The sequence below is a fragment of the Schistocerca gregaria genome, chromosome 5 (genome assembly GCF_023897955.1).
Source record: "Schistocerca gregaria isolate iqSchGreg1 chromosome 5, iqSchGreg1.2, whole genome shotgun sequence".
NCBI lineage: Eukaryota > Metazoa > Arthropoda > Insecta > Orthoptera > Acrididae > Schistocerca > Schistocerca gregaria.
Window position 1 is genome coordinate 137,573,627 of NC_064924.1, and position 259,458 is coordinate 137,833,084.

The 259,458-nt window shown below is 39.9% G+C and overlaps 1 protein-coding gene and 1 non-coding gene across 2 annotated transcripts; both read left to right on the plus strand.

The window, feature by feature from the left end:
- Positions 1-57,258: 57,258 nt before the first annotated feature.
- On the plus strand, positions 57,259-203,034 carry LOC126272543 (uncharacterized). Its single transcript, XM_049975461.1, has 18 exons — positions 57,259-57,623; positions 72,444-72,734; positions 73,132-73,489; positions 73,576-73,679; positions 86,953-87,114; positions 96,524-96,651; positions 108,180-108,295; positions 111,021-111,140; positions 112,659-112,786; positions 125,530-125,690; positions 134,233-134,333; positions 151,897-152,294; positions 160,290-160,378; positions 172,341-172,477; positions 180,349-180,402; positions 187,003-187,251; positions 198,024-198,209; positions 201,799-203,034. Exons 1-18 carry the CDS (start codon positions 57,621-57,623, stop codon positions 201,993-201,995), a joined length of 2,982 nt encoding a protein of 993 aa, XP_049831418.1. The 5' UTR covers positions 57,259-57,620; the 3' UTR covers positions 201,996-203,034.
- On the plus strand, positions 146,308-146,382 carry Trnas-cga (transfer RNA serine (anticodon CGA)). The gene has a single exon. It is a non-coding gene; the product is annotated as a tRNA-Ser (tRNA).
- Positions 203,035-259,458: the final 56,424 nt, after the last annotated feature.

Genomic DNA, 259,458 nt, shown 5'->3' on the forward strand with positions numbered 1-259,458 from the left:
TGTATGCTGCTAGATATCCTGCGGCCGGAAAAAGATCATACAAGAACGGACGAACGACGACTGAAAAGAATCGTACTACGTGACAGAAGTGCAACCCTTCCGAAAATTTCTGCAGATTTGAGTGCTGGCCAATCAACAAATGTCAGCGTGCAAACCATTCAACGAAACATCATCGATATGGGCTTTCGGAGCCGAAGGTCTACTCGTGTACCCTTGATGGCTGCGCGACACAAAGCTCTGGGCCCGTCAACACCGACATTGGACTGCTGATGACTAGAAACAAGGTGCCTGGTGGGACGAGTCTCGTTTCAAATTGTATCGAGCGGACGGACGTGTACGAGTATGGAGACAACTTCCTGCATGTCAGCAGGGGATTGTTAAAGCTGGTGGAACCTCTGTCATTGTGTGGGGCGTGTGCAGTGGAGTGACATGGGACCCCTGATACGTCTAGATACGACTCTGGCATGTGACATGTACGTAAGCATCCTGTCTGATCACCTGCATCCATTCATGTCCATTGTGCATTCCGACGGACTTGGGCAAATCCAGCAGAGCAATGCGACAGCCCACACGTCCAGACTTGCTCCAGGAACACTCTTTTTTTAAACTACCGCTGGCCACCAGATTACCCTGACATGAACATTATTGAGCACATCTCGGATGCCTTTCAACGTGCTGTTCAGCAGAGATCTCCACTCTCTCGTAATCCTACGGATTTATGCACAGCTCTGCAAGATTAATTGTGTCAGGTCCCTCCTGCACTACTTCAGACATTAGTCGGGTCCACACCACGTGTGTTGCGGCACTTCTGCGTGTTGCGGTGGCCCTACACGATATTAGGCAGGTGTACCTGTTTCTTTCGCTCTTCAGTGTACTACAGGGTACAAAAAGGTGGTTAGAACCTTGAGTTGACAGCAGTGACATTTTTCGGTACAATGTATGTGCATAACGAAACGATAGGTTAATGGGAAAGGAAGGTAGTGTATCTGGCGCAACGGACAAACAGGCAAGAAACTCAAATCCACCGAAAGAGAAACTGAGGCTGCACGCAGCTTGAATTGATCAATAGTCAGTATCAAAGAGGCGTATAAATTTATAACTGACTCTGTCTATCGACCACCAGACCCACCCCTAGATGTAACAGAAGACCTTAGAGAATATCTCATTCCGTTACATGGGTTATCCCCCAGGCTATGGCTAAGCCATATCTCCGCAATATCCTTTCTTACAGGAGTGCTAGTTCTGAAAGGCTCGCAGGAGAGCTTCTGTTAAGTTTAGAAGGTAAGAGACGAGGTATTGGCAGAGGTAAAGTTGGGAGGACCGGGCGTGAGTCGTGCTCGGGTAGCTCAGATGGTAGAGCACTTGCCTGCGAAAGGCGAAGGTCCCGATTTCGTGTCTCGGTCCGGCACACAGTTTTAATCTGCCAGGAAGTTTCATATCAGCGCACATTCCGCTGCAGAGTGAAAATCTCATACCGAACACATGAATTACCCACTGAAATAAGTCTCTAAACTAAACATTTAATAAGTGGACAAAGGGCTGTAACTATGAAATCTACTCTTAGCACAGATGGGTGGAGACATGAAAGCAATGCTGTGAATCTTTGTCACAGATCAACCTACGAATACAAAAATATTAAGTGGCTTAAAGAAAATGTTGGGGTCAACTGAAGAATGGACTACAACCCGTCGGCTTTGACCAATAACGTCATAGTTTACTCATAGATATTAATGTCTTTATTTTCGAGCCAAACATACTAAATGGGTTATCTCCTATGGCGAGGCGTCATCAGTGTTAATTTAAATAAATAAATGTGTTTTTAAAAGACTGGACAAGACATTGTGTACGATTTTTGTCGCTTAATGTTAATTTAAATAATTTGTTCTTTCCAATCCACGTGGTACTCATTTTCATTCTTAGTCAGTTTGAGATATTTTGGAAGAACTGTTTTTAATTCCGGACAATTTCTCCATTTTTATTCTTGTTTGTAGATATGGATTTATCTATTCCTATACATTTGGAAGACTTAAAGCAGAGTTCGTCAATTGCAGTACGGAATACAAATTTTGCAGTTATCGCTTTTTTTCGCTTTCGCTAGCACAAGCTATATGTTTTTGTTGTTGTGGTCTTCAGTCCTGAGACTGGTTTGATGCAGCACTCCATGCTATTCTATCCTGTGCAAGCTTTTTCATCTCCCAGTACCTACTGCAGCCTACATCCTTCTGAATCTGCTTAGTGTATACATCTCTTGGTCTCCCTCTACGATTTTTATCCTCCACGCTGCCCGCCAGTACTAAATTGGTGATTCCTTAGTGCCTCAGAACATGTCCTACCAACCGATCCCTTCTTGTAGTCAAGTTGTGCCACAAACTCCTCTTCTCCCCAATTCTGTTCAATACCTCCTCATTAGTTATGTGATCTACCCATCTAATCTTCAGCATTCTTCTGTAGCACCACATTTCGAAAGCTTCTATTCTCTTATTGTCTAAACTATTTATCGTCCATGTTTCACTTTCATACATGGCTACACTCCATACAAATACTTTCAACAACGGCTTCCTGACACTTAAATCAATACTCGATGTTAACAAATTTCTCTTCTTCAGAAACACTTTCCTTGCCATTGCCAGTCTACATTTTAAATCCTCTCAACTTCGACCATCATCAGTTATTTTGCTCCCAAATAGCAAAACTCCTTTACTACTTTAAGTGTCTCTTTTCCTAATCTAATTCCCTCAGCATCACACTACTTAATTCGACTACATTCCATTATCCTCGTTTTGCTTTTGTTGACGTTCATCGTGTACCCTCCTTTCAAGACACTGTCCATTCCCTTCAACTGCTCTTCCAAGTCCTTTGCTGTCTCTGACAGAATTACAATGTCATCGGTGGACCTCAAAGTTTTTATTTCTTCTCCATGGATTTTAATGCCTACTCCAAACTTTTCTTTTGTTTCTTTTACTGCTTGCTCAATATACAGATTGAACAGCATCGGGGAGAAGCTACAACCCTGTCTCACTCCCTTCCCAACCACTGCTTCCCTTTCATGTCCCTCGACTCTTATAACTGCCATCTGCTTTCTGTACAAGTTGTAAATAGCCTTTCGCTCCTTGTATTTTACCCCTGCCACCTTCAGAATTTGAGAGTATTACAGTCAACATTGTCAAAAGCTTTCTCTAAGTCTACAAATGCTAGAAATGTAGGTTTGCCTTTCCTTAATCTTTCTACTAAGATAAGTCGTAGGGTCAGTATTGCCTCACGTGTTCCAACATTTCTACGGAATCCAAACTGATCTTCCCCGAGGTCGGCTTCTACCAGTTTTTCCATTCGTCTGTAAAGAATTCGCGTTAGTATTTTGCAGCAATGGCTTATTTAACTGATAGTTCGTTAATTTTCGCATCTGTCAACACCTGCTTCTTTAGGATTTGAATTATTATATTCTTCTTTAAGTCTGCGGGAATTTCGCCTGTCTCATATATCTTGCTCACCAGATGGTAGAGTTTTGTCAGGACTGGCTCTCCCAAGGATGTCAGTAGTTCTAATGGAATGTTGTCTACTTCCGGGCCTTGTTTCGACTTAGCTCTTTCAGTGCTCTGTCAAACTCTTCACGCAGTATCATATCTTCCATTTCATATTCATCTACATCCTCTTCCATTTCCATAATATTGTCCTCAAGTACATCATCCTTGTACAGACCCTCATTATCCTCCTTCGCCTTTCTGCTTTCCCTTCTTTGCTTAGAACTGGTTTTCCATCTCAGCTCTTGATATTCATGCAAGTGGTTCTCTTTTCTCCAAAGGTCTCTTTAATTGTCCTGTAGGCAGTATCTATCTTACCCTTAGTGAGACAACCCTCTACATCCTTACATTTGTCCTCTAGCCATCCCTGCTCAGCCATTTTGCACTTCTTGTCGATCTCATTTTTGAGATGTTTGTATTCCTTTTTGCCTGCTTCATTTTCTGCATTTTTGTATTTTTTCCTTTCGTCGATTAAACTCAGTATCTCTTCTGTTACCCAAGGATTTCTACTACCCATTCTTCTTCTACTGTATTTCTTTCCCCCATTCCTGTCAATTGTTCCCTTATGCTCTCCCTGGAACTCTGTACAATTTCTGGTTCTTTCAGTTTATCCAGGTCCCACTTCCTTAAATTCCCACCTTTTTGCTGTTTCTTCAGTTTTAACCTACAGTTCATAACAATAGATTGTTGTCAGAGTTCACATCTGCCCCTGGAAATGTCTTGCAATTTAAAACCTGGTTCCTAAATCTCTGTCTTACCATTATATAATCTATCTGAAACCTTCTAAAATCTCCAGGGTTTTTCCACGTATACAGCCTTCTTTCATGATTCTTGAACCAAGTGTTAGCTATGATTAAGTTATGCTCTGTGCAAAATTCTACCAAGCGGCTTCCTTTTTCATTTCTTAGCCCTAATCCATATTCTTCTACTACGTTTCCTTCTTTTCCTTTTCCTAGTGTTGAATTCCAGTCACCCATGACTATTAAATTTTCGTCTCCCTTCATTACCTGAATAATTTCTTTTATCTCATGATACATTTCATCAATTTCTTTATCATTTGCAGAGCTAGTAGGCATATAAACTTGTACTACTGTAGTAGGCGTGGTCTTCGTGTCTATCTTGGCCACAATAATGCATTCCCTATGCTGTTTGTAGTAGCTTACCCACACTCCTATTTTTTTATTCATTATTAAACCTACTCCTGCATTACCTCTATTTGATTTTGTATTTATAACCCTGTATTCACCTAACCAAAAGTCTTGTTCCTCCTGCCACTGAACGTCATTAATTCCCACAATATATCTAACTTTAACCTATCCATTTCCCTTTTTAAATTTTCTAACCTACCTGCCCGATTAAGGGATCTGACATTTCACACTCCGATCAACAGAATGCCAGTTTTCTTTCTCCTGATAACGACGTTCTCTTGAATAGTCCCTGCCTGGAGACCCGAATGGGGGACTATTTTACCTCCAGAATATTTTACCCGAGAGGATGCCATCATCATTTAATCATACAGCAAAGCTGCATGCCCTTGGGAAAAATGACAGCTGTAATTTCCCCTTGCTTTCAGCCATCCACAGTACCACAACAGCAAGGCCGTTTTGGTTAGTGTTGCAAGACCAGATCAGTCAATCATCCAGACTGTTGTCCCTGCAACTACTCAAAAGGCTGCTGCCCCTGTTCAGGAACCACACGTTTGTCTGGCCTCTCAACAGATACCCCTCCGTTGTGGTTGCACCTACAGTACGGCTATCTGTATCCTTGAGGCACGCAAGTCTCCCCACGAACAGCAAGGTCTATGGTTCATGGGGGGGACAAGCTATATAGGCCAACTGAATTACAGGATACAAATCGCTATTTTTCGCCTTCGCTAGCACTGGTATCCTGTTCTTCAGTTGACGTATATAGTTCGGCTCAAAAAGTACGAGATAAAAATTTTACTGTCGCAAGTTTTTTCGCCGTCACCAGTACTACTATGATGATTTTCAGTCGATGTTATTAGTGTCGAAGTATTGCTTTTCTTAGCCTTTGTGTAGTTCAGTTGAGGTACAGGATGCCAATGTTAGGTATGTAGATTTTTTCGCCTTCGCTAGCACTAGCATCCTGTTCTTCTATTGCCCTGTATAGGTTGGCTTAATTAAGGGGAAGGTGGGGGAATTACACGCATGTGGGTAATCCCACACAGGCTGATTTACGCAGTTTGAATGGCGCAAGCTGTTCCCAGTTGGTGCTACACCCTGCCGACAGGAGTAAAAACTACTACGCCGCTTACGCCAGCCATTTTCCAGTGGTATTGTTGGAGCAGTGAAGTATTGTTTATTTTCCGCGTGTCTCATGTAATTTTGGTCAGCTGAAGTTTGCAAGGTAAATGCTACTATAAGTTGCTTTAATGTAATTCTTGCATATCAACTACTAACACTAGATGAAATCTTTCATTTAATTGTAGGTTTGTCCCGCTATTTGAATTAGATGCCGAGTTATGCTCAGGTTAGTCACCAAACTTACAGTGGTGTAATGCCACGCAGTTGTTGAAGTGTGTGTGGTATTCCCCCTTGCAAGTCATATTTTCAGTACTAACGAGGGATTTTTTAAATTTTGAATGAGTAGATATTATAAAAGAAACACTCAGTGATCCTTACAGCAACTCCAGAGAAGAATGAACTGCTAACGGAGTTATCAATAAAGAAACAAAAAGAAGCCATGAAAAAGAAAGCTGAAGGAAACAAGAAAAGAAATCTTAAGGATAAAGCAGATAAGTGCAGAAATCTGCAACTTAAAAAAGTCTCGAAGAAGAAACAGACATTATATAAGAAGAAACACCAGCAAGAAAGTGAAAGTAGCAGTGAGGATGACCTAAATCTGGACTTGGAGAACTTTTGTGATGACGATGAAATGGGTGATAGGCCTACGTCTTTCTTTTCGCCTTCGCTAGTACTGGTATCAACAGAAGAGTACGATACTAGTGCTAGAGAAGGCGAAAAGAACGACGTATGTAAAATTTGTACCCTGTACTGCAGTTAACGTATACAGATCAGCTGAAGTTCGGGGTACAACTCATATATGTCAACTAAGATATTACATGCTATCGTTACTTCTGTTCCTTTCTTTCTATACCTATCTAAAAGATAGGATATTACTACTCAAAGAAGCGATACACTTAGCATTTGCACGAAATATGAATGTCCGTGATATATATCTACTATCTGTTTTCTCTGTCCTGCATCCCTTTGTTTTTCAACATTTGCCTTTGCTGTTGAATCTGTGCAATACATCATCTGTGGCAATTACTGGGGTCATTGGTCAAGGCCGACGGGTCGTATCCCATTCTTTAGCTAATCCCAAATGTTGTGTACGTCTTCATACATGACGGTAACGACAGATGGGCTACAGAGTGTTGCAGTAACTCTCGTCATAGTAAAACTGAACAGGAACAGAAATGGTTAGCGAGCTAGTTAACACAACAAACAGAAGATTTCCTGAACTTGTATTTCTTGAAACGTACAAAAACTCATTACAGATAGTGCATCAAGAAACGCAGTACAGCTATCACAGTGTCAACTAGGATGAGGCTCGCTGTGCTAGGCTGTGAAGTAGCTTCAAGTGCGAACAGGCTGAGTCACTGCTGCTGGCCATCCCACAGCAGAGGGCGCTCGTGGTACAGAGCCAGTGGAGGAAAGGCTCAGCAGATGCCCTCTGTTGGGTTCCCCGGTCCCATATGACCACTGTCGACATTGGACAGAAACTTACAATTTCGTTGCCATCTGTCATACTCCAGTTGGGTGGTGTCGACACGCGATAGCACAGAAAGAACCCAGAAAAATAAATATAAACAACATTAGAATCGCCCAAAGTGGATGATGGAAGCAACTAGCTGGCTGTGACCGTTAAAACTGTGCAGTTAGACCATGAATTCAGTTAACCAGCATTGCGTCGCCCTTGATTCGGTGATTGCATCGCCAGCTCATTGTCACCACTACTATATGGTGTGCATGTCGAAGATGGCGGCAGTAAAGGCTGGAAATTATGAGTCCAGCTCATCTTCTGCACTCAGTTCTAATCTGAAAACGTCCTTCCACGTGATGCCTCAGCAGCAAGCGTGTCTCCCAGCACCAAGTCTACTCTCCTTCTGTCGCCGGGCAACAAGTGTCATCTGACTTAACTCGCCAAAACGTGGCTGCCAGAGTAGGAACCTTGTCAACCAACTGCAGCAGACTTTACAAGATGCAACCAATAATAACTTTGCAAAGAAAACTTCCTGGCAGATTAAAACTGTGTGCCGGACCGAGACTCGAACTCGGGACCTTCGCCTATGGCGGGCAAGTGCTCTACCATGTGAGATACCAAAGCACAACTAACGACCCCTCCTGACAGCTTTACTTCCGACAGTATCTCGTCTCCCACCTTCCAAACTTCACAGAAGCTCTCCTAGGCAAAGGTCCCGAGTTCGAGTCTCAGTCCGGCACACAGTTTTAATCTGCCAGGAAGTTTCATATCAGCGCACACTCCGCTGCAGAGTGAAAATTACTTTCTGGAATTTCGTAAATATGTTAAACTCCTACACTTTTGGATTTTGACACGACTTACCAACGACAGTCTGGCGTAGGAAAGAGGACATAAAATCTCTCCCACTCTATGGCAGATTTATAACCCCGGCCAATTGAAGGGCCTGTGCATAGACAGGTACAAGAAAGCAAGCCTTCTACAGAAATAATTATTGTGAGCCAATCACACTGCCTGTTACTATGATTTTAAATGAACGTTCTTTCGCGGCATAACTGTAGAGAAATGGCTCATCCCTGGAAGACAGATATTAGCTCCAAACACGTTTATGAGCCGTTCCGGTCTTCTTAAGTGAACTTCTGTGTTGTAAGAGCGAGCTAGAATGCGTGCAAGGTTACAGAAAAAAATGACAGTTCCCCTCCTGCCATAATAAAAGGTAGGGAAGAGGAGAAAAATTAGCTGAGTAACTGAATATTGTTTTCAGCTATGATACAGCGTTAAAAGATCGACTAGATTAATTGTGGGGATGTGCATATTATATTATAAAATACGGTGCACGACAGTTTTGGGCCACCTAGAAAGAATCTGAGGCTGAATTAGCCCCTATTTTAACGATGGTGTACACAGATCCCTCGAACAATAAGCTGTGCATAGTAGCTAAATAAAGCACATATCACACCCGTTTTCTGTAGTGAGGGTAGCTAAAGTGATACGAAAAAATAGTATCCTTCACATCCATCTGTTGTATCATCTTAGAATACATTCTGTGTTCGAACGTAATGAGATATATCGAACAGAATGACCTCCTCCATGCTGTTTGTCCCGAGCTCCATAAGTAAGTAGAAAGGAAAGAAGCCCTAATAACAGATACCATGGGAAATACCCTCCGCCATGCACTTCACGCTGGCTTGCAGACTATGGACGTACCTGTGTAATTTGCCATTCGGACGTCTCTGCGCATTGTTCGTCAGTATGGAGGAATGTGCGGTTTACAGACTGCTCTCCCAGCAACTGATATCGGATGATCCAAACCTGAGTCACTGCTATTGTACATAGAACCCAATACTCCATGTGGCAGTCAAACCCTCTAGCAGCTGAGTTACTATTGCAGTTATTCAACAAAATATGAAACAAAAACGATTCGTTATGAAAACATCTTTGCGTATACTGTAACAAAGTAATAGAATCATAATGCAAGCAGTTATACACGAAAATCACACCTGGCATTTGCAGAACATCTGAACAGTACAATCGACCTTCACAAGCAGAAGATAACATTATAGTCTGGGTGACGAGTCTTTGGTATTGACAGCTCGGTAGCGTCTTTCCGTTGCCTAGCGACCGCAGGCAGGCAGCCAATGACGGCCTGACTTTGAGCGGGTAGCAAGGGCCATGTTGCCGCTCTGAAACCAGTTCGCGCGCGCTTATGAAACTTACCAGTGTCTCGCGTGCAGGCGGTGCGGTCGTTCGTCCTTTGTCTGAAGTTGAATTCGCAGTTTATTTTGTTTTTAGTGTTTCTTTGTTTATGTTTCGTTGTAAACAATGTCTAGTGCGGCGGGTAGTACCAGCCCAACACAAGAAGTGAAACGGAGGAAGGAAAGTGTGCTACACACCCAGGCCTGTGAATTCGTGTGCTATATGAGGGATTACTTTGAGAAAGAAAAGGACAAAGGTGGGCCCTTAATTCCTGTTGTTCAGGTTGTGAAGAGAACTGCAGCAGCATTGAAAGTAAATAAGAACACTGTTGTAAAGATAGGGAAAGAACAGTATAGTATAGATTGTGACGAGAGTTGCACAACAAAGCTGCACACACCAGGAAAGAAGCGACCGAGAAATAAGCAGGTGACAGCTTTGGACGATTTTCAGAAAGACACTATTCGTCCTCATATATACAGCTATTATAAGAGAAGGGAACACCACTATCTAAATTACTGGTGTCGCTTCAGAAAGACGATCTTTTTAAAGGGAGCAAATTTTCATTGCGTACAGTGTTGTAAGACATAGGCTTCAGCTGTTCACTGTTTAACGGACGCAAAATGTTAATGGAAAGGATAGATGTAGTTGCATGGCGGTGCAGATTTCTGCGCAGGATCATGGGTGTGGAATTCGAAAGTATAGTGTGGTTAGATGAAACTTGGGTCAATGCCAGCCATTCTTTACGTAGAGGCTGGAATGATGGAACGCCCGAGGGGACAATGGCAGTGCCTGTTGGCAAAGGAGGGCGTATTATTGTCTTACATGCAGGAACATCGAAAGGTTTTGTTCCAAACTGTTTGAAAATGTTTCGGTCAAAAAAGACGGGAGATTACCATGAAGAAATGAACAGTGTAGCATTTCAAGAATGGTTCGAGACATCGTTTATGACGAATCTGACAAGTCCAACAGTGATTGTTATGGACAATGCGCCTTATCATTCCGTTGTTCACGATAAGGCACCAACCTTGGCAACAAAAAGAGACGATATCATTCAGTGGTTGAAACGGCGAAAAGTAGATTTCAGACAAGATTTAAGGAAGGCGGAACTGCTCGAAATTGTGTCACAAAAGAAACCTCAATTTCCAACATATGTAACTGACGAGATTGCTAAAAGGCACGGGCATGAAATCGTTCGGCTTCCTCCATACCACTGTCACTTCAATGCAATTGAAGGAGTGTGGGCGCAGATAAAAAATTACATGGCTGCAAACAATAAAAAATTCACGATCTCTGAAGTGGAAACTCTTTCCAGCAGCTATCAATAAAGTGACAAGCGAGACGTGGGCTAAAATTGTAAACAGCACTGTTAGTGCCATCAGAGAGGCGGTCAAAACCATAGGGGTTGTGGAAGAATGCATCGAAAATTTAATTACACATCTGGGTGAGAGCAGTGATAGTTCGAGTAGTGCTGAGGAAGACAATGTCAAATCAGATTCTGACAGTGATGTGAGTGGTGTTTTTCCATTACAGTAACTATAACGTATTCAGGAATGTAAGGAGGGAGTTTGCTATCGATCTACAACCGGATCATAATATTGTACTTTCTTCAGATTATAACTCTTAATACACTGACCAATTATTCTGTAGCTTGTAGTAGAACAAATTAATAATTCTAATACTTAACAATGGAAACCAAAACTGCTAATGTTCAACAACTTGCGAAAATAGTTTTCATTTCAGTTGTGAAGTTTAACAAATAACTTTATTATGTTTCAGCATCTTAGATACTTGTACTAAATAGCTCTTATCATTTTTCGAGTTAATATATTTCAAGAATCAACTTTAAATAAATTCACGCGGACCAATACGACTTGTATTTTGTCTCGCTTTTATTTCTGCTGTTAGAGAGTGCTTTGAGCCACGTTCGGCAACAGCGCCGTCTGCCCGCCGGAACTGTCAGTACCAATCACCCGTCTCACTGACTATAGTGCAGAGTTACTACCATTCATTGTTCCCTGTTGAGAACTCGTCAGGTATTAAATACTGAGAAGTACTGCACCATACTAGCTTTGCAACGAAAGATAACTGAACATCTAAATAATAACATAGTGAAACTTTGCTAATTATTCAAAAAATAAAAAAACCTTTATTGTTTCAGATTGTCAATTGCTTGTAATATAAGACTTATCACAGTATGGTAAGATCTTGTTCATGTAGTAAAGGACCTACTACTGTTTCTGTTGGACTGTAATAATGCAGACGCAGTGAGCCCACAATCTTCTCATAATGAAATCGAAATGGAAAAACCTACAGATACTGGATAAAGAGCTACCAAATATCCTAAAGAAAAAGATAACTGATCATGCTTACAATTAAAAATCTTTTCTAACTATAAAGATAATCGTTTGGACACTACTCACCACAACAACCTCTCATGTTCATAATATTATATTGCAAGATTAAAATTATGTGCTCTTATCATGTAACTTTCGAAACACTCCAGCAGAAGTTCATGAGGGTGTACTCAGGCTATAGAGTTTTTTCAAATACTGTACGAAAATGATAAAATATATTAGATCACTTCGCATCAGACACGGAAAACTGGAGCATATTATTTTGTTAACTATCACGTTGGTGCCTTAAAAGCGTTGAAAACTGTGGAGCGGGAATCATAAACAAAAAACTCTTTATTTAAAAACTTAATTTATGTCTGATATTCTGTTAAGAGCTTCAGTAAACTACCTGTAATTAATGCATTTCATATATGATAAATTAGAAAATTCATCCAATTAATGTTTGATTAATGATTTTTTTTTTTTTTTTTTTTTTTTTTTTTTTTTTTTTTTTTTTTTTTTTTTTTTTTGCAGGCATGCCCCACAATGGAAGAATGCCTCTCAAAAGTGGCATTCGACAGGACAGCAGCTTTTGCAACTGCCGTTCAGTATGTGAACTTCATTGCAGTTCACAAGTTCTCTTCAAGTGGTACTGTGTTGCTGAAGCCCCTTGATAACACAATTACCACGTTCTTTACTGTCATTCAAATTCGCAGAGGGAGTCCATTTGTTACATACTTCAGCACAATCATATTAAGAGTTCTTGAACACGGCATAATGCATAAATGGAAGAATGAGCTGATACATGTTTCTAGAAGCATGTACCACAGTAAATCCGAGTTTACTGAACAAGTGAAGTCAGTTCCAGTAAGTTTGGATTTTGAGCACATTCAGCCAGCTCTTGGCATACTGTTCGTGGGTCTCGTGGTCGCACTGCTGTTTTTTGTAGCAGAGTTACTCATAAGTAAAAACCAGAAACCAATTTTTCTATTTCAACGTGCGAATTAATTTCTTCTTGCTGAAAATTCAAAGATGTTTCGGAACAAAGAGTACATGCAATCTAAAGCAATGCACATCTTTAAAATTTGACTGAAATAACAAAACTCAAATGTGCACATATTATTACATCATTCCTCTTATAAAAAAATTATGAATTTACAGCATATACTCATATATATTAAAAACACGTTTATAGGTTTATAAGCGAATTATTTTATACAAGCCTTATGAACTTCGAAATACGTTAAAAGATCACAATGACTCCCTGTAAAATATATATACTTCGTGTGTGTGTGTGTGTGTGTGTGTGTGTGTGTGTGTGTGTGTGTGTAGGGGAGAACGTCTTGGAACAAACAAAATGTAACGAAAATTTAACTAATAGATGGCACTCGTTTATAGTATGACTGTATACTGTATTTTTTTCAACGAGACCTGTCCTGCATGTCGCATTAGCTGTACCATCACTGGTAAACGCCATGAGACTCTTTCGCACAACCACGTCATTCCAACTCTTCAAATGGGTAGATGTGTGGGCAGGATCATTTTTATGCAAGATGGCACTCCTCCGCACTTTACACAGACAGTGAAGCGACTGGTGCAGAGGCATTTCGGAAATGATAGCATTATCAGCCGTCATATCCCCACAGTCTGGACGTCCAGATCACCTGCTCTTAATCCGTGTGACTGCTGCTGAAAGATGTGTTTAGCGCTTCAGTTACGAATTTAGCTGAACTGAAGGCACACGTAGCGCAACTCTTTCTGAATGTGACCCCCGAGACACTCAAATCTGTTGTGGAATACACAGTTTCTCGATTTCACCTTGTGGTGGAATACAGCGAACAGCATACTTAACAAGTTTTGCGGCAGTCTCACGTCAGTTAAAAACCGTTGTCACTTTACTATTTATGTTGTTTTTGGCCCCATTAAAATAAAAAATGCCATTTCGCTTTTTACTAGCCTTTTGGCCTCAGGACAATTAAAAACGACGTCATTGTCCTTATAAATGGGTTCTTGGGCTCAGGACAATTAAAAACAGATTTTTCCCTTCCGATGAGGTACGACATTGCCGTGGTGGTTGTCTCAACTGTTGGTTGCCTCACATCTGCAGTCATGTTAATGCTCATCGAACAGTACAGATTGTATAATGTGCAGCTCAACCCATAGCCGTCGTCTTGCGATTCATCAGTCATTTGTAGCCGACCCAATTTACGTTAAGACGCTTACAGCGCTATCTACTGGTAAAATTCTCGTTAGTTTTCTCTCCTTGTCCCATGACGTTTAGCCGGCCGCGGCGGCCGAGCGGTTCTAGGCGCTTCAGTCCGGAACCGCGCGACTGCTACGGTCGCAGGTTAGAATCCTGCCTCGGGCATGGATGTGTGTGGTGTCCTTAGGTTAGTTAGGTTTAAGTAGTTCTAAGTTCTAGGGGACTGATGATCTCAGATGTTAAGTCCCATAGTGCTCAGAGGCATATGAACCATTTTGAACCATGGCATTTCCCTCTGCATCGATAATATGTTGTTCAAATTTGACGTCATTTTGAGCAGTAGTTCTCTTTCCACAGCGATTCGAAACTGGTATTACAACTGTGTGTATTTATGAACATTTAAGGATAAAACTAGGATACAGACACAACTGACATTTTATAAAGTCGTGTGGCAATTGCTACTTTATTATTATGTTGTTGTTGTTGTTGTCTTCAGTCCAGAGACTAGTTTGATGCAGCTCTCCATGCTACTCTACCCTGTGCAAGCTTCATCATCTCCCAGTATTTACTGCAACCTACATCCTTCTGAATCTGTTTAGTTTATTTATCTCTTGGGCTCCCTCTACGATTTTTACCCTCCACGCTGCCCTCCAGTACTAAATTCGTTATCCCTTGATGCCTCAGAACATGTCCTACCAACCGATCCCTTCTTCTAATCAAGTTGTGCCACAAATTTCTCTTCTCCCCAGTTCTGTTTAGTACGACCACATTAGTTATGTGATCTACCCATCCAATCTTCGGTACTCTTCTGTAGCATCACATTTCAAAAGCTTCTATTCTCTTCTTGTCTAAACTACTTATCGTCCACGTTTCACTTCCACAAATGGCAACACTCCATACAAATACTTTCAGAAATGACTTCCCGACACTTAAATCTATACTCGATGTTAACAAATTTCTCTTCTTCAGAAACGCTTTCCTTGCCATTGCCAGTCTACATTACAATGTCATCAGCAAACCTCAAAGTTTTTATTTCTTCTCCATGGTTTTTAATTCCTACTCCGAATTTTTCTTTTGGTTCTATTACTGCTTGCTCAATATACAGATTGAATAACATAGGGGATAGGCTACAAACCTGTCTCTCTCCCTTCCCAACCACTGCTTCCTTTTCATGTCCCTCGACTCTTATAACTGCCATCTGGTTTCTGTACAAATTGTAAGAAGCCTTTCGCACCCTATTGTTTACCCTTGCCACCTGCAGAATTTGGAAGAGAGCATTCCAGTTAACATTGTCAAAAAACTTTCTCTAAGTCTACAGGTGCTAGAAATGTAGGTTTGCCTTTCCTTAATCTATCTTCTAAGATAAGTCGTAGGTCGTAGGGTCAGTATTGCCTCACGCGTGTCCTTTGGGATTGGAATTATTATATTCTTCTTGAAGTCTAAGGGTATTTCGCCTGTCTCATACATCTTGTTCACCAGATGGTAGAGTTTTGTCAGGGCTGGCTCTCCCAAGGCTATGGAATGATGTCTACTCCCAAGGCCTTTTTTTGACTTAGGTCTTTCAGGCTCTGCTCGTCCAGGTCTTTTACTGTCTCTGGCAGAATTACAATGTCATCGGAAAACCTCAAAATTTTTATTTTATTATATGGGAGATAAAGTTGGACGCGGAGCAATAGAGATTTGCGGCAACTAGAAGCATAAGGAATGAAATGTGTAAGACCTGTGAGAGGCTACATTAGAAAAGACAAAATTAGAAACGAAGTAATAAGGGAAATATTAGGAATCCAACCAATAATCCAAAAAGCAATCCAGTAGAAAAAAATGGAGACTGGCGTTAAACAGGGAGATGGATTGTCACCATTGTTGTTCAATATAGCACTGGACGAAGTGATTAGGCAGTGGAGAGCAATAAACGAGGAAATGGGAATACCAAAGACCCATGTGGGGGATAAAAAGGACAACAGGGCTCAAGTGGACTGCCTAGCCTTAGCAGACGACATAGCAATAGTAAATGAGATGGAAGAAGACGCAAAGACACAACTCGACAACTTAAGTAAGGTAGCCAGAAAGGTGAGACTGAGGGTAGCCTATAGCAAGACAAAGACAATAAATACCACTGCAGACTGGGAAACACCGGAAGGCACTGTGGAAATGGTGGAGAAATTTAAATACCTGGGAGAATCTATAACAGGAAGGATCAGGTGCAAGGAGGACATAACAGAGAGGATAAAGAAGATGAGGTCAGGCTTCTGCATGACCAGAGAGATATACAATAAAAAGAATATATCCAGAGAGGCAAAGATAAGTTACTACAAGGCAACGGCGAGGAATGCAGTATTATATGCTGCTGAGACGATGACACTAGGAAGAAATGGGGCAGAACAACTAGAGAGAGAAGAGAGAAAAATATTGAGAAAAATATTGGGTCCCAAAAGAGGTGGAGAGAGGTGGATGCGAAGAGCTAGGGAAGAAATGTGCCGGAACATGAGAACAATATCCAGTGAAATCAGGCTCAAAAGGGCAAGGTTAGCTGGACATGTAGTTAGGATGAGTATGGACGGAATGACGAAGAGAGTGTGGGAAACAACAGGGAGGACAAGGGGAAAGGCAAGAACCAAGTGGGTTGTTGAACTTCGGAAGGACTGGTTGGAACTGGGGATCAACGTCGAAGGAAAGGAAAATTGCAGGAACAAATATACACTGACCAATATGCCGGAAATCAATGACAGAAAAGAATACAGAAAAAGATTAGAGTGTCACCATTGGAGCCGACAGGAGAAACGGACACTGAAGATCTCGGAAGAAGAGTGGGAGAGAAGAAGGGAAAGAATGAAGAGGTTATGGGAGAAGAAGAGGAGAATGTAGTCCACGAAGGGGCTCCTACAGAGGCCGTAATGCAAGAAGAAGAAGAAGAAGAAAAACGGAGATAATATGTACTTCATATGCCATCATAAAGACTTCATAAACTAGCAATGGATTATAAACCATGGGGCAAGAGAAGTGTGGGAAGACCGAGGATGAGATGTTGAGAATGGAACAGGCTCTGGGTTTAGTCCTGGAGTGGCATAAGAATATAGAGGGTGGACGAAAATATGTAAACACGACAAATATAACACACTACCATGTCTAATACGGTGTAGGAAAACCATTAGCATTCAAAGAGCTTCCAGCCCTCTCGTAATGGATAAGAGCAAATTCTGTGTGGTTCTCAAGGGACTCTTATACCATTCTTTCTGCAAAACCGTGGCAAATTCTGGTAATTGATGGAGCTGGATAGTGATCACGCAACCTTCGCTCCAAAATATCTAGTGACTGCGCTGGGTGGGGGAGATACGAATGTTTTATCCTCGTGCTCACAAAACCAATGTTTGACGAATTGAGTGAACAGGGGCTCTGTAGTTTTGGTATATGTAGCATTCTTTGGGAACAAACATCGTACCACGGGTCAGACAAATGCTCACATAATACTAGTCAGTGATGCGACTGTGCAGAATATTAATGCGGCCCACGAAATACCGTGATATGGCAGACCATATCACCACTGAACCCCCGCCATGCTTCACTCTTGGTTCGTAACCCCGGCCAGCAGTTGTATAAAGTGCGCTTCAAGGCTCATCCGACCAAAACATTTTCTTCCATTTCTCCAGAACCGAGGTTTTATGACTTCGGCACCACGTTTCCTTTATCAGACACTACTCTTCAATGACTGTCACGATCACTCAACACACACTTTTCGTTCACGTCCTGGCTTGGCGGATGAGGGTTTTCCGCTTTCCCTACATGCAGTACAATACTGTCAGCCCCCGGCATCTGAATGGTCAGCCTGACGGATTGTCAATCTTATGGACCTGGGTTCGATTCCCAACTGGATCGGGGAATATTCTCCACCCACGTACTGGGTGTTGTGCTGTCATCATCATCATCATCATCCTATCATCCTCATCGACTGCAGGTCGCCGAAGTGGCGTCAGATCGAAAGACCGGCACGATACTTCGATACGGTGCCTCTTGCTTAGGCAAGCGCCCACCATGCGAGCAACAACAATTTTCCCACGTTGGAATTCACTTAGCTCTGACATAACGTAGTCACAACTACACAGGAGACTGTTCTCACCACGAATGACGCTTGCAACGTGTGGAGGACTTCGCACAGGTGCCGTTCGTCATCAAACACAAAAGCCCAAACTGCAGGCTTGGCTGGCATCTCCATTTAGGTTCAAGCATGCATTTGCCGCGGTGTTACCACGTTTTTGCCCGACTCCTGCACTGGAAATGATTCTTTATCAAATTTCTTGCCACAAAATAGAAATGGTAATCAGACTTACAAAAGAGATCCACAAAAAACCGTCGCTCAAAATTTACAAAAATGAGAAATTGTAACACAGTCATCGTAGCAGTATCTTTATGAGGCTGAAGTAGGAACTTACATATAAGCGCAAGAAACTGAAAAGTTCACTACTGGCCATTAAAATTGCTACACCACGTAGATGACGTGTTACAGACGCGAAATTTAACCGACAGGAAGAAGGTGCTGTGATACGCAAATGATTAGCGTTTTAGAGCATTCACACAAGGTTGGCGCCGGTGGCGACACCTACAACGTGCTGACATGAGGGAAGTTGCCAACCGATTTCTCATACACAAACAGCAGTTGACCGGCGTTGCCTGGTGAAACGTTGCTGTGATGCCTCGTGGAAGGAGGAGAAATGAGTACCACCACGTTTCCGACTTTGATAAAGGTCGGATTCTAGCATATCGCGATTGCGGTTTATCGTATCGCGACATTGTTACTCGCGTTCGTCGATATCCAATGACTGGAATCGGTGGGTTCAGGAGGGTAATACGGAACGCCGTGCTGGATCCCAACGGCCCCGTTTCACTAGCAGTCGACATGACAGGCATCTTATCCGCATGGCTGTAACGGATCGTGCAGCCACGTCTCGATCCCTGAGTCAACAGATGCGGACTTTTGCAAGACAACAACCATCTGCACGAACAGTTCGGCGACGTTTGCAGCAGCATGGACTAAAAGCTCGGAGACCATGTCTGCGGTTACCCTTGGCGCTGGCATCACAGACAGAAGCGCCTGCGATGGTGTAATCAACGACGAACCTGGGTGCACGAATGGCAAAACGTCATTTTTCCGGATGAATCCAGGTTCTGTTTACAGCATCATGGTGGTCGCATCAGTCTTTAGCGACATCACGGTGAACGCACATTGGAAGCGTGTATTCGTCCTCGCATACAGACGTATCACCGGGTCTGATGGTATGGGATCCCATTTGTTACACGTCTCGATCACGTCTTGTTCGCACTGACGGCACTGAGAACAGTGGACGTTACATTTCAGATGTGTTACGACCCGTGGCTCTACCCTTCATTCGATCCCTGCGAAATCCTACATTTCAACAAGATAATGCACGATCGCATGTTGCAGGTCCTGTACGGGCCTTTCTGGATACAGAAAGTGTTCGACTGCTGCCCTGGCCAGGACAGTCTGCAGATCTCTCACCAACTGAAAACGTCTGGTCAATGGTGGCCGAGCAACTGACTCGTCACAATACGCCAGTCACTACTCTTGATGAACTGTGGTATCGTGTTGAAGCTACATGGGCAGCTGTACCTGTACACGCCATCCAAGCTGTGTTTGACTCAAGGCCTAGGCGTATCAAGGCCGTTATTACGGCCAGAGGTGGTTGTTCTGGGTACTGATTTCTCAGGGTCTATGCACCCAAATTGCGTGAAAATGTAATCACATGTCAGTTCTAGTATAATGTATTTGTCCAATGAATACCCGTTTATCATCTGCATTTCTTCTTGGTGTATCAATTTTAATGGCCGGTAATGTATATCACTTATGCGGATATGAAGAATGCAGGCTAAAATTCTATGGGCATATCAATAGACTAGAACTAACGAAGTTCTGGGGGTCTCCGATAGTGGCAGTAAAGCTAAAATTGAAATAATAGAATGAATCAGTGCAATAAAAGAAGACCTGAACGTAGCAGTAATAACGCAAGTTGATATCTCAGAGAGAGCAAAATGTAGGCAGAAAATTCACAATTGAACAGTTATCCTGCTCGAAGAGCCAAAGAACAATGGAAAAAATTCCCTTGACGACAGGTGGAGAGTCCACTCTGATAGAATGAAGGTACTTGTAGTCACGCAATCGTTTGAAAACTACACATATAAACAAAAGTTTGCCATCGCCCATACATGCCGCGTAGCTGTGTTATTATTGTGGCTGTTCCTGTAGCGATCGAAAGCATTGCAGATTTCAGTTGAAAGTAAAGCACTGCTAGGAACGCATCAGAGACGTCTGTGGAAAATCAGAGCGAACAACCATCATGCCACTAAGTGCAGTCGGGACAAATGATTGGGTCTGTGTCATCACGTTAAGTGGAGAAAGATTGTCATGCAAGGAAGCTGCACCGGAGTTAATGTCGTGTGGGCACGGGAGCGGTTCCAATTGAAGGCAGTATGAAATCTGACAACGCACAGGCCGTTCACGAGAATTATACATTTCTGCAACTGTGGGCTAAGCGCTCCAGACCTGAATTCGGCGTTCTAAGACGCTACAGGCCCTAATGTATCGCATCGAACTGTTAGGAGTCGATTGCATGATGCGAAGCTACATTCCCGAATACCACTATGGGCACCATGACGTGCACCAAAACACCATGGACTCCATTAGAGACGGGCAAGAAGTCACGCAGATTGGACGCTCCAGGACTGGTGACGGATGTTTTGTGTAGATAAAATTCGAATATGTGTGTAACCTGACGATTGCTGCAGACAACGTGTTTGGGGACAACCAGTTAATATCGAACGCTTCCAACACGCCTCGAACTACTGTCCCCAATTGGCAACAGCGTGGTGGTTGAGTGGTGTTCTGGGGGAAGGGGTGGGGGGGGTGGGGAGGTTCAAGCTTTTCGTGGTGTTCGAGGGCAGTCTCAGTGCCTTACGGTACAGGCACTAGATACTGCAACCAACAGTGGGACCGTATCGCCAACAGTTTGGTGACAATTTCATCTTGATGGACGATAACTACTGGGTTCATCTCGCTGTTCTAGCGGAGAAGTTCCTTTCAGTAAGCTAAAATCACCTGAATGGTGTGGCCTGCCTGTTCCTCAGACATAAACCCAATCAAACATGAGCGGAAGTGAATCGAATCAGACATGACCGTTTTTAGATGTAGGCAACGATCACGTACTCTGTGCGACTTACGTAGAAATGTCATTGAAAAGTGGGACATTTGGGCCATCTCATCGATGGTATCCATATGACGCATTCAAATGGTCATCCGAGCATGGGGAAGTTCCACCACGCACTGACGTTGTTCTTGGATGCTGCGAAATAACCCTCGATGGGAACAGAAGGTTTTTACGAACTTCGAGCATGCTGGAGTAGCTCGCGTTGGCAACTTCTGTTAATCAGTAGAACGAAAAATCACTTCAAGTTGCAAATTTTTACTTGTTATTCATTCGATGACTAGTTTTGGGGCAAGACCCATTTACAAATCATCACAAGAAAGTCAAAAATGGCATTTCCAAAAATATGCCAAGAACATAGAGATAACTGCAGTAAACATTTACGGTGCATACAAATAACTGTATGCACTGTAAATGCTCATTGCACGTTTTCGACATCTTAGGAAGTGCCATTTTCAAATTTGTTATGATTATCTGAAAATGTTTCTCACCCTGAAGCTAGTCACCAAACGAATAAAAAGTAGAAATTTGCAACTTGGACTGGTTTTTCGTTCTACAGAGAATTTTGTTGTTATGCAAATGCTTTTTTTTTCTTTTTTGGCGAGCTTGATACATTTCAAATGAATATATGCATGCAAAAAATAGCCATTTTTTTCTGTGCCATGAATTCCGAAAGAAAGAGGAGTAGCAAAGTTTTGTTGGTGTATCTATTATAGCAACGAAATTTAAAACCTTCCAAATTCATAGAGTAAAAATTTGAGGGTGTACTCACTATCCTCAGTATTTCACATAACACTAGGATTGCAAAACACAGGCCAAAACATTATCGCTACATGCGCTTGCAAATGGGTAAAATGCAATATCTTTTAACAATTTCAGCCTACATTTGGTAAAGTAAGCCTCTCTGTATTTTTTGCCTTTCCCACTCTGTCTCATGTTACTGAGATGCTTGTGGCTTGCCAGTTTTGCCTGTGGACTCAAGGGGACTGTCAATTGCTTCTTGGCAGCAGTTAACATCAGCATTTTTCGATATTTTTAGTTTTCATGTTACTATTTTCTCCAAAACATAGCTCAAAATTTGACAATTGGTATATCTAAAAATATAAATTGCCATCGAAAAATTTGTTTCTAAATAAAAATTAAGATAGTGCGCAATTTTTCTAACCTGAAAATTAATAACACTATCTTTGTAAAAAAAATTCACATGTGTACATGGTCAGTATGAAGTCAAAGGCTATTAACTGATTACATAATAGTCACTAAAAAGTCATACTCACTGATCCTGATACAACAGTGGATTGAGGAAGTGACAATTATTCTATTATATAATCATTTCTAAAATAAATATTTTAACAAGCTGGTGAAACAGTAATAATGCACAAAGAAATAAATGAAGAACATTCTAAGCATACTTATTACAAGATAAAAGCATACAACTCTTACATGGAAAAAGACTCAATGAACAATAGATAATGAAATTCACCACTGCAAATGTTAATGAGGAATGGCAGAATGTAGGTTGCGGTGTTCATAATTCAGATTTTGAAGCACTGGGAACAAGATCTCAAAAACATACAAAGGCAGGATTAAGAATAGGGAACAAAGGAATACCAAAATTAATAAGAGAGAAAAATGAATCATGTCTAAAATATCTACAAAAACATAATTAAGAGCAATATATACTCTAAAAAGCAATTACTAAATGAGAATGTAAAAAAGAGCACAGAGCAAGTATGGACATATATAAGTAATCCAGAAATGACATTCATGGACAAGGAGTAATAGCCTATAAAGTAATCAAAGTTTCAAATAGACAAGAGAAACTTACATAACATATTAACAGAATCAACGAAAATCAATGACAAGAATATTACAAGAAGTTGTTGGTTGACCAGAACTTAATGAAACAACCAGAAATGTATGAAAGTGAGAAAGGGATAGATGTATTGTTCCCCAACAGGAAAAGAAACGTTAGCTTTCATATATGGCCTTCCATATATATATATATATATATATATATATATATATATATATATATATATATATATGGAGTAATTCACAAGCCTTGTGTCAAACATATGGATGTGGATACACCCAGTAGGAAAATTACAATGTTGCAAATATTGGAACCGAATCTAGTAGGTTCGAAAATGACACAAGCAGTGGATACAGAATACCAAGTATACAGTAAACAACCACAATTTCGTATGCTTAAAGGCATACTCCTTAAGTTCTAAATGCAGACCATTCATCGGAGTTCCTTCAGCACTAAAAACCGAAGTATTATGACAAGCACATGATGATGTACTATCAGGACATGGAGGTAGGTGAGCTACTGACAGACAAGTCGCAGAGAGGCTTTGATGGAGAATATGACATAGTGATGTGGAGCAACATGTAAAAAATTTACATTCCTTGTGCACAATGAACAAATTTGAGCCAGCAAAAGATACAACTCTAGAGATTGCCATAATCGGAGATACCTTCTCAGATGATAGGAACTGATATGTTAGGGCCATTTAGAAGAAATTTTATGGGTAATATGTACTTACTGACGATGATCGACCATTTCGCAAGATACCGTGTAATGACAGCAGTATCAGATCAGAAAACAAGCATGGTCACTCAATCCATGGTTCAAAATTGGTTACCTAAATTTGGTGTACCAGAAACTATAGATACAGATCAAGGAACAAATTTTAAGTCTGATCTCATGAAAGAGCCATGTCTTCTATTGATAGTAAAGATATTGTGGATTAATCCATTCTACCCATACACAAATGGTCATACAGAATGAGAACACCAAGCCATAGCGAAAATGTTAAGTTGCTACATGAACAATCAACGTTTACACTGGGATTTCCATTTAGGCTATTTGGTGTTTATATATGACTCCAAAAATCCACACAGGAAAAGGTCTTTCACCGTATGTTGTGATGTATGGGTGAAACATGCCATCACCTTTGATTTAGTGCAGCCAAAGGTAGGAACACAGGGTGAGATGGGAAACAGATCACAATAACATTAAAAGAAGTTTGTCACTGAATGAAACACGCAAACACAAAGGAGTTTTGGCACCTAGAGTAGACTGGGTGGGGTATGAGTAGTACAGGGTAGGACAATGGGTTCTAATAGCAAATTAGTATACCTCAAAGCACAAAACCAACAAACTCTTGACCGAGTTTCAAGGACTGTAGCAAATAGTGGATATGACTTCAATGGTCAATGTCAAGTTGCAACTACAGACGAAAACCCCAGCTGTACATGTTACTTGAGTTAAATTTTTTAAAGGTACAGTTGTTTGATACCACAAATACTTGCACCATTACCACAGAAAAAGAAATTACCATGTGGAATGAGATTAGGACAAAGCATACCTTATGAGCTTAGGTCTAGGGTTAAATCGTAAGGTAGCAGTGTATTGTGTTTAATTTTATGTTCGTTTACATAGATTAACGTTATTTTTCTTAGTTTGCTAGTTTTCTGAGAGATATGCCTTTTGTCTAAGGAAGAGTGGATTCATTGTAATTCCTTTGTCCTAATTGGTGTTGTAGATGATGTCACAATATATTGCCATGGGTATAATTTTCTTGCATGAATGTGAAACAAAGGTGACTGAAATATGGCAGTTTCTATTGGGATTACAGCAAGCAGAAAAGGAATTTCCAACAGGGATGCGACACATTATACCACTAATGAAAATTAATACATCATCCTTGTTTCATGTTACTACAGTTAAGATTCAGTCAGAACAAACTAGGGTGTATATTGATATACAATTTCCAGTCACAAATTTAAATTTCCATTACCAATTTTTCACGATCCATCCATATCTGGTGAAATAGAAATTATCTATAAGTGACTACTAGTGCAAACTAATTAAGTGTTACTTGGGTCGGAACAAAGAGGTACACATTTTGTCATGTCAATAGGAGACAAGAGAATTGTGTCAGGGAGTTCGTCGGCATTTTTCTAACACAGGAAGTACGAATTGACAAGCATTCGTATGAAATTCAGTTGTTCCTAGGAAATATGGAACCATCAGAGTGTAAAAAATAGTATCAATGCCGTTGCCACATTTTCAGAGGATTGGTAGTCACTGGTTATATTTTATGTTTTCGCCAAAGATAATAATAGTAAATTGCTACAGTAATAAGACATGTGTGACAAAGTTAGAGTGAAAACAAAGTGGATTGGTTATAAAAGGAACCAAGTGTGATACAGGTGGAACAAAGTTTCACATTCCTGCCATGATTATAGGTTCCACAGTAGGTACAGGGACTCGACCAACAAGTATGGGAACTCGACCAAGAGAAATGTCTTAGTGTGTTACTCATGTAGAAGCTAATCTTCATAAATAATACTTTAGACCCAACTTTACTCTGGATAGTAGATGAAATACTCATCGCAGAAAAAGACAAATTTCGATAGACCAAATGTTACAACATGTTCGCAGATTTTAATGGAAGTGGAAACAAAATATCGTGACTGTCAGTGTATCCACCAATATGAAATCAGTTTTTATCTGTGCTCCCTACTTTTGCCTCAGAAAGAGAATAAATCGTTCGAAGAGAACCCAGGATCTTGAAATTCCTTTGGAATGGATTGATACTAGTAACAGAATTTAGAGTAAAATGTAAAAGACGCAAGCTATAAAAATAATGTTCAGCTGTGATAATATTTTTTTGTGATCAATGGAACAAAAGGTTCAAACGAAATGTAAATATGTAAGATAGTTAAGCAAACACAAAGAAAAGGGTTAAATTTGGGATGAATTTTATTAAAGTGGTGGGAATGTTATGTTACAGAATTTAGCAAGGAAACACGAAAGTAAAAATTTTGCAAATTTCAAAACAGCCGGCGTAACTTAATAACATGGTTGTGTCAGCAGCCACCAGCCAAAGAGCGTATGCATTCCAACAATGATCCTCGATCAGGCAGAACAGCCACGTCACCTCTCTTAAAAGGGACTGCAAGCAGTTCAGCAGAAAACTGTTAGAACAATGGAGACAGAACAACCTTCAACTGCATCTGGCCATCCTGGTTTAGGTTTTCTGTCATTTACCTAAATCGTTTCAGGCAAATGTCAGGATCGTTTCTTTGAAAGGGCATGGCTGACTTCCTTCCCCATCCTTCCCCAATCAGATGGGACCAATGGCCTCGCTGTTTGCTTCCCTTCCCCCCCAACTAACCAAACCAACCACCTCCATTACTTCCACAACATCACACAAGAGACACTAAGTAGGATAAAAAATGATTAGCGACAGTTTGAGTAAGCAGTAAAAGTCCTTTAGCGAACCTGTTAAGCAAATGTAGCAGAACAGCCACGCCCCAGCAACATAAACACTCCATCCCGACTAACTATGGGCGCTTTATCATTAGGATCGATCATATTCATGTTGTTTGCACTCGATTCTCTGATTGTAGTATAGCTACACCTTGTGTGAGAAATCGTTCTAGTGTTGATCTTCAACTTGCTGTCCTACGAGATGATCAGCGAATCGAAGACTAATGGAGTCCAGCATCCAGTACTGATGTCAGTATAACAGCCAGTGCTAATAGGTAGACTGGGGATATACTAACATCACTCTGGTCTAGTGTGTAAGCGGCCCTGAACTCCAGCATAGCACTGCTCTGTTGATCTACCCTACCAGAAGGTCATGGTCGGTATTCAGCACAACTACATGGCATCAGACAACATGGTCCACGTGAGGGTATAACACAGGCAGTGATCCAGAGGGATCAAGAACCAGAAAATGCTGTGTGAAGTAAAAGACACATGCCTTGGTAATCGCCATCTGTGAAGGCAGAGCTATCGACAGTGAGCGCCTTTCTCACCTGCAGGCGTCAGAGACACCGCATAGAGGAGTCATCGGCTTCCACTCCCAGCTGACGCAGACTCCTTGCCAGCATTGAGTCCGTTGTTGTATTCAGTGGGTTCTTCTCTGCATCATGTAGCCGCCAGTCGGTGCATAAAAAGCAGCCCAAACTTGTATTTTCAGTAATAAATATAATCATTTCAATGCTGTTCTATTGTATCCATTGTATTAGTGCACACATCCTCGAAATGCATCCTGACGACTTTCTGGGGATTTCAGTTCGAACAGAGGGTGGTCCCTACAGTCCCCATAACATGGTAGCATATGCCTTCCAAATAAGATTTACTATCTTTAAAATCCGAAACAAACATGCTGCTGCTACGAACAAGGATATACTTACAACCAAATCATAATCCTGAGTCACATTTTCTCTAGAGATTTCGTATTTCATGATATCAAATGCTTGCTGACATGTTGCAGTTCTTTGCCACTAAATTTTTTTCCTCGTTATTTACTGCTTGGTTCAGAAATAGTCGCTCGTACTGACAAGTGAATCTAATTGCTTTTTCGTCGCGGCCTCAGAAAATTGATAACAGTGTTTCTTCCTCTCTGCCAAAATTTATTGACGTCATAATCACTGTCATGAGCCGATAATTGTAACTCATTTCTCCAAAACTTCTGTCTCTGCAGATTGGCAATAAATTCTTAATTGCTTTTCTGAATCCTTACCTTTTCTAACGGTTCTATTTCTACATCCAATGTGAGGATGGCTACTAATGAGCCATCTGAGTAAACATTACATATGAAATCGTTCCATCATATCAGTACTTCTTACCTTGTCTTAAGGTGAGATGAATAAATCAGAAAAAATTAGACCAAATGATACTACAGTGAACAAGTAATTTCTCCCAGTGTCAATTAAGGTGGTATACTGCGGGGAGTCTCTAGCAAATGGACTCTGCTAATTAGGTGAGTGCACATCGATGCTCCGTAAATATCGAAGGCCATAAAAACGCATTAATTGCTCTTGTAGTGGTTTTTTCCGGGCGCATTTTGACTGCCCACAAAACTTTCTGGCAGAGTGTGTAGCCAACACTAGGTGCAAACCTATTATTGAGAGTACCAACAACAACCAGACTGTTGCAGTAGTCCAGGGATTTGGCGACCGTACGAAAAAGTTTTGGAGAAGCTCCTAAATTTCCTCTTTATGTATTTAAGACAGCGATTACACAAAGTCACCATAAGTGAGGACCTAACATCTCACAGAATAAAAGTATTGAATAGTGCAATCTCTCAGCTCAGGTTGCAGAATGTGTGAACTGCAGGGATGGCAGGATAATTGTAAAGACTGATGCCAAAAAGCACTGAGTGAGCAACTACCTAGAACTTGAAAGCCTAAACTGTGTAAGCCCAAATAGATCTTTTGTAAAGAAACATTTTGTTTTGTAGTACTTTCCTTGAAAATAGTTTCCTGGTATTTTAATTTCTCTGTTTAGGTTTACTTTTAGTAATAGTTATAAATTTTCTGTTTTCATATTTACAATATCAGAATAGTCGTTATTTTACTATTATTACAGGTTTTTGATTCAGACAATTAATTTACTGCCAAGGTATCATTTTATTCATTAGTAACATCATTCTCGATATCGATGGTCGGTAATTAAAAAGTAACTCCATTTTGTTCAGTTTTACCGGTGAAGCAAAAACTACATCTTACAAAATTTCTTAAAAAATCGTATAAAGTGATACAGAAAGCTGCAACATGTACAACTGTATAATAGAAGTCTAGTTATTGACAGAAAAATTCATGCACTTTCAAATCTCTCTTTGATAATGGAGTTACTAGTTACTGGTATTACGAATTTTCACTGACAGATGGAATTACGAAGTTTTCATTGCGTACCATCGATATACTGTTTCTGTGCTGCTTTTACATTACTATTTTATTCCTGTTTCAGTGAAATCTGTTGCTCTTGCTGTTTCCTTTTGTCGCCATGCTTCATCGATCTCTGGAAATCCCATACACCTTCGACCTTCACGCCCCTTATCAGGCAAGCGTGAACGACCACGAACCTCCCACCTTTGTCCGGCACCCTACCTGGCTGTTTTCAGCTCTGTGCACCCTTCCTCACTCCTCACTCCTCACTCCTCACTCCTGCATTTCACAAGGCGTTGGGCCACGCCTGTCTCTGAGATAGTTGGCCCTTCTGTTGTGTCCAACTTGTTGGACACTGATGCGTCTAGCAATAATACAGTTAATTAGAACACTCTGAATAAGTAAGCTTTATTAATTTTACAACAAACGCTATGCTATTCCATTCCATTCCATGCAATTGAAATCATACCAAGCTGTCCTCTTACTGAGCGTTCTGGACCACTGTGGGGCAAAATTCTATATGCAACAACCCCACGTGAAAGCTGAGGTACTGTAGAGCAGTTGGAACTAAGGCTCAAGATTGTCTGAGGAAACCGACCAAAAGAAAAAAGCCACCGAATGCAGTGTGCATGTTTGCTGTTTACTTTAAGGTTTTACGCCAAAGGCACCATTCAAATAGTGGTTGGTGATTTGTTTAAAGGAGACGTATCAACAGCTTGCAGAACTGTCCATAAAGTATCCACCTGCATTGTCTCATTGAAAAATGAATTTATCAAAATATCAATGGATGAAAATGGCATTGGGAACACCCAGCGTGATTTTTTTTCAAATAGCCAATTTTCCTGGCGCTCTAGGGGCTATTGACTGCTCTCACATCCCCATCAAATCGCCTGGTGGCGAAAATGTTGCGATATTTAGAAATCATCACGGGTGGTTTTCTTTAAATGTACAACTGATCCCTGACCCAAAGCTGTGGTGTTTAAATATCCTGACAAGATGGCCAGGATCTGCCTATGACAGCGGCATTTTCAGAGGTTCACGCTTACATGCTCAGTTGGACACAGGAGAAATACCGAAAGACATACTTCCGGGAGACAGTGGCTAACAGTGTAGCAGGTATTTGTTGATGCCGGTACTTCATGAAGAAACGGCGGATAAACGAGTGTATAATCGTGCCCACAAGAAAACCAAAACAGCAATTGAAAGACTGTTTGGAGTAGTAAAAAGACAATTTCCCTGTTTGAGTTTAGGACTCAGAGTGAAAGGAAATCGTGCATCTGTTGTAATAATTGCACCATTGGTCTTACACAATATGGCTGTCAGTGTATCGGAGGAGGAACTTCACACTGATGACAATGTGTTTGCTAGGAGAATAGTGTACGCAGAATTAGAGGTACTTGCAGAATATGACGCCAAGAGGCGTCATAGTGCAGTGATGGGGTAGGGGTATTTAATAATAATGTGTTTATAGAAGAAGTTAACAAATTGGAATAAATGTACAAAGTACCAGTTTGAGAGCCAGATTTTCTCTTCCTTTCTTTTGGTTCTAGTTGCTTCTCTGTCTCTTGGTTATTGAATTCTGCATCACAACAAGAACTCACGAATAATATTCTAAACTACCTTTTACGCAACAAATTCGTCTCAAAACATTAATCGCAGCGTATTAAAATACATACAAAACGACGTATTTAACTTCGGGATGAATATCTGTTCACGAATAAATTCCAGTAGGCTGCATACCAACAGAGAACAGAGGTAGCACCAGTCACAATGCCATGAGGGCGAAATTTAGTAACGAGATATTTATACAAAGAGTTATTAGATTGGAAGACATTTACTATGTGTCAGATTAAAAATCTGATTGTCGTTTCATATCTTTAAGTTCCAGTCTTTAATTTCTTTATCTATTTTAAGAGTTTCCATTGTTATTTCACGTTCTGCAGGCAAGCACTGTACTTTGCTTTTACGTTCACTCTAGAGACATTCTAATTTTCTCTTGTAAAATTGGTATTTCTGTTCTTTTGTTTTTGGGACGAGATTCCGACACTATAAGAGAATCTTGGCTTGCATGTTGCGTGTCTGCCTGTAGTTAGAGGTTATCCTCAGTGCCAAATACGCGTTTTTGTGCTGCCACAGTAAAGCTATTACATTATTTTAGTGCATTACCTTTCTTGTCAACTCCATGTAAACATTCTCTCCTTCGTTTCCATTTTCATTGTCATCAACAAGAGCAGTATTCTCATTTGAAGTTACAGCTGTGTCCTCGTTTACTGATGTGAATGAATTGTAGTCTGTGTTACCGGAATCTGTATCACAATAAGAACGTAACGAATAACATTTTCTTCAAAAATTTATGCGATCGCATCAGAAGGCTTACAAAACACTACACACAACTTCAGGACGAAAATCTGTATCGTCATCGAAGGGGTTGGAAACAGAAAAAAGCTGTGGCTTCATGGGTGCAATTAGCTTTTGTCCACTTTCTGTAACAGTAGGCCTTACGAAATAACAGCCTCCAGTTTTATGCATTTCAACCTTGAAAAGTTGTGATACTGTTTTTGCTGCAGTTTACATACCACATACACAAAAATGAAATGTAATAATCAGAAAGTACGTCTTCAAATTATACCTTGTTATGTGCAAATACTTTCTTGGTCCTTTTCTTAACATTTTCGTAACCCACTTTTCAAACTCTTCCAGTCACGATCTGTCCCGATGTTACGAGAATTTAAGTTAACAGAAACTGCTGTCCATGCTTTTATCTTGTTGCTCACAGTGACTTGATCTGGTTTTTTGACACTCAATTATATCTCTATACTGGCCCTACACAATTTCCAGAAGCAAATCTTTCTCGTATTGAGAAGCGTTTGAGAATCACTCCTTTTCCTGTTTACTTGCTACCATGGTTATTGAACGATACCTTCGACAGTAAATATTGTGTATCTATGAGGTACGATAAATATCTGTGGCCGAAGCGCAATAATCGTGTCGATTTCAGCCGTGTTGAGAAGTATGTTACATGCTGCCTTAGATCAAATCGGAACCTACTTGGGTGGCTCAAAGTTCAGCGTTATACAATAGAGCTGAGTCCTGATCATAGCACAATTTCTGATGTAATGTTAAATTTGATCTCCAGTCAGCGATGTTTACACAAGAGCCACGATTACTGAGTGGCGGACTGCTACAAATTCAGAATGGCGCACTGTTCCTTCACTACAGTCACTAGAAAACACGAGTCCGTAGGCATTTACAATGAAATGAACACCCTTAGCTGCTAACAGGCGTTGACATACGTCAACGGGGACTCATGAAAATGTGTGCCCCGACCGGGACTCGAACCCGGGATCTCTTGCTTACATGGCAGACGGTCTATCTATCTTTTTTTATCTCATTTTGTTCTTTATTGTTCGCTGAAGTTGTTTGTGGCGGACGTCCGATGGCACTCGTTCAGGTTGTTCGTTGATCCGTTTACTCAGTTTTTTTTATTAGAAAAGGTAGCTAAACCCTCTGACCGAACACGCTGAGCTACCGTGCCGGCTTCCATCTGAGCCACCGAGGTCACAGAGGATAGCGCGACTGCAGGGATTTATCTCTGGCACGCCTCCCGCGAAACCCACATTCTCAACGTATTGTCCCGCACTACATTCGTAGTGCCCCCGCCCATTATACTCATTACTCGCGGCGCGTTGCCCATTCCCGTAAGAGTTCGGTCACTGTTCGTGCATTCGCACAGATGAAGACGGTCAAGTGGCCGGTGAGCCTTAACTACATATATACTAAGATGGTATCTGTTCGAGTCCCGGTCGGGACACACATTTTCATCTGTCCCCGTTGACGTATGTCAACGCCTGTAAGCAGCTAAGGGTGTTCATTTCATTGTAAATTCATTCTAATTAGCTGCATGGTAACCGAAGGTATCTGTTCTTTCGGACATGTCCGCGACATCAACCCGCTTTGGCGCTTGTTTATTGCGTTGCCTGTCCACAGGCGCGAGTTAATTCGAAGCGACGGTATGGAGTGGACGATACGTCCGTACCTCCTGACACGTAAGACCCGCAGGCGTAGTTCACAGGAGACGGAAGTCTCTTCACTCCCCGACGGTTGACACGGGCTGTCACGGCAGTAGGTGGCACAACGACGTTACTTCGGACATGTCCGAAAGAATATCTGTTCTTTCGGACATGTCCGAAAGAACAGATCCATCTTAGTATATACACTCCTGGAAATTGAAATACGAACACCGTGAATTCATTGTCCCAGGAAGGGGAAACTTTATTGACACATTCCTGGCGTCAGATACATCACATGATCACACTGACAGAACCACAGGCACATAGACACAGGCAACAGAGCATGCACAATGTCGGCACTAGTACAGTGTGTATCCACCTTTCGCAGCAATGCAGGCTGCTATTCTCCCATGGAGACGATCGTAGAGATGCTGGATGTAGTCCTGCGCAACGGCTTGCCATGCCATTTCCACCTGGCGCCTCAGTTGGACCAGCGTTCGTGCTGGACGTGCAGACAGCGTGAGACGACGCTTCATCCAGTCCCAAACATGCTCAATGGGGGACTGATCCAGAGATCTTGCTGGCCAGGGTGGTTGACTTACAGCTTCTAGATCACGTTGGGTGGCACGGGATACATGCGGACGTGCATTGTCCTGTTGGAACAGCAAGTTCCCTTGCCGGTCTAGGAATGGTAGAACGATGGGTTCGATGACGGTTTGGATGTACCGTGCACTATTCAGTGTCCCCTCGACGATCACCAGAGGTGTACGACCAGTGTAGGAGATCGCTCCCCACACCATGATGCCGGGTATTGGCCCTGTGTGCCTCGGTCGTATGCAGTCCTGATTGTGGCGCTCACCTGCACGGCGCCAAACACGCATACGACCATCATTGGCACCAAGGCAGAAGCGACTCTCATCGCTGAAGACGACACGTCTCCATTCGTCCCTCCATTCACGCCTGTAGCGACACCACTGGAGGCGGGCTGCACGATGTTGGGGCGTGAGCGGAAGACGGCCTAACGGTGTGCGGGACCGTAGCCCAGCTTCATGGAGACGGTTGCCAATGGTCCCCGCCGATACCCCAGGAGCGACAGTGTCCCTAATTTGCTGGGAAGTGGCGGTGCGGTCCCCTACGGCACTGCGTAGGATCCTACAGTCTTGGCGTGCATCCGTGCGTCGCTGCGGCCCGGTCCCAGGTCGACGGGCACGTGCACCTTCCGCCGACCACTGGCGACAACATCGATGTACTGTGGAGACCTCACGCCCCACGTGTTGAGCAATTCGGCGGTACGTCCACCCGGCCTCCCGCATGCCCACTATACGCCCTCGCTCAAAGTACGTCAACTGCACATACGGTTCACGTCCACGCTGTCGCGGCATGCTACCAGTGTTAAAGACTGCGATGGAGCTCCGTATGCCACGGCAAACTGACTGACACTGACGGCGGCGGTGCACAAATGCTGCGCAGCTAGCGCCATTCTACGGCCAACACCGCGGTTCCTGGTGTGTCCGCTGTGCCGTGCGTGTGATCATTGCTTGTACAGCCCTCTCGCAGTGTCCGGAGCAAGTATGGTGGGTCTGACACACCGGTGTCAATGTGTTCTTTTTTCCATTTCCCGGAGTGTATATCTTAGGCACTTGTTGACACAATTCTGAAAGCGTTGGCGCGCAGGCGTAGTTCACAGGAGACGGAAGTCTCTTCACTCCCCGACAGTTGACACGGGCTGTCACGGCAGTAGGTGGCACAACGACATTACTCCGACAGTAACTTCCCGGAGGTGGGCAGGATCCGACCTCGATCAGAACTGGCCTCCTGATTGGCGATACTATTTCGGACACGCGCGAGGCGGTGACGTCTAGGAACTACGGGAGACACGGCTTCTTCCTGGCATCTCACTGATGCCATGTGATTTCGCTTTGCTGTGCAGTATCTCTGCGCTGGTTGATACTTCCTGCGCCGCTCTCGATACACGACTAACACCGCACCTCCTATCGTGAGACAAATACTGGAAGCAACTTGTGACAGCTCTACACTACAGTTCGCCCACGCAAACGTGCGCTCCTTTACAGCCCACCTGAGTTCTCCAGCATATTTAAGGATCTCAGTTTTCATGCGGTACTGCTGCTGCTGTAGTCGAGTATCCCTTCCAGTTCTGTAAGTCCTTGCAGTTACGTTTTTTTGCGACATGGCGTAAGTAACAGACAAGGAGCAACGTATATACGATACAATTTGTTCCCCGTATTCTTATTCACGTCTAGAAACGAAGATAATCCGATCGAATACACGTTGATTGTTAACAGAAAGTTTCTCATCCGCTTAACATACGTACAATGTACCTAAAGTTGGAAAACTCTCTAGCTTTGAACATGCTTTCTGAGGTCTTGATTCTTCGTATGAAGACATAATTCTGGCCAGAGGTTCCAATATAAATCGTCTAAACAACAGTGCTTCCATATCAGAATTCAAGAGCATACTTCCCTGCTCAAATCTTACACTGATTACACTTGGGCCTGCTCACCATACAGCAAACCCTCATGTGTTTATCCATATATTCACGACAAAAATAACCAGGGTAGTCTGCACCGATCAGATTCCAGAACCTGGGTTGTCTGCTCAAATGGCGACTTCTAGAGATTTTTAGGACATGAATTTGCCTGAGGTTACAGCTGACGCTTATGATACTTCTTGGCAGACATCAGTAGGAAACAACTTCGACAAAAAGAACGAAGTACCTAATTTCACTAAAAGGCTCAATAATTTACACCATAAACATGCTTCTCTATAAAAAAGAAGCATAAGGAGAAAATCTGTGCAGTGGCTTACCGACCACCTCGAACACCTTATACAGGGTGTTTCATAAAGGACTTAACAAATTTAAAAATTCATATAAATTTATTGAAAGAAGATATAGAATTGCGTTTAGTATTATATTGTAGACAAACACACCAAGGTTTTTTTTTTTACCTTAAACTGAAGATGTTGTATGTGGCTTCCGTTAGTTATCCCGCACACATCCCATTAGAAGTCAGTTTCTTCCCGAACTCACTGTATCATTGCATGTGTAACTTGCTCAGTGGTGGCGTAAATTGTTGCTCTAAGTTCAGGTAGAGAAGTTGGCACAGGGGGTACAAACACGATATCCTTGACAAATCCCCATTTAAAAAATCGAGTGGTGTCTGGTCTGTGGATCGTGGGGGCCATGCAATTGGCGCATCATGGCCAGTCCATTAACCTGGAGAGAAAATCCCAGACGTCAGCCATGTAGTGGTATGGTGCATCATCTTGCAAGAAGTAAACATTTCGTTCTTGATCATTCTCGTCGATCTGTGGTATGAAAAATCACTCAATGACGTCACATGTGTTTAGACGACCTGACGATTTACCATATCTTACTGGGCAGCCTATTTCTACAAAACATTTATGTCACTGTATATTTTAGGCCTACTAGGAGAATCTTTTTCGCATTTGGTACGGAAATTACGATGAACCGTTGTCGCCCACTTTGATTGCTCAAACCAAAATGCACAGCTAACATGCTCGGCTCCAGTGAAGGTAGCCATCTTTAACGCAATTGCAGCTATCGCTCCTTACGGTGCTATTCGGCACTAGCGAACTACGCGAGACAAAACTAAATGTATTTGCCTACAAATTGACACTACAATCACCTGTGTAGGTGATGATGACGATGGTAATGTACCATACTCCAAGGAGTGTAGGGGATGATGCGGGAGACATGCACTGCTGTCTAGGCGAGGTCCTAGCCGAGGTTGTTTGCCATTGCCTTCCTCCAGCCGTAATGGTAATGAATGATGATGATGAAGATGACACAACCCCCAGTCATTTCGAGGCAGGGAAAATCCCTGACCCTGCCAGGAGACGAACCTGGGACCCCATGCGCAGGAAGCGAGAATGCTACTGCAAGACCACGAGCTGCAGACTCAGACCTCTGTAGGTACTATGAATTAATGTATATAAATGTTCAAAGTTGTAAAATCCTTTTTGAAACACCCCATAAGTGTTAGACATGCAGCACACAGGACATATAAATGTCACCTGACACCTGATAATCATCACACCTACAAGCAGCTATGTAACTGAATTACTCAATCTGTAAGAAATGCAGAAATCATGTATACTCACTCTCCCACAGAGAGTTGCTACAGACCTGCACTCCTGCAGAAAAATCTACTAGGTTTAGGAATACACAAACCATAATCAGCAACTGAACTTCTTGTTAGTATTGAAACTCTAAATGAGTCTTTCACCATGCACAAGGGCGCAAACCATCATTTTCATTTAAGTATCAGTGGTTTATACAAACGAAAATTTTTTCTGCAGCCAGTAAGCCTAAACACAGTTAACATGTCGACTGCACAAATTTGTTCAGCAGCTCCAGGACACGATAATATTACAGTGCAAATGATTAATTTTCTCCTCTGTCGAGTACTGTCCAAGACATTAGATGCCTCTAAACATTCTGTGGCCTACAATATCTTCCCAACAGCCTGGAAGCAGGGACTCATAAAACCATTACCCATGCAGGAATCTACCAAGCAACATTTCGACTACAAGACCATTTGCATTCTATCAGAATTATCCAAGGCTTTAGAACACATATTATTTCACATCAAACAATATTTTAGATAAATCCAGTCTGGCATCTAATAAAATTGCAGCACAGTGATTGTCCTTATAAAAGTAACTGATGAACTGAAACAAGCTATTGACAAATAAAAGGCAACTCTTTCCTTTTGGTATTTTATCAGATCCTTCGACACTGTCAACTGTGACATTCTAGTTGGTAACTCACAAGTCAATTTTTTTCTGCAAGTGCTATACAACAGTTCCATTCATACCTTACTTCTCGCCGACAGTGTGTAATGATTAGAGCAAAATGGTCATGGTACAGGGATGTAGTATCAGGAGTTCCATAAGGATCAGTCCTGGACCTATTCCTTTTTTCATTCCATGTTAATGATGTGTCAACTATTATCTACCACTGCAAATATCACCTATACTCCAAAGACCTTCATTTACATCCAAGTGCAAGTCCAACAAACCTGAGCACTACCATCCACCTTGTAAATGTCGATTTATGTACCTTATTGGGCACAGAACACAGGTCTGAAACTTAGCCCACCTAAAACACAAGCAATCTTAGTTGGTCACAAAATCATTACTGTCAGTATAGAGAACATCTTCCACCATTAGTCCTAATCATCATATAAATAACCTTTTCTTCTTCTGCAATGAACTTGAGGATAAGTCTGGACAATTACTTTGACTGTACAGTACACATAACTGCAGTCTGTAAGAAGGTGTCAGAGTCACTCTGTTTACTACACAAATATAAAAAATTATTTCCTTTCTAGCTTAAAACAACCTTATACAGACACTAACATTCTCTATACTTGACTATAATGATGTTATTCCCCAAGGATTCCCATACAAAAGCTCATACAGGCTACAATACAGGCTGCAACTGGTGATGACAGATTGTGTGTGATACATTTGTGACATACTCTTTTTTGATCATCTCACTCCTGCCCACAAACATTTCATGGCTACAAGCCAATAAGTGCAGAGACTGCCATACTCTGTGTTTGCTCTATCATCTTCTCTGTCATTGCTCTTATTTGTCTTCAACTCCTACACTATAGTCTGAACAGCACAGAAGAAATACTGGTTCTCAAAAAAGTAAAATTATACCTGTACCACCACATAACACTTCAATATTCTCAAAATCATTTCCTATATCAGGAACAATCTTCCTCAAAATATCAGAGAAATTAAATCCCTTCCAAACTTAAAAACGCAACTAATGGTCCACTCTCTATCACAGTAACCGTCTCCTCCATATACTAGTGTGCAGCCCTCTCTCATCAACTCCTCGTCCCCTACAATTTATCCCTCGCCCTTGTCGGCAGAGTTCTTTGTTTATATTCCGGCCTTTCCTAACAGTTATTGTTACTGTTCTTCCTATCTTCTCCACTTTCATTATCCTTTCTGCTTCTGATAACACTGAATGTTGTTTCACATATGCTAAGATAATCTTTATCATATTAATCATCTTCACTGTTATTATTATTATAGTGTCAAATATTGTTACTGTTACTGTCATTATTATTAATTTGATGTTATTATAGTTATTATTATTATTATTATTATTATTGTGAATTATACCTTTGGTATATGTTGTTGGTGGTCAGATGTAAGAAAGAGTCTTGCCATCCTAATATCTTGTTAGGCGAAATAAGCAATAAATAAATAAATATTTAAACTTTGTCAGTTCGAGTTTATACTTCCAAAACACACCTTGTAAAGATCTGTTTTCCAATTTTTGGCTCACAACTTTCAGGACAATGCATTTCCTTATGTAACAAAGAACTGTATTAAATAAAGAATATTTAATATCGTACAGTTTTCATCCCAATGACTTTACTGTGTCCATTGCATCCAGTTGCAGCAAATGCTCATGGCAGTAGATGCTGTCAGTAATCCTTTGCTTGAATTGACTGAAGAAGCCAGGCTGGTCTAAAGGAAACAACTAAGGCAAGGAAAAAGGCACCAAAGAAAAGATGGGAATAAATGGCATGAAGTGAGAATGAGTTACTAAAGCTTAATATTTGTTGAGAAGAAAAATATTTACTAAAGAAGTTCTACTTTTTTCCCTTGTTCAATTCTGTATGCAACAACTTCTTATTTTTTTACTATCTACTTTCACTGGTTTATTGACTTCGCTGTACAATATTAAAAATTATTGAAAACGGTTGGAAGGAAATATGATATGGAAAAAGTTGTAGAGATAACATATACAGCAACTTTTTGCTTAACACGAGCATGCTCACCTGTAAAATGTGTCAATAGCTCGTTTGTGTGACCAATGTGTTCATAGTTGCTTTACAGTTATTGGTATTATTTTAAATCTGTCTCTATAACTACAAGAAGATGTGTATTTCGTTTTAACACACACATTTAGTTGGTGATACAAAGCATTATCAGTGCTCTTTAGTGAAACATATTTACAATTTCACTCGTTTTCTAGTTTTAGAAACCAGTTTGTTATAAAATATGTTGTGGTGTGACTTGGAGGGATTGACAGAAGAATGTGCAAACCCTCAATTTAGTAAGGATTAGTCTCATCAGCTTTATCTGGTGCATATTCGAATGCACCACATGTTGGTAACTAGTAATTTTACATGTACTGATAAACAAGAAATGTGTAAAACAGTAGAAATAAAATGGAGTATTGTTATCTTATTGGTAAAAATAAAAAATGTGGTGGCCATCGCAGGATATGGAAACAGGATGAGTCTGCAGTATTGACGAATGTCTCCAGGCACCTGTCTGCAGGTGATGAGCTCTACATTTAATCCCATGCTCCACAGGACAAGTAGCAGATATCCAGTGTTTGGCCAAGGCTCTCTCCATCTCAAAAAAATGGCGTCGGTCAATCATAATGTGGTAATCAACAGCATACCAGTGGATGGGTGGGATGGAAATGATACCATCGAGGTGGGACGATGCACTGCAATAGGCAACCCAATTGATAAGGTGATTAATTTTAGCAATTTTACCAGTTTTTTGGTCATGCCAGCGAATGAGATAGAAGAATGTTTCCCAGTTTCCATACCATCGCTAAACCACACCTCCACTACATTCCAGGTCCCAATACTGGATTCCAATTGCAAATAGATGACTGTGCAGCACATCAATTAGGTCATGTACACTAAAGTGTACCAAAGAGCGTCCTATACAGATGCAGTTAGGTTATCTACACCTTTCTAGCACATCAACATTGTTCTGAATTTACGACTACAGCAGTCATCTTTGTCTATGTGGATGGAAGGCACACAGTGTTCTCGGATTCATAGGATAATGTTGGAGACCAAATGATCTCCCTGCATTGTCCATGACCAACCCACCTGCAACACTGTCGCCAATTTAATTTGCAACTGAACAGAAGTAGTAGGGTACTATACCTGCTATATTCCACATCTCGTGGAGGAACAGAGCAAGCTGAGTCGGTAACTGCTGTTCAGCAAAGACTGGTCCCCACCAGTCTTACTCAAGGCATTCCATCCAAGTACACAGGACATCTCTATATGCTTATATGTTGAAGAGGTTAGCACTCCTTATCAGTGTATAGTAGACATGGGAGTGTTGTAGTGATATAACAGATGGTTAAAAAGAAAAGTGTGGTCTATGCATGATGGGGCTCCAGACGGATGGAGTTCTAACATTTCACATAAATCAACTGTGCTATTAATTCTGGACTATTATTCCAGTGTTTGGGGTCAGTAAGACAAAGGTACCAGCAAGAGGGAAATGATTGTAGAGAATGAACACACGCACTCCTAAGACTACACAGTTCTGCGCCAAAAATCACTGTGTTGTTAAAGCCGTATGGTTTCAGAAGTATTAGTTGTATGGAATGCAACGCAACGCCCTTAACACTCTAATACATGATTTACATGTACGTCGAACATCTGACTTACAATCACCCTGAAGGTTTGATACCCCAATCACTACGGTGACAAACTTTAAGATGATAAAACTACTTCCTACTGCATTATTTCATAATAGGATATTAGCATATGTCTTATACACCATCCTACAAAAAAAAATCCTAAGAATTCCTCTCTCCCCGATTAACTACATGTATGGATTTTGGATAGGATGACCTTGAAAAGTATAGCAACACTCACTTCAAACTTAGATGCGGCTCAGGTGATGGATAAATTGGTAACTATAAGTCTGGAGACAATTCCGTGTACTGCTACGACACATCATAGAGTTTGTATGCAGACTCATGTAGTGACGCATTTGATGGAAACAGTTCGACATGTTCATTTGACTTCGTGTAGTGATCTGCAAAGGGAATCGACGTGTGTACAGAGTTGATTACTGTTGCTGCTCTAATACTTTCCCGTATGCTCTTATTGCTTACCAGATGAGCTTCACTACTTTTTTTTATATCTTCCAACTCCAATACTTCCCCACAGTCCTGTCAGTACATTTACAAACTGGAGATTTCGAGTATTTTTTTACCCTAGTAATAAGTTATTCGGTAGTTGACATTATGTCGACTGCACTTATCATCATGGACTGTAATAGTTTCCCTTGTCCCTTCCGACAGAGTGTGGGACCCTGCATGAGTATTACCAATCACGACGTCTCGATTTCAACCACTTGTACATTATTTTCGTCAGCGATGCAGCCCTGTAAGTAGCCAAACACTCTTCGCAAAACGTTTCTGTATGGGATGTAGGCACATTTAAATTGCTCGTGCTAAAGAGCATAACGTCTTCGATACAAGTTATATTACCAATATTATGTAACTAGATTGTTTAGAGTCTCTAGTAATAACAACAGACCAAAGAATCCTGCTGCACCTATCACATCTCCTTTCATAGTGTTAAAGATCCACGATGACGGCACATGATCACCTCAAATAAGCTATTTTGTGTGCTAGATGTCCGTTGGATGAAGGGAGACAGACCTTCATGTGTTTTATTATTATGTATGGACTGGAACAGCACATTCATCAGATGATATAGTGTAGCCTTTTTATGGGCTGGAACAGCACATTAATCAGATGGTATAGTATAGCCCTGTACTCGAATGCACCCAGTCACTTACAACCACATATTCTACACATACAGTGCATTTGCTCTGTTTTCTGTAAGTCTATATCTTTGCGAGTGTCATGGATGGTTCCCATAAACCTGACCCAGTCCTTTCTCTGGTGGATTCACCTTCAAACGGTATCCCAGACGTAGTGTATTGCGTATCCTCCTCTAGATACCATTCCAGTTATGTTTGGTGGATCCACCTTCAAACCCTGTCCCAGATGTAATGCATTGTGGACCCACCTCTAGACACCATGCCAAATATAAATCAGGATGGATCCACATTTCAACACTAACTCAGCCCTACCCTGATCATCCTATCCAAAATGCTTGCTTGTAGGTCATCGGGAAGAAGGCAATTCTTAGAATTTTTTTGTAGGATGGTGTATAAGACACACAAATAACCTCATATAAAATCAAACAACACATAGGTATATCAGCAATATGACCATATACATATGGAAAACGATCGAAAAAAAGTATGAGAAGAGATAAAATCGGTAAAAATCGAGGAAAACCTAGTGTAATTACGACAAATTGAGGACAGTATGTAAAATTGAAGCGAAAACCAATAAAAATTACATCAATTGACTGAGAATGCATAAAATTAGCCAAAAATACCATGAAATGCTGGGAACTGAAGTGGGTTGGGGGTGACTGGACACTCAAGACCGAAAAATTATGCTCTGTCTGCATCCAGTTTGTATTCTCCCCCTCCCCCTGAAAACTAAGCGTCTTTTCGTAACACATATATTAAATCAGGCGAAACATATGTATCCCAATCCAGGACAGTGTCCCCACACATGTACTCGAATAAGGGTATTACCGAGTTAGATATTACCGAGTTAAGTTTGGTTCCCACATGCAATGTCATCCCATAAGTATTAAGGAGAAGAATAAACGCGTTTAACAGGCATAAGCCGTTCCCTAGCCTGTTTTGTAGGAGAGTGACTGATGTCACATGTATGTGCCTTCATAGTGTGAGGAGAGTTTACTCTAGAGACGTGGTGTTACGACTAAATTGCTATACTAGTATTATCCTGCACATGAGCAAAACTACCTTACATCAGACTATGACTTCTATGTGCAAGAGGGAGGCTGCCAGGGCCGTGGCGATGCTGCTGTAAACAGCAATAAGACTGTTACATCTCCTTTGGCTATTGAGCGTCGTCTTTACACCCTCATAAGAAGTCGCTGTTTCTTCGTGTGCATTTTGATGCAGCAGGGCGCGGGTGGTAACTCAATGTATCAACTAACAAGGATATGCATGTCGTTTTTCCTCGCTCTGTTTCCTACTGAGGCGTAGCGGCGTCCGTCAAAACCGCTGCTACTACCAATGAGCACGATTGACACCGGAAATATGATCGAGGGAACGTACGTTTCCGACTTAAAAAGACGTATGAAATCCGTCAATTTCCTAAGAGACATAACAGAAGTATCCAGATATCATTCTCGTTGATTTATAAGCTGTGCGAGCGCCGGATATTCACCAATGGCACTTTCGTAGTGAGGAACAGCTTGCGCACTTCCTAGGACACCAGATTAGTGCAGAAGAAAGTAGTTTTATCATCTTAAAGTTTGTCGCCGTAGTGATTGGGGTAGAAAAGTTCCAGGATGATTGCATATCAGATGTTGGACATACATATATGTTCTGTATTAGAGTGTTAAGAGCGTTGCATTCGAGATGTCTAATACTTTGGGAACCATATGGCTTTAACAATATAATGCTTTTAGGTGCAGAACCATGTAGCCTTAGGATTGTGTGTGTTTATGCTCTTCAACCATTTCCCTCTTTCTGGTGCCTTCTTGGTACTGACCCCAAACACTGGAATAATAGTCAATAATTGGTAGCACAGTTGATTTATGTAAAAAGTTTAAACCTCCATTCATCTGGAACTCTATCGTGCATAAAGCATACTTTTCTTCTTAACCGTCTGGTATATCACCATAACACTATCTTGTCTGCTATACACCAATACGGGGTGCTAGCCTCCTCGACATGCAAGCATCTGAAAAGATCTTGTGCACCAGGATGGGTGCCATGAGTAAGATTGGTGCAGAACAGTCTTCGCTGAACAGTAGTTACAGACTCAGCTCGCCCTGTTCCTTCATGAGGAGTGGAATGCAATGGGTATAAAACCCTCCTACTTCAGGTCAGTTGCAAATTAAATTGACGACAGTATTGCAGGGAGGGTTGGTCAATGACCATGCACGGGCATCTTTCAAACTCCAACATTATCCTATGAATGCAAGAATACTCTGAAACTCCCATGCACATTGGGAAGTATGGTTGGCCGTAATCATAAACTCCACACTATGATCAATGTGCTAGAATTATATAGAAAACCTAACTGCATTGGTATAGGACGCTGTTTGGTATACTTCAGTGTATATGACTGATTGGAGGGGTGGTTTAGTGACGACACAGAAACTGGGAAGCATTCTGCTATCTAATTGTCTGGTGTTAAAATTATGGAAAAACTGGTAAAATTGCTAAAACTGGTGGACCTATCAATTTTGGCGCTTACTGCAATACATCGTCCCACATTGACAGTGTCTTTTCCATCCCATGTATCTGACACCAATAGTTTAACATGGAGTGGGCCTTGGCAGAACACTTGGCATCTGCTACTGTTAGGTAATACATCTTCTCAGTTAGGTAATGGAGCTGATTAGTCACCCACCCTATCTCCTTCAAGAGGTCACACTCGTTGAAGGAGTACATTCGTATTAACACTAAAATGGGGGCTCTCACAAGGTGTGATACTGAGTAGGATTTTTTAAACATATGAACTATGCAGTTTTTGAAAAACAATGGAGAATTTGTGAAAACACTGCAAAATTTGCTTAAGAATAAAATAGTATGGGCTTTTAGGCGCAAAGAATTACAGTATATCGCCAGATCAAATTTTAAATAGGGCATAATAATCAAAACAGTTTTCATCAGTCTAGAGATGGCTAAAATTTTGATACAGTTCAAGAAGCCTGTCTATGTTGGCATGTGCATATTGGACCTGTCCTAACTCCATGTGTACCAGTTTATTATAGGTTCACTAAAACTCATTTCATAGACTCAAATTTCCGTCAGATGGATATGGAAAGCTTCATCTATTCGATGAAGTCTTGTAATCCATGTGAAGTAATGAGGTGCCACCCTAGTGCATTCAACATGACTGGATATGAGGCTAATAACCCTTATGGCATAACACCTGCTAACGATAAGGTTATTGGCCTGATGAAACATGAGGTACGTGGATTGCTGTTTGAAGAGTGTGTGGATATGGACACGAAAATGTACCATACTGTACAATGACAGTTGTCACCCAGAGGCAGGCATTAGAACTCAGCCATGATACCATGTGTTGCACACTGTGTCACAGGTGAAAATGGGCCTGTTACACCATGATGACAAGTGGTACTTCTGTGAGGATAGGGTCAAGACCCTTCCATAATCTTACTATTCCCACAAGTGACAGAGAGTGGGTGAATTATTTATTTGTAAATAGTGTATATCTGCATGTTTGTGTATACAGAATAGTATGAGCCTTTCATCAGAGTGTAATTAGTTGTGTGTATGTATGTGTGCATGCCTCAGTTTATTGCACACAATGGGAACAGTAAAGAAATTTGTTCTGTATATGCAGGTATGTGTGGAGAAAAGAAAATGTGTGTACTATGTATATGAGTGTGAGGTGGTGTATATATTTTGCATTAATTTTTAATTTTTGCATCTCCTGCCAGTCATCAAAGTTCCTAGGTTTTGGTGTAATGTGGCTCTCATGCCAAGCATTTCTTTTTCACACTGAAAAAGTATATCAAACGACATTGCATAGCTGAATTGCAGTTTTTTCATTGTTACAATTTCAACTGTAAATTTTTTCCATTGCAACAACTGTGAAAGAACGACAGCTGTAAGACTTTTATGGGAAACATATTGAACTGCTTACTATAGACTTTGTCACATGACTGTTGTATGCTACTAATAATTATTATTAGTGTAAAGAAAGTATCTCTGTACAAAATGTTGTTCCAAAAAGTATTATATACTTTGAGAAAATCTGAGTGACTCTACACTGTGCTCTACTTGTTGCTATAACGATTCAAAGATGGCCACGGTTCCCTTTAGTTGTTCTGATGACTGGATTTTGATTCAGATGGTTTTATGTGTATGGGGCTCATGCCCAGCTTTATAAGCCAGGACAATGGCCTCCATTTCACAGTTTTACATAATATGATGAGGCCAAACTACAGCGAAACGTGTTTTTTTCAATAAAAATAACTTTGTGATGGTGACTGTTTTATTTTTAATATAACAGTGAAAACTTGTAGCTCTATAAACCAACCAACAATGGAGAACATATAGCCATTGTATTAGTGTATCTATCCAAAAACTTGTAAATATATTTGCACAAAAAATTGCTGCCAAAGAAATCATTGTATATACGATAAGAAAATTTGACTGTAACTATTTTAAAGAATGAATAGTGAAAAAATTGCAACCAAACAAAATAATCGGAATAAATTAACAGGATTTATTACTCAAAATCCTAACAATTGTTTACAACACCATACCTTCAATCCTGAAAACCACTACCATATTGGTAAATCCTCTGTAAGTAAATTTTAGAAAACCTACACTTCTATTGCACATAAATGTAATGAAAGACACATACTCGTTGATATATATTACATGTTGTACCGCACTTTTAAAATAATTGAAAAATGTCAAACTTCAAGCAAAGATCATGAAATTTCAAGCACAAAAACGGTAAAAACAGGATTTTTCTCTAAATATATAAATTTACCAATAAAGATGTAGTACAACTGGGCACAGAAGGTCACTCAACATAAATATCCGTTTTTTTAAGCATTTTCACTAGCTCTTCCAACGTATTCACTGTTTCTTCAAGCATTTTCAGTATTTTTAGGTGTTTTTGAGTATGTTTGATCTAAATAAAAACTATCTATTCCTTCATGTCTGCATCTAGTGAAGTTTTCTGTATCCATATCCTAATTTTCAAGAATGAAATCATAAAATAAAACGACTGAATTACCTCCACACTCAGCCAGTGGCATAATTTCATCATTATTTTCAATAAAAGTAGCAATCGTCTCTTAATTTTCGTGTTCAACCTTTTCATACATTTTTGTAACCTCTTAATATTTTGCTTGATCTAAATTTTTAGAACAAATGTGTAAATGGTTGATTTTCTCCCAGTTTAGCCTGGAGTTAAAATAAAATTATAAATTGTCAATTTCGTTTTCTCACACCCATTTGGTCCTATCATTACACCTCGAACTGAGTTAGGAAGAAATTTACCATATTTATTCTTTTATTTGTTCTCTAAGATTCCTATTTTACAACCCCAGTCTGTCTTCATTCCATTAGTAATATTTAATTAGCAATAAATGAATAGCTTGTCTCAACTATGTGGCAATTGATCTGTGCTGAATAAAAGATTGAATGTACCTATGAGAGATTGTTATAAAAACTTTGCACTGTTGGTTTTATGTAACGTTTTAACTCCAAATGTCTCATCAAAAGTAATAAATAGTATTCTCATGGAGAAACAATAATAATTCGAGTTGGTTAATATAGTAGAAATAGTTTAGAGAAATTTATTTGTGCAAAAAGCCTAACATGTATGTTAAATGAGGTGATGTTTAAATAGAATTAGTACTGAGAACAATCTTAAAATATACATAGATATAAAAGATACAACTGGCAGTGTATCAGGATTTAATAAACAGATTATTGCAGTTAATGAAAGGTTTCTTGTTAGCGAGATTCCAAAAAGTATGCAATTTTTAAAAAATAATTTATTTCTTAACACGTACCCTTCGGCTTCCTCTGCAAGCCTATAGAGTCGGCTTTAGAGAAACTAGCTTTATTTCGGAGTTACACCACAGAGAAGATGGCCCAGTATTGCGAAATGCACCTCATGTGTAAGTAGTTGTCTTTTCAAAACTCGTTTTATGCTAGTTAGTTTCTAAAAATTGTCAGAGGTATTGCTGGGTTTTCTCATAATTTGGTTAATATGCAATAGACATAAGACTAAGTACTTTTCTGATTGTGTTATGACACACCTGAAATAATTGCTTTGCTTGGTGGTAGATGGCACCACATATTTCTGTTTGCGCCAACTAAACTATCAGCGTGATGGCTCATGGGAACTGCCATTAGCCACTGTGCCACGTATCTATTACATTTGCACAGGCACTATTAAACTATCAAATGTTTTCGAAGCAAAATCATATCAGTATTCGAAGCAAAATACTATACCTGATACTGACTGCCAGCATGCTGAAAGAAGTGAGGCAAGCAATTGTGGAAGGAAAGACGGTTATACAGGCTAACTCTCTTATGCTGACTTATCATATTTCAATTATTTGTTACATTCTTCAAACGATAAAAGTAAGCAAACTACGCTCCTTCTGTCTTACATGGATATCTTAGCATCAGCTAGATATGTTGTAGAGCCCACTGAAGCTAAGGCTTCTAAATCTGTGCATATCAGGTATAAGATAAAACTTCAAGTACCTGTTTGTGCAGCTACATTTCAAAAAGTAACATGTGAATCACAGGATCACTTAGCCATGATTCCTGAGCACTGTCATAGGATTGCACTTTAGGAACGAAGAGACAACTTAAGAGCAACTCAAGTCCACATAGTTTTGATCCAACACATGAAAGAGCACATTTTCAAGTACAATTGTAGAGAGAGTCATTATAGCAGTGGGAAAATGTGTAGGTCATATTTGTCCACTACAGCATATGTAAATATAATGTAGGACATTTTTGCATAAAACAAAGACAAGCAGGCAAGTTATCAAAATTTAAGCTGAGTTCTACAAGAATTTTAATCTCGGCTTTGGTAATCCTAACAGTGACACCTCTTGAACATCCATGGAACTCAAACTGAAAATACAAATCGCAGAAATCAAAGAAAGCCAGAAAGTGTGTAAAACTAATCTGCACTTTTATAGTGCCTGTGGAAAAAAGTTCCACAGCATCATGAACAAATACTGTGAAGACACTGTAAAAGTTGTCTTTGAGATGCAGCAAAATCAATATCTGCCAAAGCTCTCTATTGCAGAAGTCTTTTACATGTAAGAATGGTTCAATAAACTGACCTTGCTGATACATGAACCAGACCACAGTGCTGATATCATTCATCAATGTACTTGGCGTGAAACACAGCGGGAAGAGGTGCAAATGGAATTGCATCTGCGCTACAACATTTTCTCCTATGTTATTTGGGAAAGACGACTAGGGATATTGGTAAGAGAAGATTGAAACTTGAAGTTTTTTCAGAGTCATGCACCAGCCATATTGAAACGCCATAGTTTACTGGATAAGAAATATGTTGTGAGGTTTTGAAGGAAAACATTCCTTCGTTCAGACCCATGAGATGTGCTGTGCTTATTCCCAAGATAAACTATGCTACTGGAGGAAATAAGAACTATGTACTGAGCCAATGCATTACCATCCCTAAGGATGCAGCAAGTTTCTACAACGATCTGCTCTCTGCAAGGGGTGAGGAGTATGAAGATCATGATAGCTCAGAGAGCATTTATCAAGATAAAGATTCCCCTAAAATTGTGTAGAAGAGAAGAAATAAATATTATTTTGAAACTCTAATATAAAAGACAGACATTTAATATTCAGATATCAATGATCTAGTTTGAGCATAAAGCGAGTTTTGAAAGAGAAAATTGTCTTTCTACAGAATTGATAAACTATCAAGAAATTTATGTATAAGCAAAGACTATCTGGAAACGTATTCAGAACTGTAGGAAATTTGCTAATTGTAGAAAACTATTCCCTCTCAAATTTAAATAAATGAGTCTGCCACAAAATTATTTTGCTAAAATGAGCCCTCAGTTTGCAGACATCACCTTTATTTATTCCAATTCATAATAAAATTGAGGATTTAAAAATAAATGTAACTGATGAAAATGGTAATTTGATTGACTTAAATTGTGCTACTGTAACAGTTATTTTATAAATGAATTAATAAATTTTATCCTTAGTAAATGAACAAGATTGAAACATATCTATTTTATTCTTCTCCCATGAATGAGAAAAGTAAAAACACTATGATTATTCCTAATAAGGACACATAAATTAACATTCATATGGTAATGGATGGGTACATCCTGATTGTGCTCAATTGTACATCAGTTTTAAAATTGTTCATATGATGAAACAGATTATCCAACATATTGTAGAAAATCTAAAAAGAACGAATTCATAACTATGTGGCAAAGTTATTTCCTTTTATAACAATAAAGAAATGAAATAATATTTTATCTAGAAATGAACATCCATTTACTTCATCATGAGTTTTGTTGCATTTGACATGTTATCTTGCTGATAAAACATGAATGGAAGGTCATATAACTGAATTGGTAAAATAAAAGCAAGAAAATTAAATACTGTGTCTATTGCATATGTTAGGAAGACTTCTTTAAGATTATACAGAACTATTGCAGGAAGATGATCTTACTGTTTCCTTTACTGGGAGCACACGTGCAAATCACCTATTTTTCGATGGGCACATTATAATGAAGCTGGAGTTGAAATAAAAGATATGCTTCCAAAAGAAGTAAAATTGAAACACAAAACTTGTAAATTTGTGTGACCATTGTTAAAAATGAACCAAATTATCAGACAGAACAACGAGAAATTATACTGAAGAATTCTAATATACCTAAAACTTTGTATGAATTATAGACTACAAAGATAGTTGCATTACATGGTAAGAAAAATGATGAGCTAGATACCACAATTTACTAAAATTCTATGAAATTAGATATGTATTATCTTGCATTTGTTGTATTTCAAACTAATCCTAGTAAATATCATCATTCATTATATGGTCATGTTAAGTTACATAGATTATATGTGAAAATGGAAGAAATAAATTATTTCCACAAGAAATGTGGAATTTGGATCCACCAATTAATTATTCATAAGCTAATGATTCATTCCATGATCTTAACTGAGTTGCTTAATTAAAAGGAGTTGTTGATGCAAATCCCCCCAATTACATAGCAAATTATCCTATCTACATCACAAACTTGACATGTAGAATAAATATAATGGATACACAAAAACCACAATGAAGTTATGTGATACATTTAATGATAATGTACCAGCTGATACACATAAGTAGATAATTATGTGTGGAAAGAACAACTGAACATATGACTTCAACATCGATTGTTACCTGAAAATCATTACTCGATGGGATTATCTGTATAAAGAAAAAAATTTTGTTATGCTCAGTAATGATTTTAAAATTCTTTTGCCAAACAAATATTTGAAACTAATGACTGGGTTTGATATCCAATTTTTTGAAAATGAAAATATGAAACTGAAGTATACAGGAAAGAAAAAGATAAAGAGTTTCTAGTCTGAAAACTTTATATTATTACACATTTTTATTTTTTGGTTTGAACTATTTGACAGTTTCTTACTTGCTATTTCATACTTTTTTATGAAAATGTTTGGCCAATTTCTGAAAAATGAGAAAAATTGCTTGAATAAATAGTGAAAATGTTTAAATATATAGTGAACCTGGAATGGGATGGTCGGAGATGAGATACTTGCAGAAGCAGAGCTGTGAGAATGGTTGAAGAGTTGTGCTTGGGTAGCTCAGTCAGTAGAGCACTTACCCATGAAAATGATAGGTCCTGAGTTCCATACTCAGTTGGGCACACAGTTGTAATCTGCCAGAAAGTTTCAACACTAAAAATGCTTAAAAACAATGAATATACTCTAAACAATAGTGAAAATGCTTGAAAAAATTGTTATTTACATTCACTTACCTTCAGAGTTCATTTGCACTACATTTTTTTTTGTAAACGTTGGTATTTTTTATGTGGTTGTGCTTGATATATCATACTTTTGCTTGAAATTTGATGTTTTTCCGCTATTTTGTTTAATACTGACATCACAGGTCTGCCATCTTGGCTGCCATCTTGGCTGCCATCTTGGATCCGCCACATCTGATAGTGAAATCATGGGGTAAGTAGAGATTGTAACGTAAGTATTGAGTGTGCAGGCTTTTCCTACCGTTTTTATGGCGCTCATTGCTTGATAAAGGTGGAGGGGGAGGGAGAAGTACAGTTTGTAACAAAAGTCTTCTTACTCTGATTTCCCACGAAGTTCCTTCCACAACACTTCCTCTGCTGGCCTCTCCTGCAACTTATCTTACCTGGACAAGCTGACCACGTTTCTGATGGGCTCTCAGGATGGCTTCTGTTTCTTTTGACCTGTACCACAGCCCTGGTCATCAAGCTTCTTGCTGTGCATAGTTCGAGGGACTGTTATCGATAGTCTTTGAACTTCTCTTCCAATATTTATGACCCAATACCCTAGTTTGGAATGCCTCTATAAAACCTACTCCTGTCGCATCCTGGTACAGGTACTAGCACTATCTTGGATGTAGGTGTAGCCTGCATAGTAAAGTCAGTATGAGGATAACAAAGTGGGGTCAGGTCTAACAAGTCACCTATAATGGAATGAGAGGGAGAAAGTCTCTTATAATGCTAAGAACAGCTGATTCTGGAATGCAGAACACTTAAGGGTTCAATTTAAAAACAATTTATTTTCTTAATAGTTCGAATTTATTCAGAGAGATGTCTTACAGTTGCTGTACGTTTTCGCAAATCAGTACGCCCTACTACTCTCCATTTTATACCTTTACAACAACTCCCACTTTCTGATTTCTAACTTGTTCTATCAGAGGCAGGAGCTCTACTTTCACAATCAGATACCTTAATCACAATTGGAGACGAGCGTCAGGCAGCACTTGTTCCTCTTTGTATTCCGAGAGACAGTAGATACCAACTATTACTCAGTGCGATTTAACGCAGTCAGATACTTTATTCACACTAGGCGGCAAGTGGAACACAGTGCTTGCTGCTCTTTATACTCTGAAACACAGAAAATATAAACTATTATTCGTTGTGACTTACGCGATGAAATACCTTACTCACACTAGGAAACCGTATGAAATAGCACTTGATCGTCTTTATATTCTGGGAGACAGAAGATATCACTCATTAGTGGTAGCGACGTACGCAATCAGATACCCTATCCACGATAGAAAACAAGTGCAAGACAACATGTGATCCTCCATATATTCAGACTCACAGAAAATATCAGCTATTACTTGCTACTACTACAGATAGTGCTTCTTCTTTAACAGGTAGAAACCTCAAGATAATAACTGTTGCTGGCTGTTTATCGGAAACTCAGTTGTCATCCCTCGAAGGTGCACAGACTTCTCGTACTTTATACTGCAGCAGTAAGGAAGTGCCACTCTGTAGTGATTTCGAGCTTAGGCTGTGTTACTGCTCCTGGTAATGACTGTCTAGGCACTGTGCCCTAGCTACTTACGTACTGATTTTTCAGAGCTCTTGGAGAAGTTTCTCTTGTAACATTGCTTTCCCCCGACTGTTCTTGTGGTGGTCAGTACCGTTTGTCTTTGTACTGGATAGTGGCAGACTTGTTGCATGAAGCTGTGTGTCTTCTTCCTATGTGCTGCGTGGCCTAATGAACCATCTGCCTCCCTCTTGATTATTATGTCAAGGAAGGAGAGGCATCCATTTTCCTCCATTTCCATCCTAAATTTGATATTCGGATGGATGCTGTTGAGGTGCTCCAGAAACTCATCTAGCGTCTGTTTGCCATGTCCCCACACGACAAAAGTGTCGTCGACATAGAGGATGAAGTACTTTGGTTTCTGTCTGGCAGTTTGAAGGGCCACCCCCTCTAAATGTTCCATATAGAGGTTTGCAATTGCAAGAGCCGGTAGGGAGCCCATGGCCACACCGTTGATACGCTCGAAGAATTTCCTGTTGCACTGACAGTAGGTGATTGTTATTGGGTGTTCGAACAGATTGATTGTTTGTGATTCAAAGTGCTGAGCTAGAAGTGCCAAGGAGTCTTGAAAGGGGCACTTTCGTGAAAAGCGACGTCATGTCGAAGCTCACGAGTAGGTACTCCCCTTGTAGTCCCATGTGCCTGAGTATTTTTACGAATTCGGTTGAGTTTCTCACATGGTGGCTGCGGTATCCCACAAGGGGTTTGAGCACTGTCGCCAGGTATTTAGCTAGTCCATAACTGTGAGAGTTGATGGAGTCCAAGTCGGTCTCAGAGTCACTCCTTTATTGATCTTGGGGAGTCCATAGAGGCATGATATCACTGGCACTCTGGGATGCAATCGCTTCTTCATTGGCTCAGGTAAGTCAGATTTCTTCAGCAGAGCTATCGTCCTTCTAATCCCCATCGGTATTGGATCATTCTTCAGTCTCTCGTAGGCCTCGTCTTGTAGCAGCAGGTTTATTTTCTGCCGGTACTCTGCAGTGTTTAATAAGACTGTAGCGTTCCCTTTGTCCGTTGGTAGAATCGTTATATCAGCATTATTTCTAAGGGACCAGAGAGCTGCTCGTTCTTCTACAGGTATGTTACATAAGAGGCCATGCAGTACATAGGAAGAAGGCACACACAGACCTATACATTCATGCAACAAGCTGCTACCATCCAGCACAAAGACAAACAGTACTGACCACCATGGTACATAGGATGCGCGCCATCTGCGACAAAGACAGCCTACCATCCAAGCTGAAACACCTGAGGGAAGTCTTCCACCAAAATGGCTACACTGAAATGCAGCTCAACAGGGAGCTTAAAAGGAAGAAGGAAGCAGTGACAACCCCAGAAGGAGAAGAAGACAATTTCCTTCTGTACGTGGGTCTGCTCGATGCCAAAATTGCACGACATTTGGGCAAATACAATATCAAAACCGTTATCGGCCGGCCACCGAAGACGAGGGAGCTCCTAGGTTCTGCAAAAGACCTGCTGAAGCTTTACACACCAGAAATATACAGCATCCCAAAAAATTGTTCAAATGGCTCTGAGCACTATGGGACTTAACATCTGAGGTCATCAGTCCCCTAGAACTTAGAACTACTTAAACCTAACTAACCTAAGGACATCACACACATCCATGCCCGAAGCAGGATTCGAACCTGCGACCGTAGCGGTCGCGTGGTTCCAGACTGAACTGGCTTCTGGGAAAGTACTATCAGAGAATCCCTAGAAATAAAGATTCACGACAACCTGGTCAACAGGGATGAGGGATACCAATTCAGCGCGATAGCGGCAATCCGTCGGGAGCGCGCCCGTCAACGTCCTCCGCCGCGGACGCAGACAGAATGCTTACACTGAGAACTAAACGCGGCCGCCGGGGGCGACCGCTGCCCCCACCACCGCGCGCACGCTGTCAGTCCACCGCAGCCTCCCGACGTCTAGTGCAGGGGGGTGACAACGCAGATAAATACCTTGTTCTCCGCGAATCTCGACAATTCGCCAGAAAATGAGCAGAATGACACTTCCCGAAACGTCGCGATATATCAACGCTACCACCCGGCCGGAGACCCGAGAAACCTTCATCCAATGTGAAATATATTTCAAAGGGTACTTCCACTTGTGCGAGTTATTAGGGCCTTTACCCATTCCATTCACCAATGGAGCACGGAAGGAATGATTGCTTAAACGCCTCTGTGCATGCTACATTTAGTCTAACATTGTCTTTGTGATCCCTACAAGAGCAATACCCAGGGGCTGTGGTGCATTCTAAAATTTATCAAGTAAAGTTGATTCTTGGAACTTAATAAGTCGGCTTTCTGGGATAGTATCCAATTCTCTTCTAAAGTTTGATAGTTCAGTTCTTTCAGCAACCTAGTGGTGTTCTCCTATTCGTCATATATGTATGTCCATGTCCAGCAGTGGTACCCTTTTTTTATGTGGTCAATGTCCCCTACTACTCCTGTTTGCACTGGACCCCTCACATTCTGAGCAATGTTCTAGACTAGGTCGAATGAGTGTTTGGTAAGCAATCTCCTTTATAGACTGATTGCAATTCCCTAGTATACTAAATGAAGCAGTGTACAAACAGTAACGGTATGTGCTGTCTGTACTTTCAGACATGTCTTTTTAGACACTACACATATAATTAAGGCAAGGCTGGCTAATGAGCCCTTGTGTGCAGACATACCGTGCTTGAACTCTTAAGGGAATCGGCGAAACGCCGTGAGTAATTAGGATAATGAGTAGGGGCACCCATCAGTAGCGTGTAGATAAGCATGCTTTAACAGTGCATGCAGTTGCTTTAAATGTCATTAATTCCTTTGTGCCTTGAAACAAGTCTGCCACCTGCTTTACCTAAAACCGAGTCTATGCCATCATTGCATATTTATGTCCCTACATATCGTTACACCACGTATTTGTGTGAGTTAACAGTTCCAACGGCAACTCGCTGATTTTAAGTCATAGGATACAAATATTATTCGTGTTGTGAAGTGAAACATTAAACATTTATGAAATTTTAAATCTAGTTGCCAACATCTGGCATGAGGAAGGTTATTCTGTTCAACATATTTCTTTACATTTGAGACAGAGTATGTTCTAACATTCTGCAACAAATAGATGTCAAGTAGTGTTGGACGTACCTCTATGGATTACTACTCCCACCTTTCTTGTAGACAAGTGTGACCTATGCTTTCTTCCACACCGAATGCGCAGAATTCATGCGGTGGATCTCTAATATTCGCCATAACACGATAGATGTGAGTAACTTTATCCGCACAGAATGTGTTGCATTAGAATTCCAGATCATCTGTCCCGTTCGATGCAAACAGCCTTTGTCGGTAGTTAACTGAAAAGCAAATTTACAGCTCGTAGGAAACAACAACCCCCTGAAAGCACGAGTATTTTGGTAACAGCTATTTAATTTCACCGCGTTACTTGCAAACTTGCAATCTATCGATGTTTCACTCCGATTAGCGTCCGAGATTAGTCAATCGATCTCCACCAAAGTTTGAAACTTTAAAATGTACATCGTTGATTTACAAACCATAGGTGAAGTTGATGAAGATTTTAATTTGTAGCTTGTACAACAGAATAAACGTAGAACGTTTTGAAAATAATTTACTTGCGTGTGCCTTGCGTACGTTATAATGCCTCAATGTCAGCGAAACCAAATAGAGTTGGTCCTGTTGCGGTAGTTAGTGTCTTAGCAGATGGTAAGTAAAAGTAAATAAACACTTTTCTTGAAATGTTTACATGGATGTTGTCATAACTCACCACATTATTGTAAACATTTCATGGTAAGCAGCAAAATACTTTGTAAATAACACAGAATCAGAGTTCATTTTACGTAAGCGTCTTACCTAATAAAGTGCATTTAAAATTAATTCGAAATCGCCGTGGCTGAATATCGTTGTAAGTTTTGAATCCACTGTGTACTGAAAAATGATTAAAAATATAGTAACTGCCCGTATTTTCTCTGACAGTGTCTTGACATCTGCTGGTGACTTGTTGCTCCTCCAGGCTTCCCTTCCCAGCCTGGCGTTAGGTCGGTGCAACTTATGTATTTGCTTTGATTGCAAGCTCAGCCTGATTATTCCGTGAATAAGTGTCTGCGGTAATTTATATGAACGCAAAATGGATCTGTATTTTTCATGGCTTCATATCTTTCAGGATTTAGGCTAATGTCATTGTCTTCTGACTTCCTGACCTTTGCAGACCAATTAAATGTTTCTTTCTGTTCAGATCTGTGTTTACTGTGTTCATGGATTCTTATTAGTTCTTTGGACTCGGGCACTACAGACCGTACTGTTGTACACCCACAAAACCTTTTCGTCGTCATTTTCAGCTCTATCCCCAGTGCTGTATTGAAGCTCGTATGTGCTCTTCAGTACAAGCAGATGTCCTGTGTTCATTGAGCCAGTGAGCACTTTTTTTTCTGTATCTCCATCATTTGTAGATTTGTAAAGGAATTCAGAAACAATTCATTGGCACAGTGGAGTGCAAATGACCATTCTTGTTTGACTTATTTCAAACACCAAGAAGTAGGTGTTTATTGAATTGTAAATGTTTTCTGTTTAAAAACTTCATCTCCCTAGTTCTTGCAAGTTTTGAGCTAGACTGTATTGTATGTTACTTTTGGACAGACTTCTGTTGGTTTAACTAAGAATTTAATGCAGCATAATCGGCTAAATGCATTTTCAGAACACTACATTTTGTTACTTTACTCCTGTGTCATTCTCATTTGTATAAAGTTAATTATTTATGCATATTGCTGTGTCCTGTGTAAAACTTCAGGCCAATATTCTGTTGCCTGTGTAGTGTGTATTTTGTCATGCTTTTTTCAAGTAAATATTTGGGCTATTGAGATTACTTGCCACTGAAATTACTGACCAAATCCCGCAAGGTAGTCCTACTTTTTTCTGACCAACAACCTATCATTCAGTAACATCACCCATTTCACAATTTATTGAGAACATCTTGTCTGCTAGTGAGTATTGGGCAAATCAAAGTTTCTACTGGTTATCATCTTGTGATAGATCCAGAAAATATGCAGGATGTAGAGAATATATAGGCTTAAATTTCCAATCATTTTGTGCTTTCATGTGATCTGTGTATGATCTTGCATGACAATGCTTTAAAAATTTGGCAACCACCAGTGATGTGTGTTTTGATATGGCAGACTTCACATTGTTTGAAAGGAGATTATGCTGGGGTTCCCTATATATAAAGTGGTTCCCAGCTTTTTATTTTCTGGGATCATATGAGAATCACTTTTCCCGCAGAAGAGCACAAACATCTTTGTGTGTCACATTAAATGTTGCCAGTATGTTTTGCATTTGGTCTCTGATTGGCACGAGTTGATTAATACATTATTGCAGTAGAGATCCCATATGACAAAAATGACGTTTTCTTTCTGTATGACAGGGGATTGTTGTGCTACAGCGCATCACATAGTAGACAGTGTGTATGGCTGATGCAACCATTCACTTAATGGTCACTTGATTCCTTGTTATCTTGCAGTTCTGGGATATCATTCAGACTGTCATTTCTAGCATTTTGTGTCAGAAACTTTAGAGATAGTACATCACATGAGCCCCTCCCACCCAATTTTAATGTCTAGTTGCATCCAGAGCACTTAATTAGACGATAACTACTTGTTGTAACTGGAAGTAAATAAAGTAGTTTATTTGTTGATTTTTGGGGAAGGGTAAAAAATAATGCAGATACATCCAGGTTACAATCTCTGATATAGTTGGTAAATGTTTTTTTGATCTGAGGTTATTGTTAATTATATTCAGATATTGGTGTTTGAAACTGCTTAGTCTCTGTTGTCAAGTAACTTGCTGATCCCAGTACCCAATCCATTACCCTATACCACTCACATGTAAAGAGAAGGTAATACAAACCACATTCCGATGTTTAGCTGCCCTGACAGACTGATAGGTCTCTTATGCCTATCCTGTGGGAGTGACAGAAATTGCCATAATTAAAGTGCTTCCTGTTGGATGTTAGGTGCCATCTCCCACTTGTTCAGTCTGTACCACATTTGTCCTCACCTTCCATTTCATGAGTTATATGCCATTTCATAACATATAAAGTTTGGAGATGTGATATGATACATCAGAATTGAATTTAACACTTTGACTACCAGTCCTGTCAATTAATGTAGCCTAGTACGAAAATGTGTGCCTGTCATTAGATTACTTGATGTGCTGGTACACTGAGTTTCCGATCCAATGAAACTTAAGGAAAATGAGCTAATTCATAAAATAAACATTGTTCTTCTTGATTACAGTGGTATTTTTCAAAGATTGTTTTAATTTTTTTATGTCTGTAAATGCCAAGTGCTCTTCATAGTACATTATTACTTTCATGCAGCATTATTAAAAATACTTTTGGTTACATTCTTGCTTACAGTTAATATCTGAATCAAGATATTCAGGTAACATGTAGAAAGAGTGGCGAACATGATATGTTTTTAATTTTCTTATTAACTGGTAACTGGTATGGATTCCTAATTTCAGCTGTATGTTAGATGGGAGCTTGTTGAATACCTCATCACCAGAGTACATTAACTCTATTCTGAATCCTGAACAGGGAGGCAAACTCTACTTGAAAATTACTTTTGTTTCTTGTGTTTTGAGAGTATTTATCACAGTTCTTCTGAAACAGATTTTTTTATTATTATCAGCAACAAAAAACATTGAGGAGTAAAAGTATTGGGAAGTGGATTCAAGGAGTCCAAGAGCCTTAGAAAGGCATCTGCAGGATGTACAGTTATTTAATTTACACTACATTCTTACACTGCTCACTTCTACTGAACAAACACTTTATTTACTTTAGGTGCAAAGACCCAGAAGATAATTCCTTAAAACAATGCAGAATGAAAATATGTGAAATAAGTCATCACTGTTGTCTTTATGTCAACACAGTTCAGAGATGCTTTTAAGGGACTAGCTTCCACTTTGAATAGTTTCTCCAAGTATTCACTCCATTTTAACTTGTTATTCAGCTGGACTGTTTGTGAAATTAAGGCTTAAACTGTTAGCTTTGAACCATTTGCAGGCATTTTCAAGCTCTCATATGTACCTAGAAGTGTTGAGTTTTGTCCCTTGACTAGAACACTTGTGTTGTGATCAGCAAAGATTACAGTTTTGAGCTTTGTTTATGTAGGTTAGAGACAAGAGTGAGACCAACACCAGTCTTTGTCATTCTCCACATATTACCTTCTCCCATTCTAAGGTTATTTTTGTGTCCAAGATAGAGTCTGCCAATGAGACCCTGTGATTTCCATAATGGAGACAAGATTCTAGATCCACACAATGCAAACCAATGAGAAGTACCTGGCAGAGGGTGCCAGTTACAAGGTTTTCTTCCCAGTCCATTCACGTGTGGAGCATGCAAAGAATGAATACTTGAATGCTTGTGTATGAGCTGAGGACACAGGTGAGCAGTATTCTAGAATGGTTCAACCAAGTGATTTGCAAGCAGTCTCCTTAGTAGACTGACTGCATTTCACCAGTATTCTACCATTAAACCAGAGTCTACAACCTGCCTTACCCATGACTGAACCTATGATGATCACTGCATTTCATGTTCATACGAAATGTAACACCTGGTATTTGTATGAGTTGGCCAATTCCAGCTGTGACTCTGATATTATAGTCATAGGGTACTATGTTTTTTTTTTTTTTCGTTTTGTGAAGTGCATTATTTTACATTTCTGAACATTTAATGCAAGTTGCCAGTTTGTGTGCCACTTTGAAATCTTATCAAGATATGAGTGAATATTTATGCAGCTTCTTTCAGATAGTACTTCATTGTAGATAACTGCATCATCTGCAAAAAGTGTGAGGTTATTTTTAATATTGTTCACTAGGTCATTAATATACAATATGAAAAGTGATGGTCACAACACAATTCCGTGCAGTGTGTTGAAAAAGTAACTCTCATAAAACTTCAGCATATGGATGTATCATCAACTTTTCTTTCTGAAATTAAAGAAGTTCTCTCAAAAATAAAAGCTCATTTGGTTTTGATGGTGTTCCAATAGAGTACTGAAGATTTGCTGCCATAAAATAAGCCCAGCCTAATCTGAAATATGTATTGCATCACTAACTCAAGGCAGTTTCCCAGAGAGACTAAAACATGCAGTTGATAAACCCCTCCATAAGAAAGGTGATAAGAGAGATGTCAATACCTCCTACCAACCTGACAAAAATTCTACAAAATTTTTGAGCAGATGATGTATACTAGAATTCTGTATTCTAGAATACATACAAGGCTCAGTCTTAGGCCCACCATTGTTCGTCACATATGTAAATGATCTTCCATCTAATATACAAGGAGCAGAATTATTTCATTTTGCAGATGACAGAAGTATTGTAACCAGTCCAAGCATACACACAGAAACAGAAGGATGGTAAACAATATTCTTAAAAGTATCATTGATTGCTTCTTTGTGAATGGCGTCACCTTCAGTTTCAAAAAGACATAAATCTCCGCTTCTGCACATCTGATAAGTGTAACACATTGTGAGGGAATAATAAAAAATCTTGGGTTTCCATATTGATGAGAATTTAAACTAGAAGAGAGCACATTTTGCAGCTCCTAAAACAACTTAATTCAGCCCCATTTGCACTTGGAATAATTGCAAATCTTGGGGAGAGAGAAATCAGTAAGTTAAAATATTTTGCACATTTTCATTCAATAATGTTATATGGAATAATGTCCTGGGATAACTCAGCTTTATGGAAGAAAGTCTTCATTGCTCAAAAATGTACTGTAATAATATATGTGTCTTGTAGAAATCTGTTTAAGGAGTTGGGCATTCCAGCTAGTGCTTCACAATATATTTATTTCCTCATGATATGATGTCAAGAGATTTTTGATCACTTACCCAGTGATACAAAATGTCTGATAGACAACAAAGTAAAATGACATCATTATGATTCATTGTGCAAAATTATCTATGGAACATGGAAATTATTAACTAACCTATGGCACACTTGAAATTACTTCGACATCTGATGATTACTCCATCCAAGATAACTTGCTGCATCCTCACTATCAAAAAATCTTCAACTCAGTCACAAATTTCACCAATATACCACACATCTGTGCTTTTGACAATAAGCACAGATGTGGTACTGAGTGATGTTCTTTGAAATCCAGAAATACTGCATCTCACTGTCTGCTTTGGTCCAAAGCCTTCACTATGTCACACAAGAAAAATGTGGCCAGAATGAGATTTTCACACAGCAGTGGAGTGTGCATTGATATGAAACTTCCTGGCAGATTAAAACTGTGCTCCGGACCGAGAATCAAACAAGACTTCAGTTTGGTAGGTAGAATTTTGTCATCCACACAATCAAATACTTTGACAAGGTCACTGAATATACCAGCTGGATAATTTTTCTTATCTAGCTTTGCCGCCAAATCATTTGTGAGGTCTTATGTTGCTGACCATTTGGAGAATCCTTTACAAAAGCCAAACCAAGAGTCGATTATCAAGCTCTACACAGTCAAATGAGTCAGTATTTGATCATAAGCCACTTTCTCAAAAACTTTTGAAAAGACTGGAAGGGATGATATTGGACTGTAATTGGAGCTTATCTCTAATTTTGTAGATGGGAATTACTACAGTATATTTGTCAGTCAGGAAATAAGCCCTGAGTCATTGATTGAGAGCAAAGGTAACTTAATGGTAGTCCTTTCAAGTCAGCATGATCTTGTAATATATTGTTAGAAACACCATCTAAATTATTACTTTTTAGGATGAATTCTGCAGTCTCCTTGTGCATTGTATTTTTGAAACTAACGGGCCTATCTGCCAGTGGTGCATATAAGTAAATCTAAGAAAGTTGTATTTGGTTGTTTAATACTACATACAGTCTTTGCTACTGCCATGAGGAAGTAATTATTGAATTTACTAGCCAATGATTTGAGAATGTCACCATTTCTGCCAGAGCTATTTTCTTGGGGCTCAGTTTCATTACTACTTTTGTTTGTTTCTTGTTTAATAATGTTGCAATGGTTTTTGCCTTATTTTTTGAGTATAGTACATGAGTTTGCTTTTTTAACAACAGTGGAGGAGTCAACAATACTAGTGGTAATGGAGTTTCAAATGTTGGCTACATCTTGTTCTCTGAATTATGGAGAGCTTTCTCTTCCTATCACAGGATACTTTAATCCCCGGAGTTATCAGTCTGATCTCCAGCATTCTGTTGTAGCACCACATTCCAAAAGCTTACATTCTGTTTTTGTCTGAATTGCCTGTAATCCACATTTCACTTCCATACAAGGCTACACTCCAGATACAAGGGGCTTGCTTTCAGAAAATACTTTTAACACTTAAATTTATATTAGATCTTAACAAATATCTCTTTTTCAGAAATTATTTTCTTGCTGTTGCCACTCTTTATTTTACATCTTTCCTACTTTGACAATCATCAGTTATTTTGTTCCCCAAATAACGAAACTCAGTTACTACTTTTAGCATCTCATTTCGTAGTTTAATTCTCTCTGCATCACCTGACTTTAATACAATTTCATTCTATTGGCTTTGTATTAATTTATTGGTGTTCATCTTACAACCTCTTTTCAAGACACTATCCATTCCATTCAACTACTCTATCAAGTGCTTAGCCATCTCTGACAGAATTACAGTGTCATTGACAAACAGCAAAGTTTTTATTTGTTTCCTCTGAACTTTAATTCCCTTTCTAAATTCCTCCATGGTCTTCTTCACAGCTTACTCAATACACAGGTTGAATGACAGACTACAATCCTGTATCATTTCCTTCTCAACCACTGCTTCCCTTTCGTGTCCTTTATAACTGTTACCCAGTTTCTGTACAAGATGTAAGTAATATTATGGCCCTTGTATTTTCTCCCTGCTACCTTCAAAATTTCAAAAAGTGTAGTGCAGTCCACACTGTCAAAAACCTTCTCTAAATCACCAAATATTATAAATGCAGGTTTGCCTTCCTTCAACCTATTCACCAAGAAAAGTCACATGGTCAGTGTTGCTTCACATGCTCTACATTTCTCTGAAACCCAAAATGATCTTCCCCACTACCTCCACCAGTTTTTATTATTTTTATTTTGTTTTAATGATTTGAGTCAATATTTTGCAACTATGAATTCTTAAACTGATGCTTGAGTAGTGATCACACCAGTGAGCACTTACCTTTTTTTGGCTTGGAATTATTATGTGCTTCCAGAAACCTGACAGCATTTTGCCTGTCTCTTGTCTTGCACACCAGATGGGATAATTTTGTCATGGTTCTCCCAAGGATCTCAATAATTTTGAGTTAATTTTGTCTACACCAAGGGCCAAATTTCCATTTAGGTCTTTTAGTAATTCATGAGATTCTTCTCACAGTATTGTATCTCTGATCTCATCTTCACCTTCTTCCTGTTCTCTTACAATAATATGATGGTCATTTCAAAAGTTCTGTACACTGTAAGATAGAAAGTAATAAAATAATTTATTTCACAAAATACCTTTACAGGCCTTCACTATAAGCTCCAGTCTTGCTTATGACATTTCCCAACATTTTGGCAACTTTTGTATTCTGGGTAGGGTACTTTCATTATTGAGTTGTCTAATTACTTGGGTCACCTCACTGGAAGCTTCATCATTTGTATCAAAATGTTTTCCATGGAATTATTCTTCAATTTTGGAAACAGATAAAAGACAGATGGGCTCACATCAGGACTGCATAGTGAATGGGGAAACATTTCCCATCCATATTTGTTGATTGTTTTCTCTCACTGGTAGGGCAATATGCTGTCTCACACTGCGTACAAAATGAGGACAACAGCTGCAAAGCATGTCAGGTCTTCTTTGATGATTTTTAGGCTGCAGAACATTTTGTAGAAACAGCTTCTAGTATGTGCCAGTTACAGACTCCACTGAGGCACTCTGTGTCTAGCTATGACTCCATTAATGTGATACGCAAAGATCATCATCGGTTCCGCCTTTGAGTTGGCGGCAGAATTTTATTGGTGCAGGAGAGTCAGAACTTTTCCATTGCGATGGCTGAGACTTCCGTTCTGGCTCGAAATCTCGTATCCAGGTTTCATTGTCTGCAAATTTTTTTTTTCAGGAACTGTTCTCCTCCTGCTTTATAATGTTGAAGCCGTTTTTCTTTGATTCTTTTGCAACCTGCTTTTTGTTCTTCAGTTATGAAGTTATGATTCTGTAAACTGAAGTGACAGACAGCCTGGTCTGATATGCAGCCTCACGTGTTTTTCAACAATCCCCTCTCAAAACGTCATTAGCAATAACATGAGAGATGTAATCTCTAGCAATTGATGGCCTTCCACTTCTTGAGCTGTTCTCAGTGTTTTCCATGTATTCCTTTCCTCACCATTTCCGCAGAGAACATCCTCCTTTCTTTTCTTATTGGTCCCCTAATTTTCAACATTCTTCTGTTGCACCAAATGTCAAATGCTTTGATTTTCTTTTGTTCTGTTTTCCTACAGTCCATGTTTCACAGCTGTATAATGCTATGCTCCAAGCATAGATTCTTAGAAATTTCTTCCTCAAATATAAGGCCTTTGAAACTAGTAGACTCCTGTTGTTTGTTGTGGTCTTCAGTCCTGAGACTGGTTTGATGCAGCTCTCCATGCTACTCTATCCTGTGCAAGCTTCTTCATCTCCCAGTACCTAGTGCAACCTACATCCTTCTGAATCTGCTTAGTGTATTCATCTCTTGGTCTCCCTCTACGATTTTTACCCTCCACACTGCCCTCCAATACTAAATTGGTGATCCCTTGATGCCTCAAAACATGTCCTACCAACCGATCCCTTCTTCTGGTCAAGTTGTGCCACAAACTTCTCTTCTCCCCAATCCTATTCAATACTTCCTCATTAGTTACGTGATCTACCCATCTAAACTTCAGCATTCTTCTGTAGCACCACATTTCGAAAGCTTCTATTCTCTTCTTGTCCAAACTATTTATCGTCCATGTTTCACTTCCATACATGACTACACTCCATACAAATACTTTCGGAAATGACTTCCTGACACTTAAATCTATACTCGATGTTAACAAATTTCTCCTCTTCAGAAACGCTTTCCTTGCCATTGCCAGTCTACATTTTATATCCTCTCTACTTCGACCATCATCAGTTATTTTGCTCCCCAAATAGCAAAACTGCTTTACTACTTTAAGTGTCTCATTTCCTAATCTAATTCCCTCAGCAGCAACCGACTTAATTTGACTACATTCCATTATCCTCGCTTTGCTTTTGTTGATGTTCATCTTATATCCTCCTTTCAAGACACTATCCGTTCCATTCAACTGCTCTTCCAAATCCTTTGCTGTCTCTGACAGAATTACGATGTCATCGGCGAACCTCAAAGTTTTTATTTCTTCTCCATGGATTTTAATACCTGCCCCGAATTTTTCTTTTGTTTCCTTTACTGCTTGCTGTATATAGAGATTGAATAATATCGGGGAGAGGCTACAACCCTGTCTTACTCCCTTCCCAACAACTGCTTCCCTTTCATGTCCCTCGACTCTTATAACTGCCATCTGGTTTCTGTACAAATTGTAAATAGCCTTTCGCTCCCTGTATTTTACCCCTGCCACCTTTAGAATTTGGAAGAGAGTATTCCAGTCAACATTGTCAAAAGCTTTCTCTAAGTCTACGAATGCTAGAAACATAGGTTTGCCTTTCCTTAATCTTTCTTCTAAGGTAAGTCGTAAGGTCAGTATTGCCTCACGTGTTCCAACATGTCTACGGAATCCAAACTGATCTTCCCCGAGGTCGGCTTCTACTAGTTTTTCCATTCGTCTGTAAACAATTTGTGTTAGTATTTTGCAGCTGTGGCTTATTAAACTGATTGTTCGGTAGTTTTCACATCTGTCAACACCTGCTTTCTTTGGGATTGGAATTATTATATTCTTCTTGAAGTCTGCGGGTATTTCGCTTGTTTCATACATCTTGTTCACCAGATGGTAGAGTTTTGTCAGGACTGGCTCTCCCAAGGCCGTCAGTAGTTCCAATGGAATGTTGTCTACTCCGAGGGCCTTGTTTCGGCTCAGGTCTTTCAGTGCTCTGTCAAAGTCTTCACGCAGTATCCTATCTCCCATTTCATCTTCATCTACATCCTCTTCCATTTCCATAATATTGTCCTCAAGTACATCACCCTTGTATAGACCCTCTATATACTCCTTCCACCTTTCTGCTTTCCCTTCTTTACTTAGAACTGGGTTTCCATCTGAGCTCTTGATGTTCATAGAAGTGGTTCTCTTTTCTCCAAAGGTCTCTTTAATTTTCCTGTAGGCAGTATCTGTGTTAACCCTAGTGAGATAAGCCTCTACATCCTTACATTTGTCCTCTAGCCATCCCTGCTTAGCCATTTTGCACTTCCTGTCGATCTCATTTTTGAGACGTTTGTATTCCTTTTTGCCTGCTTCATTTACTGCATTTTTATATTTTCTCCTTTCATCAATTAAAATCAGTATTTCTTCTGTTACCCAAGGATTTCTACTAGCCCTCGTCATTCCTGTCAATTGTTCCCTTATGCTCTCCCTGAAACTCTGTACAACCTCTGGTTCTTTCAGTTTATCCAGGTCATATCTCTTTAAGTTCCCTCCTTATTGCAGTTTCTTCAGTTTTAATCTACAGGTCATAACCAATAGATTGTGGTCCGAGTCCACATCTGCCCCTGGAAATGTCTTACAATTTAAAACCTGGTTCCTAAATCTCTGTCTTACCATTATATAATCTGTCTGATACCTTTTAGTATCTCCAGGGTTCTTCCATGTATGCAACCTTCTTTCATGATTCTTAAACCAAGTATTAGCTATGATTAAGTTGTGCTCTGTGCAAAATTCTACCAGGCAGCTTTCTTTCATTTCTTAGCCCCAATCCATATTCACCTACTACATTTCCTTCTCTCCCTTTTCCTGCTGCCGAATTCCAGCCACCCATGACTATTAAATTTTCATCACCCTTTACTATCTGAATAATTTCTTTTATTTCATCATACATCCTTTCAATTTCTTCGTCATCTGCAGAGCTAGTTGGCATATAAACTTGTACCACTGTAGAAGGTGTGGGCTTCGTATCTATCTTGGCCACAATAATGCGTTCACTATGCTGTTTTTAGTAGCTTACCCGCATTCCTATTTTCCTATTCATTATTAAACCTACTCCTGCATTACCCCTATTTGATTTTGTGTTTATAACCCTGTTGTCACCTGACCAGAAGTCTTGTTCCTCATGCCACCGAACTTCACTAATTCCCACTATATCTAACTTCAACCTATCAATTTCCCTTTTTAAATTTTCTAACCTACCTGCCCGATTAAGGGATCTGACATTCCACGCTCCAATCCGTAGAACACCAGTTTTCTTTCTCCTGATAACGACATCCTCTTGAGTAGTCCCCACCCGGAGATCCGAATGGGTGACTATTTTACATCCGGAATATTTTACCCAAGAGGACGCCATCATCATTTAATCATACAATAAAGCTGCATGCCCTTTGGAAAAATTACGGCCTTAGTTTCCCCTTGCTTTCAGCCGTTCGCAGTACCAGCACAGAAAGGCCATTTTGGTTATTGTTACAAGGCCAGATCAGTCAATCATCCAGACTGTTGCCCCTGCAACTACTGAAAAGGCTGCTGCCCCTCTTCAGGAACCACACGTTTGTCTGGCCTCTCAACAGATACCCCTCCGTTGTGGTTACACCTACGGTACGGCTATCTGTATCGCTGAGGCACACAAGTCTCCCCACCAATGACAAGGTCCATGGTTCATGGGGGGAGACTCCTCTTGGCCAGGAATGCCCTCTTTGCCAGTGGTAGTCTGCTTTTTATTTCCTCCTTGCTCCATATGTCTTGGGTTATCTTGCTGCCTATGTAGCAGAATTCCACAACTTTGTATACTTCGTGATCCTCAATTCTGATGTTAAATTTCTTGCTATTCTCATGTCTACTACTTCTCATAACTTTCATCTCTCTTCAAGTTACTCTCAATCCATATCCTGTACTCATTAGACTGTTCACTCCATTTAACACATCCTGTAATTCTTCTTCACTTTCATTGATGATAGCAGTATCATCAGCAAATCTTGTCCTTGTTTGCTTCCACCTGGAATTTTAATCTCACTCTTGAACCTTTCTCTAATTTCCGTCATTGCTGCTTTGATATATAGACTCAACAGTAGGGGCAAAAGACTACACCCCTGCCACATACCTTTTGTAACCCAAACACTTCGTTCTTGATCCTCCAATCTTATTATTCCCTCGTGTTTCTTGTACACATTGTATATTACCCGTCTTTCCCTACAGCTTCGCTCTGTTTTTCTCAGAATTTCAAACATCTTGTACTATTTTAAATTATCTAAAGCTTTTTCTACTTCGACAAATCCTATGATTATGTCTCGATTTTTATTCAGTTTTGCTTCCATTATCAACCACAACCTCAGACCTCCCTCTCTGGTGCATTTAACTTTCCGAAAACCTAACTACTCATCATTGAACATTTGCTCAGTTTTGACAAAATTAAGAAAAGGGTAGATTGCTACTCAGAAATGTTAAGTCACATACAGGCACAAACAAAAAGACTGCTAAACAAGGAAGCTTTATGCCAAAAAGCCTTCTTCAGTATGAGGCAAAACACACACACACACACACGTGAGTCTTTTGCCTAATGCAGAAGAAGGCTTTCTGGCCTAAAGCTTATGTGTTTAGCAGTCTTTTTTTGTGCCTGTGTGCAATTCAACATTTACACTATATAGTAACAGTCTTATCATTTTCATAAGATTGTCATTATTCCATCCTTGATTTCCCTTTCTTAGGTCCTCTGGTTTCTTTTCCATTCTTCTGTATATTATTCTTGTCAATTACTGTTAGATTTCCATTTCCCTTTACATAACGAAGTACCCTGTTAATATCATCATATGCTTTCTCTGTCTCTTCATCTTTTGCTTGCGAATTTGGCATGTTTTCCTGAATTATTGTTGCTGGTGTTGGTTTGCTGTCAATTGTGATGAGAACAACCATTTATTGGACTGTTCACAGTTACTCATTCTCTGCCCTACCTCTCTATTCATAACAAATTCTGCTCTGACTGTTATATCATTTTCTGCTAATGTTTATATTAACTTACCCATCTGTCCAGAAATCATTTTCTTTCCATTTCACTTCATTGACCTCCACTGTATCTAGATTTTTCGCCCATAAAGGAAAATAGAAGGACTTTTGTTGTCAATGTATGTGCAATTGTTACATTTGGCAAGAATGAAACAATATGGTAAAAATGTTCAGTATAGACTACAGGCCACAAGAGTTCAGTACCTTATTCCACTTGGTATTCTAGGTTGTAGTGGTTGTAATTTGTACTGATGTTTTGTTCTGAAGTTATCTGGTATTCTAGGTTGTAGTGGTTGTGAGATTGCTACTCAACGTATATAGGAGATGTGTAATCACAGACAGGCAGAATGAAAAGACTTTTGTACAGTTAATCTTCTTGCCAATAAGGCTTCTTCCAATGTAGAAAACACACACACACACACACACACACACACACGTGCGCATGCATGCAGCATCAGCAGGTGAGCTTCAGTAATCAGTGACGTGGCACACATAGATGCAGCTAAAAACTTCCTCTGGATGTAATAGAGAAACAAATTTTAGAATTCAACCATAAGCACACTCCATATTAAAAACAACTAGTGCTATACTGAACTGGGATTCATGCTAATATCCATCTGCATTCTGGCCGGTATACGTGAATTGTTGAAGAGTAGAGTTTTACAAGACTAAAGAAGTGAAGCATTCTGTCCATTTTGGAAGAACCATCTCAGCATTTACCCAGAGCAGTTGAGGAAAACCAAAGAAAAATTAAAACAACAGGTTATGTGTTTGCGACCCTTCCACAATACATGAATTCTACCACTTTGACCAACTGCTGCAGATGTATTGTGTCTTTAGGAAAAGCGATTCTACAAGCTATTCTGTTGATGACTTCAGGGAAGACAGATAGAGACATACAAAGAATAAATTGCTGTCTGTAAGTGTTCTCTTGCATTACTTTTGCAACCCTACCTGATACCGACTTCATAAAGTCATATTACCTCTGCTTTAATTCACAATTTTTGTTGTACTGTTGCTTATAAATGTCAGTTAAGTGTCGGCAGATGTATGTCACTGTGTGGAATCCATGTTAAATTGTAGTTCTTGTGTCTGATATGAATTTGGATTTCCCGCCAAATCGATATGAAATCTCAGATACTGCGGTTAGCAAATAAAACCTATTCTTTGTGGTTCCACAGACAACACAAGTAGAGGGTACAATCCTCTAGTGAAGTTCAGCACTAAAATACACATGCAGGATCACATACAGCCACTGTGTGTGAGGGCACATTGTGTGTAAACTTCGTTTTAATCATGTAATTTTTTTTAAATCTGTCATTTAGTTAGTTGTTAAGTGGCTTTTAAGCATGTTGAAAGTTTTGTTTGCATAGTTAATAAAACTACAGTAACATATATTGGTATTGTTCCAGATGCCTGGTGTCATGTCAAATCAGCATAGCAGGCTTAGTTTAAATAAGAGGCCATTTAGCTTTTTAGGAAATGATCCTCAGGTTAAGAAGGATTTTGGCACTAATTGTAAGAAGCCAAGGTTAGATATTACCTTGACTCCGAGTTGCAGCACAAAACCACCTCTGGATGAATCTTCTTTCAACGCATCAAGTACTGATCCCTATGATGATGTCTGGGATGAAGATTTATCAGAAGATGTTGTTGAAGAATGTTTTCTTCTTGCTACACAAGCTTCCCAATCATGTGCTGAGGTTAGCACTGCAAATAACTTTATTTTCATTATGTTACAATTGAATTATAATCATAAATTCAACATAATTATGTAATATTTCCTAAAACTGTAAATGATGTTGATTTCATCAGTTTTTCTCATTTCTGAAACATCCATATCTGCTTGTGTATGAAAACGAATTTTAATGGCATTTGTAATGCTGATTTTATACGTAATAATCTGACAGCATTTATAAATCCGACAAAAGGTAAACCAATTTTTTCCTTTCTTTCCTTGTGTGCTAGACTTTTACATTTGCCATTTGGTGTTTCATAGGCTTTTTGGCATTGTGATATTAAAATATTTTGGTTTAAGTGTGCACATTATTGTTAAAAATAATGTAAACTGGTACACAGTATTTTTTATCCTCCCTTTAGGAAACTCGAGATGCAAATGTTGTTAAAACCAAGAATAAGTACAACGAGAAAAATGTCAACAGTTTTGAGACTCCTGCTTTCCTACAGCCTCCTGCAGGAAGCTTCAGTTTCAGAACTAGTAATAACCAGCCAAAGAGTGTCACGAAACAGTCAACAAATGTTGAAAACTCGAAGTTTAAAGTTCCAACCACTTTCCAGACTTCAAAATTACCACATCAGGTGCAAAAATTCCAGCCAAAGAAGCCTTCAAACTTAGTAGCAACAACTGAAAAACCTGCTGTTGTATTTCCTGTCAGTTCTGTCTCTGTAGGTGAAGCTAAAGCGTCAAACAAGGGCTTTAGCACCACTAAACCACCAGGTATGTACAACATATGTAAGTTGATCCATTTTGTGCATAATATTATCTCGCACTTCATTTATCTTACTGTGTATCTCTTTTTGTAGTTGCTGTAAAGGAGGATCTAAGTTCCACAGAAGCTAATGCCTTAAGAAACTTAAAAGAAGATAATGAAAGACTTCAAGATACTCTCCTTTCTAAAGAAGGCGAAGTAAGTTTCTTTTTTCCATTCTCTTCCTCACTTATTATGTGTATCACCATCTCCAGTAATCATGTACAATATTTACAACTATTGCTAAGAATAATTATCATTCAATTCGTTTGCAAGATATGGTTTTAATCATTCTGCATATTATTACCTCCCCTGACAGCACAACTTTTAGGTAGTTCTTTAGTACCTCAGATTTTTATTTTCATATCTGCTGCTCTTGACAGCTTTTATCATATGTTGCCTTGATTCAGGTAAAAAATTATGATATTACATATTTCGTGTGTGTCATTAAATTAAAATCTAATATGTACAGATATAAGTATCTAAAAATTATTGTGAAGAAAAGCTGAGGCCTGAGTTTCAGATGAGACGCATAGTGAAATAATATTCTCGCAAAATGGTACCAATAGAATGGAAAAGATCGTGAAACACATATTGAACTATTACAGCTTAGTTAGTATGGTAATAAGATAGACAAGGTAGAAATTTTAGACAAAGATTGAGGTTTGTGTTTGTTTACTGTAAGGCCTATTTATCGGACAGTACTCACCACATTCATAAGCTGTCTTGAAACTTCATGCGCTTCTTGGCTAATGCTAAAAATACTGCAGCCTAGGCAGTGTAGCAACTTTGAAATGAGAGTCCCAAGAATTGTTTATCCTGCCTCACAGGCCAGTTATCACTTCCAGCACCACAACAATATGTGTTCTTTGAGTACTTCAGTAATTAGAGTTAGGCGTGATGATGTAACAGTGAGTGAATAATTCATTATTTGTGCCTGGGTCATGACAAGACACTGGTTTTTTTACAGGGTTAGCAATGTGCTAAGATTGTGAACAGGTGCCAGACAGTCAGAACATTTTGTATCGTGTGAACTCTGCAGTATGTGAGAAGTTTCAGTTGTAATTTGGATTTCCCAGAGGTACAGGGCCCTAATCCACATAGTCCCCCACCCCTCCAATGCTGCCAGCAACTTGTTCGAACTATCTGTACAGATAAAAGGAATGTCCTGATCGGACTTCATCTAAACTGTATACTGTAACTTATGCAGCATATAAAAATGTACACATTGATTACTGGCTCTAGTTTTTATCAACACTGAATGTAAATACATGACCTTGTCACCACCAGCAAGAGGGTAGATTTAAAGTTTTTTTATGCTAATGTATAGATACATTCTGGAAATGAGCAGTGTACAACAATACAGATACCAACATGGTATTCTTGTAACTTCCTGGCAGATTAAAACTGTGTGCCGGATCGAGACTCAAACCTGGGATTTTTGACTTTCGCGGGCAAGTACTCTACTATCTGAGCTACACAAGCATGACTCACGACCCGTCCTCGCAGCTTCAGTTCTGCCTGTATATCGTCTCCTACCTTCCAAACTTCACAGAAGCTCTTCTGCGAACCTTGCTAGAACACTTGCGCACGAAATGCAAAGGTCCCGAGTTCGAGTCTCTGTCCAGCACACAGTTTTAATCTGCCAGGAAGTTTCATATCGGCACACACTCCGCTGCAGAGTGAAAATCTCATTCTGGGAACATCCCCCAGGCTGTGGCTAAGCCATGTCTCTGCAATATCCTTTCTTCCCAGAATGCTAGTACTGCAAGGTTCGCAAAAGAGCTTCTGTGAAGTTTGGAAGGTAGGAAATGAGGTACTGGCAGAATTGAAGCTGTGAGGATGGATCATGAGTTGTGCTTGGGTAGCTCAGATAGTAGAGCACTTGGCCACAAAAGGCAGAGGTCTCGAGTTTGAGTCTCGGTCCGGCACAAAGTTTTAATCTGCCAGGAAGTTTCATATCGGCGCACATTCAGCTGCAGAATGAAAATCTCAGCATGGTATTCTTTTTCTTGCCAAACCTCTCTCATGCAGGTCTAGTGTGATGTTTACAGTAACTATAGTGGTAAGAACTTCTTTCCCACCAATTTCACTGAAGTGTAGGGACATGAACTTCACCCTTGACAGAATTCCACATAAACGAACTACACACAGAGAGATATGGTGAGTGAGGTGGCTGTGTGTAAATGTCCACAGCCAATGTGCGACCCAAATGTTGTTTGATTGGAATTCTTCTAAAGCTATAGCCAATTCTGAGTCTAATATATAGATGTAATACTGGATTCCTTATGCCGTCCGAACCAACGTACAGTTTTTATTTAATGGTGTTGAAAGGTAGTTCCTTCCCCTTATAAAGGCACTCGGAATTCTCTTTCCTCTGTGTATGATAGTGGAGTCCCTTTTCAACTTCTGATGTTGATACTTTACCTAGTAAATTCTCTGAAAGTTACTTCGACCTCCTTATGCAGAATCTGTACTTATATTGCTATCCTCCTGTCTTTTCTTGGATATTTTGATACCTTGTATTGCCAAAAAAATAAAGTATTTATTTTGTTACCCATCATTTCGTTATGGTTACTTTTCATATATCTGTATTTGTGTATGATTTCCATTTTAGAGATTTCCATTCTTTCTCATCTGGTCCATCTACTCTATAATGTAAATGTATTAAAATCAAAGAATCCAAGACTTACCAAGCGGGAAAGTGCCGGTAGACAGGCACAATAAAATAACACACAAACACACACACAAAATTTCTCAAACAACGGCTGCTTCTTCAGGAAAGAGGGAAGGAGAGGGAAAGACGAAAGGATGTAGGTTTTAGGGAGAGGGTAAGGAGTCATTCCAATCCCGGGAGTGGAAAGACTTAAAACCCACATCCTTTCGTCTTTCCCTCTCCTTCCCTCTTTCCTGAAGAAGCAGCCGTTGGTTGCGAAAGCAGAAATTTTGTGTGTGTGTTTGTGTGTTATTTTATTGTGCCTGTCTAGCGGCACTTTCCCGCTTGGTAAGTCTTGGATTCTTTGTCTATAATGTAAATGGATAGATAAAAAAATATACTCACCAAGCAGTGACAGGAGAACGCACACACACACACCAAAAGATTTAACTTTTACAAGCTTTTGAAGCCTGTGGCTCCTAAAAGTTGAAGGGGAAGGAAGAGGGGTGAAGGAAAAAGCCTGGAGAACTTTAGGGAAAGGGATGTAGTTCAGAAAAGTCACCCACGACCCCTGGTCAGGGGAGACTTAGTGGACGGGATGAGAAGGAAAGACATTGTTGGGGACTGCACCATATGAGGTGCATTCAAGTTCTAAGGCCTCTGATTTTTTTTCCTAGTTAACTACTCACCCAAAATCGATGAAACTGGCTTACTTCTCGACGTAATCGCCCTGCAGATGTACACATTTTTCAAAACGCTGACGCCGTGATTCCATGGCAGTGGCGAAGGCTTCTTTAGGAGTCTGTTTTGACTACTGGAAAATCGGTGATGCAATAGCAGCACAGCTGGCGAATGTGCGGCCACGGAGAGTGTCTTTCATTGTTGGAAAAAGCCAAAAGTCACTAGGAGCCTGGTCAGGTGAGTAGGGAGCATGAAGAATCACTTCAGTTATCACAAAGAAACTGTTGCGTAACGTTAGCTCGATGTGAGGGTGCGTTGTCTTGGTAAAAGAGCACACGCGGAGCCCTTCCCGGACGTTTTTGTTGCAGTGCAGGAAGGAATTTGTTCTTCAGAACATTTTCGTAGGATGCACCTGTTACCATAGTGCCCTTTGGAACAGAATGGGTAAGGATTACGCCCTCGCTGTCCCAGAACATGGACACCATCATTTTTTCAGCACTGGCGGTTACCCAAAAATTTTTTGGTGGCGGGGAATCTGTGTGCTTCCATTGAGCTGACTGGCGCTTTGTTTCTGGATTGAAAAATGGCATCCACCTCTCATCCATTGTCACAACCGACGAAAAGAAAGTCCCATTCATGCTGTCGTTGCGTGTCAACATTGCTTGGCAACATGCCACACGGGCAGCCGTGTGGTCGTCCATCAGCATTTGTGGCACCCACCTGGATGACACTTTTCGCATTTTCAGGTCGTCTTGCAGGATTGTGTGCACAGAACCCACAGAAATGCCAACTCTGGAGGCGATCTGTTCAAGAGTCATTCGGCGATCCCCCAAAACAATTCTCTCCATTTTCTCGATCATGTCGTCAGATCGGTTTGTGCGAGCCCGAGGTTGTTTCGGTTTGTTGTCACACGATGTTCTGCCTTCATTAAACTGTCGCACTCACGAACGCACTTTCTGCACATCCATAACTCCATCACCACATGTCTCCTTCAACTGTCGATAAATTTCAGTTGGTTTCACACCACGCAAATTCAGAAAACGAATGATTGCACGCTGTTCAAGTAAGGAAAACGTTGCCATTTTAAGTATTTAAAACAGTTCTCATTCTCGCCGCTGGCGGTAAAATTCCATCTGCCATACGGTGCTGCCATCTCTGGGACGTATTGACAATGTACGCTGCCTCATTTTAAAACAATGCGCATGTTTCTATCTCTTTCCAGTCCGGAGAAAAAAAATCGGATGCCTTAGAACTTGAATGCACCTCGTACAAGATTAGAAAACATGAGAGCTTAAAGATGAAGGACAGGGTAATATGCAAGACAGAGATTACTACTAAAACATTGTGCATGAGTTAATAAGAGTGAAAAGCTAAGTGCATTACATGTAACATAGGTGGAAGGGGGGCTGACGAAAAATAGACAGGTCAGATGATGTAAGATGAAGAAAACTAAAATGGAGTGAAGAGAGAAGTAGTTACTGTGAAGAAATGCTGAGCGGAAGAAATTGATGTAAATTAACGCCAGGTGGATGGCGAGAACCAAGGACATCTTGTAGTGTTTGTTCCCACCTGCGGAGTTCTGAGAAACTGGAGTCTGTGTTGCCAGAATACACCATCTGCCTATGCCTGTTCATCCTTACTGATAACTGGGTGGTTGTCATGCCTATGAAAAAAGCCAGTGTTTACATCCTTTCTTCACTCCATTTTACTTCTCTACATCTTACATTTTCATAAGTCCATCATCGACATAAATAGCAACCAGCAATTTTTATTCTTTGCTTTGTCAAATGTAAATGCAAGTATCTGCTATTGAATTAATAAACCCGATTATTTTCATGAATGAATGAAACTTATTATTCTAGCAATGAGGTGATTGCTTAAGTCCATACAGTGATTTCTTGAGGCAAAAAACGTGACGCAACCCGTCATCGAAACCTTCTCGCTGAGCCTTGTATGTTTCTGTATCCAAGTCACCATATTAAAAATGCAGTTCTAACATCGAATTGACAGGTTTCAAATTTTTTTCTGCTGCAATTGCTATTACAGCACCAATAGCTCCATAACGAGCAACTGGACGAAAAGTTTCATCATAATCAAGTCCAGCACATTGAAACATACCGCACACAAGCAACTGAGCATGCTATCGATCAATCGATCCATCAGGTTTATATTTAATACGAAGTACACATTGATTATGAATAACACGTTTTCCTTTAGGCAGTTCTGCCAAGTCCCAGGTATTATTTTCTTTAAATGCCTTCATTTCTTCTTTCATCACATTAAACCTTTTATTGGAATTACTACTTTCCATTGCTTTTCATAGATTGCTTTTGTCGGGCATACTAATGGATTTGCTTCTTGAGAGTGGTGAGGTTGGTACCCTAATTCATAGTCACTAAATTTTACAGGGGGATGGATTTCACGAACTGCACATCGATTTGGTAACTCGTCCGAATATTCTTGGTGACTAGTTTCAATTTAATCAACAGTAGATACACTTTTCTCTCTTGTTTCTTCAGGTATGGAATTAAATTCCAAATCAACCAAATTTTCAGCTGTGCATAGCATTTCTGGTTGAAAATCAACATTGTGTTATTTCATCACACGATGTTTTGATGGAATCCACACTTTGTTACAATCTTCATCATTCACATAGTCAATGAAATGGCCAGGCGTAGCCTTGTCTTCAAACTTGGACAGGAATTTCTTTGGTGGGAAATAAACATAGCATTTTGATCCGAAAATGCATAGATAGCTGAAAGTGTCAAACACTTTGCTAGGTCACAATTTGAAAGGTGTTTCACCTTCAACACTTGACTTCCCAAAACAACTGCGTAGAAAAACAGCTGTGTCATATGCATGAGCACAAAATGATTTAAGTATCTTACTAGACGTTAACATTGAGCGAGCTAATTCAACTATATGTCGATTTACTTGTTCAGAAATACCATTTTGCTAAGAAGTTTCCGGGCACCTAATACGAAACTAAATACCAAAATCTTGTAGCACAGCGGCTGCCATGTTACAATTAAACTCTCCGCCACCATTTGACTGACATACTTTTACCTTATGACCAACAGCATCACATTCCTTCAAAAATGTTTTCAGGTTGGTAGCCACTTCAGATTTATTTCGCATGAAATATATCCGAATGAATGAGAATAATCATCTTTGAAAATCACATAGTTAAAAAAAAAAAAAAATTATACAGTGAACAGACATGGGTCCATTAACGCCTGCATTGATCAACTCACCAACAGTTTGTGGATGATCTCTGCAATATCTAAATAGTTCATTGTGGAATTTGCCTAGAGCACATCCATCATTAAACGATGTGGTACCAGGGCACTTCACTGATATACCAAAATGAGAGAGCACATCTCGTACGTGATGTTCATCTTGATGACCGAGTCTCTCATGCCAACATTGTAGTTGTTCTTGTGAAGTTACTGAGTTAATCACGACTTGTGAATGCAGAGGACAAACTCACTTGTTCATAATGTATACTGAACCAACTAGTCTTCCTATTGTGACTATTTCGCTGATTGATAACAACTTTGTTATCATAGGTCACAGCTTGACGGACAGAAAAAAGTTGGTGTCTGACATCGGGTACATACCATACATTTTCAAGCAAAGCAGGTGTCCACCTTTTGCTTATGAATATTTCAATGTTAATACTGCCAGTCTCATGTGCAAAAACTATTTCTTTGCCTGCTGTCTGTACACATTGTGGAATCATAAGTGAAATTCCGTTTATTTAGTGAAACATGATGTGTTGTGCCAAAGTCCATAATCCAAGAATCTGCACTATCAGATACAGGTACATAGGACTTTCTTTCTTCTTTGAGTGACTCCCCTCTGTTGCAATTTTTTTCTGTTTTTGATGTTGCTCATCCGAGTTTGATTTTGCATAGAAAGCACCAGCTACCTGTGTAGCTAGCAAATTCTCAATTGAATGCAAATTCTCAATAATAAGCTTTGTCGTTTGCTCATAATCAGGAACTCAACACCAGTTCAACCTGTAAAACTGATATCCGGGTCCTAATGTTTTGAAAATACTACGGTGGAGCAGCAAAAGGGGCAAAGTTGCATTTGGGTTCATTTTGTTCATTTCACTACACAAGTCATGGAAAATGTTCGCAAATTGCAATGTGTGTTTTGTTATAGATGTGATGTCATCTTTTAATGTTTCAATTGACGTGTACCATCTATAATTGAATAAAGAGAATGTTCCTTTAAACAAAGTTTCAGTGTTTCCCACTGATCTTCGCTTGATAATTTGCAAATGTTTGTGCGACTACTATCATCAATCAACTTAATTGTTGTGTCTGCCATTGCAAAAATTTTGCTGTCTCATGAATATCCTAGTAAATGGAAAAATAGTCTGGTGAACAAATACTGTAATTCTCAGAACCTGAAGTGCTCAAACCTGGGCCCATGATCTGTTGTGGGTGAACTTAGGATATAATTTTATAGCAAGAACACAGCTCTTTTATGAATAGTGATCTTCCTTTAATATCTGAAAGATGACTCATAGCAACAACAAAAACTTCATAGAGTAAAAGCATGGAAAATAAACTCTTAGGGGCAAAGAAATTCACACAACACAAAACCAAGTGCCAGCTTAGGAGAGGAGAGGAAACAGAAAGTTCTGATTTATTTACTTTAACAGGGGATACTTCCAGTAGAGTATCTGATTTCCAAATCTCTTTCTTGCCATGTAGCAACTCGGATGGTAATTTTTTACACTTTTTTCCAGCTACACCTCCTTGTCTTGTGAGTTTTGAACATTATGTTTGCTATTACTAGCTAAAATTTACTGCCAACCCCATGAACTCTTTCACCCCTCTCACTCCTGTTGCCAAACCTTTCCTGTAACTACAATCTGTACCTATCCCTACTACAGTGTTCCATTCCCTCATAATTATTAGATTTCCATCTCCCTTTACATGCTGGATTACCTCTTCAGTTCCCTTGGATTTCTCCCTCCCCCCCCCCCTCCCACACACACACACACACACACACACACACACACACACACACACACACACACACACTCCCCCCCCCCCCCCCTTTATGGCCATCTTCTGTTAGTAACATCAGCATGTATGCAAATACTGTAGTTGTCAACCTTGTTTTTGTTTAGATTCTAATTAGATTAATCCTTTTACTGAGACATTCATGGTAATTCACCCTTTTCCCTATCTTCCCATTTACAATGAATTGTACTCCGTTTATAGAAAGAAGAGCACTGTCTGGTGGAGCACACAGTGACTGGATGGCAGCAGGACAAGTGTGTCAAGTGCAGCGCTAGGAGGCTGTAGGAGAGAGAGGGGTGCGTGGTGGGAGAAACAAGGAGCAGGAAAGGAAAGGAGCAGAGAAGGGGACAAGATCAATGAGTGCATTGGCAGAGAGCGGCACAGAGTGAGGGTGAGGGTGCATGATTTGGGAGAAGACAATAAAATAGAGGGGGCAGAAACTAATGGGTAGGGGGCGTGGGGACATTAGGTTATTGCAGGTTGAGGATGGGATAATTTCAGGAGCAGAAAAGTTGTTGTAGGATAACTCCCATCTGCGCAGCTCAGAAAAGTTTCTGGTATAGGGGAGGATCCAGATGGCCCAGATTGCGAAGCAGCTATTGAACTCAATCATTTGCTCTTGGCCATGGTTTGGCAGTGGCCACTCATCCTGGTGGTCAACTGGTTGGTAGTTATATCAACATAAAAAGCTGTGCAGTGATGGCAACAAAGCTGATATATGACACAGCTGTTTTCACAGGTGGCACAGTCTTTCATGGTGTAGCATAAGTCTGTGACAGGACTGTAATAGTGTGCTGGGTGTGTGGGTTGGGCAGGTCTTGTAGCTGGGTCTTCCATGGGGATATGATCCCTGAGGTAAGGGGTTGGGATTGGGAGTGACGTAGAGAAGGACTAGAATTTTGTGACAGTTGGATGGGTGACGGAAAACCTCTTAGTAGGGATGGTAAAGACTTTGCATAGGATGTGCCTTGTATCAATACACAATGGTAGATAATCAAAGCACTGATGGATGTGGTTCAGTTGTTCCAATCTGTGATGGTATTGAGTGATGACGGGGGCACATTTGTGAAGATGGTTCATGTGGTCAGGAGGAGGATTGCGAGGCATTTTAGGGATGTGGCAGAGGAAATCTGTTTGTGGACTAAGTCTGGGGGTTAGTGCCTGTCTGTGAAGGCCTTTGTGAGACACTCAGTATACTGTGCAAGGGAGTTTGAGCCACAGCACATATTCCATTCCCAGGTGACCAGGCTGCATTGGAGTGATCTTGTGTGGAAGGGATGGCAGCTGTCGAAAGGCAGGTACTGTTGGTGGTTGGGGTGTTTGATGTGGACAGAAGCATGGATGACGCTATCAGAGAGGAGGAGTCAATGTCCAGGAAGCTGGCACTCTCGGTTAAGGAGAAGCAATTAAAGCAGATGGGAGAGAAGGTGCTGTGTTTGTGAAAGAATATGTATATAGGATGTCTTGACCTTGAGTCCACATGAAGATAACACCAATGAACCTGAACTAGACTAGGGGTTTGGGGTTTCAGGAGGCTAGGAACATTTCCTCCAGATGGCCCATAAACAGGGAGGGTGCCATGCAGATGCCCGTGGCTGTGCTGCAGATGTGTTTGTATACCTTCCCTTGCCTTGTGGATTATTGGTACCATGTAGAAGGTGGATGTGCAGGATGTCTTAGGGGTCAGGAGGATTGGAGATTATGTGGGACAACTTCTGCAATGGGATCGCTCTGTCAGGAGTCAGACAATTGGCAGAGGTCTCTAGCCAGGTAGTCATTGTCATCCAGAATGATGCTGGTGGAAACTTTTACTGCGGGTGGGATGATTAGTTTAGGGTCTGTTTTGGGCTGTGTATGGCTTTTTTTCTGAAATGTCGATGTTCTTAGGAAGGAACCTGGAGAAGGATGGTGAGACCAAGTTGAAAGTAAGGAGTTCGTCATGCTCATTGTGCACCGCTCTCAACCAGTGCACCCACTGATCTTCTCCCCTTCTCTGCTCCTCTCCTTTTCCACTCCCATTCCTGCCCCTTCCTTCCCCCACATCATCCTGATGCTGCACCTGGCAGCCTTCTGCTAGCTCTCTCACTTTCCTGTCCCACTCTGGATTTGAGCTTTCATTCAATGCAACAGTTGCAGTCACTGAGAGTGACCAGAGATAGAGGTCATGTGTGCATGATGTGTATCAGCTTGTGGGAATGTGTGTGGTGTGGTGTGGTGTGTGTGTGTGTGTGTGTGTGTGTGTGTTTGTGTGTGTGTGTGTGTGTGTGTGTGTGTGTTTATTTTCTGAAGTAGTCTTTTGCTGAAAGCTCAATGTGTAATACTTTTATCGTTGTGCCTGTCTGCAACTTGGCTTGTCTTCTTTATGGTGAGTAGCAGTCTATCGTTTTCATAATATTGCCCCTATTCTTGTGGATAGACATCTTTATCTTCTTTCCATCTCACTTCACTGGTTCCCACCACTTGCAGTATCAGCTTTTGTATTTCTGTTTTCATATTTGCTTGCATCCCTATCACAGTTAGATTCTGAGCATTCCACACTCCCACTCATAGATTGTTACCTTTTAGTTGATTATTCTGTCTTTACCTCATGGTCATATCCCCCTTGGCAGTCCCCTCCTTAAATCTGAATGAGGCAGTCATACAGAATATTCTGTTAACGGGGAGACCACCATGGTTGTTTTCCAGTTAGAAGCTTTATTTCCTGTGAATACACTTTCCTTGCCTTTAATGCACTAATTCCTTCATTTACCTTGTGCATCTCAGTACCATTGATCAGGTCTGCTGTTGCCACATTCTGGAGAGAGTTCCCCATTATGAGGACAAGAAAATGTTCTGATCTATTTTGGCTGCTCTACTGCCCTTTTGTTAGAAGGCCATTGGCAAATGCAAATAACTAGACTACATGCTTAATATATACAAGAAAATGCAACCACCCTAGGATAGTATCTTCTAGGTGAGCAGAACCACTACCAAGATGATGACTCATGTTTTGCTCATTTCTTTCACATTGTGCAGGTGCTAGATTTAGTGGACAATTCTGACAATAAAACATTTTAAAATGTCATTATTTTGTGTTCACTTGATCCTATGAAAATCACAGTTGGGCAATAGTTTATGACAGCATAAAATTGATAATAACCTGTTTGAGAATAGACTGTGCTGTCTGATGTCTTAAGATCTTTTAATGTGTCAACCTCTTGATATCCTTTCTTGATATCTCTAGTTCAAAACATGATAATATGAATGTTGTTTACAGAATATATTTAGTTCTTGCTGTTTGATGATTCTTCTTCACATTAATATAATGTGGTCTCTTCCATTTCTTGTGCTGTTGTGTATGACTCACAGTAGTGACTACTGTATCCAGCTTATCTCATTCCTTGCTTGTTTCCTGGCTTAAAGACTGTGGAACAGTTAATTAATACCACTTCACAGAAATGCTCTACCTTTTTTAGCTGGAGCAGAAAGAATAAATTAAACTGGCAAAAAATTGCACTTCCAAAAAATAATTAATGTAGAGTAATGAAATTTTGGGAATGCATTTGTCTAGGTAACACATTTAAGTGCTGAACATTGCAGTATCACAGATTAATGTAATCATGAGATAAGCCATTGTAAATGTGAACTGCTGGTAAATTAAAAGTGGTGTAACTGCCAGACTGTTGAATGCAACCTTGAATGCCTTGTGTTGTGTAGGTACTGGGTCATGTCAGTTTGTAGGATGGAGTTCCATGTCTATTGCACTTTGTCAGTCAATACAGGTACGGTTAGTGGTGTTTGTGGATGTTTCTGGAGTTGTCATCTGATTGTGTCCCATCTGTGGCCGTTTAGACACAGATCTGGTGATCGAGTAGCCAAGGCAACATGTCAGCACTCTGTAGATTACATTGGGTTACGACAGTAGTTTGTGGATGAGTGTTACACTGTTGGAAAACACCCCCCTGGAATGCTGTTCATAAATGGCATCATGACAGGTAGAATCAGTAGACTGATGTATAGTTTTGCAGTCAGGGCGTGTGGGATAACCACAAGAGTGCTCCTGCTGTCATACAAAACTGCATCCTGGACCATAACTCCAGGTTCAGGTCCCGTGTGTCTAGCACACAGGTAGGTTGGTTGCTGGCCCTCAACTGGCCTCCTCCTAACCAACACACAGCCATCAATGGGACCGAGACAGAACCAACTTTCATCAGAAAATGTAACAAACTTCTACCCTGCCTTGCAATGAGCTCTCCTTCGACACCACTGAAGTCGCAAAGGATGGTTGTTTGGGGTTGGTGGAATGTACGCTACAGGGCATATGGCTCAGAACTGTCCTTAAAGTAACCAGTTTGTAACAGTTAGTTGTGTCATAGTGGTGCCAACTGCTGCTCACATTTCTGATGCAGATGCTGTACAATGTGCTATACCCATATGCCAAACATGATGGTCTTCCCTTTCAGTGGTGTCAAGTGATTTGCTGGAGCTCAGTCTTTTGTGGCCACTGCTGCCAGCAATCATGTACAGTGTGTACATTCCTGCCAAGTCTCTCTGCAGTATTGCAGAAGGAACATTCAGCTTCTTGTAGCCCTATTACACAACCTCATTCAAAGTCAGTGAGGTGTTGATAATGACATCTTTGTCACCTTAAAGGCATTGTTGACTGACATAAACTCGTCATGTCCAATCTGAAAGTAACTAATGCTCATGACTGTTACAGCATGTGTTTAATGCACACCTGATTTGCATCCCCATAATGGCACTACTAGCACCACTCTAATGCGTCTGGTGCAAGTTTTGAATAGGCATTGTCTTTCAGATGTAGAAACACTTCTACCAATTTTAGTTTATGTTGCACAGTTCTTTCATGGAGTTGTGGTTTTATTCTGTCGTTGTATTAATGCATAACCTTCAGTTTGAAAAAAACCATGTGTTGAACGTACGTCATTTAATATACTCTATATTTTTACTTGATTTTTAATTTTTGTTTGCTAAGCACATACAGTAAAGAATGAGTATCTTAATATGAAAGTTTAATCCTTCTGTCAATACAAAATAATACTTCACTTTACAGGTATCTTTGCTTCGGTCTCAGATCAAAAAGTTGCAAATGCAGCTTGAAACACAGCACCAAGAAAGTGCACGAGAAGCAGAGCTTCAAGTAAAAAGATTTAGTGAACAAATTGAAACATACAAGAAAGAACTGGAGATTACCAAAACAGAACTACAGTTTAAGGTATTGGAATGTTTATTTAGTAATTAAACCTTCAGATCTTCTATTTTATGATGTAGTAGATTGTTCTCTTCAGTTGCCATAGTACAATAGTTTTTGTGCATTAATTATTTTAGTTGTCAATTCAGCCTCTTGTTTTGGATGTTCTTTATTTCTTTACCAAGAGTTTAAAGAGAGTGGATTTGAATTAAAATAACTGCTGCAGAAACAAGCAAGGAGGAAATTCAGGTGCAGGCTTTATACTAAACAAAAATATAAAAAACAATACTCATGTACTGCTAAGGTGGTAGAAGACCTATAAAGAGTTTCAGAAGGTGTTAAATAACAGAAAATTCTGCCAGAAAATTGTAAAGGAAGATTTATACGTGGGGCTATACTTCAATTAAAATAACACTGTGATTGACATATGTCACTGGTGGTGTCTGGAGTTGCAGGCTCCTACACAAGAAGCCATGTGCTCACGCAATCAAGGGATGCATGCATTGGTGTATGTGTGTGTGTGTGTGTGTGGGGGGGGGGGGGGGGGGGGGAGCAAATACCCTCTGCAGCCTGTTTCACCTGATCCCTTTCCACCCCTTGGAGCCTGTGTCATGTGGGCTTGCAGAACAGGCAACACAATAAGCATGTGGGGTCTAAGAAGCAGCTGTGATTTGCTGATGCCCAGTCCCTATCACTTGACTCACTGAAACATCAGTCACGAAGTTATTTTAATCAAAGTATAGGACAAAAACCTAATGAATGACTCTATGGGAAACTTGAGGTATGACCCCAGAAATTTCATAAATTGTTAGAATTTATCAAGAACAAAATTTATATAGCAGGTACAAATACCGTTACATTAGTTTAAATGAAGGTTGCTTGGCTTCGGGTAGATAACTGTTATAAGTTGCAGAATTTAAATGAAGTAGTTAAAAATACAGTATGTACAGGGTGTTTCAAAAATGACCGGTATATTTGAAACGGCAATAAAAACTAAACAAGCAGCGATAGTAATACACTGTTTGTTGCAATATGCTTGGGACAACAGTACATTTTCAGGCGGACAAACTTTCGAAATTACAGTAGTTACAATTTTCAACAACAGATGGCGCTGCAAGTGATGTGAAAGATATAGAAGACAACGCAGTCTGTGGGTGCGCCATTCTGTACGTCGTCTTTCTGCTGTAAGCGTGTGCTGTTCACAACGTGCAAGTGTGCTGTGGACAACATGGTTTCTTTCTTAGAACAGAGGATTTTTCTGGTGTTGGAATTCCACCGCCTAGAACACAGTTTACTGGCGAAGCTTATTTTTACCTGGACGGCTTCGTCAATAAACAGAACTGGCGCATATGGGGAACCGAAAAGCCCCATGTTGCGGTCCCATCGTCCCTGCATCCTCAAAAAGTACTGGTCTGGGGCGCCATTTCTTCCAAAGGAATCATTAGCCCATTTTTCAGATCCGAAACGATTACTGCATCACGCTATCTGGACATTCTTCGTGAATTTGTGGCGGTACAAACTGCCTTAGATGACACTGCGAACACCTCGTGGTTTATGCAAGATGGTGCCCGGCCACATCGCACGGCCGACGTCTTTAATTTCCTGAATGAATATTTCGATGATTGTGTGATTGTTTCGGATAGCCCAAAGCATACAGGAGGCGGCGTGGGTTGGCCTCCCTATTCGCCAGACATGAACCCCTGTGACTTCTTTCTGTGGGGACACTTGAAAGACCAGGTGTACCGCCAGAATCCAGAAACAATTGAACAGCTGAAGCAGTACATCTCATCTGCATGTGAAGCCATTCCGCCAGACACGTCAAAGGTTTCGGATAATTTCATTCAGAGACTACGCCATATTATTGCTATGCATGGTGGATATGTGGAAAATATGTTACTATAGAGTTTCCCTGACCGCAGTGCCATCTGTTGTTGACAATTGTAACTACTGTAATTTCGAAAGTTTGTCTGCCTGAAAATGTACTGTTGTCCCTAGCATATTGCAACAAACGGTGTATTTCTATCGCTGCTCGTTTAGTTTGTATTGCCGTTTCAAATGTACCGGTCATTTTTGAAACACCCTGTATAAAGGCATTGAAAAACATAGTGCCCATATGAGGCACTGTGAACCATAAGAGCTTGAAGCACACCATCATAAATTTTGAAATTTTAGCATGAGTCATCTGTAGATCGTATGGTGAACAAGCTTTATCTGTGCTGTAGGCCCCTGTTATATAATCATTCACAAAATCTCTCTCACCAATTTCTCTTATATTCACTTCCACACAGACACAAAGCATAATTTTGTTGATACTATCTGAAAGATTAAAACTATATGCCAAACTCAGACTTGAACTCGGGAACATTGCCTTTCGCAGTTAAGTGCTCTTCCAGTGAGCTACCCAAGCACGACTCATGACACCTTGAAAGGCAAGGGCCCCAATTTCAAGTCTCAGTCCAGTACACCAATTTTAATCTGCCAGGAATTTTCATATCAGTGCACATTGCACTGCAGAATGAAAATTTCATTGTGGAAACATTGTCCAGACTGTGGCTAAGCCATTTCCCCACAATATCCTTCCTTCCATGGGTGCTAGTCCTGCAAATTTCACAAGAAAACTTCTGTAAAGTTTGGAAGGTAGAAGATGTACTGGCAGAAGTAAAGCTGTGGCAACGGGTCGTGAATCGTGCTTGGGTAGCTCAGTTGGTAGAGCACTTGCCTGTGAAAGGCAAAGGTCCCTAATTTGAGTCTCAGTCCAGCACACAGTTTTAATCTGCCAGAAATTTTCACCTATAATTTTGTTGCTCAGCACTGCTCAATGGTTATCTAGAATTGCCAACGTAATTTAGTATCTACATAATGTCCGTAGTAGTACTTCGTAATTGGGGTGATTGCCTGTACTGTTTGTTTTCGGTGGCTCTGAAAATGGAAGTTACAACTTGTAATAGTGAAATGCTGCAAAATAAAGGTAAATAACATGCAAGGGATGAGAAGCAATTTAAAACATGTCAGAGGGAGATAACACGAATTTTTAGTTCCTATGCTGACTTCAGATAAATTGAAAAAGTGAAGAGGACAATTGTTTCAATTTTCTCACCTGATGGTTGGTGTCAAGTTATATAGGAATCAAGGCTAGCTACACCTTTTTATAGTATGTGAAAGGAATGCTGAGGATTTCAGGAACTTTAAAAGAGTCTTCCTGACCCCACTACCAAATGATGATGCCCATAATAACAATGTACATCTAAGAAATTTTACAGCTTGAAGCTTTCAGCAGGTTGCCAGGAACAGTTGTTTAGTATAATATATTCTCCATTGGACTCTTGAGAGACCAGTATTTTCTGCAAGTCACATCGAGAGAGATGGCAGTTTGTCATTTCCTCACAGTCTGTAGATGTCTTGGAAAATCTAGTGTATGTTGATGGAAGGCAAATATCAACCTTGAAACACGTAGAGGTAATGAAACTACTAAATTTCATGCCTGAAGTGGACAGACAGTTTTATCCTAACCTCGTGCCACAGAATGTGCTTAATGAAAATGATGACAACGAGGACCATGAAGTGTTGGAATAGTTAATAATTGTGCTTGTGGTGCATTTAGTATCTCTTCTTTACGTTCTGATTCTAGTTTCACATTAATTTCAAACTGTCAAAAGGACACTGTTGTCAACAGCCTATATACGAACATTTTGTGAATTAACATTAATAATAACAACAATCTGAAATGATAATTAAAATTTCATAACATAAAGTGAATGCATTATTTTTTCATAGGAAATATAGGATGTTAAGACTTGTTTAAAAAACAAGTAAAACCTATGGGACTGGTGATTTGCATATAAATTTTATTTTCACAAACATTTATTTTTCTCAAAACTTTGTCTTTGTGCCCCTATGGTTCTCAATGTCTCATATATATGCACATATCCAAGTAGCCGTCTCTTATACATGTACACATTATCTTACACACTTTTTTTTTTTATTAGTGATTAATGCACAATCGACAATCCATTACACAGTGAAGCACACTGTCTCAGCTTCTTTTAACCTGATGTAATGGTGTGTTAAGGAGGATGGAACATAACCACCCACAACATCAGGAAGATAAGAAACTGTCCAAGTCCAGGGCGTTCCTTCCATACGTCGGCAGCCTTTCATCTAAAGTAGGCAGGAACCTAAGGAAACATCAAATTACAGTAATCTTCCAGCCACTGGCAAAGTTTAGTGTCCTCAGTTCAGTAAAAGATGATTTGGATCTACAGAAGGCTGGGATTTACCAATTTCCATGCCAGTGTGACAAAGCATACGTAGGTCAGGCAACAAGCATAGTACGTAAAAGGTGCGTTGAACATGAATGCCACACTCGCAGACAAGTAAGTTGACCTAGCTGAGCACTGTATTACCACAGGACACTCCCGGGTTTATTCTTCCACAGAAATCTTGGTCCCAGCGACATCTTTTTAGGATTCAGTACTTAAAGAGTTCGTGGAAATGCATCAAGCACAAAGTCTTATAAATCACGATGGCGGCTTTCAACTGGACGAGGGTTGGGACCCATTGATCTCTCTTAATTTCTCCTGAGAGAAAACATTTCATTCATTATGACATGTCTGGCGACATCTGACTTGCTATAAAGCTGACACCATCAACTAGCAGTGTCCAGTGGAGACACTCACCTGAAGATGGCTGGATGCTTGCCAGCCAAAATATTGTGGCAAGAAGTCAACGTGATCTGGCTGCAATCCAAAAACCTCATAGAATATTCAATATGCAGGGAAAACTTCACGAATCATCTTTATAAGTTGTTTACCAAGCTGTCATTTATCTGGCACTGTTTGTACAACTGTGTTGGCAACTCAATGCTTGCATTTTAGTCTCTCATATGAAGGATCTCTGGTTCAAATCCAGGTCAATTCTAGGATCTTTTTTCCATTTGATACTACTTTCTCTGCTGTATTGACCATAAAGATAATTATAACAATGCTACATTCTGAAACCACATCCCTCTTTCCGTTTTTGTAACGTTCTGGGCCACTGTGCTGGGCAGCATTCTATGTGCAAGAAATTTACATGATGTGAATTGCAGTATACTGTTTTCTTTAGTTTACTTTGCATATATCTGAAAATTCTGATGTGTCTGTTAAGGGCGACAAAGGCCAAACTCATTCTCAAAATTAAGTGATAAGTCATTTAAGCTTGAAGGAAAAAAGGAAATACTGCACAGCTGCTAGAACTTAAGTTGAGAGAGTGCTAATCTGCTGAAACCACAAAAAGAAACCAGCCACTGACTCCAATGTGCATGTTTCAACATTAAGTTTTTGTGCTGCACGAAGCTTTCAGATGATGGTTGGCAGTTTGTTCAAACATGTGCAGCAACAGCTTGCAAAGTTTTCCTCAAGGTATTGGCCTGCACTGCCTGCCTGAAGAAAGATTTCTGTAAAATACGCAGTGTGATTTTTATCAAATCTCACATTTTCCTGGTATTTTAGATGTTGTGGACTGTACCCTGTATCTCCTAGTGGCAATAGTGCAGAGATATTTAGGAATCTTCACTGATGGTTTTCATTAAACGTACAAGCAATCTCGGACACCAAACTTAAGCAGACCATATTAAAATGTGTAAAAGCATCATACATAACTTCAGGACGAAAATCTTTCTGCAGAGAAAGCCCACAACCAACAGAAATTAAGCTAACAGGAGTTCCCTGTTAGTTGTAGTAACTTTATCATTTTTTTGAGTTCTGTTGTGTCATTATATTGGCTCAGTGTGGTTTCAAGGAAAAAATCTTTTTTGTATGAGGAGAAGTTCGGACATTGGTTCCTTTTTTGGTTACTTTCCTCCATCTTCATAACACAACATTTTCGATAATAAGTACTGTGTATCTACAATGTAGGATAATATCTGTGTAATAATCACGACAACAGCTGATTTTTGCAGTGTTGCCAAGCATCTTTTTGCTCTCTTAGATCAAAACTGAAGCTCCTTTGGTGGATCAAAGTTCAGTTCATTGTTATACAATGAAGTGGAATCCTGAACAGAGTTCAATTTCTGAACTAATGTTAGAATTGATTGCCACTCAGTGATGTTTATACAACTGGCCCTAAATGTATTATAGCACAAATTGAATGGGTTGGCTAAAATAAAAATGTAATGGTGGTGTGTCGGGCACACACGTAGGTGATATGATGGTAGATGGACCAAGGGAGCTCATTGTTGGTTTACGAGAGAAAAAAGATACCAAGGCGATGGCCTGATGGAAGATTGGCACATGACATTAAAGTGCATTCTGCAATGAGGAGGAAAGGAAGGGACAGTGGGGTAGGGGTGGAGTAAGGTACTAGTGCTGCCTGTTGGAGCATGCAGGGACCTGGTGGGAACAGGATAGTGGGCTGCTAGGGACTAGCGAAGATTGAGGTCAGAGGGGTTACAGGAATGAATGATATGTTGCAAGGAAAGTTGCCATGTGGTTGTGAAATATCAATTCTTGGGGTGGAGGATGACACTGAGGAAATTGGCTTTTGAGCTAGGAGGGCCAGCGATGTAAATGAGGGAGAAGATGTTGAGATTTGGGAGGAATGTGCATGGTAGTAACCACCCTTGATCTAGGTTATGAAGATACCGTCAATGAACGTGAACCAAGTGGGAGGGGAGGGGGAGGGAGGGGATAGGATTCGGTGTGACTAAGAAAGACTCCTCTAGATAGCTCCTGAATTAGTAGGTATTGGACGTTGGCTTGCAGGTGCCCATGTGCATTAAGGATAGCTACATAAGTATCTCAGTCCATATAACACCTATGAACCACCAACAATATCTCCATTTTGGCAGCTGACAACCACTCCACACCAAGATGTCTCCCCCATACAGACTATCCATCCGTGATCATCACATCTGTAGTGATAAACAGTCTCTCTTTAAATACGCCAAAGGTCTCAGCCTTGTTCTATGGCTTGTCTCCTTAGGCACTTACCATCTTCCATATACTTTCAGACAAGCCACAAAGGAGCACCTCCTCTCATCGCTCACAAGCAGACCACATGGCAATAGGACTTTTTTATATTGTGTGTGAAGTCCAGAACTCAAGTATCAATCTGTGAAAGCTGGGGAAGCAACTCCTAAAATTCTCAATAAAATCGACTTTGAAGTTTTCTGAGGGTTTTCAGTTCCCTGAAGTAAGTCAGACATTTCATCAGTGAGTGTGACATTCTGGTAGATCGCTCATGTTTCACATGTGTGGCCCAGGTTTGATTTCCAGCCAACGCAAAATTTTAAATGGAGGTACATCTCTGTTAGCATTTCCGTGAAGTGTAAAATACCTAAGGATAGAAAAAAATTGGTAGTACTAGAGGTTAATAATAACTCAACTGCTGGTTCGATTCCTGTTTCGTTTCTTTCCATCGAATGTATGCTAATTAACATGGATCTAATTGTTATTTTTATGAAAATTGCAGGCCTTCTTCTTTCTAATTATGTATTGCACACAAAAATCCTTTTCATTGCAAATATAAGTTAATAATTATTGATTTTTAGAAATCTTGTTAAAAAGATTGATTAATTTAAGAAATTACAAACTATTTTTTTTTCATTTTCATATATTTTATGCTCCATTGAAATGCTCATACAACATGTAGGCCTACCTTTGTTTAAAAAATTGAAAATGGCCATGAATCGAACCACAGTCACCCACATGGGAGCTGAGCATTCTGGACAGAGCTAAGTGGCTGAGTGAAAACTCAACCTTGTTTTAGGATATGAAACACAGTCAGAAAACTTCAAAGTCAATTTTCTCAAGAATTTTTCATAGTTGAATCGCTATGCTTTGACTAATTACTATCTCAGTTCTGAACTTCACGCGCCATCAGTACAAAAAGCACAAAATTCTGATTGCTGTGTGGTTCCTTTGGCCATACCACACAAGACAGGAGCAGCTGAATAACAGTCTTTACCAAGGTTTTGACTACCTCACATTGTGCCTTGAAATGAGAAATATCCTCCCTGCTGCCCTGCCCACCCTTCCATCATGATGTTCTGCCTCCCGTCCATCCTACACAATATCCTTGTTCTTCCCTTTTCCATCCCTGTTCCACCTGTGCTCCTAGCATCTTCCCCATGGCCCATATTCCCCCCAAGAAACATAGGTACAAGACCTTCCCCAAGTGTCTTCCCACTAACACCTACTCTAGTCTTGTCACAGGCGTCTTGTCACGTGTGAAAGCAGTCATTATCTAAGCAGATGCAATCACTGTGTAGCATTCTATGTGGGAAATTGTCTGTCCACATGAATGGTCACTGCCAAAACTAGCCAAGAGACAGCTGTATCACCAGTTGCTGACAGCCAAACTTCCAGATGTTAGACACTCAGATCAGTACCAAACGTTGTGTGTCGATAATGTATCAGCCAAAACACCAATTTTGTTTGTTCCATGTGCTGTTGTCCAGTAGAACATGTGTAAATGGTAATTAAAAGTAACACCAGAACTACCGAGTATAGGAAAAGTATGTCTGTGAGCTGTGAATGTGAAGATCTCTGGTAGGTGAGTTGGTAGAGCATCGGATCACTGTACTAAAGGTCTCAAGTGCCGAGTTCAGAACTCACTGACAGCGATTTTTTTGCGTAACAGTTTTCACGTGAAATTGTTATTAGGGAGAACATTTTTTCTGGCATATAAAAGGACATTACGAAGTTTGTAGCACTGTTCTTTTGGCAGTCTGCTTTTGCTTCATTAGTTGAAAGTAGCAAACCCATTGCATACATTTGTATAGATATCACCACATCTGTCTTTGCAAATGTACTCTATAGGTTTGCTACTTTCAACTAACGAAGCGAAAACAGACTCCCAAAAGAACAGTGCGACAAGCTCCAAAAGTCCTTTTGCATGTCAGAAAAATGTTCTCCCTTATAACAGTTTCACACATAAACTGCTAAAAAAAAATTGCCTCAGTGAGTTTTGAACTCAGGACCTGCCCGCCGCCCTCTCCCTGGTCCCTGCCACTCCCCTGCACACTGCACCCCACAGGTAGCATTAGCATTGTCCCCCACCCCTAGGTTGCTTTCCGTCACCTCTGTGCACTTTCTCTTCAGTATCCCCACGATGACATTGGCCGTATCTGTGTGACAGTGTGACATACACAATTATAAGTTTTGTGTATGTGTGTGTGTGTGGGGGGGGGGGGGGGGGGGAGAGACTTGGTCCATTAGCTAAATAATATCAATCTTCTTTACTATGTCTGTCTACCACTCAAAACTTTCACTGTGTGGTGAGTAGAAAATCCATCCTTTTTGTATTGTCATACCATTAATTTACCTGCAGAATTTTTTTTTTCTGAAATATACAGTGAACTTACAAAAGTAATTGATAATTTTGTTTTGTCGTCAACCTTCCTTCATTGTGTTTTTTTATATTAATTTTTGGCCTGTCTCCTTTATGTGACCAGATTATTGAAGCAACAGCAGTGCAGAATCACTCAAAAATCGTTGAATCGTCTTCAAAATTAAAACTGGTAGAACCGGAAGCTGCTGTAATGGATACTTCATGTTTTACTGAACATTTACATACAAAAAGGTTTGTGCATCATATTCAGTTATGAATTAATTTCATTGCGCTATTCAATATAATGTAGTACTGAGTACTAGACACACCTGGTGTAACTGTTGCAATTGCACTAATAGTGAAACTGAAAAATAGATGTTGAATATGAAGTTTCAGTTACAAGAGCTCCAAACGAGCAGAATAAAATATAGGTCATGAACAGAGAAAAAGGATTAGTCTCCCAAAAACTGCTGAGACACAGTGAATCAAGGAAAATTTAATACAAAGAGCCAAGTAAAGAAAAGTAAGGACCATAGATAATAGGGGGAGAAACAGAGGAAAACAAGAAAAATATAAGATGAAGAGTGTGAAGGTAGGAATTGTTTGTGAAGAGTTATCATGGTAATAACAAAATGAGGGATTTTTAAGATACATTAGGAATTGGTTTTAAAATTAAGAATAGTTGTGGAACATAATGTAAATCAGTTGGTGGTCAGACAAAATATTTGGTGGAGCACCAGTTACCATCTACAATGTTAAAGGATATGGATCAGTTAAGATGGCTTTTTAACTATCTCTTTGCACCTTGATGTTGTGTTACAGATGTTGTGCATTTGGAAAATATATGTTGCTAGTCAATAATTCATCAGTTCGTCTTGATAGCTGAGTGGTCAGCACAACTGAATGCCATGCTAAGGGGCCCAGGTTTGATTCCCAGCTCGGTCAGAGATTTTTTCTGCTCAGGGACCGGATGTTGTGTTGTCTCCATCATTTTCATGTTATTGACACGCAAGCCACTGCAGTAGCATCAACTCAGGCAATCAGTGTACCCGACGGGAGGCCCTAGCCACATGACATTTCATTTCAATAACACATCACAATATATTCGTAGTATACTGATTTTTAGAGATCCATGCAGATATGAAAAATGCTATCCACCAGTCCCTTATGCACATCTGCAATTATTTTATCTGTATCTGCGGATATTAAAATTTTGTGAACTATTTGAACTCATTCAGTATACAAGGGTTGTGATGTTAGGCTTGCGCTGTGATGTTAGGCTTGCTCTGTGATGTTAGCCTTGCACCTGGCCTTAAATTCCATTTGCTGAAGTGGGACCTCATAATTTACATTCTGTAAACTAAGAATGTAGAGTCCATTCATGAACACACTTTATTACAACATAATCTGTCATATTCGTGATATGTGCCATATGTTACAACTTTCTGTCATTATTACTGAAACTGGTGTTCCAAAATTTAGTACGTAACGTTTCTTCAATATAGGTAAGTAAAAAGAAGTGGTGTTACAACTTCCCTGACATGTTTCATACTATTAAACATTAACCATTCAGCTTGTTTATCAAATGTAAGTTAAATCACCATATGTTAAAGGATGTCTGTTACACTTCTCAATGTAATAAGCATTGCTTTATGTGCTTATAAATACTTTGAAACATTGATAGCGTGACTGGTTTTATTCTGATCATTATTTATGTTGTAACCAATACACAAATGGGAATCAATCCAGGAAGTCAAAAGATTCCAATGGTTAGAGTGTCATAGAACAACCTTTGCGGTGCTTTGTGACAGCTTTTTGTAATTACAAAGTGTTTTCTGCTATTACGAAAGAAACAGTAGTGACTCAGCCATAAGAGAGTTGCTGGTATGACACATTATTGTGTTGATGTAACTGACACATCTACTGTGCCCAAGAGATTGTGCATTCAAGCTGATACAGCAGTATTTCATCTCGAGTGGGTGATAATCATGACTTAAACAATAATAATCATGATTATCAATTTTTGTAATGCAAAAACAGACAAAAACTGTAATATTAACACTGCCCTTTCATTTTTAATCACAAAGTAATTATTATAGTGGATATTGGCAGATACACTGCAGATTTCTTTGACATTGCAGCCTTTAATCCGTGATATCAGTATTACTGCATATTTCTCCATCTGTACAAGCCTTTAACTATTTTAGTGTTGGAACTTATGAACAGTACATATTGGTGAAGTGGTGCTCATGAATCTTTCATGAATGATTTTTTCAGATGAGCAACTAGCTTGCCTTTTCTTTATTTTACTATTATTCCATCTAGGAATTGCCATTGTAGATATAATTGTAAATAAAATCAAGGGAATGAACTGAGTGTGGGATAAACATGTCACGTAGAAATGTACTGCAGCCACAAAGTCATCTGCATGGATAGGGAACTATCTCACATGTTTGACAACTCCAATGTATAACATTGTGCAGTTTCAGTGATGAGGAGATGTTGAAATCCATAAATTGGGTCTCACATTCACTGATTAACAGAATGTGTTTGTAATCCCACTATGACAACACATACAAATTTACACAGTACATTGTCATCTTGTATCACTCAGAGTAGGCTGTAGTGTGAGTATATTGATAACCTATTTCCTGTAGATCTAAGTTTTATTACTTTCTAAACTTTAGATTTAATTGACAAGAATATATATGTTTCAAAGTGGTTGTTGTGTATTCTTGTCACGAATACTTCCAGAATGGCTGAATTTTTGCTGTCTCTTACCACTGTCACTTGTCAGCTGATTACTGTTTCAGTAACAATATGCAACATATGCAAAGTTCCACTCAGTATGGTGCTACTTGATCCATAAAGATTGTCATCTTACACACACTGTTTCTGTTTCTCTTTTTGTGCAACGTCTACAAACCATACTAGATTATAGCTGCAGAGACTGTAATAATTTCCAGAATCTATTTTGAATGTTTATCAAATGCATCCATTTTTGCAGTGTTTTCATGTTCCATAATTACTGTGGTGCTTGTTGCTGTAAAGAGATTTCTTGTGCTGTCTACCGCTACCTCCGTAAATAAGCCAGCAGTACTTAAACAACATAGACACCTGGCAAAACTGTCAATAGTGTTATAATTTTCCTAAGTAATTTATTTCATAAACAAAATTGCTTTTAATAAATATATCTTTCTCTACTACATTGTCAATAGTGTTACAATTTTCCTAAGTAATTTATTTCATAAACAAAACTGCTTTTAATAAATATATCTTTCTCTACTAATAAAACAAGCCATTCAACTGCAGAAGAAACAGTGTAAAAACCTCAGCTTAGAAGCACAAACTCTGTGGTTCTTGTGTCCTGAAGACTAACCAGAGCAGCAATAGAAAATAGGTTGATTGGATTGTTATTCAAATTCATTCTCTTAGCACAAGTACTAAAAAACTATGTCAATAGTTTATGCTTGCTTGGAAATGCTATTATGAACTTTGTTTCAGTTCATTATTTATTTATTTAGTAGCTGACAAATGCGGTATTGTCCGGGTACTCATATTGCCAATTTTTTTTGTTAGAAATCGAAAAAAAAGAACTGTCTTTATAGTGTAATGTCAAAAAAATTCATTTTTGTGTATTTGTGAAAAAATTTTTAAATTATGAAACAATGATACAAAGACAGACCCATAATGTACTGCTGCTTCACACATCTGCAACACGATTTTTTAATTGTCTGTAAAGCAACACCTCTTCATAGCTCTATAGATGGCTATTGTTTACAGCCATTTGCAATTTGCCATTGAAAGCTGTAAAAAGTGCTGGCAAGTGTAAGAATTTCCGTAAGTTGACTCGACAGTAGGAGTGTAGTAGTAGTAAAGAAAAAATGTATTAAAACTTCCTGCCTGTCACTTCTTCACACATCTCCGTGTTTATGACATCATATCTCTTGAACTATGTATCATACTATGATGTTTTTGTGTAGGTATGTTTAGCAGTATATGTGGATACTGTCTGCAAAATGTGTTGCAAATGAAGTTAGTAGCAAAAAAGTAGAAAAATTTAATGTCATGCAAAATGGGGCAGTTTTTTCAAGCATCTCACCGTATATTATATCATATCTCTGGAACTATGACAAGTAGGTGGTTCTTACCCCACCAGTGATTGTTGCCTGACAGGGAGGGATATGTGTAACAAGTTTGGTTGAAATAATTTCAATGATATAGGAGAAGCTGTTGACAACACACACACACACACACACACACACACACACACAAATATGTTTTATAATATGTATTTAGTCATTCAGTTTCTCTAGCAAAACTTTAATTTGTATTTCTCGGTGCCTGTTTTTCAAACTGATATCTTTAGCCTGAACCAAACTGTGTTAAGTACACTTTGTGCAGCTATTTACACTGATGAATCAAACATTGTGACCACTGCCCAGTGTGAGATTGAATACCACATGATAACGTTCCGGATATATGCAGTAAGAAAAGAATATATATGAGGTGTGTGAGAAAGAGTAATGCGACTGACAACACTGCAGGCTATCTGGCAATGCTGTGTTGTTCTGCTTGTGTAAACTGGTGTGTTCATCCCTTCCAGATGCTCAGTACGAGATGCAGCTACATACAGCCATTGCGAGACTTTTGAGAGTGCCATTGTTGAAGTCATGTTCTTTCTTATGTGTTACAAAAGTGGAGCAGTGGAATTTAGAGCGATGTTATGCAATCAAGTTTTGTGTTGAACTTGGGGAGTCAGTGAGTGTGACTTGTGAAAAGTTGATATAGGCTTTTGGGCAACATTCCTTATCAAGACCACAAGCCTTTTGCTGGCACAAGTCATTTTTAGAAGGCCAAGAACATGTTAAAGATGAACCTCGCTCAGGGAGGCCTTCAGCTTCATAAACGACAGAAAGGTCGAACGTGTGCATGCTCTTGTGAGACTTTTGCTCAAGGACAAACTGGCAACGAAGAGTTCTGTAAAGATGTCCTTGAAAGGCTCAGGAAAAGGGTGAATGGATTGAGGTAAACTTAGCGAACAAGTGGATGCTGCATCATGACAATCTCCCATGTCTCACAGCCACTTCCATCACATAATTTTTTATCTCAAAAGGCATTCCTGTTGCCCCACAAGCCCTCTATTCACCTGATCTGAGTCCTTGTAAATTTTTTCCTTTTCATGAAATTGAAAAATGTCTTAAAAGATTGTCATTTTGGGCTCTGGAAAACACTCAAAGGAATGTGACTGACATTTTAAAGGCCCTACCAGATGAAGCTTTTCAGTGCTGCTACCAAAATTGGGATCTAAATCTCCGCTAGTGTATGGCTTGTGAAGGGAACTATGTTGAAGGGGACAATATTGCTTTTCTCTCTCTCTCTCTCTCTCTCTCTCTCTCATAGAAAGAAACTTCCACATGGGAAAAATATATTAAAAACAAAGATTCCAAGACTTACCAAGCGGGAAAGCACCGGCAGACAGGCACAATGAACAAAACACACAAACACACACACACAGAATTACTAGCTTTCGCAACCGATGGTTGCTTCTTCAGGAAGGAGAGGGAAAGACGAAAGGATGTGGGTTTTAAGGGAGAGGGTAAGGAGTCATTCCAATCCCGGGAGCGGAAAGACTTCCCTTAGGGGAAAAAAAGGACAGGTGTACACTCGCGCACACACATATATATATATAACAAGACTTACCAAGCGGGAAAGCGCCGGCAGACAGGCACAATGAACAAAACACACACACACAATTACTAGCTTTCGCAACCGATGGTTGCTTCTTCAGGAAAGAGGGAAAGACGAAAGGATGTGGGTTTTAAGGGAGAGGGTAAGGAGTCATTCCAATCCCGGGAGCGGAAAGACTTCCCTTAGGGGGGAAAAAGGACAGGTGTACACTCGCGCCCGCGCGCACACACACACACACACACACACACACACACACACACACACACACACACACACACATCCATCCGCACATGCACAGACACAAGCAGACATATTTAAAGGCAAATAGTAAGGACAGAGATGTCAGTCGAGGCGAAAGTACAGAGGCAAAGAAGTTGTTGAAAGACAGGTGCGGTGTGAGTAGCGGCAACTTGAAATTAGCGGAGGTTGAGGCCTGGCGGATATCGAGAAGAGAGGATATACTGAAGGGCGAGTTCCCATCTCCGGAGTTCGGATAGGTTGGTGTTGGTGGGAAGTATCCAGATAACCCGGACGGTGTAACATTGTGCCAAGATGTGCTGGCCGTGCACCAAGGCATGTTTAGCCACAGGGTGATCCTCATTACCAACAAACACTGTCTACCTGTGTCCATTCATGCAAATGGACAGTTTGTTGCTGGTCATTCCAACATAGAGAGCATCACAGTATAGGCAGGTCAGTTGGTAAATCACGTGGGTGCTTTCACATGTGGATCTTCCTTTGATCGTGTACACCTTCCGGGTTACAGGACTGGAGTAGGTGGTGGTGGGTGGGTGCATAGGACAGGTTTTACACCGGGGGCGGTTACAAGGGTAGGAGCCAGAGGGTAGGGAAGGTGGTTTGGGGATTTCATAGGGATGAACCAAGAGGTTACGAAGGTTAGGTGGACGGCGGAAAGAAACTCTTGGTGGAGTGGGGAGGATTTCATGAAGGATGGATCTCATTTTGGGGCAGGATTTTAGGAAGTCGTATCCCTGCTGGAGAGCCACATTCTGAGTCTGATCCAGTCCCGGGAAGTATCCTGTCACAAGTGGGGCACTTTTGGGGTTCTTCTGTGAGAGGTTCTGGGTTTGAGGGGATGAGGAAGTGGCTCTGGTTATCTGCTTCTGTACCAGGTCGGGAGGGTAGTTGCGGGATCCGAAAGCTGTTTTCAGGTTGTTGGTGTAATGGTCGAGGGATTCAGGACTGGAGCAGATTAGTTTGCCACGAAGGCCTAGGCTGTAGGGAAGGGACCGTTTGATATGGAATGGGTTGCAGCTGTCATAATGGAGGTACTGTTGCTTGTTGGTGGGTTTGATGTGGACGGATGTGTGAAGCATACCTCACCTGTCTTTCAACGACTTCTTTGCCTCTGTACTTCCGCCTCGACTGACATCTCTGCCCGAACTCTTTGCCTTTACAAATGTCTGCTTGTGTCTGTGTATGTGCGGATGGATATGTGTGTGTGTGCGCGCACACCTGTCCTTTTTTCCCCCAAGGTAAGTCTTTCCGCTCCCGGGATTGGAATGACTCCTTACCCTCTCCCTTAAAACCCACATCCTTTCATCTTTCCTTTTCCTTCCCTCTTTCCTGACGAAGCAGCCGCCGGTCGCAAAAGCTCGAAATTCTGTGTGTGTGTGTGTGTGTGTGTGTGTGTGTGTGTGTGTGTGTGTGTGTTTTATTCATTGTGCCTATCTACCGGCACTTTCCCGCTTTAAAGATTCCAAGACTTACCAAGCGGGAAAGCGCCGGCAGACAGGCACATGAACAAAACACACAAACACACACACAGAATTTACATCATCATATATATATATATAATATATATATATATATATATATCTTTGGTAAATAAAAGCTATGTCTCAATACTTTTCTCACACACTTCGCAGTTGGAGCAAAGACAAATCAGGAATCATTCTACCAATTTTTACAAGGGGCAAATTATTTATGACCTGGTGCCTGGCCACAAGCATCTCAGACACAGAGAACCTGGTCAGTTGTTTATATGCTACTATTGTACAGGATTTCCCGGTAGCATAAGAAAGGCGGTAGGTGGACATTTAGATGAGCGGAAGAATTTCAGTTAAATAACAAATTTGTGAAAAACTGACTGGATATATATTCCATTAAATCTAGCATAAGGTATTCAGGCATAAAAGTGCGGCTAGTGAGAGGCCATTGACAGCCAGACTGATGGAGCACGGTGCCCGAATAGGGAGAAGTGATTTGGTTGGAAGCTGGCTAGCAAGAGAGCACACCAGTGGTGCTGACACATTCTTGCTAGTCTGCCCTGCATCCACAATGTGATCCTTCACAGCCCTCTGTTTTACTGCTGGAGAACACTTTGCAAAGTATGATTAGTCAGCAACACAGGCGAAGCATTACCTCGTCAGCAGTATTCGCTGTGAGAGAATTATTCACATGGACTGAGCATGTGTAGACAGTGATCCAGTGACATCCCATACCCACTAGCCCAGGTCAAGCCACAACCTCACTACACTGTAACACAGTTATGTTGCATCGGAATTAAAAAGTGGAAAAAGAACTTTAAAACTTTTCCCCCTCAGTCTAGCAATCCACCCTGCATGCTGTCATGGGTATCTGTGGGAAGTAGTTAAATGATGATAAAACTGTGAGTAGGTGACAAGGTTTTGAACATCCATGCCTCTTCCCAGAATGTGAACGATGGTACAGGCACAGGTTCATCACACATTATTGATGATAGGGCTCCACAGCAGATGACTCCCTTCATGTTTCTACATTGACCCCTTGACATCATCAATTACAGTTGTAGTGGACATGGGATCACAGAGATTGGACCATGAACTGATGGAAAAATGTCACCTAGTTTGATGAATAACATCCCTTGCCACAGCAGGTCAGTGACCAATTCCAGATACACTACCATTCAGGCAAATGGCTGCTCAAAACATGCACTATGCTATGTATGCAGGCCGTTGGGGGGCAGTATTGTGCTGTAGGGAACATTCACCGAGGCTTCCATGGGACCTGCAATGTAATTGAAGGCTCCATGACAGCTGTGGATTATATGACATATATTGCGGGATCACCTGTATCACTTCTTGCTTGAGTCTTCCATGATGGCAATGGCATCTTCTAGCAGTATTCCTGTACCTATCACAAAGTCCAAATAAAGCCACAGTGGTTTGAGGAACATGATAATGAAATTGTGTTGATGTCGTCACCATCAAATTCATGTGGTCTGAACCTGATGAGACACAATTGGGATGCTGTTGGGTGCCAGACCTGCACCCTCAAACCACCAGCCTGTAATTTACAGGAATGTATGGCCTGTGCATGGATGTCTAGTGCCTCATACCTCTGGGAAGCTACCAAGGACTTCTAAAATCCATGGCATGGAGAATCACAGCTGTGTTGCATTCCATAAGTGGACCAACATGTTATTAAGGAGATGTTCATTATGGTTGGTCTCTTTATATGGTGATAGACTTATAACGTTAACCAGCTTGAAAGGTCAATTTAAGTTTAGTATACCTATTAATCATACACAGTCCTAAAAATGTGACATTTACAGTTGATAAAAATTAATACATTATGTGCACCAGTTACAGGAATATAATCAAAATACATTGTAATTTTCTTTATTTCCATATCATTTATTTTGATATCAAAGTTAAATTGATGGTGTTTACTCTTTACAGAGTTGTATAATAGCTTACTTTGATTTGACATCTTTACCAAAACAATTGACAAGTGTCCGTAACATACTAAGATGATAAAGGAAATAATAATTTTCCCATTCTGTCAAACTGTTACTCAAGTGCATTAGTTCATATCATATACAGCCTGTCTGTGGCACTGATGGACTCATATCTTTCACACTACTCGTGTGAGGTGGAGTTGTGTGAAGAAGCTGTTTTTGCACAGGTAAAGATCAGCTGGATTGGACCATGTGTCACTCAGCAGTGACTCTACATGATTGTCATCACTTACACTCACAGATACAATCATAAGCAAACTTCTAGCAGAATTCTATGTGTCTCATGTCGGGCAAAACAGCAAAGGTGTTCCCCAGTAGGAGGAATCTCCAAGTGTCATCTCTCCCCTCATATTTTGCAAAATTTGTATTGCATGTGTTTTTACATGTGATCTGCCAGTCCTGGGCTTTTTATCTCACCAACCAAATCATTTCTTAGCAATTTGCGCTATTCTTGAGTAATATCCTCTTTTTCCATGCTAAAAATCTTGTGTTATATATACCTGAATGATTTGACAACATTTGTGGAAACTTATATTTTTAACATACTTTGATAGTTCTCTTCATCCAGAGTTTATTGTTCATGTTTTTATGATTGTTCCATTCATAATACTATCCATATAGTTACATATCATACATATTCCACGTCGTCACCAATAGTATCTGTATAATAAATGGAAGCTCAGTCTGTTACATAACACCTTCTCTAAACTGCAACTTATTGGTACTGCTAAAATACCAGCATTGTTAATAAACATGGTTGATATAAAGGAAGATGTCATTCATTTCATTGCCGAAGAAACTGGAGATCAGAGTGTTGGTATCACTAGCAGCAGTCAAACGGGAAGATTGGAGAACTAGCTGGCTGTCATGATGGGGGATGGTGGGACCGGGGGGTGTTGACAGATGGAAGTTTTAGAAGTCATGATGCACTGGTCAACTACACAACATGCGTTTGCTGTAAGGGGGCATTCGGAAAACTGAGATGACTTCATTTTTAGGTAAACACACTTTTCATCAAGTTTTTAATTTATCCCCATATGCACACTTGCTATCTTCCATTACAATTAACCCCTTGGGTGAGGAACTTTGAGATCAATGATAGAACCACAAAGAAAAGAGGTTGCAGAGTACAAACAAGCTGAACACAACAGAATATTGATTATGTGTGTAAGACACTTTATAAATATGACTATGAAAATCAGCTAGTCAGAACAATGCAGAACTTGGTCCCAGCAGTTAATCTGTGAGAAGGATATTGAAGAGTGATCACTATCGTGCTTACAAGATGCAGATTACTCAACCCTTCCAATTGTAAAATTACAATAACTGTATACACATTTGCCAAGCAATGAGAAATATTATCGGAGAAAATGTAGAGTGAGTTTACAATTTACAGGTAAGTGATGAAACCCACTTTCATCTTAGTGGATTTGTCAATAAGCAGAACTTTTGATATTGATCAGATTAAATCTTACATTGTCTCCATGAAACCCTATCCATAAACAAAAAGTAACAGTTTGGTGCACAATATCTTCTTGGACAATAATTGAATCTCACTTTTTTTTCATAAATAAACACAGTGACAGTAAGCTCTAAACATTGTGCCGTGTGTTCGTAACGTGTTCTTTGCCTGAACTCGATGCATATGATCCAGATGAAAAAGCACTCTTCCAGCAGGGTGGTGCAACGGACAATACTGCTGCTGTGTCAATGGACTTGCATAGTGTTTTATTTCCTGGTCATCTCATCAACAGCAATAGCGATACTTTGTGGCTTCCCCATTTACCAGGTTTATCTGTACCAGACTTTTTCCTTTGGAATTAGAAGGAGTGAATTCACTAAGAAATGTACAGATATTCTGTTGGAGATACTAGGCAATGTCGTGAATGAATTCATCCCCAACTCCAACAACGTGTGCGAAGTCAGGGCTGCCATCTGAGTGACACCAGATTCAAAAAATGATAACTTTCAAGGTAAACTATTAATTTCCTCTCGTGTACACTAGAGTCATGCCAAAAAATTAATAAATAAAACTTGTTAAACTCTACAGTTTGTGCAACTTTTTTTAATCTTCGTATTTGATTGCATCGCATTGTAGCAGAGGGTGATAATTTGCAACATGTTATGTTCCTTCATTTATGCTGCAGAACAAGTAGGGTTGCAGTGGCTATTCATTTGAAACTGTTTTGCATAGTTTGCTCTTAACTGAACCTGTTGCTTTATTGTTTTATAGTCATCAACTGATAACCATATCTACTGCAGAATCAATTTGTGCAATCTGTTTCAGTTCAATTTTAGCAGTGGATATGATATGTTCAGTCATTTTTCATCTGCTCATTCTTTTTAGGTCACCAAAGAAACTTCATTCCCACATGGAGATTGTTGAGGAAAATGAAAACACTGATTTCAGAACAAAGATGCACAGTACTCATCAGTTGCAGCAGTTGCCCCAGATTTCTGAAGGCATGTATGAAATTCTTCTCTCTACTTCCATGCAGTACACGATTCACTCTTACACATGCATTTTCTGAGCTCATGTGAAATGTAGAACATAAACTGGGTGTGTCACTGGTTTCCAGAAAATTAACATATTCTATTGAATAATGATAAGAAAGAAGAAGATAGGTGGTACTGGGTTTTGCTTAGATAAGAAGTCTTGTGGAGAGGAAGGCTACGCATGGCTACATTTTTATTTGCTTCGGTACAGAACTTATCAGCGATTCTGTTTATTATTGATTCTATGCTGCTTCTTTCTTTTACTTTTTCATTTGTTTGTACTGTAAGTTTTTTTGAGGGGTAGGGGACGGGAAGATGAGAGCATTAGAATAAAAGCTGCTATGTGGTAAAACTGTTACTTGTTTTAGAAAGCATCCTCCCCTTCTTTACTCTCCACCATCCTCCCTCTCCCCATCCCTCCCTTCCCTTTCCCCTTCTCTTTTCACCTTTACTTTCTTCTCCTCCCCCTTTGCCCCTTCCCCTCTCTCCCACTTCTCCATCAACTCTCCCTCTACTTTTCATCCTCATTCTTCCCCCTACTTCCCCACTTCCTTTGTCCCATCTTCTTCCCCCCCAGTTCTTGTCCTACACTCCTCACGTTCTTTTGACAAATACTGTACAGTGTGGTCAGTTCTGGCAGAAGACTTAGTGACTACCTTGTAAAGTACTGCAAGGATCTGTTCAAGACCACTTTGAAGAACGCAAACATTAACCCAATTACATTGGATGCTATGGCAGAAGAGCAGACTAAAGCTCCTGGACTTGACCATTTCAGCTAAGTTGAACTGTTTTAAGAATATTGTAGAATACAGGACTGGATGTCGAACCAAAGTAAAAATTATAGTAAATAACTACATCAGCCACCCATGTTATGTGGAACATATGTGGACTCATGTCTCATGCATGGATTGGTCTTCTAAGCCAGGAGTAATTTGTGTGATACTGCAGGAGAAAAGCGTATACTCATAAACAAGAGATGGCCAATTGATAATTGAATGCATGGTGCATTTTGCAAGAAACAAGACTCATTATCATGAACGTAATGCCTCAAGCTTGTCCTACCAACTAACATAATTTCAAGCACAGTAATTTCAGCTATTGACAAAAATATTTAAAAAATTACGCAGTTACATTTAATGCATATTTTATACTAATAGCATTTATGGACTTCAAGATTACATAAATCACATCATACCTAGAGGCTGTGATTGTTTTGCAACCTCAGAGGGTTAACCGTGCGCAATTGGATTTTGTCCGTGTAGCGAATAAATTATCCCTCTGTATAATTAAAGTAACTGAAATAAACAGTAGAGTCACCAGGATAGCAGTGACAGCAGACCTCTATCCAAAATCAGTCAACTTCTTATGATTGTAAAATTTAAACAAAAGAAAGAAAAAGAAAGCAAATCTGTGAAGTGGATTCTGAAGTGAAATAATCAAATGGAAAAATTAAATAGAGTGCACATATTTTGAGGGGAGGGAGAGACGGAGGGGGGGGGGGGAGGGGGGTCTGCAGAGGTGTCTGTGTTGTGTTTTAACAGAGAGAGACCCATCTTTCCACAAACTTTTAATCTTCGTTGATCCATTATTGCATCAAGAAAGACAAACTTTTAAATTCAAATGAGAATCTTTACCTGCCACAAGACAACCACTTACAGTCAGATTCCAGGAAAGCATGCAGAAGTTTTATTTTGACAGGAAATCACAGTGCTTTTAAATTTTGCAGTTTGAAAACAGTTATAACAATGTCCATGGACAATGTTGTTGTGGCACACAGTGAAAGATCGGACTGTTGCAAATGTCATTGTTGCACCAATACTTTTCAGATCTATATTGCAGGAAAGCATTGTTTGTATTATCATGAAATAAAATTCTGTGCGTAATCCAAAAAGATAGTTTGTTAAACAGTGAAAACACTCATTGCAAACAGAGGGTTGACAATAAGCAAATCAAGTGAAGTAACATTACAGAGCTTTGTAGAGTAGTGGTGTAATTCAGAACAATGCTTTTCTTCTTAATGATATAATTTCCACACACTTTCTGCCAGATTACAGATTTACACAAAATCCTGTAATGACAATTGTGTGAGGTGATTAAACATTGTAGTAACTATTTCATCCAGTCAGTCATTCAATCCCTCTTATTAGCAAAATAGCATCATTCTAATAGTTCATTATATATGAAAATTAAGAAAAAAAAACATAAAAATGCAACTGCAGACTACATATTCAACATCAGACCAAAGAGAGACTATTTTTCAGTCATCATTCAGTGTTACTTACCTCAGTGCTCTATATTTCACCTAATCGTAGAGTAGTATTTATTTCACTTTCAGGTTTATGGTTGTTATAGCTTGTTTTCAAGATTTGATCATTTGGCCAACTACTTAATTCACCACTTGTAATTAAGGTAATTTACAATAGCAACTTTAAATGTGATCATAAAATATATATAACATTCCTAGAACTTGTGGTAAAACAGGAAATTCTGCAGAAAGTGTATTAGGTGTAGCAACTTTTATTTCTGTCCATGTCCTTTAATTGATGAAACAGTCAAGCATTTGAGCTTCTTTGTATTAACAGGTCACTGTCTAGAAAGTTTGAGTGTATGTAAACTGTTAATAGCTTATAAGCAGAAATAGATGTTGTGCATAGGAATTCTTCACAGAGTACATATTTGTTTACTTTTCCAGGTGCTAAACTGGGAATTTCTCTGACTGAGTCATTGCAGGAGTTACCGGTTCCTGAAGTTGATTGGTTACATTACATAAGACAAACAGAAAAATTTCGCAGCACTGCTGAGAGTGCCAGAGGTCTGTAACTCTACTTTGATGAACCAAAATACAAGTTCATACAAACACCTTATTGTATTCTTAAAGGACAAAATTTGGTGCTTGTTGTTATAATTATTAGTTTTTTCACAGGGTATTCTATTCATTGTTACATTCAGGTGTTTTAAGTGTGGTAAAAGATGGTCATCAATGCCTGATATTAAAAAAAGAACACTGTGATGTAGAGAAGACATTAGGATAGTCTCCATTAATCAAAACTTCTGCATAGGATTCCTTCCCAATTAATATTAATAATAATAATAATAATCCATAAGTAATATAAAAGTGTGTGTGTGTGTGTGTGTGTGTGTGTGTGTGTGTGTGTGTGTGTGTGTGTGTGTGGTACTATTGGACAGATTTCAACAAAACTTGGTACACATATACCTTAATGTCAGGTGACAATGACTGAATGGGGTAAGAACCACATAAAAGTTCTGCATGAGGCATGGCATTTACTACTAATTGTATTCATGAGAGACTTTCCAGGCCGTGTGCACATATACCACAGAATGTAAGTGCAAAACTATATCATTGTACAATATGTAGTTCAAAAGATATGATAGGCCGGCCGCAGTGGTCTCGCGGTTCTAGGCGCGCAGTCCGGAACCGTGCGACTGCTACGGTCGCAGGTTCGAATCCTGCCTCGGGCATGGATGTGTGTGACATCCTTAGGTTAGTTAGGTTTAAGTAGTTCTAAGTTCTAGGGGACTGATGACCACAGCAGTTGAGTCCCATAGTGCTCAGAGCCACTTTTTTTCCAAAAGATATGATATCATAAACAATGAGATGCATGAAAAACTGCTACAGCGTGCATGACACTTAAATTTATACTTCTTTGCTACTAATTCTGTATGCAATAAGTTTTACAGACAGTGTCCTCATATGCCGCTGTATGTACCTACAATATTGTATCATTGTACGACACATAGTTCAGGAGATATGACATGATAAAAATTAAGTGCAAGGCCAGACACTGTGTGGTAAGGGCATGGACGGACAGCTATAAATAAATACCTGGGCAGTGCTGAGTTCCTCCGCCAGTGATGAATTTGTCAAATACTTTTGTCTGTATGCTTAAAATTTTATAATTAGTCTCGTCTACACTTGTGTTTCTGTCGTGTTGCAAGTTGTCAAGTATTATCAATGTAGCTATTATTATTATTATTATTATTATTATTATTATTATTATTTATTACTGGCATTTCTCTCCTATCTACATCCAAAATAGTCAAAAAGTGTTTCTGTGTCTACTGTACTTTAGTCCTGATTCTTACAGTATTTATTCGGGAACTGTTATTGACATGCAAGTGTCTGGGTAATTATTTTAGTGGTCTGTTATTATGTAGTTTGTAGTATCTTGTGTGTTAATATTGATACACCACAAAGACATTATCAAAAATAGTGCATTTTGTAATGTTTTTCTCAATTGTTATCTGTAATTGTAAGGTAATTGCTGAGTATGTGTATGTATTGGGGCCAAAATGCATGTTTATGTTGCAGGAATAAACACAAAAATTGTGGCCTTGCAACATCATCCCTTCACAATACATGATTGTATTGCAGAGATGATCAAATTGGTAGCCATGACATCCCTGTCGTCTCCTCAGGCAGGACATTTGATAAGCAAAGTAAGTTTGCTGCAGTCTGCAACATTAAGCTGTTCTTTTATATTTCCTTGCTCATTTTTACTAATGTCTGCGCCCCATGTATAAACTGTACCTAATGGTTACCAACAGTACTTTTACAGTCATCCAACAGTCTTTATTCATTTAGATATGAAAGGTATAGTAAATGGTTCATCTGATCATAATAAACAAACATTGTTAATACAAGAATCCTAGCAATTAGGCTCACATTACTGTGTTCCTCATGGTAATGTAAAGACTGATTCACCGTCTAGAGCAGGTATTGGGCTGTAAGGTGTTAAGAACTTGGAAAGCAGAATGTTAGAGCATAGTCATGCTGGTGATATGTGTCACGACTTGTATCTGAATTCTTCTGATAATAGGCTACTTGTACTTTTAATTGCCAGAAGCATCCACTCCAGCCAAAGCAGAGTAAATATAGTTGGAAATGGAAAAGGATAAGAACCATTGTAAATATAATGGACCACCTTCTTACATCAATACAAGAAAATTAAAAGGCAAATTGAAATATCAGCAGATATATGAAGCTTATCAAAAGTATGTAAATGATGTGTTGAATCATTCTTTGAATGCCATATCATATTAGTGGGACTGCAAAAACAAGTGTTAGTAGTTAACAAACCAGCCAGCAGAAAGGAGCTTAAGATTATCAAGTTGTGAAGAGAGTACAAATAAGAGAATTTGAATTTAACTGGTTAGTCTTTATCTGACAAAGCTTTAATATCCAACTTAGGATTGTTTTCTTCACCAAAGTTCTCAATGACAATTGATTCATTGTGGAACAGCAATTTGCAGTTTGCTTTCAGATCCAACAACCTGCAGTGATTCGGCTGCAAGAGCAGTAACGAGTGGTTCATAGGGGCAGTACAGAAAATTCTCAGCTCGATTTTGATATACTGGTATGTGTTGCACAAAAGAGTCCAAGTGAAGTTGGCGCTTAATTTGCATGACAGTATTGTCTGTTTGGAGTTAGTAGCCATATTGTGTGTATATAATTGAAGTGGTTGGCTGGAATGCTGTGCCATCATATAACTTTATTTATTTTTTCAACCTGATCTGATTAGGGGCATGAGACCCTCTCTTATATCGGGGCTGGGTTTCACCACACATACAGTACCTTTTTGCAGCATAGTTTCTTAAGAAATAACATTTTTAATGTAACAAATAGTAAAATGGCATGAGTGTCTGAAGTGGCAATGTCAGTAAATAACACTGACTAATTCTCTGGTTTAGATAGTTCATTGCCAGCAGATATTTATCGAAAATGTTGGAGGTTTAAAAGAAGCCAGCTCCAACATTCTCAACAGTTGATAGTTGATAATTTAGTAGCTCAGTTTTAATATGTACATTCTTCTTTTGTTGGTGATGCATATGAAAGACCTCCTCAGCACAAGATGGATGCTAAAGTTTTTGAATGCTCACATGGAAAATCCGTAATGTTTGAACCAATAAAAAAAACTCATTTTGTGTGCTGATTTGTTGCTGTAATCAGTACATGGGTGTATTATTTCATGACAGATATAAAACATTAATCAAAGCAGTGGGTGAATCCAGGTTATAATGGTACTAACTGGTTGTAGCCTCTTCTTCTTGGCAGCACCACAAGTGTGTCACCTCGAAACTGAAAACTTTTTGGATGTTGAGCAGTGTTAAACAATAACATATTCAACAGAACTATTCCTAGTCTCACGTGTTGAGTTATTTATTCAATTTAAGTTCACTTTCTGAATGATGGCCAGCACCAAAAAATGCAGTTCTTGTTTCTACCGATAAAAGAAGTTCACAAAGATATTTAATGGCATGTGGGTGTTCATTGAAACAGTTCAAGTGGCAGCGTGACTTTCGTGCACTTCATTACTTAATGAGATCAGAGTGACCACAAATTCTCAGAGATATATTAGCAAGCTGATTGTCAGCCATGAACTTTCATACATTTTCAAATAATGCGAGCGGCACATATTTTCATTGCGATGTTATCTGAGTTGTTGCTCTCACAAAGGCATTAAACAATTACAACACTAAGGACACAATGCTGCTGCCATGATTTCCAACCCTAGACTGAATTTTACCAAAGAAGTTCATAAAGATAGATGACTAGGGCCACATTTTGTTCAGTAATTGAGTGATGAGGAGAGGTCAGTGCCACTGACTCCTGGTGCCAATTGAAGAATTTTGAGGAGGGGGGATTATTTATAGATAAGCAAAAGTATATTTCATGATTTCAGCAGGTACATATCAGCTACATATTAATTTATAAAGCTGTAAGGTAAGAAGCTACTATTGCAAAAAAAAAAAAAAAAAAAATAAAATAAAATGGCTCTGAGCACTATGGGACTTAACTGCTAAGGTCATCTGTCCCCTAGAACGTAGAACTACTTAAACCTAACTAACCTAAGGATATCACACACATCCATGCCCAAGGCAGGATTCGAACCTGCGACCGTAGCGGTCGCGCGGTTCCAGACTATAGCGCCTTTAACCGCTTGGCCATCCCGGCCGGCGCTACTATTGCAGGTGAACTGTGTGTTCCAACAGTAACTTGATTTACATGATATATGGTTAGTTAACGAAGGAAAAAGGATTTCAGAACTATTTAGTGGTCTCCAGTGTGAATTACCTATGTACAATTATAGTATATGAAAAGGAAAGATTTATCAACGAAACTAATAAGTTTTTGAAAATGGAAGTAATTGAACAGATAAAGAAATCTACACACCAAGTGGCGGGAGGAGAACACACAAATAAAAGGTATTACAGTTTGCTAGCTTTTGGAGCCGATGTCTCCTTCTTCTGGCAGAGGGATTGAAGGAGAAGGATGAAGGGCTGGTGAGGTTTAAGAAAAACTGTAGTCTGGAATAGTCACCCAGAATACCAGGTCAGGGGAGATTTATTGGACAGGGTGAGAAGGAAAGACTCTTTGTTGGAAACTGTAACAGATGGGACTTGAAAACCTGAGAACTTAAAAGGTGAAAAATAGAGTAATATGCAAGACAGATATTATTGCTAAAATACTGTGCACAAGTTAATAAGAGTGAAAAGCTGAGTGCATTGTACGGGATAGAGGGGGGAGGGGAGATGGCAAAAAATGGACTGGGCAAAAAATGAAAGATGTATAAAACTAAAAGAAAGTGAAGAAAGGAATAATTGCTGTGAAGAATTGCTGAGACTGAATAAATCCACGTAAATTAAGGCCAGGTGGGTGGCGAGAGCCAAGGACGTGTAGTGCCATTTTCCATCTGTGAAGTTCTGAGAAACTTGTGTCTGGGGAAAGAATCCAGATGGCATGTATTGTGAAACAGGCACCAAGGTCATGATTGTCATGTTGTAGAGCATGCTGAGCAAGAGGATATTCTATATTCTGCGTTGCCAGTACATACCCTCTGCCTGTGCCCATTCATCCTAAATGGTAACTTGGTGATAGTCATACCAATAGATTGTTACTCACATACAGAGGAGACAATGTGCATGTCTGCAGCATTTTCTCTTTATGGTAAGTTGTAATATATCTTTTTCGTTATACTGTTGTTATTCCATCCTGGACTTTCCGTTTGCAAGTACTGTTGCCATGTTTCAAATTATGGTAATTTATATAATTCCTAATTAATGACTTCATTGAATACTGAAGGGTTTCATTTGATTGAGGAAAGTTAGAGCAAGAAAAGTATGATGTGGATTTTGAGAACTAAACAGAAATAGTGGCTCTAATGGCGAAGAGTTCTCGGGCTTCCAGCCGAGTGGCGGTGTCTTCAAACTGCGACGTTTCGACAAGTGACATACTCATCATCTTCTGGCGAAGTGCCGAGAGTAACTCTTCGCCAGCTGTATACGCTGGGAAAGCATACATTCACAGTGGCTCTAATGTCAAAAGTAAATTTGGGTATGCCCATACTTTAATTACATTTATGTATTAAGTTAATTAGTTTTTGGACACACAAAAACATGGTTACCAGAAAACATGAATCATCTCTGTCTAGAAGTGCCAATCCTCTCAAAACTAACGATTAGCTCGTTCGAATATCTCCATTAGACACTTACAGTAATTTCAGTTATCCATTATGCTGTTTACATCCCCAGTAACCATTAATTTTAAAAATGGAGCCTCAGTAAGATACAAAAATCATTATATCATTAAATAGCAATAATTCCAGGGGGCTGTGGTCATGTTTCTAACAGACTACCAGTATTATTAATCTCTTATGATGATTTGTAGCAAATTATTCAAGGTGTATATCCTAACCGACTTATACACAAAGCAGTGACATCCATGTAGCCACCATTTAAAAAAAAAACCTGATATGTCTGATTGAGGGATACTGCCTAATTTTTCAAAGTAACTGTTTTAGTTGTCCCTCAGTTTGACTTTCATGAAGGATTTATCTCTATGAAAGCCATTTATAACTTCTCACATCGTTCTTCTTCTAGCACACACACACACACACACACACACACACACACACACACACACCTCCCATCCAGACAGCAAAGATAGTAATTTAATAGGCTTACAGCTGGTTACTAAAATGTATTATGGAATTTCAGTAAGCAAAAACAATTTGCTGCTACTAGAAATAGACGTTAATGGTGATAAAACAGTGACAAGTCGAAGTTATGAATTGGTCCATTATGCACACTCTGATAGTGGAGTTGTTAGTGTACTGTCTGCTAGAAGAAGGAATCTGTGGTAGTGTCACAGTCTGAAACACAGTTTTAGCTTGTCACAAATTTTCATTAATGATCAACCAGCAAATGAAACAATGTGTGTAAAATTTGCTGCACCCAGTTGCCTAACAGTTTAAAATGTGGTGGGAAATAAATATACTAATCAAGGTGCTCAGTTCACCATGTTTTGAACTGAGAACTAAATCTCACTGCATTGGCTTGAAGACACAATGTTGTCTAATTTAGTTCAATTTCACTCCACATTCTCTTACAGAATTGTCTTATGGAACAGTTCATAAAACAAAACAATAAGAATATTGTGTAAAGCAGATAATTGCATATCTTGCAGATTATTCTTAAACATCTTTACTAACCTTCACTTTCTACTGATTATACTCCTGTGTTATACATGTTGCTACTAATGAAAATAAGGTTCTTTTAAACTGTGCAACTGTGCTTTACGCAATCACAATACAAGAAAATCATAATTTTCATGCAGACTTTACCTCAATATTTAGGGTTCAGAAAGGGATTTTGTATCTGGTACAAAGCCTTCATCAAACCATCAGCCATTATTATTGTTGTTGTTGCTGTTGGTGGTGGTGGTGGTGGTGGTGGTGGTGGTGGTGGTGGTGAGGGTATTGGTATTCAGTTGGAAGACTGGTTTGATGCACAATTGTCTACTGTATAAAAATCACTTCATCTTTGTATAACTACTGCAACCTGTCTCAGCTTTACTTGGTTGTTTTTGAATGTATCCGGTACAAGATGACATTTCATTTGGTATTACGGTGTGGCAGTTTTCAGTCTGCACAACTATCTTCAGTTGGGGAGAATCATGGTGTCAGCACTGTTTACCCTTTGTTATCTGTTCATGGTATGAAGGGCGTTCAAGGTCCAGTGGCTGGTTCCACAAAAAGAGGCAGTATAGTGATCTATCATCACAAGCATTTAAAAATGAGAGGGATGAGAATTCTCAATATATATATATATATATATTGCAGTTGCATAATCGACAGGTACTGCAGATTTACTATGAAACATTACAGTACCATGCAGAAACAATTTAGTGGTTTAGTTAACTATGAAAGAGCAGAAAAAGCAATTGACAGAATTCGTTATTCTGTCATCAAGAAGCACTTAGTGTTAAATTTGCAGGTGTGGAACTTGTGAGGATATTGGTAGTACAAATAGTAAAATTTCTGAATTTGCATGCATTATTCCACTAATTAAACTGAACAAAGTGTATTGGAATTTTATGTGTTACTGCAAAGTATGTTGGTTAAGTCAAGGGGAATGCCTGATTTTTCAATATAAACGTGCTATTGAATTTATTAAAGAAAAAGAAATGCAAAAATGAAAATTACATTGTCTGGAGTCGATTGCACATTTAGCATTTTAAGTGGACTTCACTGCACACTGCCCACTGTAAGACAATGCAGCGTGAAAAACAGCATATTTCTGATTTGATGGGGTTAAATTTTAAAAGAAAATTTTATTGTAGAATGGTCAAATTCTATCAGACACAGTCCAGTTAAAAAAAGAAAATGAGGTTTGAAAATTTCGTTGTGGCCTTGAAAGAATTTTAAGGATAGTTTTCTGAACATTTTGAGGACACTGCTAATCTTATGCCTGGTTTTGAGACCAGTTGTCATTTCAGTTGAAAGCGCCCCTGTGCAAGTGCGGATGTGATTGATTGATCTGCAGTATAGTTCCCATTTTAAAGACAATTCCTTTTACATTAAAACTGTCCAGGATACCTGCCTTATTTTTCCCACGTTGTATTTCTATGTCTCCCTAATGAGGATGTAAAAGAGCTGCAATATTTTAATCAACATAAGTGTTTGGAAGACCTTTTTTTTTGATTATGAAACTAAATAAATTGGAATTACATTACAACATGAATGCAAAAATCAGTGAAAATGCCTTGTTGGTCCATATGCCAACAGTTTGTATGAGATAAAAATGGTGTCTTCATTATGTCAAAAATACTTAAATAATACTAAAAATTTGTTGTGATCTGTGTTATTGAAAAATATGAAATCAATTTGTGTGCAGTGCAACTGCATTGCCATCTAAGTATGGCATATTCACAGTTTCCATCTTTTTGCCTGCCTCCCACCCAGACAGTGTGGTGTGGTTGTGTAGAAAGTGAGCAAGCACCATGCCCCTCAAGCCAGGGTACAGTCTGTGGACTGAATTCCTGGCTGTCCCTGACTTTAATATACAGTGTGCCCATAAAGTCCCTTTACAACTTCACGATTTTATTACCACAGCAGTTGCTGAAATATTTTGACTATATTTCTTTTATTGTAATTAGTGTTTATAAAAGTTTTTTTGACAGTGTTTAATAGACCTCCATATGTTGCACGAAGCACATAAATACTGTACTCGATTTCTTGCCATGTTTGCTGTAGCATAGTGTCATCAATGGTGGCAATGGCATTATGAATCCTTTGCTTCAAGTCAGCAATGTCCCGTATCTGTGTTTGATACACGATATCTTTTACATACCCCCCCTCCCCCCCAAAAAAAGGCAAGGAAGTGATATCTGGCAAACATGGTGGCCAAGGAATTGGCCCATCCCTCCCAATCCATCTACCGGGAAATACTTCATTGAGGAACCAACGAACATGCAGTCCCCAACAAGGTGGTGCTGCGTATTCGGTCAGAAGGTCGAGGTAAACATCTGCAGTAACTGCTGACTTGTTGAAGAAAAATGGACGAAGTATTCAGTTGTACATGATTCCACATCATACATTCACTTTTGGACTATCCTGGTGAAGCTCCCTAGTCACATGGGGGTGTTCAGATCCCCAGATTCTCACATTGTGTCTGTTTAATGTCCCAGAAACATGAAAACTTGTCTCGTCACTGAAACAAACTCGCTTGAGGAATGCTTCATCCTCTGAAAGGCGTTCCAGCCTGTTGAGTGTAAACTCTGTCCATTTTAGCTTGTCATTTGGCTCAAGTGTCTGTAACAGTTGCACTTCGTAAGTGTACAACCGTAAGTTCTTGTGGAGGACCTTATGCACAGTTGAACATGGTAGTTGCAACTGTCTGGCAGCAACGCGGATGGACTTCATAGGTGAATGAATGAAGACGTTTAAAACACGATCGATGTTTTCCTCGGATGTTCTTGGTCTCCTGCTCCTCCCTTTAACCAACACTGTCCCTGTCTCCATGAATTTTTTGTGGCAACTTCCATTGTAATAACATTTTAAAGTTGTAAAAGGACTTTATGGGCACCCTGAACATTAGATGTTAACAAATTTCTCTTTTTCAAAAACACTTTTCTTGGTATAGCATTTTATTGTACACGGTGACAATTATTGAACTACGGTATGCATACTCTTTATTCAACATGTAAATGTCCCCCGCCAAGAACCATGGACCTTACCATTGGTGGGGAGGCTTGCGTGCCTCAACGATACAGGTAGCCGTACCATAGGTGCAACCACAACGGAGGGGTATCTGTTGAGAGGCCAGACAAATATGTGGTTCCTGAAGAGGGGCAGCAGCCTTTTCAGTAGTTGCAGGGGCAACAGTCTGGATGATTGACTGGTCTGGCCTTGTAACACTAACCAAAGTGGCCTTGCTGTTCTGGTACTGCGAACGGCTGAAAGCGAGGGGAAACTACAGCCATAATTGTTCCTGAGGGCATGGAGCTTTACTGTATGATTAAATGATGATGGCGTCCTCTTGGGTAAAATATTCCGGAGGTAAAATAGTCCCCCATTCGGATCTCCTGGCGGGAGCTACTCAAGAGTACGTCGTTATCAGGAGAAAGAAAACTGGCGTTCTGCGGATCGGAGCGTGGAATGTCAAATCCTTTAATTGGGCAGGTAGGTTAGAAAATTTAAAAAGGAAAATGGATAGGTTAAAGTTAGATATAGTAGGAATTAGTGAAGTTTGCTGGCAGGAGGTACAAGACTTTTGATCAGGCAAATACAGGGTTATAAATACAAAATCAAATAGGGGTAATGCAGGAGTCGGTTTAATAATGAATAAAAAAATAGGAGTGCGGGTAAGCTACTACAAACAGCATGTTGAACGCATAATTGTGGCCAAGATAGACACGAAGCCCATGCCTACTACAATAGTACAAGTTTATATGCCAACTAGCTCTGCAGATGATGAAGAAATTGATGAAATGTATGATGAAATAAAAGAAATTCTTCAGATAGTGAAGGGAAACGAAAATTTAATAGTCATGGGTGACTGGAATTGGGTAGTAGGAAAAGGGAGAGAAGGAAACGTAGTAGATGAATATGGATTGGGGCTAAGAAATGAAAGAGGAAGCTGCCTGGTAGAATTTTGCACAGAGCACAACTTAATCATAGCTAACACTTGGTTCAAGAATCATAAAAGTAGGTTGTATACATGGAAGAAGGCTGGAGATACTGACAGGTTTCAGATAGATTATATAATGGTAAGACAGAGATTTAGGAACCAGGTTTTAAATTGTAAGACATTTCCAGCGGCAGATGTGGACTCTGACCACAATTAATTGGTTATGAACTGTAAATTAAAACTGAAGAAGCTGCAAAAAGGTGAGAATTTAAGGAGATGGGACCTGGATAAACTGACTAAACCAGAGGTTGTACAGAGTTTCAGGGAGAGCATAAGGGAACAATTGACAGGAATGGGGGAAAGAAATACAGTGGAAGATGAATGGGTAGCTTTGTGAGATGAAGTAGGGAAGGCAGCAGAGGATCAAGTAGGTAAAAAGACGAGGGCTAGTAGAAATCCTTGGGTAACAGAAGAAATATTGAATTTAATTGACGAAAGGAGAAAATATAAAAATGCAGGAAATGAAGCAGGCAAAAAGGAATACAAACATCTCAATAATGAGATTGACAGGAAGTGCAAAATGGCGAAGCAGGGATGGCTAGATGACAAATGTAAGGATGTGGGGGCTTAGCTCACTAGGGGTAAGATAGATACTGCCTACAGGAAAATTAAAGAGACCTTTGGAGAAAAGGGAACCACTTGCATGAATATCAAGAGCTCAGATGGAAACCCAGTTCTAAGCAGAGAAGGGAAAGCAGAAAGGTGGAAGGAGTATATAGAGGGTCTATACAAGGGTGATGTACTTGAGGACAATTTTATGGAAATGGAAGAGGATGTAGATGAAGATGAAATGGGAGATAGGATACTGCGTGAAGAGTTTGACAGAGCACTGAAAGACCTGAGTCAAATCAAGGCCCCAGGAGTAGACAACATTCCTTTAGAACTACTGATGGCCTTGGGAGAGCCTGCCAAAATACCATCTGGTGAGAAAGATGTATGAGACAGGCGAAACACTCTCAGACTTCAAGAAGAATATAATAATTCCAATCCCAAAGAAAGCAGGTGCTGACAGATGTGAAAATTACCGAACAACCTGTTTAATAAGTCACGGATGCAAAATACTAACGCAAATTATTTACAGATGAATGGAAAAACTAGTAGAAGCTGACCTCGGGGAGGATCAGTTTATATTCCGTAGGAATATTGGAACACGTGAGGCAATATTGACCCTATGACTTATCTTAGAAGCTAGATTTAGACTTAGCGAAAGCTTTTGACAATGTTGACTGAAATACTCTCTTTAAAATTCTGAAGGTGGTAGGGGTAAAATACAGGGAGCGAAGGGCTATTTACAATTTGTACAAAAAGCAGATGGCAGTTATGAGAGTCGAGGGACATGAAAGGGAAGCAGTGGTTGAGAAGGGAGTGAGACAGGGTTATAGCCTCTCCCCGATGTTATTCAATCTGTATATTGTGCAAGCAGTGAAGGAAACAAAAGAAAAATTTGGAGTAGGTATTAAAATCCATGAGAAGAAATAAAAACTTTGAGGTTCGCTGATGACATTGTAATTCTGTCAGAGACAGCAAAGGACTTAGAAGAGCAGTTGAACGGAATGGATAGTGTCTTGAAAGGAGGATATAAGGTGAACATCAACAAAAGCAAAATGACGATAATGGAAGGTAGTCGAATTAAGTCGGGTGATGCTGATCGAATTAGATTAGGAAATGAGACAGTTAAAGTAGTAAATGAATTTTGCTATTTGGGGAGCAAAGTAACTGATGATGGTCGAAGTAGAGAGGATATCAAATCCAGACTGGCAATGGCATGGAAAGCGTTTCTGAAGAGGAGAAATTGTTAACATCGAGTATAGATTTAAGTGTCAGGAAGTTGTTTCTGAAAGTATTTGTTTGGAGTGTAGCCATGTATGGAAATGAAACATGGACGATAACTAGTTTGGGTAAGAAGAGAATAGAAGCTTTTGAAATGTGGTGCTACAGAAGTATGCTGAAGATTAGGTGGGTAGATCATATAACTAATGAGGAGGTATTGAATAGGATTGGGGAGAAGAGAAGTTTGTGGCACAACTTGACTAGAAGAAGGGATCGGTTGGTAGGACATGTTCTGAGGCATCAAGGGATCACCAATTTAGTATTGGAGGGTAAAAATCTTAAAGAGAGCCCAAGAGATGAATACACTAAGCATATTCAGAAGGATGTAGGTTACAGTAGTTACTGGGAGATGAAGAAGCTTGCACAAGATCGAGTAGCATCGAGAGCTCCATCAAACCAGTCTCAAGACTGAAGACCACAACAACAACAATTGTCACTACAGATATTCGGAATTTGGTTGTGACAAATTCGATATACCTCCCATCATTGACATGATGTGGTGCAGACGGTTAGCGAAATTCTGCATGACCCACTGAAGGGTCATAACATCAGTGGTGTCGACAACCTCCTGAATGGCTGTTTTCATCCCAGTGTTACTCGTAATACTAGAGGGCATATCATTTATATAAATAAGAAACAGGAGTGGGCCCCAACACTGATCCCTAGGGCATCCGCAACTTGACTGTACCCCACATCACAGCCATTCTCAACATTTTGCTGTCTATTGGTAAAGTAAGAGGTGAACCAATTGTGAGCGACTCACCATATTCTGTAATGGTCCAACTTCTGGAGCAATATTTTGTGATCAACACAATCAAACGCCTTAGTTAAATCAAAAAATATGCCTAGCATTCGAAACCTTTTGTTTAACCCATCCAGTACATGACAGAGGAGAGAGAATATAGCATTTTCAGTTGTTTAACAACTTCTAAAGCCAAACTGTACATTGTGTGGTATAAAATGATCCGTTATCCTTAATTACACAGCCTTTTCAATAACTTTAGCAAAACTGATGGCATAGAAATAGGTCTAAAATTATCTACATTATCCCTTTCTCCCTTTTTATGAAGTGGCTTTACTACTGAGTACTTAAATCGTTCAGGAAACTGACCATTCCCAAAGGAAAAATTACAGATATGGCTAAATACAGGGCTAACATGTGCAGCACAGTACTTTAATATTATTACAGAGGTACTTCATGAACTCAGATAGGAATCCCTGGAAGGAAGACGACATTCTCTTTGTGAAACACTACTGAGAAAATTTGGAGAAATGGCATTTGAAGTTAGCTTCAGGATGATTCCAATGTAACTTTCACATTAGAACTGTGAAGAAAACCGAGCGAGGTGGTGCAGTTGTTAGTACACTGGACTTGCATTCGGGAGGACAACAGTTCAATCTCGCGTCCAGCCATCCTGATTTAGGTTTTCCGTGATTTCCCAAAATGGCTCCAGGCAAATGCCGGAATGGTTCCTTTGAAAGGGCATGGCCGACTTTCTTCCCCATCCTTCCCTAATCCAATGAGACCGATGACCTCGCAGTTTGGTCTCTTCCCCAAACAACCCCAACCCAACTGTGAAGACAAGATAAGAGATATTAGGTCTCATATGGAGGCATGCAGATAGTCATTTCCATGCTCCCTTTGCGATTGGAACAGTGAAGAGATACCCCTCTGCCACGCACTGTATGGCAGTTGTGTACTCTGAAAAAGAATGCATGCATGCGACACTGTGGAACTTCTTTCTTTCACTATCCAATGCTCAGCATATCGTATGCGCTATGAGTTTCTCCTCTCAATATTTGTAAAATAAATATTATTTTCTGTCTCTCTGCAATGTTTATCTCCTGTTATTGTAATTATTAGTTGCTTGTTTCTGTTTCAGGTTGTGCTTGTGTGCCGAAACATTTTGTGTCGGCAGGTACACATTCTTCGCCTTCTGCAGCAAGTCCAGTCTACAGCTGAATGGCATGAGCTAGATGAGAAGGTTGCTAGCCTTGTGGGCACAATGGCAGCACCAGAAGATGCTGATCCTCTTACTTCAAGGTAACTAAGTAGCTTTAAACACGGTTTTTACATTGCTTTGTGTGTCTAATTCTAATAGGTGGTTAGTGTATTGGCAACCACAAAAATTATCCTCCTCTTACAACTCATGTAGAAAAGATATGTAACACTTAATGGCAGGCAGGAGCAGAAAATGGCTGTTTAACTTGGTTGATAACGTGCTTATTGGAATAGTCAGTGTAAGTTTCAGAACCATTTCATACTATATTCGTGTTATTCTGTGTGTTACTCCAACATACAATAATGTCAACAAAATAACTTTACTAGCTGTTGTGGTTGGCAGGAGAGCCAACACCGTGTTACTAGAGGAGGCCAAAAGGGACGCATTTGAGCTCACGCAGGCTGGCGTGAGGTCTGGAACAGGACAAGGAAATTAGACTTCAGAAACAACGGACGTAGCTGGTGGAATACTTAACTTTAATCCATTAAGGATGAACGTCGGTCTTGACGGTACATGATTCAATATCAATAATAACTGATAATGGTGCCTTGCTAGGTCGTAGCAAATGACATAGCTGAAGGCTATGCTAACTATCGTCTCGGCAAATGAGAGCATATTTAGTCAGTGAATCTTTGCTAGCAAAGTCGGCTGTACAACTGGGGCGAGTGCTAGGAAGTCTCTCTAGACCTGCCGTGTGGCGGCACTCCGTCTGCAATCACTGATAATGGTGACACGCAGGTCCGACGTGTACTACCAGACTGCGGCCGATTTAAAGGCTACCACCTAGCAAGTGTGGTGTCTGGTGGTGACACCACACTAGCAATGAAAGTAATACTGTAAGCAGCAATGTTATATTTATAAAAAAAATTTAGAACCGTGTAAGTCAGGCAATGGAGAGTCCTTAGTGAAATATAAATACCAGCAGGAGTAAAGGTAACAAGTCGCTGTATAGTTGAGGTGAAGAATCAGTAAGCACATAAACAAGACAGTATTGCTAAACTTCCAGATGAAGTTATCCATCCTTCTTCAGAGTTAACAGAATACACATACACCTACACGACTACAGAGTTCCGTCACTGTAACTCTATTGGTGTGGATTCTGTTAGGTAGTGTGGGCAAGGATAGAAACTAGTCTTTCCTTCTCATCCCATCCAGTAAGTCTCCCCTTAGCCAGGGTTCTGTGTGACTTTTCTGAACTGTATCCCTTTTTCTATACCTCTCAAGTCCTTTTCCTTCACTCCTCTTCCTTCCCCTTCAACCCTTCTGCCAGAAGAAGCAGCCATTGGCTCCAAAAGCTTGTAAAAGTTAAATCCTTCTTTATGTGTGTGTGTTCCCCTGCTGCTGCTTGGTGAGTAGAATTTTTATCTATCCTATTACATTATTAGTCAGTTACTTACTGTAACAGTGCAGCCATTTTAAAATAAACATAATCAAATAATGGGAAATTCAGGATGGAAAATGATAATTTTATGGAAAGGGAAGATTGCTACTCACCATATAGCGGAGATGTTGAATTGCAGACAGACACAACAGAAAGACTATTAATCCCGTAAGCTTTCGGCCAGAAAGCCTTCTTCCAAAATAGAGCTCTCTCTCTCTCTCTCTCTCTCTCACTCACTCACTCACACACACACACACACACACACACACACACACACACACACACACACACACAAGCAAATGCAACTCTCACACACACATGATCACTGTCTCTGGCCGCCGAGACCACACTGTGAGCAGCTATGCATAATGGGAGAAGAAATGTGGGTGGTGTTGGGGAAAGCTGATGCATGGAGGTGGAGTGAGAGGGAGAGCAGGGTATGGAAACAGGGTAGGCAGTTAGCTGCAATCAGGAGGTTAGGGGGTGGAAGTAAAATGACTCTGGTTGCACTTGTGGAATAGAAGGCTGTGGTGTGGGAACAGGAAAGGGAATAGGTGGACAACGGTATTGTGTAGGTACAGAGGGTGGCAGAATATAATGGTGGCAGGGGTGGGGAGAACAGTGGGTAGGACATTGCTCATTTCAGGGCATGACAATAGGAAGTCAAAAACCTGGCAGAGAAAGTGATTCAGTTGCTCCAATCCTGGATGCTACGGAGCTATGAGGGGAATACACCTCTGTAGCCAGACAGTGAGACTTTGGAAGGTGGCGAGTGACTGGAGGATAAGGCACAGGAGATCTGTTTCTGTACAAAGCTGGGAGGGTTATTATGGTCTGTGAAGGCCTGAGTGATAGCCTTGGTATATTTCGAGAGGGTTTGCTCAGATGTGACAACCACAGGTCTCTAGGCTGTATGTAAGGGACTTCTTGGTGTGCAGTGGGTGGCAGCTATCGAAGTGGAGGTATTGCTGGTGGTTAATAGATTTGATATGGACAGAGGTACTGATGTAGCCATCTTCTAGGTGGAGTTCAACATTGAGGAAGGTGGGTTAATGTGTTGAGGAGGACCAGGTGAAGCAAATGGGGAGAAGGTTTTGAGGTTATAGAGGAATATGGATAGGGCGACCTTGCCCTCTGTCCAGATCACAAAGATGTCACCACTAAATCTTAATAAGGTGAGGGGTTTGGGCAAAGGATGGTGCCCATAGCTGCACCCTGGATTTTCTTTGTAGGTAATGCCTTCAAAGGAGAAGCAATTGTGTGTGAGGATATAGTTGGTCATGGTGACTAGGAAGGAGGTTGTTGGTTTGGAATCTGTTGGGCATTGGAAAAGGTAGTGTGCAACAGCGTTATGGCCGGTGGCGTTAGGGATGTTAATGTAAAGGGAGGTGGCAACAATAGTGACGAGCAGGGCACTGTGTGGTAAAGGAACAGGAACTCCATCTATAAAATTCTCCTGTTATGCAATCCCAAATTTCTTGAAACTCTTGCCGTCCAGGAACTAGAGAAACATGCACAACACCAACTCAAAAAACTCTCCACCCTGCTCACTTCTTACTCCTGCTTCAGAATACCACTGTCCACCTCCTCTACAACAACCTCCAAACCTCCCCAACACCTCCTTGTAGCTGACAAACTGTGTCTCGCAGACCTACTACATTTACCCCACCCTCTAAAACTCACTCCCACAACCATACAAAATCCAGAACCTAAACAGACCCAACACACAGTCATGAACCTTTCCTGTAGAAGCCTTAACCCCACCGAAATATCAGTCCTTTTCAAAGGCCTCACTTTTTGCCCTACTCCCAATAATGCAGGACTTGTTAAAGTCCTTCTCTCCTTCTCCCGATCCCTACAGTGGAAAAAAATTTTCACCACAAACCTACCAATCAGACTCGACCAAAGACCAATGTTGAATTATGCCTGACTCAGTTCACTCCTCCGTCCAACCATGATCCACCCCCACTGCCCCCCAAATCACCCCAAGTTAAATTTCCAGTATTTCTTAGCCACGGACATTGCCTCACCATCATTTCCCAAATCTCTCAACACGCAAACTAATTTTACATCCACTGAAAGAACTGCAATCCACCATCTAAAAACTGGTCCTGACCTCATAATCCTACCTGCGGACAAAGGCTCCACCACTGTTGTTTTGAACTGTAAGGATTACCTGGCAAGAGGAACTGCCATCTGTGAGATACTCCACCTACAATTCTTGCCACAGTGACACCATTCCAGAAATCCAGCAGGATCTCAAGTCTCTCCTCAAATCCTTAGGCCCATCCCAGAACCTCTCCCCGAAGTCCATCTCTCTGCTCACCCCAACCACTTCCCGCACTCCTGCTTTCTACTTGCATCCCAAAGTCCAGAAACCTCACTATCCAGGATGCTTCATTATGGCTGGTTACTGTGCCCCCACTGTGCTATTGTAGACCAACACCTTCCGCCTATTACCTGGAACCTACCCTCCTATATAAAAGATACCAACCATTTCCTCCACTGACTCTCCACGGTTCCTGTCCCTTTACCACAGGTTGCCCTGCTCATCACTATTGATGCCTCCTCCCATTACACTGACATCCCAATGCCCATGGCCTTACCACTGTCGAACACTACCTTCCCCAATGCCCGATGTATTCCAAACCAACAACCTCCGTCCTAGTCGCCATGACCAACTACATCCTCACCCACAATTACTTCTCCTTTGAAGGCATACCTACAAACAAATCCAGTGTGCGGCTATGGGCACAACCCTATGCCAATCTATTCATGGGTAATCTAGAGGAATCCTTCCTAAACACCCAAAATCCTAAACCCCTCACCTGGTCCAGATTCATTTATGACATCTTTGCGATCTGGATCAAGGATGAGGACACCCTGTCTACATTCCTCCAGGACCTCAACAGCTTCTTCCCCATTTGCTTCACCTGGTTCTACTCAACCCAAGAAGTCAACTTCCTAGATGATGACCTCCACCTCAGAGATGGCTACATCAGTACCTCTGTCTATATCAAACCCACTAACCAGCAGCAGTACCTCCACTTCAATGGCTGCCTCCTGTTCCGTATCAAGACATTCCTTTCATACAACCTAGCCACCTGTGGTTGTCGCATCTGCAGTGACAAGCGGTCCCTCTCGAAATATACCGAGGGTCCCACTGAGGTCTTCTCAGACCATAATTACCCTCCCAACCTTGTACAAAAACAAATCTCCTGTGCCTTATCTTTATACCTTCCAAAGTCTCACCGTCTGGCCACAGAGGAGCATTCCCCTCATGACTCAATACCACCCAGGACTGGAGCAACTGAATTACATTCTCCACCAGGGTTTTGACTACCTCTCGTCTTGCCCTGAAATGAGAAATATGCTGCCCACTACCCTTCCCACCCCTCCCGTAGTGGTATTCTGTGTTCCACCGTACCTACACAATATACTTGTCCATCCCTACACGATCCCTGCTCCCAACCCTTTACCTCGTGGCTCATATCCCTGGAATAGAACTAGATGCAAGACCCGTCCCATACATCCTCCCACCACTACTTACTCCTGTTCCGGTTACAAACATCACATATCCCATCAAAGGTAGGGCTACCTATAAAACCAGTCATGTGAGCTACAAGCTAAGCTGCAACCACTGTGCTGCATTCTAAGTGGAGATGACAACCAACAAGCTGTCTGTCCGCATGAATGGCCACTGAAAAACTGGCCAAGAAACAAGTGGACCACCCTGTTGCTGAGCATGCTGCCCAACATGATATCCTTCATTTTAGTGACTTCTTTACTGCCTGTGCCGCATGAATCCTTCCCACCAACACCAGCTTTTCTTAATTGCACAGGTAAAAACTCACCCTGCAATGTATTCTATGTTCTCGTAACCCTCCTGGCCTCAACCTTCGTTAGTCATTGTTCTCACCCATTTGGTCCCTTACCTGTTCCCATTCCAGCACTATACAGCCGTCATTCCACCAACAACACACGCAGTCTTTTTACTTCTCTCATTTTCCACTACCCTCCCTCTCCCCCCTCCCCCCCCCCCACCCCATACCTCACTCCTGACCTCCATCTAACTTCCCAACTGCACCTAGCTGCCCTACCCTCTCTCCACCTCATCCCTGTGCCCTCCCCAGCAGCACTTCACTGCATTCCCTCTCCCTCCCCCCTGCCCTACCCTCTCTCCACCTCGTCCCTGTGCGCTCCCCAGCAGCACTTCACTGTCTCTCACCCCTACACTGCATTCCCTCCCCATCCCAGCCTCCTCCTTACTCCCACCCAGTTGTAACTCCCATTATACACAGTTGCTGCTGCTCGCAGTGTGGCTTCAGGTGCCAGAGGCTGCAGTCATGTGTGAGAGTTTTGTGTGTGTGTGTGTGTGTGTGTGTGTGTGTGTGCGTGCGCGCGCTTTTGCGTGTGTGCCAACTTGTCCACTTGTGCGTGTTCGTGTGTGTGTGTGTGTGTCATCTATTTTTGACAAAGGCCTTGCTGGCCAAAAGCTTATATTGTGATAACTTTTTGTTGTGCCTATCTGTGGCTCAGCATCTCCGCTTTATGGTGAGTACTAATTTTCACTTTCATAGTATTATTACATTCCGTCCCAGATTTTCCATTGTTTGCTTCAACATTAACATTTCTCAGAAAGGATGTGTCCTTTGGATGTACAGAGCATCTGTCAGTTGTAAGTAATATTTTCAAACTATGGAAAATCCAGGATGGAATGTAACAATATTATGAGAAGGAAAGTTGCTATTCACCATATAGTAGTGGAGATGCCTATCTGTGACTCAGCATCTTTGCTATATGGTGAGTAGCAACTTTCCTTCTCATAATATTGTAAGTAATATTTTCCTAGGTTCTGCACCCATTTAAGCATCTAGACACCTGAGAAAAAGATTTCCGATGTCATCCAGGCATTGCTGTTGTATTTATAAGTACAAGGTAGTTTATTAATGTTATTAAAACTCCTAGGAGTTTTAAATTTCCCAATTGTCAGTGGCGACAACTTGGCTTTCCCATCACTATTTACATACAATAGTGCAGTCATTCTCTCTTTACATTTTTTAACTGTGTGACATTTTCTCCCTTAACAGAATAAGTTTTTGCAGGAAGTAAATCATAAGAAAACACCTGTTTCATCTGTGTTAAAAATGTCTCTGTGCTCATAAGCCTGTATTAATCACAGCTATGTAGTGTTCTCCCAGTGGTTTACATTCTTCAAGTCCACAGCTTCTCTTTCTCTCTCTCTCCACTTATACTATAAAATGAGATATTGTGACATTTCTTAAAACGACCTAAGCATCTGTTTGACGCACTGAAATTTTTAATGCCGATCTTCAAAGTGATTTCCCAAGATTTCTCTTGTAGAACTGTTCTGCTTGTAGGATTGCTGCCACTTCTCATTCCTTGAAATCATTTTAAAAGAATAGTTTCCGGATCACGGAACATTGACATGCAAATGTTCCTCCTATTTGACAACACTTCCTTGTTTTTGAGAATGAGTATGCCGCACACAACATTGTAGATTATCATCGTCTTTTGCTCAATTGTAAGCTTCCTATGTTTGCATGCCATAACTCTACAGAAGTATTAAACATATTAATTCGGCTACAAAAAAGGAAACACAACACTTGACAACTCGTGCTTCGTAACTCATTGACTGTGATGTCACATCATGCGATCAGGGTCGCATGGTAGGCAGGTAGATATCATTTTCTGATTCATTCAGTGCTTTTTCCTGTATCACTAAATGGAATTCGATCTAGACACTTGTCAATCAATTATCATATACTGCTGTCACACAACATGAAGTAAAACCAGTGCAAAATTGAAATAATCAAAAACTCATTCAGACACAAGAATTTCATAAAAACTGGATTTTAATGTGCAGAGTGTTTCATGTTTGTTCCTTAAAAGTGGACTTTTTCTGAAACCATGATTCATTAAAATCGGGGAAGAGTGACATTGTTCTTATGGGAGCTTCACTGGGACCAATGGAAATATTTGTTGAAAGCAGCATTTCCTTAAAAGTTGGTTCATTAATTTGAGCTTTTACTGTATATGACTGAGGTGTTGTCACCCACTGATAAATAGCCAGTAGCCATTGACTTACCTGCTCAAACACAGATCTCCTTCATTGAGGTCCAGACAGACAGAGAGAGAAAGAATGGGCTGCTTGTCATAGGCAGCTGAATGTTAGGTGTGTATTGATCTTCTCTATGGAAATAATGACACAAGAGGAGAAGGAATCCAGTGTGCACTTGATGTGTAGCCTGGGAGGAATTGTCTACCATGTGGAAGAAACCATTCTGGGCATCATATTTATTACCAAGGACCTTTGACTAGTCTCAGTTCTTTCTATAGGAAAGACAACAAAGCTCACTCATAGAGTTTTAAGAAAGTAGTTGATTTGCTACGTCATACTGGGAACTGTCAAGAGTACTATAGTTTCTAATCAGTTGTAGAATCTAAATTATAGCTTGCAGCCAAATTTAGGGTTTAAACAATAGTCCTCTTTGGTTCTATGATGAACTTGACTGTGGCTTCTGGAATTTGTACATACAATACAGAGCAATGTTGTAAAATGATGTATCCTATAGATCAGAAGTGACTACTCAGGTCATGTCTCATGTAGTTTGCCACCACGTCCTTTGTTAAGGGAAACTCAGAAATCCTCAGTTGACCAAGAATTATTAAATCTGATCAGATATTAAATATGGACAGTGGTAAAATTAAAAGCTACAAAAGTTCTGAAACGTTTTCAGTAATGCCTAATAACTTGGCTCTCCCAAGAAAGTAGTTGCACTCTCTTAATATTAAGAACCTGAAGTATATCAGAGAATAATTTTCGCATCCCAAAAGATGAAGTGCTTGAAGCAACAAACTGAAACATTGGGTCTAGTGAAGTCTAAAATGAATCCCACTGTGAAATCATACAGACAAGGTTAGCTGTCAGTTGTTATTAGTGTAGTTGATGATGCATTTCACTGAGCACAAGGGAAAGACAATTACAAAGCGGTGAGAGCTGTACATGGACAGGGTGGGTGGGAATTAACTACCTACTAAACATTAGCCATTTTGTAAGTAGAGAAAAAGACTATGAGCAGCTGGGAAAAAATATCTCTAGAACTGCATATTGATTTTAATTTCTTTGCAATATCTCACAACTGTCATTTTGTTATACATGTATGGCACAATGTTGGCAGGAGCTGGTATAATGGTGAACAGGGTATTGAGACACGCAGGGCATTTGGATTGCTGGAAACCTTATGTGCATCTTCTCAGTTTGCAGCAGATCTTCTATCAGGTAACATTCAGTTTTTAAAGACATTTTGTTAAAAGCAAAGCACATTAGTTAAGCTGTGCAAGAAAGAGAATATTGGTTAATTTTCAGTAACTTATAAATTCAGAACTTCAGAAGTGATTACTTTTACAGTGTGAAATGTTAATTGGAAGAAGAGAACAATCCCTTTTCAAATAACTAAATTATAAGAATAATTCCATAATTGTGTTGTTTCAAAATTATGAGATAAGTCTTCAGTATTACATAAATAGAAGGAGCTATCTTCGCGTAAATAGCGGTGTTTAAGAGGTTGTAGATGGCTGTTTGACATTTTAAAAAAATGGCAGGAACCAAGCAAAGAGCTTTTGTCTTTCTTTCACATGGTATGACTAAAGACTACAGACTTTTATTGTCATGCCTTGCATTTTGCTTTTTTCTCTCTTTTCAACATCTTCCAGAAAAATGTCTGGCAGGTTATCCTTCCATCCTATCTCGTCTTTGAACTTTCACTGCAGCATTGCTATGAGCATCCCTTTGGGTTTGCAAAATATACTGATATTTTCCTCTCTTTTTGTACCATCATAAATCATAATGAAGGAATACTGAATAGAATCGATAGGAAGAAAGATTATTTATGACACACTTTCACTAAAAGAAGGGACAGGTTGAGAGGACTAATATTCAAGCACAAATGTATGGTTCTTTTGGTATAGAAGGGAAGAGCAAGGAGTAAAATTTGTAGAGGGAGACCAGGGTTGAATGCAGTAGGCACGTTGAAATGGATGTAGGCTGCAGTAGCTAAAAAAAAGCATCAAGCCATGGCCAGTCATCATGATCGACAGTATTTTTTTGCAGGTTCATTGAAAAATCATGTTAGTTAGTTATGTGTTCTGTGGGTCATAGTCACAATGTCTCACTAAGGTGTTTGAATTTAATTTTATTACCTTTTAGATTCTTCACCATGCTGCAAAGTGTTCTAAGGCTTTTGTGGCTGAATATCTCATGGCTTTATGTAAAAATCAAACAATGGAAACTCCAGGTAAGAATGTCAGCAATGTAGGAAAAGACAGATTGCGACTTACCATAAAAATGACACATCAAGTTGCAGACAGGTGCATCTGTGTCCTTTAATTGTGCCTGTCTGTAACTTGATGTGTATTCTGTATGGTAAGTAGCAATTTGTCTTTCCTACATTGTTCACTGCTTTCTGTGGCACACTTAAGCTGAGTGATGGATAGTGTAAGTCTAGTGGTATATCAAAAGAAAAATTTTGTTGAGAAAACTTCTAAATTTGAGACAGAATTACTGACCTTGAGGAGACTATATATATATATAACGAAGCAACCGTTCGTTGCGAAAGCTTGAATTTTTTGTCTATGTTTGTGTGTCTACCGACATGCCAGTGCTTTCGTTTGGTAAGTCACGTCATCTTTGTTATATATATAAATAAAATAGAAAGAAACTTCCACATGGGAAAAATATATTCAAAAACAAAGATTCCAAGACTTACCAAGCGGGAAAGCGCCGGCAGACAGGCACAATGAACAAAACACACAAACACACACACACAATTACTAGCTTTCGCAACCGATTGTTGCTTCTTCAGGAAGGAGAGGGAAAGACGAAAGGATGTGGGTTTTAAGGGAGAGGGTTAGGAGTCATTCCAATCCCGGGAGCGGAAAGACTTCCCTTAGGGGGAAAAAAAGGACAGGTGTACACTCGCACGCGCACACACACACACACACACACACACACACACACACACATCCATTTGCACATACACAGACACAAGCAGACATATTTAAAGGCAAAGAGACTCTTTGCCTTTAAATATGTCTGCTTGTGTCTGTGTATGTGCAAATGGATGTGTGTGTGTGTGTGCGAGTGTACACCTGTCCTTTTTTTCCCCCTAAGGGAAGTCTTCCCGCTCCCGGGATTGGAATGACTCCTAACCCTCTCCCTTAAAACCCACATCCTTTCGTCTTTCCCTCTCCTTCCTGAAGAAGCAATCATCGGTTGCGAAAGCTAGTAATTGTGTGTGTTTGTGTGTTTTGTTCATTGTGCCTGTCTGCCGGCGCTTTCCCGCTTGGTAAGTCTTGTTTTATATATATATATATATATATATATATAGAATCCAAGACTTACCAAGCGGGAAAGCGCTGGTAGACAGGCACAATAAAATAACGCACAAACACACACACACAAAATTTCTAGCTTTCGCAACCAATGGCTGCTTCTTCAGGAAAGAGGGAAGGAGAGGGAAAGACGAAAGGAGGTGGGTTTTAAGGGAGAGGGTAAGGAGTCATTCCAATCCCGGGAGCGGAAAGACTTACCTTAGGGAGAAAAAAGGATGGGTATATACTCTCTCTCTCTCTCACACACACACACACACACACACACACACACACACACACACACACACACATCCATCCATACATATACAGACACAAGCAGACATATTTAATGGCAAAGAGTTTGGGCAGAGACGTCAGTCGAGGCGCAAGGGCAGAGGCAAAGATGATGTTGAATGACAGGTGAGGTATGAGTGGCGGCAACTTGAAATTAGCGGAGATTGAGGCCTGGTGGATAACGAGAAGAGAGGATATACTGAAGGGCAAGTTCCCATCTCCGGAGTTCGGATAGGCTGGTGTTGGTGGGAAGTATCCAGATAACCCGGACGGTGTAACATTGTGCCAAGATGTGCTGGCCGTGCACCAAGGCATGTTTAGCCACAGGGTGATCCTCATTACCAACAAACACTGTCTACCTGTGTCCATTCATGCAAATGGACAGTTTGTTGCTGGTCATTCCAACATAGAGAGCATCACAGTATAGGCAGGTCAGTTGGTAAATCACTTGGGTGCTTTCACATGTGGATCTTCCTTTGATCGTGTACACCTTCCGGGTTACAGGACTGGAGTAGGTGGTGGTGGGTGGGTGCATAGGACAAGTTTTACACCGGGGGCGGTTACAAGGGTAGGAGCCAGAGGGTAGGGAAGGTGGTTTGGGGATTTCATAGGGATGAACCAAGAGGTTAAGAAGGTTAGGTGGATGGCGGAAAGACACTCTTGGTGGAGTGGTGAGGATTTCATGAAGGATGGATCTCATTTCGGGGCAGGATTTTAGGAAGTCGTATCCCTGCTGAAGAGCCACATTCAGAGTCTGATCCAGTCCCAGGACATATCCTGTCACAAGTGGGGCACTTTTGGGGTTCTTCTGTGAGAGGTTCTGGGTTTGACGGGATGAGGAATTGGCTCTGGTTATTTGCTTCTGTACCAGGTCGGGAGGGTAGTTGCGGGATGCGAAAGCTGTTTTCAGGTTGTTGGTGTAATGGTTTAGGTATTCAGGATTGGAGCAGATTAGTTTGCCACGAAGGCCTAGGCTGTAGGGAAGGAACCGTTTGATATGGAATGGGTTGCAGCTGTCATAATGGAGGTACTGTTGCTTGTTGGTGGGTTTGATGTGGACGGATGTGTGAAGCTGGCCATTGGACAGATGGAGGTCAACGTCAAGGAAAGTGGCATGGGATTTGGAGTAAGACCAGGTGAATCTGATGGAATCAAAGGAGTTGAGGTTGGAGAGGAAATTCTGGAGTTGTTCTTCACTGTGAGTCCAGATCATGAAGATGTCCTCAATAAATCTGTACCAAACTTTGATTGGCAGGCTCGGGTAACCAAGAAGGCTTCCTCTAAGTGACCCATAAATAGGTTGGCATATGAGGGGGCCATCCTGGTACCCATGGCTGTTCCCTTTAATTGTTGGTATGTCTGGCCTTCAAAAGTGAAGAAGTTGTGGGTCAGGATGATGCTGGCTAAGGTGATGAGGAAAGAGGTTTTAGGTAGGGTGTCAGGTGATCGGCGTGAAAGGAAGTGCTCCACTGCAGCGAGGCCCTGGACGTGTGGGATATTTGTGTATAGGGAAGTGGCATCAATGGTTACAAGGATGGTTTCCGGGGGTAACAGACTGGGTAAGGATTCCAGGCGTTCGAGAAAGTGGTTGGTGTCTTTGATGAAGGATGGGAGACTGCATGTAATGGGTTGAAGGTGTTGATCTACGTAGGCGGAGATACGTTCTGTGGGGGCTTGGTAACCAGCTTCAATGGGGCGGCTGGTATGTTTGGGTTTGTGAATTTTAGGAAGTAGGTAGAAGGTAGGAGTGAGAGGTGTCGGTGGGGTCAGGAGTTTGATGGAGTTAGGTGAAAGGTTTTGTAGGGGGCCTAAGGTTTTGAGGATTCCTTGAAGCTCTGCCTGGACATCAGGAATGGGATTACCTTGGCAAACTTTGTATGTGGAGTTGTCTGAATGCTGACGCAGTCCCTCAGCCACATACTCCCGACGATCAAGTACCACGGTCATGGAACCCTTGTCAGCCGGAAGAATGATGATGGATCGGTCAGCTTTCAGATCACGGATAGCCTGGGCTTCAGCTGTGGTGATGTTGGGTGTAGGATTAAGGTTTTTCAAGAAAGATTGAGAGGCAAGGCTGGAAGTGATAAATTCCTGGAAGGTTTGGAGAGGGTGATTTTGAGGAAGAGGAGGTGGGTCCTGCTGTGATGGAGGACAGAACTGTTCCAGGCAGGGTTCAATTTGGATAGTGTCTTGGGGAGTTGGATCATTAGGAGTGGGATCAGGATTATTTTTCTTTGTGGCAAAGTGATATTTCCAGCAGAGACTACGAGTGTAGGACAGTAAATCTTTTACAAGGGCAGTTCGGTTGAATCGGGGAGTGGGGCTGAAGGTGAGGCCTTTGGATAGGACAGAGGTTTCGGATTGGGAGAGAGGTTTGGAGGAAAGGTTAACTACTGAATTGGGGTGTTGTGGTTCCAGATTGTGTTGACTAGAATTTTGAGGTGTTGGGGGGAGTTGAGCTGGAAGTGGGAGATTGAGTAGATGGGAGAGACTGGGTCTGTGTGCAATGAGAGGAGGTTGAGGTTTGTTGGAAAGGTTGTGGAGGGTGAGTGAGTTACCTTTCCGGAGGTGGGAAACCAGGAGATTGGATAGTTTTTTGAGATGGAGGGTGGCATGCTGTTCTAATTTGCGGTTGGCCTGTAGGAGGATGCTATGAACAGCCGGTGTGGATGTGGGAGAGGAAAGATTGAGGACTTTGATTTGGGATAGGAGTTGACGGGTGTGTTCATTGGCCGAGTCGATGTATAGGTGAAGGATTAGGTGGGTGAGGGCTATGGATTGTGCAGTTTGGAACTGGTATAAGGACTGATGGAAAGAAGGATTGCAGCCATAGATGAGAACTTTAAGTGTGAGGCCTTTGGGGGTGTTGCCAAATGTCAGACAAGCCTGAGTAAATAAAATATTGGAGTGTAATATGGCTAGGGTGAAGGCATGTTTGCGGAGGGAATGTAAATAAAATTTAATGGGGTCGTTGTAGGGATTTTGTGAGGTTGACGTGGTATTAGAAGGTGGAAAGGGTAATATGAGGTTAAAGTGAAAATGAATAGAAATATATAAAGGGAGAGATAAAGGTGTGAAAAAAGTCAAAAAAGTGTTGGTTTGGGATGAGCTAAGTTGATCCTGTGCTGAACTTAGGTTGGTGAACAACAATGGGTGCAATGGTTAGGTAGTTGTGTTGTCTCCGAAACATGTTAAAGGGTGGGGAAATTCAGGAAAATTTTAAAAAAAATTTTCGAAAAAAATTTATTCAAAGGACTGGTTATGTACTGGCAGGTTATGAAAATGAGGCTAACAATTGTTCGACGAAGAAATAATAACGTTTAAACCTGTGGGAAGCTGCTAAAAAATGATCGGTTATGTGGGAAAAATGGGAATGGAAATAAAACGAAAGTTGTTGGAAATAGCTGAGATGGTTGTTTAATGGGTGAAAGGAACTGAAGCTGTGAAATAGTATTCACGAGTTTACACGAAATGTTTGTAAACTTGGAACAGTGGATTTTATAGCAGCGGTAATGTTGAAAGCGTTAAAAATTTTTAGGTTATGGTTTGGAAGTAAACTACATATTATTGAGTATAATTAGGCAGGATAAAATGTATGGTAGATTACGGAAAAAGGGAAGATGAATACAAAGTGAAACTACTTGTACAAACAAAAAGAGAAAGTAATATGATAGAAAAGATTTTGAAATGCAACAGAGACAATAACAAATGTAGTTGTTGGGTTCAAATTAATGATGTAAATAAAATAGAAAGAAACTTCCACATTGGAAAAATATATCAAAAACAAAGATTCCAAGACTTACCAAGCGGGAAAGTGCCGGTAGACAGGCACAACAAATAAAACACACACACAAAATTTCGAGTTTTCGCAACCGACGGTTGCTTCTTCAGGAAAGAGGGAAGGAGAGGGAAAGACGAAAGGCTGTGGGTTTTAAGGGAGAGGGTAAGGAGTCATTCCAATCTCGGGAGCGGAAAGACTTACCTTAGGGGGGAAAAAAGGACAGGTGTACACTCGCACATACACAGACACAAGCAGACATTTGTAAAGGCAAAGAGTTCGGGCAGAGATGTCAGTCGAGGTGGAAGTACAGAGGCAAAGAAATTGTTGAAAGACCGGTGAGGTATGAGCGGCAGCAGCTTGAAATTAGCGGAGGTTGAGGCCTGGCGGATATCGAGAAGAGAGGATATACTGAAGGGCAAGTTCCCATCTCCGGAATTCGGGTAGGTTGGTGTTGGTGGGAAGTATCCAGATAACCCGGACGGTGTAACATTGTGCCAAGATGTGCTGGCCGTGCACCAAGGCATGTTTAGCTACAGGGTGATCCTCATTACCAACAAACACTGTCTACCTGTGTCCATTCATGCGAATGGACAGTTTGTTGCTGGTCATTCCAACATAGAGAGCATCACAGTATAGGCAGGTCAGTTGGTAAATCACGTGGGTGCTTTCACATGTGGATCTTCCTTTGATCGTGTGCACCTTCCGGGTTACAGGACTGGAGAAGGTGGTGGTGGGAGGGTGCTTATATATATAGGAGAAGATGTGAAAGAGGCACAGAATGGAAAATCCAGGATGGAAAGTAACAACATTCTGAGAAGGAAAGTTGCTACTCTCCATATAGTGGAGATGCTGAGTCACAGATAAAAAGATTTTTACACTTAAAGTTGTTGGCCAATGACGTTTGTCAACAATAGATGCACATATGTACACACACACACTCATGCAAATGCAAAGGGGTCATGTGTGTGGTTTGCATTTGCATGAGTGTATGTGTGTACATATGTGTGCCAATTGTTGACAAATGCCATTGCCCGAAAGCTTTAAGTGTGAAAATCTTTTTGTTGTGCCTATCTGTGTCTCAGCATCTCTGCTATATGATGAGTTGCAACTTTCCATCTCAGAATATTGTTACAGAGAATGGGAAGTCAAAAATAGTGAAGAGCACTGTGCTAGCTTCAGTCCAGAGTCGATGAGAAGTAAAGGCAGATTAAGAGTGAGATAAAGGAATATTCCTATAAAGAACTAGGAGCAAAAATACAGTGAGAAAGAGGAGAAGAAGGCAATGAAGGTGAAAAATGAGAAACACTAATTATAATAAGAATGAGACATAGTAAAAAGAAATTTTACATATGTATGAAAATATACAGAAAAATGAAAGCCTTAAAACACTTTCCTGCAAGGTGAATAATCTAAAAGGTAATAAAAAATGAAATTATATTAATGGAAAATGGGGGAATTTGTGAATGGAGTTTAATTTCAGGAGAGTGTTTGGATGGGAGGATGTATTGGAGGGCAAGTTTGTATCTCTTTAGTTCAGAAAACTATTATTAGCTGGGAGGATCCAGATAGCATGTTGGATGCAGCAGGCACTCAGGTCCCTTTAGTCATGCAAGAGGATTTTTAGCAACTGGGTGCCAGGCATCCCTAAAGTGGTCAGTTCTTTGTCCATTCACGTGCTCAGACAGTTTTTGGTGGTCATTCCATGTAGTGGGCACAAGTTGATTGATAAACTAAATGCATCATAAGTTGCCCCACTATTAATATTATAATATTTACCAGTTAAGGTGTAGGAGGTAATAGAAGAAGAAGAACTGGCATAAGTAGGACTGAAATTTAATCTGTTCATTAACATTAACACCAATCAAGCATCGTGTATACCTGTAATCTGACTTATTCCACATCATTTCAATAAAAGAATTGTTCAAACGATCTATAGAACATGTAACTAACGGACCTATGACTCTTTTTTGGGGTATTCCCATAAGTTACTTTTATGTCTGAAAACTTCTCTCTGAGTGACATGCTGTGTTCTAGTTGCAAGAAACTCTTCAGTCTAATCACACACTTCACCTGATATTCCATATGCTCGTATGTTGTTCATGAGGCAGCTGTACGGAACTGTATCGAATGCTTTACAGAAGTCAAGGAATGTGTTATCTACCTGGATGCCACTATCTGTTGTTTTCTGAGACTCAGTGATGAACAGAGCGAGCTGGGTTTCACATGATTATTGTGTTTGGAACCCATGTTGATTTCTACAGACAAGATTTTCAATCACCAGGGATGTCATAATACACAAGCACAAAACATGTTTCAAAATTTAACAACAGATAGTTGTGAGAGATAAGGCCTATAGCTTTGTGTGTCTGTTTGACGGCCCTTGTTTTTCCAGTCCTGAGGAACATTTCACTCCTCCAGAAACCTATGGCACACTGCTGCTAGAAGAGGGACAAGTTCTATTGCACGCTCTATGTACTGATGCCCTGTCAGGTCCAGTGGCTTTTCCTGTGTTAAGCAACTTCAGTTAGTTGTCTACCCTGTGCTCACTTATTTGAATAACAACCATTTTGTCAGTCATGCAATAATTTAAAGGAGGCACTTTCAGTTCTCTGTGAAACTGTTTTGGAAAAAGTCATTTAGTATTTCGGCCTCTTCTTTGTCATTCTCTGTTTTGATCTCATTATGTCCACAGAGTGTATAGACAGATGGGGGCTTTGACCCATTTGCTAATTTAACCTAAGACCAGAACTTCGTGGAATTTTCTGTCATGTCATAGACAGAAAATTACTTTCAGATTCATTGAACACTTCACATGTTTCTCTCCTTACACTAATTTTGCCTTCAGTTGGTTTTTGTTTGTAGGACTTGTCCTATGTTTAACTTTCAGTGAAGCTTTCCTAACACAAAACACAGCCAGCAAAGCACAGTGGGACTTTTCCGTTCCTCACAGCTTTGTTTGGCACATATCTTTTGAAAACATAGTGTACAATGCTCTTGAACTTTGGCCATCTATACTCCAGATTGTGAGTGCTGGACATAAAATTTTCATGCTGTCTGTTCAGATATTCTGGAAACTGTTTCTTGTTGCTCCTGCTAAGTAGAAAGACCTTCCTACCTTTCTTTATATTTGTATTTACAGTCATATTCGCTGAAGCTGTAATGACCTTCTGATAACTGATTCCCTGTTCCGTGGTAACAGATTCAAAACGCTTGGATATGTTTATCACCAGCAGTTCTAAGATGTTACCTTTTAAAGTTTGTTCTCTGTTTAACTGCTCAAGGTAATTTTTGGATAAGGTATTTATAGCAATTTCGCACAGTCCCGTGTCCCTACTATCTGCCCAAGTCACATGTCTGTCCAAGCCTATAGCCGATAAGTTGATATCTCCGCCTAATACTATAGCGTGAGCTGGAAGTGGGTGCGAAATATTCTCCAAGTTTCCCTTCAAATGTTCCACCGTTACTGTGACTGAAGCAGGAGGTTTATAAAAGCATCCAATGACCATGTTTGATTTACCTTTAATGCATATATTTACCCAGATTATTTTGCATTCTGTGTCTGTACGTATTTCACTAGATTTTTTTAAAAGCTTGCCTCCACCGCGGGCATTCTACCTACCTGTACAATATACATTCCGATCAGATTTTAGAATTTCATTGCTGTTAGCATCTGGTTTCAGCCAGCTTTGTCCCATGTACTATGTGGGCATTGTTTCCATTTATAAACGAGACTAGTTTTTGGGACATTTTCGTAGATGCTAACATTGTACATTAAAATTATCTTTCTCTGAACTGCTATGATGAATGCTACCCTGTCTGGAATCAGAACATCTTACCTGGTCTGAGGAGGGACTTTTGTAGCCTTAAAAAAACACACATGTGTGTAGCACACACATTCAACAACCCTAGACGTCACAAACTGCCTGTAATGCGTGTATGACCTTAGAAAGGTCCTACAATTCTCCACTTGATAGCAGAGATTGAGCAATATGTATTTAAAATTGTCAAAAATTTATCTGAGACTGGTTGAAGCCTTCCACTCACTCTCACAAGAGGTCCACAGTCAGTTCTGGAAACGATTCTGCAAAACAGTGGCTCAGCTTCCACTCTGTGGGTTAAGCTGGCTGTCTTCACCAAAGCAGTCTGTAGGAATGAAGGATGGCATCTGAACCCAGGCAACAGGTGGCATTAGTGCCTACAATTTGCAGCCCAGTGCACCCAGCATGGTCAATCGCCACTGACAGAACCTCCTCCATGTCTTGGACAAGACCCCTCTGGCAAGCAAACACAGTGGGAATTGGCGTTCTTTCATGACCTATCTGCTATTTCCCTGATGCACTCCACTAACTACCCAACATCGAAGTTCTTAGGACAAGCAGTCCCATCTTCTGCACTTGTCTGGACCTCTCAAGAAGACCACCAACAATCCCAATAATCGTGGCATCCTGTACTGGCTCAGATGTACTTTCAGCAGTAGGCAGTATGTCAAATGCATTTTTAAGATATAATGGGAGCTCCATGGCACTTTGGCCCTCCAGCCAGAGAGTCACGAATTTGGCATTGTTTGCCAATCACCATCAGGTTAGTGTTGTCCAGCCACGTCAGGCAAATCAGAGGATGCAGCATGTTAGGGATCTCAGGCGACACTAAAAGCTTCAGAGGTGGCAAAACATTCATCTCGGGCACCCCAATGCCACCACAGCCCAGGGTGGGAGCCCAAAGCCTGTTGATCTTAGCCAACACAGCTCACAACTGTTAACAAACAATGGCCAATTCCCCCTGCTTCCATATAGAACAGGTGCAGTTCTAACCCATCAGAAGACAGTTTTTGTCTGTACCACCCAAATAATGTAACCTAACCCAAAAAGTCACTGCATGCAATCTATGTTCTGCTGATACCCCACTTCCGATATTTTTTAACTATGTTTCGAAATCAGCTCACACGAAGCTAATGTACCTAAATCTACACAAAAATCTTAGAGTAAGTTATTAAACAATAGTCTAAACAATAAAATACACTGATACAATTCCCTTCGTCGCAGAAGATGTGAAAAACAGAAACTCACCTCAGTACTGTCTACAACGCAGAAACTTTTTCTATGGTACTAAGCACACCATCTTGGCTCTTTGCAGCCACTAGATATCATTTGGTGGTCAGTGTTACACTGCTCAGAATGCATGTGTGAGTACATAACTGGGCACAGAACCCATCTCATGCATTTACCACCCTGTGCTGTGCTTTTTACTTTGACATGTACATTTGTGATGTGGTTTATTCATTCTGGAGATCTCATTTTTCCACTATACCTTTCCTCTGATCGATCGCCCAAACAGTGATCCTTTTCTTCAGCTACTCCATACTCTGAAACTTCATGGCAGATTAAAACTGTGTGCCCGACCGAGACTCGAACTCGGGATCTTTGCCTTGGGCAAGTAACAGTGAAATATAGGGTATGAGTCCAGAATGAGATTTTCACTCTGCAGCGGAGTGTGCGCTGATATGAAACTTCCTGGCAGATTAAAACTGTGTGCCCGACCAAGACTCAAACTCGGGACCTTTGCCTTTCGCGGGCAAGTGCTCTACCAACTGAGCTACCAGAGCACGACTCACGCCCGGTACTCACAGCTTTACTTCTGCCAGTATCTCGTCTCCTACCTTCCAAACTTTACAGAAGCTCTTCTGCGAACCTTGCAGAACTAGCACTCCTGAAAAAAAGGATATAGCGGAGACATGGCTTAGCCACAGCCTGGGGGATGTTTCCAGAATGAGATTTTCACTCTGCAGCGGAGTGTGCGCTGATATGATTCGTGCTCCGGTAGCTCAGTTGGTAGAGCACTTGCCCGCGAAAGGCAAAGGTCCCGAGTTCGAGTCTCGGTCGGGCACACAGTTTTAATCTGCCAGGAAGTTTCATATCAGCGCACACTCCGCTGCAGAGTGAAAATCTCAAAAATGGTTCAAATGGCTCTGAGCACTATGGGGCTTAACTACTCTGGTCATTAGTCCCCTAGAACTTAGAACTACTTAAACCTAACTAACCTAAGGACATCACACACATCCAAGCGCGAGGCAGGATTCGAACCTGAAAATCTCATTCTGGACTCCATACTCTATATTTCACTGTTACTAGCAGACATCAGTGCCTATTGCTGATCTGTGCTCTTGTTATTGTTTCCTGTTATATTTGGTTTAAATCTGATATTTTCTGGAACTCCAGTAATTCAAGAGCAAAGAACCACTTATCAGTAACATATTTTTTGACATGTCTACATGACTTGAGTGGTCTTTATCTTCTTTCGTTTAATCACACTTACAGACTAAACTCAAAGCAGCATGAGTGAGGATGCCTTGATTTCTGTTGTTTTGATCAGTGTAAGCCCATCAGTTATTGGATTTTCAGAAGCTTCCTTCTGAGGAAAAAAAAGGTTTTTCATATGTACTCCCTTAACACCATACTGTTAGTATCTCTACTTCTACATCTACATCCATACTCCGCAAGCCACCTGACGGTGTGTGGCAGAGGGTACCCTTGAGTACCTCTATCGATTCTCTCTTCTATTCCAGTCTCGTACTGTACGTGGAAAGGAGGATTGTCGGTATGCTTCTGTGTGGGCTCTAATCTCTCTGATTTTATCCTCATGGTCTCTTCGCGAGATATTCGTAGGAGGGAGCAATATACTGCTTGACTCTTCGGTGAAGGTATATTCTCGAAACTTTAACAAAAGCCCGTACCGAGCTACTGAGCGTCTCTCCTGCAGAGTCTTCCACTGGAGTTTATCTATCATCTCCATAACGCTTTCGCAATTACTAAATGATCCTGTAACGAAGCGCGCTGCTGTCCGTTGGATCTTCTCTATCTCTTCTGTCAACCCTATCTGGTGCGGATCCCACACTGCTGAGCAGTATTCAAGCAGTGGGCGAACAAGCGTACTGTAACCTACTTCCTTTGTTGTCGGATTGCATTACCTTAGGATTCTTCCAATGAATCTCAGTCTGGCATCTGCTTTACCGACGATCAACTTTATATGATCATTCCATTTTAAATCACTCCTAATGCGTACTCCCAGATAATTTATGGAATTAACTGCTTCCAGTTACTGACCTGCTATTTTGTAGCTAAATGATAAGGGACCTATCTTTCTATGTATTCGCATCACATTACACTTGTCTACATTGAGATTCAATTGCCATTCCGTGCACCTTGCGTCAATTCGCTGCAGATCCTCCTGCATTTCAGTACAATTTTGCAACCTCGGGACCTCTCAATACACCACAGCATCATCTGCAAAAAGCCTCAGTGAACTTCCGATGTCATCCACCAGGTCATTTATGTATATTGTGAATAGCAACGGTCCTGACACTCCCCTGCGGCACACCTGAAATCACTCTTACTTCAGAAGACTTCTCTCCATTGAGAATGACATGCTGCGTTCTGTTATCTAGGAACTCCTCAATCCATTCACACAATTGATCTGATAGTCCGTATGCTCTTACTTTGTTCATTAAACGACTGTGGTGAACTGTGTCAAACGCCTTGCGGAAGTCAAGAAACACGGCATCTACCTGTGAACCCGTGTCTATGGCCCTCTGAGTCTCGTTGACGAATAGCGCGAGCTGGGTTTCACACGACTGTCTTTTTCGAAACCCATGCTGATTCCTACAGAGTAGATTTCTAGTCTCCAGAAAAGACATTATACTCGAACATAATACGTGTTCCAAGATTCTACAACTCATCGACGTTAGAGATATAGGTCTATAGTTCTGCACACCTGTTCGACATCCCTTCTTAAAAACGGGGATGACCTGTGCCCTTTTCCAATCCTTTGGAACGCTTCGCTTTTCTAGAGACCTACGGTACACCGCTGCAAGAAGGGGGGCAAGTTCCTTCGCGTACTCTGTGTAAAATCGAACTGGTATTCCATCAGGACCAGCGGCCTTTCCTCTTTTGAGCGATTTTAATTGTTTCTCTATCCCTCTGTCGTCTATTTCGATATCTACCATTTTGTCAACTGTGCGACAATCTAGAGAAGGAAGCACAGTGCAGTCTTCCTCTGTGAAACAGCTTTGGAAGAAGACATTTAGTATTTCGGCCTTTAGTCTGTCATCCTCTGTTTCAGTACCATTTTGGTCACAGAGGGTCTGGACATTTTGTTTTGATCCACCTACCGCTTTGACATAGGACCAAAATTTCTTAGGATTTTCTGCCAAGTCAGCCCTCCTCACACTACATTTCGCTTCGCGTAATTTTTGTTTGTCTGCAAGGCTTTGGCTATGTTTATGTTTGCTGTGAAGTTCCCTTTGCTTCCGCAGCAGTTTTCTAACTCGGTTGTTGTACCACGGTGGCTCTTTCCCATCTCTTACGATCTTGCTTGGCACATACTCATCTAACGCATATTGTACGATGGTTTTGAACTTTTTCCACTGATCCTCAACACTATCTGTACTTGAGACAAAACTTTTGTGTTGAGCCGTCAGGTACTCTGTAATCTGCTTTTTGTCACTTTTGCTAAACAGAAAAATCTTCCTACCTTTTTTAATATTTCTATTTACGGCTGAAATCATCGATGCAGTAACCGCTTTATGATCGCTGATTCCCTGTTCTGCATTAACTGATTCAAATAGTTCGGGTCTGTTTGTCACCAGAAGGTCTAATGTGTTATCGCCACGAGTCAGTTCTCTGTTTAGGTGCTCAAGGTAGTTTTCAGATAAAGCACTTAAAAATATTTCACTGGATTCTTTGTCCCTGCCACCCGTTATGAACGTTTGAGTCTCCCAGTTTATATCCGGCAAATTAAAATCTCCACCCAGAACTATAACATGGTGGGGAAATCTACTCGAAATATTTTCCAAATTATTCTTCAGGTGCTGAGCCACAACAGCTGCTGAGCCAGGGGGCCTATAGAGACATCCAATTACCATGTCTGAGCCTGCTTTAACCGTGACCTTCACCCAAATCATTCCACAATTCGAATCTCCGTCAATTTCCTTCGATACTAATTGCACTTCTTATCGCTATAAACACGCCTCCCCCTTCACTGTCCAGCCTGTCTCTGCGGTATACATTCCAATCTGAGTTTAGGATTTCATTACTGTTTACATGTGGTTTCAGTCAACTTTCTGTCCCTAGTACTATATGGGCGTTGTGACCGTTTATTAATGAGAGCAGTTCTGGGACCTTTCTATAGACGCTCCTGCAGTTTACTATTAGCACATTAATATTGTTATTCCCTGTTGCATTTTGCCTACTCCTGCCTTGCCGCGTCTCAGGAGGCATCTTGTCGGGCCTAGGGAGGGAATTCTCTAACCTAAAAAAACCCCATCTGCACTCCACACATACTCCGCTACCCTCGTAGCCGCTTCCGGCGTGTAGTGCACGCCTGACCTATTCAGGAGGACCCTACATTTCTCCACCCGATAGCGGAGGTCGAGAAATTTGCACCCCAGCTCTCCGCAGAATCGTCTGAGCCTCTGGTTTAAGCCTCCCACTCGGCTCCAAACCAGAGGACCACGATCAGTTCTGGGAACGATACTACAAATAGTTAGCTCTGATTCCACCCCGCGAGCGAGGCTTTCCGCCTTCACCAAGTCCGCCAACTGTCTGTACGAACTGAGGATGACCTCTGAACCCACACGGCAGGAGTCATTGGTGCCGACATGAGCCACAATTTGCAGTCGGGTGCACCCAGTGCTTTCTATCGCCGCCGGTAGGGCCTCCTCCACATCTCAGATGAGACCCCCCGGCAAGCAGACAGAGTGAACACTGGCCTTCTTCCCCGACCTTTCCACTATTTCCCTAAGGGGCTCCATCACCCGCCTAACGTTGGAGCTCCCAATAACTAATAAACCCCTCCCGCCGTGTGCCTGCTCGGACCTTGCTGAAGGAGCAGCCACATGTCCACTCACAGGCATAGCGGGCGATGCCACACGGCCAGCCTCCACATTGACCCTCCGCCTCGTGCGCCGCGAACGCCGCTGAATCCACCACTCCCCTTGGGGAGAGGGTGACCCAACCGCGCCCTGCTACCCACGAAGATGTCTCGACAGCAGGGACAGTGGGTGAAGCATGTAACACCTGGGGTGTACCTTGCGATGCACTCCGAGGCAGCAGCCTGAAGACGGCTGACCGCGGCCATCAACACGCTCAGCTGTTCGCGAAGAGTGGCCAGCTCCTCCTGCGTCCGTACACAGCAGTCACACATCCTATCCATCCCAAGGAATCAATTTACTGAAGAGACTTAATCAACTTTTAACTAGACTGCTAATTCACTAAAGGCTGTGATTGCTAACCACTTCTTGTAGAAAACAATGAAAATAGCACTACCTGTCTCTGGACTGTATTCAAAACAAACACTAGCACTACTGGCACTATGGCTGACTAAAGGGACTCTCTCTGACTGTATTCAAAACTAACACGAAATCTATGGAACACTATTACTAGTACTCGACAATTAAGGCTTCCTAAAAGCAAAAACACCACGAAGAAGACGTGACAAGTAAGAAAAATACAGTTAATACTTAAATTAAAGTAGCTCTCTGCACAGCAGACGTGAAGCAGACGGCGGATAGGGCGACACTGACACTACTGGCACTATGGCTGACTAAAGGGACACTCTCTGACTGTATTCAAAACAAACACAAAATCTATGGAACACTATTAAAGCTTCCTAAAAGCAAAAACACACCTAAGAAGAAGTGACAAGTAAGAAAAATACAGTTAATACTTAAATTGAGGTAGCTCGCTGCACAGCAGACGTGAAGCAGATGGCGGTTAGGGCGACACTGACCAGCACTGCTTCAGCATAGTATTCTAGAAGTAATTATGTAATATTATTGATACTACAAAGGTAAAGTAAGTAGTACATTTTCGTAATTTTTTATTATTATTATTATTATTATTATTATTATTATTATTATTATTGAAACTTTCTGTTAAGCTTCATTTTGCACTCTTATTCCCAGGGACGAATTATGTTCCCACACAGTAATAATGATTATTATTTACTTTCAAGACGTGTTTCATAAAATACAACAGCAATGTATATCAGAATATATGACTTTCTTTATATGTACTTCGTAAATACTGGAGAAATAAAGGAGACCACTCACCGAAAAGCAAAAGATTGGAGCATTGACAGGGACGCACAAAAAAAAAGACAACTTGCTAGCTTTTGTAATAAATTCTTCTGGAAGCTAGAGTACAAATACACACACACATACCACGGTAATGAGAAAGGCTTTGTTCCAAAAGTAAAAAGTTTTCTTTCTTTTCTTGTCTGTCCCTGTTGATAACTCAACACTTCTGCTTTTCAGTGAGTGGTCTCTTTTATTCCTAAAGTATTTACATTCTACCAGAACTTTCCTACTGTATTTATTTGCCCTTCCATTTCTTTGTCTTGTAAGGTACTTCCGCACCGAAGGATATTCCTAAACCAGCCTTTAATTCTCATATTGATAGCAGCTCAGAATCAATAGTAAAGAAGACTATTGCCAAAGAAAACACTCGGCAAGGAAAGAATGTTGCACCAGCTGTTACAAATTCTAGTGCAGAAATGGATACAGATAGTACACAGAGCTCACAAGATGTAATGGTTGTGGAACCAGTAGCAGGGCCATCAGGATTGACGGAACGCCATGCTGAAGGTGTAGACACAGAACTGCATCTGTTGTTGAAGCAAATACCATCTATTCCTAGGATTAGTGCTCCAGAGAAATTACCACTAGATTTATCAGATTTCATATCAGATCAACATGGATTTCTCCGCTTATGCCTCGAAGCTGCATCACAAATTAGCTTACAGGTATGTAAACAACCACAGAATCCCATTAGTTAGTGGTTCATGCTGCTGACACCCAAACCTGCAGCTGTCAGACACTGAGATTGGTACCAAATGTTCTTTGTAGATAAAATATCAATGAAAACACTGATTTAGCTCATGCTGTGTGCTGTCGTCCAGTATAAATATGTAAACGGTGATTAAAAATAACACCGGAACTATGGAGCACATGAATGATTTGTCTGTGAATGACAGCTGTAGATATCTTGTGGGTGAGTTGGTAGAGCATAAGATTGTCTTTCCAAAGGTCCCGTGTTCAAAGTCCTGTGATGACAATTTGTTTTAACTGTTTACACGTGAAACTGCTATATGGGAGAACATTTTCCTGACATATAAAAGGACTTTTCAAACTTTGTAGCAATGTTCTTTTGACAGTCTGCTTTCGCTTCATTAGTTGAAAGTGGCAAACATTTGTATAGATAGGTGTGGTGTTCTGTCAGACGTGCAACAGAACAGACACCACTCAAGATGAAGCAGCTAGTGCATTTGTAGTTTCACAGAATAAACATAAACAATCAAAACAGTAGAATAAAGAAAACATGCAGAAGTATTAATAGAGCCATATAACATGTAATACAGTAAAAATTTTGTTGTCGTTGGGGTATGAAAGCAGGACCCATGGTACAACAATCTAACTCTCTACCAACTTCCCCATGGAAGCTCTATGATTTGGTTACTCACAGTTATGCTTTTCCTATGCTCTGTAGTTCTGGTGTTACTGTTAATTAACATTTACGCCCGTTCTGCTGGACGACAGCACATAGTACAAACTAAATCAGAGTTTTGGTTGATACTCTGTCGATATGCAATGTTTGGTGCCTATCTGAGTGTCTGACATCTGGAGGTTTGGGTGTAAGTGCTACAGTGTGGTAATCTTTTATTTTTAATGGAAAAATTATACTCCAATTTATTTCTAATGGTATATTCATAGCTTAACTTGCATATTTCATGGTCCACCAATTGATTTTGACATTAATTTGCTATCTAGGATACCTGCAGGCTCACACAGTAGTTGTTACTTTAGAAAATCCAAAACCATTTTGCCCATCATAGATCTTTTAATTCATTGTAACAAGCTGAACATTTATGTCAACATTTATTTTAATTTATTCAATGCCAGTGAACTAATAAAAGTTTTAAAAATGTTCTGTTGTAAAATACATAACTTATGAATGCTCTTGTAAGTAGTTACATACTGGCCTGTATCAACAACATGCTTTGTCATATGTAAAACCAGTTCATTTATGTGACAACAGTAGTTTGTACCCACAAAGAAGTAAAGTATCTTTAAGAACCAGAACGACTATGATCACACATTGCACTGCTCATCATATGACTAATATAGTTATGATGTGGTTGCTAACCATTTTATGAAGAATAATCACCTTGAGATTGGAGCTCTTTTTTCCATGTTTGCTTTAACAATACATATGTTTTTGGATAGGGTCTGCCTTTAACACAATTTTGTTTTATAACCTAAACATGTTTCACTGCAGTTGCAGCATCTTCAGTGGGCTTTTATTTTATGGCTTTTTACCACATAGTGTGGTTTTCCTGATGTATTATGTTTCTACAGTGACTGTTTTGTTTCACAGTTTGTCATCTGCAAACATTTACATGTTTTCTTTTTCCTCATCTTCATCGCTGTAGAACAATATATATTGAACTGTCACTGTTTCACTATTTGTTTTTACAGCTGGTAAACAGTTTTGTTTTTTGTTGTTGTTTTTTTGTTCTTGCAGCTGTTTGTTTTTACAGCTGGTAAACAGTGAAACAGTGGCAGTGACAGCTCAATATATAATGTTTCACAATGATGAAGGTGAGGAAAAAGAAAATGTGTAAGGGGTTGCAGATGACAAACTGTGAAACAAAACAGTCACTGTAAAAACATAATACATCAGGAAAACCGAACCATGTGATAAAAATCCATAAAATAAAACTGCACTGAAGATCCTGCAACTGCAGTGAAACATGTTTGGGTTAAAAAACAAAACTGTGTTTTGCTAAAGGTGGTCCCTATCCAAAAACATATGTATTTTATGAACAATTTTTGCACCACAATGCATACTTCCACTTGCACCAATATGCACACAGTTGTAACAAAATAAGAGGAGAGGTACATTTAAAGTTAATTTTTTATTTCATGATATTTTGCAAATAGTTTTCTTGTATACCCAGCGCTTGATTTTTTTTTAAAGGAAAAAAAGAAGAGGTTCCAGTACTGTGACTTTCCATGGTGGGGTGTCTCTTTATATAAATATGGATATAATAGAGGCAAAACATTCCACGTGGGAAAAATATATCTAAAAACAAAGATGATTTGACTTACCAAACGAAAGCACTGGCAGGTCGATAGACACACAAACATACACACAAAATTCAAGCTTTCGCAACAAACGGTTGCTTCATCAGGAAAGAGGGAAGGAGAGGGAAAGACGAAAGGATGTGGGTTTTAAGGGAGAGGGTAAGGAGTCATTCCAATCCCGGGAGCGGAAAGACTTACCTTGGGGGAAAAAAGGACAGGTATACACTCACACACACACACGCACACGCACACGCACACATATCCATCCGCACATACACAGACACAAGCAGACATTTGTAAAGGCAAAGAGTTTGGGCAGAGATGTCAGTCAAGGCGGAAGTACATAGGCAAAGATGTTGTTGAAAGACAGGTGAGGTATGAGCGGCGGCAACTTGAAATTAGCGGAGGTTGAGGCCTGGCAGATAACGAGATGAGAGAATATACTGAAGGGCAAGTTCCCATCTCCGGAGTTCCGACAGGTTGGTGTTAGTGGGAAGTATCCACATAACCTGGCTTTTAAATATGTCTGCTTGTGTCTGTATATGTATGGATGGATAGGTGTGTGCGTGTGTGCGCGCGCGCGCGCGCGTGTGCGAGTATGTACCTATCCTTTTTTCCCCCTAAGGTAAGTCTTTCCGCTCCTGGGATTGGAATGACTCCTTACCCTCTCCCTTAAAACCCACATCCTTTCATCTTTCCTTCTCCTTCCCTCTTTCCTGACAAAACAACCGCCGGTTGCGAAAGCTCGAAATTTTGTGTGGTTTTTTTTATTGTGCCTATCTACTGGTGCTTTCCCGCTTGGTAAGTCTTGGATTCTTTGTTTTTAATTATTTTATCACTTTTTAGGTTAGAGATCACAGTACAGCCTACCAGCGTGTACTGCCACATCAAGCACTGTGTATACTAGCAAAGAGAATTACCTGACATCTGTCCACAACTATATGTTGTATTTGTATTTTGTTATTTTTTTACTTAAGTATAAACCTTGTATTGTTGTAATATTTATATTATCTTTCTGTAAGTACCTCCAGCTGTCATGATGTATCAGTCAACAGTTTGTGGGCATAATTGAATGTAGCACCATCAGTTAGCATGAGAATAATTTTTCCAAGAGTACAGTATGAAATAATGTTGTGTGTGGCTGTAGATGCCCATCATTTTATTGTGTGGGACAAGTTGAAACTGTGGGGTGGTCCAAGATTCGAGTCCACATCTCTGTCTTCTGCAGGCAGTGTGTCACCAGTTACAACATCCAACCATGCCTTGCAGACCTACTAAAAGCTTTAACTTGTAGCGGGCTCCTGCCCTCTCCATTTTGAGCTATGCAGAGTCTCTGCTGCAGTGCTGGGAGCCCAGCAGAGACTAATGCCTCTGAGAGAGAGGATGGAGCTCGGATTCAGGCTTATTTAGAACCTGAAAGTTGTTTCTGAGAATGAATTCTTTTAGTCTATACTATGGGAAAGTCATTATTGAGCTCTGGAGGAACTAGTATCAATCTGAAACCATGTTTTGGTCTGTGTTCAAATGGCAGAATTTGTTGTGCATGACACACAAAAGGCAGTTGAACAGGTTTGAATTCCAGTCTGGGGATGCTTCAAAACTGTGCACATTCAACTGTGAAGTGAAAGGCTATTACTAGAAACACCCTCATTTCTCTCCAATATCCTTCCTTCTAGGAGTACAGGTTCGGCAAGCTATGCAGGAATAAAAAATGGATTATAGAAGTGAGCTACTGTCATAGCAGAAGTTGTGATATTAGTCTCTAATGACTGCGCTCTCAAAGAGATGTTAAACTCTGATCTTCCTTTTGAAACTGTAAGAGTAGGTTTTGGGTTGTTAGTTGTGCTGGATAGCTTGGTCAGTAAGAGGAAGGCAATGCAAAGTTCCACATTCAAGGCACAATACACTGCACAGTTTCAATCTGTCAGAAAGTTTCAAGATTATAGTATTTCACCAGTGTCCAGTTTTCCTCTTTTTATTGAGGCTTTCTGAGAATATGTTCCAGTTTAATTTTTGGTTGACATTCTTAGTGAAGAAACAAGACTGCGGGATTCTGGCCCATCAGGTGTCACTGACTCTCACTCTTTACCTTCCTTTGTATAGGTTTTTTTTTTTCTTACCAGTTTTCCCTTATTCATTTTCATCTGTTTCCATTTTAGTTTCTATTGAAAGTTACTTCTCTCATTTCAGTTTTTTCGCCATTACTACAGAGGTCTTGAAACTGTACAAAACTTGATAGGGCCTTTAGAAAGATTTCTGATCCCACCATTTTTGTTTTCCTGGTATTCTTTGAATTCCAATATTTTTGAGGCAGCATAAGCTACGTATTTGAATGCTAAATTTTTATGTAGATTTTGCATATGAAGAAATTTCATTTCAGTGTAGAATCATTGTGATTACTTAAGATGAACAGTTCCTTTGTATCTGCTATTCATTATTCCAGATTTTTTTGGCTGTCACAAAACCATCTCTTAAATTTATAAATGAAGAGAAGTGATCTGTACAATAAATACTAAATGTACTTTTTAGAACCAGTGTAATTTTTCTTTTGTTGCTGATTGTGACAACTGTTTTGTTTTTAGTTCTTGTCATAATGTGCCACTTTCATTTCTTCCTTCTTCTAAATATATTTTTTACCTGTGATTTTGTAGATCTGAACAGTGTGGTAGATAGATGGTACCTTTTGAGAATTGTAGCCAAATTGATGATTCCTTATTGTATATGACATGTGTCAGCTAAAACCAACCATGTCTGTGAAAGACTGAGAAAGAAAATTAAAAACCAGGGCATTTATCTGCTCTGTACTCACCCAGTCATCTGAAAATTGTTAGACTCCTACAGAAACACAGCATCCATTATTATTCACTTACATCAGCATTAGTGCATGTAATGTGGGACTGACCAACATAAGTCAAGAAGAGATGTGATGAACATAAAGAACGCTCCCCTGAGTGCTGACAGAATGTGATAGATCAACATCAGTATTTGCTTGCAAATTCCAAGTTTCTAGGACAGTATAGTTCAAGAGTACATTGAAATAATGCTGTCAGTAAACCTTATAATAAAGGGTGGAGACTTTATTTTAAGCAAGGCTTGGATCTCTATTATTTGTGTCATATTCAACGCCTTTTAGGAGGTGATAAAGGTACACGATTAGAATTTTATTGTTGTAATTGCAAATTGTCAAGAAATCTCATTAATACTCTTTACTGATGAAGCCACACTCACTCTTGACTGTGTCACTAGCACTATGAGCTCATGTAGGTGCTCCAACAACAACAAAAAACCATATACCTTTTTGGAGGAACATGCTCAAGAACACTTCTCTATAAATGTGTGTTGTACTAGAGGCAATCAGTTTACTGGGCCTGTTGTGAACGCCAGATTGTCTTACAGTTCTCCATTACCTAGAATTTCTTGAAAAGAAACTTCCAGCATTATTGGAAGAGGTTCATTTGGCTACAAGAATGGGTACTGTCTTCCAGCATGATGATGCCCTGCACATTCTAATCATCAGATGATACGTCATCTAAACTTAACATTTCCCAGAGGATGCATTGACAGAAATCGTCACATTTATTGACAGCCAGAGTAAGCAGACCTTACCGTTTTAGATTTTTGTATGTGAGGTGGTTGTAAGGTGGAATCTACAAAGAAAAGATAGACACAACAGACTAATTGATAGTTGTGATTACGTGTACTGCTGACCTCATAGAAGAACACCAAGATAACCTCAGACAAGATACATGTGGTATTATCAAGAGAATTTGAAAGTACATGGAAATTTATGAAAATCAGCATTGAATTCAGTCATTTGCTGTTGTGTAAAGTGTCACTCTAGCTTGTATTGGTTTATGTATGTATGTAATGTAGATGATACATTGAAAGAACACTTAATGATAGACTTAAGTAATGAAAGTTTAGGTTACTAAAACTGTGTAATTGTAATTTACTATGGCTACTACCTCTACACTGATTAAATTTAATCTCGTAACTATGTGAAATTGTTCTCTGTAATTATTCAAAGTCCAAACCAATGTAGCAAGGCCTAATAATTTTGTATTATACCGTCAACATTTCGCAGAATAGCCACATAATTTGTTACGTCTTTCCCAAAACTGTGTGATATAATGCACTGAAATAAAATTGTGACCTGCCAATAATAGTAAAACTGCAATTATGTAAATTTGTTGATCTCATAGTGCAGAAGCAGCAGCCAATGATCTCCGGTCGCCAGTGGATTAACTGTTCATAAATAGGAACTTATACAGAATCCTTGAATACTGATTCAATGCTATTCAGTTCACATTTGGTTATATGATGGGTAGCCATAAAGCAAATTAAGCTTACCCATAACAGGTATTTTAGAACCTGTGACTGTTAATTGAATGTAAATAGATAAAACTGCAACAAGTCAGTTTTTTGAATAGTTACTTATTATTGCATGAACTGGTTGTTAAACCTTTACAGGTTCATCTGAAGATGAATCTGAAAAGGTTGAAAAACTGCTTCATGGAATAATAAATAACTATTCAAAAAAGTGTCTTTTTGCAGTTTTATGTATTTACAGTAAAGCATATTTCTCTTAATTGCAGGAAAACTGTTCTTGAATTTCCTTGCCATTGCTTGTAAATTCACCAGGAAACTTTACAGACCAAATGGCTGAAATTCCTTAACATATTCACACTAGAATGTCTTGTAACAGAGTCCCTGTTGATCGCTAATTGTTTACATGAGCAATCTGCCTGCCGTGGAGCAACTGTGTGTCATGGAGTAAACACATTTCTCCTGCAGGCAAAATGTGGTAACGTGCGGTATTTTAAAAAATTTCACCTTAACAATTGAAATGTCACTGAACTGCCAGCTGAACGGCTCTGCTTTAATATCGCAGCTGGCAGAGGCTCTTGTTGAGATATTATATGCTTAACGCTCCCTGTTTGGGTTAAAGTCTTACAGCTGTATCTCTGTATCTCTGTAACCAGTAAAAGGTGGATGCATGTTGTATGGAATGTTTTATTCAGAGTGGTGTATACTATCACCTCTTAAAATATTTACTGTTCCTCCTAAAACGTACATACCTGTGTGTGTGTGTGTGTGTGTGTGTGTGTGTGCGTGTGCGTGTGTGTGTGTGTGTGTGTGTGTGTGTGTGTGCGTGTGCATGGACTCTACTGACCTGCTGCAGGTAAGTACTGACTAGTCTGTCTGCTCTTTATGTAATTATTATACCTTATGATGAAAAATTTCTTTTTATAAATATCCATTTGGTCATAAGGATCTCTCCTTACCTCGTTGCATTCATTATTAACTGATTAACTGGAAGTACACCATTTCTCCATTTTTATTGTGATAGTTTCATTATAGTTGATTATAACTTTCTTTTCCGTTATCCCTTCTTTAATCAGAAACTGTCATTGAAAACGTCTGGCCTTTATTCCAGTAATTTTTATCTAAATTTTCTGTGGACTGAGTTACTATTTGTGCTCTCAATGAATCTTAAACGTAAATCTTTCTTCTTAACTATAGAATCAAGATTTTAATGAAATATGTGTTTACCTGTGAGGAATTCCAGCCTTCTCATTTATTGTCCTGTCTTATAGTTAATGAAGGTTATATTTTCTGTTTCATTTTACTAAACATGTGTTTTCTGTTTACAGAGGAGAACTCATAGCTATGTTGGCGTTCTCACCTGCATGATCAGGATGCTGCGAGCAGTTGCCCTTAAAAGTTCCTTCACAAAGAGAGGGTTGGTTGCAAATTATCTTACGTTGATGTTAAATGTGATTATGTAGTTTTTATATGAACTTCTTATCGGTTTTACCATGAATGTTACATACTTACTGATACATCACATATGTTGCTTCTGCACAGAAATGCTGATTCAGAACTTCTCATTATTACTGTTAACAAATAAATAATTCTGTACATATCAAGAAGCAAATAATTATCATCAATAATTGAAAAGTGCTTCTCTTGCATTTCTTGTAATGACAGATAACAAATCTTTCCTGATTGCAAAAGTGTAAAGCTGACTGACCCATTTCATTCATCTACCAACGAAATTATGATAATCCTAGGAGAAAAATGTACATGTGAATTCACGAAGAAAAGGTGCTGTAAAACTTTTCTCCAGGAACAAATTGTTCTTAATCAATACATGCTTTTCGCACGAGGAGAGGAGTACACAAATTTTTTGTTGTTATCATGCAATATTAAATATTCCAAGCTCATGGTGATGTAGGCCTCCAGTGATACATGCATGATGAGCATGTCTGAACTAATCACAAACATTAGCTGATGTACCTTTCCATTTGCAAAGGCCACATTTTGTAAAATGTTCCTTTGTGTCCAGTTTCTGTGCATCTCAAACATAACATATGTCTGCTTGTGTCTGTATATGTGCGGATGGATATGTGTTTGTGTGCGAGTGTATACCTGTCCCTTTTTCCCCCTAAGGTAAGTCTTTCCGCTCCCAGGATCGGAACGACTCCTTACCCTCTCCCTTAAAACCCACATCCTTTCATCTTTCCCTCTCCTTCCCTCTTTCCTGATGAAGCAACCATGGGTTGCAAAAGCTTGAATTTTCAGTGTGTGTTTGTGTTTGTTAGTGTCTCTATCAACATACCAACGCTTTCGTTTGGTAAGTTACATCATCTTTGTTTTTAGATATATTTTTTCCCACGTGGAATGTTTCCCTCTATTATATTCATAACATATAGACTTCATCACAAACAATGTGACTTGTCATTTGTATCGTGCCTTTCAGTTGCATAAGTAGTCGGGCTGTGATTACCACATTGAATTTTGACAAATAATGCGTGGACTGCAGATGGTGTAAATGTTATTAACAGATCGAGTGTGTCCACATTCTTTTTGAGGTCAATAACTGCCTTGTCAGTAAACTAAGCAATTGAGGCAGGGTTAAACTACCAGTTGTTGTTGTGGTCTTCAGTCCTGGGACTGGTTTGATGCAGCTCTCCATGCTACTCTGTCCTGTGCAAGTTTCTTCAGTACTTACTGCAACCTACATCCTTCTGAATCTGCTTAGTGTATTCATCTCTTGGTCCCCCTCTACGATTTTTACCCTCCTCGCTGCCCTCCAATGCTAAATTTGTGATCCCTTGATGCCTCAGAACATGTCCTACCAACCAGCCCCTTCTTCTTGTCAAGTTGTGCCACAAACTCCTCTTCTCCCCAATTCTATTCAATACCTCCTCATTACCCATCTAATCTTCAGCATTCTTCTGTTAGCACCACAATCCGAAAGCTTCTATTCTCCTCTTGTCCAAACTATTTATCGTTCATGTTTCACTTCCATACGTGACTACACTCCATACAATACTTTCAGAAATGACTTCCTGACACTTAAATCTATACTCGATGTTAACAAATTTCTCTTCTTCAGAAACGCTTTCCTTGCCATTGCCAGTCTACATTTTATATCCACTCTACTTCGACTGTCATCAGTTACTACCAGAGTACATGACATTACTGCCCATAAATTGCACTATGTTGTATCTGTAGTAGGAGGGTGCTAATTCTGGCTGAGGCAGAGTTAGACAGGTTGAAAGCTAAACATTAGTCATATGAAAATAATAACCAGTGGAATGATAGATGTATAAAGAAAGAAAGAGTTGGGAAGACCCCCAAGGGATAGGTTCAGTTCTTTATTCCAAAAGTATTTTCTTGTTCCACTAACAACAACCGCTTTCCTTGCAGTACGTGAGAGTTGTCCCTTAAGCTTACCTTTTGAGTGCAGGTGAATGTAATGGATGTGTGTCTAGTGACAGGTGTCATGTTTGTGATGTATGATGATCAAAGAAGGTAAAGGACAAAACCCAGCAGGTCCCACATAACCTATTCTTCTCAAATAGCACATAGGGGTTCACCTAGCTTAATATCGCCATCCTACAAATTATTCATCATCGATACAGTTGCACGCCCTCACACCAAGAGACACTACAGAGAGGTTTTTTAATTTAATCCAGGACGTTGATGCCCAATCTAGTGATCAGGAGTCTTATTATACCCCTTCTCCTCCCCTTGCTAGCCAAATAGTGACAATGAAAATTTCTTCTACCACCATGATTCAAACTTACCACTCAAATTCGAGTGCCACTGGAGGTATCCATCAGCTATCTAGCCTACATTGATTGGGTTATAGACATATAATTTGCATGATACTGATTAATCATGCAGTTTCTTTTGAGCCCTCAACATAACTTTGCACAATTGAAACCATTTTGCTGTCCTTTGTGTCAATATTGCAGCTGTCTGCTACACTGAAGTTGTCATTTTTCTAGAGGATTCTCTTGATCTAGAATTATTAGTGTCTTAGACTATAGTGAGAATCCAAATACATGCAAGCTTGTAACATTCTGTATATTTTGTTTAATTCCATTGTATTGCACAAGAATGCTGTTCCAATTGGCGTTTTGGAGCATTGGAGAGTGAAAGGGAGACACATGGTTTAAAATACCATCAGCTATCACCTTTTACATCAAACATATTGTGATTATTTGCAAAGGAAATCCTACCTATAGAAATTGTAGATTCATTATATCATGTTGTTGTTAATATTAAGTTTCATTAGCGGTCCAGATATTTTACAATAATGGTTTCCATTTTGACAGCAGTGAGAATATTTTAACTTGGCCATTAGCTCATGTTTTAACTTATGTGAATAGCAAGGCATTGTCTTTGTATTGAGAGAAGGGAGAGGTAAAACCCAGTGCTGGATGTGAAGACTGCTCCTCTCGAGTAACACAGAGGGGATCACCATGATTATCTCCCCCCCCCCCCCCCTCCCCTCCCCCCAGGGGGCTCGCCACTCTTTGGCAGGTTCATGCTTGGTTACCACGGGGCTGCAGCCTATGCAGAATTTTTTTCTCCTTCCGTACTGCATGACTATCCTCTTGCTATTCTTTTTCCCCTCCCTTGGGGAACATGTCTGGGGTATTATTGGGAATGTTCTGCACTCTGTAGCTGATGTGTGAACAGTCTCAACTATGTTTTTCACTCCCTTTTCCTTTCTTTGTTTCCCTTCTCCTCTCATTCCTCCGCTTCGACATTTGAGGATCTTCTTTTTTCTTCTTCCTCCTTACGTGCTCCCGAAGGCTGGCCTACGCGTCTGACGCATAACAGGTGACTGGTTAATGCATAATTCCCAGCCTTGTGTCGTCAGGTAGGGTTCACACATACCCCCTGGTACAGGCTAGGTCCAGGGAGGGGTGATTGCCTGAGGTGTAACCTTCCCAATTTGTCGATTGGTCCCTCTGTCAGGTATTCGGGAGGTGTGACCTGAGGTGTGAACAATCACCTAAGGCAGGTGAACCCCCTTGTGAAGGGGGGCCCACAGTTGGAAGGAGCACGCCATCGAACGCGCTGGTAATCGTGGTGGATTTCCTTGCGATGGATCAATCATCTTCCCACTCAACATCTACAAAACATAAATGCAATGGGGCTAATGATTCAGAGACCTTTCCCGCTGCACCACGGTTCCTCATGGTCTCATGTGCTGAAGACGATCAGTCCTGCGCCACAATAAATCCGTTTATTATTCAGAAAAGTGTGGATATAACTGCTGGCCCTGTGAAATCCTGCTCTCATTTACAGAATGGCAGTTTGCTTTTAGAGACTACTTTTGATTCTCAAGCACAACTGCCTCACTTCCCCACAGTTACCCTGTTCATGTCGAGTCCCATAAAACTTTGCATTTTTCCTGTGGTGTAATTTACACCAGGCTACTCGACGGCCTAACAGAGGCCGAAATACAATCTTACCTCTGATCAGGGTGTCATTGCCATCCATCATGTAATGAAAAAGGTAGATTCCTCCTGGTAGATAGGCACAATAAAAAAACACACACACACAAAATTTCGAGCTTTCGCAACCCATGGTTGCTTCATCAGGAAAGAGAGAAGGAGAGGGAAAGATGCAAGGATGTGGTTTTTTTTTATTGTGCCTATCTACCATCGCTTTCTCATTTGGTAAGTCATGGAATCTTTGTTTTTAATATATTTTTCCCATGTGGAATGTTTCTTTCTATTTTATTTATAACACTAGAATGTCTTGTTGACACCCAGCCAAATGTGTCACCTGTGGTAGGGATGCGCACAAGGGCAATCGTACACCTCCTTCTCCCTACTGTATCGACTGCAATGGTGCCCATGCCGCCTCCTCTCGATATTGTCCAGTGTATCTTGATGAGCAGGCTGATCAAGAGATCCTGGTAAAGGAAAAGGTGCCTTATTTAGTCGCTTGCAAGTTAGTGGCTAGTCGCAAACCCTGTGTTCCCCTGTCTGATGCCTATAGTTCTGTTTTTGTTACCCCTCGCTCCATAAAGGACATGGCCATGCAGACATGTGACCTCCAAATGAGATCTGAGGTTGTGAAATCGCCCAGTGTCAAGGTAGCATTGCCATCCCGCCACCCAACTGTGCTACAATCCATCAAACTCTCGCCTCCAAGGGCAAAGCCACCAGCTACACAACCGGTAGGCTGACCGAAGTAGTACTCCCGTGAGGACTTCCTCCGTCCCGCCAGCCAAACAACACCCGAGTCTTCATCTAACTGGAAAGGCTTGAAGAAGTCCATGAAAGGCAAATGGTCTTCTGCTTTGCCACCTCAAAGGTCCTCTTCGATGGTGTCACCACATATACTTTAGCCCGGCCAGCCCCCGTGTCGCCAATGCGCACCAACAACCGTTTTTTGGCATTGGTCTCTTCAGACTGCCCGCACAAGCAAGCTGATGCTTCTGTGGACCCCCTGGAGTGGGATCCTCCTGCTTCTGTGTCCTGTAGTAGCGCTTCTTCCCCAGCTGTCACTCGGCAACTGCAGAGGTGACACCCCTACGTCTCTTCCTCATTATGACTCTCCCCCAATGGAACATTCGCAGCCTTCAGTCCCACAAAGAGGATTTACATCTGCTTTTAGTGTCACAGCGTCCCCTTGTACTCTGACTTCAGGAAACAAATTTGCGCCCTCATGACCGTATTGAGCTTTCACATTTGTCACACATTCGTCTTGACCTTCCCCCTGAAGTCGGCATTCCATCTCATGGGGCCGTCATGCTGCACATATGAGATGACATTCATAGTTGGCCCATCTCCCTGACTACCAATCTTCAAGCTGTGCATTTCACCTTTTCCTTCCCCACCCGACTTTTCCCTCTGTACCATATGTGTCCCTCCATCATTCACTGTCACCAGGACAGACTTCCTTCAACTTACTGGGCAGCTACCTCCCCCATTTTTGCTACTCGGTGACTTGAACGCACATCATCCCCTTTGGGGTTCTCCCAGGATCTGTCAGAGAGGTGCCCTCTTGGCTGACCTTCTTAACCAACCTTACCTCTTCTGCCTTACACTGGAGCACCCACTTTCCTTTGCGACTCCTCACACACCTATTCTCATTTGGACCTCTCCTTGTGCACTGCCCAGCTAGCCCCTTGTTTTGAGTGGTCCATTCTTTCTGACACCTACTTGAGTGACCATTTCCTGTGTGCTATCCATTTGCTCACTCTACCACCTCTGTGTGCATGCCTAAATTACAGCTTTCTAAGGCTGACTGGCAACTTAACTCCTTCCTGGCAACCTTCGAAGAACAAGATTTCCCCAGTTGTGGTGACCAGGTGGAATATCTCACAAACATTATCCTTACTGCTGCAGAACGTTCCATCCCCCACACGTCATAGTGTCCCAGTCCCTTGATGGACTGAGGCATTCCGCGACACATTTTGCACATGGACACATGCACTCCGCATTTTTAACTGCCGCCTTACACTGGCAAACTACATTCATTATAAACAGATACATGAAAAGTGCTGTCGCATTCTTCGGGATAGCAAAAGGGCTAGCTGGGTTTCATTTACTAGTTCTTTTAACAGTTTCACACCTTCCTCTGTCGTGTGGGCCAACATCTGACGGCTCTCTGGAACCAAGATCCATTCCCCAGTTTCCATCCTGACAGTTGCTGACAATGTTGTTGTGGACCCTATTGGTATCTCCAACACCTTGGGCTGCCATTTTGTGTAAGTTTTGACCTCTTCCCAGTATCACCCTGCAGTCATCCATCGGAAACGAGCGGCGGAGGCTCGGGCGATACTCTTCTCTTCTCGGAATCATGAGTGCTACAATGGCCCCTTTACTATGAGGGAGCTAGATCGTGCTCTCAGTTCAGCCCGATCCTCCAGCCCAGAGCCAGATGCCATCGACATTCGGATGTTGCAGCACCTTTCTCATGTGGGCAAGCACTTTCTGCTTAACACATACAAATGCATCTGGGCAGAGGGCACATTTCCTAGACGCTGGCGTGAAGCCACCATCATAGCCATACCTAAGCCTGGTAAGGACAAAACCTTCCTTCTAGCTACCGTCCTATTTCTCTTACTAGCTGCGTTTGCAAGGTAATGGAACATATGATTCATGCTCGGCTGGTGTGGTGGCTTGAGTCTCGCCATTTGCTAATGAATGCACAGTGTGGATTTCGAGCATAGCATTCTGCAGTCTACCATCTCCTTACTTTGTTCATCCATATCATGAATGGCTTCCTGTGGAAATATCAGTCTGTGACCGTGTTTTTTGATTTGGAGAAGGCCTACTTCACATGCTGGAGAACTGGTGTCCTCTGTACTTTTTACATGTGGGCCTTTTGTGGGCACCTCCCCTGTTTTCTCCGGGCATTTTTACAAGACTGAGTTTTCAAGGTGTGTGTGGCTTCTGTCTTGTCGGACACCTTTATCCTGGGAAATGATGTGCCTCAGGGTTCCGTCCTGAGCATTGTCCTCTTTGCTATACATGCCGTTTTTCTGCCGTGCATGGCCACCAATCCTATGCATCCTTCTTTGATGATTTCTTTGATCATCAGAATGGGGCTCGTCCTTCTTCTCTGTTATCTCCTGGAGTCCGCTTTCAGTACTTGATACAGTGGCTTAACTTCACACTACCTGCAGCTTTCCCGGTGGGTGTGAACACGTCACCACCTGGACTTCGTGAAACGGCCAAAGTTAACCCTGGACTTCATTCACTTCCTAAGGACACTACTCTATCCTCGGTCTATCACCTACAGTTTTACGACCTTCGCATGGAACTTCACAATAGTACCTTTGTATAGACTGATGGCTCTTGGACTGACCGTGGGGTCGCCGTGCCTTTGTCGTTGGCACCCTTGTCTTTAAATATTGGCTTCAGGTGCATTCCTCAGTATTCACAGCCAAGCTCTTTGCCTTTTAAATTGTGTCCTCTGCTCAGACTCATTCAGTGCCCTTCACAGTCTGTGTGCTGTACACTGCCCATCCCTTAGTGGAGTGGGTCCAGGAAAACTGTCAACTGCTCACTCGTCTTGGAGCCACTGTTGTAATTTTTCTGTGTGTTCCTGGTCATGTTGGTCTGCCAGGAAACAAGACTGCTGACACTGCTGCCAAAGCTGCAGTCCTCATACCTCAGCCCAGGAGTACCTATATTCCCTCCAATGGTCTCTGTGTTGCCGTCTGTCAAGAGGTGGAGTCCCTTTGGCATCGCCAATGGTCCTCCCTTCATGAGAATAAGCTCCGGCTTATTAAGCCTCTCCCAGCAGTTTGAACAACCTCCTCTTGGCCCTCCCACTGGGAGTGGTGTCTTTTTTAGCCCTTTTTCCACATGCCTGTTTCAGCTGTCTTCTATATGTCAGTTGGGATTGATGCATAGTTGTCTTTTAACTCCTCTCTGTCTTCTATGGTTTTGACTTTGGCGTATATGATCCCAGTTGTTTTTGCACCCTAAAATGAAACAAAAACGATGATTATCATCCCCATATGATATTCTCTATTTTATTAGTTAGTGTAATTTACACAGTTTCATCCACTATTATACTAATGGTATTATGAGATAATAGAAGAATGCACAATCATCCTTATATTATAGGCTGTCGGTATGCAATAGTCTTCTAAATGTGTTATGTTTGAATCACTGAAAAACAGAACTTTAGATAAATGAGTAAACAGAAATGTGATGGTTGTGTAATAAGTTAACTTTGAGCTGTTTCTAGAAAGGGATGATTGTATGCAGCTGTAAATACCAGATAAGTTTTTGTAAATACTTAAGTCAAGCTGAGTATATACACTCTTTGCCATGTGAAAAGCATGCCAGGCTTACCGGTTGCTGAAATGAACAGACAAAGAAATTCCAGAGAAGTTCAGTTTGTTAGTATTTTTAAGCACATAAACAATACCGTACATGAATTATGTTACAACAGTATGCCATAAATGGGTTGTGGTGTGAACACTGATATTTTATAGTAGTAAATGGAATAGCTATGAGGACATTTTAAGTGTGTGTGTTTGCAGATATAGGGTATTTGTTAACACTTCAAAATTATTGTATATAATGAGGAAAGGTTGTGTCCTAGTGAGTGTCTCCATCTTTTGCAGTTTTCACCTCCACATCTGTAGCAACAATGAATGTTTTTGAAAAATTGCCCAAGTGAACAGGTGGGAGAGGAGATCACATGGTAGACACAGCTTTGAGTGGGAAATGCAGACAGGGAAAGGATGGGGTGGGTAAGCATTGAGAGGCAGGACAGGTGGCTCTCAACCATGGTAAAAACCACAAAAGTGATGGGTGGAAGGAGGTAAGGTGATTGTCTCCACTGTCATTATAAGATATAAATTGGGTAGAAATTGCCAGTGGAGTAGAAGGGAGGGGGCAGGCTGAAGATGTTGTCTAGCAGCAGTTTAGGGATTAAGGGATGTGCATGACAGACAGATCCCATCTGCACAGTTCAGAGGAACCAGTACTGGAGAGGAGGATCAAAATAGCATGGATGATGTGGAAGCCATTGGTATGATGGTGTGCGATATCTGGGTAGGTGAGAATTTACTTAGCAACGGATAGGGACCTACAGCTATAACAGCCCTTGATTTTGCTTCCAGAACTTCATTGCCTCTTCCCAAGCCTGCTTCACCTTGGCCTTCTCAGCTCAGTGTGCTACCTTCCTGGATGTGATGACTACCTTTCTGATGGCTCTATAAAAAGCTCTGTCTATATAAAATGCCTCAACCACAAACACTACTTCCATTTTGATAACTATTGCCTGTTCCATATCACAAAGTCCTCCCCTCTACCACCTTTCCACCTGTTAGGTGCCATGTCTACAGTGAGGAGTAATAGTTCTCCAGACATGCAGATATCCTTGGAAAAGCAAAAATGGCCTACCCAGGTGGTCCGGAAAAAACTTTCCTGTGGCAGAGCTAATACCTTCTCCAAAGACGTAGTAATATTTTTTGAACGTCTCAGACCACAGAATCTCACTTGCTACATTTTGAATGACAATCTCTCAGATCATATTATTTGCATATGATTAGAAACATCTTGCTTAGGTGCTATGTAAATTTACAGTGTGTGCTAAGACCTTTCAATCCTGTAATCCATTAGACTTAAGACTGCTGTGGCTTCTCGGTAGTGTGGAAACAAACTACCCTGGCAGACACAAAATGCATGTACGTCTCAAAATGTGTGTACGCCTTTCCTTAGAGAGAACTGAGCAATATTGGAACTGTGGTCACTGAGTGTAACTTTTTGTAAAAGTGCGGGTTTATCAGATTCTGCCATGGGAGCAGAAACCATTCCAGTGCCTGATTCAGCTGTATCTGTTGCTGTGGTTGTTGCAGTTACTATTGTTTATTAATAGAAACTGTTATATAGGAATGCTGTTCCTATTTTATATTAAAGTTTTTTCCTGTCTACTCCATTTTTATTTATTTTCTGTTCAATTTTTTACTTGTTCAGTGCATTACCACCACACTGTCAAAGATGTTACTTACTGTATGTCTTTGCTTCAATCTAGACGTGTAACTTCTCTTCCTATGTTGCTTACAAACATTGTAACTTCTTTGATGACAATACTCAGTAAATATCTGAAGATGGCCTTGTAGGACGAAAACCGGTTAACACAATAAAAGTAATACTGTAGAACAATAGCAGACTGGTGCTTTTCATTTATAAAAAATAAATGCTCTTCAATGATGGTGCAGAGTCTATGTGAACTTCATCCAATTTTTGTTTATTTGAGCGACTGTGCAACCCTTCCATAAAAATGTTTAATAGCAGCTAAACTCGGTTTTCTCCATTTTCAATTACAGTTGACGCACTGACAATTTCAGACAACAGTCAACAATGAACTGTATGCTGTACACTGTTGATATTATCCTTGGAGTAATCAAGGTTGCCAACCATAAAGGCACAACAGAAATGCCACATTCTTTCGTGGAAATTTGCCAGTAAGAGAGTAGAATGTCTAAACATTTAGCTAAATATAATTCTCAAAATACAGTCCTTATTTGACTACCACTGATAGTGGCATCTGGTACCTGTTCGGAAGGGTGGCAAAATCCTTTGTTACTGTAGGTATGTGTGCTAGTGGTTGACACTATGAGCATAAAGAAGGGGCTGTGACTCGATCTACGAGCTATCTTGAATGACAAGACCTGCTGACTGGGCTCTGTGTGACTTGTCTAGCTTGATTTTGCTGATGGAGATTGAGTGCTTTTCACGTGCAATTAGAGTCTTGAACCAGTGGTGCCAGCTTCATAAACAGGAATGTGATCTCATCATAAAGAGCAGCACTTTTGTTGATAGCTTCTGGCATTACCACCACCGACAGCATTTTGATATCAGTTCTTATTAGTTTGATTCTGTTATTCCTTACTTTGTAGGATATCAGGTACAGTACACTGTGGTACATTCAGTTTACTGTTGATGCTTTGTAAATATGAACACAACAATGTTCCTCAAGAGTATTTATAGTTCATGTTTCTTGGTTTTCTCTTTCCTGTATCCCTGTGCCTTTAAAACTAAAGAGAAGCACATAATCTCTGCACTACATGGCAAAAATATAAATTCCCAGTACAAAATGTGAAAGTACCTCGAAAGGAGGTATGTAGTGGCAACCAACAGCTTTGGTAAGAAATTTGCAACTCCAGCAAGGAAGATTTCTCCATTAAAATTCCATAACATGTTAAATGTTCACACTGAATTTGTTACTGAGAAAAGTGCTTCAGTGAGAGAATACTATTTTGATTCTGAATACAGGGGAGTAATTGGCCAAGTACTTGCTGAAGGAACTGTCCGCTTATTGTCCAGAAGATATTTAAGAAACCAACAGAAAACTATGATCAGAGTGGCCCATTTGTTATTAGAACCCAGCTCCACCTTCATATCTAACTGTATCCATAGTCAGTGCACCACATCATTAATTGCATTAATATATTAATTGTTTTTAGGTTTATACTAGGCTGTGTTCTCCAGTTTTGAGAAAAACAGAGTTATAAATATTCTCTCTCTCTCTCTCTCTCTCTCTCTCTCTCTCTCTCTCTCTCTCTGTGTGTGTGTGTGTGTGTGTGTGTGTGTGTGTGTGTGTGTGTGTGTGTGTGTGTGTGTGTGTGTGTGTGGGCACAGGCACATGCGCATGTGTGCGGGGGGGGGGGGGGGGGGGAGGAGGAGATGTGTGTTTGTACATCTACATACACCTGATTAGTCAATAGAATGGTAATTACCTAATAGTGAAAACTCCACTTCACACCTATATTGTGTGATGGTGTACAATGAATGCATTTTACACACGAAATGAATTAAATGGAACATTTAGTACTTTAATTTTATTTGTGATTATGTTTTTGATGGTATTTGCTTTCTTTATATTGTTGTATGACTAATGCAGCTGTCATATGTCAGGTTACAGATAGTGCTGGAGATCATCCGTGATGTAGTGTTTTCCTGCCCTCAGGCAGATGTTGTAGCTGCCATTATTGCTTTACTTGCAAACACATCACAGCATATCTTCTTGATGGACAGACTATGCCATGGCAGTTGTAAGTAAAAACAGTTAAAGTGATTTCTTAAAATATTATTATGAAAATCATGATTGCAAACATTCAGATTATGTTTCACAATGTTGCTACATCTACATCTACATTTACATTTATACTCCGCAAGCAACACAACGGTGTGTGGCAGAGGGCACTTTACGTGCCACTGTCATTAAAAGCCTCTGTGCGCACTTGAATCTCTCTAATTTTACATCTACATTTATACTCCGCAAGCCACCCAACGGTGTGTGGTAGAGGGCACTTTACGTGCCACTGTCATTACCTGCCTTTTCTGTTCCAGACGCATATGGTTCGCTGGAAGAACAACTGTCTGAAAGCCTCCGTGCGCGCTCAAATCTCTCTAATTTTACATTCGTGATCTCCTCGGGAGTTATAAGTAGGGGAAGCAATATATTCGATACCTCATCCAGAAACGCACTCTCTCAAAACCTCGCGAGCAAGCTACACCGTGATGCACAGCGCCTCTCTTGCAGAGTCTGCCACTTGAGTTTGCTAAACATCTCCGTAACACTATCACGGTTACCAAATAACCCGGTGGCGAAACGCGCCACTCTTCTTTAGTTCTTCTCTATCTCCTCCGTCAACCCGATCTGGTACGGATCCCACACTGATGAGCAATACTCCAGTATAGGTCCAACGAGTGTTTTGTAAGCCACCTCCTTTGTTGATGGACTACATTTTCTAAGGACTCTCCCAATAAATCTCAACCTGGTACCCGCCTTACCAACAATTAATTTTATATGATCATTCCACTTCAAATCGTTCTGCATGTACACTCCCATATATTTTACAGAAGTAACTGCTACCAGTGTTTGTTCTGCTATCATATAATCATACAATAAAGGATCCTTCTTTCTATGTATTCGCAATACATTACATTTGTCTATATTAAGGTTCAGTTGCTACTCCCTGCACCAAGTGCCTATCCGCTGCAGATCTTCCTGCATTTTGCTACAATTTTCTAATGCTGCAACTTCTCTGTATACTACGGCATCATCCGTGAAAAGCTGCATGGAACTTCCAACACTATCTACTAGGTCATTTATATATATTGTGAAAAGCAATGGTCCCGCAACACTCCCCTGTGGCACGCCAGAGGTTACTTTAACGTCTGTAGACGTCTCTCCGTTGATAACAACATGCTGTGTTCTGTTTGCTAAAAACTCTTCAATCCAGCCACACAGTTGGTCTGATATTCCGTAGGCTCTTACTTTGTTTATCAGGCGACAGTGCGGAACTGTATCGAACGCCTTCCGGAAGTCAAGGAAAATAGCATCTACCTGGGAGCCTGTATCTAATATTTTCTGTGTCTCATGAACAAATACAGCGAGTTGGGTCTCACACGATCGCTGTTTCTGGAATCCATGTTGATTCTTACAGAGTAGATTCTGGGTTTCCAAAAATGACATGATACTCGAGCAAAAAACATGTTCTAAAATTCTACAACAGATCGACGTCAGAGATATAGGTCTATAGTTTTGCGCATCTGCTTGACGACCCTTCCTGAAGACTGGGACTACCTGTGCTCTTTTCCAATCATTTGGAACCTTCCGTTCCTCTAGAGTCTTGCGGTACACGGCTGTTAGAAGGGAGGCAAGTTCTTTCGTGTACTCTGTGTAGAATCGAATTGGTATCCCATCAGGTCCAGTGGACTTTCCTCTGTGGAGTGATTCCAGTTGCTTTTCTATTCCTTGGACACTTATTTCGATGTCAGCCATTTTTTCGTTTGTGAGAGAATTTAGAGAAGGAACTGCAGTGTGGTCTTCCTCTGTGAAACAGCTTTGGAAAAAGGTGTTTAGTATTTCAGCTTTATGCGTGTCATCCTCTGTGTCAATTCCATCATCATCCCCGAGTGTCTGGATATGCTGTTTTGAGCCACTTACTGATTTAACGTAAGACCAGAACTTCCTAGGATTTTCTGTCAAGTCGGTACATAGAATTTTACTTTCGAATTCACTGAACGCTTCACGCGTATCCCTCCTTACGAAGCAACTGCCAGTTGCGAAAGCTTGTAATTCTGTGTGTGTGTTTGTGTGTTTTGTTCATGTGCCTGTCTGCCGGCGCTTTCCCGCTTGGTAAGTCTTGGAATCTTTGTTTTTAATATATTCCTCCTTACGCTAACTTTGACATAGTTTAGCTTCTGTTTGTCTGAGAGGTTTTGGCTGCGTTTAAACTTGAGTGAAGCTCTCTTTGCTTTCGCAGTAGTTTCCTAACTTTGTTGTTGAACCACAGTGGGTTTTTCCTGTCCCTCACAGTTTTACTCAGCATGTACCTGTCTAAAACGCATTCTACGATTGCCTTAAACTTTTCCCATAAACACTCAACATTGTCAGTGTAGGAACAAAAATTTTTGTTTTGATCTGTTAGGTAGTCTGAAATCTGCCTTCTATTACTCTTGCTAAACAGATAAACCTTCCTCCATTTTTTTTATATTCCTATTAACTTCCATATTCAGGGATGCTGCAACGGCCTTATGATCACTGATTCCCTGTTCTGCACTTACAGAGTCAAGAAGTTCGGGTCTGTTTGTTATCAGTAGGTCCAAAATGTTATCTCCACGAGTCGGTTCTCTGTTTAATTGTTTGAGGTAATTTTCGGATCGTGCACTCAGTATAATATCACTCGATGCTCTGTCCCTACCACCCGTTCTAAACATCTGAGTGTCCCAGTCTATATCTGGTAAATTGAAATCTCCACCTAAGACTATAACATGCTGAGAAAATTTATGTGAAATGTATTCCAAATTTTCTCTCAGTTGTTCTGCCATTAATGCTGCTGAGTCGGGAGGTCGGTAAAAGGAGCCAATTATTAACCTAGCTCGGTTGTTGAGTGTAACCTCCACCCATAATAATTCACAGGAACTATCCACTTCTACTTCACTACAGGATAAACTACTACTAACAGCGACAATCACACCACCACCGGTTGCATGCAATCTTGCTGTTACAATACTTTTAGAACCTAAAGGAAATAAATAACATGGTTTGAAGTTAACAGGTTTTTACATTCTCATCAGATTTTTCTTATATTTAGATGCAAGGGGACTGTTTAAGGAAAAAAATACATAAGCCTTTGGAAAAAGTGAAATAACAAACCTTATTTCTTGTTTTGATCTCCCACAATTCCAACCCCCCATCCAAGTCGTGGGAGATGGGCAACGGCATGAAGTAGGGGATTGCCTGTAGGAGTGAGGTACAGTGGGGACTGTGTGTGCCAGGGACCACTGCGAAGAAATTTGCATTAGGAACCTGGGTTATGAAAGGAAGAGAGAAAAGCAAAATACAAGATGGTGAGATGAAATTCTCGATAAACAGTATTGAAGTGACGAAGATAGACAGGTTAAAAATGAGAGGATCAGAGAGTTAATGAAGGTGGAACCACAACAGGAGGAAATAGAGAAATCAAGGCTGCAATGGTATGGACACATTAAGATGGAGAAATCAAAGCTGAGAATGGAAGAAAAGAGGATACCCAGGAGGATACACGAGATGAAACTAGAAGGAAAGAGACCAAGATGAAGACAGATAGACAGATGTCTGAAAGGAGTAGAGGAATGCATCCAGAAGAAAGAAGAAGACTGGACCAAGGTGAAGACGGAGAGATAGTGACAAGACAGAAGACAAGGGAGAGGCCTATGTTCCATACAGACCCAGCTAGAGGCTGGAAACTGTCCAAGATTATGATGATGATGATTTCTTGTTTTGGTAATGCGCACGCGCGCACACACACACACACACACACACACACACACACACACACACACACACGTACTGCCCATACCCCCAAAATACACTAGCATTAGCGGTATACATTCATAAACTCTTCTGAGTAGTAGAAGTAGTTGGCTGAATACCTCACTCCTTTTTGTGCCACACTAAGCCTGATCGATGAAGAGTATAAATGATTTCTCATTATATTATTATATTTCTAAATTTTGCAGTTGTTTTCGAACTGTGGCTGATTGTTCACTGCAAATTCATTAGAGACTGTGCGCTGTGGGAGCATCAGTATGCTCTTGAAACAACAGTCTGCAAGGCATTCTAGAGTTGACACCACACATTATCCTTATTACACACTTCTTTGCAACAAACACTTTTTCCCACAATGATGAGTTACCCCAGAATATGATGCCATGAGTCATTAATTAATGACTGAGATATTAAGAAATTTTCTAACATTTGTCTTACTGTTTAGGTTCTTATTAACATAAACACCTAAGAATTTAGAATTTTTTGTTTCAGTTATTGACTTCACCTCATGCATTATTTCTAATGTCAGTTTGAAAATACTCGTTAAAATAATCCTGACTGCAATTTACTTTGCAAGAATTTTTAAACACATGTAGAGTGATCTTATATTACAGTACCATAGAATATAATAGGTTTCCAGAAATTTGGGTGTAACAGATGGCATCTCCCACTGTAGTAACTTTCATAAATTATTGACATAAAGTATCATTTATGATTAATGAGCAATGGACATTATGTTGAGGAATGAGAAAACAGTAACAACATTGGGGAGTAGTATGGTATGCAATAACCATAGTTATGATTTTGACATTTCACTGTTATCATAATAGTAATTCATTATGACACCCACTGCTGAATAAAATAATACTTTGAACTTTTGCTTCCATTAGAGTCTTATACTGCATGCATCCTTGTTGACACAGCATGATTTCTGATGCCACCTGTCCATTTTCCATTAAACTAATTATCTGAGTGTTTTCGTGTCTCACAGAACCATGCATTCCTACTGTTTCCAACTCCCAATGTACATAGTGTGCTTTTGGAACTTGTATCACATGGTCTCATGTACAGTCTTGTTATACCACATGACTGACATTTTTTGTCTTGATGTAGGAGATCTGCAGTGTTTCAGCATGATACTGGTTTATTCTCCATTTACAGGTTCTCTGACTCTGCTCCCTTGTAGGCCTTGTCACTATATAGCAGTAATCAATTTTCATACAAACTCCTTCTGTCTAGCAGAGCAACACCTGAAGAAGGTTGACAGTAAAGTCAATGCTCAGGAGGGTGTATTGGATATTGTGCACTCTTTCTGGAATGGCAGAATACTTTTGTTTCACATGCCTGTAGTAGAGTAGATTCCCAGTGCTGACACCTGCAGGAATGTGTAGGGGACAAGATTGAACTTCTTATTCAGCAACCTTGTAATGTGCCATTTTTCTATCAGACATTACACTGATCATCCAGAACATTATGACCATTGATCTGCTATTGATATAACCCATCTAAGGGGTAGCAGCATCAGCTGGCAAGGAATAACTGCTAGTCATACATATGCACAGTGCGTGTAGTATCAGTGAGCATGCTGTCCATGTGTAGAATGGGGAAGGCACATGATCCATCTGAGTTTGACCGAGGGCAGATTGTGATGGCTTGGCACAAACATTTCAGAACCTGCATGACATGTCGGGTGTTCAAGGAGTGCATGGTGAGTGTGTCAGACTTTAATGCTGGGCAGAGTACAAGTGTGTCTGAGCACACAATGCACATAACACTCCTAACGACGGGCCTCTGCAGCCAATGACCTATGCATGTGCCAGGGTTAACACAATGACACTGACAACTACGACTGAAATGGGCTCTTGACCATTGGCACTGGACTTTGGTGCAGTAGCAGAGCATTGCGTTGTTTGGTGTATTCCAATACCGTCATCATGCCGACGGGAGGGCCATGAATCCATCATCTTCCAGGTGAACAGCTACTCGACACCTGTGCTGGGGGATGGAGCCAAGCTGACTCCATTATGCTCTGGGGACCATTCATATGGGCATCCATGGGCCCAATGGAGCTCGTGCAAGGTACAGAATGACCGAGGAGTATCATACAATGGTTGTAGACCACATACATGCCTTCATGACAATAATGTTTTGTGACGTCAGTGGCATTTGCAAAAAAGATAATGCACCATGTCACAAGGCCACAAGTGTGTTGGAGTGGTTCGGAAGACACAGTGGCAATTTTCAATTCATGTGCTGGTCCCCTAGCTCGCCAGATCTAAACCCGATTGAACACATTTGGGGTATGATTGAACATGGTGTCAGAGTTCGGCACCCCCCCCCCCCCTCCCCCCTTGCCCACAATTTATGCGTATTCGTAACTTTCATGTGCAGATGTGATGTCAACTCCTTCCTGTTACCTAACAGGGCCTCATTACTCCCATGTCTCAATGCATGACCACTGTTATCTGTGTGAAAGGAGGACATCCTAGCTATTAAGTAGGTGGTTATAATCAACTGGCTGACCAGTACACGAGCATGCACACACATATACAGCAGGGATACATTGTTAGCAAAATTCTTGAAAAGTGCTTAGCCATTCACATTTTGCAGGTTTTTGTTAAAACTGACTATGAGAAAGAAAATGTTCTGTTCTTCTGCGAAAATATATTGTTTTGTTAACATTTTCACAGGTAGTTTTAACTATGATAGCTGTGCGTTGGAACCATTAAACAATTTTTTTTCTCAAATATAGTCAACGCCTTTATACATAAATTTTATACAATAATTTCGAACACAACCCTATACTGTTTTATTTTCTTCAATGCAATTTGTTTTAGCAGAAAATAGGAAAGTAATTTTTATGGCTTATTGGCTTATGGTTATAATACCACTATGAAATCTGAATTGCCCAAAATGTTGTAATCCCACCTGTTCGCAGGTAAAAACTATGCAAAGTACTGTCATTGAAGCTACTGTCCTCGCAGATCCACCAGCTGGAGATTCTCTCTCATGTCCAGTATATCATTGATACTACCCATTTTCCCATTCGTTTTAGGTGACTTCATCTCCCAATCAAGGCTTAATTTGAAGTACCGATAAACAAGGGTCAAGGTCAGAGATAGCATGGAAGAGGAGATTTTGGGGGAAGGGGGTTACTTAGAGAGTGGAAAGGACGAGTTGGACAGAGATAAAGGGAGGATTTTGGGGGGGGGGGGGGTATCAACAGAGAGAAGGGGTAGGAGGAGGAGGAGGTGATGGACGAAGACAAGGGGGAGAGGACAGGGATAGAGAGAGGGGGTAATAAGAGATTGGGCCTATATCCAATTTGCATACATATTTAGTTTTGGTTAAGATGTAATATGTATATGTTGCTTACATCAATTACAACTCATTTTTATGACTTTGGTGATAGTTGATTTCTCATTTGCCTAAAATTAATAACAACGTACTAGAGATGGACAGGTTATTTTGTAAAACTTCCTGGCAGATTAAAACTGTGTGTCGGACCGAGACTCGAACTCGGGACCTTTGCCTTTCGCGGGCAAGTGCTCTACCGACTGAGCTACCCAAGCACGGCTCACACCCCGTCCTCACAGCTTTAATTCCACCAGTACCTCATCTCCTACCTTCCAAACTTCACAGAAGCTCTCCTGCCAACCCTGCAGAACTAACACTCCTGGAAGAAAGGATATTGCGGAGACATGGCTTAGCCACAGTGTGGGGGATGTTTCTAGAATTCATTCCATGTTATTGTGTGTTGACATTCAAAGTAAAAACTTGTCGAGTAATTTTCTTCATTCAACTTTTTAGTGAAGAAGGCACTAGAATGACACCATAACTTGTTGGAGGACGCAGTTGCGACTTTTATATCTATGGAATACTGTGTGTGTGTGTGTGTGTGTGTGTGTGTGTGTGTGTGTGTGTGTGTGTGTGTGTGTGTGATCTTGCTTCATCTGTGTTAGATTTACTCCAACACATAGTATTTATATACATTTGTGTTTAATGTATTTCATTACCTAAAAGGTTACGCTTTTAATTTCTGGTTATGTTAATACTCCAAAGTCAGTTTGAAATGCTCATACTGGCTGTTTTCTTTCCTTGCAGTAACCAACACATTAGTTGACCGTCAACTGAATGAAGTCGTATATTTCTCAAGAGGTAAGATTTACGCATTCCTTATGTACACTAAGTTAAGTGAGAATCAAGATTTAGTTTTCCATATTTTTCCACAGCACCAAAAAAGTAATTTGTGTAATATATCCATCACAATTAACTTTATAAAAAAGATTCTGAACTGTAACCTGTCACAAAATACACGTCAAACAGTACAGATTAAGTGTACAAAAACATTCGCTGTTCTGTTGTGGAGTCAAGTGCTGCAGCTGTTAATTGCTGTTCTCACCTTTGGTTTTGTAAGGCAGGCTTAAAACATCATCTGATCACTTCTACATTATTAAAATTATATAAATGAAAACAAAAATGATTTTCAACAAAGTGACCATGATCAATTCCTGACACTGGTTTGCAATAATTTCATTTTTCCAAAGAGTGTTTGATGCAACTCTACATGCTAATCACTTGTGTAGATCTCTGCATAAGTACTGCAACCTGCATACACTTTAACATTAATATTTTTATTGGTAGTACGCAGTCATCAGTCACAGTAATTTTTTTTTTTTTTTTTCATGTTTTAGTAGAATGTTTTTCAAAGTGAAGAATTAATTAGACATTGTTTGGGTTACATCTGCTTCAGTTAATCACATAGCAATAAATGAAAAGAATGACAGTGCTGCAAGTGTTATTAAAAATTGTGAGATGAGATAAAAATAAATATATTATTACTACTACTTGTCCTACTACTAATACTACTACTGCTATTGTTTTTTTATTATATTAATTTGGCTACAAAATGTTTGTTTTCTGCGTTGATGAAAACTTCCATATTTCCACTTACACTTTGAATAATGTTACAAATTTGTGACTACTATATTATTTGAATGGCTAATTTTAACTTGAAGATTCATTTTAATAATAAAGTAGAGGTTATATTGTTATCATTTACATAACAGATGAAATAAAATAAAATTATTCAGAGTAGTGGCAGTGAAAAATTATTTTTGCCTTCTTACATATGCTGCACATGATTTAAGATGCTTATTAGTGGACTCCATGTAGGAGTATCAACAATGTAGGAAAAGATAGATTGCTAGTTACTCTAAAGAAGGCACTTTAAGTTGCACACAAGAACAATTGAAAGACACATACACAAAGCTTTCTGCCACAGCTTTCATCAGCAGAAGAGAAACACATACCATTCATACACACAAGCAAGCACACCTCATGCACACATGACCGCCAACTCTGGCAGCTCAGGCCAGAATGACATTCTACCCTGAGCTGCAGAAGTTGGCGGTCATGTGTGCATGAGGTGTGCTTGCTTATGTGTATGAATGATGTGCGTTTCTCTTCTACTGATGAAGGATGTGGCTGAAAGCTTTTTGTAAGTATCTTAATTGTTCCTGTCTGCAACTTAACATCTCTTCTTTACGGTAACTAGCAATCTGTCTTTTCGTACATTATTGTTATTATTAGTGTACTGTATTATTTTACTGAAAGTATGCATCACAGTTTTGTTACTTCTATTGATAAATATATACTTTATATGTTTGAGTATCTTAAGAAGCATGTTTGTTTTTTCCAGCCCATTCAGAAAACATCTCATTAAGATTAGCTACTACAGAAACAACAAAACAAAGCATCTCCTTCCTAACAGTTGCAATGAAGTTGACAGATAATACTTTCAGCAAAGTCTTTCTAACTCTTATTAAAGCTTTATTCAGTATCATCCAATTTGTGTTTTACACAAAAGGTTTTCTGGAAATTGCCAATCTGATTTTACATATCCTCTTTACTTTTGCCATTAATAACTTACAAATAAATGTAGATATAGCAATGGGCACCATCTAGAAGAAACCTTCCAAACCACCCAGGCTCCCAAACAGCCCACCTGCTTCAGATTCATTGATGAGATATTCGTTATGTGGATCAAGGGCGAGGACACACTATCCACGTTCCTCCAGAACCTCAACACCTTCTCCCCCATTTGCTTCACCTGGTCCTCCTCGGCACAATAAGCCACATCCCTTGATAATGACCACCTCAGGGATGGCTACATCAGTACCACCATCCACCTCAAACCTACCAACTATCAACAATACCTTGATTTTGACAGCTGCCACTCATTCCACACAAAGAAATCCATTCCATACAGCCTAGCCACCCATGGCTGTCGCATTTGTAGTGGTGAGCAGTCCCTCTCAAAATATGCCAAGGGTCCCATTGAGACCAGCGCAAACAGAAATTACCCTCCAAACTTTATCCAGAAACAGATCTCCCATGCCTTGTCTCATCAGTCACCTACCATCTTCCACATACCCACTGTCCAGCCACAAAGGAGCTTTCAGTAGTACCCAGGAATGGTGCAGCTGAATGACGTTCTCTCCCAGGGATGTCTCATGGTGCCCTGAAATGAGAAATGTCCTCCTCACTGTCCTTTCCACCCCTTCTGCAGTGGTATTCTGCCTGCAATGCAACCTAAGAAATATCGTTATCCATCCCTACTCAATCCATTCTCACAACCCCTTGCCTCATGTCTCAAATCCCCAAAAGACCTACATGCAAGACCTGTCCCATACATCCTCCCATGGCCTTCTATTCTGGTTGTGTCATAGGCATTACCTAATCCATCAAAGGCAGGGTCACCCCTAAAGCATGCCTGCAATCTACTAACTGAACTGCAACCTCTGTGCCACATTGTGTGGGGGCACGGAGGCTAACGAGCCTGCTGTCCACACTAATGGCCACCGTCAAACTGTGGCAAAGAGACAGCTGGACTACCAAATTGCTGAACATTCCACCCAACTTGACATGCTTCACTTTAATGACTGCTTAACAGCCTGTGGCAGTTGGATTCCTCACCAGCTATTCAGAATGGTATAGTTGGAACCTGTCCCTACAACATATCCTGCATTCCCGTAACCTGCTGGCCTCAACCTTCACTAGTCCCTGACCTCCACCTATCCGTCCATTGCCTGCTGCCACTCCAGAACTTCAGGTGCATTCTATCCTACCAACACTCCTGCATAGTTTTCGCCTTATCCACTCCTCTCTTTGGCCCCCTCCTCTCATCCCTTCAGCACAGTCTGCCAGTGTTGGACCTAGGAGCCCAATCCTGTCCCCACCATGTCCCCTCAAGTCTCCATGCAGCATTAATGTCTCCCCCCCTCCCCAACCCCACCACCCCTCCACACCTACCCTGCTATCCCTCCCTATCCCAATCCCACACCTCTTCCATATCCCCACCCCCCGCCCCCACCCCACCCCCAAACCCACCACACCTCCACACCTACCGTGCTATCCCTCCCTATCCCAATCCCTCACCTCTTCTATATCCCCATTATCCATCCCAGCTAGATTGCTGCCCACATCAGACACAGTCGAGCCTTAGTGCCCTGAGAAGACAGTGGCAATTGTGTGTGTATGTGTGTGAGTTTGTGACTTCTGAAGAAGCTGAGATATTTCTAATACCCTTTTCATTGTGCCTGTCTGTGACTCAGCATCTTTATATATTATTGTTATTCCATACTGGACTTATATTGTCTAATTTTACTTCTGGCATTTTCAGTTATTTTGGTTCCCAAATAGCCAAACTTTTCTATTAATTTAGTGCCCACTTGCTAATATTGTTCTCTCGCCATCACTGTATTTAATTTGACTGCATTCCATTAACCCTGTTTTACTCTTCTTGATGTTCATCTTATAACCACTTCTCAAAATGCTATACATTCCGGAATGAGTCTCCCTGAGATCAGCCATTACTAACCATTCCATTCTTCTGTAGATAATTTGTATTTGTATTTTGTAACTAGTTTCATTTTAAGAAAACTTTTTGTCACAACAGAAAAAGGACTGAAAGAAAGTTAGCTAGGGATTGTAGCTAATGGCTGTTCATGATTGGAAACTTCAAGTTTTGAATGCAAACTGTAGCTAGGTTTTTTTTCTGCTCCTTTTGAGCAGTAGGATTACTCAGTTTCCAGTTTTAATGTGTTGACCATAGTCGAATTGTTGAGGTACAATGAATCTCAGGCACTCATTACAGAATACTCACCCTTATTAGCTAACAAGTTAAATAAGAAAGGTATGTAAAAATCTGAGATATAAAGAAACTTCCATCACAGTGTAGGTTCTACAAGATATTTTAGTTGGTATAGAAATTCTGAGTATATTTTTTCTGTACTGTGGAAATACTGTAAGAATTTTAGTTCAGACCTTAGTTATGCTGTCTGTTTTCTTTCTTTATATTCATTCAAAAGCTTACCAATAAAAAACATTGTGTGTGTGTGTGTGTGTGTGTGTGTGTGTGTGTGTGTGTGTGTGTGCATACGTACGTGTGTGTGTGTGAGAGAGAGGAGTGGGGGGGGGGGAGGCTTTCTTTCCCCTTTTTATACAATTTTAATTTACTTTCGAAGATTCTTTTCACTATAAAATGTTAAGTAGTGTGGGCAACTTTGGTGAAATTTAATTAATTAAGGATGCCATTTTGACATATTGCACAAACTCTATTTGTGCAGTGTCAGCTGTTGTTAACATAGAATGGCTTCCAGCGATTTTGGTCACATTCAGAATTTTTGTGCACTGTAGAGAATTAACTCTTTTTTTGTGAAATGGGTACTAGGAGGTGAACTTCTTCCATTAAATTTTTTGTATGCCCTCATTTCAAGAGAACTGTCATCACTGAGCAGTGCCTTTTGGAGGGGGGGAACATCCTTAAAGCATTTTGAAACAGACACGACATATGTCACATGCCCAGCAGTTGTCATTAACTGATTTGCTTCTGACATATTGTTTGTGCTTTTTGACCACTTACCACACTACAGCATAGTTTTTAGTCTTTTTAATCTCTCTATATAAAAGGCAGTGTCCTGACTGACCGATTGACTGAATGACTCTACATCACCCAGCCCAAACCACTGAGGATAGAAACTTGATATTTGGAGATGATGTGGATCTTATACGGTAGGCGTTGTTTAAGACGGAATTTTTCTAAATTCCAATCCTAATGGGGTGAAATAGAGGATGAAGGTTTTTTTGAAAAATGCCACTATTAAGACAGTTTTGAAGCTACACCAACAAAAATTGGTATTTGGTTTCTCATTCAGAAATAAAGACATGTGTGTTTCAGCATTTTTAGAAATTTAGTGTTTTGGAAACTTAATGCCTAAGGGGTGAGAGTTTTCAAGAAAATATTTTGTTATGAAACAGTTTTATGAAAAGGATGGTTGCTACTCACCATATAGTGGAGATGCTGAGTCACAGATAGGGACAACAAAAGGACTGTCAGAAAATGAGCTTTTGGACAACAAGGCCTATATCATAGATAGAACATACACACACATATTCACACAAATATAACTCACACACACAACTGCAGTCTCTGGCTGCTTAGGCTCATAATAAAAGCACTTTTAAAGCTAAATCTGTGAAAATTTAAATTTTACTTCTCAGTTAGAAATAAAAAATTTTGTTTCCCCTTTTTTTTTTTAATTCAGCCCCTGTGTGGGGGGGGGGATAGGAGGGTGAAACATTTTATGAAAATATTTCAGTGCAAAAGCATTTTTAATGCTAAATCTTTGAAAATTGGTGTTTGCCTTCTCAGTTAGAGAAGAAAAAATACGTTTCACTGTTTTTGGAAATTCAATCCCTAAGAGGGTGATACAGGGTTGTACTGATTCATAGCAGGTGAAAGTTTTTTTAAATAAATAATTATTTAAGTACTACTAAAGGATTTTTAAGGCTACATCTATAACAATTGGAATTTGACTTCTCAGTTAGAAATTTAAAAAAATATGTGTTTCAGTGCTTTTGGAAATTCAGCCGCAACAGAACTGAAATAAGGAATCAAATTTTTAAGAAAATATCTTGTTACATTAAAAAAAATTTAACGCTAAATTTATGGAACTTGCTATTTCTCTTCTTGGTTAAGTATAAAAAAAAAAATTGCTACATTCGGTGAAGACCATGCTTATATGGCCTTCATTAGCATGAAAAGCTTAGAAGGTGTTGCAGTTTGTGAACAACATAAAAACTGGATTAAATAAAAACAAAAAAAACTCTGCAGGCCATACAGTCTATGAGCAAAGAAGCGCGCGCTAAGCTAATTATTCATAAACCTTCTCTTCTCAGTATAGAATGCAAAGGCGTATGCTCTGAAAGTTTACCCAGTATTTTTTTCTTTTATGTGTAATTTTATTTATTTATTTAAATTTTACAATATGAATTACGATTGACTGCTATTCACTGCGTAGAGATGGTGCGCAAACCCCCCCCCCCCCCCCCCCACACACACACACACACACACACAAAACCATTACGTCTTCAGGTGGTCTTTTATTCTTGTTTGGAGTATGTTTCCTCAGAACTTCACCTACATCTTTGCTGAGACTTTACACTGCTAGTACTGCTTGAATATGATTATTTCATAATGTACTTTCATTTGATTGAACTAAAATTTTATTCACTACTGTTAAAATGTAAAACAAAACTACTTAACTATATCTTCAACTTAAGGGTCATTTATTGGCTGCTGTGACGAAGACCTTTTTTTCCCTAACTGGTCTTTTTACTCATTACCTACAAAATAAATAACACAAATGGCTTTAAAAAATTAAAAAGCTAATGAAAGCTCTATTTCTGTTGCAGAATCATGTGTGATGCAAGTGCTGTTCCGATTAGTTCCAACTAATTGCACCTCACTATCATTTCGCACTTTTCTTTGTTCAAATCTGGTGGAATGGTTGGCTGGACTTATTTTCCAACAGAAGCATGAAACGGTGTGGATGCGAGCTACTGGGCCTGCTAGAGAATGCAGCTGTAAGGCTAAACTTATTCATACTCTGGTTACAGTCTTGTATGAAAGTTTTAATGACCTGCAGGATCTCCACTCTCAAGGTATAAGAATTAGTGTTTACTGAGATTTAAAAATAGTTACTGTTCTTGGAAATAATGTGCAGTATCATAAAGTTAAGTCTTTTTTTTTAATGTCTGTTGCCAGTTTGATGTTCAAGTAAAATTTACAAAATATATACATGTTAAACTGTGAGTTTTTACTAATGGATTCAGTGAGGTGGTGCTCAGAAGGAAGGCAAGGAGATACAGGTTACACTGGATCTTTAACACTGATACCACAGCTTCATGACTGCTGTACTCTTTTCATTATTTATTTTTCTGTGACATTTGCTCATTTCATTTAACTCTTCTCTTTGGGCTGACAATTTATTGCTGCTTGTTCTTGCTGTCATGTCATAGAGCTGATCATTAAGCCATATCAAAATATTAATAAACCAGTGCACTCAAAGATTGTTTTAAAGGCTTTTTCTCCATGCGTAACTTAGAATAAGATGGCTCAAGATGTTCCAAACTTTGTAAACATGTGGGAAAAATTATGAAATTGAAAACCTCATTATGTTGGGAACTGATGTGGGAACTCTGGAACACCTTGTACTATTTCAGCCAATCATGGTACTTATTATAAGATTTGGCTGGGCATGTTGGTGGAAAGCTAGTGACATGTAAAAATTGTTGAAAATGATGTGTATTAGTGTAAAATCTAGTATTTTGGCCTGGAAACTCTAGGTCGGAATATCCACAATATAAGGGAAAGATCCCCCCCCCCCCCTCCCCCCGCCTGTGAACCATGAAGATGTGGAGGCTTTCGTGCCTCAGAAATGCAGACATCCATACCGTAGGTGTAAGCACAACAGAGGAGTATCTGTTGAGAGGCCAGACAAATGTGTGGTTCTTGAAGAGGGGTAACAGCCTTTTCGGTAGTAGAAGGGGCAACAGTCTGGATGATTGACTGATCTGGCTTTGTAACATTAACCGAAACAGCCTTGCTGTGATGGTACTGCAAATGGCTGAAAGCAAGGGGAAACTACAGCCATAATTTTTCCCGAGGGCATCCAGTTTTACTGTATGGTTAAATGCTGATGGTGTCCTCTTGAGTAAAATATTCCGGAAGTAAAATAGTCCCCTGTATATACATGGAACAGGCCAGGAGACACTGTAAGATTTTGGATAGATTATATAATAGTAAGACAGAGATTTAGGAACCAGGTTTTAAATTGTAAGACATTCTCAGGAGCAGATGTGGACTCTGACCACAATTTATTGCTTATGAACTGTAGATTAAAACTGAAGAACGTACAAAAAGGTAGTAATTTAAGGAGATGGGATGTGGATAAACTGGAAGAATCAGAGGTTGTAGAGAGTTTCAGTGAGAGCATTAGGGAACAATTGACAAATTCAGGGGAAAGAAATACAGTAGAAGAAGAATGGGTAGCTTTGAGAGGTGAAATAGTGAAGGCAGCAGAGGATCAAGTAGATAAAAAGACGAGGACTAGTAGAAATCCTTGGGTAACAGAAGAGAGATTGAATTTAATTGATGAAGGAAGAAAATATAAAAATTCAGTAAATGAAGCAGGTGAAAAGGAATACAGACATCTCCAGAATGAGATCAACAGGAAGTGCAAAATGGCTGAGCAAGGATGGCTAGAGGGCAAATGTAAGAACGTACCTACAGGAAAATTAAAGAGACCTTTGGAGAAAAGAGACCCACTTGTATGAATATCAAGAGCTCAGATGGAAAATGAGTTCTAAGCAAAGAAGGGAAAGCAGAAAGGTAGAAGGAGTATATAGAGGTTCTATACAATGGTGATCTACTTGAGGACAATATTATGGAAATGGAAGAGGACATAGAGGAAGATGAAATGGGAGATATGATACTGCATGAAGAATTTGACAGAGCACCAAAAGACCCAAGCCGAAACAAGGCCCCTGAGTAGACAACATTCCATTAAAACTACTGATAGCCTTGGGAGAGCCAGCCCTGACAAAACTCTACCATCTGGTGAGCAAGATGTATGAGACAGGTGAAATACCTTCAGACTTCAAGAAGAATGTAATAATTCCAATCTCAAAGAATGCAGGTGTTGGTTGACAGTTGTGAAAATTACCAAACTATCAGTTTAATAAGTCATAGCTGCAAAATACTAACACGAATTCCTTACAGATGAATGAAAAAACTGGTAGAATCTTACCTCGGGGAAAATCTCCTTGTATTTCGTAGAAATGTTGGAACATGAGAGGCAACACTGACCCTATGACTTATTTTAGAAGATACATTAAGGAAATGCAAACCTACTTTTCTAGTTTTTATAGACTTAGAGAAAGCTTTTGACAGTGTTGACTGGAATACGCTCTTTTCAAATTGTGAAGGTGGCAAAGGTAAAATATAGGGAGAGAAATGTTCCAACATTTTTACGGAATACAGAAAGCAGATGGCAGTTATAAGAGTCGAGGTGCATGAAAGGGAAGCAGTGGTCGAGAAGGGAGTAAGACAGGGCTATAGCCTGTCCACAATGTTATTCCATCTGTATATCGAGCAAGCAGTAAAGGAAACAAAACAAAAATTTGGAGTAGGAATTAAAATCCACAGAAAAGGAATAAAAACTTTGAAGTTTGCTGATGACATTGTAGTTCTGTCAGAGGTTTCAAATGAGCTGGCAGAGCAGTTGAATGGAATGGCTAGTGTCTTGAAAGGAGGATATAAGATGAACATCAACAAAAGCAAAATGAGGATAATGGAGTGTAGTCAAATTAAATCAGGTGATGCTGAGGGAATTAGATTAAGAAATGACACTCTTAAAGTAATAAAGTTTTGCTATTTGAGATGCAGAATAACGGATGATGGTCTAAGTGGAGAGGATATAAAATGAAGACTTGCTATGACAAGGAAAGTTTTTCTGAAGAAGAGAAATTTGTTAACGCAAATTTCAGATTTAAGTGTCAGGAAGTCTTTTCTGGAAGTATTTGTATGGAGTGTAGCCATGTATGGAAGTGAAACATGGAAGGTAAATAGGATAGACAAAAAGAGCATAGAAGCTTCCGGAATGTGGTGCTACAGATGAATGCTGAAGATTAGATGGGTAGATCACATAACTAACGAGGAGGTACTGAATAGAATTGGGGAGAAGAGGAATTTGTGGTACAACTTGACTAGAAGAGCTGATCGCTTGGTAGGAGATGTTCTGAGGCATCAAGGGATCACCAATTTAGTACTGGAGGGCAGCGTGGAGGGTAAAAATCGTAAAGGGAGACCAAGAGATGAATACACTAAGCAGACTCAGAAGGATGTAGGCTGCAGTCGGTACTGGGAGATGAAGAGGCTTTCACAGGATAGAGTAGTGTGGAGAGCTGCATCAAACCAGTCTCTGGACTGAAAACAACCACCACCACAACAACAACAATGGAAAGATAGATTGTTAATCAGCATAAAGATGACACGTTGAATTTTAGGCAAAAACAACAAAAAGACACTTACACATTAGCTTTTAGCCAAAGCCTTCCTCAGAAAAGAAAACACACACAGAGTAAATCTAACTGTTTGAACAAGGGTTTGAAACTCACTCCTGAAAGTAAGTCCAGCATCTTAGCCACTGTACCATGTCACACAGCTGAAATGCATTCGAAGGAAATCATTTAAGAAGGGATTGAATTGTGAGTCATCAGTGTCCTGTAACCTACTGAAGAGTGGATTAAACCAGATCAACTACAGAATATTAAATGGTAAAATGTTAATGGCCTCAAATAGAAGTCCCAAAACTAATCATGTTGTTGTAGAAAGTTTACTGGTATTTCGTACCAAGAGTCATACAATCGAAACAATGTTACTGGCACTTTTGGAATGAACAAAGTTTAAAGAAATTTTGTAGGCTTTTGAATATGTTTAAAAATTCTTTTTAATGTTGTGGCGAGGATATCATTTTGCCTGTTTTATTTACAGTATGTGGGGTCTCATTTTTCAGTGATGAGTAGAAATAATTTCCTTTTAATGGGTGGGAAAAGTCAGATTGAATTTAACTTAAAAAAACTGGAGAAAACTATAAGACTTTTGTCCTCCAAGAAAGGAATCAATAGTTCTGATATGTAGCAAGTTTCTTGTATATAATATGTGTATATTGGCAGTACTACTATATACAGTTTCTGTGGTAATTCATCAAAGACACTGTTTTAACAGTGCACTACAAGCAGAGATTAAACTAGAGATGGAATTGAGGAAGCATATCTGTCAAAGCAAAGGTACTTTGGAGTAACCAGTGATGTTGGATGTTGATCTCCAGCTATTTGCTTGTTTTTCATTTCTTGTATAAGTACTATGTGACTGCTGCAAAACATCACTAAAACATAAAAAGAAAATACTTTTCAATTCTGCTTCGACACCTGTCTGTTACATCAATAGTGACATAAGGTTCAAAACTAGACATAAGTTTATAATTCTTTATCATGGAATTTTTCCCCCTAATTACAACATGGTAGGTGATGCAGGTGATAGGGGTCTGCAGAGACACTAAAGTTCTGTTGTCAGGGAGAGACACTAAAGTTCTGTTGTCAGGGATCAAAGTTCTACTTCCAGGGGTAGCATAGGGATCACTAGGAGTATCCCAAGTACACAAAGCTGGGAAATGCAGTACTTGGGTTAGACCAAAGCAGGCTCTGAACATTTGCAATAATAAAGTGAAAACTGGCAAACGTGTTCATTCAGCTTTATTCAAAAAATTCCAAAACATAAGTAATTTCGCGCCATTTGGAGCAAAATGTGGTTTACATCCCTGCACATTCCTGTGTTTAATCTGTAACTGACAGATGTTTCATTGTTGCATGCCTGTTAGTTATTGTTCAGTGCTGTATTGAGTAGAAAGTTGTGTTTCACAGTTTACGAATTACAAGATGGCAGAGTCAGAGGATCAGCACTTCATTATTAAATTATGTGTGAAACTCAAGAAAACCATTACAGAGATACACCAAATGATGCAGGAAGCCTACAGTGATGAGTGCTTAAGCCGTACCTGGTTCTGTGATGATTCACATGGTTTAAAAATGACCAGGCAGAAGTAAGAATATACTCATTCAGGATGCCATTTGACGTCATTCTGATAGTTTTCTTTGACTTTGAATGATTACTTCATCATGAATTCATGCCACAGGGACAAACTGTTTATTGATGGTACTATCGGGATGTGTTGCAATGCTTGCAAGAAAAAGTGAGAAGGAAATGGGCTGAAGTGTGGCAAGAGATTTCATGGCCCTTGCATGACAATAACGCACGTGCACATTCATCCCTGTTGTTGCAAGATTATTGCTCCTATGTACTTTGGAAATTAACAAAAAGTTGAAAACCGCATTGAAAGGACAAAGATTTGCAATGGTAGACTAGATAAAAATAAATTTGCAAGTGGCATATCATGTAGTCCAGCAAGAGGCATGCCAGGACTACTTCCAGAAGTGGAAACCGCATTGGGAGTGGTGTATCAATTGTGAAGGAGAGTATTATGAAGGAAACCATGCACAATAAGTAAAAGATAAGTACAGAAAAATTTTGTGTACAAGGTTTCGGAATTTTGTCTCTTAGTATGTTTGTTACTCCTTCATGGAGTAACATGAGGAGGACCATGTGATGTAGATGGAAGAGAAAGTATTGAAGTTGTGAAGGAACGAAGAGGGTGTGTCACCAAACCCCTAATCTGGTTCAGGTCCATCAGGGCCTAGACACCCTATATTCGTTCTGCCACAACCTCAACATCTTCTCTCCCATCCGCATCATGTGGTCCTCCTCAACCTCGCGTGGCTCCTTCCTAGACGTTGACCCTCCTCCTGTCTGATGGTTCCATCCACACCTCTGTCTCCATTAAACACACCAACCACCAACATTACCTGCATTTTGACAGCTGTCATACCTTTCACAGCAAAAAATCTCTCCCATATAGCCTGGCTACCCGGGGACGGCATATCTGCAGTGACAAAAACTCCCTTGCTTAGTGTGCTGAAGCTCGCTCCAGGCACTACCCCCCAGACCTAGTTCGCAGACAGATCTGCTGTGCCATTTCCCCTCACATCCCCAATCCTCCCACCACCCCCAAGAACCAGCCATAAATGAGTGTCCCCTACATCACCCAGTACCACCACGGACTGGAACAACTGAACCACATCCTTCGCCAGGGCTTTGATTACCTATCATCGTTTCTTGAAACGAGGGGCATAAATTTCCCACCCTTCGTAAAATGGTGTTTCATCGTCCACCCAGCCTCCACGACATCCTAGTCCATCCCTATGCCACTCCTAATACCAACACCTTGCCATAATGATTGTATCCCTGTGCAAGACCCAGGTGCAAAACCTGCCCAATCCACCCAGCCAGTCCTGTCACCAGTTTGTCCTACCCTATCAAGGGCTGGCCCCCTGTGAATGCAGCCACATCATTTACCAATTCTTCTGCAATCTTGCACAGATTTTTATATCAGTATGACTACCAACCAGCTGTCCACCAGGGTGAACGGCCACTGCCAAACAGTGACCAAGAGCAAAGTAGAGTGGCAGAGCATGCAGCTAAACATGACGCTCTTGATTTCAACGACTGGATCTTTCCCTCCACCACCAGCTTTTCTGAACTGCGCATGTGGGAGTTTCCTTACAACACATTCTACGCTCCCTTAATTATCCCGGCCTCAACCTACAGTAACATACTGTCCCCACACTCTTCATCCAATAGTTTCCACCCACTCTGTCCTGTCAACTCCTCCCCATTCTCATCTCCCACCTTGTTTACTTGCAGCTCTCTACCAACACATCCACCCATCTTTCCCCACTACTCTCCTTTTTTGCTACTCTTTTCCTCACCTCCCTAACCCACGGGCACCTGATGCTGTGCCCGTTGGCAGTCTAGTCCCTGCACACTCCACCAGACAGCATTTGTCTCTGTCTGCACCCTTACTCTACTATCCCTGCCCCTTGCCCAGCCCCACCCCCTCCCCTTCCCCACCCCCACCCCCTCCAGATTGCTGCCTGCATCCGAGGTAATGTTGCATTTTGGCCCAAGTTGCTAGGGTTGGCAGTCATGTATGCATAAGGTGTGCTTGTGTGTGTGTGTGTGTGTGTGTGTGTGTGTGTGTGTGTGTGTTTTCCTACATTAAGCGTGATGTTGTCAGTGACTTGTGTAGTGTCTGTGGAATACGGATTTTGTATTGGAAAATGTGGACTCTTGCTACAGTCTTATGGTTGAAAGCATATTGTAAAGCCAAGTAACTATTGTCATAGTCACTTGTGGTGAATTAATGAATGGCCAGAAAGCTGCTGCACTCACCTCACCATTAATTGTGTTACTGATAGGCTGCATAAATCCCTGCTGATACTTATAAATTGGGCTGCATGAATGCAGCCACTTGCCGCACATCCACAATTATCAGTATGTCTTATGGAATGGGACTGATCATGTTCAAACCTAGAACAGTAAACTGCTGTAATGCATTGTTTTAATTATGTTGAAATATAATATGAAGTTCCATCACACCTATGTCACATACTTCTGTTACAGAGGGAGGTAATTTAAGCCTCTGGGCCTATTCAGATGTTGGGAGAGCCGAGGACTTGATATCCTCAAGCTGCGAAAAGTATTCCAGCCATTGATAGTGGAGACAACGAAATCAATATTGTCAAATACATATTGACAGCAAGTTAGTCTTGGGGGAGGCTCTTCTGTGTGGTGACAGTTGATAGCTGCAACTGTTGAGCTATTTTATGTAATACTTCTTTTAACAGCTACAACTAAATACACAATAAACTGAAAATAACTCCACGGTATAAACATGAGCCCAGTGAATTTATCTCATCTACCTACATAAGAAAACTAAACAGTTAATGTTGAGGAGATGTAGTCTCCTTGTAAACTGAAAATCAAATGGCCCTCAGGGAGGAGGAATTCATGTTTCCTGGAAGAACCGATAGATACCATACAGAATGAAATATACTGCAGTTGCTTTTTGTGCTGTATTGCTGTAGAGAGAATGAGGAATTGCCTCCTTGCTCTTTGTATTGCAGATCTATAAAAGGGAGGAAGTGCATGACCATAATCTGGCAACCTACCATCCCTTGTGCTTCTACCCTCCACCTTGCTTTTCCACTCTTTTGCAAACCCAGAACACAACTTATCCCTTAATATGGTTCTGCTGCACTTGGATGTGGTACACACATTTAATATTTGTCCTTAACCCTCATTATTTAATGATGTACATTAATTTTTTAGGATTGAAACACTATTTTTAATAATCAACAGTTTTTCTATCCCCTACAATGCTGAAACTATTTGTCCTTCAGAAAAGTGGATAAAATCTTTTTTGCAGGAAATTTACTATAGTTTAATTTTATACTGGAAAACATTTTCATTAGAAACTGCAGTTTTTCAGTTATTCAATACAAACGTAAAACACTTACCTTTAAATTCTCTGCCAATCCTGCGCTCACACCCCACCAGTCACAGAACTCCTTGATGGTGACATATGGGCAGGCACTCCTGTTGTGTCACTACTCGGTATAGCTGGTGCAGAAATTCATCATTGTGCATCTCTCTTAAATAATCTCTCAATTGAAACAAGAAAGTGGTTGGCTCTCAGAGATGATTGTAGTTATTAGAAAAGATCATACGGAAGGGATTGAGAATTATGATCATTAGTTTGAAGAACAACAGAGTGGTTTCAGGGGCAACAGAGGAATAATTGACCTAGTTTTTGCCATTAAACAACTAATAGTAAAGTACTGGGAACAAGAGGAAGGTATGACTGTAGTAATTTTAGACATACAAAAAGCCTATGATGTTGCAGGGAACAAAATGTGGGAATGCCTGCATAAACTAGAGGTTTCAAGTTCTCTAATTTGAAAGATCCAATTGCTGCACAGAAACTGTGAAAGCAGTGTACAAGTAGGAAATGGTAGATTAGAACAAATAAAATAGTACAGCAAGGTAGTGCACTATCTTAACTACTTTTGATTGCACTCATGGGTGCAATTAAAGAAATTAAGGTTGTAGAATCTTGAGATTTGATTGAGTTAGTTTTTGCAGATGATGAAGCCAACTGGAGAGAGACAGAGCTAGGGGTTCAGTGGAAATTAGGTTGCTGGAATAACAAATTTAATGAGTACAAGCTAATGTGAATAAGAAGAAAACAGTAGCAATGAAATTGAGCAAAACACACAGCCATGTAACCTCAAACTTCATGGAGAAAGAATTGAAGGTGTGGAAAGCTTCAGTTACCTTGGAAGTATCGACTCAAACCAGGGTATTGCCAAGTTAGCAATCCAAAACAGTGTGTCAAAAGAGTCCTCATGTTATTCTTCAAGTACAAAATCTGGTGTGGGATGAAGCAGTTTCTGTGAAAGCTGAACAGTGTACAATCATATTGTGCAGAGCATGACATACTGCTTGGAGATGTGTGTGTTATCAAAAATACAGCACCAAACTACAGGCATGCAAAATTAAATTTTTGTCATCTGCTGCACAAAAAAAAGATGAGACCAAATTAGAAATGAGTGCATTAGGAATGACATGCAAAAGGTTGAAATGAGTTGGGCATGTGCAAAGGATCCATGAGACTAGAACCACTAGACATGCAAATTTTCAATTAGCTTTGTTTGACACCAGATTGTAAACACCTGGTTTCTTTGTTTTATAGCCAATTGCACGACTTCATTCCAGCACCAAATTTGCTGACCTTACCTAACCTGTTTGAGGATGCCCTTTGCTGATGAGTGTAATTGAGCTGTGACTAACCTCCGCATGTTCTCAGTTGGATGGTTAGTGTTCACACGCGGTGTATTTAGCCATGATGCAAAAACTCTTTCTGTGTGTTACGATTCCACTTCTTGATCATGTCCATCCCAGCTTTTTTGTGATCAGATTGTTCTGTCCCTGCCTGCAAGCACTATGCATATTAATTTTTTGCATTTCGCATTTCGCATCTGTCCATTTATACCTCTACCAATGATGATATTTTCCTTTAAGTTTGGATGCAGTGTCACAAATCCTCATGTTATTAATCTTTTTCAGCATCAGGGCATACAGTTTGTGGGGCATAACAGAATGTTATTCACATATCGGTACTTGGGTTGTCTCAATGAAGGAATGCTACCTGGTTATCTAGTTACTTTAACATGTACAAAGTCCCATAACTTCTGGCTCATTACCTCTGTTGCACCATTGCGGACAATAGTAGTACAAAGTAGATGGTCTTTTAGGTATCTCTTATGGCTCGGTCTTTGTGTCATGTACAAATTGAGGAGTGACATTTTTACTGTAGCAACTCTGTCAAATGCTTTTCCAAATCCCCAAATGTTATTTATAATGTCTTCTGCTCGACAAGGGTGTTAAACTGTAACAAATATTCATCCTACGAATGGTATAGTTCTTTTTATTTCCAAGCTCTCTTAAGAAAACTGGAGAGGAATTCTGCCCTATTAACAACATAGCCTTGTCTTCCTCGAGTTATCTGTGAGAAGGTAGCCTTAGCAAACTTGTTTCTTCTCTCTTTTCTTTTCTTCATCCATCTCTCTTGTAACTTTTTCCATAGATTCCTCTTGAAGATTCTTAACAACATTTTTGATAACTTAGTATCAGACCTATAGTTCCGCTCTCATAGCATTTTTAGCATTTCTTTTTTGCAACTTATAAAGGAGGCGACCTGATGATAATTTTTTTACACACTGGCTAAATCGGTTCAAAATGTTTTCAACAGAAATGTTAAAAAAGGCTTTCTTTGTGACTAAAAGTTGATCCTATATTTACTACCATAAGAGTAACATTTTCCTGTTTCATTACCTGTTGATTGTATGTTTTTCAGGACAGCATTCTTCAGTGTCTGCATGCCTAGGACGTCATCTGTGTGTTGGTGTTCGCTTATTACATGGGCTGCTACAGCAAGATGAGCTTATTGGTTCATATCTGGATGGCGTTGAAGGTCAATATCAGCTTTTCTTGACAGGATTGCGTGATGCTGAGGATATGCTGACAATGTCGGACTCAGAAAGTGAGTACAAACTGAAATTAAATTTCGTAAAGTAGACCATTTCACAATTATTACAGTATTCATTTTTCTACCTTTAATTTTTGTAATGCAAAACTCCACTTTATGAGACAGTTTCCGTGCAAACTTTGTTCTGATTCCTTTGTCTCTATTGCTATCGTAACCATGCTCTGTGGAAAAATTGGGGAGGTGAGCTCCATCAAAAAGCATGTTTAGTATTTGACTGAAAATTGTTCTCTTGTAAGAGAAAGACCAGTATTCTATCTAGTAAGAACATTCATTGCATTCCTTAGTATCTGTATCCAACCTGCATGTTTTTGTTTTAGAAGTATGATCCTAGTGTAACTCATCCCTAATTTGTGATAAATTCACATCCTTATGTACATGGCGTAAATATATCTACGTATGACTGAAATGTAATAACAGAGGGAACTGGTGTTGCAGTTTTGTCTGATTTTTCTGCAGAAAAAATAACTCCAGTAAAAGATAGTCTGCAAAAAATTCATCAAATGTGCTACACGAAATAGCTGCGTAAATCAGACTTACAAACACGTACTATCATAAGAATAAACCTGATGTAAAGAAACACAAACACAATCACTAGTCAGAAGTCATAGTACACATACACTGGTGTTGTTACGATCTTGGATGTATATGTATTAGGAATTATTAAATGAAAGTGTAAGGTATTCTAATCTATTAACACCCATCAATGTTTATCTTAACCACACTTTAGTTATGTAGTTTTTATTTAAAAAATCATGTACAGTCACAGTCTCTGTACTATTGTGGATTGTCACACTGTTAATACGCAGAGTGAAAATGGCTGAGGTTGCTTCCTGCTCTGTAGTAAAGCACCTATGTGGAACACAGTTAAAAGGTGTCGAGAAATAGGTTGTTCTTAATGTTTTTCATAAAGTTACAGAAAAGTTGGCTTTGTAGTTTTCCGAGGGACTGTATTTGATACAGCTGGGATACACTGGATGTGTTGCAGAATCAGTAGCTTAGTAGATTTTTCATTCAATTTGAAACACCTACATCTCCTAAACCTCATCATCATTTTTTATGAATAACGCACAACTTCTTGTTTCTAATTACATGTTGCATGCAAAATTCCTGTTTTCCTTTCAAATATAAATTCTTAATTATTGATATTTCATGAAATATTGTTAATCAAGGTTGCTTAAATTGAGAAAACACAACAATTTAATTTTTTTAGGGCAGAAATGAAAAACTAGCTACTCTTTATTTGGACTGTCTTCATTATTTTATATCACAGATGTAGTCTCACACAAACCAGAATGATAAGTGTTGTAGAAACATGAAAAACAATCATTTTCATAGCATCGAGCACACCACACGCATTCTGCAGTTTTACATTTGTCACTGTACCATTATGATATGAACCCAACAGAACTGATCTGAAGCCAAGTTAAGGTATTTTCCATGAGAAATAACAAGATTGTAAAGCTGCCAGATGTACCGGAACTATTGCACACAGCTTTTTCACATGTGACTGCCAAACACTGGTGGGATATAGAATGGCATGTCACAAAAGAAGAGTAGAAAATGCAACGCCTGGATCATTTTGTGGATTCTGTTGTTGATCGACTCGTTCTCAACATGGGCAGATTACTGTTTCAGAACTGAATTATATTTCTCGAATTCGGACAAGGAATGAGCTAAGAGATTATTAGATGACATGACTGTAATTGATACCTTCAGTGGCATTAGTATTCAACAGCATGATGAAATCCCTGCAGTATGTTTTTGAATCACACTTAGCTCTCTCAGAAAAATTACCCTGTGTTTAAGTTAGCAATTTTCATCACTCTTGTTTGTAATTAGAATACTATGTTAGGTGAGAACAAGAGCATTTTATGCTTTCCGTAGTGTAACCTAAGAAGCACACAGTAGTGCTGGAGTTTTGCTGAACATTATTTCATTCTCTTTAAAAATTAAATTACACTTGAAGCTATGTTGTTTCTCTGCGTGTCTCTGTTTACATCTGAACTGTGAGTGCTCACATCATTGCAGGGTAATTGGACCAGTTGGCTGGCCAGTACTGTCCAAGTTAAATGCAACCAGTAAAGCTGTTGTTCCACATTATCCCTCAGTCTGTGTCTGTAACACAGCATAAAACGTATCCTTATGATCACACTTGACTGTAATGGATACGACATAGCTTCTGACCCACGTGAAATGAAATTCAGTTAGATTCAAGCAAACGTGAAAGATTACATGGTATAATGTATACATCAGGTTTATTCTTACAATGAATGCAGTATAGGTCTGCTATACTTTGACCAATATGTATATGCATCTATTGATTTGTCTAGGGAAAAATCTGTAACAGTGTGGCCAGCACTGTTAATTAACTCTGAATTACATTAATTTTACTCGAGATGTGTATTGTGATTTCTCTTTCAAGTTATTAGCTCTCTGCTTGTCCCTTAATTCAGTGTGTAACAGAGCCATTATTCAGAGTGTATAGCATTTCCACTCACATGAATTTTCTTTCACTGAAGTCTATGGAGCAATCCGTTTGCAAGACATAACAACAAGAGGAGGAGGTCATCACAAAGTAACAGATGCATCACGTTTCACATATAAAGTACCACTGAAAAGTGCCTGTATCCTTTTAATAGGTCACTGCCACCATGCCTTGAATGAGCCAGTCAAAACATGCAATGAATAACTATCATATTTTAAATTCTTGTTTCATCTCTAAAACTGAGATTACTTGGAGGTGAATTAACTTGTATTCTCTGATGGCATAGTGTCTGGCTTTTTTATTATTATTTAAACCAAAAATACCTCTGCATACAACAGAATACTATTTCTGTTTTGATAGAAGAAAAAAGAATGGATTTCCCTAAAGAAATCTGACAGGGAATCATAAAGTCATAAACAAGGCTGCAGAATAAGTACTTACTTCCTCAGTGCCCAAAATGACTCACACCACCTTGTATCCATAGAAAGCCTTCCATTTAATATCTTTGGAAAAAAGTAATTTACTTTTCCCTCTTTTTAGCATATTAAGAACAAATTAACCATTCAGCAAGCCTATTAAAAATAGTCAATACTAAGGCATGTAGGAATTTGCAAGAGGGAAACGTACAGCAGTTCTTTTCATGATGAAGTAGCTGTGTCAGTTCTCAGCTCTCGTCATAAGTATTTCATTAGGAGAGCCAAAATCCTTCTTCGTTTAGTAACAGCATTTGTCATAAAGTGAATAGAAATACACTGTCACTTTGTGTTTTTTAAAAAGCCTATTACCATATTATCTAGGATCCATTGAATAAACAGTTTCCTATACATAGTTAGCCATCAACTTCATTGTTGACATTTGAAAATTCTTTCCAAAGTAAATAACTGCATTGGACCTCATTTTTGAAATTCGCTGTGAATTAAAAGAAACACACAAATAATTGTTCTATACATCTCTCACTTTCAACAACAACAAATGAAAATTTTATGTGCATTGTGCTAAATCTCTTAGTTGTATTGTCCAAATCAGAATGTGTGTCATAATGATAGTGAAACAATATTTGGTAATGGTTATTGATACAGATTCATTTTTGACCTGCAGAAAAATGCCTGAAGGAGCTCCTGGAAGTGGAAATAGTAACCAGTGATGGGGTGATTGCAGTTCCCATAGGAGATGAGGACAGTGACACTTCTTCAATGAAAACTACCATAGTGGAAAAGAAGGATGATGATAGTCTTTGGGAGAATATGAACACCTTGCTTCAGTGGGATACCAAGATAAAACCTAAAAGTGTTTAGTTATTTGCTTCCTCATGGAAATAGGTTCCAGGGAATGGATACCAAACCAGTGAAAACTACTGACGTTGCAGCTGCATTAAGGTGCAAGAAAATGAAATCATTGAGAACTCCTTGGGGATAAAGCATACACAGTTTAGCATGCTAATAAACTTTTGTAAGATCTATGTAATTTGAACTTATCTTCGGTTGATAATAATTTGCTGCTGTACAAGCAACTTACAAGAACATACAATGTGAGAAAAATAACACTGTAAAAATTACAGATGTGTGAATGTAACCATTATTGCTGTGCAATTTTTTTGAGTAATCAGTTACCTGTTGGGGTTCATTTTGCTGTGTCGTTGGTTACTTGACAATATGTATTTGAAGATTTCCGCCAAAATTGGTCTGAATCATATAATTACAAGCTTTAGTAACCAAATACTTTGAGGCAACATATCCTGTCAAAAAGAAATTACATTTTGAAGATTCCTTCTAAAGGAATATTATTTGCGGTATTGGTTACCTAAATCACTGTCATTGTATCACATCAGTTTATTTTTATGTAATGGGACCATTTATAATGAATTATGTTAGATAGAACCAGAGCATTTAATGCAAGAGCTATACTGTTGTGTAAAACAGTTGTTTTGAAATTGGTTAATCAAAATTGAAATTCTGACAATACTTCCTACTTTATCAGTACAAGTTCTCTTCAAAGATATATCAGAACAGTCTGAATACAAATTGATCCCTGTAAATGTTATCCAAGTTCAGGGATGTTAAATATCTCATACATCACTGATGCGTAATTATTCTGGATTATAAAGTAAGCTGAAAGATGCTCATACTTAGAAAACACATTCTTAATTCAGAGGACGCCTGCATTTTATGTCATGATGAGGTAAATGAGCTTCCAGTTATCTGTGATATCTTCAGAAGCATTGTTTATACTGTAATATTTCAACAGAAGTAAGTAGTGGTGAAATATTGTACATATTGTAAATAAGAGCTCTCTTCAACTACTTAAATCTTCATGAATTAAAGGAAGTGACTGCTATATATTTGTGTGTGGTTTTATTTCATTTTTGTCTAAAATTACCTCTAAAAATTAGAAACCAATTGCAAGATGCTGATAGCATATGACATGATATGACAGTAAACACAGAGAGTCATGATATTTCAATGAACATAATCAGTTTTGGAAAATATAATTGCGTAGATAAAAAATCTACTCACCAAGTGGTAGCACTTGGTTAGTAGTTTTCTTATGTACACAATTACATTATACAGTCATAATATTGATACATTAGAGCCAACATGTATTCAGCTGTCTTTCAAGTCTAATATAAAATAGGCCATCCTCCGCAGCAAGAATGTAAATACTTGTTTTGTAAATAAAACTGCTTTTTCCTGCTGCTAATTAATTTATTTATCTCATATATTTTTTGCCTTATCTTGTTCTAAGGCATCATCAGTGGGATCTATAAGGATACAGTTTTGTTAGCTTTAGATTATGACACAGTTCAGGTCACAATTTTTTTTAAAAAAGTAATTACTTAAGATTTTCTGATTTGTGTTTCCTCACATCGGTTTGCTAAAGAAATTTTGCCTTTATTAAGCTTTCCTGCTGAGGCAGTCATTTACTTCAAATGAAGTGTTTAATTCCACACTATTGGCTAGTTTCAACCGTTTGCTGCATTTGAAATGCACATTTTCAGTTCCTAGCACATATGGCATTATGCCATAATGAAGAACCAAACATGAGCTAATACAGTACCAGTACTCCAAGAAAATTCACGTCCCAAAAACCACACCGAAAAGCTTAATATCAGGTCGAGGCCTACGTCATTGGGAATCTGGACATAAGAATGTGCGCTTTAAGGCGAACTATGCATTTTAGTATGGTTCACGAAATTCCGACGCTCTTGGAGTATCCTTTGATGTCTTGTTTCTTTTATGACATAATGTAAGATCTTTTAATGTTTTAACGTGCGAACATACGTAGCTGCGCAAGCGCGGTGACGCCTCTTATCTGGCGCTCTCTGGCAACTGCTGAAATGAATTTATTTCTAACACTGCATGGGAAAATATTGCATTATTTTCAAAGTTAATATACTTTTACGAAAGATGAACTATGTGCGAGAATGTACGATGAATTTGTTAAATCGCAGAGTGTTTACTCTCTCTTAAAAATCAACTCTTTGATGATGAGCCATTTAGAAGAATTTCGAGGCCAGAAGACATTTAAGTCAGTATTAATAATTTTACTGGCGTATTTGTGTGATGTATCTTAAAGTGTAACATCTGCTAAACAGATCAACATTAGGCCTATTTGTGAAAGCTTAGCTTCTCTTGTAGCTTATTAATCTTCGAGACAAATATTATACGCGAAAACTATGCCTTTCTTGTAGCAACACTATGTATATTAATTTAAACCATTGACTTTTCCTGTTGGTGGAATTAGAATTTATACTTTCGTAATATGAAACTATGCAGCATACATGTTGCTGCACGTCAAAGATCTTTCCAAAATGTGTTTTTTCCCCATGAATTTCGTTTTCTAAAGTACCGGGAAATTCTACGCTGCTGTATAAAACCATATCCATTCAAAGGATAAGTCTTACAGTTCCGAGGGCAAGTATACTGTCACTTAACACGGAAAAAGTGTATCTTCACCTGGGAGAAAATGTATTTTTAACCGGGAGGTCCGGCAATTTTTTTTCCTTGTCCACGTATACACCCTGTTATTGAATCGCCATATACCGAATCATCTTATATGAAATCACTTAAATGCATGTTACTGCAACTGTTGATAAATAAAACACAGAACCACACTAGCACAAACTATTCTCTAGTCACCCCTGAATCAGACTGACGGACATACAGGAGAAATTACACAGGAACCAATTTTATAAAACACTGAAACCTGCCTGCATGCTGTAGCTTACAGACAAGTTAGAACTTGTCCAATTCCACCTTTCCGGGTTTACTACTGCACACATCTTTTCACGGGCACACAAAGCAGAGTAACCTTGCGAACACACACACACACACACACACACACACACACACACACACACCACCCAATCACACATCAAACACGCTTCGTTGATGCAGCTATGTATTAACCCATGTACAGGCTGTTAATATTGTATGACTTCCAGCTATAATTTTAAATCCAGATGTCCTACAACATTTATTACTTCAAAATTGGAATCAGTGCACTCTATTACATAACATTTACATTATTTTCACACAGTAGCAAATTCTTTGTTGCTTAGTGTAATACACCATAGAGCTCTTGAGGAGAAAACTGCCCAGTGGTTGGAATATAGCCCAAGCCGCAAGTGTTTAAAAAACCTATTTATTTAACACAATATACAATCGTTGATTACACTAAAAAACAGTAAATGGAGAAAAAGAACATTTTATTAAGTGTTGCGGAGAAATGATCAGTACTCAAGGGAGCGATCATTCAAAGTGAAAAAGTCTAACGAACACAGGTTCTAAAATGCATACCTTAAGAACTACGAGCAGTTCTTAATCTTTGATACTGTGAAACAAATCTGTTCTACTAAAAGATCTTTGCTTTTCATATTTTGAGATGTAGTAGTATGGACTAAAACAAGGAAAAAAGTTCAATAAAAAACCATACCTTAAGAGCTATCAGAATTTGTTCAGTAGAAGCATTGTGTTTCATAGTAGTGTTCACAGCTCTAAAGGAATGCATTTTAGAGCCCTTGTTTACTAGACCTTTTTGCTTCGAATGATCATTTCTGTTACAGCTGTGAATACTGACCAGTCCTACTGAGACACCCTGTACAAACTGATCCTGGACAGATATGTCTATATGTACATGTATGAAGTAGAACTGGGAGTGCCTTAACAGCTTCACTCAGCTAACCACTGGCAAGTCGTTTACATTGTTGTTCTGCTTAGTGACTTGCTGCTTCATTATTCTTTAATATCCGTTTTGGGTATGAATGCTTATGTGAGTTTTTCACATGTACCGACCGGCCACCCTGTCATCCTCGGCCCTTAGGTATCACTGGATAAGGAGGTGCATTTGGTCCACTGCTCTCCCGGCCGTTGTCAGTTTTCGTGACCGTTGCTGCTACCTCGCAATCAAGTAGCTCCTAATTGCCCTCACAAGGACTGAGTGCACCTCACTTGCCAAGGCATTTAGCAGACCTGGATAGTGACCCATCCCAGTGCTAGCCCAGCCCAACAGCATTTAATTCCGGTGATCTGACGGGAACCGGTGTTATCGCTGTGGCAAGGCTGTTGGCAAGCATTTCCCCACTGCCCCTGTGAAATATAAGCTCATAATAACACATAAGCAAGAACAAAAAGTGGTAGAACCCACATCACTAAATTTAAGTACTGCACGGTGTATCGAAAAGTCTCATTCAATCTCACAAGACTGTATATCTTTCATGAAAGAAGGCAGAAACTTGGGGCAAATTTTAACTTATTACTGCTAAGGTTTTATTTCAGAAAGAACCACCTGGTTACACAAGTGTATCCGATGTGCCCTCTACTGGACACACAGCATTATGTCCAGATCACTGTCACACTTAGAACATATTTTTGCAAACATATCTGAAATTTGTACATTTGCTGCTTTTGTTATGCATCAACACAGTTCACCCAAAGTTGTTGCAGAGGAGGTACGTAAAATCTTTCCAAACTCCACAAAACAAAGTCACATATCGTGAGATAAGGTGACCTTGGAGGCCAACGCTGCTACGTGAGATGCTTGCTCTCCTTATGTCCGATCCTTCATTGAGGCAGCCTGTTATTAAGAAATGCTTTTACATGCAGGTAACAGTGTGATGGTGCTCAGGCCCGGCAAATTTCAGCCTGAGCTCATAATTGTGGAAACAAGCCAAGTCTCTCTTGTGTGAGCCACTGTACCACATTAAAAGTGCTTTTCGACAGGTATTGTGGCAGGTATAAACATGTTTCCCTTAATGCAAGTCATAGAACACCAATATCCACTGAACAGTACAGTGGAAACTCACTTAATGAGAACCTCCCCTAACATGGAATTATCAAAATGAGCAAAAGAAATTGACTCACTGAATGAACAATGTTTCGCATAACAAGTGACAACAGTTTAAGGTGACGTCACCAGCCATTTGCATGCGGCAGGGGAAACATTCAGCAATAGGAACGCCTTTCATTGTCGGCAGTGGCATATTAATTATGTCTTTAGTACACACTGTAGTCTGGGTTTAGCACTCATTCTGCTATCGTCATAGCCCAGCCTGTGATTACACATTTTTCTAAACTTGCCTTTACACAGTGTTTTATTGTGTGCAAATTTTAATAACTTTGGTAGAAATGTCCCAGAGGATAAAGAACCAAAGAAACGACCATGAGAGAAAGAAAATGACAGAAATGAAACATAAAAACATTGAAAAATGCGAACATGTTGAGCATTACTCATTTAGCATACATATACAATCAGTCTACATCAACTATTTGCCCTATCCTCAAGAACAAGGACAAGATTAAGGAGATAGATGCTTCAAAGGGAGTGACAAGAGTAAACAACAGTTTCATATTCTGGACGATGTCGAAAGGTTGCTCCTTATATGGATAAATGAAGAGCAATTACAAGGGACACTATTAATGGGATCATCATTTGTGAGAAGGTGAGAGTGACTTTTACTGACCTCATTAAGAAGACATCAGAATCATTTGTAGCAAAAGAAATGTTTAAGGGAAGCCATGGGTGGTGCAACAAGTTTAAAGAGAAGAACAGGCATAACCAGCATTGTGAGGCATGGTGAAGCAGCCAGTTCTAACACAAAGGCACCAAAAAACATCATCAGCAACTTCAGGATGCTCATGCATTCTGAGGGTTATGTGCCGCAACAGATGTTTAGTTGTGATGAGGCAGGTCTATTCTGGGAAAGGATGTTGAAACGAACATTTATAACAGCAGAGGAGAATGCGCTCTTTCCGTCACAAGCCAATGAAAGACCATCTCACACTGCTATTTTGTGCCAATGCAAGCAGCAATTTGAAAATTAAACTGCTGCTTGTTTACCATTCAGAAACTGCATGAGCCTTGAAGACGTATAAAATCCAGAAGAGCAGGTTAAATGTGATGTGGAGGTCAAACAACAAGGCTTGGGTGACACATGATCTTTTTTGTGATTGGATCAATGAAGTGTTTGGTCCTTTGGTGAAAAAATATTTGGTTGAAATGAATCTGCCACTCCATGTCTTATTTGGTATAGACAATACTCCTACCCATTCTCTAGGCCTACAAGCCCACCTCCTTGAAGAACTTCAATTAATCATGATCCAATTTCTACCTCCCAACACAACTCCATTACTCCAGCCTATGAATCAGCAGATTATTTCTAACTTTAAGAAGCTCTACACTAAAGCACTCTTCAAGCATTGCTTTGAGTTGACTGAAGCTATCAGTCTCACTCAGGGAGTTTTGGAAATATCGCTTCAACATTGCTGTCTTCTTCAAGACGATCAAAAAGGTGTGAGAAGGGGTTGCCAAGAGAACTCTCATGTTGACTGTGACTCTGAGGCATTTGCGTCAGTACCTGTGGAGCCTGTAAGCAACAAGATTGTCTCTCTGGCCAATATCATGGGACTAGAAGTGGACAGCAATGATATCAAAGAACTTGTGGAAAGTCACAGCCAAGAAATGTCCACCAAAGAGCTTATGGAGGTGCAGTGTGTTTCACAGTGGGAAGCTGTGGAGAGGAGTCCTTCGGAGGAGGAGGCAGTAATAGAAAAGCAGCAAACTTCTGGTGCATTAAGAGAAATGCTGAAAGTGTGGAAATCAGCCGCATCATACATTGAAAACCATCAAATCCAATAAGGCAGTGGCTACATGCTCTACAAATTTATTTGACGATAATGATGTGTCACATTTTTTCTAAGTGTTGAAGCATTGGCAGAAACAAATGACTATAGATAAATTCCTAGTAAAAAAACAATTAGTTATATATCATGAATAATAAAGTACATAATAATATGAATATAATAGAAAGAAACATTCCACGTGGGAAAAATATATTGGAAAACAAATCTGCAAGCTCCACCTGGTTTCGAAAGAATATGCAGTGGAACCTCACATAGCAAGCATAATTCATTCCAGAATCTTACTCGTAGTATGAAATACTCATTAAGCAAAACAGTTTGTCCCGTATATAAATTAATGTAAAATATGATAAAACTTTTAGTATTTTTTCAGGAATGCATTATCTCATTCATGCCATTTATTCAAAGAAAATTATACATACATTATTATGTACTTTGAAAAACAAAGATGCTGTGACTTACCAAACAAGAAAGCACTGGTAGAAAGACACAATAAAAAACACACAATCACACATACAAATTTCAAGCTTTTGCAACCCACAGTTGCTTCATCAGGAAAGAGGGAAGGAGAGGGAAAGACGAAAGGATCCTGAAAAGATCCTGAAAAAATACTAAAAGTTTTATCATATTTTACATTAATTTATATATGGGACAAACTGTTTTGCTTAATGAGTATTTCATACTACGAGTAAGATTCTGGAATGAATTATGCTTGCTATGTGAGGTTTCACTGCATATTCTTTCGAAACCAGGGAGCTTGCAGATTTGTCAGCATAGATTATATCAAGTATCTGATACTTGAGTGATATTATAAGAAGTGTCAGTGAGGAATTTTCCAAGCTGTCACACGAATTCAGCCATTGCTGCATTCGTATTGTCCTTGATAGCTGTTTGAAATCATAGTAAGGCAATAGGGAGGCAGCTGGAGGGTACTTCTGGTACCACTGTCTGATCCCCCCTTCCCTGTACCATTTGCTACTGGTGTGTGGGAAGAATGATTGTTGGTAAATATCAACAGCAGCTCTTAATTTTTCTAATTTCCTCACGGTCATTTCACAAGATGTATGTGCGAGGAAGTAATGTGTTTCCCAACCCTTACCAGATTGTGCTTTCTTTGAATTTCGGTAGTAACGTACTCTGTAACGCATATCACCTCTTGTAGCATCTGCCAGATGGAGCATCTGCGCAATGCTCTTGCACCAACTAAATAATGATGAAATGCATTGCACTTTGTTGCATCTCTCTAACTATTTTATTAGTCTCAGCCCCGGATCTACAGTATTTCCAAACTGGAGCAAAAACTTGATCGTGTCCCCATCCTCCCCTCAAGCATTTGAGGTAGACGTCAAAAATTTTAAAAATTCAATTTTTGCAAAAACACACTCCAATTTTGGTTTTAAATGTGCCAATATGCAGTGGCATGCCTCTTCACAAAGCATTCTTGTGTCACACATCACAGTATTTCACTCTGTGGAATTCAAATATGTATATTTTGTAATGAAATCCATGAAACCTATATTCAGGATAGTGGAAATTAAAATGTATGGCACCTCTCCTGCTCTCAGTCAGCCAGTTTGACATCATACCCCCCCCTTATATATATCCTCGCAATTAATACTGCGTGGGATTATTTTTAACTGGGAGAATAAGAACTCTTCAGAAAATTTTCACACTTTATTGCCCATTAGCTAAGAACTTTCTCTTTCGTATGACATAAAGTCAAATATAGGCAACAAGACCAGCAAAGACAAGAGCTAGGCAAGACAAAACACATTTCTTCAATCCTTAGGTTCCAGCATTTTTTCTCTCTAATCTTGCTACAGCTTTACGTGGTGTGCTTGCCTTTCTGTGAAAGAATCTATTACCCCATCGAAGTTTGTCAAACATTTTGCTGCATGAAAACTCAAAATGTCCTCTAATACTGAAAAAGGTGTTAATGCGAATAGTATTAAAGACTGGTGTGGTTTCTCAATTTGATTATATGTATATTGTCACTGTCTGCTAGATAAAACAAAACAGTTCTTTCTAATATTGCAGCAATTGTAACACATGTCAAATAAGTGAGGTTGTTTTAGGCAAAAGGTTATTTTTATCTACTTCATTTACATAAATAACACAACAGAATATATATGTACCAATATCAAATACCTGTTACGCCTAGTACAATCAAAAAAGTTTTATGTTAGGAAATAGTTTCACATTTCATTTGTACACTCCAGTTTCTCAAGCATGAGGTCAAAAAGTAGTAGTGCGAAATTTTCACATAAATTTGGAATCACTATATTATTCCTCATAATTTTTGTGATGACCCCGTTTCTTCTCCTTCCTCGTTCTAACAATTTTGACATAATTAATTCTGTAACTGTTCCTGCTATTGTGAAAACTTATTTTCCAGTTAACTTTACTGAACCTTCCAGAATCACCAGTTTAGTTATCCCGTGTTTATTCTCCAGTTAGGCATTATTATGTGTTCATACAACATGTTCTCCATTCTGTTCCAAGAATAGAACTTAAGTGATTGCTAACCAGGGACTGTACAACTGACTCTTAGTAGTGTAGCGTTGTGGCAAAAATTTTCTGTCAAAATTTCCATTTCTTGAATACACCGAGAAGATTAATATGTGATCTTTCTTACCTGCTACTTCTTTATTTCCACTCTGGTAGTCTGAATATATGGCTTTCACTAATAATTATAACAATGGTGATCATTTGCACACCCCTATCACATAAACAAACAGTGATTGGCATTCACCCATTTGGGTTTGTGTGGCTCAGCTCATGTAGCCTCATCCCTTTTTGTCTCCAGGGAAAATTTTTGTCATTCATTCAGAAACAAACTTAGAATGTGTTCAAAAAATCATATAAATAATCAATAGACCAACGTTTTCTAGGCACTTTGTGAAACAAAGGTTTTTTTTTTCTTCAAGAATATAAATTTGGTGTCCCCTAAAATTGCTGCCCAGGGCAAATACCCCGTTTTGGGCCCCCTCCGCCTCCCCTCCCCTCCCCTCCCCTCCGCTCACCTACTCCCCCTCTTGATGCAGGCCTGATTAGTCCTACCTGGTAAGGATCCCAAAGTGATGAGAAATTCTCAAGAATCGGTTGAACAAGTGTTTTGTGAGCCACTTCTTTCATGTATGGGTTACATTTCTTTAAGATTCTTGTTGTGAATCTCAGTCCAGCATCTGTTTTTCCTACTATTTGTTTTATGTGGTCATTCCACTTAGGGTTGCTGCAGATGGTGGCCCCTAGATATTTACAGTAGGTACGGTTTCAGGTACTTTGTCACCATTGGTGTAGTCATACAGTAGTGGATTTCTTCTCCTGTTTATCCACAGTTTGTTACATTTATTTATTTTCAGTGTCAACTGCCAGTACCTGCACCATTCATTAACCCTCTGTAGATCCTTTTACAAATCACTGCAGTCTTCTGGGTTTCCTACCTTCTTTTAGACAACCACCTCATCTGCAAATAGCCTTATGGAGCTTCCAATATTTTCTACTAGATGAGTTACATATACAAGCTATCCAGGATAGAGGTATACACAAACAAATCCTTATAACAAAAGAACTAGACATTTTATGTTGTTGGGAAAATACACAATCGATAGAGACTCTCCAAAGTGTGATCATCACCATTTCATAAACAGCACTGAGTCACATAGTGCTTGTGCACCATTGACAGGGCACACCTGTCTTGTCACGTTAGTGAACAGTGCAGTAGAGGCTATATCAACTGTCATGCTTATGAACATGTGTGATGAGATGCGGAGTACCGTTTCTGTATCTGTCGAGCTACAGACAATGCCCTTGTTGAACTATACCAACATGCACAAAAATGTTTGAGTTCCTGTGTACAGTGTGGACAAACAAAGTTATAAATCTTAACAGGTACTGAAATGTAAATGAATGTTTTTGTATACCTCTAGGCCGGACACCATGTATTGTAAAAGGAGTGATTTTGTCACACTACCTTTGGGTACCGGTACTCCTGAAATTACCTTTACATCTATTGATTATAGTGATGGAGATGGTTCTACATCTGCATCTATACTCTGCAAATAACTGTGAAGGTCACAGCAGAAGGTACCTTCTGCTATTTTACATCTTAGGATTTCCTCCCCTATCATTTGTAAATGGAGAGCAGGATTGCCTTTATGTACATTGTCGTGAGTCTTAATGTTGCGTTTCTAATGTTGCGTTAATGGTTCCAGTAGGAAAGATATGTAGATTGGAAATTAAATAGTGGCAACACTGCTGTGGAGGCACTGTGCAATGGAATCTACTACTGTCGCTGATTGCACACATTGTTGACATACCTACCTTACCTCTGAGCAAATGGACTCGCCCGTCCCACATCACCACCGTGCATGCTGTTACCGCATTAGTGGGCAGTGATCGATGCCATACGACTTGTGAACTCACCCACAAAATTGGATTAGTGAATACGACTGTGCTTCACATCCTGAAGGAATGCCTGGGCACGCGAAAAATTGTATCACGATGGGTTCCGCATGACTTGACGGAAATGCTGAAATGGATGCATTACGACACTGCCCAGACACACTTGGAGCACTATGAGCATGAAGAAGAGGCTTTCTTATGCCGTATTGTAACATTGGATGAGACACTGGCCACATTGTATGAGCCAAAACTGAAATGCCAATGCAATGAATGGTGTCATTATGGGTCGCCGCGAAAGTCGAAAGTGTGTCAGAGCCCCAGTATGGTGAAAGTTATTATGATTCTCAGGTATAACTGTAATGGTGTTATCCTAACGCATTATGTTTCTCCATGGCAGACTGTCAGTGCACAGTATTACTGTTTGTTTTTGGAGCATCGACCAGCTTTGCGAAAGAAGCGGTGACACTTTCTGTGCAGCCCACCCATCACTTTGCATGAAGTGCATGGGCACATACAGCGCAAGCTGTGGCTGCTCTGTTCAGTTGATGGGATTGGGAAGTACCGTATCACCCACCATACTCCCCAGAATTAAGACCTTGTGACTCTGATTTGAGTCTGAAGATGAAGGAACCACTTCGTGGCATTCACTTCAGAACTGTTCCAGAGATTCGACTGGCAGTAGACCGCTCCATTTCCACCATCACCAAAACAGGCTCTGCTAATGGTATACTATGCCTTCCACATCACTGGAAATGGGTTCTACACAACACTGGTGACTACTTTGAAAGACAGTAACTTGTAACTCTTTTGTATTGGTTGTGAATAAATAGTTGCCACTATTTAAGTTCCAACTCTCGTACATAGGAGGTTGTTGTATATACATAGATTCCCCACTTAATTCTGGTTGTTGAAACTTTGTGACCAGATTTTTGTGGGACAGTTCATGTCTGCCTTAAGCATTGGTAACTTTAGGTTTTTTTTAGTATCTCAATGATGCTCTCCAATGGGTGAAATCTGTGACCATTCTCATTAGATATGAACAACATCTCTTCTTAACACACCCGCTTGTTCAGTATTGTAGAATGGCTCGCACAAGTGTTCTGTAAGCAATAGCTTCATAGACAGACTGCATTTACCCAGCATCTTACCAGGGAACCGAAATCTGCCTTTGCTTTACATACATCTGAGCCTATTTGATTATTCCATTTAATATTCCTGCAAATTATACACCCTGGCATTCGTAAGAGTAAAACAGTTCCAGTTTTGACACTCTAATATTGTAGTCACAGACAGTGATTGTATTTTATGAAATGCACACTTTTAAATTTCTGGGCATTTAAAGTTAGTTGCCATTATTTCCTCTACTTTAAAATTTTGTGAAGACTTGACTCAACATTCTATAGGTTTTTTGTTTTGCAGGGCATTTTCTCACAGATAACTGTATCATAGGCAAAAAATCTGAGGTTACTATTAATATTGTCTGCCAGGCCGTTCATTAACAATGTTGCCCCAAGCTGTGTCTTGTACAGTTTGGTGTAATGATCAGCATAACTGGCTGGCATGCTGCAGGTCTCCAAAGATATACTATTTATCATTTCTGAAAGGTTTTCAAAATTTCTTATGTTTGGATATTCTGGAATATTCAATGTCTGTATAAATAGCCGTTCTCTCTATCCAGGAGTTCTGTTCTGGATGTGTGTTGCTTTTCATAATATATGAGCTATCAGTGCTAAGCATTGCACTTCACTGATGACATAGCTTTAGGATTTGTACTCGATTGTGGCTATGATGTGACATTATTTGGTGGGGATGCTGGGTATTTAAAAACATCTACATCTACAATCTTCAAGCAACCTTGCAGGGTATGGAGGAGGATACTTCACCAATTAGGTTCACAGGAAGGCTGGTGGTAAACCTCCATGTGGGTTGTAGTCTCCTTGATTTCATCTTCATAGCATTTTTGTGAGATTTAGAAGGTCTGTTCAAAAAATTCTGAAACATTTATAATTTTACGCCAATGTTGTGTCAGAGTGAAACACAGTTGGCAACCCTGGACATGCCTGTGTTTTAATGTCTAACTGCCAGAAGTTTCATTGTTTATGTCTGTTAGTTATTGTTCAATGCTGTCTTAAGTAGAATGTTGTGTCACACAGTTTGTGAATTTCGAGATGGCTGAGTTAGAGGGGCAATGAATCTGCATTAAATTTTGAGTGAAACTCAAGGAAACCTTTACAGAGCACATCAAAGATGAGTGTCTAAGCCATACTTAATGTTACAAATGGTTCACTGGTCAGACAGAAGTTAAAGATGACCCTCATTCAGGACACCTTTCAATGTCTACTGACGACACTTATGTCAGGAATATCATAAAACTGGGTGTGCCAATCAAAGACTGACTGTCCGAGATATTTCAGAAGAATGTAACATTTCAGTTGGATTATGTCATTGAATCCTCACACAGCATCTTGGAATGCATAGTGCTGCCACCAAGTTCGCCTCACGGCTCACGAGTCAAGACAAGAAAGATCTTCACCTTGCAATCTATGAAGAGCTTTTGGATTGTACAGATGAGAACGAGGTGTTCCTTAAGAGAACTACAAATGATGATGAGATGTGGGTCTATGGTTATGATGTTGAGACCAAGGTTCAGTCTTCACAATGGACTGGGAAAGGTTCTCCGAGATAAAAAAAAAGCTTGTCAGATCGGGTCAAATGTAAAAGCCATGCTGATAGCTTTGACTTTGAAGGATTAGTTCATCATGTATTCATGTCACATGGAAAAACTGCTGTCGATGGTATTATTGTGATGTGTTGTGATGCATGCGAGAAAATGTGAGAAGCAAATGGCTTGAAATTTGGTGAGACAATTCATGGCTCTTGCATCATGATAATGTACCTGCACATTTATCCCTGTCTCTGTGTGACTGTCATACAAAAAACCATATCACTGTGCTGCCTCATCCTCCATACTCTACAGACCATGTCCCTGCAGCCGTTTCCCCCCCCCCCCCCCCCTCCCCCTGTTGAAGCTGAAAACCCTGTTAAAAGGACAGATATTTGCAACGAAAGATGAGATAAAAGAAAATTTGCAGACAGTGCTTCACGCTATCCAGCAAATGATGTACAATGATTGCTCCCGGAAGAGAAAATGGTATTGGGAGCAGTGTATGAATTGCAGAGGGGAGCATTTCAAGGGAGACCAACCATGATAAGTAAAAGGTATGCAGAGAAAAATTTGATGGACAAAGTTCCAGAATTTTTTGAACAGATCTCGTGTTTAGGAGGAAGAAATATATTTGCTGGCTCTTCTACAAATGAATTCTCTCGGAACTTTGACAATAAACCACACCATGCTGCAGAACACCTCTCTTGCAAACACCTGCCAGTACAATTGGTTGAGCAGCTTTGTGGTTCTTACTAAATTAACGTGTAATGAAGCACTCTGCTCTTCTCCACTTCCCCTATAAGTCCTGTGTGGCACAGACCCCAAACTGACAAGCAATATTTGAGTATTGGTTGAACAAATGTCTTGTGAGTTACTTTCTTTCTTCATAGACTGCATTTCAGGAGGATTCTCCCAGTGAATCTCAGTCTATTATCTACCTTACTCATGATTAATTTGATGTGGTCTTTCCATTTCAAATCCCTCCATACATGCACTCCTAGATATTAATGAAATAACGGCTGCCAGTGATTGTTCTGCAATTCTATAATCATACCATAAAGGGCATTGCTATATGTATTCTCAATACATTACATATGCTTATGTTGAGCAATTGTCACTCTCTGTACCAAACACCGAAACTCTGCAAGTTTTCCTGCATTTTGCTACAATTTTATGCTGCCAAGACTTCTCTTTAAACAACAGCATCATCCACAGAAAGCCCCACCGAACTTCCAACATTACCTACTGCGCCATATTATATATAGTGTGAAAACTAATGGTCCTATAACACTCCCCTAGGGTACGTCCAAAGTTACTTTTATGTCTGGAGACTTCTCTTCTATCAAAATGACATGCTGTGTTCTATATGACAGAAACTCTTAAACCTAATCACACAATTGTTCTGATATTCCATATGCTCGTACTTTGTTTTTTAGGTGGCAGTGTGGAACTGTACCAACTCCCTTCCAGAAGTTGAGTAACAGGGCATCTACCTGGGTGCTAGTATTTTAAGTTTTCTGGATCCTATGGCTGAACACAGTGGGATGGGTCTCATATGATTGTTGTTTTCAGAATCCATGTTAATTAATACAGAGGAGATTTTTGGCCTGCAGAAATGTCATTTTATGTGAACGTAAAACATCCCAAAATTCTGTGGCTGACTGATGTCAGATATTGAGGCCTATAGCTTTGTGTGTCTGTTCAATAGCCCATCTTGAAAACATGGATGACCTGCATTTTTGTCCATTCATCAGAAACACATTGTGCCTCCCAAGACCTATGGTACATTTCTGCTAGAAGGGGAACAAACTCTTTTCTATACTCTATGCAGAATCCTACTGGTATACCACCAGGTCCAGTGGCCTTCCCTCTGTTGAATGATTGCAGTTGCTTTGCTATCCCATGGTGACTCAATGCAATATCAGCGCCATTCAGGCAATGATAGAAAGGGGGCTGCATTATAGTACGATCTTGCTCTATGAAGCAGTTTCGGAAAATAAACTTTTAGTATTTTGGTCTTTTCTATGTTGTCCTCCGCTTCAGTGTCATTACTGTCACAGAATGTCTGGAAATTTGGTGGTACACCCTAGATCATGTGGCTACCCCACACGGCAAGTATCTGGACAGATGGCTCCAGTCCATTTACTGATTTAATATGAGACCAAAACTCCTTGGAATTTTGTCAAGTTGGTAGACAGAATTTTGCTTGCAAATTCATTGAACATTTCACAAATGGCTCTCCTTACACTAATTTTGGCTTCGTTTGATTTTTGTCTGTCTGTGAGGCTTTGGCTGGATTTAAATGTGCTGAAGCTCTCTTTGCTTTCATAGTAGTTTTCTAACATGACTGTCAAAGCACAGCTAGTCTTTTTGACCCCCACAACTTTGGTTGGCACATACCTGTCTAAAGCATATTGTACAATTTGTACAATGCTCTTGGATCCATTGATACTCAATGTTGTTTGTGCTGGAGATGAAATTTTCATGCTGACTACTCAGATAATCCGAAATCTGCTTCCTGTCACACTTGCTTAGCAGAAATGTCCTCCTGTCTTCCTCTGTATTCCTGTTTACAGCCATGTTCAGTGGTGCTGTAACGATCTTATCATCACCGATTCCCTGTTCTATGCTAAGTCAAAAATTTTGGGTCTGTTTGTAACCAGCAGGTCTAAGATGTTATCTTCATGAGTGGGTTCTCTGATTAACTACACAACATAATTTTGTGATAGGGTATTTAAAAGAATTTCACACGGGTTGCTGTCCCTACTACCTGCCCAAATCACTTCGATCTTGCAGTCTGTCACTAGTAACATGAAATCTCCACCTAATACTATAGCACAATCTGCAGGTTTGAACAAAATATTCTCCAGGTTTCCCCCTAGTGTTCTTCCACTAATGCTGCTGAGGCAGGGGATGGGTGTAAGCATCTGATGACCATATTTGATCTCCTTTAATATTTATCTTCATCCAAATTATTACGGATTCTGAATGTGTCCTAATCTCACAATATATTCTTGAATTTTTTTATGACCATAAAGACACTGCCATTTGCCACTCCCATCATGTATTGGTGCTGCTGCTCGCAGTGTGGTTTCAGTTACCTGAGGTGGCAGTCATGTGTGTGTGTGTGTGTGTGTGTGTGTGTGTGTGTGTGTGTGTGATCTATTGTTGATGAAGGCAAAAATGGCCAAAAACTTTATTTGTGACAGTCTTTTTGTTGTGCCTATCTGCGACTGCATCTCCGCTATGTCATGGGTGGCAACTTTCCTATTCATATTCATAATATTAATAATATATTAAAATTTTCTTTCTCCGATCTGCTGTGATGAATGCTACTCTTTCCGGATTTGAAACGCATCTTATTGGCAGAGGTCTGCGGATAAGAAAAGTGCAATCCACACCGCATCCACAAGGTCCTAATCCACAACCACATCCACAGCAATTAATCTGCATCCGCATCCGCATATATTTAAGTTTTGAATGAGTAATTAATAGTAATAGACAGTAGTACTTAGAATTACGGTATGTAATGACATAGTTATTGTTAGGGTGCCATTTCTGTGACAACTTAACTACATTTGACTTCTTAAATCACAGGAAATGCTCTATACCTATTCTAAAGCAGACCATTCCAAACAGGAAAGCATTGGCGCTCCGGAGCACACACAGTAGCGGCTAAGATCTCGTGAGATTGGAAACACTATTTAAAAAAATAAAATTCAATGTAATAGTATTAAAAGATGAAAATACGTGTATAGAAACAATTATATTTCGCTGCTCTTGTGCCAAGGCAGCTGAAAATGACGATGGTTTTAAACTGTTACTAGCACATTGCATCATTTACCGACAGTTTTTTTGTACTCACTGCTTGGATGTGTCAAATTTTGAAGCCATTCATGTCAGCTGATGATTATATTATAGCTTACGCATTCACTCCTCATCATTTCCAGGTGAAAATCTTTACAGTATTAGGACTACATTGCAAAATGCTAGCACATCTGTGAAAAAGTTAAACTGCCAGCAATAATTGACATTGTCTGGAAGAAATAACTCATCTTCTGAAGAGTGCCAACAAAATCAGTGGTTATAGAAATTAGGAGTCCATTTAGCTTTAGCTAAAAATACTATTTAAATCTCGAACCTCACCTTTTGGCTGATTTATCAAATTAAAACCTAGCAATAAATGAAATATCTGTTTCATTCTCAACCAAACAAAGTTTTTCACACTTTAAAACATCCTCAACATTGGTCTAAATTACTAAGACAAAATTTGCAGTATATTTCGCAGTTAATACTTTCAATGTTAAAATATAATTTTTTTTCAGAGTTTAATGGAACTGCAAACGATTTCAAGATGTCTATATAAAAACCACTGTCCCATAACTTCAAATGTTAGGCACTGTTCCCTGTTAAGCAATACCGAGTTACAGTTAAAATGTTCAATTTTGTTATGAATTTCAGCCCTTATCTTTACTAATTGGATGGTAAATTAAAAGACACATTATTACTTTGGATGATTTGAATATTTTGTAAGTTTTCAATGTGATCAGAATAATCTTTTATGGGCTATCACAGTCACAGCTTGTTGGTGGTCGTGAGCCGTAGTTTGAAGTCCCACTTGTAATTAATTACAAGGCCCACCATGCCACCGCTCCTGCCGGGCTGTTTCACTGTTCACAAAGAGCCTCAATGCTCAGCGGCTGCAAATGTTACTGTAGTGCACGCTAAAATTTAGGTAGGCACTTATGACATCATCATTACCTAGTTTAATAATATTGACGTGTTAGCTGCTGAATGTTCTTGTTGCGAATAGTAAAAATTTAAAATTGAGCTCTTTACTATGAAAATTACGTCAAAACAAATTGCTTGTTAAATATTTCCTTCTTTTACCTAATGCTACTTAAATGTTCTTGTTGGGAATAGTAAAAATACTAATAATATGTTGAGGAAATTATTTACTATAAATATTACAATAAAAACTCGCAGCCTTCAGATTAAATATTTTCATCTTCTGCTTGCTTCTGATTCAAATTCTGTAAAAGAAAGAATTAGATGAAAAAAATTGTAACTAATTCAGATAAGCCCAAAAAATGCAGTGAAGTAAGAGAAGCTGTATAAGTACATTTTTACTTGGAAGATTACTATGCAGGAACATGTTATCATCAATCGGCTGTGGCTTCAAAGACGTGCATCGGTCCTGTATTATTTGTCCCGCAGTAAAGAAGCTTCTCTGAGATGGTGCGCTGGATGCTGGAATGCAGTGCACGAAGTATGCGAGATTGGAAAGACGTGGATAGACATTTTCACATCCATGCCACCAAGCTATCAGGCCGATGCCTTCCAAATATTGGCCTTTATCATTCATATATATGAGAATTTCATCTGATGCAAAGTCAAGCTCTCTCGTTGATTCATCTTCTGAGGAATCTTCAAATTCGTTAAAAAGTACGTCAGACTTCTGATAATTCCCCCCCCCCCCCCCCCCTGACTCCCAGGAATTCCAGATGGTGTTTCCTCCTTATCTTTTAACTGTGAACAATTTCTCGCAACATAATTTTTCTCTTCCTTTACAGCTTCATCTCTTTGGCACTGCTAAGAAATTTTAGGTTTTTATATTTTGGTTTCAAAAACATTGCAAGTTTATGGTTACTGTTATGTCCCATTTGCTGATTAAAATAGATTTGGCTGTACTCTTTAAATCTATCAGAAATGGGCTGTCGCCATCATTTTTTTCAAGGAAGGAGAGAAGTTTTAACTTCCACATCACACATAAATAAAGCATAGGGGTGTTGGAGGCTTTGAGATCACAAGAAGCTATTTTAAATGGTGTCAGGAAGGTTATTATATCTTCCAACATCCTCTTGTCTATAGAATAAATCAAATTATGTTGATTTTTTCTCTGACAAAATTGACAGAACTTCAAGCCATTGTGAATTAATAGACTCAAACATATCCAATTTACTGTTCCATCGTGCATCTATATCTCCTTTCAATGACTTCTGAAGGCGATTCAGAAGACCAGATCTTTTAAAGAAAGTTGTGATAGCTCAACAGGAATTTATTAGTCACTGCACGTCACTCTTCTCATCACTCGCGTCTCCTCGAGTCGTGTGCCCCAGCACAGTATTAAGAATGTGTGCTGAGCACGAGAGCCTCTTGTATTGGCGAAGTGCTGCCACAATATTTGGACCTCTATCCATAACAAACATGATGTTATTCACAGCACTGAATAAATTTAACGACCGTAGTATCTTAATTAATTCAAGTTTAATGTTTTCTCCTGTTTTTTTTTTTTAATCTCAGTCTCAAAATTTCTGGTGCACTTCTTCATAATTAACATAATGTGCAGTCACAGCCATATAGTTTATTTTATGATACGAATCAGTCCATAAATCGACAGTTAGTGTTCCACCTATACCTCTGAATATATTCTGCACTTCTGCGGAGACAATTTCACGCAGACGATCGGCCATTTCCTTCAAATTTCTGGATATGGTGGTTGGATGAGGTAGCAGTTCCTTAGCACTCACTGCACCATACCTGGCCCCCACATCAATAAAAAACTGTGCCATCTTGAGAAACCCAGATCTACATGCAACTTTGAATGGTAAAATGTCTTTGCTGATAAGATTGATAAGTTTTTCTCTAGAAACTGTTTTCAAATTTGTCGGAAGTTCAGGAACTTTCACATCTCTCTTGGTATTTAAATAAGTAATTATGCTGCTTTGTCCAGCCTCACACGAATGTTTCAGCAAATTTGAAGTTCCACTTTTGTGTCCAGTGTAGGAATATACTTTTTTTTACATTCAAAACAAGCCACTATATCTTTTATCTTTTCGTTGCCATCTAATACATATCCGAATTTTTTCCAAATTGGTGATTCCAATTTGTTTTCCTTCACTGATGTAAAATCACCTTTTTTCACCTTACACGAAAATTGTATCCATCGATATGGTGTTCATTTGAAGAAAGAACTCTCACTGATATTTGCTACGATGCACGTTGTCACTCGGTCACTACAAAGTGCTAACTGAAGGCAGCGGAAAATTGCAACGGGCACCTGTCTGGTAGACAGTGGGCAGGTTTGCCACCCTGAGAGTACTTCACAGGCCACACAAAAGACACGGTCGCAGAAACGGATTAGGCGCAGGTCTCTTGGGTACAGCTACGTCGGTCGTAGCCAGGGGCTGAGGACAACAGACATCCGCTCTACCCGGGCCCTGCAAGATTCCAAGAATGTCAACAGACTTGAAGTTTTCAACTAACGTTGCAACATACATACTGGGCAGATGCCTTGCTCATTATCCGCAGATATCCACCTTTTTCACATATGGACTATTAAGCCAGTCAGATGCACAGTACTCTGCTCTTGACCATAGTGATCTGATGCTGATACTCAGAATGTGTCTGCTGATTATTCCCCAGTAGTGCTACAGGGTTTATGGAGAAGGTTATTTCTGCTTTTGATTGTAGCAGATGTTTGCATCCAGTGTTCCTTAAAAGAAAGTGTCCTGTCTAATGTTATACCAAGATATTTTGAAGGCAGGTTATGACAAAGTTTGTCTCCCTCAAAATAGACATCAAAGCCTCTGTGTGCCAATCTTCTGGAAAGATGAAAACATGCAACTTCAATTTAGGGAAGTACTGGCTTAAGAAGTTGAGATCATTTGTTTCTAAGATTTTGTGTAGGGTAGTCATCCACATAGCCAAACTTTCTGGACTATATTAGAGGAATAACCAAGATAAGAGCAAAGATATATCTCTGGAGCAAACCATTATTCAATATTTTTGTTCTCTGGCTCATGGTAAAGAACAGTCACTTCAAGGCAGATACATAAAGGTGAGAAGCAGAGACTACCAGACAATATCAAAGATCTCCTGGCTAAAATAAATTTGTCCAAAGACATGTACTGCAATAGTAAATATCAATGACAAAATATTGCCCTTCAAATCTGTCATTTTAGCAAAAAGTAGTTATAATGTATTATCAGGTGTGCAATGTCAGCAAACAATAGTCATTCTGCACCAATGTTCAGATGCCCTCAAATCCAGAGAGGAGAAGAGACAGACAAAGCAGTCCATAGTAAATCATCATATCAACAATGGAGATCATTCACCAATTAGCCAGCGTCATTAGGATATCGCCACTTGAACAACAGATAATCCAGGAGGAACTGGACAATATGCTGCAACATAGCGTCATTGAACTTTCAGAGAGTTTTTGGTTCTTTTCGGTGTTCCTTCTTATGAAGAGAAATGGCACATGGCATTTCTATGTCGATTACCAATAACCAAACAAAATCACAAAAAAAAAAAGATTTCTACCCATTGCCATACATTGAACATAGACTGCTTGAAAGGAACAAAGTATTCCTCAACTATGGACATGCAGACAGGGTACTGACCAGCTGAGGATGATTGTGAAAAGACTGTCTTCCTAAGACCGGATGGCCTCCATTAGTTCCTAGTTACGTCATTTGGACTATGTAATGCTCCAGCCACCTTCCAACATATGATGGACAACCTGCTTTGTCACCATAAGTGAATGTTGTGCTTTTGCTATCTAGGTGACATTATCATTTTTTAAATACATTTGAAGAACATTTAAGCTACCTGATAACCATCTTAAAGTGTGTTCGGACTTCAGGCCTCTACTTGACTCTGCAAAAGTGCCTCTTTGCCACCCAGAAAATACAAATCTGGTGCACCTAGTTAATGGCAAAGGAATCCATCCTGATCTAGAGAAAATAGAAGCAATCATAGATTTTCTGACTCCTTAGCACATTTGTGACATGAGAAGTTTTTCCAGAATGTGCTCATACTACTTGTGGTTCATAAAAAACTTATGTTTCAACTCTCATCACTTGCAAGAACTACTTCTGGGGGATGGTGCCAAATGGCTGGAATGGGGTGGAAGAAATATCTTTCCTTTTCCTTAAGGAGGCCCTAACCTCTTCTCCAGTTCTAGCATTGTATGACAAAAATGCAAAGACAGAACTTCACACCTATTCTAGCAGCTATGGCATAGGTGCAGTTCTAGAGTAAATTCAGCAAGGTGCTGAAAAGCTGGTAGCTTATGCTTCTAGAGTACTTTCCAGGTCCAAGATGAGCTACTTTACACCTGAGAAAAAGTGTCTTGCAGTTGTCTGGACCAACAAGAAGTTCCAGCCATATTTATTCAGCAAACTATTCACCATTGTGCTGTACCACCACTTTCTAAACTGGCTGACTAGCTTGAGAGATTGTAGCAGGATGGGTGCTTAGGCTTCAGGCGTATGACATCAAAATGGGATGCAAACCAGGAACTGCCTTTCAAAAAATGTTGTAGCAGAACACAGCAGTGTAGATGAACTCTCAGTCATTTCTACACTTAGTGACATTGCTGCTTAGCATATGTAAGATCTAGCACTGCTGAAAGCCATAGAAGAACAGACCAAAGGAGAATTCCAATTAGTAAACAGAACATTGTATAAGAGGAACTATGATCCAATGGGGCAGTAATGGTTGTTCATCGTCCCAGCTCATCTGCACTCACCTATCCTGAATTATTTCCACAATGCTCCTCTATATCTGGTCACATATAATCCAAGAAGACTCCAGACAGGTTCAGACACAGTTATCACTGGCCAGATCTCAATTGATCTGTTAGACACATTGTGAGACACTCAAAAAAATTCCGGTGATAGAAACATATGCCACAGTTACTTCCAGGGCTTCTGGTAACAATTCTGCCTAAAGCAGCTCCATTCCACCGAACTGGAACTGACTTCTTGGGGATGTACCTGAAGTCAACCAAAGGGAACCAGTGGTCAATAGTCTGTGCTGACTATCTCACTTGTTATGTCACCAAATCTAAGCTGACTGCCAAAGCTCTAGGAATTGTGAAGTTCCTTGTAGAAGACATCATTTTGAAACAAGAATCACCCACATGTGATGGTCTCTGATTGAGTGAAAAGTTTCCCAGGCAAGGCTAATATCAGAGGTAATTTCACATTGTGGCATCACCCACAGATGAAAGGCCTCACAGTAAGCTTTAATGAGATGATGGCAGATATGCTCTTGACGTATGTTGATGTCGAACAGAGAGATTTGGATACAATACTGCCCATTATGACATTAACATGCAACACAGTGAAGCAAGGCACCACAGGTTCTTAAGTTCAGCCTGTGCCACTGTCATAAAGTTGAAATGACAATGGATACACTGTTCCTATTACCACTCAGGATCACTACATGAATAGGGTGACCAGATGCAATTGTTTAAAAAGGAGGACAAACAGCTTCAAAAAGGAGGACAAAGGAAGAAAAAAAGAGGATACATCAAACAGGTCAACTGCAGATTAGGCTACCACTCATCAGCTTTGGACAAGTCAATTGCCGGGTTTTAACGGTAAAACTAGTAGTCAATTGTTACTGGTGGTCAGATGGTGATTCCCAGAAAAATATTTTTTATTTTAAATTAAAAACATTGATTGTGGTGACAGTGTGGCATCAATTGTTTTTATATTTATGCATAGTTTTAAGATTTAACAAAAACAGCTGCCTAAACACCACTCCTGACTGGCTACTTTCATGTGACTTGTTAAAGCTGACGGGTGGTATCCTCATCTGCAGTATTTCCCATCAAACATACGTTCAATTTTAATCAATGAGTTTATTATTTATAGACATAACATACATATATTCCTTAACAATTATTGATACTTCTCGAAGGAAACAATTTTTTGCAGAAGTTTAGGCTTACTTAACAGATAATTGTAAAATGAAACACATGAAAATTCTTTTAAATTATATTGGACCACCACTAACCTATTCCTATCATCAGTCCACTGTGTGGTAATTAGAGAAAATATTCTCGGTCCTGGTGCCACCTACTAACACCACCTTCATGCGTATTTATCACAAAGGCTGTGCCAATAGTTAAAGTATTTAAGAAAATAGCAATAGAATGGGACAAATTGTAAATTTAACTGTATTATGCTCAACTTTGTGAAAAAGCCGGACACTGTAAAAATCCGCCTGGACTGCGGACAAAGAGCTAAGAAGGAGGATATGTCTGGATTAATCCGGACATCTGGTCATCCTATAAATGAAATACCTCATCGCCAGGACCAAAAAACCAAGACAGCTGGCTTGCGTATGGACCCTGGATGCCCAGGACAAAGACTGAGAGTGCTAAAACAACAAGCACCGACCAATTAAATACAGCCAGAGAGACTTGGTATGGATTTTTACACCTGTGCAAGAAGTGGGACTACCAGAAAAGTTACTAAATCGCTACTCTGAGCTGCACAAAATCCTTCCTCACTTGTCAGACATCACTTAGGAAGTTGAACATTGTGACTCTTTCCTCAAGAAGACAAAAGTACAAAGATGTGATCCTTGTCCTTTGTATGAAGCCCTGGTATGTTTCTCATTTGCAGGAGATCAACAATGTGAATGTCTCATAAAGATGACTGAAGAATTGCCCGACCGTCACGAAGGTTCAATGGGAGGGGCTACCTCCAATGCCCGTTATAGTAAAGAGGATGTGGCAACAAGACTACAATGCAGGGATCTGCCAGTGCTGTGACACAGAGGCCTATTAACATGATCTAGATCAGGAGGATGTAGTCGGCTCCATTGAGAACTTATGCAACACCAGGTTGATGTTTCTCCAACACTCTAATTGAGGGAGCAATGCTGCAACCTATGGTGCACACAGTGTGGAGTAACACTTAGCGTCACTGACTGGCATGTTGAGAGCTGCCAGTTCAAACCTTATTATTAGGAATTCTGTACATTGTTGTTCATAATAAATGTGCTTTCAGTGCTAAATGTTGCACTTTGTCCATGGCTTTCCTTGATTTCAGATTTGGACTCAAATGTTGTTACAACATGATAATATGAACAGCAAGTGACTGACCCTGCACGCATCCCTGAGGCTTGTCTAAAGTTATTTGTATGTCTTTGAGTGATGTGCTCCCTCATGAGCCATGGACATTGCAGAGATGAGGTGACTTACGTGCCTCCACAATACAGTCAGTCATATTGTAGGAGCAATCTCCCCAGTCCTCTGTATTCCCGCCAACCCTGATGCTTTGTGCTAGGGAAGCATAATCAACCTTGAACTCTGTGCTGCCTTCAGCCCTCCACCCGCCTGTGGTCCCCACCCCCTCCATCACATCCCCCTCGCATATGGTAAGGCACTGGCTCTGCCTGAATTCAGGGCAGTCACTGTCCATGCTTGCAGCATTATATGGGAAACAATTCACAACTACTCACATGACAGCTGAGGCATGAAAACACACAGTCATTAACAGACTAATTGACTGAGTTCAGAGGTGTATTTCAAGACCTCAGCTTTCATGTCACTCCTGCTAGAGATGTGGCTGAATCTTCCTGAGACGTAACAGGTATAACAGTAAAGGAAGCAATGTGGCTGCATATTTACATGTAAACTCACTCCCCAAAAGTTTGCTCATGTCCAAAAATGAGGACAAATAACCCCAATATATTTTCACTAAATTACCATAATTGTAGCCAGAGATGTCAACATAAATTTTATTAACAACTGTCCTTCAGTTTCAAAATTTGAGTGTATACTTCCCTGCTCAAATCTTATACTGCATGCACTTGCGCCAACTCATCAAATGGTAGACACTCGTACCTCTATAGGTATTTTCACAACAGTGTCTCCAAACAGAGGAATTCACACTGATAAAATTTATACATGTCTTATCTGTTCACAAAGTAATGTTGAAAGAACAAATCACAAGTGGTCACTTTTAGAGATTTTAAGTGCTTCATTATGTCTGAGCTTACAACTGATACCTTTAGTATATCTTGGCAAATAATGACAGGAAATAACTATCATATAAATTATGAAGTACCTAATTCCACTGAGAGACTCAATTTGTATGATGAATATTTTCCAATAAAAACTGTATAAGTCAGCAGAAAACCTGCACCTAGGCTTACCAATCAACTAACATCTTCGAATATCGGACATGCAGCACACAGGAAATATAAACAGCATCCGAACTCCAAGAATCACCTCTTCTTCAATTGACAATGGAGTTAGTCAGTCTGTGGAAATGCAAAAATATGGTACGCCCAGGTACTGAGGACTTTCAGAGGCCCTCCATCTCATGGGAAAATCTATGAGAGCTAGGAATAGGCAAACTCAGTCTGCAGCTGAACTTCTAGATCCTACTGAGGATGTATATGGGTATTTTGCCACACCTGCAGCCCTACTTTACCCATGTACAAGGATACAAATCATCAGTTCCCTTGAAGTATCTGTGGTCAGTGGCCAGTAAGCCTTAACACAGTCAGGAAGACAATTGTGCAGATTCGTTCTGCAGCTACAGGATGCAACAATATTACAATGCAAGTGATCAAATCCCTAATCAATCTATTACTGCCTGTCCATAATACTAGATATTCCTGATATTTCTATATGACCTCTAGCATCTTACCAAAGCCTTAGGAAAAAGGACTCATGAACCCATACCCAAAAATGAATCTGCCAAAGAACCTTCTGACTACAGGCCCATTTGCATTATGCCAGCACTATCTAAAGCTTTAGAATACACAGTTCATGACCAACTTACAAATTACTTAATATTAAATAACCTTCTGGATGAATACCAATCAGCTTTCTGGAAAAATCACTGCATGATGATTGCTCTTATAAAGCTGATTGATGAACTGAAACAAACTATGGACAAACAAGAGGTGCTAAACTCAAAACTTTTCTTCAAGTGCTGTACAGTGGTTCCATTCATATGTTACATGATGCCAACAGTGTGTGATCATATGAACAAAGAGGTGACAACGGAAGAATGTAGTACCAGGGGTCCCATAAGGATCAGTGTTGAGTCCATTTATTTATTTATTTTATTTATGGCTCATAACATCACAGTAAAAATTACAGAAACAACACGATTTTTAAAAAAATCACATATGTATAAACAGAGCAATAAATAACAGTTTGTATGTAAGGACACTGCCAATTGTAAATTTACACTCACAGAAGAGCAATCACAAGCAGACGTCAAGCTTAGATAATAAATGCCCTCGTATGCCCTTAGTGGACATTTTTCTCATTAGGTGTTAATGTTGTATCAACTGTTATCCCCAATTGCAAATATCATTTATACACTGACAACCTTCAGTTATACCTAAGTGGAAGCCCAACAAATATGTGCACAGCCATCCAGAACTTAAATGCTGACCTATTTGCTTTATCAGAATGCATTTGAAACTTGACCCATACAAAATGCAAGCAACTCAGTTACTCACAAAAGACATATCATTCCTCAGTTCAGAGAACCTCTTCCACTCTAATCCTAAACAGCACAAAAATCCCCTTTACATCTGCAAATAATTTTGGGATATTTCTAGACCATCATCTAGGCTGGACTAAACACACAACTGCAGTCTGTAAAGTGTCAGCATCACTTCATCCCTTACAGAAATATACAAATGTATTTCCCCTCAGGCTTAAAAAGGAACTTGCAAAGTCACTACTACTCCTCATTCTTGATCATGGTGATCCTATTTTCAAAGGAATTCCAAATGAGAGCTCAGGCCAGTCAGAACTGGCAATGAATGCTTGTGTGAGATGCATTTTTGATGTACACTGTTTTGACCATATCACTCTTGCTTATGAACAATTATCACCCTGTGTGCTGGTAAGTGTAGAGATCATCATACCCTAGGCTTGCTGTATCATCTTCTTAATCATTGCACTCCTTCCTATTTAACTTCAACCCTTACACTACTATCTGAACAATGCAGCAGAAATGTTCATTCGCAGCAAAGTAAAATCATCGCTACATCAATGCACAACACTCTCATGTTCTCCAAATCATTTTATCTTGGGAACCTGACTTTGGAAAAATCTTCCTCAGAATATTAGAGAAATTAATATCCTTTCAAACTTTCAGAGACAGCTAATGGCCCACCTACTACACAATAGCTATCTTTTCTTGTCAGCCCTCCCTCCCCCACCATTTCCCCCCTGCTTTCTGTTTATCATGACTGGTAGCAAAAGGTTATTGATAAACAAGCTTATTGTTTTCACAGTCACAGACTTTCAAGAAAATCATTTATAGTGGACAAAATCAGAGTCCTTTATTAAAATTCTCTTCTTTTCCAGCAGCCACTTGCGACAAAGCAAGCTGGGATCTCTATACTGCCTCTCTTGTTTCACCATCTGCCTCATTAAATTCATTCTGCTTTCATTTTTACCATTAACATGCATGAGTATAATCTGCATTTCCATAAAAGAAAAAGGTTGGCTTTCAGTCTTAAGGAATATAGCACCAGGTGTAATTTTGTGTGTAGTTTTGTATATGTAAATAATTTCCTAATTTATTCTGACCATTCCTAATTAGTATCTTTTGCTACAGATCATTACAGGGTGAAATAAGTAATTGTTTCATGATTTAGATTCTATTGTTGACTCATAAACAAATATAAATTTTGTACTAATTATAAACATTTGGAAGAAGAACTACTAGGAATTTTATAGTCTTTATTTGGCTCTATTCAAAAACATATTGACAATGCCAGCCCATAATTAACTCCAAAATAATTACCAAGTTTGTCAAAAGTATTATTTGAATAACTATATCTGTTAATTTCATTATGTGAACAAATAATTCACTCTAACCTTTGTGGTTGAAGGAACTGTTAAAAAGAAAGAATTTTTGATTTATTCAATTAATGGGATCAGTTACATTTTAATTGTAATTTCTGTTACTTAAACATCAAATAATGTGTAGTTTCAGTGCCTGTTATTGTGAGAATATATAAAGGACCAATTTTTGGTCCTGAGACAGTCAGTCCATGGCCAATTTTCAGACGTGAAACATGTATTGGTTAGATTAACAACAATGCATAAACTTAATAGTGGAATAAGTGTAACACAAATAGGCCATGTCCTAGAACAATTAATGGCAATGTCTGTTTAATTTATTTGAAAAATAGTGTCACTCACACTGTATTATTCAGAATGAACTGTGTTGTTAGGTTTTCACTGTTCATAGATGTTCAACAGCAAACTATTGTAGCAGTATGCTGATGTTGCCTGCAACCTATTAATGAGGCTTATCAACATTTACCAATGGTGAACCGGCCATATAACTGTGTAGTATTGGTAGGTTGTGAACAGTGAAAGTAAAGATCTGTGAAATGCAATTGTGCTACTGTCAGCTACATCATTTACAGTAGTCAGTATTGAACTTCCAGTCCCCATTTTTCAGCCAATATAACAATGCAGTATGTTGACACCGAGGACTATCAACGAAGAAATAATGCAGGTCAACATCGCACATTGTTACTTTCATTTTGATCCTCTCTTTTTTCATTATCTCTCTACTTGTTCTAATACCAAACCAGCCTCCATTATTATTATTATTATTATTATTATTATTATTATTATTATTATTATTATTATTCATTCATTCATTCTGTATAGGCCATCTTTGGGCCACATTATTTAAACTATCTTGCTTTACGTGTTCTGATGTTTGCCCAGTGCTCCTGTATTCATTCTTGGTGTTGCTCCTACCTCTTATGGGTCCAAGCCTTTCCTGTTTTTAGTTTTGGTTTTTTTTGGAAACCCTGCCATGCCATAAGTTTCTCCTAGAGTAGGACACACTCCAAGATGTCATCATGAATGATCCCCACTCCTTTAAGATCTTTCTCCACCTCTGTGAACCAGAGCCACTTTGTTTTCTTCTCCTGAAAGCAGGTGATCTTATGATTGGTGAGTCTTCCAGGGCTCATTCGGGTCATATGTCCATAAAACATAATCCTTATTTTCCGGATGGTATTCGTTATCTTCTCTGCATGGGAATACAGTTCATGTGATCTTGACATCTTCCATATTTCCCATTCTCTTTTATGGGACCTAAGGTCTTTCTCAAAATCTTCCTTTGCTTGGCCTCCAGTTTTTCGATTAGGTCTCTTTTGTTCATTATTAGGCATTCAGAAGTGTACAAGACCTCCGAACAGATAACACTGCAGTAATGCCTTAACTTTGCACTGAATGATACTGATCTTTTGTTGTAGATGTCTTAGGTTAAATGGAATGCCATTTCCATTTTGGAGGCTTCTTTCTCTGATAAGGTGGCTGTTACCCATTCTCCCAGATATTTTCCTTTTCAACTCGCTTTATTTTACCTTGACCCACTACAAGCTCCCTTGGTGGTGAATTTATGTTTTTTATAAACTCGGTTTTCTCAAATGAAATTTGGAGGCCAGTCTTCTGTGATTTTACTTTAAGCTCATTAATCTGTCTCTCAGCTGTTTACATAGACTCAGAAAAAATTGCAAGATCTGCAAAAGCAAGACAGTGGCTTTGAAGCTTTTGTTTCTTGTAACACCATTTTCAATTCTTTGGTTTTCCAGTTCTTTGCGCCACTCACGAATCACCTTCTCAAGGGCACAGTTGAAGAGCAGAGATGAGAGCCCATTTCCTTGCCTCACTCCATTCTTTATTTCAAAAGCTTCTGATGTTTCTCCTATAAATTTCACTTTTGAGGTTGTAATGGTTAGTGTTTGCTGGATTATCACTTTGGTCTTCTTGTCTAGGCCAAGTTCTTCTAGAATTCTGATCAGGGTTTTATGATCAATTGAGTCATATGCCTTTTTGAAATCCACAAAGGTAACAACAAAACTTTTATTCCTGAGCTTCAGGTACAAAAGGATGGATTTGAGGTTCATTATTATCTGTTCAACACATGATCTCCACTTCCTGAAACCACCTTGATACTCTCCCAGCTGTGGGTCTAGCTGATGTTCTGTCCTAGTTTGCAGAGCTTTTGACAGAATCATATAGGTTGTTGATATGAGAGAGATACCACAATACTTGTTTACAACTGTTCTGTCACCTTTCTTATGAAGAGGATGAATTAGAGCAGAATTCCAGCCATGTGGGAGTCTTTCAGTTTCCCAAATCTGGCTGATAATTAATGTCAGTTTATCTACTGCCTTATCCCCTGCAAGCTCAGCAATTATAGAATCTTCCCCTAGTGCTTTGTTGTTTTTAATGGAGTGAATAATTAGCTTGATTTCCTCTTTTGCAGGTGGTGATGAATTTGGGCATACTTCTACACAGTCGGTAAAGAGAAATGTAGAGTTTGGAGGTTCACAATTCAGAAGAGCTGTAAAGTAATTTGCTAATATCTGGCAGTTGTCTTTATCATTGTGATCTAGCTTCCCGTTTGGAGTTTTTGAAGTGTGAGGATTGTACTTTGTGAGATTGGCCTTAAAAGTTCTATAGAAGCTTCATGTCTTTGTCTTTGTCTTTTGGAAGTCTTGTTCAATTTTTGCCAACTGCATTTTCTCAAATATATGCCTCATTCCCCATATTACCTTTGCACCATGTTTTCTAGCCTCCAGGAAATTAGTTTTGTTAGCTTCATTTTCCTTGGCATTCCAAGCTTCACTGTTGCCTCACAATCACTGTTCCACCAAGCATGCTTCTTTGGCTTCAGAAGTGGAACAGTTTCCTTTGTTCTGAACAGGGCTTCTTGCAATTTTTCCCAGCACTCTGGATCTGAAGATTCAAGTTTATGAGTGAATTCTCAATTGGACATCAGCTTTTCCATGTCAAATCTGTCTATCTTCTTCGGCTGTGTTTTTCTGGAATTTCTTGGAATTAGCTTAGTTTTAATCTTGGAAAGATAGTGATCTGAATCCAGACTGGCATTCCTCAGAACTTTGACATTCTGGATATCTTGTTGTGCTTTACAGGCAATGGCAGTGAGATCAATTTTATATTCTCCTAGATTCGGACTTGGGCATGACCAAGTTTTCTGTTTTCTTGGTAAGTGTTTGGATGCTGTTGGTTTCATGACTAGGTTAAAAGCTTTACACAATTCCACGAGTCTCTCTCCATTGTGATTCGTTCTTTTAAGTGCTGGGTAATTTCCAAAAATGTCCTGGAATTTTCTCTCCTTGCCAAGTTGTGCATTGAAATCTCTGACTAGGATGATGATGTGTTTGTCTGGGATCTTTGATAGGAGGTCTTCTACTTCTTCCCAAAATTCACCTGTTCCTTTCAGATCTCTCTTGTTTGCCTGGTTGGTAGGTACATGAACATTCACAGCGCTGCATGAGATTTTCAGTCTACAGCAGAGTGTGCGCTGGTATGAAACTTCCTAATAGATTAAAACTGTGTGCCAGACGAAGACTCACACTCAGGACCTTTGCCTTTCACTCTAACAACTGAGCTAACCAAGCACGACTCACCACCCATCCTCACAGCTTCAATTCTGTCAGTACCTCATCTCCTATCTTCCATACTTCACAGAAGCTCTTCTGCAAACCTTGCAGAACTAGCACTCCTGGAAGAAAGGATACTGTGGAAACATGGCTTAGCCACAGCCTGTGGGATGTTTCCTGAATGAGATTTTCACTCTGCAGCGGAGTGTGCGCCGATACGAAACTTCCTGACAGATTAAAACTGTGTGCTGGGCCAAGACTTGAACTTGGGACCTTTGCCTTTCATATCAGTGCACACTCCACTGCAGAGTGAAAATCTCATTCTGGAAACATCCCCTAGGCTGTGGCTAAGCCATGTCTCCACAGTATCCTTTCTTCCAGGAGTGCTAGTTCTGCAAGGTTCACAGGAGAGCTTCTGTGAAGTTTGGAAGATAGGAGACGAGGTCCTGGCAGAATTGAAGCTCTGAGGACTGATTGTGAGTCATGCTTGGTTATCTCAGTTGGTAGAGCAAAAGGCAAAGGTCCCAAGTTTGAGTATCGGTCTGGCACACAGTTTTAATCTGGCAGGAAGTTTCATTCACAATGCTGTAAACTTTGTTTGCACTTCAGAAAGAAATAGTAGATACTATTTGGTGAGCTAAAGTCTATGATGGAATCCAGGACTTTCTTATTGACTATAAATCCCGTGCCAAGATGAGGAATAGTTTTTACAATGCGTTTTTGCCAGTTTTACCTGTAAATATTCTGCAGCACTCTGACTCAAAGGTATGTTTATCTGTGATCTTGTTTCTTGAATTGCTACAATTAGTATCTTATGTTACTGCAGGGTATCTGTAAGTTCTTTTAGTTTACCAGCCCTCAGAAGTGAGTTGCCATTAAAGGTGGCAAAGTAGCTAAGTTAAAGGGGGAAAAAGACTGCGGGAAATGGGAACTGGTAACAAGGAAATCGCGAAAAGGGACCAGCCATGTAGATGTTGTCGAAGTTCCAGTTACGAATAAATTCTCCTTGTTACCTGAAGTAGGAAGGGAGGAGCCAAAAACAGGAGTAGTTGAAAGTAGGGTGCAGCAGACTACTAAAATTGGTAACAGCATTAGGTCGGGAAAATCTAGTAATAGGAAAAGAAAAGTCTTGCTGCTAGGTAGTAGTCATGGGAGGGTTGTAGGCCAACTAGTGCAGGAGAAATTAGGAGCAGATTACCAGGTCACGAGTTTGTTTAAGCCAAGTGCTAGGCTTAGCCAGGTGATAGAAGACATAGGACCACTCTGTAGGGACTTTGACAAGAATGATGAGGTGATAGTAATAGGTGCGGCAGGAAACAGCCTGGCTAAGGATAGGAATTATGATATTAAGAGTGATCTGGATAAAATAGGAGCTGCAACAGGATGTACAAATGTGGGTTTTGTTGAGGTATTGCAGCGTTACGATCAGCCCTCGGTTAACCCTTCTGTGTGGCGAGTTAACAGAGAGTTGAGCGAGCAGCTGCTGGACGGTGCAAAAACACACATTTATACAGTGCCTGTTGGTAGCATTGGGAGATGGGGATACACTCGACATGGCCTGCACCTAAATAGTCTAGGGAAGGATAGATTAGCTTATTTAATTGTAGGTCGTCTAAAGGGGGCCACTAGCACTCAAGGCAAAACCCCTGTGACCCGAAAGGGCATAGGGGCACCTTTTTTAGGTTGAACAAGATGTCCAGACAAGCAGCTCTTAAAGGTAAAAAAATAAATGGTTCGAATAAAGGTAGAGGAAACAGTTGTGTTAATATATTTCACCAAAATATCAGGGGATTAAGGAACAAAATAGACGAACTAATAATTTGTTTTGAGAATATTAAAAATACAACAGAAGTTGATGACTGTGCCTGTCTGAACATCATATAACTACACAAATGGAAAATGTAAATATTAATGGGTATAAACTAGCAACTTATTTTTGTAGAGACAATATGGAGAAAGGAGGAGTTGCCATTTATGTTAAGGGGGAACATAGTTTTAAAAACATAGAAACCGCAAAATTCTGTGTAGAACAGCACATTGAAGTATGCGCTTGTGAGCTTAAATTGGACAGTGGTAAATTCATAATTGTGACTGTGTATAGGTCCCCACTTGGAAATTTTCAAATGTTTCTTAAAAACCTAGATCTCTTGCTGCGTTATCTGTCAGAAAAGGGAAAACACATTATCATTTGTGGAGATTTTAACTTAGATTTTCTTAAACACTCAAGCAAGAAGAACAACCTTGAACTCTTACTTTGCTCTTACAATCTGACATCAGTCATTGATTTTCCTACTCGTATTGTACAAGACAGTAGCACCCTGATAGATAACATTTTCATAGACCAAGATAAATTAAAAGAAGTAAGCACCTATCCTATTAAGAACGGGCTTTCTGATCACGATGCACAGCTACTTTCAATTCATGACTTTGCTCCATACAGTAATGTGAAAAAAACAAACAAAATAATACGCCCAATTAACCATATAACAATTCAACAATTTAAGGAAAGCTTGAATAGGGTAGACTGGCAGGATGTTTATCGGGAACCTGATGCAAATGTTAAATTTAACTTATTCCATGATAAACTTGTGGGTATATTTGAAAACAATTTTCCTAAGAAATTAGTGAATCATAATTCAAATAAACTTGATAAATAACCATGGCTGACTAAAGGGATTAAAATTTCTTGTAACCGGAAATGGGAACTATACCAAGACACTAGAATAAGTCGAGATGAAGAAAAGCTCACCATTATAAGAAATATTGTAATATATTAAGGAAAGTTATAAAAAAAATCCAGAAGTATGTGTATCAAGTCTGAGATTAGCACCTCTGATGACAAAGTTAAAACAATATGGAATATGGTTAAAAGGGAAACAGGGCAACCAAGGTCACAGGACAACAGTATTACTGTTAAGCACAATGAAAAGCTTATAAATAAAAAAATCACAGGTTGAAAATATTTTTAATAATCATTTTATAAATGTAGTGGAAAATATAGGCACCAACTGCTCACCAGATAGGGCAGAACTCTATATGAAAGAGGCATTCCCGGTGCAAACAAATGAAATTGAAATCCTACCCATCTCACCGTCTGAAATTAAGAAAATAATAAATACACTTAAGAATAAAAACTCACATGGAACTGATGGTATCTCCAATAGAATACTAAAATCTTGTCCACACCTGATAAGTCGAGTTCTTAGCCACATATGTAATAGCTCATTGAATCAGGGAATATTTCCTGACAGATTGAAATATGCCATAGTTAAACCCTTGTATAAAAAAGGTGACAAGACAGACGTCAACAATTATCATCCTATTTCACTTCTGACATCCTTCTCAAAAGTGTTTGAAAAAGTAATGTACTCAAGAGTAACTTTACACATTAGTGGGAATAACGTTTTAACAAAATGTCAGTTCGGTTTTCAGAAAGGTGTTTCAACAGATAGTGCTATACACGCTTTCACTGATCAAATTTTAAATGCTCTGGATAGTAGAACATCACCAATTGGGATTTTCTGTGATCTCTCTAAGGCTTTTGATTGTGTGGATCATGAAATCCTCTTAGATAAGCTGAAGTACTATGGAATGAATGGTTCAGTACACAGATGGTTCACTTCATATTTAACTGGTAGAATGCAGAAGGTTGAAACAGTAAACCCACATAGTACACAAAGGGCATCAGATTATTCGGACTGGGGATGTATCAAGAATTGGGCACCACAGGGTTCTGTCTTGGGGCCTTTATTGTTTTTAATATATGTTAATGACTTGCCTAATTATATTCATGAAGATGCAAACTTGGTTCTCTTTGCAGATGACACAAGTATTGTAATCAAGCCTAAAAAGCAAGAATCAGCTGAGGAAAATGCAAATAATGTTTTTCAAAGAGTTATTAGGTGGTTTTCCATAAATGGACTTTCACTGAACTTTGAAAAAACACTGTACATACAGTTCAGTACAGGGAAAGGCATAACACCGGAAATAAATATAGAGTGTGGGGGAAAATCTTTAGCTAAAGCAGATTGTTCAAAAGTTCTGGGTGTCTCTATTGATCAGAATTTAAACTGGAAGACACACATTGACAATCTACTGAAACGATTGAGCTCAGCTACCTATGCTATTAGTGTCATTGCAAATTTTGGAGACAAGCACATCAGTAAGTTAGCTTACCATGCATATTTTCATTCGTTGCTTTCTTACGGAATCATCTTTTGGGGCAATTCATCACTAAGAAAGAAGGTATTTATTGCACAAAAACGTGTTATCAGAATAAAGTCTGGGGCTCATCCAAGATCATCTTGTAGACAATTATTTAAAGAATTAGGGATATTGCCAGTAGCTTCACAATATATATACAGCCTAATGAAATTTGTTGTTAGTAACCCAGATCACTTCAGAATTAATAGCACAGTCCACAGCTACAATACTAGGAGACAGGGTGACCTTCACTACCGTTCATTGAATTTGACATTGGCACAAAAGGGGGTGAATTATACTGCCACAAAGATTTTTGGTCAATTGCCAAACAATATCAAAAGTCTGACAGACAACCAATCGGCATTCAAAAGTAAGTTAAGGGAATTCCTGAATGACAACTCCTTCTACTCCATAGATGAATTTTTAGACATAAGCCAAAGAAATACAGTAAGCATTAACAATTGTACCGTATATAAGACTAACAATGATTATTTGGGATAAATGAATCTTGTGTACTTTGATACGTTCCACATAATTACGAAAGAATCGTGTTCATGATCCATGGAACAAGTAATATAACTAACTAACTAACTAACTAATTAAGTAGTTTGGGCATTGGTGCTTAATCTTTGCAGTAGTCTCCGAAACCTCCAAGCATGTTGGTGCAGGCTCCCCAGACTCCGAAGGCCTGCTCCGTAGTCCAAGATGATGGTGAATTGTGTACCACCTGAGGTAGTGGCATTTTCTAAGCTTTCCTCCATGCTTTTGTCAGTTGAACAACTGTTTTTTGGGGTCAACGAAGTTTTGCACCAATCAAGAACCTGCCAAGGTTGTGAGCCTTGGAGCCCCCAGCACTGATCAGCTTGTCGACCTAGGTTCCCACTGGAATTGGTTACCCAACCTTCCAGTGGGTTGCTCAGCTTAACAGGGGCACCTCTTGTAGGTTACATGCTGGAGTTGGAGTGAAAGAGGCTAGTTGGATTCTCTTGCTGAATCCAATACATTATGGTTGCAGGTGCCAGGCAACAACACGTTTCACTTCCATTGGCCCAGAGTCACAAGGACTCCTCCCAGGTTGATTCTTGGGAATTATTATTATTATTATTTTATTATTATTATTACATAGCAATCACAATTATTATTACATATTACATTATTACATAACAATCACAATAATAATAATAATAATAATAATAATAATAATAACAACAGTCAGTAGTGAGCCAGTGGGTGTGTTGGACCTTCCATCGAGCTACGGACCCCCTTGTAGATGTCGAAGATGAAACATTGGGAATCAGCACAGAATTCATTAACCAACTACGGCATAACAGCCATGATAATTATAATGGACATAATAATAACAACAATAATAATAGTGTGATTGCTATGTAATATCTTACATCTGACCAAGAACAACACATACAAAAAATATTATTATTGTGGTTGCTATATAATTTTTTTTTTTATGTGTTGTTCCTAGTCAGATGTACGAGAGGGCATTAAGGCCCTAATCTGGCCTGGCTAAATAAGCAATAACATGTAAATAAATGAATAAATATCACTGGAGAGATCAGGCTAACATTTGGTTCCTGAAGAGGGGCAACAGCCTTTTCAATAACTGCAGGAGTAACAATCTCAATGATTGATGATCTGATCTTGTAACATTAGTCAGCATGCCCTTGCTATGTTCATTCTTCAAATGGTGAAAGAAGGAAAAATGAAAGCTGTAATGCTTTTCTCAAGAGCATGCAACCTATTGAATAAAAAAGTCCCCCACTTGGATCTCCTGGCAGGTACTACTCAGGAGGACATTGTCATCAGGAAAACACTAAACTAGTATTATACTGGTCAGAGTGCGGAATGGTAGATCCATTAATTGCAAAGGCAGGTCTGAGAATTTGCAAATGGAGTTCAGAATTTCTGCTTTTGCTTTGTTACACTCAATTTCAGTTACTGTGTCATCAAGTATGAGTGTTTAATGTTGGTGCCACTGATAGCCTATATGTGTGATCAAAGTTCTTTGGGCTTTGTGAGAGGACTTTCAATAAAATTCTATTATGGTACTGGCTGAAGGCTTCACACAGTGGCCTCGAAAGGCAAACATGTTTCATTTAGCCTGTATCTATAATCCTAGCTTCATTTTACACCTATTGTGCAGTAGTCACTCTTGAGAATTTTCTTTACAGAGAGTATACCATTGGGGGTTCCTCCCATCACAAACTGTTCTACTGGAATACACACCTACGTCCCCACTTGTGCACAAAGAGAATTGTATTGTGTTGAGCTCATCCAACTGCCTTTGATATGGAGTCGGAAAATCCAGGTGTAACCTCCAGAAATGGCACTTCCCATTGGCTACCATCAACTGTGACTGCAAAGAAGAACACACCATGGAATGCCTACTGGTCTGTCAACTCTGCTCTACATCTTGCACAGAAAATCTTCTGCTCATGACTCCAAGTACAATTGATGTTGGAAGATCTTGGGTGAGAGTAGTGTAGCTTAATAATTCTCTCTCTTTAGTTTTTAATGGTAATTACCATTAGTTGTATTTACTTCTGGCTAAAAAAAAATAAATAACTGCTTGGTCAACTTTTCTTCTGAACTTCAGCAACAGTTATTTTCAAGTTCCAGTCCAGAGATAAATGTTTCAAGTCCATTGTTAAGATATGATACTATTGCCCCTTTATCTAGTTTACAGAACATGTATATCTTTCTATTACACTAAAGTGTGAAACCCATTCATCAAAGACAGTTGAGGTTACCAGTGTTGCTGCTGCATTTTTCATTGGCAGTGCTTCAGGTCAACAAGGAAAACTTGATTGCTGTCAGGTAGTGTTAGCCTACTCCTGGTGGTGGTAAAACCCCAGATTAGATTAGATTAGATTAGATTAGATTAGATTAGATTAGATTAGATTAGTTTTTTGTTCCATAGATCCAAGCTGAGGAGATCCTCGTGGATGCGGAAAATGTCACTTTTCTATAAAAAAAAGCTGAAATAACAGTACTAATAGTATGAATATATACAATACATCATTTGTTTCTATTAAAAAATTTGTCAATGGAGTAGAAGGAGTTGGCCACTAGTAAGTCTTTCAGGCTCCTTTTAAATTGATCTTTATTTGTAACTAAATTTTTATGTTTGCTGGCAAATTATTGAAGATGAGTGTTCCAGAGTAGTGGACCCCTTTTTGAACTAAAGTAAGTGCTTTTAAGTCTTTGTGAAGATCATTTTTGTTCCTGGTATTGTATGTATGAAGTGAACTGTTTGTGGGAAAAAGATATATTATTTAGGACAAATTTTATTAAGGAGTAAATATACTGAGAGGCAGTGGTTAGTATACCCAGTTCTTTGAAGAGGTTTCTACATGACATCTGTGAATTTACTCCACAAATAATACGTATTACACGCTTTTGGACTCTGAAAACTTTTGTTTGACTTGAAGAGTTGCCCCAAAATATTATACCATATGACATTATGGAATAAAAGCAGGCAAAGTATGCAAGGTTTTTCATTTTTATGTTGCCTGTGTCTGCTAACACTCGAATTGCAAATACAGATTTGTTACGGTGTTCCTGCAGTTCTGTTATGTGCTTCTCCCAACTGAATTTATTATCAAGTTGTAATCCCAGGAATTTAAGACTGTCAACCTCTTCTCTCTGCTCTTCTTCATACTTTATGCATATGCTGAGTGGAAACCTCTTACAGGTTCTGAATTGCATGTAGTGAGTCTTTTCAAAGTTTAATGTCAATGAGTTGGCTTTAAACCTTTACTAATATCCATGAAAATATCATTAGCAGATCTTTCTAGAACTACACTCAACATACTATTTATTGCAATACTTGTGTCATCTGCAAACAAAACAAACTCTGCTTCTGGCAGTGTAACTGATAAGATATCATTAATGAAAACAAGAAAAAGCAATGGCCCTAAGATGGATCCTTGTGGGACACCACATGTAATTTCTTCCCATTCTGATGATGACTGGTGACTTAATTCACTAGTCCCTTGTACTGACACCCTTTGTTTCCTGTTAGCTAGGTATGACTTGAACCATTTTGCAGCACTGCCCGTGACCCCATAGAATTCTAATTTATTTAAAAGGATGTTGTGGTTCACGCAATCAAATGACTTTGACAAATCACAGAAAATACCTGCTACTTGTAATCTGTTATTTAATGAATTAAGTACATTTTCACTGTAGGTGTAAATAGGCTTCTCGATATCAGAACCCTTCAGAAATCCAAACTGTGCATTTGATAATATGTTATTTGTGGTCAGATGGTTGAGAAGCTGCCTGTACATTACTTTCTCTAAAATTTTTGAGAATGCTGGCAAAAGTGAAATTGGTCTGTAGTTTGATGGTATCTCTGTATCCCCTTTCTTGAATAGAGGCTTAACATCTGCTTATTTTAGCCAGTCAGGAAATGTCCCAGTTATACTTGACTGGTTACACAAGTAACTTAGAATTGCACTAAACTCACAAGAACGTGCCTTAATTAACTTTGTTGATATTTCATCATAAGCACTAGAATGCTTTGTTTTCAAAGATTTTATTATGGAAGTTATTTCTTTTGGTGAAGTGAGTGACATATTCATGTAGCTGAAGCTATTTGTAAAGGCTAGTTTCAGATATTCAAGGGCATTATTTACTGATCCTGACAATACCATTCTATCAGTAACAGATATTAAGTACTTGTTAAATAGATTTGCCACACCATGCCCATCGGTTACTAATGTGTCATCTACCCGTAATGCTATTTGCTCCTGTTCCTTTCTGGTTCTACCAGTCTCCTCTTTCACTATATCCCATATTGTTTTTATTTTGTTCCCTGACATTGCTATCTTCTTCTTGTAGTGCATTTGTTTAGATGTCTGAATTACTTTTTTTTAATATTTTACAGTACACCTTGTATTTAGCTAAATTATCAGTATTGGAGTTATTCTTGGTCGACAGATATATTTTCCTTTTTGTTTTACAGGAAATCTTTATTCCTTGTGTAATCCATGGTTTTATTATAGACTTCTGTTTAATTTGAGTAGCTTTTAGAGTAAAACAGTTTTCAAACATGGTACTGACATTGTTCATGAATGTATTATATTTTTCATTTAGTGATCCTAGTTGGAAAGTTTACAGTGTGAGTTAGATTGAAAGACATTATTACTAACTGCAGTAAATGTTTACTGGAAGATTGCATTAGAAAATATGTATTAAAGTCACCAGCTATCAAAATTTCTTCGTTTCTTCCTGTTAAGTAACCCAAAAGAACTTCTAGATGATTTATGAATAGATTATAATTTCCTGCAGGTGCTCGGTAAATAGCTACTATTGTTACTGTTATGGAACTCTACTTCTGTTGCACATGCTTCTAGATGCTGATCTAAACAGAATTTATTAATGTCAATGTTCTTGAATTTATGGCAGTTTTTAATAAATGAGGCAACTCCTCCTCCATCCATATCTACTCTGCAGAAGTAGGAAGCTAGCTTAAATCCTGAAATGTCTAAAATATCTATGATATTGATATGGTATGGATGCTCAAATAATTGACTCTCTGTACAATTGGAGTTGCAACATACAGAGAAATTTTGTTGCATGGTAAAGAACTGCACTGGAGGACTAATCCTTGCAATCCTCCTCAAAATATTTCGACAAACTAATGCTTTTCCATTAGTCACTGTAATCCCTTGATCCTGGACGAGAAGGCCTCTAGAGAGAGAAAACTACCTGGGGGCAGAAATAATCTGTAACAAATAGTCCCATTTTTTATGCTGGTACATCAAAGTATAGTACTATGTATGAGTGTGAAATTTGAAGACATTGGGGCTGTAAACCTATTTATTTGTCTCCTTCCTGAAAATCAGCAAGTTAAGTTTCTTCTCAATAGTTTCTACTGATCAATGTGCTGAAAATCTGTAGGGAACTGTGCAATGAAATCTAAATCATCCACCTGGTGTGGTGATGCTTTGTCTGACTTCCGACGAAAGGTGACAAGTGGCTTGTGGTTCATGTTAAGAGTGAAATATCTACCTTTGAGCAAGTGCTTGACCATTTAGATTGAGAAATAGGATGCAAAGAGCTCACAGCTGTATGTGGACCAGTTCCTTACAATTTTGACATTTTGTACTGAAGAAAGCCAGATATTAGCAGCCATGTTTTACTCATTCTTGTAATAAACACCAGTGCCAGTTGATTATGCCTCTGCTGTAACTATAATAAGTGTGCCACAAAGAGAGAGGTGTGGTAATGCAGCCTCTGCAATGGAATCTTTATTCTGGAGAATAATCCTTCCTTTTCTTCAGTTCCTTGCAGTATGTTTCTTGTTTTGGGTGGGCTCTAAATTGACTAAAAGGAAGGTATTTGGGCTCCCTTATCATATTGGTAATATTTGTTTATCTGCAAACCTCTACAGTTTTCCATGAGAAGCTATTGAGTATGGCATGCTGAATTTGACCTCTGCCTGCTGAGAGAGAGAGAGAGAGAGAGAGAGAGAGAGAGAGAGGGGGGGGGGGGGTTCATTTTGCTTAGTTATTTGTGTAGTGAAGCATCAGATGAGTCAGCAACTGGTAATAAACCACACTAATGTATTGCTACTGTTTGTTTGTTTTGTTTTAGGGCACAAAAACAACTAGGGTCACATGCACCCATGTCAGAACTGTAGAACATGAAGACAAAGAGAGGAGTTAATAATGACTACATGTTTATCTCAATTGACGAAAGAGAAGAAGACATCTAATAATAGGGACACAGAGAAAGGTCTATAAAATATGCCATAGACAAACGAAGGCCATGAACTAAAAATTTAATGGAAAGTAAAATGCAGCAGACAGCCTGCGTGTCATTCCTAAAATAGTCGGTAACTCAAACAGCAAATACAAATGAGAATATAAGTGGTTGAAAAAAGGGCATTCCATCGGGAAATGGCAGAGCATCAATGGTTTAGTGCAATGAGTACAAAGTGGTGAGGGAGCACCACTTAACAAATGGTGATGGCTAAGACAGTGTCCAATACGCAATCTACTTAAAATGATCTCCTCACAGTGAGAAGGCCAAGAGGAGGTCATCTAGACCACTGGAAGAGCTTGTTCCCATTAAGGGAGGACCAGTGGTGATGCCAAAGTGATACCACCTGCTGATACATGGCAACACAGAGATCATCAGAGGGAATGTACTACTGGGCTGAGGTAAGAGGACTGCAGCCTTGGCAGTAGCATCAGCAGCCTCGTTTCCTGTCAGACTGACATAACCAGGAATCCACATAAACATCACAATGACTACATCAAGAGTGAGCAACTGACCACTCTCCTGGACCTGTTCCACTAAGGGATGGATAGTGTACAGCACACATAGGCTTTGAAGAGCACTGAGACAGTTGGAGCAGATGACACAATTGAAAAGCCTGTGTTGCTGGATGTACTGTGTGGTCTGATACAGGGCGAAGAGCTGTGCTGTAAATACTGAGCTCTGTGCCAGAAGCCAATACTGAAAAACATCGGTACCAATGACGAATGCACACCCGACACCATGGTCAATCCAAGAATCATCAATGTACACAAAGGTACTAAGGTGAAGTTCTGTGCGAAGGTCGTGAAACTGAAGGTGATAGGGTAAGTCTGAAGTAGTGTCCTTAAGAAGCAAACAAGGGCAAAGGTGAAGAAAGGCTGCCACATGAAGCTAATGTCGTGAAGGGATTACACCAACTGGGAAAGTTGCAGGTAGTGTGAAATTAAGCTGCTGGACAAGAGCCAAAAGCAAACTCCAGGAGGTAACAGAGAAGAGGGTCGCACCTCATACTGGAGATCAAAGGAGTCATCGAAGGAGGAGGCATAGGATGGGTGGCCATGCATGGCAAACAAACAGTACCGTATTTACTCGAATCGATGCCGCACTCAAATCTAAGCCACACCTGAAAAATGAGACTCGAAATCAAGGAAAAAAAATTTCGCGAATCTAAGTCACACCTGAAATTTGAGACTCGAAATTCAAGGGGAGAGAAAAGTTTTAGGCCTCACCTCCAAATCGAAACAATGTTGGTCCATTGTAATATGAGACACAATTTAACTCGAATGAATGACGATACAGCTACAATAGTTTGGATCGAGTCTTAAGCTTAGCAGTTAAGCTACACCAGGTAGCCATTGCTAAGGGTCAGGCACTCCGTCTGTATTTATGCGGGTACCCTTCCTTTTTCATGTGCTTCGTCTGGTTTGAATTGATTGCTTATTTTTCTTTGAGATGATAAGTGCCGTTCTCTTTGTTACAGGTGTTTACGACACTCAAAGCTAAAAATGTATTACTATATTGTGTCATGCAATTGTTTGTTGCATTCTGTGTTTACGGCCTGTCGCCACTCGCGGCATGGCTTGCTTACGCTACCGCCGCTTTAAAAAAAAAGAGAGAGAGAGAGAGAGAGAGAGAGAGAGAGAGAGAGAGAGAGAGAGAGAGAGGAATCATCTCATTAGCGAAACAATGGTAAGAGACTGCTATTTGTTGTTACTTACACTGCTGCTTTCTTTCATAATGATCAACAAGAACCAAATAATAGAAAGTGTATGATAAAAGATGTTACGAACGAGAGTTCAGCAAAAAATTTTCTCCGTTTGAAAAATTTTGCAGACGCCTCTTTAGTACATTACATTCTGCACAGAAATTAGAGTCATCTTAGATTTAAAAATCTAGTCCATTTCCATGCTTCATTTCTGACAGTATCACTATTAGGCACAAGAATATTATGAATATAAACATGACATGATATGTATATTCTCCCGCGTTTGCTGTTGTCTCACTCTAGTTTCGTAGTTTATTAGGCAGACAGGTTTTAAATGAGATAACAGCAAACATGAAAGAATACATGGCAAAATGTTTATATTCATATTATTCTTATGGTGAAGGGAATATTGCATGTGGTTCACAATTCATAAAAGTTCCTATTAGCAACCATCTCTTCTCACAGGTAAGAAAAAATTCAGAACATAGAGTTGGCCATAGTGACAAACATCCCAAACAGTCTCGCCAGTCGGATTTTCGTAGTACATTGAAATGCTGCTAAATTCGAAGATGAACAATACTTAATTTGTATTTACTTCATTGGATAATGTATGAAAATGCAGTGGTCGAAACTCGGGGCAGAGAAAAAAAGCTCGTCTTCCACCTTTTTTCTTTTAATTTATTTACCGACGCAGAGGTTTTGGTGCCAGTATTTATATTTGTGCCTGCAAAGCATGCTTGTGTGGCACTACATATATTCGACAGCAGAAGTTAGTTGTGGCAGCACCTACCAACATTTTTCAGAACTTACACTTACTTTGCACCCGATTCTAAGCCACAGGCCGTTTTTTGGATTACAAAAACCAGAAAAAAAGTGCGGCTTAGATTCGAGTAAATACGGTACGCATATCTGTTGAGGAGAAAGTCATGGAGATAGGAGAGCAGTAGCTTGGCAACTTCTGCACACAGTCTCTCAACTGGGCTAGGGTAAAAGGTGCCAGCAGCCAAATGGATGCCACAATGGTGGTTAGAATTGAGGTGGTGTTAGAGGAACGGACGGGAAGATGCCTCCATGAAACACTCATAGTCTAATTTCGAATGGACAAGGGACCGGAGGGTAGATCAATCTGCTCCCCAGGAAGTACCATTGAGGACTCATAGGACATTGAGGGACCACATACAGTGGCCTACCACATAAGACATGTGGGAGCACCAAGAAAGTTTCCTATTGAGCATGAGCCCCAGGAATTTCGTAGTTTCAATGAATGGAAGAGCAACAGGCCCAAGATGTAAGGATGGCAGAAGAAACCAACTGCACTACCATAAATGCATACAAATGGATTTGTCAGTGGAAAAGTGAAAGCCACTGTCAATGGTCTATGAGTATAAATGATCAAGAGGTCACTGAAGATGCTGTTCAATGAGACAGATCTATGGAGAACTGCAATAGATGGCAAAATCGTCAACGAAAAGGGAGCTGGAGATGCACGGTGGGAGACAGGCCATTACAGGGTTAATGACAATAGCAAAGAGGATGACGCTCAGGACAGAACCCTAAGGGCACAACCTAAGCTTTCCTGGATATAGGTGTTCGACAAGGCAGAACACACACGGATCTTCAAAACTCGGTCTTTCAAAAATTCCTGAAGGAAACGGGGCAGGCGGCTATGGAAGCCCCACATGTAGAGTATACAGAGGATACCAGTCCTCCAGCAGGTGTTGTAGGCTTTCTTCAAATCTAAAAATACGGCCACATTCTGGGATTTCTGCAGAAAACCATTCAATTGCAGAACAGCATGCTCGAAATCCACGTTGTGCAATGGTTAGTAAATTGCGACACTTGAGCCACCACACCAGCCAGGCATGAATCATATGTTCCATCACCTTGCAAATATAGCTGGTGAGAAAAATGGGGTGACAGGTGGAAGGAAGGTGTTTGTTCTTACCAGGCTTAGGTATAGGTATGACAGTGCCTTCACATGAGCATCTAGAAAACATGCCCTCTGCCCAGATGCGGTTGCACATATGAAGCAGAAAGTGCTTGCCTGCAAGAGAAAGGTCTGTATGTTAACACATCTGGCCCTGGGGTGGAGGATCAGGATGAAATGAGAGCATGATCTAGCTCTGTCATAGCACTAATGATTCTGAGAAGAGAAGGGTATCGCCCGAGCCTCCTACACTTATTTACGATGGAGGAAGGCAGGGTGATAGTGGTAGGAGCTCGAAGTCTCCTTAAAGTGGCAGCCCAAGATGTTAGAGATAGCAATAGAGCCCACGATGACATTGTCTGCTATTTTCAGGCTGGAAAATGGAGAACGGTTCTTAGTCCCAGAGAGCCTTCAGAAGTTGGCCCACACAATGGAAGAGGGAGTAGAAGTGTTAAAAGAATTAGTGAATGAAATCCAGCTAGCTTTTTTGCTATCTCAAAGAACGCGATGATACTGTGCACGCAACTGTTTATAATGAATGCAGTTGGACATCATATGATGAAGGTTAAAAACACACAAAGCACGTCTCTGCATGTAAATTGCATCATGGCATGCTTCAATCTACCAAGGGACCAGTACATGGCTCAGTAAAAAGGAAGTGCAAGGAATGGAATGTTCTGCAGTGGTAAAGATAATGGTTGTAAGATATTCTACATGGTCATCACAACTAGGGAAATGTTGTTCATTGAAGGTCGCCAGAGAGGAGTAAAGCCTCCAGTCAGTCATAGAAATTTGCCATTTGGATGTGCATATAGGTGGGGTAGGTGTCAGCAAATGGATAAAAGTCACTCGAGTATGCTTGAGAGAGGATGGACCACTAGGAATGATGGGCAAGCTGGGCAGTTGAGAATGGTAGGTCCAAATGGGAATAGGTGTGCATGGAGTCTGAAAGAAAAGTGGGTGCTCTTGTGTTAAGAGAGAGGAGTTTAAGTTGATGGAGAAGGTAAGCCAAGAGGGCACCTCTTGGACAAGTTCTGGGAGAACTCCAAAGGGGATGGTGTGCATTAAAGACACCAAGCAGCAGAAATGAGTGAGGTAGCTGCCCAATAAGCTGGAGGAAGTCTGCCCTGGTGACATCAAAGAACAAAGGAATGTAAACGGTACAAAGGGGAAAGGTCAAGTGAGGGAGGAAAAGGTGAACTGCAACAGCTCGAAGGAGGTAGTCAGGCATGAGTTGACTTAATCATCATCCTGTATGAGCAGCATGACTACCCCACGATATGGCATGCCATCCTCTCAGGGGTGAAAGGTCAAAACAGACTGGGAAGAAATGCGAGAGCTTAAAGCAGTTGGGAGGATGCAATTTTGTTTCCTGAAGACAGAAAACAAGTGGACATGGTGATTCTAAGAGCAGCCATAAATCCTCTTTGTTTGATCGAAAGCCACAAACATTCCACTGAATGAGAGTCATAATGAGGAAAAAGGGGGGGGGGGGGGGGGGGAAGGGAGAGGGAAAAAATGAAGGGCTGTCACCTCAGTGGCTCCCAAAAGCCAGCCTTCTAAGACTCATTGCTACAGAACACAGAGGAATAGGATCCTGCTCCATGAGATATACAGAGGCATCAGCACCCTCCCTCTTTTGATCAGCACAGTACAGGGCAGAAAAATGTTAGGTGATGCACACCGTCGAAATGGAGGTCAGCTGGGCAAAGGTATCATGTGGCAACACTGTCAAAGAGGATCTCCGAGTTGATGAAGGAAAAGACCATTTGCTTTTGTTTGACTTCTTGGAGCCTTTCCAGTTGGCAGATGAAGATTCAGATGTTGGTCGGCTGGAGGGATGTAGGAAATCTTTGCACAAGTATTCCTTGTCCTTTCTGCCCTGCAATTTGTGTAGCAGGTGACTTCACCCTGTGAGGTGAAAGTTTGGTGGCTTGTTACACAGCTGGATGGTGCGATGGCGATACTACCATGACACTGGGTGATTTCACAACCACGGTGCCGAATTTGAATTCGCATGATGTCCGCATGGCCATTTCCTTCATGGAGCAAGATGTAGCAAGAACAGGACTGTATGTGTCCGATGGTAGAATGCATGGTTTGTGATTAGTGAATAACTAGTGAGCAATTGGGTAAAGCACTCTTTCCTTTACCCAGATCTCCTGAACAGTCTGCTCATCAAGACACATGGTAAACAATCTCGAGTGGAGGTGGCATTGCAGTTGATACAGCGGGGAGAAGGAGGCAGACAGTCACCCTCGTGCGCATTCCTACCACAGGTTACACATTTGGTTGGGTGTCGACAAGACAGTCTAGGGTGGTTGAAACGATGACACTGGTAGCAGTACATTGGGTTCAGAATGTACAGTCAGACTGTTTCATAGCCTGCTTTGGTCTTGGATGGAAGAACCGCTCTATCAAAGGTGAGAAAAATAGTGCATGAGAGCATTAAGATTGTATCTACCTTTTTCATCATCTAATGGACAGCAATGACACACTGGTCAGAGAACTCCATCCAGATTTCTGCCTTGATCAGACCATTGAGCAGCCTAGTGTAAGCAACACCATGGGAAGAAGTCAGAGTTCTATGGACCTCGACACGAACAGGATAGCCGTGGAGAAGAGAAGCAGCGAGCAGTTGTTGCACTTTAGAATCAGAGGTAGTCTCCAAAAGCAAAGTGACATTGCATAAAAGAGAACAGGATTGCATCAACACCTTTCGGAATAAGAAACAGATTTACTGTTGTGAAGGGCTGGCCGTCTTCAGTATGTGAAACCATGAGGAACAGTGGTGCAGATGAGAGGATCTTTGGATCAAGAGCTTCATTCCATTTATGTTTGCTAGATGTGCATTGTGAGGATGATGACTGGCTCATTGCAAGAAAATCCCCCATGACTGCCAGCATCTCCAATGGCATGCTCCTTCCAACTGGGAGCCCCACCTCAGAGAGGGGGAGTGGTGATATTTGGTTTGTGGGATGCTCATCTGCACGGTCATCAGCACCCATATAAAGTCAATTTTTACACTGACCAATCTAGCCACTGTCATGAATAATGATGATGATTCTAATGATAATGATGATGATTCTAATGATAATGATGATGAGGAGGAGGAGGAAATGATGAGAACAACACAAACTGGGCAGATAAAATCCCCAAACGGGCTGGGAATTGAACCCAGGACCCCATCTCAGAGGGAGGGCTCATCCGCTTTAGGTAGTTGTTCACACTTCAGGTCACACCTCCCGAACGCCTGACAGAGGGAGCAATTGGCAATTTGGAAACGTAGCAACTCAGGCGACCACCCCTTCTTAGGCCTAGCCTGTACCAGGAGGTACATGCAAACCCTATCTGGCGACTCAGGGCTGGGAATTACGTGTTACTCAGTCACCTTTACACATCAGACGCATGGGGCGGCCTTCATGAGTACACAGGGAGGAAGAAGAAAGAGAGGAGCCTCAAATGCTGAAGCGGAGAAAGGATAGGAGACGGTGAATGCAGAAATTAAAAAAAGAATGAAAAACAGTGGTGAGACAATTTTTATGTCGGCTACTGAAAATGAGGAATATATTCCCAAAAACACCTCAGACATGTTTCCCAAGTGAGGAGAAAAGGAATACCAAGAGGATAGACATGCACCACAGAAGGGAAAAGATGGTGCAAAGGATGGGGCCCCTGTGAGATGAAGTTACAATGAACACTACTTTGTGAGCACATATTGGTGTAAAAGACCAATCATTCACATGTTTTCTGGTATCTATTACAGTGCAAAAATATTATCATCAGATAGAAATGGACACTGTTTTAACACTAACACATAATTATGATGCTTGTGACGAAAATGACAAACACCTCACTGCAAACGGCAGTGATATGGCCAATTCAGGAAGAGGTGATGGAAGCAGTGTAAGTGAATTCCAACCTTCTCCTGATAAGACATTTTAAGCCATAAGTGTCATCACAGTGTTTGATGACAAAACACTAGAGAACATACATGATGATTATCCTGTCAGAAGTTTCAACACATGAGAAACTCCTGAAAAAGATACCCACAACTGAAGGCAAAAAGCAGTATTAAAGCATACTGGACTACATGGCAAAGAAGAGAATCAATACTGTTTTCAAAAGATATTATACACTGCACTAACGAAGTGCGAGTATGTGGTTCTTCTGCTTATTATTTGCATTTACAATGTTGAGTATTGGATGTAGCCAGAAATCTCTAAAGGACAAACTTTTGGTGTCACTAATTTGAAAATGGAGCTTGGGGTAACATCATGCTGTGCTCTAAGCACAAAAAGATAAGACTGACAAAGAAGAGAGGATTCAAACACTTATTGTTGAATCAGTGTGCATATCATGACAGAAAACAACCACATGGGTTCTGTATGGAACTGTGATCAGTCACTTGAGCTATGCCTCTTTCATGACACACAACTGCAGATGTACAGGAGTAAAAGGGCATGCACAAAAGTTTGTGGAAAGATAACATGTACACATGGGCATTCTCGTGTCCATATGCTGCTTCACTACATAAGCAGTCTGCTGTGGAATCCCTTCTCTGCTTGGAGCTAGTGCTGCATTTATTGTAATGAAAATATGACAGAAAAATAAAATGCAAAAGCAACTGTAGGTAAGGAAGCATCCAAATAACAAAGGTACGAGGAATATGAAGTGACTACAATGTTTTGTTTGCAAATTTCAGGAGGAGGTCACAGTGAGACTTCAGATTTTCTGCTTGGGAAAATGCAGCAATAAGACTGGCAATAACATTTTGTCAGCTAGTAACTGGTGACGTGTATATACCAGTTTGAATTATTTTGCATTTCAAAACAAAGGATTTCAGTGATTATCCCTGGAACTGAGATACACTTGAGGGAGGCTCCTAGTCATTAAGTGAAGGTTAATTAACTTCCAATGCTTCATTTGCATTTCATTTTCATAAAAATCATAGAAGAATATATTTATATTAACATTCGACAGATTTGTAAATTTCATGATGCCAGAATCCACAAGAATGGGGATTCTGGCTTCCAATGTCTTATTTTTTTGCATCATCAATGTCTCTATTTCTAGTAGTTTGTTGAGGAGCTACACATACCCCATCTTTTTTTTTTTTTTTTTTTTTTTTTTTTTTTTTTTTTTTTTTTTTTGTTCAGGTTTCATGTACATCAGTTGCGCTATTAAGTCACCACAGTATGAATATTCATCCACAGTTTTCATTAGTTTCTGGCTTACTCTTCTGTGTTTTCCTACTTCAAAACTTATAGCATCATTTTCTTCACATTAATATGATTGGAGGCTTTCTATCTAATATTTGATACTCTGGACAACAAATCTCAAATTATTATTCAAATAACTTTTAAAAGCGACATTCCATACAACTTTTGCCTGCCATCATCTATAAATTTGAGTGTGCTTCCTTTGGAGTCAACAGATGTTGTTGTTGTTGTTGTTGTTGTTGTTGTTGTTGTTGTCTTCAGTCCTGAGGCTGGTTTGATGCAGCTCTCCATGCTACTCTATCCTGTGCAAGTTGCTTCATCTCCCAGTACCTACTGCAACCTACATCCTTCTGAATCTGCTTAGTGTATTCATCTCTTGGTCTCCCTCTACGATTTTTACCCTCCACGCTGCTCTCCAATGCTAAATTTGTGATCCCTTGATGCCTCAGAACATGTCCTACCAACCGATCCCTTCTTGTCAAGTTGTGCCACAAACTTCTCTTCTCCCCAATCCTATTCAATACTTCCTTATTAGTTATGTGATCTACCCATCTAATCTTCAGCATTCTTCTGTAGCACCACATTTCGAAAGCTTCTATTCTCTTCTTGTCCAAACTATTTATTGTCCATGTTTCACTTCCATACATGGCTAAACTCCATACAAATACTATCAGAAAAGACTTCCTGACACTTAAATCTATATTCGATGTTAACAAATTTCTCTTCTTCAGAAACGCTTTCCTTGCCATTGCCAGTCTACATTTTATATCCTCTCTACTTTGACCATCATCAGTTATTTTGCTCCCCAAATAGCAAAACTCCTTTACTACTTTAAGTGTCTCATTTCCTAATATAATTCCCTCAGCATCACCCAACTTAATTTGACTACATTCCATTATCCTCATTTTGCTTTTGTTGATGTTCGTCTTATACTCCTCTCAAGACATTGTCCATTCCATTCAACTGTTCTTCTAAGTCCCTTGCTGTCTCTGACAGAATGACAATGTCATCGGCAAGCCTCAAAGTTTTTATTTCTTCTCCATGGATTTTAATACCTACTCCGAAATTTTCTTTTGTTTCCTTTATTGCTTGCTCAATATACAGATTGAATAACATAGGGGAGAGGCTACAACCCTGTCTTACTCCCTTCCCAACCACTGCTTCCCTTTCATGTTCCTCGACCCTTATAACTGCCATCTGGTTTCTGTACAAATTGTAAATAGCCTTTCGCTCCCTGTATTTTACCCCTGCCACTTTCAGTATTTGAAAGAGAGTATTCCAGTCAACATTGTCAAAAGCTTTCTCTAAGTCTACAAATGCTAGAAATGTAGGTTTGCCTTTCTTTAATCTTTCTTCTAAGGTAAGTCGTAAGGTCAGTATTGCCTCATGTGTTCCAGTATTTCTACGGAATCCAAACTGATCTTCCCCGAGATCGGCTGCTACTAGTTTTTCCATTCGTCTGTAAGGAATTCGTGTTAGTATTTTGCAGCTATGGCTTATTAAACTTATTATTCGGTAATTTTCACATCTGTAAACACCTGCTTTCTTTGGGATTGGAATTGTTATATTCTTCTTGAAGTCTGAGGGTATTTCGCCTGTTTCATACATCTTGCTCACCAGATGGTAGAGTTTTGTCACGACTGGCTCTCCAAAGGCCGTCAGTAGTTCCAATGGAATGTTGTCTACTCCGGGGGCCTTGTTTCGACTCAGGTCTTTCAGTGCTCTGTCAAACTCTTCACACAGTAACGTATCTCCCATTTCTTCTTCATCTACATCCTCTTCCATTTCCATAATATTGTCCTCGAGTACATCGCTCTTGTATAGACCCTCTATATACTCCTTCCACCTTTCTGCTTTCCCTTCTTTGCTTAGAACTGGGTTTTCATCTGAGATTTGGATGTCCATAGAAGTGGTTCTCTTATCTCCAAAGGTCTCGTTAATTTTCCTGTAGGCAGTATCTATCTTACCCCCTAGTGAGATAAGCCTCTACATCCTTACATTTGTCCTCTAGCCATCCCTGCTTAGCCATTTTGCACTTCCTGTTGATCTCATTTTTGAGACGTTTGTATTCCTTTTTGCCTGCTTCATTTATTGCATTTTTATATTTTCTCCTTTCATCAATTAAATTCAGTATTTCTTCTGTTATCCACGGATTTCTACTAGCCCTCATCTTTTTACCTACTTGATCCTCTGCTGCCTTCACTACCTCATCCCTCAAAGATATCCATTCTTCTTCTACTGTATTTATTTCCCCAATTCCTAACAATTGTTCCCTTATGCTCTCCCCGAATCTCTGTACAACCTCTGGTTCTTTCAGTTTATCCAGGTCCCATCTCCTTAAATTCCCACCTTTTTGCAGTTTCTTCAGTTTTAGTCTACAGGTCATAACCAATAGATTGTGGTCAGAGTCCACATCTGCCCCTGGAAATATCTTACAATTTAAAACCTGGTTCCTAAATCTCTGCCTTACCATTTTATAATCTATCTGACACCTTTTAGTATCTCCAGGGTTCTTCCATGTATACAACCTTCTTTCATGATTCTTAAACCAAGTGTTACCTATGACTAAGTTGTGCTCTGTGCAAAATTCTACCAGACGGCTTCCTCTTTCATTTCTTAGCCCCAATCCATATCCAACTATGTTTCCTTCTCTCCCTTTTCCTACACTTTAATTCCAGTCACCCATGACTATTAAATTTTCATCTCCCTTCATGATCTGAATAATATTTCATCATCCATTTCTTCAATTTCTTCATCATCTGCAGAGCTAGTACTATTGTAGTAGGTGTGAGCTTCGTATCTATCTTGGCCACAATATCACATTCACTATGCTGTTTGTAGTAGCTTACCCGTGTTCCTATTTTCCTATTCATTATTAAACCTACTCCTGCATTACCGCTATTTGATTTTGTGTTTATAAATCCTGTAGTCACCTGACCAGAAGTCTTGTTCCTCCTGCCACCTAGCTTCACTAATTCCCACTATATCTGACTTTAACCTATCCATTTCCGTTTTTAAATTTTCTAACCTACCTGCCTGATTAAGGGATCTGACATTCCACACTCCTATCCGTAGAACGCCAGTTTTCTTTCTCCTGATAACGACATCCTCTTGAGTAGTTCTTGCCCGGAGATCCGAATGGGGGACTATTTTACCTCCGGAATATTTTACCCAAGAGGACGCCATCATCATTTAATCATACAGTAAAGCTGCATGCCCTCGGGAAAAATTACGGCCATAGTTTCCCCTTGCTTTCAGCCGTTCGCAGTACCAGCACAGCAAGGCCATTTTGGTTATTGTTACAAGGCCAGATCAGTCAATCATCCAGACTGTTGCCCTTGCAACTACTGCAAAGACTGCTGCCCCTCTTCATGAACCACATGTTTGTCTGGCCTCTCAACAGATACATCTCTGTTGTGGTTGCACCTACGGTATGGCTATCTGTATCGCTGAGGCACGCAAGCCTCCCCATCAACGGCAAGGTCCATGGTTGTTATTCCACACAAATTGTTTCATGCCATTACCTCAACACATTACACAATGAAACACAAATGAGCCCCAGGTCCCTGTCATCTGCTAAAAAGCACAAATATTTGCACCATAGAGGGAAAGCTATATGCTTTACTCATGGCCACCATTTCCAGGAAATTACACATGCAGAAATGTGCATGCTGTTGGAAATTTATGCACATGCACAGAGCTGAACAGAAAACAGGCATTGTGTGGGCACACCTTTATAATGATGTTTACATTATCCACACTGATCACAATGTGTGAGAGGGCATTCAGCTGCATTTAAGGTTACTGTAGATTTTCATTATGGCATCATGTGTCACAGCAACCCAACTCTGCAATGTCCATTGTGAGATAAATTCTGTAGGCTCTCTATTCACACATATGACCATTTAGTAAAACATAGTTACATGCTAAAGTAGTACCGGTACTGACTTTTACAGTTAATATATGATAAGCTACATACAAACTTCCTCTACTGGACAAATGAAAACTGAATGCTACATCAAATTGATTTCTGGGTAGTCTAAATTGGGAATGGCCAAGTAAGACTTCTTTCATCAACCTTGATCTCATACAGATAGCTCTCAGTGCCACAAACACAGTATGGAACATCAGCTAAACATATGAGTAGGATATAGCAGGTGGAGTGCAAGCTTCTCAACCATTAATGAAAGATTTTTTCAAGTACATGAGCCCTTGTGGCTTTCTTACTCAGCTGCAAGTACTTGCCTTTGCCAAACTGTAAGAGTCATGACGACGACTGCTCATTACTTCATAATTTCCTAGCTTAAGAAGAAACTCTGAAATATTGAGATGCTGAATAAATTGGTTCCATCAGCAGCTCCCTGAAAAGAAGGATCAATTTCTGCACACTGTAATGAGTGTGATAAAACAAATATTGCACAAGAATTTTATCACTGTAGACAGTGGCCAGCTGCCACAACCACTATTTCATCTGAGGAGCATAATGGTTC

Bases quoted from the DNA above. Each gene is read 5' to 3' on its own strand.
- LOC126272543 (XM_049975461.1), top strand. The intron at 73,680-86,952 runs GTAAGTTTCTTT...TTCACTTTACAG, and splicing joins TCCTTTCTAAAGAAGGCGAA to GTATCTTTGCTTCGGTCTCA. The intron at 160,379-172,340 runs GTTGGTTGCAAA...GTCATATGTCAG, and splicing joins AGTTCCTTCACAAAGAGAGG to GTTACAGATAGTGCTGGAGA.